The 288,358-nt window shown below is 46.5% G+C and overlaps 1 protein-coding gene across 1 annotated transcript; it reads right to left on the minus strand.

Moving 5' to 3' along the window:
* Positions 1-950: 950 nt before the first annotated feature.
* CHP2 (calcineurin like EF-hand protein 2) lies at positions 951-194,337 on the minus strand. Its single transcript, XM_086938705.1, has 7 exons — positions 194,041-194,337; positions 103,817-103,889; positions 101,259-101,339; positions 94,803-94,924; positions 48,401-48,462; positions 39,720-39,842; positions 951-2,144 (listed from the first exon to the last, which is right to left on the minus strand). The coding sequence occupies exons 1-7, from the start codon at positions 194,108-194,110 to the stop codon at positions 2,091-2,093; spliced, it is 585 nt and encodes a 194-aa protein (XP_086794831.1). The 5' UTR covers positions 194,111-194,337; the 3' UTR covers positions 951-2,090.
* Between the last annotated feature and the right edge of the window lie 94,021 nt (positions 194,338-288,358).

The following is a 288,358-nucleotide window of genomic DNA, read 5'->3' on the forward strand; positions in this document are numbered from 1 at the left end:
GATCTGCCTCCCAGCGTTGATGTGTGAAATCTAGGCACATTTACTGGTAACGCTTGTTTCAATCTCAGATTGTGTTTTGGAGAGTAAAAAGCAAATGCCTTGATAGAGGGCTATGTTTCCCTCCGTAAAGGGCTTTATAAACTAGGCAAAATGCTTTGAAATTGATCCATCGCTGAGCTGGCAGCAAATGGTGTTGAGCTCTTGCTTCTGAGATGGAATTGGATTTGCTGACATTTAATATTAGTGCGGCTGCTGCATTTTGAACCTTTTGTAACTTTTTAAAATATATGGTTGGAACTACTAAATGCGCTGCGTTGCAACAGTCCAATCTAGTAGAAATAAATACATTGACAATTTGAAGCCTTTGCTTAACTGAAAAGATATGAATGATTCTCTTCAAATGCCTCAGTTGGAAAATGCATATGTATGGAGCATTTTATTTCTATCTACGTTTGGCTATATCATTGATACAGCAGCTGTGCGAGTCCATGCAACACAGAAGCACCGTACGTAAAAAGACTCCACCTCTGGACGATACCACCTCCTCCCTCTCCATGGAGCTGCTTTTTGGGGTACAGGCAGTGTGGGCAAAGACACCACTATGTTTCATGGATGGTTGCGGTATCAGTGAATCACAAAACGCACCCCATGGGCTGTTTTGCATTAGAAAGCGTGTCAATTCCTCGTGAGGTCTCTCGCTACTGGGAGCAGTACCCGGCAAAACACCTATACAGAGGCAGCATCAGACACTGCAACGGGCTCCTACGCTCATGGTGGTCATCGGCTGTGTGTTGACTTCTGTTGATAAGGCTCTCTGAACCAGTCAGCTCAGGTCCAATATACAAGCCTGTCCAGGACACAGATAGTTAAAAAACACACACTGCTTATAATCAATTGCTTCATCTCAAAAGAATCAAATCCATTATTCACATTTAGACAGAGGCAATGCATTTATTTCAAAGATATTTAAATCTTTATTGTTGTCATTGAAAGGTTCTTCTAGGAGCCCTTCTTGTGGTATGGGTGAAAAACATGATCATATCTTTCCTATTTTCATTTCAGTACAATGGCTGCCTTGTGGAGGCATGAACAATCTTTACAATTGGCTGCATTGTTTTCAGTCACTTTGTAAATTGTAACAATAAGGCAATCTGTCAACAAATTGTTTCTGTATGAAGGAGCAAGTTACATGCAATACGTTGGTAATTCACAAGAACAAAAAAACACAAAAACACCAGATCAGAGCTCCTCAGCCTACACGGAAAGAATGTAGGATACAGTTGTAAGGACATTATGTTTGGTATATTTGTAGCTTCCGTTGTGCAAAGAGCTTGGAACGCTTCAGTTTAATCTTTGTCTTAGAAACCAAAGTCAGTTTTTCAGGCCTTTCTCGCTCCTCGTCACAGACCCTCTTGATCATTTTACTGTATATTTTTTTTAAATATGTTTAACGCAGAATTGTTAAGTGTTTTATAATCTGACATTTCATACAGTTTGTTTATACTATGAAATTGATTGACTTTGGCACAGCCTTACAAAATATTCAAGTAAGGTATGCGCATTACGCCAGTGGCAGATAATGGAATATAGCGCCAACTTCCCACCTTGAACTCTGCCAACATTATAAATGGAATGCTTCTGCCTTTGTGCTTCAAGAGCTAAACTGTTCAGTTACTAGGAGTTTTAAATTGGAGTTCTGCATTTTATAAAGATCAAAAATAAAATGAAAAAGAAGAGGCACTTTCCTGAAATTTGGCAATTACCATGCTGAGTTTATGATCAAATTCAGAAGAGTGGCTCGCTATCTAGTTAGAAAACCTTAGTATGGCACATTAAGACTGGCAAGTAAGATGGGAGAATGGGCATTTGTCTCACAGTATTGTCAATTAAGGTAAGTTCTGCTCAACACCCATCCTCGGTCAAGTAACAAATAGCTTAAAAGGACACTACGGAGCCAGCACAATGCTTTCCCCACCGCAATCCGTAGGATCATTACACAGGCCAATAAAAGAGCCTTCCTATTAAGAATTGTTAGTTCATGGCTTCCGAGCAGAAGGCACTTCTATGATCTTCATCCATCCCTGTAGTGGTTATTTCAGGAAGCGGATGCTCATCTTCTGCTCAATACTCATCTTCTCAAGAGACTGATGGGAAATAAATACAATGTGAGAGTTATTCCTTTTTTTGTGACAATATTTACAAAAAATTATACTAACAGTAACACAGGCTTAAAGACACAAAACAAATCTATCCAGTGAGCCCGATTTATAAACTGCACTTTATGGTAGGTTTTGTAGAACTAACTAGTACCACAACACTTACTTCAAAGTGCTAGTCACAAACTGCATTTTTGTAGTAACTTACACATTTATATACATATACATGTGTGACTTGCACTTTTGTAGTAACTTACACTTTTGTAGTAACTCACATGTGCAACTTACCTTTTCTAGGGAACTACTATTTGTACTTTATGGAGGTAGGGACTTCTTAGGAAATAATGGTAACTTAAATTAGATTATTTAAAATAGTTAAAATGTAAATAAATATAAATTAATGTTAAAATATTTTAAACTAGTACATATTTATTATTTGATTCGAAAATATGTAATAACCTATATTTAATTCAAAACATATGCAGCATTAAATTGTATTTAAAATAACATTAATTTTAATGTATTCTATACATCACTTTTAATAATTAACAATGCACAATAAACATTTATTTTCTTTACTCAGGTGGCAATGAATTTTGTATTTAAACTTAAAAAATAATTGTAATTTAATTTAGTATATGTATATTAATTAAAGTTTTAAGGCAAAAATAATTTGATAGTGTTGTAGCATTTTTCTCTTCTGTTCTACATTTAAAGTAAATATATAAAATGGATTTACATTAATATGTAACATAAAAATATTGTAACTTTTTTTAAAGGTTTTCTTTTTATATTCTCTATACTTTGCCATGCAGAGATTTCTGCCCCAGCTACATAGTCTTCCTTTGGTAAAATATATGGAAAAATAAAAAAAATGCATTTTACTACAAAAAAAAGTAAAACATTTTTAATGCATTAGATTACTACAAAAGTGTAAGTTAACCCCTTCGATGCTGATGACGAGCTGAGCTTGTCATCAGCCACGGTGGTCGTGTGCTGATGACGAGCTGAGCTCGTCATGTAACGCGTTATTTTAAAAAATGCGGCACAGCGGAAAAATAACCGCCGCAGCGATGCGGTTAAGTGTGTAAGTTAATACAAAAGTGTAAGTTATTACAAAAGGGCAGTTTGTGAATACCGCAAATTGGTAAACGTATTCAAAATTGTTAGCTAACTCAAAGTGTAAGTTACTTTTGTGAATCAGGACCAAAATCTTTAAACAGTCCAACAAATATCAAGTGGCACTTGATTCTGAACTTATTAAATTGTTTCAGGTGAATCTCATAAAATATATTTTGGCAGTGAGCTAAATAAGTGAGAGAAGTACAAGTATAATACAGGTGCAGCACAAGGGCATAGTTACTATGGCGCAGCAGGTGCAGTGGCACAGAAGCATCACTAAATCCTTTATAATAATATTTTAAAAGCTGTCCTGCAGTAAGAGGGCTCATTTGTATTGATTGCACCCAGGCTCGGCATCCTTGCTATGTCACTGGGTGTGAAGGGGCCTGGTCTCCAATTTCCTTTGGTACTACCTAATTTTTGAGAATATCCAAAATGGTTAACACAAGGCCGATGACTGCAGATTGATATATTGCCGCTTTAGAGAACTGAAAAAGTAATATAAACCATTTTCATGAATTCCAAGCTGATTTTGAGAAAAAAACTTTCATTTGGAAAAAACCCAGCTCATCTCACAGAGCCTATCAATGTCAGATAAGTATCAAAAAATGCAAATTAAAGGAAAAATAAAAAATTAGTCACTTTTTAAAAACACGGTTGATGAATTCCTTTTTCATTTCTACAAGAAAAGGACAAGTAAACAATACAAATGTATCTGGTGGAGGGGTAGGAGGGAGCTTTACTCTGCCGAGAATTTCCCACACAAAAAAATTTAAAAGTCCTGAAGAAAAGGACCAGGGCCAGGATGAACAAATCAATGTTGGGAGGGGCATGGGATTAACGATGACATGAATCGGAAAATGAGGGGTGCTGGTGAGTAGAAGGCTGAAGCACAGGCAGGGCCGGACTGGGAATCCAAAGCGGCCCTGGCAACTTTGTCAGACCAGCCCCCGGGGAGGGGGCAAGTGCTGCTTTTGTTACTGGGGCCCGAAATTGCACCACCGCTGCAAAACCACCCCCCAGTAGCAAAACTAGCCCCCACCCTTCCCCGTTACGGCCAGTCCAGCCCTGAGCATAGAGATGGCGGTGCACTGGAGAAAGTGTGGTTCAGAAACGGGAACACACACACAAAAACTAAAATAATGGCAAAGCCAATTGATCTGGTGTTGGCCTCCAACCTTTTGGCTTTGTCAACGGTTGGTTTGTTTTGGCATGTTGTGCAACACTTTATCGAGGAAGCTGCTGAGCTGCCTTCAATGTAAAAAAAAACATTGGCTAAAAACTAAAAAAAATAATGGGAAGTCTCAAAAGGCACACTTTGCCATAGTAGTGCCTGGATGTGATCCTTGTGAAAGGGCAGAATGATGTCACTCAAAGTCAAATTACCCAGTGGCTGGAGTGGGTCGACCCACTGCCATATGCTGTAGAAGGTGGAATTAAAATGTGACCGACACAACAGCAGACCAGTGGATGAAGAGTTTTTTTTAATTGTTTTTAAAAAGCTACAAATGACTGTATTGAAAATTGAATAAACCAGTCTGTGCAAAAATACTTTCCATCATGAAAGACGCTCATCATATATGCTCAAAGCCAGTCCTTTGGAAGCGCTCAGTAGAGAGAGTTGTTATAAGCTGTTTTACCAGGTTTGGTTTTCTATGATTTCACATACAGTCTTTTTCTAATTGAAAACAGATCTCCAAATTCTATTGAGACGAGAGCAATACAGTCAAAATTGCAAATGAGTACAAACGTTGGTAACAACAATCACCAAAGGCCCTCAATGAATAAGCGGGCAAATTAGTAATTCAGACTAATGGGAGCCTAAAGGCCACCCTATCACCTGTGTGTGCGGCCACGCAAGACAGGGAGTCAGTTTAAGATTTGGAGGAAATGATCCTACTCCATGCCATACCTGGGTGTTCCGGAGCGGACACAATTGATACTCTGTGTGTTATTAATACATAAACGTTGCAGTATATGGATTAATAGACTATACTGTTGCTCCATCTATCACAATAGCATTGGCCATAACAGCACAAGCCATATATGGCGGGCACAAGACTAGTGACTTTCCGCTTGGGCCACTAATGACTCGTCCTCGGGGCAGAGAGGGTTGGTTCTCGAACGTTTCGAAGTTTTAGAAACTGGGGGTGTATTTACAAGCCCCTAGCGCCACTTTTTTTTTACGCTCCAGCGCTCTATGCTAGCCCATATTTACAAGGCAGCGCTAAGCCACGTTGTGTGGCTTAACACAGCCTTGTAAATATGGCCCTATGCAATGCAATTTCCTACAGCAAAGGCGCATGCAATCGGTGTTATTGTGGGCGTTCCCAGCAACACCCATGACTTTTTGACACTGCTACAGATTTACAAGGATCTGTAAATCTGAAGTAGCGCTAAAAACTAACACCTTTCAAAAGGCGGAGTTAATGTGGCACTCAAGGAGAAATACTTTTATTTCTCCTCGTTTTATGCTTTTTAGGTTTTGCCTGGCGAAAAGCTGCGCAAGCAGCGGTTCGCACAGGCGAAATCTTATGTTTTGCAGTATGACTGTTCGTCCCGTCTCTGTTTCCCATTGGCTAGCTCCATAAATGGAGGCTAGCTATTGGAAAACAGAGGCGTCAGTCATTTTGCGAGGCGACTCGTGGGCGTTTCTGAGAATTTTTCTCATCCGGCCCCTTTTGTTACGTCAGTGCGGCGGTGGGCGGGGTTTATTCTTTTGTTCATCGAGGTTTCTTTTCGTCATTCCGTGGCCGACCGCCGCCGAAGGAAGTCCAGGTGAGTGCCTTTCTTGCCGTTCCCTCCCCCCTCCCGCTGTCCGTGTGCCTGCCCGCCCCCCTCCCGCTGTCCGTGCGCTTGCCCGCCAACCTCCCGCTGTCTGTGTGCCTGCCCGCCCCCCTCCCGCTGTCCCTGTGCCTGCCCGTCACCCTCCCGCTGTCTGTGTGCCTGCCCGTATATTTCCTCCAATCGCCTTTTTTCCCTTAACTTTCACAGCACCAGCTTTCCCATCATTTCCTTTGCTCCAGCTACTCTGCTCTTATTCCATCGTTATGTTCCATCGCAGCAGCCCCATTCCTCTCATCCCCTTGTAATAAATCACAGTGGCCTTTGAACCCATTACCTAATTGTATAATACAGTGGCGACACTTTTACGCACATTACTTCATTATAATTCACAGCACCATCATGTTTACCCTATTTCAACATGATAAAGTATGGTTCTGACCCCTTTACCAGAAGTCTCTTTATGTATCCGCATTGCATCCTTGCCGTTCCCCCGCTGTCCGTGTGCCTGCCCGCCACCCTCCCGCTGTCCGTGTGCCTGCCCGCCACCCTCCCGCTGTCCGTGTGCCTGCCCGCCCCCTCCCGCTGTCCCTGTGCCTGCCCGCCACCCTCCCGCTGTCCGTGTGCCTGCCTGCCACCCTCCCGCTGTCCGTGTGCCTGCCCGTATATTTCCTCCAATCGCCTTTTTTCCCTTAAATTTCACAGCACCAGCTTTCCCATTATTTCCTTTGCTCCAGCTACTCTGCTCTTATTCCCTCGTTATGTTCCATCGCAGCAGCCCCTTTCCCCTCATCCCCTTGTAATAAATCAGAGTGCCAACCTTTTACATTCATTCTTTCTTTATATTTCACTCAGTTATCCTGATTTCCTCATACGATATCACGGTACTAGTGTTTTCACACTGCTCCCTCATCGCGTATCACGATGCCTCCAATTGTCTATTATTATATACCATGGCACCAGTCGCGTGCCACTATCCCCCCATTTTATTTTGTGGGGTCGGATATTTCGTGCTCATTTCCTCGTTTTGTTTCACGGTACCAAGGTGTACCCTCATTACATTCATTGGACTGGCCTTTGAACCCATTACCTAATTGTATAATACGGTGGCAACACTTTTACGCACATTACTTCATTATAATTCACAGCACCATCATGTTTACCCTATTTCAACATGGTAAAGTATGGTTCTGACCCCTTTACCATAAGTCTCTTTATGTATCCGCATTGCATCATTAAAACAGCCCTTCTCTACGAATTCCCTCATCATATATCATAACAATCGATCTCTTCCCGGTTAACCAATGATACCGTACTTCGATACAAAAGTTGGTAAAGCGCCTACACCGCTGGAAGAAGTGATGTGTGCTATATCCAGCAGTAACTATCTTACTATTGTTTCTATTAATATTGCGACAGTTAATCCGATTCTTATTGTTGTTATTCCAGGTTTTTCGGACCAGTAGTACTCGTGTTATTGTGGGTGTTAAAATGTTTCTGTGGCAATCGCTGATATCCACCTGCTTTTCTCTCCCACTTTTTAAAAAAATTTATAACAATCTATTTTTTATTTGGGTGTGGGATTACATCTGCTTGAAATGTAGAGGTCTCATCCAAAGGAATTTGGGGACTTCCCTAGCTTTCTGTTTAAATTATCTTTTCACACGTTTGCTGACAATTAGTATTTTCAAATATAGTTCTTCAAATTAACAATGCAATACCCTATCGTTATTAAACATTAATGGGCACTGCACGTGTATGCTGGTGATTTAATACGGAACACCAGGTATTCAGAAGTGTGGTGCTGAAACTATAAGTCTTCTTTTAAATCTGCACAGAACTGGCTGAAAAATTTGTCGCTATTTCTCCCTTTTTACTCTATAAATGTGCCTGAATTTACGTCATCTTCAGCCACTTGCTCAAGGTATTTCGCACCTGTCCGGATTATTTCGCTGGGTGGCTCGCGACTCTGACGTCTGACCCAAACTTCTTAAGAGAGAGAATATTTGAAAATCACACAAATGGCCAGCATGCCATAGAATTCTCTATGGCCACTCATTTGACCTTTTTTGTTATAAGACGATGGTTTAATTATGTCAATCTAAACACAACAATTACACACATAGTAGCTGTGTTGCTGACAATTTGAACAAACACTCCCTGCTGAACAGACGGAAAAAGGCGTGGAGTTTGAAATCTGCCAGGTCCCTGGGCACTTTGAGACCCGTCTCACCTGGAGGAAGATATGGCCATTCTAGTGATGCGCTATCTATCGTGATGTGAGAGCCTTGCGCAGAAAGCTCTGAACGCTACTCCTGTCTGGTGGAATGTGGCACAGATTGGGACCGCGACCTGTGGATATGTGCACCTGGGTTACAAAGTGACATGTCTAAGCCGAAGTCAGTACAGAAACACGTTTATTAGCCAAAGTGCCCAGAACACTGGTACCCTGTGCCCACTCCTCGATCAAAAAGACGTTACCGTCAAATACAATCATGCGTCCAAGCAAACTCCGTTTTCATCCAAAATGCACCATTTCCACTAAGTGTAACCACTGCATTCTGCACACCAGTGAGCACCGCCACTGCGCTCCTAAGTTACCATAAAGCACATGTTGGCGCTATCTTGTATATACATCCCGTGGGTGATATCCATGCAGACTAACACACCGTCTACACCCCATCACAAACTAACGCTGCGGAGAGCCCTCCACACCAAACACCCGTGCAGCTACTGTGTGATAACCGCGTTATCTGTAGAGTACTGTGCATTAGTGATAACGCGATAGTGATACCACGGCGCAATCGCGCACTTACTAGCCCCACTTTTGTGACTGCGACAGTTGTGAACCATTCACCCATCGCTAGCCAGGTGATTTAAAGTTCGAGAACGCCAGATGTTTAAATAGCTTGAAATCAGACGCAAATGCACGCGCTTCCTATCTCAGGCTGCAAGTTTCCACGCAGAATGTACCTCAGGCGTATCCCACTCCGGTGCATCTGTGTGTGTGTGTGGCTAGCTCTGTGTGTGTGTGGCTGGCTCTGTGTGTGTGGGTGTGTGTGTGGCTGGCTCTGTGTGTGCAGCTGGCTCTGTGTTGGTTCCTTTGTGTGTGTGTGTGTGTGTGTGTTTGTGTGTGGCTCTGTGTGTATGTGTGGGTGCAAATGCAATAGGTCTCAAATTTGCGAGAGATTTAGCTAATGGCAATGTAAATGACAATGCCATTTATTTATCTGTTTTCAAAACTAACACATAAATACAAATTTTGTCATTTACAATGCCAATATCCCTAACTTTTCCAAAGGCGAAACCATTGCATTGTAAATGCTTGTTCTAATGTGTGAGCATTCTGTAGCACACATAGAAGGAGCAGAACGCCATTAATTATTGTTTTGTGCAGGAAGGCGTCCCTTCCTGCACAAGCACAGAATCATGCCTGCAACGCAGGCACCTTTGCACCATTGTGCAAGGGTGGCTGCATTGGCGCTATCCAGCTTTTTTAGCGCAGGGGTGAGCCGAGGGATGCGCTGTACTTTTGTTAATACAGCGCATCCCTGAGTTTTGGAAAATATGCAGAGTGGCACAGCAAAATTGTTTGCGGCACCACGGTACAACATTTTCATGTCAATATGCCTCTATCTCTTCAAATAAATGTCACTTAACTGCAGTGATGTACTCTAATGCTAATACCCTAAAGTGAACCGCTTTCAAATCTTAAAATAACAATTTTAAAACAAAATCTGAATCCTTACCATATTTTTACATTACATTTGTTGCGCGATTTACATGCCAACTATTTAAGGTGACCAGATTTTGAAAACCAAACACTGGGATATGTCACAAACCCAGAAGAAGTGCTATTTTATTTAATTGACAGCACTCACCAGTATAGAAAACAGGACGAGGCCCTAATGGGAAATTATATTTTAATTGTTATACCCATTATTAACCGTGTTCACTAAATTGCTTTCTGATAACGGCTGCTAACTAATACTACACCAGTACATATGAAGACTTGCCCCCCTGAGTTTAGGCAACCCTCTTTGAAAACGGGAACATGTGCTAAATTTACTGAAATAGGCTGGGATAGGTGTTTAAAACAAGCATTGGAAATGCAATAGGTCTCGCATTAGAAAAGTTGGAGCTATTGGTCTTGTAAATGACAAATATTTTATTTATTTGTTGGTTTTTAAAATAGCTAAATTGATAGCTTTGTCATTTACAACGCCAATAGTTATAACTTTCGTGAATGTGACACCCATAGCATTTGGAATGCAACATGTTTTGTATTTACGTGACTTAGATGGCAGCTCTGGTCGTTAGGCCTCATCTCTAGAGAGCAGGAGAGTACAGCAGGGGAGAGAAGCACAGAAATGCAATAGGTCTCGCATTAGGAAAGTTTGGTATTGTAAAGGACACATTTTTTATTTATGTGCTTGTTTTGAAAATAGCGAAATTAATAGCTTTGCTATTTACAATGCCAATAGTTTTATCTTTCGCAAATGTGACACCTATTGTAACACAATATGTGTTGTAGAACTGAGTGGTATGAGGGTGAGGGGTGTGAGGGTGAGGGCGTGTGAGGGTGAGGGTGAGTGGGTGTGTGAGGGTGAGGGTGAGTGAGGGGGTGTGAGGGTGAGGGTGTGTGAGGGTGAGTGAGGGTGTGGGTTAGGGGGTGTGAGGGTGAGGGTGTGAGGGTGACTGAGGGTGTGTGAGGGTGAGGGGATGAGGGTAAGGGTGTGTGAGGGTGAGGGGGGTGATGGTGAGAGGGTGCGAGGGTGAGGGGGGTGAGGGGGTGTGAGGGTGAGGGTGTGTGAGGGTGAGGGTGTGAGGCTGAGTGAGGGTGAGAGGGTTGTGAGGGGGGGTGAGGGTGTGAGGGTGAGTGAGGGTGTGTGAGGATGAGGGGGTGAGGATGAGTGAGGGTGAGGTTGGACGAGGGTGTGTGAGGGTGAGGGTGTGAGGCTGAGTGAGGGTGAGAGGGTTGTGAGGGTTTCCTTTCATTTGCCTCTTTTGTGAAGGCCTATAATTTCCCACTGCAGCAATGCGGGGGGAACTGCCCTCTCTCCCGGGTCTCTTAGGGGGGGGGGTCCCACAGGGATCTCGCAAGGCCAAAAAAGCGATTTGTTTTGTTTAATTTGTGGGACTTCACCTGTGAAACTTCAGAGTGAGCGTAGTAAAGAATGGTATCAAAAAACATCACTGTACACTTTAAATTATTGCCTATGATCCCCAGGACTGACTTGTAGTCTTGAAGGTACATTGCAGTGTATGGAGAAGAGTGGGTAGCTTTAGCTGGATGTCAGGCTCTTCCTAATTCAGCGGAGAAAGCTTGAATCATGTTCCTCCAATAACCACTATGACCAAGGGTGATTCCAGATCCTGGTCCGCGGTAGATCAAGTGCTGTGACTCCCATACAATTTAAAGTGACATGAGATATTTGAGAAGCTATAAGACCCAGGAAGAAGGGACTTCAGTCTCTTTTCCGCAAACAGCTCTCCAATCCATGTAGTTATCGAAACAAGACTATTGAAATCCATTCTCTTTAACTTAGTAACAAAGGTTTTTGTTGTTGGGGGTAAGCTGTTCTCTCACGTTTGTTGTAGGGTAGATGAGACGAACTTCAGGATATTGACACCTTAGGGCAGTCTACACAAAAGAGCGTAACAAATTTTTTTTTTCGGAAAACTGGTTTAACAGTCTTGCTTAGTGGGAAACACTTTGATTTTCTTCATGACTAGGGCAATGCAGACCTCTAAAGATGTCTTCGTTTTGGATTTTTACAAACATATGTGCATGGAATTTTTGTGACGGTTTATATTTGCAATAAATATGACCTACATTTTTCCCCTGAATTGAGGCATGAGTGTTTTTATTTCATACAGGCGGAAGGTGGGGTGCAATTCAGGATCGAGGCAGTAAACAAAGAAACATTACCACTACTGCAAGGGAAAGCGTATTTTTGCATTGCCAATTACAAAAGTACCGTCCCTCCCCACCTCAGCCCTCCGCGTGTTCTTTTGTAACAACAGAGCACAGGACACTGACTAATTTGTGGGCTAGCTTTTCAAGGGGTGAGGATAAGTGGGGCAAGGTCGGGCGGGGCAAGAAATGCAGAAGGAAAAGAGAGAAGGCATCACTTGCGCTTACGGGAGGAGAAAACAGAGAAAGGGCGGAGAGATGTGAAGAGCTGGCCGGGAACAATCTGATAGCTGTAGGGGAGGGGGCATGGCGGCGGGGGGGGGGGTGCAGCCAGGAAACACAGTTTCACAAGTGACCATCTTAAACATTAAAGTTCGACGGTAATTGAAAAGCTTCGTTATACAAACAGGCAAACCTTCACTGACAACCCCCACATTTCTCTGTGACATCGCCTGACAAACCTCTTGTATGATGAAATACCAGGCAACCCTTTCTTTGCCACAAGCGTCTTGCTATGCACTGTAATTCCATGTATGCATTGCTTCATACCCATGACCAGGCATCGACGCAAATGTGCGGTCGGGGAGTCCTCTACTCCATTGGAGGGGTATGAACTAAGAAGCTGAGCGACATATACAAACACCAGAGAACAGAGACAGACTGAGTGGGATGATTAATCATATTAGATGCTGGCAGATGTTTCATATTAAAACAATGTCGCTACTATTAAGTTCCCGCAGCCGCCCATTATTAAAAGTCTGGGCTGTGCTGAGCTCACTGTTTAGAGGGAAGGGAAAACAAGACGGAGGGCATTGCTGTGGGAAGGGGGGAGGAGAAATGCGACACGGCCGCAGCAGGGGGCGGAGCAGGGAGAGCGGCGATGGGGGAGAGACACGGCCTTACGGCCGTGAATAGTGTTAAGCAGCAGGGGCCTTTGAAGTGAAGCTAAGCTTCACTCCAAAGGTGTGGGAGGAGTGCTGCTAAGGCAGAGCGCACGCTGGGGGAAGCTTGTGGGGCGGAGCGGGAAGAGCTGTTGGGGAACAGATGGCTGGCGATTTGATGATGTGCATGCGCATTTTAGGTCAATGCGCTTGCGCATTGACCTAAAAGCGCATGGGCACAGCATCAAATCGCCAGTCTAGGTAAGAGCGCACGCTGGGGGAAGCTTGTGGGGCGGAGCGGGAAGAGCTGCTGGGGAACTGATGGCTGGCGATTTGATGATGTGCACGCGCATTTTAGGTCAATGCGCTTGCGCATTGACCTAAAATCGCACGGGCACAGCATCAAATTGCCAGTCTAGGTAAGAGCGCACGCTGGGGGAAGCTTGTGGGGCGGAGCGGGAAGAGCTGCTGGGGAACAGATGGCTGGCGATTTGATGATGTGCACGCGCATTTTAGGTCAATGCGCTTGCGCATTGACCTAAAAGCGCACGGGGCACAGCATCAAATCGCCAGTCTAGGTAAGAGCGCACGCTGGGGGAAGCTTGTGGGGCGGAGCGGGAAGAGCTGCTGGGGAACAGATGGCTGGCGATTTGATGATGTGCACGCGCATTTTAGGTCAATGCGCTTGCGCATTGACCTAAAAGCGCACGGGCACAGCATTAAATCGCCAGTCTAGGTAAGTCTTGTTTAAGCCCCTATAGTCTCGCTCCGCTCAATACGCATGCGCATTGAGAGGCGAGACCTAAAAACGAGATTACCCCAGCAAGTTCAGGATATCTGGGCACCTTAGTCCAGTGGTTCTTTTTTTTTTTTATAAATCTTTTTATTGAAACAGACATCAGTTCAAATAGGCAATACAGAGGAATCAGCCAATTTATATGTAATTATAGCGTACATAGGAATGAAAAAGGATTATTTCAGGACATAGGAGGGGATGTTACGGGGTGAGAGGGACATTTTGTTCAATACAACAAGGTGGCGTACAGATTTCTCCACTGTAACTATTCCAAGGGCTCCAGATTCGGGACAACATTTTGGGCATCCCCTGGCTACATATACCGTCTTCTGCCTAAACATAGACCAATCAAGGTCCCTTTCCCAAGCCTTTAACGTAGGTGGTTTAGCAGCGCCCCATAGTTGTGCAATATTTCTCTTGGCGATCATGAACCCCAGGGTGGCCCATTTTGTCAGGTGAGTGTTCAGGTGTGTGGGTTCCCATATGTTTAGAAGACATCATCTCGCCTCCGAATGGAGATGGATTCGTAGCACTGCATGTATTGTCTCATGTACCTCGTGCCAGAAGGAGCTGATGTGTTCACATTCCCATATGATGTGCAAGAACGTCCCAGGTGGCCACATCCTCGTTTGCACTCCCCACTATCAGATTCCCCCATATGTATCAGACGGGTCCCGGTAATGTACACTCGATGAAGAATGTTTAGCTGTACCAGTCTAAGGCGCGCCGGAATGGCGACCACTCTAGGGGAAGACACTGCCTCCCGCCAGTCCTCACCATCTATCTCAATCCCATCACCCATCTATCTCTCTCGCAATGCCTGGAGGGGATCTGCCATGTTATTTATCAGTTTTTTGTAGATTAAGGAAATCGTCTTGTCTGGTAGGTGGCCATCCAAGATCCTGTCCTCGAAGGGTGAGGCCTCGGGAGGAGCCATCCCTTTAGGTAGTAGTGATTGAAGTGAGTATAGGATTTGTGCGTATCGAAAATATTCAGTATTGGCTAGGTCATATTCCGTCTGTAGCATGGTGAAGGACTTGACTTACCCCCTCTCCCCAAATGTCTTTGACTTGAGAGATGCCAATGAGGTCCCACCTGTCGAATCCTTTCGACCTCCATAGGCTGCCCAGTTTTTCAGTATCCCAAAGTGGGGTTGCTAATGTCAATTTATGTCCCCATCCAAGTGTTAATTGCGTTGTGCCAAATTCGAACTGAATGGTTCGTTGGGCCTGTCAGAGAGTATTTTTTGGGTCGCGAATAGAATGCCCTCTTGTAATTGCCTCCAGGAAGGAGCCATTTTTCCATGGTATAGCCAGGCTCATCACCTCGGCCATAAGTGCAATGATTGACAGCAGCCAGATATGCTGCCCAGTAATACTTTTTAATGTCTGGGTGGCTTATGCCACCATCGTACCAGTTCAAGGTCAGCTTATTTAGGGCGATATGCGGTCTACTTTCCCATAGCAGGTCTCTCTGAAGGCCCTCCACTTTCCTAAAGTAATGGGCAGGTACAGGGTCCAGGGCGTTTTAAAGTGTGTAAAGGAATCTGGGCAAGGACATCATTTTAAACAGCAAAACACACAAGATGATGGACGGAATGTTGCACAATGGCAAAACATTCACCCCCAGTCACAGATCTGGGTTTAATCCATTGTTATTTTGCTCACCAAGCCACCCCATTTCAGACATAGCCATATGCAAATCAGTCTTGACCCTGTGCCTCATGGGAACAGTCCAGCCCGAACTGCCAAGCCATGTCTTCCCTGGACCGGAATCAAGCATCCTAGGACTGGTTTCTGGCTATCAGCCGTCTTCAGCCCGGATAGCTTGACTCCAGTGGCTTAGTGAGCACGGGACCCACGTCTGGGCATACCCTTCCCACATAGGGTGAACAGCAAAACACACAAGATGATGGACGGAATGTTGCACAATGGCAAAACATTCACCCCCAGTCACAGATCTGGGTTGAATCCATCGTTATTTTGCTCACCAAGCCACCCCAGTCCAGACATGGCCATATGCAAATCAGTCTTGACCCAGTGCCTCATGGGAACAGTCCAGCCCGAACTGCCAATCCATGTCTTCCCTGGACCGGAATCAAGCATCCTAGGACCGGTTTCTGGCTATCAGCTGTCTTCAGCCAGGTTAGCTTGACTCCAGTGGCTTAGTGAGCACGGGACCCACGTCTGGGCATATCCTTCCCACATAGGGTGAACAGCAAAACACACAAGATGATGGACGGAATGTTGCCCAATGGCAAAACATTCACCCCTAGTCACAGATCTGGGTTTAATCCATCCAGTTCAGACATGGCCAGATACAAATCAGTCTTGACCCTGTGCCTCATTTTAAAGAGGGCCGCTCTGCCCAGTAGGGAGAGGGGAAGCGATTTCCAGCTAGCAATGTCTTTTTTGAGTTTACGCAGGGGCGGAAGAAGATTTTGAGCATAGCGGACTGAGGGATCGAGAAAAATAAAAATGCTTAGATATTTAAAAGCGACAGCGTTGATCTGAATTAGGCAATCTCATGGGGGGATGGAAGGATCTCCCCTAATAGCGAATAATAAGGATTTACCCCAGTTGGCTGTGAATCCAGAAAATCTGCAGAACACTGCCAAAACATCTAATACCAATATTAGGGATTTTGTCGGGGAGGCCAGATATAGTAAGGTGTCGTCAGCGTAGAGTAATATACAGTCCTCCCAGTCAGGGGACCACCTCAACTCTCGTATCATGGAATCCTGACGGATCCAAGCAGCCAGTGGTTCTAGGGCTATGGCAAAAAGAAGAGGTCAGAGTGGGCATCCCTGATGGGTTCCGCGACTAAGGGGGAATGTGGTCGACCGTTTATTATTGACCACTACCTGGGCCAGGGGTTCCTGGTATAAGAGGTGCACCCACTGTATGTGTTTTGGGCCAAATCCCAGCTTTGCCAGAACTGCCCAGAGGTAGGGCCATTCAACAGTATCGAATGCCACGGTTGTATCCAACGACACTATCACAGCTGACTCCTGAATGGTTAATGCTCTTCCTAGCACCCCATGAATCCTACGCAGGTTTAGGGCCGTATTTCTGTGGGGCATAAAGACAGATTTATCTGGGTGTACTAAGTTACTTATTATTTTAATCAGGCGATTAGCTTGGAGCTTGGCCAGAATTTTTGGTTCAGCGTTTAGGAGGGAGATCAGCCTATAAGAGGCACAGTCAGTCTTCCCTTCTTTGTCTATGGTGGCTATTCTCTGTTCCCTTGGCAGTGTTCCACGCTCTATAGACTCCTCAAACAACAAGTTTAGGTATGATGCAAGTTTATCGGGCCGCAGTTTGTATAGCTCGATGGGGATACCATTTGGGTCGAGAGCCTTGCCCGTTTTCAATTCACGAATTGCTTGCGCAATCTCATCTGTGGTTAAGTCACTGTCCATGAAGTCATGGTCTACGGAGGTGGGACAAGGGAGCCTGATGTCTCGAAGTAGTTCTTGAGAGCCCTCTTCGGACTGTGAGGTTACAGAAGTGTACACATTTTGGAAATGGGTGGCGAACCTGTCTATTATGTCTTGAGGTTCAGTGACAGAGGTGTCCCCTTCGACTTTGAGTTACGGGACTAATCTGCTCGCCCAGTCTTTTTTGTCCACCCATGCTATGAGCTTCCCTGCTTTATCACCCAGGTCATACATCCTACCTTGACGCTCCCTGCCCAGGGTTTTGGCCTTGTCCGTGACCAAGGCTTTATAATCGTGTTGTTGTAGGCTTAGTAAATGGAGCTTTTCTGGTGTCACACCAGATTCCAGGTAACTCTCTAACAGATAAATGTCGGCATCTATAGCAAGGACTTCTTTCTGTTTTTCTTTCTTCGTCCCTGCGATTAAGGACAGGGCCTGCCCTCGAATTACGGCCTTGAATGCTTCCCATAAGGACTGGGATGAGGACACGGACCCCACATTTTGGAGAAGTAATCGTCCATAGCTTTGAGGAGATTTTTACGGAGTTTGGATCACAAAGGTACCAGGGATTGATCAGAGCCAGTCTACACACTGTAACATGATTAAGAACTATGTGTATCCATATCGGGGAGTGGTCTTAGATGCCCCTGGCAAGGTGTCTGATTTCATGTATGTGAGGGACTTGTGCTGCAAGGACCAAGCAATAATCTAGACGGGAAAGACTATGGTGCGCACCGGAATGAAAGGTGTGTTGTATCTGGTCTGGGTGGTACACTCTCCATCTGTCTACCAAACCCATAGCATTCAGAAAGTTGGGCAGCCAGCGTGCAGAGGGTCCTATCACCCTTAGGGGATAACGGTCCAGTGTGCCCGAGACTACTACATTGAAATCGCCCCCGAGGACCAGGAGGCCATCTGGAATAGTGAGTAGAACTGAGCCCAGGTCAGCAAAGGTGGAACCTTGCAGTCCCGGGAGTACATAAATGGACATGAATGTGACTGTGCGGCCCTCCCATGTCCCCGAAATCCCAGTATATCTGCCCCTCTCATCTGTCCAAATGGAGCCCACTGCCAGGGGGAGTGGGTTTTTAACCATGATACCTACACCTCTGGAGCCGGAAGTGAATCCTGCATGGGCAACCATTTTGTACCCCCCTCTGTGCATTTCTTTACAAAGATTCCCAATCAGGTGGGTCTCTTGTAGGAGGACAATATCTGGGGCCTGCCTTTCAATATATTGGAGAACTACGCTACGTTTAATCTTGTCCCCATGGCCGTTTACATTCCAACTCAATATTTTAACATTTTAGTCCCCCATGACACTCATAGTTTAGGTTACAAGTTGCAGTTTCCTCTGTGGTAATAATGAAATAGAATTCCAATGTACAAACCAGGACGACAAATAAACACGAACCCCCAACCCAAAAAGCCCCCTCCCTGCTGCCCTGCACTCTGGGTGCGAAACTGCCTATTGTACAACTAGCAGAGTGCCTGTCGCCCAAACAAGGAACTAAAACAAGTACTAGGGGGGAGCACCACACTCCGTCGTTCCATCTCCCCCTATCCCATCAGTATGTCATAGGTCCCAAGGCAAAATAGACTCCAGGTGGTCTAAAGCTGGTAACTGGGAGTAGTCCCACATCAGACCTAGACAGTTATGAGCACCGTTCACCTGGAACCCAGCCGACCTCTGTGTCGGATTCAATGATTCCTCTGGATCATCCTTTGCCCTGCGTGTCCGATACGCCCCCAAGGTCCTCAGGGTGGATGTCCTGTTCCATTTGGCTCTCCAGCCAGTCGGCAGCAGCCTCTGGTTGCTCAAAGAACCAAGCCCGTCCCCCCGCCTCCACCCGGAGGCGTGCTGGGAACAACATGGCGTACTTAAACCCTCTGTCCTCGAGATTTTTCTTGGCCATCATGAAAGATCTCCTAGGTCTCTGTACTGTTTGTGTGAAGTCCGGGAATAGTGTTATTGCAGCGTTGTCATGGCGGAGTGAAGGGCCGCCTTCGCGCTCTGGATGATTACATATCTGTCTCTGAAATTCAGTACTCTCGCCAGCATGGGGCGTGGAGGGGCACCCTGTTTGGGACGGCCTCCCGGGACTCTGTGCGCTCTCTCTATAGCAAAAAATTTACTGAGGCCTTTGGGTTGTAGGTGGTTTGTGATTAGGTCCTCTACGAAGATGTCCAGTGACTGCCCCTCTGCTTTTTGCGGGACTACCAGTATGCGTAGTTTATACCTCCGGAGACGCCCTTTGTTTTCATCCAGCTTCTGCTCTGTGAACTTGCGGAAGGCTTGTAGGTCACGGACATCATTTTGGACCTGAGAGACATCTTCCATCAGGCTTGCTGTGGTGAGATCCACCTGCTTCACCTTCTCTTTTAGCTTTGTCAGATCCGCCCGGATAAGATTAATCTCGATTGACATGATGTCCATTTTGAGCTCCAGCGAGGCTTTGACCCCGGCAATTGCCTCCATCACATCCTTTAATGTTAGGTCTTGGCCCTCCCCCTCCAGTTCACCTGCGGATTTGGCCTTGGGATTTGTATCTTGCAGCGTCTCTTTGGAGAAGGTGTAGCGATCTAATTTGTTTGTCTGGACCATTTCGGGCCCCTCGTGCCCATCATTTTCGACCTCTCCATGGTTGCCAGCGGGGCGAGGGTGAGGTCCCCAGTTCCCTTATTGCTCCAGTATTCGGAGCTGCAGAGTCACAGGGCTGAGGTGGGGCTGGGCTCAAGTCACCTCTCTCCTGAGTCAGCTGGTGGCCCCTTCTTCCCGATGATCAGGTCAATCACTGTGGTGATTTCACCCAGACTCCAGGGCAGTTGCAGAGTTTTGTGTGCTTTTGGGTGGGGGGGGGTGCGGGGTATAGAGCATACGCTTTAGTCCTGTGCCGCCGAGTGCTGAGACAGCGGGGAGGGGGGGGGGGGCCCATGCGTTGTCGCCCCGTTATTCGTTGGAGTGAAGGGGGGGGGGGCACCCCACAATCCCAGAGCACGCCCAAGTCTCTGCTTACTGTGTTTCAAGGAGAGCTCCGGCGCACTGTCATGGCCGCCGCTTGAGTTCCTTTCTGCCTCCCGGTCAAGCCAGCAGCGCGCTTCTTAACATGCGGTGGTTCCACTGTCTGCAGCTGCGGATCGCAGTAGGACCCTTTGGATGTCCTGGGACACTGGTCACCTCTTCAGGACTCGCCATCTGTTCTAAAAGTGACGCAGTGAAATCATGTAGATTTCCCTGCGTCCCTTTTACGAGGTTTTCCTGCATGGGAACGCCCCCTCCATACATTATACCTGATGCAGGTATAATTTGATGCAGGGCTTTACAACGTGACGCATCTCCCTAGATTTGTCACGTTGTAAATAGGACGCACTGTTTGCGCCGCCATTGCGTAAAACAAAGTGACACAATGGCAGCACAAAGAGGCGCAGGGGGCTTGTAAATCTGGCCCTCGGTGTTGGAACACACGCAGCAATTCTGTGCTTGGTCTGCCTTCACACATTCCATTGCCTTCTTTAGTTAAAAGTGTACATTTGTCTCGCCTCCTGGCTGTTTTGATAACGCCCTGGCGACTGGGACTGTAACATTGATCCTTTCAGTAGTGGCCATTAGTTTTGTTTCTGTCCACTACTTTTTGTTATCTCCTTGCAGTTCGTTAATATACTTTTTTTTTTTTAGGGCACAGGTAGCCTATGCAGAGGCTCGAACCCTTATTTCCAGTAGTAAAGTTGGCTGCTCTAACGCTTATGCATGTCCTGATGGAATAAGGATTGTCCTTTGTTTGCCCTTTTATCTACATTTCCCGAAGGACCCTCCCCGCACACCCACCCTTAACCGTCTCCTCCAGTTTGTTACTTATTCAGACAATGCACACTGCCAAGGTTCTGTGCTATTTTCATTACAGCCCTGCACTATTTTGAAAGTGAGCTTTTCGATTAACAATGGAACTAACAGCTTTCATTTTCTTGGGGCAACAGCCTATTTGTGTTTATTCATTAAAGCTCGCATGCGAATACTGAAAGATTAAAAGACGCACCAGAAAGAAGAGAAGAGACAAGCATTTGCAATGCAACAGGTCTCACATTAGAATTAGGAAAGTTTGAGCTATTGGTATTGTAAATTACAATTTTTTTTATTTATGTGTTGGTTTTGAAAATAGCGACATGAATAGCTTTGTGATTTACAATGCCAATAATTTCAACTTTTGCAAATGTGACACCTATAGCATTTGTAATGCAACATGTTTTGTATTTACGTGACTTAGATGTATTGATATTACAAATAACAATGGCTTTTAATTTTTTAAATAATACTTAAATTAAAGTTATTGTAATTTATAATGGCAATAGCTTAAAATTTTGTAAATAACTTTTGTGAAGATTATGTTCAGTGTACTTTATTGTGACGAAAATCCAAGAACAGAAGTGAAATATTAACATCTTTTTGTGACATTTGTAATAAAGCTTAAAACATTGAGAGAACATATTTGAACCAGTCGGGGTTAAATGATTGCACAGATTGATGCTGTGGTGGCGCTGAGTGATGCTGTGGTAGCGCATAGTGATGTTGTGGTGCCCCTGAGAGATGCTGTGGTAGCGCATAGTGATGTTGTGGTGCCCCTGAGTGATGCTGTGGTAGCGCATAGTGATGTTGTGGTGCCCCTGAGTGATATTGTGGTGCCCCTGAGTGATGCTAGAGTTAGGTCGATTGATAGAGTGAGGGCGATATAGATAGATAGATAGATAGATAGATAGATAGATAGATAGATAGATAGATAGATAGATAGATAGATGGATAGATAGAGTGAGGGCGATAGATAGAGTGTGGGCGATAGATAGATAGAGTGAGGCCGATAGATAGATAGATAGATAGATAAGATAGATAGATAAATAGAGTGTGTGCGATAGATAGATAGAGTGAGGGCGACAGATAGATAGATAGAGTGAGGGCGACAGATAGATAGATAGAGGGCGATAGATAGATAGAGTGAGGGCGACAGATAGATAGATAGAGGGCGATAGATAGATAGAGTGAGGGCGATAGATAGATGTGTGTGGTTGTGTGTGTGTGGTTGAGTGTGTGTGGTTGTATGTGTGTGTGGTTGTATGTGTGTGTGGTTGTATGTGTGTGTGTGGTTGGGTGTGTGGTTGGGTGTGGTTGGGTGTTGTATGTGTGGTTGTGGGTGTGTGTGGTTGGGTGTGTGGTTGTGTGTTTGTGGTTGTGTGTGGGGTTGTGGTTGTGTGTGTGGTTGTGTGTGTGGTTGTGTGTGTGGGTGTGGTTGTATGTGTGGTTGTGTGTGTGGTTGCTTGTGAGATTGTGTGTGTGGTGTGGTTGTGTGTGTTTGCGTGGTTGTGTGTGTGTGGTGGTATGTGTGTGTGTGCGTGGTTGTATGTGTGTGAGCGGTTGGGTGTGTGGTTGGGTGTGGTTGTGTGTCGTATGTGTGGCTGTGTGTGTGTGGTTGTGTGTGTGTGGTTGTGTGTGTGTGGTTGGGTGTGTGGTTGTGTGTTTGTGGTTTTGTGTGGGGTTGTGTGTGGGGTTGTGGTTGTGTGTGGGTGTGTGTGGTTGTGTGTGTTGTGTGTGTGGTTGTGTGTGTGGGTGTGTGTGGTTGTATGTGTGGTTGTGTGTGTGATTGGGTGTTGTTGTGTATGTGTGGTTGTGTGTGTGTTTGTGTGTATGGTTGTGTGTGAGATTGTGTGGTTGTATGTGTGTGTGCGGTTGGTTGTGTGTGTGGTTGTATGTGTGTGTGCGGTTAGAGAAGGATGTATGTGGAAGAGAGCAGCAGATCAGCCCAGCAGAAGAGAACAGGGAGTTAGAGAAAGCGGTGGGTGGAAGAGAACAACAGATCAGCACGGGAGAAGAAAACAGGGAGTTAGAGAAGGAGGCAGTGGCAGGGAACAGCAGATCAGCATGGGAGAAGAGAACAGGGAGTTGGAGGAGGGGGCGGGTTGGAAGAGAGCATTAGATCAGCATGGTAGAACAGGGAGTTAAAGAAGCAGGCGGGTGGAAGAAAGCAGCAGATCAGCACAGAAGAAGAGAAGAGAACAGGGAGTTAAAGAAGTAGGTGGGGTGACAGAGAGCAGCAGATCAGCACAGGAGAAGAGAACAGGGAGTTAAAGAAGGAGGTGGGGTGGAAGAGAGCAGTATATCAGCACAGGAGAAGAGAACGGAGTAAAAGAAGTAGGTGGGGTGGAAGAGAGCAGCAGATCAGCACAGGAGAAGAGAACAGGGAGTTAAAGAAGGAGGCGGGTGGAAGAGAACAGCAGATCGGCACAGAAGAAGAGAACAGGGAGTTAGAGAAGGAGGTGGGTGGAAGAGAGGAGCAGATAAGCTCAGCAGAAGAGAACAGAGAGTTAAAGAAGGAGGTGGGGTGGAAGAGAGCAGCTGATTAGCAGAAGAGAACAGGGAGTTAAAGAAGGAGGCGGGTGGAAGAGAGTAGCAGAGCAGCAGAGTGAGAAAAGAAGAGAACAGGGAGTTAGAGAAGGAGGTGGGTGGAAGAGAGCAGCAGATCAGCACAGCAGAAGAGAACAGGGAGTTAAAGAAGGAGGTGGGGTGGAAGAGAGCAGCAGATTAGCACAGGAGAAGAGAGCAGGGAGTTAAAGAAGGAGGGGAGGTGGAAGAGAGCAGCAGAACAGCACGGGAGAAGAGAACAGGGAGGTAGAGAAGGAGGCAGGTGGAAGAGAGCAGCAGATCAGCTCTGGAGAAGAGAATAGAACAGGGTGTTAGAGAAGGAGGTGGGTGGAAGAGAGCAGCATAACAGCACAGCAGAAGAGAACATGGAGTTAAAGAAGGAGTCGGGTGGAAGAGAGCAGCAGATCAGCACAGGAGAAGAGAACAGGGCAGGGAGTTAAAGAAGGAGGTGGGGTGGAAGAGAGCAGCAGATCAGCACAGGAGAAGAGAACAGGGAGTTAAAAAGGAGACGGGTGGAAGAGAACAGCAGATCAGCACAGGAGAAGAGAACAGGGAGCTAGAGAAAGAGGAGGGTGGAAGAGAACAGCAGATTAGCACAGGAGAAAAAAACGGAGTTAAATAAGGAGGCGGGGTGCAAGACAGCAGCAGATAAGCACAGAAGAAGAGAAGAGAACAGGGAGTTAGAGAAGGAGGTGGGTGGAATAGAGGAGCAGATCAGCACAGCAGAAGAGAATAGAACAGGGAGTTAAATAAGGAGGTGGGGTGGAATAGAGCAGCAGATCAGCACAGGAAAAGAGAATAGAACAGGGAGTTAGAGAATGAGGCAGGGTGGAAGAGAGCAGTAGATCAGCACGGGAGAACAGAACAGGGAGTTAAAGAAGAAGGCGGATGGAAGAGAACAGCAGATCAGCTGGGGAGAAAAGAACAGTGAGGGCGATAGAGTGAGGGCGATAGATAGAGTGAGGGCGACAGATAGAGAGAGTGAGTGTGACAGATAGATAGAGTGAGAGCGACAGATAGATAGAGTGAGGGCGATAGATAGATAGAGTGAGGGCGACAGATAGATAGAGTGAGGGCGATAGATAGATAGAGTGAGGGTGATAGATAGATAGAGTGAGGGTGACAGATAGAGTGAAGGCGACAGAGTGAGGGCGATAGATAGATAGAGTGAGGGCGATAGATAGATAGAGTGAGGGCGATAGATAGAAAGAGTGAGGGCGATAGATAGATACAGTGAGGGCGATAGATAGAGTGAGGGCGATAGATAGATAGAGTGAGGGCGACAGATAGATAGAGTGAGGGCAACACATAGATAGAGTGAGGGCGACACATAGATAGAGTGAGGGCGACACATAGATAGAGTGAGGGCGACACCTAGATAGAGTGAGGGCGACACATAGATAGAGTGAGGGTGACACAGATAGATAGAGTGAGGGCGACACATAGATAGAGTGAGGGCGATAGAGTGAGGGCAATAGATAGAGTGAGGGCGATAGATAGATAGAGTGAGGGCGATAGATAGATAGAGTGAGGGCGACAGATAGATAGAGTGAGGGCGACAGATAGATAGAGTGAGGGCGACAGATAGATAGAGTGAGGGCGATAGATAGATAGAGTGAGGGCGATAGATAGATTGATAGAGTGAGGGCGATAGACAGAGGGCGATAGATAGATAATAGATATAGTGAGGGCGATAGATAGAGTGAGGGCTATAGATAGATTGATAGAGTGAGGGTGATAGATAGATTGATAGAGTGAGAGCGAGAGATAGATAATAGATATAGTGAGGGCGATAGATAGATAGAGTGAGGGTGATAGATATAGTGATAGATAGATAGAGTGAGGGCGATAGATGGAGTGAGGGCGATAGAGTGAGGGCGATAGATAGAGTGAGGGCGATAGATAGAGCGAGGGCGATAGATATGTGTTAGGCCAGTTTTTATTTTAAGCCAAGCCCTTAATTACATTGATCACTTTGAGAGACCGCCACCTGTTCATCCCACTTAAAGCCTTGCTGAAAGGAGCACCCCAACCTGCAGCCTTTATCGTATAAGCTCTGCAATAAATGTGGAAATGTGTGCACGTGAGCTCAAGCAAAGCCTGCGGGTTTACAACCACCTTTAGAGTTTCAGAAAGACCACAAGACCAGCTCTTTCTGTGAGAATGTAGTGCTGCGATGTTAAATGGGAGAGGCTTTGCTGATTTACTGCTGATGAGGAGGTTGCCCGGATATTGTTTGTATATTTAGCTCTGCCATGACACCACATCTTCGCCATGCATAATCATCAGTCTCTTCCAAAGAAGCTGTCAAACAAGTGGGACATCAAAGTGCTATTCTGTTTGTGAGTGCGGGTGTTTGTCAGTGCGGGTGTTTGTGAGTGCGGGTGTTTGTGAGTGCGTATCTTTGTGAGTTTGTGTCTTTCCGAGTGCGTGTCTTTGCGAGTGAGCATGTTTGCGAATGCGTGTGTTTGTGAGTGCATGTGTAGCTGGAGCCCATGATTGATTGAAATGGAGGGGGGAGGGAGAGCGGTGGGTGAAACCAGAACCAGCGCGCCGCTTTGAAGTCCCCATAAAGTCTTTCAACATGGATGCCAGCAGCGTCGAAGGATCGTTTGTTGCCTTAGTAGCTCATGAGCTTAGAATCCTCCAGGAATATGATGGATAAATAAAAATACATCCGAAGAAACATATTGAAAGTGTCTTTCGGTTACCAGTGTATATTAGTGTTTAATAACAAGCGTGGGAAGTGGGAAATGTACCTCTCATATCGTCCTGTGGTTTGGCCAGACTCTTTAATTAATGGCCAGTTGTGTCAACATTGCAACAGACGTGGCTTCCATCTGGTGCCAAGGGTCGCAAGCGTCGATTCTTGGGAGGGGAATGAGGCCTTGTCAATTGCTCCCCTCCACGGCCATCCTTGTTGGACAAAGGGAGGGGCAGAAGGCTGCAGCCAGAGGCCACCATCCTCGCTAACACACAGTTGTGCAAGAAAGAACTGCTATCCCCACTAAAAGCCAAATAAATGTTGTGTAATCGTGCCATAGACGTGCAGTCAAATGCGCTCGCCACTCTCTTTGAAAGAGTTTATAGAAGAACACTCTATTAAGTAATGAGCTTTGAAAACTTAAAAAATATGTATTTAACGAATGCGTTCTTTCAGTATGTATTGATTTTATGCCTATTTTGAAAGGGTTGTGTTCATAAAAAAGTACATTGTGTCGACGTTGGAAGCATGACCTGCAGAGTCAGCCATGCTTCGATGTAAAGTTCACCTGCAGGTTAGAAGTACGTATCAGGATGGGGTGCGCAGCCCAATGAGCTATCTTGGCAGCCACTTTAAAACGGAGCACTTTAAAAGCAGAGAGATGTGAGTGGATCAGCCGTCTTACAGCCCCATTAAGTATTGTCTGGACATCACCAACGACACCAAGGCTGAGGGGGGGCACGATGGAAAGCCTGGCAGGGAAGAGTCCGTTTTTTTTTCTCAGTCTGATGTAACATTGTTTATCAAACGCCGAGGCTGAGGGGGGGACGCGATGGAAAGCCCGGCAGGGAAGAGCCCGTTTTTATCAGTCTGATGTGACATTGTTTATCAAGGCTCCATGAGAGCATTTTACTGAAATAAAACTAATTACGGTCATGGAAGCGGGGAAAAAGACACGGAGATGAAGACGGAAGAGAGAGCTGGCAAAAGAGAAATTAATAAATATAGGTAGAGCGAAAGAAATCGAGAGAGAAAAGCAAATGAAGACGGAAGAGAGAGATGGATGGAGAGAGAGAGCGGGAGAGAGATGATGGCAGGAGAAGAAGGCGGGAGAGAGCGCGGTAGACAGAAGGAGGTGAATACGGAAAGAAGGAAGACAGAAGAGTCGAGGTGAGAAACAGAGCAGCAACAAGCTCTCAGCATTGCTGTGGCGGGGGGACGGGGGAGCGGAAGCCTTTGAAGTCTGATGCTGAGGCACAGACAAATGGTGGTGCGCGATGTGAACGCGGGGCGGGGGAGCGGCAACCTTTGAAGTCTGATGCCGAGGCACAGACAAATGGTGGCGTGTTATGTGGCTGGCGATGGTGTGCACGCGCATAGATCACATGAACTGTATGCGATCCGCAGCCGTTTTGGTAGACTTTTCTTTTCCGCTTACTATAATCTCGCCGGAGCAATGCACAAGCACATTGGCTCAGGCGAGACCTAAAAAGCAGTCGTAATGAGATGGGCTTTAGGATAAAAAGGGTGCCAGCGCCACCTAGACGCCACCTAGCGTTGGATACAGCACAAGGCACAGCTGCACATTTAGCAAAGCCATTGTAAACCTGAACAAATTGATCTTTGATGACGCCAGCTTCAGACTGGCCTCTGAAAAGGCTGACGCTACTGTTTAATTTTTTTCTCCAGCAGTAGCGAGGGTGGGAATTTTTTATCCGCCCAGGGCACTATTGGAGCAAGGTGATGTGCCAGTAACCATGGCTCTCTGGCCATGGCACATAATTAGGTAGAGACATGCGCTCAAAAATCAGCATTTACTGAGTTTGGATGACTGCACCACCTATATTTGTAAAGCGCACATCAACAAGCATAAGGGCACTTGAAAAAACGTCTTAATAGTTTGCACAATATCTCAACCAGAGTTATTATTTAATTTAGTCGATTAGTTCTGTTTGTGGTGTTAGGCAAACAAAATACTTTTTTTAGAAGGGTGTGGGATAACTATCTTTTATTAAAAGGCTTGTATTTCGCTGCACATCAGCTAAGTCACTTCAAAGTATTGGAACAGAAACAAAACAAGCATTTGCAATGCAATAGGTCTCGCATTTGCGAGAGTTTGAGCTATTGGCATTGTAAATAACAATGCCTTTATTTATGTGTTGGTTTTTAAAACAGATCTTTTATTTATGTGTTGATTTTTAAAACCGATAAATAAAAGGCATTGACATTTACAATGCCAATAGCTCAAACTCTCGTAAATGCGAGACTTATCGCATTGCAAATGCTTGTTCTTATATATGAGCTCAACTAGAAAGTAGACAGTACCACCATGTGGAGGACTGTCTTTAGAAATAAGTGTCGGTGCCAAGCACTGGCAATAATTATGCACTTTTTGCCACTCTCATATACTCAATGGCTTCCTTCCTCTTCTTTTGTTGGTCCCTCCCTAGCAGCATATTCTCATTACCATACTTTTGACTGGCTGACCCTTCCACTGCTCACTATTAGGAACTACCTTTTTCTTATTGATTAATGAGAGTGCATGTATTTTCCAGCTCCTCGTTTGTGTGCTTGTATCTCCACAAAATACCTGCCCCCATTCTGAATTGCTCTCTCCTTCATGTGCTGCTCCCCCACTAAACTCCCCGTCCTGCGCCCCATTATGTTTACTTCCTTGATTCCTTCTCCCCTGACTCAATGTTGCTCTCGTACCTGGCTTTAATTTGATTTTATCCTCATTGCTGCACTTCCCATCTGCTGCGCCCACCCGCTCCTTCATTCTCCCATGGTCTCTTTTTAAAACATTTTTATTTATTTTAGAGCGTGGCAATAGATTACTGCTGACTACTCTGCCTTATAAAAAAAAGTGATTTCACGCTACAAGAAATTCATGTTTTTGATTCATCAATCCATCTTGGATCGGTAAATAAAATAAAAAAATTGCCACACACCTTTTTATAGGTGCATGCATGTATTGTGCAACATGCACACACTTATAAAATTATGCAGCCACTTAATTGCACATTATTTTTTCTTTTGGCTGATGTTATACAAAATTGACAATCAGCAAAAAAATGCTTTTTGCAGATGCTGTTACCAAAAGCATTTGTAAAGCGAATAAATCCCAAAAGTGAGACCTATTGACTTTACTAAGGGTTGTTGAGGTTTGACATATAATGAGGATTGCACCATTCAGGGCTAACATATTGTATTCTATACATACTTTAAGGGCTTTGGTTGGCCTCCTTTAGCCATTGGCATTGTTTGTTCAGAACCTTCAGCCATTGCCGTGGGACATTTTCAGATACATCTTTGCTTAGCCCTCAGGGGTATTTCCGTCTCCTGTGTTTTTCTACTGGCTGTTTGGGTGTCACCTTCCACCTCCTTGAGATGCACGATGGACTATTATGCAGACCGCGAGCAGCCTGATAGCACTGGGGAGCAAGTACTGACAAAATCATCTGAAAACTCGATGCAACAGAAAAAACACTGTATTTTTCTGTAGCATCCATGCTCTGACGCTTTTATCTGTGCTTGCTTCTCAATACACTAAAAAGGACCAGCAAAGTCAATTACAATGTCAAACCTGTTGGCTTAGCCAATGATTCTTTATATAAATCTTTCCCTTCACTCAACTTATTTTACCCTCTTGTGCATTGTACAAAAGCTTGCCATCTTGACGCTCTCTCTTACACTGACAAGTGAGACTCGCATCCTTTTTTTAATCTCCACTATCTTCTTACTTAACGTTTTTAGGTTTTGCCTGGCGAAAGCTGCGCTTTCTGCGCAGCTTTTTCGCGCAGGCGAAAACCTGATGAGAATTGTAGTGTGCTTTGGCTCGGCCCTCGTCATTCATTGGCTGGCTCCGTAAATGGAGCCTTGCCATTGGACGAGGGGCCTGTCCGTCAATGCCGGACCAGACACGGGGGCGTTCCCGACATTCTTTGGCTTTTGCCGACGTCACGCGACGCCGGGAACGCCCCCGAGTCTGGTCCGGCATTGCCGGCACTTCTGCGTCTCTCCTGCCCCGTGACTGGCCGGCCGGCCAATCCTAGCGCGGCCGGCCGGAAGTGCCCGCCCCCCGCAGCCCGGGGGAAGAAGGAGAGGAAGACGGCAAGCAGTATGGCGGCGCCCGCGGGGCTCCCGTGGCCTGGAGGGAACCCCGGGAGATGCGGAGGACGTTGCCGGTCTCCCATGCCGAAGAGGGAGACCGGAGAAGTGCCAGAGAGATTGTCGACGTTGCCGGTCTCCCATGCCGAAGAGGGAGACCGGAGAAGTGCCGCCGTCGCAAGGTGCAGGTGAGTCGATTTGTTTGGTTTTTTTTCCCTCCTCTCTTCCCCTGCCTTCCTGCCCCAACCTCTCTCCCCCTGTCTCCTACCTTCACTCGTCATGTCCTCACGCAGACCTGACCCCGGCGGCACCGGGATCGGAATCCGCAGGGTTACAGTACAGTGCATAAATAATACATCAACATTTTGGATTAATTTTCGAATCGTTCGTCATCATGGTCCGATCTCTCCACCAATAACCCACATCCAACCCTAGTTCAAGGCATGTAACAGTGTGCCATGCGTGGCCCCCCAATCGTCTAGAACAGTTCCCACCCCTGCTGCCAAAACCATGAGGTAGTTAAAGTGCGTGAGTAGTGTACTGTTCTGGTGTATAGTCCGTGTAGATAAGGAGATTTACCGATGTCTGTACATTAACGTGTTGATGTATGTACGTGCATGTTTTAGATCGATATAGGGGTACGCCAGTGAAAGTGTACGTGGATGGATGCATTTTTGGTTACTTCTAAGAAACAGTAATCTGTTTGTTTTTTGGAGAAAACAAATTCACGGGCATCCTCTTGGAGTGTCTGAACAGGACTCTTCTGCTTAGCAGGGTGGTAGGTAACGGACTCTACAAGCAGTGCATGTTCTTGATTCCTGTCCATTACTGTAATATTTCTTGGGAATTACATTAGCCCTCTTCACTGTCCCTGCTGTGGTATTCTACCAGAATATTGTGTATTAAATACTATCCTGGCCATAATATTGACTAACACCGAATTGTTACAGTAAGGATGTATAGTTAAGTTGTGGTTTACTATTCTTAACTCCACAGCTATGTATGTTGCTGATATTTATACCCACATCTTCCACTGGTGTGGCCGCTTAGAATTTTTGGGCTCTCATGGCTGCACACATTCGGAGGTGAGCCCATATCGGGGCTCTGTGGAGTATGCATAAGCACATATCTGGGCTTTCTGTTTGCATTGCTGCACATATCTGGGCTGTCTTTGCATTACTGCGCATATCTGGTGTCTGAGTGTGCATTGACTCACTCTAGGAGTCTTGCAAACCAGTCACAAGGAGGAGACGTAGTTCGGTTGGTGCATGTGGGGTACAAAATTTAGGATGTGCTGTACTTGCTTTTGCATGTCCAGATGGTCGTATACAACCTGCGCATTTGAATGGGGTGCACACCAGAGTGTATAAATGTGGTGTTAAGTGACACGTTGTAAGATCAACTACTTTCATGTTGTGGTGTCTGTTTATAGGCAGCAGGGTTCAGGAGAGGAAACAGTCCGGATGGTGTGCTTGTACTGTTGCCATTAGAGTGGTTCTGTGATGTGCTAGTTAAAGACAAAATCAGAGTGTAAGCAGAAGAAGTCAGGGTTCAAGTTTTAGTAGGTGTAGAAGGGTAGATCGGCTAGTACATGGAAATGGACAATGAATAAAGTGTGATCCTTCAATAAAGTGGGCCACCAGAAGGGCCATTGTGAATCACTAGGAACCCTAAGAGGACTGTTGTGCTTTGTTAGTAATGCAAATCATGGTTACCACTGAGCTTGCACGGGCAGGTGATGTTGTGACGTATTTATGGGCAAGTGAGAATGGGTGGGCAAGTGAGAATGGGTGGGCAGAGAGCAGGGCAGTGGTGCTGAAGGTTGCATGGGCTCATGCTGCTCTGCCCGCCTGGTGGAAGACACTTGTTGCTGTGTATAACTGACGCCTCCTGCAGCTTGCGCGAGCCCCCGCGCCCCCCCCCCCCTCCTGCTTTAATGATGCATCTCTGACCGGCGTGCATCAACAGATCCCCCCCACCTGCTGCACTGGAGGCCAGGGAGGTGGGCTGACACTGCATCTTCGGCACGCGCTGCTCTTGTGTGCACCTATCTGTGCCCAAGAACATGAGTGCACTGCAACAGCAGGTGTTAGTTCGCATTGGAAGAGGGTCTCACATGCCATCTATGAGGCGTGTGTCTGTTTTAGGTTTATGCAAATCATGGTTACCACTGAGCTTGCACGGGCAGGTGATGTTGTGACGTATTTATGGGCAAGTGAGAATGGGTGGGCAAGTGAGAATGGGTGGGCAGAGAGCAGGGCAGTGGTGCTGAAGGTTGCATGGGCTCATGCTGCTCTGCCCGCCTGGTGGAAGACACTTGTTGCTGTGTATAACTGACGCCTCCTGCAGCTTGCGCGAGCCCCCGCGCCCCCCCCTCCTGCTTTAATGATGCATCTCTGACCGGCGTGCATCAACAGATCCCCCCCACCTGCTGCACTGGAGGCCAGGGAGGTGGGCTGACACTGCATCTTCGGCACGCGCTGCTCTTGTGTGCACCTATCTGTGCCCAAGAACATGAGTGCACTGCAACAGCAGGTGTTAGTTCGCATTGGAAGAGGGTCTCACATGCCATCCATGAGGCGTGTGTCTGTTTTAGGTTGTGTGCCTGTGCATCTGTGTGCAGCTGCATCTGTGCTTCTTTGATGGCTGCTGACTGTCCTGCATACTTGGTGGGGATCCGGCCGAGGGTCTTTATTGGCACTGATGCCGGCTGCAGCGTGGTACCGAGACGTGTGCGCATAGGGGTGCAGTGGCGTCACGAGGGTGCTAGGCAGGACACTGACAGCCCGTGTGTTTATTATCCTCTGCATTAGCAGACGCTGTGTGTGATGTGCACTGTGGTTGGAGGCCTGGCACGGGTGCTGTGGTGGGCGGTAGACATGACACCTTTAATGTGCGCCTGTGTTCACCATTCTTGGCACTGAACTGAGGGCATAAGACACCGTGCAGTGTGCTGTAGAGTCAGGTGACACACCACTGTGCTGCTGGCCGGAGTGAGGCCTGCAGGAGGGAGTGGGCGGTCGCCAACCTGACATCTTTCATTTGTGATTGTGGGAGCGCTCATGTGTGGCATCCCATGGGCTCCTGTCCAGACAATGCATGATATGGAGTAGGGTCAGGCATTGCGCGTTGAGGACATTAGTGGGACGCCTGTGTGTGTGTGCTCAGGGGCGGCCTTAGGCATGTGCAAGCGGGGGGTTACACCCTCCCTAATATATGTATCTCCTAATAGAATGGTAGGGGTGCTTTCAGTCGGGTAGGTTGAGAATGAGATGCCAGTTGGATTTCAGCAGGAATTTCTACATACCCACAGACAAAAACGCATAGGCACTCCACTTTTGAAAGTCTTCAAAAATGTTTTTTTTATTTTCAAAATATTGTGTTCTCTTTCCTAGTACTCCTACCAAATCGCATTCCTCTCCCTTACCCCTTGGACGCCTCTCACTTTTTGTCATATAATTTATTTAAAAGTTTTATAACGGCAAGAGTGTCAGAAAATTTGAATCCCCCACTCAATGGAACGGGGAGGGGGACATGCGTGCGGGCTTGGACTCTTCCCACAGGCAGGCAGCGGAAGGATGGAGGGATGGACACGTGAGCTGATGAATGGATGGATGAACGGCGCATGATTTGATAGATGAGTGGCGGGAAGGATGGGTGAGTGGGTGGGAGGATGAGCGGATGAATAAGCGGGTGGGAGGATAAGCGGATGAATAAGTGGGTGGAAGGATGAACGGATGGATGAGTGGGTGGAAGGATGAGTAGGTGGAAGGATGAACGGATGGATGAGTGGGTGAAAGGATGAGTGGGTGGAAGGATGAGTGGGTGGAAGGATGAGTGGGTGGAAGGATGAGTGGGTGGAAGGATGAGTGGGTGGAAGGATGAGTGGGTGGAAGGATGAGTGGGCGGATGGATGAGTGGGCGGATGGATGAGTGGGCGGATGGATGAGTGGGCGGATGGATGAGATGGATGAGTGGGCGGATGGATGAGTGGGCGGATGGATGGATGAGTAGGTGGAAGGATGAGTGGGTGGATGAGTAGGTGGAAGGATGAGTGGGTGGATGAGTAGGTAAAAGGATGAGCAGGCGGATGAGTGAGAGGATGGATGAGCGGGTGGAAGGATGAGCAGATTGATGAGTGGGCGGATGGATGTGTGAGCGGATGGATGAATAGGTGGAAGGATGAGTGGATGGATGAGTAGGTGGGCAGCTCGAGGGAGGGACGAGGGAGCGGATGTATGATGAGGTCGGCGGGCGCCTGCTTTGATAGATGAGTGGGTACCAGAATGGACAAGTGGGCAGCTGGGTGGGTGAATGAAGAGATTGGCAAGTGCATGCGTAGATAGATGAGCGGGTGGATCAGTGGCTGGGTGTTTAGATGAGTGGTTGAATTTGCTATTGTAAATGACAATGCCATTTATTTATGTTAAAAAAAAACAAATAAAAATAATGTCAAGAGCAATGCCAATAGCTCTAACTTTAACAAAGGCAAAACCATTGCATTGTAAATGCTTGTTTCAGTAGAGAAAAAGCCTCTTCCTGGTTTGCTTTTTGATTGCCTTGTGGCCTTGCTATGACCCTTGTTCTGTCCTCCCTTTCAACCCTTGAGTGAGTGGTTTGGAGGGTGATCCCATTGAAATCAATGGAAAATAAAAATATCTTGGTGAGGGAGGATATTTTCAGGAGTGATGATCCCATTGAAGTCAATGGAAGGCATTTTGCTAGTTAGCGAGTTGAAGATGAGTCCAAGGAGGGTGACACCCTACAAATGAGGGTGAGCGGAGGTATACTTTTAATTCTGGTATACAATGCACACTGGTTCCCTCCAATCTTATTCTGGGCACATTCCCAACTTTGTCTTGCTGCAAGATTTTTCGCTCCTAACCGTGATTTTCTTTTAGCATAAAAAATGTGTGTGTGTGTGGCTTCTGGCATCAGCCACCTGCATATCTTTCTGTGCCCCCTAGGATCTTTGGGCCAGATGTATGAACACATGTTTCCATAGACAAAGAATGAGTAAAACTGTTTGACACATCTGACCTTTTGTTTCTTTCTCTCATGTGCTTAACTGGCTGACAGCGGTGTGTGGTTGTCCATCTTATCTCACTGGCTTCGGTTGAGAATCTGATCTCATTTTACCAGAAACAGTGCAAAGGATTGAGCCCACCAATTATTTGGCCTTCTGGAGTGCTCCCCATACAGTGAAACAAAGGGCATTTTGGCTCGTTTGAAGTAATTTTTAGCTGTCACTAAGTGATGCGATAAAGCTACAGCCATACCTCACACTTTAGAAGTGCTGATCCTGCATCTGACATGTGGCCTTGGGGATCTCACTCTGTTTTAAGCTAAATGTGGACTAAGTGCTTCCATAGTCACCTGCTGGGCCTACAAAGCATTACAAAAGGGGGTGGTGATGGACGGAGCATCTGAACCAAACAAACACTCACACCCAGTCAACAGATCAGGGTTTAATCCATCACCGTTCTTTAGCCCACTCTGCCACCCCAGTTCAGACATGGCCATATGCAAATCAGTCTGACCCTGTGCCTCATAGGAACAGTCCAGCCCGAACTGCCAAGCCATGCCTTCACTGGACCGGATTCAAGCTTCCTAGGACCGGTTTCTGGAATTACAGCCGTCTTCAGCCAGGCTTGCTTGAATCCAGTGGCAAAGTGAGCAAGGGACTCACGTCTGAGGATACCCTGCCAACTTATGGCGAACAAAGCGGTACAAAAGGGGGTGGTGATGGACGGAGCATCTGAACCAATCAAACACTCACACCCAATCAACAGATCTGGGTTTAATCCATCACCGTTCTTTAGCCCACTCTGCCACCCCAGTTCAGACATGGCCATATAAAAATCAGTCTGACCCTGTGCCTCATGGGAACAGTCCAGCCCGAACTGCCAAGCCATGCCTTCCCTGGACCAGATTCAAGCTTCCTACGACCGGTTTCTGGCATTACAGCCGTCTTCAGCCAGGCTTGCTTGAATCCAGTGGCAAAGTGAGCAAGGGACTCATGTCTAAGCATACCCTGCCAACTTATGGCGAACAAAGCGGTACAAAAGAGGGTGGTGATGGACGGAGCATCTGAACCAATCAAACACTCACACCCAGTCAACAGATCTGGGTTTAACCCATCACCGTTCTTTAGCCCACTCTGCCATCCCAGTTCAGACATGGCCATATGCAAATCAGTCTGACCCTGTAGCTCATGGGAACAGTCCAGCCTGAACTGCCAAGCCATGCCTTCCCTGGCCCGGATTCAAGCTTCCTAGGACCGGTTTCTGGCATTACAGCAGTCTTCAGCCAGGCTTGCTGGAATCCAGTGGCAAAGTGAGCAAGAGACTCACGTCTGAGCATACCCTGCCAACTTATGGCGAACAAAGCAGTACAAAAGGGGTTGGTGATGGACGGAGCATCTGAACCAATGAAACACTCACACCCAGTCAACAGATCTGGGTTTAATCCATCAACGTTCTTTAGCCCACTCTTGCCTCATTGGAACAGTCCAGCCCGAACTGCCAAGCCAAGCCTTCCCTGGACCGGATTCAAGCTTCCTAGGACCGGTTTCTGGCATTACAGCAGTCTTCAGCCAGGCTTGCTTGAATCCAGTGGCAAAGCAAGCAAGGGACTCACGTCTGAGCATACCCTGCCAACTTATGGCGAACAAAGCGGTACAAAAAGGGGTGGTGATGGACGGAGCATCTGAACCATTCAAACACTCACACCTTGGCAGTTCGGGCTGGACTGTTCTCATGAGGCACAGGGTCAAGACTGATTTGCATATGACCATGTCTGAACTGGGGTGGCTTGGTGAGCAAAATAACAATGGATTAAACCCAGGTCTGTGACTGGGGTGAATGTTTTGCCATTGTGCAGCATTCCGTCCATCATCGTGTGTGTTTTGCTGTTCACCCACCCTATGTGGGAAGGGTATGCCCAGACGTGGGTCCCTTGCTCACTAAGCCACTGGAGTCAAGCTATCCTGGCTGAAGACGGCTGATAGCCAGAAACCGCTCCTAGGATGCTTGATTCCGGTCCAGGAAAGACATGCTTGGCAGTTCGGGCTGGACTGTTTCCACGAGGCACAGGGTCAAGACTGATTTGCATATGGCCATGTCTGAACTGGGGTGGCTTGGTGAGCAAAATAACAATGGATTAAACCCAGGTCTGTGACTGGGGTGAATGTTTTGCTATTGGGCAGCATTCTGTCCATCATCTTGTGTGTTTTGCTGTTCAACTTATGTGGGAAGGGTATGCCCAGACGTGGGTCCCTTGCTCACTAAGCCACTAGAGTCAAGCTATCCTGGCTGAAGACGGCTGGAATGCCAGAAACTGGTCCTAGGATGCTTGATTCCGGTCCAGGAAAGACATGGCTTGGCAGTTCGGGCTGGACTGTTCCCATGAGGCACAGGGTCAAGACTGATTTGCATATGGCCATGTCTGAACTGGGGTGACTTGGTGAGTAAAATAACGATGGATTAAACCCAGATCTGTGACTGGGAGTGAATGTTTTGCCATTGTGCAGCATTCCGTCCATCATCTTGTGTGTTTTGCTGTCTAGAAAGCATGACATGCTGTTCTACTCAATTTCTCACCTCTCACAGGCTCAAGTTTTCCTCTTTTCACTGATGGAATTCTTCCCTATTCTGAAAAAATGCACATGAAGCCCTCTCTCACACCTTCTTTAATGTATCAAGGAGGGAACTTCTCACATTGTCCCTTCATTTTGTAGTCACCCAGGCACATTCTGTTTGTGCTCAAAATCGCTTTGGCACCCCTGGCATATCCGTTTGTGGTCTCTTCTCTGATTTTTCTCCTCCAGGAGGTTGTCTGTGCTATGAATGTCAAGCTTTCATTTAAGGAAGCCACTTTGTCTGTCACTGGTCATGCGCTACACCACCCATATGTTTTTTAAATACTCATGAGAGCTGGCCTAGCACTGCCTAGATCTCCAAATTATGCAAGAAAGTTGTAATAGCAAAAATGTCATAACTTTGCATTTTCCTACAACATAGATGGCAAACACCAATGTCTTCAAGTTGTCATACTCATGGAGGTAGAAGCCCACTGTATCAAATTTGTCACATCGCATGACAATATTATTGCATCCAATACATTGACTTATCCACTTTATCCATTCATCTCAGGGCTATTCACTGGTTCCCCATTCACAAGTCTGCACTCTTGAAGCTACTTTGCCACACTTATAGAGCCCTGCACAACACTGACCCACACTTCAAAATAAAAGTGTCTCCTTCCTCGGGCCCTCTCAGATCTTACACTCATCCATGCTCCACTTTGCCAACACCCCACCCATTTTCAACTCGAGATCCGGTGGGTGCTCTTTCTTTTATTTGGCCGCCAAAAACTGGAACCAACTCCCCTTCTCAAGATCTTTGACCACTTTCCAGAAATTCGAAAAGAAACTCAAAGTCTGGCTTTTTTAAACTCCTGGTACACATCAGCTTCACCTGTCATCTAACACCCGGATAGCCTTTTCAGGGTGATATGTGCAATTTAAAATTCTCCATAACGTAACTTACCATAATGCAAGCTAAGACTAAGTGAATAGATGTGCAGGTAAGAATAATAATTCTGTACTTACCTTGACAGTGTAGTGGACGCAATATTATTGTAGGTTGATATTATCTATCTAGATCCGGGGTATCCAGCCCTTTCTGTATTAAGAGCTACTTATGTTCAATGGAAATCATCCCGAGCTACTAATATTAGTGATGTAATAGTGACCGAGTTTGTAAGCAGTGATCACATCAGTGGATGAGGCAGGGTTTCCAGCACTAATGTAAAAAAATCCTTTGAGAATTTTAAATGACTGTACATGGGTAATACATAAAAGCCATAGCTGCAATCCCTCTGGCACTAAGGTAATAATATAAGTAATAAACCTCCCCAACTGAGTAATAGCTTTAACACCATTTTGAAAACGCACCTAATTTTGTCCAAACATCAGCTTATGAGTTCTGTAAATACACACATGTGAATATTGAAGACATGCTTTTAAATTTAGTATATATATATAATAATTTCACCAAGCAAAAACCTCTATATTAGTAGGCTGGGATGAACACAGGCGAGCTACTTACAGGTAGCTGGAGAGCTAACAGTAGCTCAAGAGCTACTCCTTGGAGACACTTGATCTAGATACAGTGTCATAAAACTCACAAAATGTGGTATTGTTTCTGCCTGGACCATCATGTACTCGCGGAAAGTGGTGGTATTACCAAACAGGTGCATACTCGCTCTAGGACTTGGTAATACTGCCTGAGCCTTCACATACTTAAAGAGGAGCTGGCATTTCTATCACATACTCCAGATAATTTGTGGTGTTCTCATCCACATCAGCATATTTTGGTCATTTATACTGCTCTTGTGCTGACCTGCACGAATTCCTGGAACGAGATGGCGTTGTCCCCGTCCAGATCTGCTTCCTGGATAGTTCGGTCCGTGATGCTCTCCAGTTGCTCATTTGTTACCTGCACACCCACCATCATCCGTAGCACCTGGAGAGTGGTGACAAGAAGATCCCATTACTCATCTCTCTCTGTTTCCACCCTTTCGCCTTCCCATCGTGCCTCCATTCACACTGAAGAGCCGTGTGATATCAGCAAACATTCTTTAATTATAAAAAAACATTTTTTAATTCTTTTTATTGGTATTTTCAGTGTATAACATAATCAAGAGACAACCATACAGATCATCATGTTACTGCATCCCACATCCCGGCATAGTATTCATTTGTTCATATAATGCAGATAAGACATCAGTATATCGCCATTTGTACATTATCTATGGAAATAACCAGTACATTCATATATATTCATACATTTGTATTATTTTGCATATATGCCACCAAAAATGACCAATAGTCTCTAGGGCGTGATCTTGTTGGTAGCTCTTCTTTATAGGTAAGTAGTGTTTCGTGACAATACGTCATGTCGCCATTGGTTTGTTTGCGGAACGTTTTAACTATCCCAGGCTAGCGTAACTCGTCTTTTAGCCAGTAATAGCACAATTAAACAAAATTTCCGCCTTGCAGCTCTGACATTGTGCAATAGGCCTAACAAACATGTACGAACTGTACAGTCTATGGATACCCCAACCATATCACTCAGCATTTGCACAATCTTCAACCAATATTGAAGTACAGGTGGGCAGTTCCACGCTAAATGTATGAAATCCGCAGAGTCCCATCCACATCTCTTGATTCTTGCATCCGGTCTTAAACCGTACTTATGAAGTCGTGCTGGTGTATGGTAAGTGTGGTGCAAATATTTATAGTGTAATATTCTCAAGTTGCCGTTAGGAGTTAAAAGTGCAGTCACTGAGCAGGCAGTGCTCCATTCTTCCTCCGTAAGCGGGGTTTCCAACACCTCGTTCCACCTTGCACATGCTCTATGTGTTGTGTCTGCTATCTCATCCTGTTCTACAGCACATAGTCGTGATATTAGCTTTTTATCATTAGGTGATGTAATGATTAATTGTAGCGCATTCAATTGCGGTGGTTCCACTGGATATGTCGGGTAGAGTTGTTTGACAGCCCCTTGGAGTCTATGAAAAGTGAAGCGAAAGAGGAGTGTTTGGTTTTTTACGTTGTCAAAGTCCTGTAATTGTTTAAATGTCCCTTCGCTATAGAGCTCTCCCATCGTGTCAATTTCCACCTGGCGTAACAGCCCCATACCAACCTCCTCTTGTGTAACAGATAAGTTGGGATGATGGTGTAATGGGAGGGCAGGTGCATATAAAGGTTTCTTATGTGCCAGTTTCCCTATGTGAGCCCATGCAGCGTTCGTTGTGTCTATAGTAATAATGTCTTTATCGTGTAATGCAGGTCTTTTATGCGTTATTATCGCTGTTAGTGGGACAGGGTGTGTATCGCTTTCCTCTATGGCTGTGTGCGTTAGAAAGGGGGTCCGGTGATACAAATGATAGGCGTACTGGGCCTGCACACTCAAGAAATAGAGGCGGAAATCTGGCACTTTAAAACCTCCTTTTGAGTATGGTAGTGTTAGAGCTCGCAGCTCGATCTTAGCCTGTTTGCCTGCCCATATTAATTTTATGAGTAGCAACTGTATTTGTCTAAAGACTTCGGGTGGTGGTGTGATGGGGATATTATTGAATAAATATAGGAATTTTGGGAGCACTACCATTTTGACTATTGCCATTCTGTCAGCTAACGAAAGAGGCAGTTGGATCCAGCGATCTATTTTGGTCGCCATAGTGCTAACAGCTTTGCCATAATTTTCCCGTATGACAAGTTCAGGGTCTCTGTGAAACCACACGCCCAAGTACCGCACTGGGTCCCGTTGCACTCTAGAAGGAATTCTGTCGTGTGTGGATCCGTGCTATCTGTGAGGGGAAGTATGATCGATTTATCCCAGTTTATTTGGAGCACAGAGTGTCGGCCGAATTTAATGTATTCTCTCATCAGTGGTGCTAGATTGTTTTCTGGGTTTCGTACGTAGAGTAGCATATCGTCTGCGTACATAGAAATGTGAAGTGGGCGCTCTGAGAATTGCAATGCTGAGTAGTGATAACCCCGACGAATTTTGCAGGCCAGTGGTTCCAATGCCAGCGCAAATAGCAGCGGTGACAGTGGACAGCCTTGTCATGTTCCGCGCTCTATGGGGACTATGTCAGATATATAATTGTTAACACAAACTCGGGCCAGAGTTTTGGTGTAAAGTAACTGGAACCACTGCTGATAGATAGGAGGGAATGCCATTCTCCTAAGCACCGTCAGGAGGTAAGGCCATTCTATTGAGTCAAACGCTTTGGCTGCATCTAACATTACCGCCGCTGCTTTAGTGGATGGCGTTAAGTAATGTGCCCATGCAAATAGCGTTCTCATATTATGCGCTGTGGATCTCGTTGGTATATATCCAGACTGGTCTGGTAGGACCAGCGCTGTCATTAGCGGTTGTAACCGTACTGCTAATAATTTGGCCAATATTTTGGAGTCAACATTTATTAATGAGAGCGGCCTGTAGGACTCGCAGTATATAGGGTTTTTCGCCAGTTTCAGCAGTGCCACTAGGATCGCTTCGCGCAGGGTAGGTGGGAGTATCGATTTTTCAAATGCGTCCCTGTACAGCGCTACAATATGTGGTGCAAGTAATCCACAAATGCTTTATAAAATTCACATGTAAACCCATCAGGGCCTGGTGCCTTCCCATTGGGTAACGATTTAATAATTTCCGTGACCTCTTCTACTGTTATTGGGAGGGAGAGGTACTGCATCTGGGTATCTGAAAGCCACGCAATGGTCACATCTTCCATGTACGTCACGATTTCTTCCGGGTTTGCAGTTTGTCGTGATTTATATAAGGCGCTGTACGTGTTTACAAATTCCCTCAGTATTCCCCCAGTTGTAGTTTGCATCTCCCCATCCTCACTCCTGACCTGCATCACCGTCTGCGCAGAGCGCCCCTCGCATATTTTCGATGCTAACACCCTGCCCGGTCTCCCTCCCTTGCCAAATGTTCTGGCCTTAGCACGTTTCGTCTTATATTTGAGTTCATCTTCAGTTAAGGATTGGTTCTCAGTCATCACCACTCTCTTATAACTCCTAGTAGTTGCGGATTTCGGGAGTGTTCGTATGCGCGCTCTAACTCTCTCAGCTTATCCTCACTCTTGGCTAATTGTCCGCGAATGTCCTTCAATATACCTGCGGTGGTGCTCAAGCAGACCCCGCGAAGGGTGGCCTTAAAAGCTTCCCACAACAGACCTGGGTCGTCTGTGGTAGGTTCGTTAATAGTGAAATACTCAGATATGGCAGTTTCTATCGTATCCATGTATACTGTGTCAGTCAGTATTCCCGCATTAAAGCGCCAGCTATATGGTGGGGGTAGGTAATGTGGGAGTGTTATGGACAGTGATACAGGGTTATGGTCAGATAACGTCCTTGGGAGATGTTTAACAACGTTGGTCCAGTGTGACACATGTTTCGAGCCCACCCAGTAATCTATGCGGGACCAGCTGTTGTGCATGGCAGATGTATGCGTTGCTTCTTGACCCATCGGATTTTTAATACGCCATAAATCATATAATTCGAGTTCTGTCATGATGTCATTCATTTTGCGCATAGCTTTCCGGTGTGGTTCTATAGCCGGCCCGGATCTGTCTAAGTGCTCCTGTAGCACCAGATTGAAATCTCCTCCCCATATTATCTCCCTGTCCTCCACATCATGTAGTTTCTGCCAAATATTATGAAAGAACTCAGCTGCATCAGTGTTTGGGCCATATGTATTTATAAGGACCACCTTCTGTCCCCGTAGTCTCCCTATGAGAATGACATATGTTCTCATTGTATCCACCATAGTTGTTTCGATGGATAAATTTGTGCCTTTTTTGATTAATATAGTCACCCCTCTATATGATGAATACATCGAATGATAGAACGATTCCGCCCATTTACTCCCCAGTTTGCAAGACGAGCTTGGGGCCAGATGGGTTTCCTGGAGCATAGCTATATCGACATGTAACCTATCCAAATATGCAAACATGTGCCTTATCTTCTTCGGATTGTTTAGCCCATGCACATTCCACGTTAAAAGATTCAAGGCTGCCGGCCTTAACTTGTCCTCAGCCATGCCCTTTGTTTATAGGTATTACTCCTTACAGTAATAGAGGCGGACCATGCATCGGTCTTGACACAAATATTAGAAGTACTGGTATCTTTCCAACATTTAGGTACATAACAGACTTGGACTGTGGCGTTGAATCTTAAACATTCTGATCTGTAGAACATACCCTCATCCCCCTCCCTCCTCCGACTTTAGCACCCCAATTATGCCAAAGACAAACCCCTGTATTTCCCACAACACAAACATAACCAAGTTGGGGAACACCCTTTGGAGGGTCAGCCATGGGTACACAACAGCATCCACAGTGGTGGATGTGGTCAAGTCAACATTATCAATGCAGCGTAATACCTGGCAGTCATTGATTAAAAGACAATACGCTTCTGGCAAACATTAGTCAATAATAGAGGGACCCAATATTCTCGGCCTTGTGTCCTTGTTATTACAATCATGTTTTCAACAACAAATCACATGCAACAAGCTCTCAGTCAATGCGGTCACCTTGGCTTGCTACCTGCTCCATATCTGCAGCATAAAGGAGTTAGTGTATGGAACATGCCTGCAATGTCATGAGCAACCTCGGTTTGTTCATTCTTACCAGTGCACTGCTTCATTCCAAGCTTCATATACCACATTTACTATCCTCCACTACACCAGTCGTGGCTCAGTAGTGTCATGCCACCAGCAATCGAGCGCACAAACCTTTCAACTACTTGCGTGTAGTATAATCTGCTTACGTCTCATTCCCATTACAATTGTCAGTTCTTATGTCGTCAGAGCTATGTAAAACATCTCAGTCCGAGTCGTGGTTCTGTTCCGCTCGTCGACGTTCTTTTCGTTTGGAGGTAATTTTCTTGAGGAATTCCTGTGAAGCTTTCGGAGTGTGCAGCACTGTCGCTTTCCCCTCCCATGTCACCTTCAGACGTGCAGGGTATAGCATGGCATATTCCACCTTTAATTCACGCAGCTTGGTCTTGACTTGCGAGAATTCCGTACGTGCCTGCTGCACTGCCATGGTAAAATCAGGGTAACACGCCAACTTATTCCCTTGATACGATATTTTCTGCTTTTCTCTCGCCAGTCGGAGTGCTGTGTCCCTATCTCTATAGTTTAAGATCCTCGCAATAATGGGGCGCGGTGCTGTTCCTGGAGGTGGTCGCGGTGCCAAGGATCTATGCGCGCGTTCCACAATTAGAACATTTGTAAAACTACTCTCCTCAAACACTGACCGCAGCATGTCTTCTACATACTTTTCCAGCCTACCAGTGTCCGTGATTTCCGGCACACCCGCTATGCGTATATTCTTGCGGCGCGACCTTGCCTCCAAATCTTCCGCCTTATTCTTAAGTACTTCTAGCACCTTTTCCATTCCTGTGCATTTGCTCGCAGTTGTGGTTGCCTCATCTTCTACCGCTGCATTGCGGACCTCCGCGTTGTCTAGTCTCTCTCCTTGCTTGTCTAATTTTGCATCATGCAATCAACTCGCTGAGTTAAATGGTCAGGTTTCCCGTTAATATCTTGTAGGCTCACCTGTATTGCTTTGAGAACATTTTCCATGGCGCTTCCTGATGCAGTTTCCTGGTCCATCTCTGTGTCTGAGTGCGATGCCGCGCCTTTGGGTGGCTTTCTCGATTCCAAATTAAGTTTAGGTTGTTGCTGGTCTGGCTACCCCATGGTTTCAGGTGTTTTTACTTATTTACGGTTGGTATTTTACACTTTTGTGTTGTGCCGCTAGTCCCTAGGCTCCTAAAATCACTAGGCCCTCCCTGCACTTCACCTTTACATATGCTCCGTATCTAGCTTGAAGGGTCAGGTGTATGGATAGCTATCCGGGTGGTGCGGGAGTCCAGCGCTGCGATATGAGATCTGGTCGTCACCAGCCAGCACAGGGGTACATGGGTGTCTTATGTCGTAGTGTCATAGTGATTGGCCAGGATCCTGGCATCGGATCGGGGTTGGGTTCCTATCTTGCGAGGACACCACGTTTCATATTCGCGCTCCTGCAGCACTACTATGTTGTGACTTGCGTCAGCCCAGACTGTCTTTACATGTGTTAGCGACGTTTATAGCCCATTTCACAGCAATTCATTTTTAAATGCACATAGCTAGTAGGGTCTTCCTAGGTATCATGCCCAGCAGTACGCGCCCTTTTGCAGACCCATTTATTTATCCGCCGCCATTTTGATGTTAGTGCTTGCCATCCTGTCCGTGTGGTATGAAACAGTACTGTCTTCTCCCTCAACTCATTCGTGTTCAAGTGCAGTGTGCAGTATCTTACTCATAAATAGAGAGAACAGCAGTGATTGCATCCAGGGGTTGTTAGGCGATTAATATTTGACTGTATTAGCTATCGTTTGTTTCATTGTTCAATTCTTTGCCCTCATTTTATGCCCAGTGTTCATAAAGGAGTAGGATAGCCATTGTTGAAGGGCTTATCACTCGATCTCATATCCCCTCCACGAGAGCTATTGTCTGTGACTATTTGTTAAATCAGCAGCGGGTATTGTTGTGGTCGCGGTCTTCCCGCCCGCCTCCACTTACCGGTTCTTTGCCGCGATGGTGTCTGGCTCATTCAATACTGCTTGCAGCTTACTGTGCTCTCCCGGATCGTCACCAGCAGTATCTACCTTCCGTTTTCGGCCCGCAACGATCTCCGGCGACTGCTTTTCCCGGTCTGACCACCTTCACAGCAGTATCCACAGCTTCCCAGTCACGGCAGTCTCCCGGACCGTTCCGTTTACATCAGCGCTAGGCGGCCACCATATTGCCCGGGGTTCCCGGAGTGCCGCTCGATCATCGCCTGGTCAATTTTCTCATTTTTATTGCATTTTGGTTTTAATTTGAACCTGTCACGTCGGTCCTCATACCTTCCAACGTATATTTCTGCCAGTTGTTGTCAGCAATGATGCCGCTTCTCACTAGTTATAGGCCATCATTTGGACTTGACCGGCGGAGCTGTCTCAGTAGGCAGCCATTCCGCAGTGCGCCCTCTAGCGCCCCCAAAAACATTCTTTAATTTGAACACTAATGGGCATATTTACTTTTATTTCATGCAATACAGTGCAGCAAGGGAAGTTGCTGTGCTGCAGTGCATGAAAGGAAGAGAGCAGAAATGCTCTATCATTTCTGCTCTCCTTGTGCTGGCGTACTGTGTGCTGCCTAGTGCCAATACATGTACCCTTGCGCCATAGTGAAAGAGTGCTTGCGTTAGAGGCAGGATTGTTTTTGTGCCGGAAGGTATACCTTCGTTCATAAAAACAATTCAAAGAGGCATTTTTCTCTTTCGATGTGTGATGCACAATGCAGCATACACAGAAAGTTGCAATCAGGAGAAAATAAGATTATTCTCCACGTTTCTTCACCCTCCGGGAGGCATACCACATTGAAGCCATCTCAGGTTTTCTAACCTTTGTAAATCTAGAATTGAGTCAAATATACGGGTGGATGCACGGGAACACCCATGCTTCACCCATAGAACACATACCAGCTCGAAATGTCATCTAATGCATCACAAGTATGCAAGGTGGTGCAAATAGTCCCTTGTCTGGCTTTGTAAATCTTACTGAAGCATTGTGTTGTCCTGCGTCGCCTTGTTCAATGTAAGGACAGTGCAAAGGCTTAGTCAATCTGGGCCTCAGTCTCACTGTCCTCGTCTCCTTCACTTACTCTACCCCATTCCTCTTGCTGACTCTCGCTTTCTCATCCTCAGTATTGTCAGGTACTGAGGTACTGTCTCTGATGGTCCTTTCTGCAGTCTCTCAGGTACATAAGGCCATGGCCACTGGAATTATGTGGCAGATGAGGACCAAATCATGCAGCAGGGTAAACTAAATTATGTGGCAACAAGAGGCAAATTATTGTGGCGTAATATGGCACATTTTGTAATATAATTACTTCATTATTTACACATATGAACACTGTCTGGCCAAAGATTTCATCTCTTTTGTATCAGTTTAACAACCAAAAAAAGCAATAATCATCAGAAAGGTGACCGGTCAACCTTTGCTAAGGGCCTTCCAATGTGTGGAAAAACATCGCTGTGTTTTAGTGACCTTTGATCTGTTTGAGATAGAAACATTTTTTGTTAAAATCTGTAGATTATGCAGCAGATGAAGGATTATGGGGCAAATTAATCAATAAGCGGAAAACGCAGTGGCAGCAAAATTGCATAATTCCAGTGGCCCTGCGAGAGGCTCTGCCCCATGGTCGTTGCTGATGTCTCCTATGTACCCAGGGGACTTTTTATTTTAGCACTCACCGCCATTTTCAAGGTACGCAGCAGCCACTACTTACTAGTGGTTGCACCTCTTTCAGAGGCATACAGTGGTCCAGCCTTACAGGCCTCCCCTTCACTTTCCCAGGATCAAAGGACCTAATCCTTTCTTGCCTCTAGCTTACCCTTCCCCATTGTACACATTACACACTCTTCCACTCATGCCTTTCCAGAAATATGCACTCCTGTAGCTTTCGTCCATTACCTGCATCAGTTCCGCCCTGGAGATCTTCCCATCTCTATCCTGGTCGTACAGCTGGAAGGCAACTGGAAAGTCAGTTAAGAAAAAATGTCAACAAGAGCAGTGACTGTGCAAAGCAATGGCATAAGCATATCACTGCATGTACATTTATCCCACTCTCATCCAGTTCTTGGTCTCTCAGATGAATCACATACCACTGGGCTAGGGGTTGGCTCTGTCTGTGTGTGTGTGTGGCTCTGTCTGTGTGTGTGTCTGTGTGGCTCTGTCTGTGTGTGTGTGGCTCTGTCTGTGTGTGTGTGTGGCTCTGTCTGTGTGTGTGTGTGTGTGTGGCTCTGTGTGTGTGGGTGCATGTTGCTCTGTGTGTGTGTGTGTGGGTGCAAATGCAATAGGTCTCGCATTTGCGAGAGATTAAGCTAATAGCATTGTAAATGACAATGCCATTTATTTATATGTTTTAAAAACAAAAATAAGTATAAAGTGCTGTGAATCAGAAACTGATAGCATCCCTTAGGGCACACTGTATAGCGATTCTTGCCTTCAAAGTTCAAAGAAACATGATTAATCAGTTCTTCTTGAACAAAAAGTTTTTAATCCATTGTGTTCAATTCAGTATGTTAATTCACATATTTATTGTAACGATAAGTTCAACTTTTTTGCCTTCCTGCTCCAATGCATTTCGGACAGTTGTCCTTCGTCGGGGAGCATCAAGTTAATCAAGTTGAATCGGTTCGCGCCGGTTCGAAAACTCCGCAGTGGTCCTCACAGTGTGCCCTAAGGGATGCTATCAGTTTCTCATTGACAGCACTTTATACTTTGAATACTACTCGTCCACAGGGCAGAGGACGACACCTGGGAGCACCTACCCTATCAGTTCAGTTTATAAACTTTATTCGATTGTTTAAAAAACATCATAAAAGTATACAATTAAAACATTGCACATTCAAGAATACATTCAAGAAAATACAGCGCCGGGGGGGGAGTACATATCATATTGTTGGGCAAGAAAATTTTAGGTTAAAAATGTAAGAATTACTGTACATAAATTTAAGGAAAAACCATACTTAGTCTTGCTGAGATAGATTTCAAAATAAAAGTGGCAGTAAAGAAACATAAATCTGGGCTCGCAAGTGAGAATAATAACCTCATTGCATTTCCTGTGGTATACGTAGAATATTTCAAAAACATAGGTTTAAGATAGCAAATACGCTGGGCTTTGTACAAAGGACAGAGTAAGAGAAAGTGCGGTGTGCTTTGTTTAGTTAAACCATCACACGAACAAGGGGTAACCGAGTGACATTTCATTGTGGGGAAGGCAACCAGGTTATGTGCTATGCCTAGTCTCAGTCTTGAAAGTACAAATTGATGAGACTGTCTATGTATAACATTAAGGTACATGGGTATACCAGGTCTGTCTTCTTTCAAAGGATAGTAGAAAACATGGGTAGAATACTCTTTAGTTGCAATTTTCCGCAGATCAGATTTGACCCGCAAATATTCATTTTTGACTTCCTGTTTGGTCAGAGAATTCATACAAATAGGGTCATTACACACATCCATATCAAACAGATCCTTAACAGTTGAAATCACGTATTTTAACCAAGGAATATTGGAAACTTTTTCCAGAAGTAAACAGTCCTTAATGATGTCTTTGGTAAAGGCAGTTTCCATCTTGGTGAAAATGGATTTCCAGACCAACAGTGGCCTTAGTCCGGTTAGATCAGATAAGTAGTCCAGATCTAGTTCCAAGTGTGTTAAAACAGTGGAAGCCGAAGATGGAAGGCAGAGCAACCGTTTGAGGAACATGTTTTCCATAATTTGCAGGGCCCTTACGTTACAATGTCCCCAAACCCCAGAACCGTACAATGCTACCGATGTACATCTATGCTTGTAAATATTCAACATATCTACAATACGGCGGCTTCCCACTTTAGAGGCAAAGCGGAAGACGCCTAGGGATGCTTTCCCCATTCTAGCTTTAACATTTGTCTGCTCTGGAGCCCAAGAACCTCTGTTATTAAAAGTAACGCCCAGATAACAGAAATTAGCCACAGTCTCAATACGGTTTTCCTTAAAACAAAAGGGTTTAAGATGTTTTGACTTTTTGCCACACACCATAACAAAGGTTTTTGAATTATTGATTTTAAGTTTCTTCCTCTGAATAAAATCATAAAACCCATTCATCAGTTTTTGGAGACCAATAGGGGTCCTGGAAAGTAAAACAGTGTCATCGGCATAAAGTAATACCGGTATGGGAAGACCTACTACTTGGGGGGCATCGGCTTGGATTTGCTTTAAATCTTGCTCAACTGAATTAATAAAGGGCGAGAAAAGCAACAGGGCCAAAACACATCCCTGTCTGATGCCAGATCTTACCTTGATCTTTCGTGTACACTCCCCCGCTGGACCATAACGAATTTGGCCCGATAGGTTGGAATAAAGTCTGGCTAACAAGTGAATAATGTCAGGGGGGGCCCCCATGCCCAATAAAGTTGACCATAACAAAGCATGGTCAACCAAATCGAAGGCGCTAGAAAGATCCGCAAAACACAGGTATAGTGAACCCGGTTTGGCCTTGGTGTATTTACCAATTAGAAGGTTCAGGTTAATACATTGTTCAATAGTACCAAGGCCCTTTCTAAAGCCATATTGGGATGGGGCGAGGATTAGGCATGGGCGGAAAATCCGTTCCGCTCGCGGATTTTGCGGATTTTCGGGAAATTCGCAATCCGCGAGATTCGCGAATCTCCCGCAAAATCCGCAAATCCGCGAGCAGCGGATTTTGCTCGCACTGCTCGCACTGTTCGCGTGAGTTCGCGCCCCGCGAATAAGTGCAAAATTGCAGAAATACGATCTTAGCAAAACTGAAAGTAACTACTTACCAGGTTCAAAAGTTCAGGCTCATCATTAGTAGCCATTTCCTGTAGTGCTTCCTGAGGGGCCCCTCCAGAGTTCAGTTGCCAGTTGAAACTATTATGTGACCCTGCTCTGAACCTCAGAATAGTTACACATATGCCACAAAGGTCCTGAATTACAGCTAAGGGAGACAAGCAGGAGCCAGGCTGGAAGTTAAAATCCATTAATCAGCCCCTAATTCATTATTGTCAGTTGGGGCAGGGCAGGTGTTGTAACTAATTTTGCAACAATGAAAGCACTTAGCAAGTGCAAAAGATCACTAATCAGGGCGCACTAAGGAAGCAGGTGCCAGCTAAAAAAATATTCTGTGACACATTAATCAGCCCCAAATTAATTCAGGTCACTTGAGGCAGGGAAGGTGTGCTTTGCTTTGCCGAAAATAATGTACACTGGACAACCAGAGGGTGTGGTGATGAAACAGAGGGTGGCATGGGTGGGCCAGAGGGTGGCATGAGTAGTCAGAGAGTGGCAGTGGTGACAGAGAGTGGCAGTGATGAAGAAGAGTGTCCCAAACAGGCTGGACACGTAGAGACAACAAGTTCGCGAAACTTGCGACCCGACAGGTAAGTTCGCAATTTGCGACATTGTACAAAACCCTCGCGAACTGGCAGAAACCCGCGCAAACACACAAAAAAAAAATCCGCAAATTCGCGAGAATTCGCGGATTTTGCGGATTGCGAATCCGCAAATCCGCAAAATTCGCGAACGCGAGATCCGCAAAATTCGCTCATGCTTAGCGAGGATATGGTTATCTGTGGCCCAGTCTTCCAATCGTGTTAACAAGACCCTACTCAAGATTTTTAATGAGGAATCCAGAAGGGAGATAGGGCAGTAGTTCTTGGCCTCTCCTCTATCCCCCTTCTTGTAGATTGGAATTATAATGGATTCACCCCAGCTTGGGGGAGTCTTGTTATCCACGGCGGCATTAAATGCTATGGTTAATAATGGACCCCAAAGGGCCAGATCATGTTTATAAAGATCAATTGGCACCCCATCAGGGCCAGGTGCCTTTCCCCCTTTACTATTCTTTATTGCCATATCCACCTCATGGATCGTGATTCTCAGGGTTTCAACTGGGGTGATAAGGTTGTTACAGAAGTTATGATTAGACTCTCTGGTTGGGTCAAAAATCCCTGTGAAGTGTAAAACCCAGCTATCTTCGCTTACTTGGGCGGTAAGGACTGGAAATTCTTCCTTTTGTAGGAATGGACTGTTGATGGTGCTCCAGAACAGCTTGCTGTCCCGGAGGGCTGCAGCTTTATTCATATCTTCCCAGGCTAGTTCTCTTAGCTCTTGTTTCCTGAGTTTCAATTCGGTATTATAATTGGCCCTCAAGAGTTTAACTGCTTCCCTATCTCTAGGATTAATGGAAAGGGCAAGCTTAAGGGCTTTTAACGCCTTAGTGCACGCCTGATTAAACCAACCCAGTGTATCCCGTTTAATTGGGGCCTTCTTGGTAGTAAGGGTTTGCTTGATTATAGTACCCAATTTCTCGAAATTATTTACGGTATAATCAGGTGGGGCATCGGTTTCAAGACAGCAAAGTATCACTTTTAAACCGGCTTTCACAACACTACGATGTAAATTCTCGGATTTTTCCCCACACCACTTAATTCGTATCCCATTTGGCCTACAAGGGTTAATGTCATCAACAACCCTGCCGGAAAATACCTTCCTAGTAATCTCACAGAAGATGGACATAGTTAGTGCATTGTGGTCACTCAGACCAAGGTCCAGGATATGCGGGACCGTACAATGCGGAACTATCCGGGTGGAGATGAGCAAAAAATCGATAATAGAAACAGTATTCCTCCCCGTAAAAGTAGGGGCCAAATTACCCTCGTTGTCAGGGGCATGTTGGTGGATGGACACATCATACTTTAGCATCAGGTTGTTAAGGGAAGTACCGTAGGGGGAGTGTAGAAAATGTAATGAATACTCCCCATTATCCCCATCATATCCACATGCAGTTGTATAAGAGAGGGGGCAAGTTCTGATGTTAAAGTCTCCCCCCCAAATAATATCATAGGATATGGCCGATTTACAGAGAATTGAGTCTATAACAGTTTCAAGTTCATCCACAATAGTGGTACTGGAAGGGTCAAAGATGTTATTATAGTGGTTGATCAATAGAATATTTCTACCCCTGCTAACTGTTATTTCCAGTATCTGCGAATGGGACCCCACTAAATGACTTTTTCTTACATGTATAGGGAGGTGTACAGATAGTAAAATCAGTAATCCGCCTTTAGCCCTCCCCATAGCAGACTCTACAGCATTACAATTGTAAGAGACAAAACCATCATAGTGAATATCTTCCGCTGACCATGTTTCTTGCAGACACAAACTGTCAAAGTACATGATGTGCTCCCTCCAGCCCAGAGCTGTAACTTTTTGGCGCCACCCTGCAATATTCCAACTCGCCATTGAATATCCTTTTAGCCTAGGGGTCTGTACCATATCAGTGGGGATAGCTGTGGTGGAAGAGGTTGCATGGCCCACATCGGTGGGAGCCTGTACTAAATCAGTGGGGATGGCTGTGATGGAGGGAGTTGCATGGCCCACATCGGTGGGAGCCTGTGCTAAATCAGTGGGGATGGCTGTGATGGAGGAAGTTGCATGGCCCACATCGGTGGGAGCCTGTACCATATCAGTGGGGGTAGCTGTGGTGGAAAGAGTTACATAACCCGCATCAGTAGGACCCATGACATGGGGTACTGGAAGAGCTGCCTTCAGGACGACCGGTGGGATAGATGGCGAGTTGGAAGCGGTTTCCATGCATTGGGTCGGTGGTTTGACAGTAGATGGAACTTCACTGTTAACTGTGGCAAGAGTCGGCTCCGGGGAAGAGGAAACAGGGGGTAGTCAGTCAACTCCCTCCAGGCCTTCTAAGCAACCAAAGCGATTATAATCCGTAAAGGGGTGGAATTGGGGCGCGTATAGGGGTTGTCTAAGTGGTCTAGTATCATAAGGTCGCTGCCTGCCCCTACGTTCCACAATAGTCCAGTCCCCTCTTCTCGATTGATGGTAATTATTGGTTGGTGGGAAGAAGTAGGAAACTGGAAGGGTCTGGATGGTGGAATCGAAAGATCTGTTGAAGCCTGCACATATATGGAATACCGTACGGGGATCTCTAAAGCTAATGGTTATGCAGTCTCCGTTGATGTTTTTAGGAGTCTTACCAACCCAGGGAACCCTCCTAACCATGATGATTTCGTTATGTAAATGGGTCGGGAGGGGTCTATTCCAATTAAGCCATTTAATTATCTTGCTTTTCAGGGAACTGAAAGTTTCTGTCTCCCCTTTTTCTAATGGTGGTACTCCAGCTAGGATAACTGTGAATCGGTTAGCTTCTGGTGGGAGATCAGGCCGTCTAGGTCTAGGAGTATTGTGTTCCTTAACCGGGGATCCCTGATTTACCTCGTCCATATGAACTGGGGGATTAGATTGGCTAACTTGATGACTCGCCACATGCTCAGCGGTTGTATTGCTGGGCATGGAAGGGGTCGGTAGACTGTTAGTTAATGGTGGAATAGTAAGTTGATTCGGATTTGGAGGTAGAGGGACCAGAGGAATTGGGACAATGGACGGGGTGTTTTGACATTGGGGCTTACTAAGAGATGTTAGGATCGAGGCAGTGGTTTTCTCTATGTTGGATATTCTAGAGTTTAACCTATCCAATTTTGCCTCTAGTGGTGATATAATTGATTTAAGTAAGGCCACAGCCCACTCCATGGACACCTCTCTACCCGGGGGAGTAACTTCATGGGGGTTGGTAATCTGGGGTGGCTCGCCCCGCACTTTGGCTGATTTAACAGACCTCCCCGTTTTGGTTTCTTTTTTGTTATACACTCTTTTCCGCTTCCTAATTGCACCTTCTCTCTCCCCTTGGCTCTTAGATTGAATAATACTCTCTTCAAGGTGAGACGAAAGAGAGACATTATTGCTTTCGGGGACATAATTAATATCCGCGACAGTGTCAATTGTGGTAGCCAAGGTGCCAGGGTCGTCTCTTGGCGGGGGTGTTACCTCCACGATAACAGATTGTTCACTATTTCTGTTAGGTGTTTTGGCATTAGCAAGAGGTCCTATGGATGAGCGTTTAAGGGAGATAAGTTCAGTTGATAGGCGTTTTTCCAGGATGACAATCTCTTTGTCTATGATATTATTGGCCCTTATGAGAAATTTTTCCATACCTCCAGCCGTTGAGAGACTTCCGGTTAGCGATGATTTAATCCTGGTATCTCTTCCAGCCATGGCCCCCGATAGCAAGAGGGGGCTTACACAGGTTAGAGGGGTAGCCCGGTCCGGTCTCTCCCGGTCACTAACGGGCACAAACGGGCCCGCTCTTGGCCCGGTCTTCGCCCGCTTCCTCGTCCGCGCGCGTCCCGCGAACGCGTTCAAGGCGGAGTTAAAGTAGAGGAGGAGAGAAGGGGGCGGGAAGAGGAACCAGGTGCGCGCGGTGGACGGCGCAAGCACTTCTGGACCTCGCAGTCCCGCTCCCTATGCAGGTGACGTTACAAACACTCCCCCAGCCGAGGTGACCGAGCCGAAATGCTCCCAGGTCACGAGGAAGATGAGGCAAAGGGCTCCGCTGCAGTTCTTTCCCCAAAGGCGATCACAGGCACAGTTCCAAGATCCTCACGCTGCACGAGCGGCACCCGCGCCAGCGGGGGCCGCGAGGAGTTTAAAAAGCCTTCCAGGGAGGTCGGAGGGAGAAGGGGGCGGGAAGAGGAACCAGGTGCGCGCGGTGGACGGCGCAAGCACTTCTGGACCTCGCAGTCCCGCTCCCTATGCAGGTGACGTTACAAACACTCCCCCAGCCGAGGTGACCGAGCCGAAATGCTCCCAGGTCACGAGGAAGATGAGGCAAAGGGCTCCGCTGCAGTTCTTTCCCCAAAGGCGATCACAGGCACAGTTCCAAGATCCTCACGCTGCACGAGCGGCACCCGCGCCAGCGGGGGCCGCGAGGAGTTTAAAAAGCCTTCCAGGGAGGTCGGAGGGAGAAGGGGGCGGGAAGAGGAACCAGGTGCGCGCAGTGGACGGCGCAAGCACTTCTGGACCTCGCAGTCCCGCTGCCTATGCAGGTGACGTTACAAACACTCCCCCAGCCGAGGTGACCGAGCCGAAATGCTCCCAGGTCACGAGGAAGATGAGGCAAAGGGCTCCGCTGCAGTTCTTTCCCCAAAGGCGATCACAGGCACAGTTCCAAGATCCTCACGCTGCACGAGCAGACTTCAACAATCAGTAGCAAAGGGGACCTGGCAGAAACAGAGAAGGCTATTTAACACTTATGGCCTGATTTTGATGCGGGTTGGAAAGCTTACCAACCGAATCAGTTTGGAAATGGTTTCTGACCCATTCGAATCGGGTGAGTCCGACCGACGGAGAATGATGCATCCGGATGCTTCCTGATACAATTTGGTTGGACTTCCATTGACTTCAATGGGAGCATATGTTCCTAACTGCATCGTAATTGGGCCCTTGGTCGGGAAGACATGTTCCCCATCTGATTTGGAAGGAGCAAATGCCTTTAGGAGGCCTTCCTAACCACATCAGAATCAGGCCCTAGGTGGGAATGCTTTCCTAACCGCATCAGATCAGGCCCTTAACCGACAATAAATCTGTGTGTTGAATAACAAAGGCACTGCTGCTGCTGTAGTAAAAGGAGACTGCGAACAAACAAACACTAAAGTTAGCAACACCAGAAGCCCGTAAATAAGAGGTTTGAGGCTGTCAGGATTGCAGACCAGCACAAAACATGCACCTCCAAACAAACTGTGCTACCACGTAGATCCCTTCCAACCAGAGCCGTGTAGAAATGTACACCAATCTATACTCCCTGTAACCTTGAAAGGCCAGAGAAAGAAGGAATCATCACATTTATAAAGTGCTGCTCCAGCACTGCTATCACACTACTGCAGAGAGACAATCGGAAGAACACACAGGCGAGCACAACAAGGAGCGGGGTGGGAAAAAAACAGATGCAGAGAGATGTACAGGAGAGAGACCGCTCCCAAAATACACACTGGTGCAAAGGCGCTTCTCTTTTAACAAAAAACGTTATGGAGGGAGCTGCAGGCAGCATGAGTGGGAAGAAATAGTACCTAAATCACGGTGGGGACGGGAGCGGCACACTGGCACGGATTAAGTTGGAAGACTGTCACCCAGGCACTCGTCACCAGCCGACTGGACTACGGAAACACCCTCTACACCGGAACCACAGCCAAACTACAGAAAAGACTCCAACGCATCCCCCGTCACAGCCACATCTCCGGACACCTGAGAGACCTGCACTGGCTCCCCGCCAACAAGAGAATCACGTTCCGACTCCTCACTCACACACACAAGGCTCTCCACGACCTGGACCCCAGGTACCTCAACAACCGCCTGACCTTCTACACTTCCACCGCCAGCTACGATCGACCAACCACACCCTCGCCACCGTCCCGCGCATCCGAAGAACCACCAAGGGAGGAAGATCCTTCTCCTACCTATGTCAATGTCAATGTCAATGTCAGAGTTTCTTATATTGCGCAGCTTATCACTGTAAGGTCTCAAGGCGCTTGCAGCACAAGGAACCGGAAAGAAGATGACAAACAGAAGAAAAAAGAGATTAAACAGCACAGGGGGTCCTACTTGTGAAAAGCCAGGTTTTCAGTGCTTTACGGAATTTCTGGTGCTCCACGATGGAAAGTAGGTGAGTAGGCAGTTTGTTCCAGAGTGTGGGGGCAAGGTAGGAGAACGAGCGTTGGCCGTACCTGGAAGAACACACACGGGGTTGTGTCAGCAGAAACTTATTGCCAGACCTTAAAGGTCTTTTCGGAACATACCAAGTAAGTTTTTTTTTAAGGTAGCGAGGCCCTTTACTGTATAGTGCGTTGTGGGCCAAGCTCAAGATCTTAAATTGGCTTCTTTGCTGGACAGGAAGCCAGTGCAATTTTTCCAGACACGGCGAATAAGCCGTCCTAGGTGGCATGTCCAACACTAGTCTGGCGGCAGTATTCTAGTATACCTAGCGGCCAAGACTTGGAACTCCCTCCCCATCCACCTCCGTCTTACCCAAGACCACCTCTCCTTCAGGAAGCAACTGAAGACCTGGCTGTTCGAGCAGTAGCGGACCCCCACCCCCCAAGCACCTTGAGACCCTCCGGGTGAGTAGTGCGCTATACGAATTTCTTGATTCATTGATTAATCTGTGCTTGTTCCCTGCCCCACAGAACGGAAATTATGTTTGGCCAGCACTGGACCATTAAGGTGGCTGCAAAGAAGAGGGATGCTGCAGCCAACAAAAGGTAAGCAATGGAAGGGATCCAAGCTGTCCCCCAGAACAAGTGGCTATGTGGAGGAAACTAGAGTGAGAGAACAGAGGTAAAGTGCATGGACAGTGGCCGGGTTTAGGCAGGGCACAAGTCCTATAAAAAGAAGTGGGAGGACTGACCAAGTAAGACAGTATGCAAATGACATCATGACATCACGACGTAGCGCTATAAAAGAAATAAAATAGTGCTATTTAAATTATTTGTCTAAATACTGGGACAGACCAACACATCTGACAGTCTTACAGTGTCTGCATTTATATACAGGGACAGAACAAAGGCAAAAGCATACCTCTCTTAAGTACTTGTGAACAGCAGGCAAGCTGTGTGCCTTTGTTTCTCTCTGTGGGATTTACATTTAAGTGTGAGGTTTCAGGCGTCCCTCAGTCAGCATATACAAACAAAGGAGGCCGGATGGCCCCTTAACTTAGGCCCAGCTGAAGGTGAAAAAAAAGGGTCCCTCGCTGCCTGCACGTTGCTGCTGGGAATGGAAAGCAGGAAACCTGCTGTTGCTGCTGAATGTGTCCCGATGTCTTACTCTTGGACACGTTCAACATATTAATTTGGAGCCTAGCTTCTTGGCAGAGGGGACGGCATCCACGCTGTGAAAATAGTGGGTGGACGCCATATACCTGCGTTTACTCTTGCCCTGGGTTGAGGGATAGTAGAAGATCTTAATAAGGACGGTGGTCGAGTGTAGGGACGGTGGTAGGTATGCGAACAGTAGTACACTTCCTTCGCAGTGGTAGTTTGTAGGGACAGGGTATGGTATAATGCAGCAACCAACAAAATGTAGGACAGTGAGAGTGCGGGTGAGTGAGGAAGGGTAGAGGGTAGTGAAAGTGGTGCAGTACAAGGACAGTAAAGTATGTATCAATGTAACAGGCACTGAGTACAGATAGAACACTGTCAAACGACCAGACAAGGTGGTAGCCCAGCTGTACCTAGAAGCGTGCCTATGCCAGTGTTCTCCCAGCATGCAGGGACCACAGTGAGTGAGGGCATGCCCCAGTGCAGTCAGTGAGTAAACAGTGGAGTTAGGAACTTCAGGCATCACCATAACAGCCCACCACTTCACAGCAATATGTTATATTTACAGCAAAGCAATTACAGTCCATGCAGAGTACTAGCAGAATCTGTGCAACTTTAAGTCCCGGTGGTAGCAAAACTCTGTTGGCCAAAAGAACGTTCATTTTTTGCTAAAACTGCTTCCAATGCAAACACCGACTGCAGCACATTCTTTACTTACCACACGCTCCTCAGACATTGTCACATAAGCCCGAACAAAGCCACATTTGAATCCCTTGCATGCTTCGGACGTCCCCGGCCGTCATACGTCACGGTGGGCGTGTGACCCGCACACTATTTAAATTGGCCGCACATCGCGAAAATCCGCAGAGCATGCATGAGATTAAAACAAGACGAAGAGAGCAAGGGTGAGCTGCCCTTCCTTGTTTTTAGCTCTCGCCTGAGCCAATGCGCTTGCGCATTGCTCCGGCGAGATTATAGTAAGCGAAAAAGAAAAGTCTACCAAAACTGCTGCGGATCGCATACAGTTCATATGATCTGTGCGCGTGCACAGAGCCAGCCACATAACACACCACCATTTGTGCCCCCCGGATCAGACTTGAAAGGAAGCCGCTCACACACCACCATTTGTCTGAGCCTCTGCATCAGACTTCAAAGGAAGGCGCTCACCCGCCCCCCCCATCAGACTTCAAAGGAATTCGCTCCCGAGCCACGCCATGCAGAGACCTTTTTTTTTTATTTTTAGCTTCAGTCTCTGTGCTGCTGTACCACACTCCGCCCCCCGCCCCCACACTTTTTCTCTCCTACATCCTGACTAGCATATTACTTTGTTGCATTCCGCACAAAGGTTTCTGATTTTCAAACATGCCAACACCACAGTAATCTTGGGGGCACGTACAATATCCTTACATCGCTTTCCGATGCGTTCTTTTCGTGTGCATTCTTTATCAATTAGTCTCTTTTTCATGCACTGTACTTTCCCTGGGAGCCATGCCGACTGCGGAAGCCTCGCCGCATCAAGCCGTTTCCTACATTCCTGATGTTCCATCACACCTAGGATAACTAGCTGATAGCGATACTTTCCGAGGGATGAACGCCACCTTGACTCTCTTCCCACGTTCTGTTCGGTGCACGCTCTTCACTTGTTTAAGCTTTTCGTCATCACTCGTGTTGTTTACTGATGAATGTGCACTTTGCTCCAGCAAATATCATGCATTTATCGTGTGTGGGTGAGGTCCTCCCTGTTTTGTGACATTTCACGCTGGACTAGTTGCTTCCACAGTTGCCTTGACAATTGCACACCTGTTGTTGCCCGTATGCACTTAGCTTGTGGTACATACATAGCCGCCTGACTAGAATACACGTAACCTGGCGCACTGCACATCACTCAGGGACACCACCACATCACTCAGGAACACCACCACATCACTCAGGAAGACCAACACATCACTCAGGGACACCACCACATCAGTCAGGGGCACCACTCAGGGGCACCACCACATCAAATAGGGACACCACCACATCACTCAGGGGCACCACCACATCACTCAGGGGCACCACCACATCACTCAGGGACACCACCACATCACTTAGGGACACCACCACATCACTCAGGGACACCACCACATCACTCAGGGGCAGGAGAAAATATTAATATTATATCCTCGCCGCTATACAATTTTCACAAAATACAGGACTGTATATATCTAGAAAAAAGACAGAACTTACACCTCTTATTGAAATTGACACATATAGACAGGACAAAATGAGCAGAAATAAGGCCCATCTTGAACTTACATCCTTGATGAGGAGCAGGTTGGCGATGACGCATGTCAGGCTAAATCAGGAACAATAGAGTTAGTTATTTTCCACTACCTAGGCAATCCCTCTTGCTAACTTCCTTGTAAGGGGTGTAGTTGTATGTTTTGTGAGTACATTGTCTCTCCTCTGCAGGAGAAAATTATTCCTACTTACACATGTAACCGCCAAAGAATAAGGCTTTATAAAAATGAGTGATGGAACGTGATGGAGAGTTCATATTAGATGTGTTTTTAATTCCAATTATATTGTGCATTCAGCAGATTTTGCATTATGCAATTTCACGTTAATTTTGGCAGGCGAGAGACTGAGTCTTGCCAAGTGACATTTTCCACTTGAACAGTATTCTGCTGCTAAGCTACGTTACCTTTTTTACCTGAGGTATATCCTCTAATGTAAAAATTCAGGCAAGATGACCGCAAACAAAATTTCACTCTAAAAGTGTACCTTTCATGAATTTCACAGGAGAAACATTATGCAGTTTTGCATACCCCTAAATACCCATCTCTGTTTCTTCAGCGCGGACTCAACATACCAATCTTCCGTGCAATAGCTAAGGCGCAGCTGGCACAGGTGCCAGCGGTGTGGCGGTGGGGTATGAAGTAGACAGATGACGGGATATCGAAAGTAAAGTAAAAAAATAAATAAAACCACTCACCTTGTGCTCGCCGCATCGTTGAAATAAGGAGATAGTCAAATTAAAGTAAAAAAAACAAACACCTTGCGCTCGGCGCAGCGCCAAGTCAGCGAGTGCAAGGTAAGTGGTTATATGAATTTTTTACATTACTTTCACTATCCTGTTGTCTGCTCCTCCCTCCCTCACCCACCTCACCCTCGCCCCGGCCCACGGCGGTTACCTAGGCCAGACGCACCTGCCTACAGAAGCATCACAAAGCTACATGGCAGAAAGCTTTTTGACAGCTCCCAATCCTGTGCTGCAGTTTATAAATATGAGCATATAATCTTTAGAATTTTTATAGCTGTTTGGTTGTGGGGACAGAGCTTCCCACATTGTTTCTGCTTCTGCCCATTTTGGTTTCATTCCTTCATCACTCGCCCTAATATGGCATGGCTTCAAGCCCATTGCTCATGGTGACTCACCTCTTGTTTCTGTACCTCTTGAGTGACCAAGGTAAGCTCATGTGCTAACATCATCCTAAATTCTTTCTTAGTAGCTCATAGGCAGTTGTTCTCCCAGCCTGTGGTGGGAGCGCGTGTTCTCCATTTGTAAAACAAAGTTAGTGCAGGAGCCTCAAGTATTTTTACCAACCTGCCGCTGGAGCCGCTGAATACCAGTGCTACCAAATCTTTAATCCACTCCATGCACATGTCATCCACGGCCTGTAGAAGTATGATCACATCACACCCATCCTCATGGAACTCCAACAGGACCCTTTACTGACTTGCACCATCTTCAAAACCAGCTATATCATTTACAGAGCCATCACAACCTGCACCCCCACTTATCTTGCAGACAAGCAGACAAAAAACAAGACAGCATGCCTTTTCCAGCTATGCACTCATGATTCGGAACAACATCCTTGTATCATTCAGGACTGGCTTATCGCTAGTCGAATTTAGGAAAGGGTTGAAGACTCACCTCTTTAAAGAATACTTAGCGCCTGATTAGGAGTTAGGCAGTGCAGTGCTGGGTTCACCACACCGCAGCACCACCAAACTCATGGTTGGGCCGCCTGCCGAATGAGCAGTTTCTTCCTGTCTGGCGGGCTTTTTGGGGCATTCCCAATGCGGAGTCTCTAAATATGGGCACCGCAATGGGAATGACAAAAACAGTCCATGCTGTGCAGGAACTGTGCAGGAACTGGGGAGCATGCACACAGGGGGCACATGTTGTTTACTCTCCATCAGGGTTTTAATGGACGAGGAACACCGCCAAGGACAATGGCAATCTGACCACTCTAACCCTTAATAGGGGGCACTGCTGCCATGCCCCACGAGCATGGCGGTCATTAGACCGCAAGACTCATAATCAGGCCCTTAATCCCAGTGCATTAACCGTCCACAACCCAGTTTCCTCTCTACTTATTGACTTTATGCTTGTCTTTGACTATGTGCAGTGCTCTTTTCTTTTCATATCGAGCGGCATGCCTGCCGCGAGAGAGCCCCACCGCTGCAAAGAGCGGGTCTGCATCGTCACAAATCAAAGACGCTGCAAGAGCGGTAAGCCGGTCAAAGAGGTTGCACATACACGGCTTGCTCGAAATCAGCTGACTATCAGCAGACCCACTGGGGTGATATTCAATTTTATTTGAGATGGAGAGCGGAGCCCACTGGGGCGGACATATATTAAGGGAAAACCACAAGTACCAGCGAACATTGCAGCGCATACGCCCACTGGGGCGGGATTATTTAATGCGTGTGATTTTCCTCATCTGTTCTTCGTCTCTGCCAGTGATCAAGGGCGTCTAACGCTCGAAACGCGTATGGCCAAGATATTCATGCTGGGCGTTGGCTGATGGTGCTGCTGTGTTGCCTCTCTGAATAAAAGGACAACAACTTACTGAGTGTGGCGATCTCATTTGGAGGCAACTCTTTTCTTTTCATATCGAGCGGCATGCCTGCCGCGAGAGAGCCCCACCGCTGCAAAGAGCGGGTCTGCATCGTCACAAATCAAAGACGCTGCAAGAGCGGTAAGCCGGTCAAAGAGGTTGCACATACACGGCTTGCTCGAAATCAGCTGACTATCAGCAGACCCACTGGGGTGATATTCAATTTTATTTGAGATGGAGAGCGGAGCCCACTGGGGCGGACATATATTAAGGGAAAACCACAAGTACCAGCGAACATTGCAGCGCATACGCCCACTGGGGCGGGATTATTTAATGCGTGTGATTTTCCTCATCTGTTCTTCGTCTCTGCCAGTGATCAAGGGCGTCTAACGCTCGAAACGCGTATGGCCAAGATATTCATGCTGGGCGTTGGCTGATGGTGCTGCTGTGTTGCCTCTCTGAATAAAAGGACAACAACTTACTGAGTGTGGCGATCTCATTTGGAGGCAACTCTTTTCTTTTCATATCGAGCGGCATGCCTGCCGCGAGAGAGCCCCACCGCTGCAAAGAGCGGGTCTGCATCGTCACAAATCAAAGACGCTGCAAGAGCGGTAAGCCGGTCAAAGAGGTTGCACATACACGGCTTGCTCGAAATCAGCTGACTATCAGCAGACCCACTGGGGTGATATTCAATTTTATTTGAGATGGAGAGCGGAGCCCACTGGGGCGGACATATATTAAGGGAAAACCACAAGTACCAGCGAACATTGCAGCGCATACGCCCACTGGGGCGGGATTATTTAATGCGTGTGATTTTCCTCATCTGTTCTTCGTCTCTGCCAGTGATCAAGGGCGTCTAACGCTCGAAACGCGTATGGCCAAGATATTCATGCTGGGCGTTGGCTGATGGTGCTGCTGTGTTGCCTCTCTGAATAAAAGGACAACAACTTACTGAGTGTGGCGATCTCATTTGGAGGCAACTCTTTTCTTTTCATATCGAGCGGCATGCCTGCCGCGAGAGAGCCCCACCGCTGCAAAGAGCGGGTCTGCATCGTCACAAATCAAAGACGCTGCAAGAGCGGTAAGCCGGTCAAAGAGGTTGCACATACACGGCTTGCTCGAAATCAGCTGACTATCAGCAGACCCACTGGGGTGATATTCAATTTTATTTGAGATGGAGAGCGGAGCCCACTGGGGCGGACATATATTAAGGGAAAACCACAAGTACCAGCGAACATTGCAGCGCATACGCCCACTGGGGCGGGATTATTTAATGCGTGTGATTTTCCTCATCTGTTCTTCGTCTCTGCCAGTGATCAAGGGCGTCTAACGCTCGAAACGCGTATGGCCAAGATATTCATGCTGGGCGTTGGCTGATGGTGCTGCTGTGTTGCCTCTCTGAATAAAAGGACAACAACTTACTGAGTGTGGCGATCTCATTTGGAGGCAACTCTTTTCTTTTCATATCGAGCGGCATGCCTGCCGCGAGAGAGCCCCACCGCTGCAAAGAGCGGGTCTGCATCGTCACAAATCAAAGACGCTGCAAGAGCGGTAAGCCGGTCAAAGAGGTTGCACATACACGGCTTGCTCGAAATCAGCTGACTATCAGCAGACCCACTGGGGTGATATTCAATTTTATTTGAGATGGAGAGCGGAGCCCACTGGGGCGGACATATATTAAGGGAAAACCACAAGTACCAGCGAACATTGCAGCGCATACGCTCACTGGGGCGGGATTATTTAATGCGTGTGATTTTCCTCATCTGTTCTTCGTCTCTGCCAGTGATCAAGGGCGTCTAACGCTCGAAACGCGTATGGCCAAGATATTCATGCTGGGCGTTGGCTGATGGTGCTGCTGTGTTGCCTCTCTGAATAAAAGGACAACAACTTACTGAGTGTGGCGATCTCATTTGGAGGCAACTCTTTTCTTTTCATATCGAGCGGCATGCCTGCCGCGAGAGAGCCCCACCGCTGCAAAGAGCGGGTCTGCATCGTCACAAATCAAAGACGCTGCAAGAGCGGTAAGCCGGTCAAAGAGGTTGCACATACACGGCTTGCTCGAAATCAGCTGACTATCAGCAGACCCACTGGGGTGATATTCAATTTTATTTGAGATGGAGAGCGGAGCCCACTGGGGCGGACATATATTAAGGGAAAACCACAAGTACCAGCGAACATTGCAGCGCATACGCCCACTGGGGCGGGATTATTTAATGCGTGTGATTTTCCTCATCTGTTCTTCGTCTCTGCCAGTGATCAAGGGCGTCTAACGCTCGAAACGCGTATGGCCAAGATATTCATGCTGGGCGTTGGCTGATGGTGCTGCTGTGTTGCCTCTCTGAATAAAAGGACAACAACTTACTGAGTGTGGCGATCTCATTTGGAGGCAACTCTTTTCTTTTCATATCGAGCGGCATGCCTGCCGCGAGAGAGCCCCACCGCTGCAAAGAGCGGGTCTGCATCGTCACAAATCAAAGACGCTGCAAGAGCGGTAAGCCGGTCAAAGAGGTTGCACATACACGGCTTGCTCGAAATCAGCTGACTATCAGCAGACCCACTGGGGTGATATTCAATTTTATTTGAGATGGAGAGCGGAGCCCACTGGGGCGGACATATATTAAGGGAAAACCACAAGTACCAGCGAACATTGCAGCGCATACGCCCACTGGGGCGGGATTATTTAATGCGTGTGATTTTCCTCATCTGTTCTTCGTCTCTGCCAGTGATCAAGGGCGTCTAACGCTCGAAACGCGTATGGCCAAGATATTCATGCTGGGCGTTGGCTGATGGTGCTGCTGTGTTGCCTCTCTGAATAAAAGGACAACAACTTACTGAGTGTGGCGATCTCATTTGGAGGCAACTCTTTTCTTTTCATATCGAGCGGCATGCCTGCCGCGAGAGAGCCCCACCGCTGCAAAGAGCGGGTCTGCATCGTCACAAATCAAAGACGCTGCAAGAGCGGTAAGCCGGTCAAAGAGGTTGCACATACACGGCTTGCTCGAAATCAGCTGACTATCAGCAGACCCACTGGGGTGATATTCAATTTTATTTGAGATGGAGAGCGGAGCCCACTGGGGCGGACATATATTAAGGGAAAACCACAAGTACCAGCGAACATTGCAGCGCATACGCCCACTGGGGCGGGATTATTTAATGCGTGTGATTTTCCTCATCTGTTCTTCGTCTCTGCCAGTGATCAAGGGCGTCTAACGCTCGAAACGCGTATGGCCAAGATATTCATGCTGGGCGTTGGCTGATGGTGCTGCTGTGTTGCCTCTCTGAATAAAAGGACAACAACTTACTGAGTGTGGCGATCTCATTTGGAGGCAACTCTTTTCTTTTCATATCGAGCGGCATGCCTGCCGCGAGAGAGCCCCACCGCTGCAAAGAGCGGGTCTGCATCGTCACAAATCAAAGACGCTGCAAGAGCGGTAAGCCGGTCAAAGAGGTTGCACATACACGGCTTGCTCGAAATCAGCTGACTATCAGCAGACCCACTGGGGTGATATTCAATTTTATTTGAGATGGAGAGCGGAGCCCACTGGGGCGGACATATATTAAGGGAAAACCACAAGTACCAGCGAACATTGCAGCGCATACGCCCACTGGGGCGGGATTATTTAATGCGTGTGATTTTCCTCATCTGTTCTTCGTCTCTGCCAGTGATCAAGGGCGTCTAACGCTCGAAACGCGTATGGCCAAGATATTCATGCTGGGCGTTGGCTGATGGTGCTGCTGTGTTGCCTCTCTGAATAAAAGGACAACAACTTACTGAGTGTGGCGATCTCATTTGGAGGCAACTCTTTTCTTTTCATATCGAGCGGCATGCCTGCCGCGAGAGAGCCCCACCGCTGCAAAGAGCGGGTCTGCATCGTCACAAATCAAAGACGCTGCAAGAGCGGTAAGCCGGTCAAAGAGGTTGCACATACACGGCTTGCTCGAAATCAGCTGACTATCAGCAGACCCACTGGGGTGATATTCAATTTTATTTGAGATGGAGAGCGGAGCCCACTGGGGCGGACATATATTAAGGGAAAACCACAAGTACCAGCGAACATTGCAGCGCATACGCCCACTGGGGCGGGATTATTTAATGCGTGTGATTTTCCTCATCTGTTCTTCGTCTCTGCCAGTGATCAAGGGCGTCTAACGCTCGAAACGCGTATGGCCAAGATATTCATGCTGGGCGTTGGCTGATGGTGCTGCTGTGTTGCCTCTCTGAATAAAAGGACAACAACTTACTGAGTGTGGCGATCTCATTTGGAGGCAACTCTTTTCTTTTCATATCGAGCGGCATGCCTGCCGCGAGAGAGCCCCACCGCTGCAAAGAGCGGGTCTGCATCGTCACAAATCAAAGACGCTGCAAGAGCGGTAAGCCGGTCAAAGAGGTTGCACATACACGGCTTGCTCGAAATCAGCTGACTATCAGCAGACCCACTGGGGTGATATTCAATTTTATTTGAGATGGAGAGCGGAGCCCACTGGGGCGGACATATATTAAGGGAAAACCACAAGTACCAGCGAACATTGCAGCGCATACGCCCACTGGGGCGGGATTATTTAATGCGTGTGATTTTCCTCATCTGTTCTTCGTCTCTGCCAGTGATCAAGGGCGTCTAACGCTCGAAACGCGTATGGCCAAGATATTCATGCTGGGCGTTGGCTGATGGTGCTGCTGTGTTGCCTCTCTGAATAAAAGGACAACAACTTACTGAGTGTGGCGATCTCATTTGGAGGCAACTCTTTTCTTTTCATATATATATACATGCATACTTCTTTTTTCCCAGTACCCTGTACTTCCTATCTATTTATCTCACTCTTGCAGGTTCTTTTTCTACCCTGGTTTTTCTGTCACAGTTTTCCATGTTTTCTTCTTTCATCCTTCTCTGCCTTTCTTTCTCTTGGTTTGGATCAAAGTCTGATGATGACAAAATACTTCCCACTGACCAACAATGGCAACCTCATGCACAAATTAAGCACTGCTGCACACCTGTCCAGTCACGGCAATTATATGGAGTCACCCATAGTCTGGAGTCACTTGCTTTCTGGGTGAAAAACGCACACACCTTTAAAACGAGTCTCTCACCCACATATACAATGATGCACAATCGCAGGGCCGTGTGCTGCAAAAATGTGTTTCGACTTGATGGAGCGAGGTGAAGAAACAACATTTTGTATACCCCTAGTGAAGTAATTTCCTCATAACTGTAACCTTTATTAATTGTGTAGTTTGGTAAAAATAAATCAACGTAGTATAGAATGCACACACATAAACACGTGGGAATACTAATCTACTTGCATGGAAAACTATAACTGACTAATTTAGTAATGTTGTCATGTTGTTTATTAATGCAAAGCGTTAATGTAATCAAAAGCGGCATAAATGTGCTTTTTGTTAATGTATTTTGTGGCAAAAACATGGAGTTAGGTAAGTATATCATGTATATGTGTTGCTTATCTGCTAGCTAACAACTAACAGGGAAACCCTTAGTATGGGGGGGGAGGTCAACAGAAGGGCTATATTTCAATAATGAATAATTATTTGTGTTTGTTTCTATGATAGTTCCCATTCTGGCTCGTGAGACCTACCTAAAAATGGAGGCTTTCGATTACTGTGAACAGTGAAAGATACTGCGACCGTGCGGCTAAAGCCGAGATTGAATGTGAGCTGCCTGTGCCTGAGCGAGAGCGGTTCAAGGACGGCTTACCCTGGAAGTCCGGATGACTGCCAACAGAATGAACATTTGAGTTACTGATCGTGGGAAAGGAACCTGTAGTAAGTAGTTGAGGATGTCACTAGGCCAAAGACTTTTTCAAACAAAGGACTCTTTAAAATTCAGCTGATGCTACAGAATTTAAATTTTAGGATGATGAGGTGATGCTCATCCACCCTCAAATTGTCCAATTAGAACTTGAGTTTGTACTGACAGTTACTTTTGTAGATAGATAAAGTTAGTGAAAAAAGGTATAAAAAGTTGTGACTTTTCTTAAGAAAAAACTCTCTTCCGATTTCCTCCTGAGATGCTGTTTGTATGCTGATTTTTCCTGAGATGTAAGACTTTGAATACATTTTCTATTTTCCTTGAATGAGAATTGAGTTTTAGATGAGGATGTTAGTTAGGGAGCTAGGAGAAATAATAATGTCTATTTCTGAATTTTAGAAATAAAATGAATATAACTGTTTGAGATAAAACTGTTTTCTTAAAAGTTAACTTTGAAATAAAGAAAATAAATAAAATGAATAAAATGTTAGTCATGCTAAACTTTGCTTTGAATAAAAATTAGATACATGGAGAATTAAGCTGGTCTTGTATTTTCCTAAGCCTAATTTTTACTAGCAGATTCATCGACTATAATGGTGGTGTGTCTGAATAAAATGTCTTGTTAATAAAACCCATGGTAAAACTCATTTAAACTGCAGGTGTAAATAGTATAAATATTTAGTTTTGATTTAGACACTCCGCTATGATCCAGCAGCTCTCCTTTGAATCACACCGATCCATGAAGTAGGATGAAAGTGTTTTGTGAGTAACTCACAGTGTCGTGGGCCCCACTGATGAGTAATGTATGATTTGGTACTTCAGGGAAAGGTGATATGGTTCTAGAAAACATTTCCGGAGTAGCGCTGCATCAGTTATTATCTTGGTAGCAGAGCATTGGTTGCTATAGAATTAGCTAGGATTATGTATAAAATTATATATTTTGATGATCAGAATTATAACTAACATCTGTTGAGTTCGTATTATGTTATATGTAGTCTTGAAAAGGCTTCCGAGGATTGCGTGAAGCTGGTGCCTCTGTCTGCAGGCAGAGGAAGTGTGGCAAGTGAAGTCGCACATCGCATAGTCTGTTTCAAAAAGTAGTATCGTCGTATACTACAGTGGTATCGTCGTATATCACAAGTGGTGTCGTCGGACATCACAAGTTTAGGGATCTTTACGTGTGAAAGGATAAATGACTAGCGAGGACAGTCTATAAAATCTTAGCCTTCAATTACAGGGATCATTGCGTATCCTGATTTAAAACGTACTGCTGGGAGAGTAATAGAGCTTAACCCGAGCTTGTGAGAAGGGTAAAGGTAGAGGTAAGCGCTGCTTTATCGGCGAATGAAAAATTCTGTGGTAGAGAAGAGGTAAGCGCTGTCTACTGGAAATACAGAATACTTGTGTGATTGAGAAAATTCTATCACTTTATTTAGCAAAACAGACGAATGGAGTTGTTTTGTGTAAGTTACTAACCGATTTAGTTGTATATCTTGCAAATACGGCTTCTCGATAAAACTTGTAAAGGAGGGGTCAGTCGAAGCTGCAGAAGCCGGAGCAGGAGCTGACGTCAAAAGTGTCACGCAGGGATTGGTCCTCTTGACCAAGACAGAGTAAGGGCTGATTGGTACATCACGAAAAACAGCTAAATTATTGGTTAAGCACTAAGGAGACTTATCTTGTTCTAATTGGTACGCTAGTGTAAACGGCGCTGTGATAGGTTGGTGTTACGGAACAGCAACAGAGAAGTACACGATCTTTTGAAAGACAGAGAATTTACAGGAAAATGGATTACTATTATGGAGAAGAAAAGGAGAAACCTTCATGGTTTAAGAAATTGAAAAATGTGTTTGTATAAAGGATAAGGCGATGGTAACAAGAGAGGGAGAATTACATCCTCCGCCGAAAACGCCTGCTTCCTATATGTTGTCGAAATATGGTTACCATACATGCGTTTGGCTAGAGAATTGGGCAAGGTATACCAGGAATGATGGTGCGTTAGCTTCACCAGAAGTTGGCTCTTTTAATTTGGCAGTTTTGCGAAACTTGAGAGAGAGGATGATGAAGCTTGAGCCAAGACCTAGACCGACTCAATTTGAAGCCCTAGTTGAATGGGAGGATGAGATGCACGAAATGAGAGAGAGAGGTCAGAAAGACATCTCAGACCAAGAAGTAGATTGCGTGGATTATGGGGAGAGACACATGAGAGTAGAATGCGCGGATGGAGAAATGCTGACATGTGTGATGGAATGTATCCAGTCAGATTAGTGGATGAATATGAAGGGCGGAAATGTACAGAGAAGAGGAAAAATGTGGAAACAGGGAAAGAAGGTTATGGTGATAGTGAGTCAGAGTATACCGTGCTGGAAGAAATATTAAATAGGAGACCGCCACCATATCAACCGGGTTCTTTATGGACCACCCCTAATGCTCCACCAGATAGAATTAATGAAACCCCCAAGACAATTTTCTAATTTTAGAGATATACCAAAAAGAGTAGAAATGAGATATAACCCAAACGCCTCAATGACAGAAACAAGACTTACCGGAACTACCAAGCAAAATAATGAAAGAGGAAGTGTAAATAGAGTAGAAAAACGAGTTGAAGAACAAACAAGTACTGCTGAATATATACGATCTACAAATGAATTGACAGAAAAGAGCTTACAAAAAACATAGAAGCAGTAACAGTCCCAGTAATGATAGGACCTGTAATCCCAGTGTTTGAAAACCAAAGAATAAAGGAGCCAAGTTTGACAATCCCTTTACAGCAAAGTTTGCAAAAGGTAAAAGAAAATATTTATCCAGATTTGTCAGAAATTAGACGAGCAAGTAATGTAAATCCGCCTGACTTAACTTTTAATCAGAGTTTACCCTATAAGTATGCAACTGGAGCAGAATCTGATCCTGCTACACCTGAAAAGAGTATAGAGAAAATAGATTTAACACAAACTCATATAGGACCATCGGAACAAGAATTAAGTGATTGTCTTAAAACTTTGAATTTAAAAGAACATGAACCTAAACTATTAGATGTGGCAAGATTAAAAATCAATATGGAAGAATTAATTATTGGAACAATTGGAACGGACAGATTAAAAACGTACCAAGATGATGAACTTATGTTCATGTGCAAAAGTATAACATTGAAAGCGAAGTCTGTACATGATCAATTAGAAGGATTAGAAATGAATTTAAAGTAGAATTCACAAAGAATAAAACATTGCAGAAATCCTACAGAGTAGACTTTTCAGAAAAAGACAATGAAAATATGAATACTGCAGGAAGGTTCACCCAGATAAAAGAATTTATTGTACTACTCAGAAGATGGGGAGATGTAAATAAGTGGAGAATAAAATGGGCAAAGAAGAAAGAAGAAGCCAGTGATAAATCTACATTAGCGTTCCCTGTGAGAAAAAAGAAACAGTTGCAAATGAATTCCCTATGAGAGAAATGCCTAGAGGAGGTTATGTACATGTTCCTTGGAGTAGAGTGGATATATTATCCTTTACAAATGATTTCCCCAGATTGAGAGAAAAGCCAGTAGAATGGTATCGACAGGTAGATCGATTTGTGAAAGTTTAAAAAATACTATGGGTTGATCTGGATGGATTGTTTGACATAGTTGTACCAGCAGATCAGTGGACTGAGTGCAAGATAACTGTAAATTGGCCGAAGGAGGAATATCCTCATTACAAAGTAACAGGTGCTCCATCACCTGAAGTAATGCGCAAATACGAACAAGTAATAGTGTTCTTGAAAAATAAAATTCCACCAACAGAAACAGATTGGGTTAAAATAGACAGAACTATACAGGAATCGAAAGAATCTGTACATGCATTTTATGAAAGGCTGTTGCTGGTGTTTAAACAATACAGTGGATATGAGGAACTGAGTGAAAAAGACATGAGTCATTTTGTAGATCGATTTGTATATTGTTTAAGACCAGAAATTGGAGACATGATTAGACATAGTTTAATAGGATGGCAGTCGAGTACAGTGGATGAGGTATTGAGACAGGCAAAATATTATAGTGATGAAATTGAAGCTAAACAAAAGAAATTAAAGGAAAAAGCTATGTGGGCATAAGTGAAGGTAGCAGAACACCAAGTAGCACAATTGGAGAATAAAAATACAGATAGTCAAGGAAAATTTAAAGGAAATTTTAATAAAACAAAATTGGTAGGAAATATAGAAGACCTCAAGAAAAAGTTTCCTTGTCATAAATGCGGCAGATTAAGGCATTGGAAGAAAGAGTGTAAGTATCCACCAAGAGTTAATCCTGAAAATACATCATTGAATCCTAGGTGCAGCATGAGGTAATTCAACAGCCACCGTAACAGCAGCAAATAGTTACTCAGCAAAGTCAGGTGCCACAACCGCCACTTCCACACAGTGTAAATCTACAGAGATACAGTGCAGAGACAGGATTCAGCGGAGGCAGGCAGGTAAACCGATCGCCCAGAGTGAAAGTGAGTCCCCAGTATTGGTTACAAGAGGAAGGCGGGAGTGAATCGGATGAAAGCTTCTGACAGTGCCTGAGAGAGGGAGAAGAGTGTGTTTGGAGCCACTCTCAAGGTAGATCAGTCTGGTCCATTTGTGAACGGAAAGGTGAATGATGTAGAAATAACTTTCCTAGTGGATAACTGGTGCTACCCGTTCTACTGTCAGATCAGTGGAAGTCCAAAATCTTCCTCTCTCGGGAGACCACATCCAGCGTGTAGGTGTAGCTAATAGACAGATTAAAACCTCTTTAACACAACCAGTTGAAGTAGGAATTGGAAATTTCAAAGACATGCACCGATTTGTGGTGTGTGATAGTAGCCCCGTAAATCTGTTAGGACGAGACATTTTGTGTAAAATGAACTGTGCCATATACTGTTCACCAGATGGCATAGAACTACAAACCCCAGATGAAGATAGCCTGTATAAAATGACTATGCTAATGATTGAGGCAGAGAAAAATAAGTTGTTTCCTGTGTTTGATCGAGAAAAGATACCTAATGAATTGAAAGAGATAGTGAAAGAGAAGGTGTGGGATTTCACAGGAGAAGATATTGGATTAATGAAAGACGTAGATCCAGTAAAAGTCTCTATAAAAGAAGGTGTGAGTTACCCAAACATTCCCCAATACAAAATGACAGCAGAAATAATTGAAGGAATAACTCCAGTAATAAACAAAATGATTGATCAAGGCATTCTGAGAGAGATAGAAAGTAGTCCTTGTAATTCACAGATAATGGGATTGAAAAAGTTAAACGGAACATTTAGGATTGTACAAGACCTTAGAAAGGTTAATAAAATAGTTGTCTCATGTTGTCCAATTGTACCAAATCCACCAGTGATTTTATATCAAATTCCCCATGATGCAGAATGGTACACTGTGATCGATCTGTGTAATGTGTTCTTTACTGTTCAATTGCACCCAGAAAGCCAGCCAATATTTGTGTTCCGGTTCGGAGATTGTATTTTGGCATGGTGCCAAATTCCTCAAGGGTATACTGAGAGTCCATCTATCTTTAATCAGTTGCTAAAGAAATCACTAGAAAGTTTGAGCATGCCTGGAGAGTCTGTATTGGTTCAGTACATTGACGATCTCCTAGTGGCATCAAGGACAAAAGATGCATGCGTAACATATACCGTTGCATTGTTGAATCATTTGGCAGAGGAGGGACATAAAGTGTCTCCATAAAAATTACAATTTTGTCAGAAAGAAGTGCAATACTTAGGTCATAAGATTGCCAAAGGAATCAGACAAGTCCCTGCAGAAAGAATCAAAATGATACAGGAAATGCAGCCACCAAAAACCCAAAGGCAAGTAAGAATGTTCCTGGGAATGGTAGGTTACTGTAGACAATGGATTAGTGGATTTTGACTGATAGCAAAACCATTACAGAGATTAACCAGAGCAGATATCAGAGACCCTATAGTATTGACCAAGGCTGAGATGGAAGCATTTGAACAGTTAAAAACGAGCTTATGTGAAGCACCAGCTTTAGGGATGCCTGACTATGTAAAAGAGTTTGAACTGTATTGCAGTGAATGGGAACGATGCGCATTGTCAGTGCTAATTCAAAAACATGGAAAACTGAGAAAGCCAATTGCATTTTCTCCGCTGTTTTGGACCCAGTTGCAAAGGCATTACCAGGTTGTCTGAAAGCAGTAGCAGCTACAAGCGTAAGTTTAGAACAAAGTGAAGGAATAGTGATGGGATTTCCTGTGAGGGTGTATGTACCTCATTCTGTGGAGATTCTCCTCACTAGGACAAAGACCCAGTATCTCACCAATAATAGAATGACCAAATACAAGAAAGTAATTCTGGGAGCAGAAAATGTGACAATCTCTAGATGTGTAAATATCAATCCTTCTACGCTATTGCCTGATACTATGGAAACTGAAGTAAGAAATGAGGTTGATCACAAATGCCTAGATGTTCTTGAATACTGTACCAAACCCAGAACAGCCATCAGAGATGAGCCATTGCCTGAATCCGATTATGTAATGTTTGTTGATGGTTCGTGTCTGAGAACAAATGAAGGTGTTTTGAGTGCTGCGTGTGCAGTTTGCACAGTAGCAGATGTACTGGAAGCATCTTGTCTGAAAGGAATTCGTTCTGCTCAAATAGCAGAATTGATTGCTTTGATTTGAGCATGTGAACTGGGACTCGCCACTGTTCCGCGCATCCACAAAGCTACTATGGGGGAAGATCCTTCTCCTACTTAGCGGCCATAACCTGGAATTCCCTTCCCATCCACCTCCGCCTTACCCAAAACCACCTAGCCTTCAGAAAACAGCTTAAAACCTGGATATTCGATAAGTAAATCCCCCCTCCCTCCTCAAGCGCCTTGAGACCCTCTGGGTATGTAGTGCGCTATATAAATTTTGACTTGACTTGACTTGATCTTCTTTACATACTCCTTTCTCTGCTTAAAAAGAAATAACTGGCTATCCAGTAGGAGAGCAAGCATCAGTATGTAGGGTTCAGAGAGGGGACAAAGGCGCTAAAGTGGGCCAAAACTGGAAGGCTGATGGTTAACTCATTGTTAACTCTTAATTACTCTTGTCCCCAGAACGAAAAACTGCTTCACACACAAAAAAAACATCAGTGGTGGCTGCTCCGAGGCAGTAGTGGTGGGCTGGGAATGGGTTAAAAAAAAGAACAAAAAAATATTACCTGCCAGACGGCCAGCCGCCTCTCTTCCGTCCACTTCTCTTCCTGGCAGCAAGGAAGCACACGGGCTTCCAGACTCTCTAGCCAATCATGACGCTGCTATCACCAGTATGACAGCAGTGTCGTAATTGATCTGAGTGCCTGGTTCGGTGCTCAGACAGGGAGTGAGAGCTTGTGAGTGTTCTCCATCCAGGCTGTGCAATACAGCGAGGTGGAGAACATGCTAAATGTGCAAGACTGTTTGGTAGGTCCAACCCACACACAACACAGAGGACTAGAGATTAAGCCTTCTCTTGCTCTAAAAAAGGCTACCCTTAAAAACTCACCAAACGAGAAGGATGTGAAACAAATTTAGAGCATTGAGCATCCCATTTGGACGTTCAGAATTAAAATGCTGGTCTTATGACTACTCACTTACGGAGGAAAAAACCCAAAAGGTTGTAAATACTGCCCTCACCCACTAGATAGTGGCATGCTTCATCATTGGGCCACTGACACACCATGGAGCAGACCAACGCTCAGGATGGAGTGCATATGTTTTTGTTTTAGAGAGAACATCCTTATCCTTGAAATGAGATCCCAAATGCAGAGAAAGAAAAAGTATTTTAAACTGTCTAAGTGGAGTGCCCTACCTAAATTTATTCTGTGCCACCATTGACAGGGTTAAAAGTAAAAGAGGGTATATTGGAGAGATTATGTCTCCATTTCCCTGACTGCCAGTTTTTTTTTGTTTTTTTTTGTGGAAGACCTTTATTTAGAAAAGGGTGCACACAGCTATTCAGCCAAACATCCCGGAGGCATGGCAGCAAAATTAGAGCATCAAACTGTTTCGGCACACCCAGGAGAGCTGCTCAGGATAAGAGAGGTCAATTTTTTAAATTAAAACAGGATATACATGGTAAATACGTAATACAATTCCATATGTTAACGAAAAGAAGAGAGAGAAAAGAAAACAGGAGGGGGCCGGCTACGGGTTCTAAAGTAGATACAATCATTGGGTGGGCAGGAAAGCACGTCCAACTGCAGAGACACCCACATTTTGAAGCGAACAATATAAGCAAGCATACATTTCTGAAAACTCCCGACTAATGCCCCACCCGGTGAATCCAATGACAGGAGAGGCTGAACAGCCACAGTCCCAGCACCGCCCAAAAAGTCCAAACAGTAACCCGACACACTGACCCCCCACCCAGGGAGCGAGGAAAAAGGAAAGTCCAGTCAAACTAAAAAAGAGAAAAAGGCCATAGAAACAGAGAACGGAAAAACAAAAATACCCCACCCCCTACCCCCCACCCTGCACCCCTGCAGATGGCTACGGCCTACCCCCCTAGCAGCGTGCCTATCGCCCAGCGACCAAAAACCCGAAATATAGTAGAAAAGAGATTTATAAAGGGAGGAAACACAGAAAAAGAAAGAAAAGAAAAGTTAAGGGAGGAGGAGAATCACACAATCCCAGTCACACTGCCCCCCTCCTGCGACGTACAGTCCTGGTCATTAAACAATAAGCAACAAAGCAAAGTAGATTCGGTAGAACCCAGGAAAGATGTCCTACACCGCCCCGCCCCCAATACAAGAAAATGGCGAATCCCGGGTCCCTCACAAACCCCTAGCATCCGAATCGAACACCAGTCTCACCCTTGACCTCTACGAGTGTTCACCATGAGTTCCACACACCGCATCTGCCTATTCACAGGATAAATCAAAAGTCCAGCCAGTCCACGAATCTGTGCGGGGAGTCCAACGGATATCCACAGTCCACCACAATCCTCAGCCGTCATGACACTCGCCACGGTACGACCAGATCCCGACCGTCCCATACTCCACCACACTGCACAGCTCACACGATCGATAGTTGTTCGCTGTTTCCGTCGGGTCACAGTTTCAATAAAGTCATTGGGGGACGAGCTCGTGAACACGACCACAGGCGGAATCTTCATCGTGGGTGGGCGATACACCGTGGCGGCGGATTCAGCCGCACACTGCGGTACAGACATTGCTATCCATGCTTCGACACTAGATGGGCCTCGAGTCGTAGATTCCGGAATCAAAGTCAGGGAAACGGCTCGCTTAGGGGGACCAGACAGATCAGAGTCATTATGCGATCGGGCAGTTTCGGTGGCATCCGCGATCGACTTATGCGAAAGAGCAACCATGTAGGAGCACAGACCCTGAATGGCGGCCATCACGGTTCGCAATGATGGCTCTTCTTCACCCCGCACCGCCGCGAACTGATCGACTCCAGACATCAGTGCGCCCTTCGGGTCACCCGATTCTCCCAGGGACCGAGGTGCGATGAGGGCAGGCGGGGGCAGGAGGCACACAGTCCAGCAGCGATAGGGCCACTCGGACGGGGGCCCCATCCCGGCGGGAAGGGAACGCCGAGAAGGGGACCCCCGGCCACTCAGCCACTCACAGGATCATTACACCTCCTCAATGCGGGTAGAACCGCAGGCTCGCCACCACTCCAGGGGCAGGTTGCTCTCCACTTCTATCGATCGGACCGTGTCTGGGTCCCCCGGCCGCCGTTGTTGCACTGCAACCCGGCAGGGTCAGTACTCGAGGTCCCGGCACTCGGTCAGCGTTAGGCCAAGAACCTCCACTCGATGTAACTCCGGTAATCCAGGTCGTAAGTTTCCCAGGACCACACCGCCAGTATCAGCAACGGGTCACCCACACGGGGGCGAGGCGAAAAAGCAGGATTTGTAGCAGGATATTCAAGCAGCAGGAGGAGGTCGACGGAGTCGAGAGCTTATGCGGCCATCTTCGTTCGTCGCTAGGCTCCTCCCCCCTGACTGCCAGTTTTAACATGTTTCAGCCTCTACCCACTGCCTCAACGGGTCATAGGACTTATTCAGGATACAGAACCCTCTGTTTTCTTACATACTATCCCTCTAAATAGGAAATACCTTGTTGCAGGGCTAAACGGTGCTGGCAATACTTGCCTACTTTTTAATACACTCGGGGCATGCTCCAGAATTTCACTGTTGCCGATCTTAACACGGGTCAGAGTGGGAACGTTCTCTTGTAGTCATACTTTCGTCATGGAGTAACGTCACCCTCCATGCCAGTGTCGACCCTCCGACGATGATAGCCAAGACCAGCCCCACTCCAAAACCGGCTTCAGCACAGAAAAATAAAATAATAATAACATTGTGTTGTTATCATTTTATTTGTCCTTTTTGCCCTGCTGAAAAGCAGTGGGGCAACGCTCCTCCGCATGAGCGGAGAAGCTTCTGCTGAAAAACATGACGACCAGGTCCCCATTAAAAAGGAGACCCCGGAATAACAGTGTGGTCCAAATACATTGACATTTCCTTGCCAAGATCCAAGTGATTTGATTCATCTCTAGAATGTTTTCAGACAATAAAGAGATGCTTTATTTCTAGACTCTGGATTAACACATTACTGAAATGGGGTTACCAATAATGTGATGCAGTCTGACCGATAATCCTCATCATATGTACTTACAATCTCAGGCTTGGTTACTACACCTTTCATTTAGCCATGTGATAGAGGAAGTAATGGAAGAATCATTGTAATTAGATGATGTGAACACATTCTGTCAGCTCGATCATGCATGGTAGCTGTCTCCTATTCTTCCAGCTTTCTTCTTTTAGTCAGTGATTATAAATGAATCAGTATGATCTGCACTTTATAATGTATTTGTGCTTCATCACTGGCCCGGGTTGGATTGGGATAAAAAAATTGGGCCGAGCCCTCTAACAAAAAAAAGTGGCCCACATTTGCGGATTGTATTTTTTCTCAAAACAGAGATTCAGTGTTTAAAAAATGTTATATAAAGAACTAAGGGGTTTCTATAAAAGAGGCACCTTTTCTTAACTTCACTGAGATTAAAAAAAATGCAAATGTTGCCAGGACTCTGTGCACGTATTAGTTCACAATGGTGACCCACATCTGAATGGAAGTGAGGCCACTTCTGCTCAGGCCCCTGGCCCCTGCTCAATCTGCATACATTAATGCGACGGCCCAGCGAGAGACTGGGAATGACACCTCCCAGGTAAAAGGGAGGAGGCAGAGGCCCATCTGCCACCAGAAAGGCTGCTCAGGCCCGCACTGGACCCCTGACGGCATCTGAACTGCACAGACACAGCCCATATCGGCCACCACGCTGGCCAATAAAGCGTCCCGCAGCTCGAATGCCGGCCCATTGCCAGAGTGCCCGTTTTACCAATCCGACCCTGTCCCGGGCATTGGTAAAGAATCTTATTAAAGTTAATGCGATTTATTCACATTCAGTTCCCTAATTCCTAGTATATGACTGTCCCAAACAGTTTGCAAAGGTCAGTGTGTGTGGCAATTGTTGTGGTTTGTATTTTGCATTGGTGGTCAAGCCACTACACGCCTTATCGGGACCCAACCCGTGTAGCTGTACATTGATTAGCTCCTTCTTGGCAGAGTCTCGTCCCTTCACGCTCCGGATTCCAGAAGAATCCCGTGTCCCTCCATGCTCTTAATTCCAGGAGATCCCTGTGTCCCTGCACGCTCCTGATTTCAGGAGATCCTTGTGTCCCTGAATGCTCCTGATTCCAGGAGACCCTCGTTTCCCTGCACGCTCCTGATTCTAGGAGATTCCTGTGTTCCTGCACACTCCTGATTCCAGGAGACCCCTGTGTCCCTGCACGCTCCTGATTCTAGGAGATTCCTGTGTTCCTGCACACTCCTGATTCCAGGAGACCCCTGTGCCCCTGCACGCTCCTGATTCTAGGAGATTCCTGTGTTTCTGCACACTCCTGATTCCAGGAGACCCCTGTGTCCCTGTACACTCCTGATTCCAGGAGATTCCCGTGTTCCTGCACACTCCTGATTCCAGGAGACCCCCGTTTCCCTGCACGCTCCTGATTCTAGGAGATTCCTGTGTTTCTGCACACTCCTGATTCCAGGAGACCCCTGTGTCCCTGTACACTCCTGATTCCAGGAGATTCCCGTGTTCCTGCACGCTCCTGATTCCAGGAGACCCCGTGTCCCTGCACTCTCCTGATTCTAGGAGATCCCTGTGTCCCTGATTGCTCATGATTCCAGGAGATCCCTGTGTCCCTGCACGCTCCTGATTCCAGGAGACCCCTGTGTCCCTGCACGCTCCTGATTCCAGAAGAATCCCGTTCCCTGCACGCTCCTGATTCCAGAAGATCCCTGTGTCCCAGAACGCTCCTGATTCCAGGAGATCCCTGTGTCCCGGCATGCTCCTGATTCCAGGAGACCCCTGTGTCCCTGTACACTCCTGATGCCAGGAGATCCCCGTGTCCCTGCACGCTCCTGATTCCGAAGATCTCAGTGTCCCTGCATGCTGCTGATTCTAGGAGATTCCTGTTTCCCTGCACGCTCCTGATTCCAGGAGATCCTTGTGTCCTTGCACACTCCTGATTCCAGGATGCCCCTGTGTCCCTGAACGCTCCTGATTCCAGGAGACCTCCGTGTTTCTGCACGCTCCTGATTCTAGGAGACCCCCGGGTCCCTGCACGCTTCTGATTCCAGGAGACCCTGTGTCCCTGAACGCTCCTGATTCCAGGAGATCCTTGTGTCCCTGCACGCTCCTGATTCCAGAAGAATCCCGTGTCCCTGCACGCTCCTGATTCTAGGCGATCCCTGTGTCCCTGCACGCTCCTGATTCCATAAGACTCCGGTGTCCCTGCACGCTCCCGATTCCAGGAGATCCACGTGTCCCTGCACGCTCCTGATTCCAGGAGATCCATGTGTCCCTGCACGCTCCCGATTTCAGGAGATCACTGTGTCCCTGCATGCTCCTGATTCCAGGAGATCCCTGTGTCCCTGCGTGCTCCCGATTCCAGGAGATCCCTGTGTCCCTGCATGCTCCCGATTCCAGGAGATTCTTGTGTTCCTGCACGCTCCTGATTCCAGGAGATTCCTGTGTTCCTGCACACTCCTGATTCCAGGAGACCCCTGTGTCCCTGAACGCTCCTGATTACAGAAGACCCTGTGTCCCTGCCCACTACTGATTCCAGGAGACCCCTGGGTCCCTGCACGCTCCTGATTACAGAAGACCCTGTGTCCCTGCACACTACTGATTCCAGGAGACCCCTGTGTCTCTGCACGCTCCTGATTACAGAAGACCCTGTGTCCCTGCACACTACTGATTCCAGGAGACCCCTGTGTCCCTGCACGCTCCTGATTACAGAAGACCCTGTGTCCCTGCACACTACTAATTCCAGGAGACCCCTGTGTCCCTGCACGCTCCTGATTTCCAGAACCCCCATGTGTCCCTGCACGCTCCTGATTCCATGAGATCCCTGTGTTAATGCACTTCAGCATAAATGCTCTGTCCTGCCATGACCAGGAACCATGACAACAGATCCGTTGTAAGTGCAGTCACAAAGGGGACTGAGAGGGAGGGAGGGCATCTGCGTAAGACCTTTGGTGGGGGGGGGGGGGGGAGTGGCAATACTAATAGGTGATCATACAAAGTGGAACAATGTACAACTTTGAAATCAAAAGCCCATGTACGCATGTTTTAGCACTATGACTTAAAAAGACCTGCTCACAAATATGCAGAGTCTCAGTTTTGCCAAGGCACTTAACCCCAGTTCTGAGCTAGTGTAGCTGCCCAGGCAAAATTAAAAACAGATTGAGCATCAACACACACAAAAAATGATGAAAAACATTTGCGCATGTTGGTCCCTAATTTCTGCATTGAGGTAACTAATTTTCCGATCAGCAAACTGCTTCTTTCCTGGTGTGCTGAAAATGTACTACAGTGGCACAATGAGATAAACTTAAGAACTAAACACAGTTCTAAAAGGGTCTAGTGTTCTTAATCTCTATTTTTAATTATTTTTTAAATTCACAAAAGTCTTCCACTCACATTAATAGTTTTCTACACACTTTAGCATATATATAACATTAACTCACGTTTACCCTGATCAGTGTATAGTGTCTAGAATCTGGTTCCGCAACAAAGCCGCGATGCAAAGAAGCAGCCACCGTGTAAAACGTCGATATAAACTTACACATTAACCAGTGCCAGCAAACAAAGTCCATTGGGTATCATTGTGTTCCAGTTTCAGTATCGTTCAAATTGATTATGCGATTAATATTTAAGATTGGCAGTTAAAAAAAAAATGAAATGAAGTTGAGTTTTGATAAGGTTTATTAAATGGTAATTTTTCCTCAGCCAGTTTCGAAATGTGTTCAATCAATCAATCAAACAGGGGAATTGTAAGCGCGCTACTCACCTGTGAGGGTCTCAAGGCGCTGTGGGGGTGGGGGAGGTTATGTTATGGTCATTCTTGCTTAAAAAACATCAGCAAATGTTGACTGCACTTGGGATCACTCTGAGGACAGGTACTTCTTTTGGATAAACATCATTAAAATATGCCAAATAACCTTGCAAAACAGAACAGTGACTCACGATCCTATTGCTTGACCCTCATTAGAAAAGTCAAAGTCACCCAGAGGGACACAAGTGAACTCTCCCCTGTCAAAATAATCTTCTACCTGCTGACACTGTAGCTCAGCCAGGAGAAGGGCATTTAACTTACAAGTAAACACCGACGCCATTTTGACTAGGCAAGAAGTCACCTGGGAGATTCCTAGGTACCATCACCCAACTCTCTTGAGTCTGAGGTAAAAACGGGTGGAGAGTAGCTACAGGGCTTGACATATGCACCACTAGGATAGGTTTTGCTATTTGGTGCTAAAGTGTGTTAAGTCTTGGAAATATGTCGCCTTCATGTAACGAAGAGGTGACATGATTGTTTGCAGACCTGTAGGCGGTGCAACAGTAATTACACTTTTTTGCCTACTCCTCTCACACAGACACTACAAAGTATCCAACTTTACCTTAAATTGTTTTTTACTGTTGCTCTCTGACCCTGCCTCTTATTTGCTGAAAGGTTGTTCAATGAACTGATTATCCCATCTGGGATGTATCGATTTTACTCCAGAGCTTCTCGTATTGAGTTTCCTGTTAGCAGCCTTTAGTTCCAAAGTTCATATACGTTGTTTGCAACTTTAATGCCTCTATGATATCCCTGCTCTCCTACTTTCCCAGAGTGCATTCATGTTTGAATTTGTGAGCCTCTGCTCAAAGTTCTTGTAGTTTAAACCAATGCAATTTTGGTAGCTCACTACTGAACTCTCTTCAGCCGGGTTTTGTCCTTCTGTGGACATGTGGGCATATTAACAAGTAAATGTCGGAGCACGGAGCTTTGCCAAATATGGCAGAACCCCACTCTGACATTTTCAAAACACAGGGATGTGCCGCATTCACAAGACTATGGCTCACACCTGTAATTTCCCTAGTGCTGGAACTAAATTTAGCTGCTTAGCGCCAATGCAGGCACCCTTGGACCATAGTGCAAGGGGGCCTGCATTGCAGTAAATGGTTATTTATGTGTTATTTATGTGGGAAGGTGTACCTTCCTGCACATAAACAATCACTAATGGGGATTTGTTACTTCTATGTGTGCTGCAGAATGCAGAACACAGAAGTAGCAAATTGTTATTTTTTAATGATTGTTTATGTGCAGGAAGGGACCCCTTCTTGCACATAAACAATCATTAATCACACTTTGCTCTTTCTATGTGTGCTGTAGAATGCAGCTCACATACAAAAAGCAAACAAGCATTTACAATGCAATAGGTCTCGCAGCATTACAGTTTGAGTTATTGGCATTGTGTATGACAATGCCAATAGCTATAACATTTGCAAATGTGACACCTATAGCATTTGTAATGCAATATGAGTTGTATTTACATGACTTAGATGTATTGATATTAGAAATAACAATGGCTTTTCATTTTTTTAATACTTAAATAAAAGTTATTGTAATTGAGTTGGCGGAAGGGTGAAGTGGGTCGTGTCCCCGAGTGATGTGGTGGTGTCCCGAGTGATGTGGTGGTGTCCCCGAGTGATGCCCCTGAGTGATGTGGTGGTGTCCCCGAGTGACGAGTGGTGCCCCTGAGTGATGTGGTGGTGACCCAGAGTGAAGTGGTGGCGTCCCCGAGCGAAGTGGTGGTGTCCCCGAGTGATGTGGTGGTGTCCCCGAGTGATGTGGTGGTGTCCCCGAGTGATGTGGTGGTGTCCCCGAGTGATGTGGTGGTGTCCCCGAGTGATGTGGTGGTGTCCACGAGTGAAGTGGTGGTGTCCCCAAGTGATGTGGTGGTGTCCCCGAGTGATGTGGCGGTGTTCCTGAGTGATGTGGTGGTGTCCCCAGAGTGATGTGGTGGTGTCCCTGAGTGATGTGGTGGTGTCCCTGAGTGATGTGGTGGTGTCCCCAAGTGATGTGGTCGTGTCCCCAGAGTGATGTGGTGGTGTCCCTGAGTGATGTGGCGGTGCATCCCTGCATGCTCCCGATTCCTGGAGATCCCTGTGTCCCTGCATGCTCCAGATTCCAGGAGATTCCTGTGTACCTGCACTCTCCTAATTCCAGGAGATTCCTGTGTTCCTGCACACACCTGATTCCAGAAGACCTCTGTGTCCCTGCACACTCCCGATTCCAGGAGATTCATGTGTCCATGCATGCTTCCGATTCCAGGAGATCCCTGGTTACCTGCAGGTTCCTGATTCCAGCAGACCCCTATGTCCCTGCACGCCCCTGATTCTAAAAGATCCCTGTGTCCCTGAACGCTCCTGATTCCAGGAGACCCCTGTGTCCCTGCATGCTCCTGATACCAGGTGACCCCTGTGTCCCTGTATGCTCCCGATTCCAGGAGACCCCAGTGTCCCTGCACGCACCCGATACCAGGAGATCCCTGTGTCCCTGAACGCCTCTGATTCCAGAAGATCCATGTGTCCCGACAAGCTCCTGATTCCAGAAGATCCCCGTGCCCCTGCCCGCTCCTGATTCCGGGAGGCCCTTGTGTCAATGAACGCAGCTGATCCAAAGAAACCCTGTGTCCCTGCACGCTCCTGATTCCAGGAGACCCCCGTATCCCTGCATGCCCCTGATTCCAGGAGACCCCCGGGTCCCTGCTTGCCCCTGATCCGCGCAGACCCCGTGTCCCTCAACGCTCTTGATTCTGGGAGTCCCTGCACGCTCCTGATTTTAGGAGATCCCTGTGTCCCTGCATGCTCCTGCTTCTAGGGGATCCCTGTGTCCCTGCATGCTCCTGATTCCAGCAGATCCAGTGTCCCTGCGCGCTCCTGATTCCAGAAGACTTCTGTGTCCCTGCATGCTCCTGATTCCAGGAGATCCCTGTATCCCTGCATGCTCCTGATTCCAGGAGATCCTTGTGTCCCTGCATGCTCCTGATTCCAGAGATCCTTGCGTCCCTGCATGCTCCTGATTCCAGAAGACTCCTGTGTCCCTGCACGTTCCCGATTCCAGGAGATCCCTGTATCCCTGCATGCCCCTGATTCCAGGAGATCCCTGTATCCCTGCATGCTCCTGATTCCTGGAGATCCATGTGTCCCTGTATGCTCCAGATTCCAGGAGATTCCTGTCTCCCTGCACGCTCCTGATTTCAGGAGATTCCTGTGTCCCAGCACACTCCTGATTCCAGTAGACCCCTGTGTCCCTGCATGCTCCTGATTACAGAAGACCCCCTTGTCCCTGCACTTCAGCATAAATGCTCTGGTCTGCCATGACCATGAACCAGGACCACAGATCCGGTGTAAGTGCAGTCACAATGGGACTGAGACGGAGGGAGGGCATCTGAGTAAGACTTTGTGTGGAGGGGGAAGGGGAGTGACAATACTAATAGGTGAAGATACAAAGTGGAACTTTGCAGTGTGTGATTTTTTGTTGGACCTGCGCCAGAGGCATCTCTTCAATCTGAATGTACAGCTTTAAAATCAAAGGCCCATGATAGCCTGTTTTAGCACTATGACTTAAAATGAACTGATCACAAATATGCAGAGTCTCAGTTTTTCCCAGGCACTTACCACCAGTTCTGAGCTAGTTGAGCATTAACACACACAAAAATTAGGAAAAACTTTTGCCCTTGTTGTTCGCTGTTTTCTGCATTAAGGTAGCTCCTTTTCCTATCAGCAATCTGCTACTTTCTTGATGTGCCGAAAATGTACAGCAGTGACACAATGAGATAAACTTAAGAACTAAACACAGTTCTAAAAGGGTCTAGTGTTCCTAATCTCTATTTTTTATTATTTTTTAAATTCACAAAAGTCTTCCAGTCACATTAATAGTTTCCTACACACTTTAGCATATAAGTAACATTAGCTCACGTTTACCCGGACCCGTGTATAGTGTCTAGAAAATGGTTCCGCAACAAAGCCGCGATGCAAAGAAGCAGCTACCATGTACAACGTCGATATAAACTTACACATTAACCAGTGCCAGCAAACAAAGTTCATTGGGTTCCATTGTATTCCATTTTCAGTATCATTCGTATTGATTATGCTTTTAATAATTAACATTGGCAGTTTTTAAAATTCTTTTCTGAAGTTGACTTTTTAAAAGGTGTATTAAATAGTCATTTTTCTTCAGCCAGTTTCGAAATGAGTTTCTGCTCCTGGGATCACTCTGAGGATAGGTACTTCTTTTGGATGAAAATCATTAAAATATGCACATATGAACAGTGACTCAAGAGGCTATTGCTGGACCCTCATTAGAAAAGTCAAAGTCACCTAGAGGGGCACAGGTGAACTCTCCCCTGTCTAAAGAGCCTCTACCAGCTGAGACTGTAGTTCAGCGGGAGAGGGCATTCAACTTACAAGCGAAGACAGACGCCATTTTGACTTGGCAGGAAGTCACCTGGGAGATTCCTTGGTACCATCACCCATCTCTCTTGAGTCTGAGGTAAAAAGGGGAAATGGACAGTTGCTGCAGGGCTTTATATATGCACCACTAGGATAGGTTTTGCTATAAGGTGCTAAAGTGTGTTAGGTCTTGGAGATATGTTGCCTTCATGTAACGAAGAGATGAAATAATTGTTTGCAGACCCGAAGGCGGATGTAGCAGTTATTAAGCATGTTTGCCTACTCCTCTCACACGGACATTACAAAGTATCCAGCTATACCCTAAATTGTATAATACTGCACGGGTGCCTGTATTGCAGTAATGGTTGTTTATGAGCGGGAAGGTGTCCCTTCCTGCACATAAACAATCACTAATGGGGATTTGTTACTTCTATATGTGCTGCAGAATGCAGAACACACAGAAGTAACAAACTGTTATTATTTAATGATTGATTATGCACAGGAAGGGACATCTTCCTGCACATAAATAATCATTAATCACATTTTGCTCTTTCTATGTGTGCTGCAGAATGAGGAAAAATAAAAGTATTTCTCCTCGTTTCGCCATTCTAATGCCTGCTATTCAGTGGCGTTAGTTTTTGCTCTACGTCAGATTTATTTACACCTCTCTGTAAATCTGGGGCAGTGTCAAAAACAATGGGTGTTGTGGTGGAACGCCCACAGCAACACCCATTGCACGCCCCTTTCACGCTAAGTGATGCGTTTAAAGGGGCCTTATTTACAAGCCAGTGTTAAGCCACAAAAAGTGGCTTAACAGTATTTGGTAAATATGGAGAGCTCATATCGCCACCAGAACGTTGCTAAAAGTGCCATTCTGGTGGCGATATCCCCTTTAAATATAATCCTCAAAAACTCCATTCAGCACTGAGAACGTGGAGAATGTGTATTGCTTCCAAGAGGAGATGGTGATATTCTATTTGATATGTGAATATGGTGGGTCATTGGAATCATGAGATTTTGCGGCTTCTGCGTTTCCATGTAATTATGGATTTGGATGTGCACCGCCTAATCCATTATATTCTGCTAAAAATGTGCTTTAGCTCAAACAGCTCAAATGAAACAATTCCTCTGCATTCAGGTACTAAAGAGGTGAGAACTCCAGCCAGATGGTGTTAATATCCCTAACAGATGTATGAGGAAACTGTTTTTGTCTACAGCAGGAAATAGATATCCTACATATTTCAATACATTTTAAATAAGTGGAAAGAATGTTCACAAATTGACAAAGACATTCTTAATTTAGAGGAGCCCCAAACAGTTTGTATCTCTTTAAGACCTGATGTCTTGAACCTTACAGTGCCTTGTAATGAGATGCTTACACAATAAATGTGTACTGCACAGAACTGTTCTGCAATAGTGTTTCTTGAAGGGAAGGGGAGATTACTGAAACTTTATGGTACAAATTGGTAATAATTCAACACTGAGCTCCAAAAGGCAAGTTTTAAAATATAATTAGCCGAATAAACGAGGCACACCTTTTATTACAAGACTTGTATCGATGTATGTTTAGGGTTCACACACATTAGTTAAACTGTGGGAGGTAAAGAGAATAGTATTTTTTAAATGATGTACCTGTGTATCAATGCAAGACAAAATCATTAATTAATTGGTTTAATTGTGTGGCAATATCTATGCGTGTTGCTGACCTTGATTAAAAGATAGATATTAATGTCACTGAGCTGCTAGGGAGCCGCTTGCAGCCCGACTCCGACAACATCACTCCCAGCGTGGCCTGTGTTTCACAACCGTGTGGACCTTGTGTCTGTATGCGGACAACGTCAGAGTATACATGAAGAATCCACGCAACATTTTGGATCCTTTGATCAGGGAATCACTAGATTTGGGGGGTATCTGGGAGTACTATAAATTGGGCAAAGTCGGTGATCTTTCCGCTCACGGCAGAGACGGAGGAGCTCGCCTCGGAGTTCTGGCTTCAGTGGGCAGACTAGCCAGTGAAATATCTGAGGGTATAACTGAGTTGAGATCCTGATGAACTTTGGAGCACCAATTACGGTCATCTGATGACTTGGTTGGAGGGGCGGGTGGAAACCCGGATGAAGGTCCCGTTATCAATGACCTGCAGATTGGCCATAGCAAAGATGATTGGCTTACCCAAATTCCTCTACCTGTTACTTAGCGTCCCACTACAGCTCTGTTTCTGGGGGCAACTCCGGTCGCGTTTGGTGGAGCTTGTGTGTGCAGGAAAACACCCCATGAATGCATGGGAGATACTTATGCTCCCCTTCGAGCAGGGTGGACTGAGAGCACCCAGATACGGGCCTATATTACTATCTATCTGCACTCCTTAACCCGGTTTACCATTCCCCCTCTACATTTCTTTCCCCACAAGATGTATGTCTTGGCTATGCTACATGTTAATAACTCATATTATTGCGTAATCTTATGTTTTTTGTCCTATGTCTATACCTGGCTCCTGTAATTTGATGTAATTATGTAACCTGTAACTGCCTGATCCTCATGTACAGCGCTCTGATACCTCCGGTTCTAGCCAGTGCTATATACAACTTTGCAAATAAATAAATAGTGCACAGCCGCAGTTTGCACATTGCTGGCTATACCCTAGAACATTTCAAGCTCATACTGTGCTTGAACATGACCATGCAGCCTCGTGCCTCCTCCAGATGGCACGTTACAAGACCCCTAGACACCCAAAAATGGCAATTGACACAGTCTGCTGCACAGTGTCGGCTTGATAGTCTCTTTGCCCCTTCGATCCCGCTCCTTGGACATCCCTCTTTTCTCATCACGCTTGACACTGGTACTAATCGAAAATTGCAGAACTAAAGGAGATGATGGACGGAGTGTTGAACAATGCAAGCACTCACCCCCAGTCAACTGATCTGGGTTTAATCCATCATCATTATTTAGCTCCCACCACCCCAGTTTGGGCATGGCCATATGCAAATCAGTCAGACCCTGTGCCTTATGGGAACAGTCCAGCCCAAACTGCCAAGCCGTGTCTTCCCTGGACCGGAAACAAGCACCCTGAGACCGGTTTCTGGCTAATCAGCCGTCATCAGCCAGGCTAGCTTGAATCCAGTGGCAAAGTGAGCAAGGGACCCATGTCTGGGCATACCCTGCCAACTTAGGGCGAACAAAGCATAACCAAAGAGTATGATGGACGGAGTGTTGAACAATGCAAGCACTCACCCCCAGTCAACTGATCTGGGTTTAATCCATCATCATTATTTAGCTCACTCCGCCACCCAGTTCAGACATGGCCATATGCAAATCAGTCTGACCCTGTGCCTCATGGGAACAGTCCAGCCTGAACTGCCAAGCCATGTCTGGAATCAAGCTATACTGGCATATGAGGGCTGAAAGCCCAAAACCCGTCCTAGGATGCTTGTTTCCAGTCCAGGGTGAACCTGGCTTGGCAGTTCAGGCTGGACTGTTCCCATGGGGCACAGGGTCAAGACTGATTTGCATATGGCTGGGTTCAAACTGGAATGGCATGGTGAGCAAAAAAACGATGGATTTAGACCCAGATCTCTGTACTGGGGTGAATGTATGACATTGTTCTGCATTCTGTCCATCAACTGTTGCTTTTGCATTTGTCACCCCGAGTGGGACGGGTATGGTCAGACGTGAGTCCCATGCTCTCCATGCCACTGGAATCAAGCTATCCTGGCTGATGAGGGCTGAAAGCCCGAAACCGGTCCTAGGATGCTTGTTTCGAGTCCAGGGAGAACCTGGCTTGGCAATTCGTGCTGGACTGTTACCATGGGGCACAGGGTCAAGACTGATTTACATATGGCTGGGTTCAAACTGGAATGGCATGGTGAGCAAAACAACGATGGATTTAAGCCCAGATCTCTGTACTGGGGTGAATGTATGACATTGTTCTGCATTTTGTCCATCAACTGTTGTTTTTGCACTCATAGAAAATTGCGCCAGCTGCAACTCACCACCATGGGTGCCATCTATCCAGATGGCACCTTCATTAAACAACAGCAGGCCCTGCAGGTTCCAGATACAACCATGCTAGACACAATCACGTATTATCAGCTGCAAGCGGTGGTCCATGCACTCCATTATTCCTTTCCTACAGTGACCCTTACGTTTCAGGTCCTCGAAGCCATCCTTGCGAATCTTCCCCACGCAAGCTCATCACCAGACTGTAGGCTGGTATGGAAGTGGTGGCTGCGGTTTCAGATCCCTGGCGCTGGGCTGATGCCCTTGCTACTTCCATTTTAGAAGGTCAGTGGTGTTCCTGTTGCACTCAGTTGTTGGCCCTCTCGCCAAATTACCGCATGCCCCTAGTGCATTTCAAGTACTTCCACAGACTTTACCGCCCCCTAGAGCAGCTGCACAAGATGGGCCTTTGGGAGGACGCATACTGCACATGATGCTCAGTGTGATGCGCTGATTTTTTACATTTAGCTTAGGACTGCCTGTGGGTGGGACAATGCTGGCACACCGTCTTGGAAACCATTGCAGAAATCACATGTCTCCAGTTGGAGCACCCGCGTAATGTTGCGCTCCTGGGGTATGTCAGGGAAGTTCCCCCGGAAATACGGAAGTTGACTGCACTCCTGATTTTGCTCACTAAGCGGCGGGTGGCGATGCACTGAGTTCCCCGCCCTGTGCCGCGACTGGCTGATTGGCTCCAGGATGAAGCTTAGTGTCTTGAACAACTAACTGCATTCTGGGAACTGTTGTCTCCAAGCCATGGCAGCTCCTCCGCTAAGGCGGAGGAGCGCCGCACCACTGCGATGCAGCAGTGAAATAAAGAAAACATAAAATTAAAGTAACTAGATGTTATTACCATTTTATGTTCTTATGCTGCAGCAGCCTTGCGGGTAGGGCCGGGCTGCTCACACAGGAGCAGGGGGAGGAGTGGTTTGCCCACTCCAAGTGCGCATGAATGTTTGGCCAACCAGTTCAGGCCGGCCAAACATTCATGAGCACTTTTCATGTTCTCCACTCAGGCTGCATTACAGCCTGAGTGGAGAACATGCTTAGGCTCCCACTGACTGTCTGAGCACCAAACCATGGCACTCAGACCAATCGCAACGCTGCTTTGCAATGTTGTGATTGACTATGGGGAGCCTGGTGCTTCCTCCTTCCTGTTCTGGCCGGAAAAGACAATGAGGGACGCGGAGGAGAGATGCAGAAAGCAGGTACATTTTTCTATATTTTTTTACACCCCCTCACCCTCCACCCCAACCCCCGATCGGTGCCAGCCGCCACTGCCCCTGAGGTCCTGTCCTCAAGGTATTTGGTGTCCCCTGGAGTCATGTTTGAGGGAAAGGGCTGAGGAGTGGGTGGAGGTCACTGCTACTGCTACGTACATGAGAGAAGCAGATTAGATGCCAATTTGCATTGTCGCAGGTGGAGCTCCTGTAGATGAGTCTTGAGTTCACTGCAGGATGCGCCCAAGTCATGCCTTCATGGGGGCCTGAGTGGAGCCCCTACTACAGGATCCCCGTCCGTTCCTGCCTTGCTGGGTGGATTTCTGTCCCTCGTCCTAACCCTTCCCTCTCCCTCCTAGTCACGCCGGAGAGAGATACAAACTTTGCAACTCTACTGTTTAAACATATGATCCAAGTAAGCTTTAAGATCTATTTGCACTGTGTTTTGGCATGGATTGTAATGCTGTACTTTGTATCTCTATCTGAAAAGTCAAAAAAAAGAAATTAGGGAAAAAATGCCACAGAACCTGCTGCATACTTGGCTGCATAATATGTAGCATAAGTTGCTTCTTTTAGTCTAATTCAGTCAACAATGTCGCATAGTGTTGTCTTGGGATACTGCATAATTCTACGTGTGCCTACAGGTGACCCTTTTACTGTGGGATATAACTCTGAAATGCTCACACTCCACTCATAGCCATCTCCCTCTCCCCTCACCCCTCATCTCCCCTACCATCCACCCACCCACGGAGGCGCCAGTCCCTCAGATCTCTGGGGGAATTGTAATCTGAAAATTACCACCAGGCTACCACCATGCCATCCAAGTCACTGTCTCTTAGATCAGAAGGGCTCTCTTGCAGAGGCCTAACTATTATGAGTGCAGCAGATATAGCAGCAGTTGCACCAAGGCGCACCAGGGGTTCATAGAGCACCAGTTATGGTGGTCTTGTACAACCCAACCAATTTCCTTGTATTCCAATAAGGCTAGAAGCAATTTTGTACCACCACACTAAGGCAAGGTGCAATTCTCACATTTTAGCTTGTTACTCCTGCTGTTGATGGGCTCCCGGGTGCAGGGCTCCTTGGAATTTTCTTCCTCGATAGGACGGAAATGTGCAAGAATTCGAACAAATTTCGGAAAGTCGACGGAATCTCTGTAAGAAAACAAAACACACTGATGAAACAGCAAGTTTCAGAAACTGTGGGCTCAAGAATATGAATCTGTTGGCTTCAGATTTAAGGATCTGATGTGCTGAATGTTCTATTACCATCAATTTTATAATGCACTGTCACCATTTGTACGCACCTGAAGAACTTTGAGCGTTTAGGAGCCTGCACTGGTCTCTTCATTTTCAAATACACACAGCAACTGTTTTGCAATATATAGGATAAAGCTGATGGGTAGCGAAGAATGGTCTGGTCAATGTATTGTTCAGTAATGGCTTCCATTGGCTAGTGGGACAAGCATGATGTGTCCAACTCAGTGATGGATCTTTATACAGCATTTTGACCCTAGTTACAAGAGAGGGCTGCAAAATGGCTTGGATATTACCCACCCCCGGAGTTACAAGTTGGATCCTCAGGGTGCCCTTAGGAATGAGGAATTAGCAGGGGAAATCAGTAATTGCAGATTATTGTTATTACTTTAGATTTCTAAAGCGGACAATTGCCTAAAGAGGTGCCCTGGCCAGATACGGTCAGTCACACTCTAACTCACCATTATCTAGTAAAAAGCCAGGTTTTGATGGATTTACTGAACTGGCCAAGATCTGGTGACTTTCGCAGCAACATTGGTAGATTCTCTCACAGACGAGCTACATGCATCAAAAATGCTCCACCTCCAGCGCGAGAAAGTCTATATTTTCCTGAACCAAGAGACCGGCATCTGTGGACCTCAGCTGGAGTACTGGTCAATAATTCCTGAGCTTATTCCTCAAGGAAAGAGGTCCCATCATATGTGTAGTCTTTTAAACAATGTCAAGCTACTTAAAGAGAATCCTCTGGCCTGCTGGTAGCCAATGGATCTGATTAGCCCAGTAATTCCACATTTTATTCTAATTTTCACAAAGAGATTTTGTCTGTCTTTCGCAGCCAAAATTTGCATGTGAAAATAAACACATCTGTGAAAACAGTGAGCATCGCATAATCCCGATGCAGCCAGTAACTTCTGTTATCAGCCACATCCGAATTAAGTGGTCAGTCGTAGTAAGGGTCTATGCATATGGATGTGTGTGCCTTGGGACTTAGGGGGTGATTTATATGTTGGTGGTATGTAAACGATATTGCGACAGCAATGGGGTACACATACCGCCAACATGAAGGTCCGCCCGCGAGATTTAAATGTGGGTGGACCTTTCATTTTGGCCCCGGGGAGACTACTCTGTCTCCGCCTTGGCCAAACTACGCCGACGGCCCTAGGGGGAAAGGGCCCTTGAAGTAATAACTACATGTCCATCTGCTCAATTTAGATGGGCAAAAATTTATTTCTTTTTTATTGTGTCTTATCTCTTGGTAAAACCTGACAGCAAGGAACAGTAAAAACATGATAATGCTCCCCCGCCATGAGTGAAGGCTTCCATGGAGAGGAGAATATTATATTTTTTCTTTACAAAAATAAAATCCCATTTCAGGAGAAATAAAAATGACTCTGTTCTACTGGGCTGTGCCCTGCTTATGCAACCCCCTAGCACAGAGTAATATGCATTATCAGAAACCACAGTGATGGTGGTTCCAGGTAATGGTTTTATAAATCACTGCTAGCTTGGCGGTCATTTAAAAATCAGTAGGGGCGGCTCTCCACTATGGGGATGGAATAATTTACGCCATCCATCTGGCGGAATGGCGGGCCGTCCAAAAAGAAAAAAAGCAACCTCTTAGCCTTTAGTTTTGATCTTCTGGTGTTACTCATGATTGTTTCTACTCAGCCTTAGCTTAGATGTTCTGTGAAGAAGCCTCTTTAGCTTATTATATGCCTTTGATGCAATGCAGTGTGTATGTAGGTTTAGTTCGTTTAAGCTAGGTTGATCAGAACAATACTGACATGACTGCTTGTGAGAAAATGTGGATATCCTGTTGATGTGTCAATACATATCCAAATAGCTGGTTTGGATGACGCGTTTTGCTGTTAATGGTGCCATGGGTGTGTCTATGGCTTTAAGTGGGATGGGTCCTGCCGGTACTGAGCACCGGCAGTTCTAAAAAGCAGGTGCTGAGACGGATCCCTATCAGGCTCTCCATTTTTGCCCTCATCCTCAGGCTGAAAAAATAAATCTTTAATTATAAAGCAGTACGACCCTTCACTGCCTGTGATGTAACTGCGAAAAGACTTGTTACAGTTCTTTCAAAGTCTTGTCATTTTAGAACAGAAGCATTTTCAATATCATATAGAATGAAGTCATAGTTGTAGCTTAGTTATCTTATGCAACTAACAACCATTGACAAAGCCAAAGCTTGTTGTAGGTATAATGTTACTTGTTGTATTTTATATCTGGATGCAAAGACAGAAGCAGCAAAATACCAGTCGGGAGGCGCACTTTGCTAAACTCAGGGTTTTAGCTCAAGTGTTTTTAAGCTATGTCCTTAATACTTAGACCACGCCCCTATGAGAGACCTCCCAGTTTTTTCGTCCCACTTAAAACCCTGGGTGTGTCAACTGTAATCTGTTGGTGTACAGGTCAAGGGTGAACAGAGCTGACAGCAATGATACCTCATTGGCCAATCAGACAGTCGGAGGTCCTGAGCGGGGTACACCAATATAGGTGATAGAGTTACACACTGATGACTCAAGGTATGGCGCTGCGAGATCATAGTGAGAACAGAAACAAATGAAATAATGGCCCCTAGTGACTAACCTGAGTACAACACTGACCAATGTTCTTTGGAAGCAGAGAAACAGTGGTGCAGTGATGATGACTAGTGACTAGTCAGTATGATAACAACTGTTATGTCATATGTTATGTTATATAGATTTATACAGTGCACAGCTACTCCCATACTCCCATAAGTATCCCGGCACTAAAAGACAAAAGGCACCTACAGATAAGACCTATGCAGATTGTCGGAAAAGGCAGGGGGCAGATTTACAAGCCCCGTAAGCCACGTTTGCGCCCCCGTTGCGTCACTTCTGTGACACAACGGTGGCGTAAAGCCAGCACCATGCTGCAGGGTATTTACAACGTGACACATCTAGGGAGATGCGTCACGTTGTAATGCCCTGTGCCATATGAAACCTGCATCGGGGGGGGGGGGGTGTTCCGGCGCAGGAACGCCTCGCAAGAGTGGCTGAGTGAAATCTACAAGATTTGACTCAGTCACTTTCACTACCCCGCTGCGTCAAAACCTTGCGCCTGCTTGAAGCAGGCGTAAGGCTTGTCGCACCATGTTGGACATAGGCAGGGTTGGAACAGTGCTGGAGTTGTGTCGCGCCCACGACACAACTCCGGCACTGCACCAACCTAATGCCGGCAGATGCGACACTCATCTGTGTATCCTTGCGCAATGATGCGCCACATTATAAATGTGGCGCAAGGGTAAACTTGCGTGACACATCTTTCCTGGCGCATCCCTGCTGATTTGCAGGGGTGCGCCAGGAAACGTAAATCTGCCGCCAAGACTTTAATTTTTTCTTAAAGACGGGAAGGTCCCATGTTAAGCACAGCTCTCTAGGAAGCTTGGTCCAGTTAACATGCCCTAAGCAAGAAAATTATCTGCCGCCTGTTTTAAGATAGCAGATATGAGCACGTGTTCAAAAGAGGAACGCAGGGCGCAGACAGGTATGTAGTCATGGATCCTCTCCCTCAGATAGCTGACCCCTGAGCCACGCAGGGCCTTATGCACTAAAACCATAGCCTTGATTGTATCCTCTTTCTTATTGAAAGCCAATGAAGAGCCTCCAAATGGGCAGTCATGTAGGAATTGAGGTCTTGGAGGGAGCAGAAAAGCCTCACTGGACCAGCGAGACAGTGCTGGCCAACAACAAATGTGACTGATTAAAGTTCTGAAAAGAGATCTGTATTTTTACTCAATAAAAAATCCATGGCTGCATGTTTGGATCAAAACCTAGACCAGGGACAACACAAACAGCAGATACTCAAAGATTTCACTCGACAGACTTTGACACGCAACCACCCATGCCGTTTGGAGGGGCACAAGATCCACTGCCCTTGCATGACAACACTGTCATCATTGGCACAGGTTTGGTGGAGGTTCTCAAGACCTACGGCAACCCTCCATGCAACCCAACTACATGATCAACTTTCAGGAAGGCTAAGTTGGAAGGTGTAGGATACCCTCCCCCTTACACAACATGTCCGTGACACTAGACCAACCATTCAAACCACCCACTCAGATCAATGTGGTTGGGTATGAAATGCCCCTATGGAGAACCGCGACTGGATGAATCACAAATGATGTCTGCACAAAGCACCAAGAGGCAAGTGAACTGGTAAGCGCTGCACCATACAAATACCAAGTTCGAAATATAACAATATGTAATTGCAGGGGCGTCTTACTCTGTTGTGGAAATTAGAGCCGGAGATTACATTGGAGACAGAGCAGGGTACGAAATCCTGGGGTAAGATTCCAAAACCTTTGGTCTGATTTGAGCTGGACTGAAGATGCAAGTAAAATTTAAAAGGGTCATACTCTAAATGCCCAATCTCTGTAAGACATACTGGGAACAGGCAGGACACAGAAAAGTAAACTGTGTGGTTGGGAAGGTACCCAGCAGGCCTGAAACCTGCAATGTTTTTCCTGTGATCATGTTCCTGGAAAATGCACAGATGGGGTAGACCTATTGGATTGAGTACCCCTAAATCTGCCACATAAGGACAAGCAGAGTGAAAGTAACCAAGAGGTGGGCCATTTGAGAGCTGGGCAGGACGTAGTGCTTGTGGCATTGCGTGGGGCTGTATGGGTGATGTACCCGGCCTGGGCTAAGACTGGGAAAGGTGGCATCTTGTTTGGACCAGGCTTTGGGCCTGTATATAGTTCTTGGAATATCTCCAGGTTTAAAAGACCTGCTAGAGTGCTACGTGTTTGGGAGGCATGGTTATCCTCAGATACAATTATTTAGAAGATAAAACTATTTCAGTTTCTCTTTGAGTAGGAACCAAGCAGCCCGGCTGTCTTCATTAATGTGAGACAACTGATCTCTGAGACAACCATTCCATAGTCAACTTGCTCTATCTCTAACCCTGCTCTTGTCAGTGTCTAGATGCGCCACCTCCAGCTCCCACCTGTGGGGGGAATCAGGTACCCCAGTTCATGACCTGTAGAAGGAGACAATCAATGAAACCATCACCTTCAGAAGGTGACAACCACCCATCCATTGCCAATAGCAGTAAAAAACTACCCAATCCATTCTCTCTATCCAGAGACATATATCCTTCCCATTGCCTATAGAAAGTGAATGCCACTGAGCTCTAAGTCGTAGAAGGACACAAACAATATGGCTGTCAGGATTGTCACAAGAAGGGGAGCTGCCGGGGCTATTTGCCCCAAGCCCCACTCTTTACAGCGCCTTGTGAAACCACTGCTAAATGTATTTATAAATTATCAACAAGGGTGGCAACCTTACCTGCTGCTAGGTGTTATCATAAAATCAGAGTAGGCCACCATATCACGCATGTGACCTGAGCGCCACCAAAGTTTCTGACAGGCCTGGTGAGCGCTGATGCGCCAAAATGTCAAGGGTAGCAAAAGTGACTTCACGCATGCTTTGACTGGCAATGAAATCAGTAGGTCTCGCCTTGGTCTCACTGCTTGTCCTACAACAGCCTCATATTAGCTGCATACTTTTGGTGTTAAGCTGAGCGCGAGGTGTGAAAACTACTGATAGTAAATAGCTTCTTGCCCTGCTACTGCCTTCATGACCGCTAAAACCAAGGCCACTGGAATTATGTGGCAGGAATTGACCAAATTATGTGGCAGGGTTGAGTAAATTATGCAGCAATAAAAGTCAAATTAAGAGGCATAATCCACCACTTTTTGTATTAGCATTACTTCATTATTTCGCAATTTTAAAACTTGATACCACTGTCTAGGCGTTGGTTGTACTCCATTAGTACCAGTTTAACACCCAAATATAGCAATAAGCAACAGAAAGGCGATCATTCAACCTTTGAGAAGGACCTTCCACCGCGCAGCAACACTTGTTGCTGCATTTTAGTAACTTTTGAACAATTTGAGCTAGAAACTAAATTCAATCGCATAATTCTAGTGGCCCTGTCTAAGACCAGTATAGCTAATTCGGCGCTAAATGCCTTGAAAAGTGCACCAGTTTCTACCTCTGGTTACCTCTAACTGATATCGATAACAACTACCCCACCCATCAGTAGTGGAGGACAGAGAGTACAAATGTAAACCTGTATTAGGAGTAGGAGGCAACTACTCCCATTTTCCCAAGTGCCTCAGGCTCCAAACAGCTTTGGCGGCCCTCGGCTGCAGTTGTGTAGATCTAATCAAATGAACGAGGCTTGATTAACTTACCCATCGCCAAAGAAAGCGCTGATGATTCTGTCCCCCAGCGGGTTCACTGCCAGCTCCCCGATACAGAGGAAGTTCTGTTTACTGCAGAGAAGACGGTGGGACAGGGGGAAGGCGAGGGAGGAAAACATAACGACATAAAAGAAACAAAGAAAGTGAAAGAAGAGTAGAGAGGAAGAGAAGGAAGAAGTGTGGATGGGAAGAAGACAGGAAATGGGAGGAAAGTTCAGAAGAGGAGCCAGAAAAGGAGAACAAATGAAATGTTGAAAAAGTATGAAAATGTGGATGAAAGTGATGGGCAAAGCAAATGGATGGGAGAGTATGGTAATAGAAAAAGGAAGGATAAAGAATGAAAGGGAAAGGGAGGGAAGAAGTATGGGGAGGAATAGAGTGGAAAAAGGGAAGGGAAATTGAAAAGGAGAAGGGGAGGGGTGGGAAAGTAAGGAGTTAAGTGATGTGACATAGCACCCATGGAAAATATATGAAGTTAAAGAATGGGTAAGAAAGGGGAAGGACAATGAAAAGGGTAGTAAGGAAGAGAATCCATGTGAAAGGGTAAAACAAAGGTAAAGAAAAAGAGGAGAATTGAAGGAAGGGTATAGAAGGAAGAGGAGAGGAGAAGAGTAGAGTAGAGTAGAGTAGAGTAGAGTAGAGTAGAGTAGAGTAGAGTAGAGTAGAGTAGAGTAGAGTAAAGTAGAGTAGAATAGAGAAGAGAAGAGAAGAGAAGAGAAGAGAAGAGAAGAGAAGAGAAGAGAAGAGAAGAGAAGAGAAGGCATTACATTCATAGTTAGGGACTGGGTGTCACAAGAGTCAAACATTAAAAAAAGAAAGTGTTAAATCAGTACTACACTACAAATAACATTGTACTATATGAACTTGAGATTGCACCCCAAGCTACCCAATATATGCCTTAACTCTGAGTCTCTATCACCAAAATTGGCGTGTCCACTCCCTTAGGGTCTTCAATGATACATTATAAACCCCAGGCCAAGGAGGTGCCCTGTCAACAACAAACTATTACCTCAAGCCCAAGCTGCATCCTGGCAATGCACACTAATGTCTATGCCTAAAATCAGATATGCGAGACTGGGCGGTCAGTCAATTTCAGTCCAAACAGCACGGGCCTGGAATGCCTTGCCGCTCTCTCTGCGATCAGCAACTTCATTGGCAGGATTTAAGAAAGGGCTAAAAACCCATCTTTTTAATCTTAGTATCTAGTTCTCTGCTTCTTTCTTTATGGACCGGGCCAGTTTAGTGCCTACATATCGCGCCAGGATACTCTGTAGTAGCAGAGCACGTAATAAAATATTTTATAACATAACATAACATAACTAATGACTCAGACTCAACCCTCTCATACAAACTACCCCCTCATACCCAGTTTTCCTAGCACACAGTGTGCTATCCAGCCTCTGCATGAATCTCTTTTTCTCTGTCCATCTACCACAAAAGGACACTACTTAGTATGAATAAAAATTATTTAAATAATTCTAAGCATAATGGATTGCAGAAGGTTATTTTTGATGATACTATCACTGTCTTCCCTTGACTTAATAAAAAGCTCAAAAGCAGCACATCATCACCTCAATGATAGGAAATGCACTGATAAGTAAAAAACAAAGAGTTCTCTGACTTCTCACGGTCTGTGAGACATATGCGAATTGCAGCTCAGCTGGCTGCCGACACACACAGCAGAAAAGTAACATGTGGGCCTTGCCCTCCTCTAGTCTTAAACCAGTTCCGGATTACCAAATAGTCAAAGTAGTCACCGGCCTATGGGCTCACTCCTTTTAGGGGCCCCGTGATAATGGATCAAAATATTATTGATTTGATCTTAAAAGCAAATTACAATCAAGCTTTCTTCAATTATTTCCAAAAGGTAGAAAAAAATTAATCAACTTAAAGAAACAAAAACATTACATTTCAGACTCTATAGAGAAAATACGGTATTAATGTAATGTACCCATTGAATATTTAAAGTTATGTTGGTTTATTTAAAAAAAAAAGTTTTGTTTATTAACATTAATAATTTCGTTTTATGTAAAAAAAATTGGTTTATTAAAATTGTTGGTTGGTAAAATTAAAAACGTATTAAGAGATAATTTGCGAGGGAGGGGGGCGGAAATTTGGACTACCCTTGGTGCCTCCACTGGGTTTAATCCGGCACTGATCAAATCCACCCAGGTGTGAGTAGAAGATTCTTGTGCCCTGTTGCCCACTGGCCTGGCCTTCTTTCCGGGTCTTTCTCATTCACGTGCCCCACTAGCTGCAGCTCTCAGGGGGGCTGCTTTGCATTTTACAGGCCTGGCCTGTACTTTAAGTCAAGCCGATAAATATATTCGGAAAAGCAGAGAAATCGGGTATTTTTTCACTTCTAAAACATAATCCCAGCACTGCAAACATAATGAAATGAGTCAAAAAGTATTTGAGAGCGGTCTAAATTGCTTCAGAATGATTATTAGAGCAAACAGAGGGATACTTGACATGTTATAAAACAATCCTGACTATTACAACACAAATTATCAATATTTTTCTAAGAAAGGCGGTAGCCCTGTCTGTACCTGAGGAAGCCCTTGCCTTCCTTGTCCAGCGCCTGGAAGCGATGGTGCAGGCGGATGATGCTGGATAGAGAAACTAGATAAAAAGATAAAGTTGTCATATTAACACCTGTTTGATGCATTCTGACTTCCTGAGATCCCAAGCAATGTTTTTGTTTTTTTATTTGCTACTATTAAATGTTTCTTATTTCGCTATTCATGTGGCAAGCAAGGTACACTCATGTGCAAGCAGTCAGAGTTATACATACATTACAGCTGTTATGAGCACATATGTTTAACAAGATTACTGCATACGTGTTAACTCATCTAACAATAGGATACAGCCTCTGGTGGGCAGTATTGTTAGTAAAGCTTGAAGTGCTCCTTCTTGCCAGAACTGAATCAATAGCAAACAACGAAACAATGTACAACTTGTAAGGGGTCACAGGCAGACACGATATGTATGACTGATCTCCTGCCTCGTATCAGGCAAAAGTGTCAGCTGCAGAAAGTGTTGCCAAGGATAGGTTTCCCGACTGAAGGCAGCTACAAGGGAGATTCATGGCATTTTCAAATGTTACAGGTGGTAGATCAAGAGGAGATGATCCTGTGTGAAACTTAGCAATGGTTCCTAGGATTTTGGGTCCGCCATTTTGGAGGGCGAGGCGATCAATCAGAGCTGGCCTTCACTTTAACCCCTTGAATGCTGATGACGAGCTGGGCTCGTCATGGCGTAGCCCGCTCGCACGCGGATGACGAGCCCAGCTCGTCATGTAACATGCGTTTTTAAAAAACTCAGCGTGCGAGCGGAATTCCGCCCGCACGCATGCGGTTAAGGTAGGAATGAGCAGGGTACAAATTCCACAGTAGGGTTAGTCCATCACTATGCTTCTACAGGGCAGGGTGTCATCCTTGATTTGAGCATGAAAGGTTTCGATCAGCTCGCCCCACCTCTGCCACAGAGGGTAGGGTATTTCCGAAGGCCCCTGTCCTCCTCTCGCCTAAGGGCTGTGCTTTCAGTATCTGCCCAGGAACTACACTATGCCACACAGCTTCTCAGGTACACACAACAGACTTCCAGAGACATGCCATAGACCTCATTGCCAATATAAGGGCCAAGTCTAGGAAACGAGATAAGACTTTATCGGCCAGATTCATCATGGTCCCGATTTGCGAGTCCTTAATAGCGATTATTAAGGAATCGCTATTAAGGACTCGCAAATCGGGATTCATGTAGGAATCGCAATTGAATTTGCGATTCCTACTGATTCCTTATTTGCGATTAGCTAATTACTAATTGCAAATAAGGAATGACTCCCCATTCATGAATGGGGAGTCATTCCTTATTTGCGATTAGCAATTAGCTAATCGCAAATAAGGAAGCGATTCCAAGGGTGCCAGGGGTGTCTAAAGGACACCCTGTAGCACCCCTATAATGCAACCTACATTGGTGTTGCACACACACATGTCCAAAGGACATGTGTGTGTGTAACATGCAACTTAGAAAAATGCTTTTAAAAGCATTTTTCTAAGTTTTCGCAATTTACCACGAGGTTTGACCTCGCGGTAAATAGCGGCCAAAAATTGCGATTTCGCAATTTTAAAATGGATCATGGATTGCATTTAAGGAATCTCAAATAGAGATTCCTTTAATGCAATTCCTCGCAAATGTGCGAATTCTTAATTAGCAAATTTTGCATTCGGGATGATGAATCCCAAATGCAAAAATTGCACTCGCAAAGGGCCAGATTCTCAGAATCTGGCCCTTTGCGAGCGCAATTTAGCTTGATGAATCTGGCAGTATGCTTTTTAGAACAGTTGAACATTCCCAGGGCAGAACCCACTAAGATTGTTATGCCCCAACAGCATCTGTAATTGATCTCTTACCTTAGTCCAGAGGTGTGTTAGTGCAGGGCATATCCAGTACTTATTTCGCATTTCAGCACCCAATAGTAGTAATAGTAAACAAGGGCAATGGGATTCTGCTCCCAGAAAGAGTTTATCTTTCTGGGGGTCAGACATGATGTGGTTAGAATGTAAAATTGGTGAATTTTGAATCTCTTATTTCTAGATACCGTGAAAGAGAGCGAGAGGATACAATACCATTCAGCGTCATTAGACTCTCTGCCTAGGTCTGTTTCCCATTTAACTCTACGCATGTCCAAGCGGAACAGCTTGTGCGCCACCAACGTTTTAGTCAACTGTCTAGTAAGGTGCTGTCCATTGCCCATTGTATAGATCGCTTGCATTACCTTGTGGGTTGGTTGCTTTCCGACCACTATGCACCAGCTATGGTGCAGTGCACGAGATAATGCGTTGTAAGGATCAGAAAGTGACCCTGAGGAATGTTGCGATGTTCCCTAAGCTCGTAGAATGTAAGCAAGGAGCCCTCACGATAAAGGTCGCCAAGTCTACTAGGGTGAACTGTTGTTTGAGAATTGCAAGCGTTAGTGCGCTTCCAGTGCATGGCAGGGTGGAGTAGCCAGAGCGTATGTAGGTGCCCATTATATGAGGTGCAAGGCTCTACGATAACACACACAGGCAGCCCATAGCAGTCGGGGACAAGGTTATGCAGAGCTACCTTCCGGACAAAGGTGCGTAAGTACTGTGGCCATCGTCCAGAGTGCCTGTGCAGTAATGGTGTCCTCCAGGCAGGCGCCCATTACTCAGCGACAGAGCCACTAGAGTTTCGAGGCTATAATAAAGCTCAAACCTAGGGACGCCAAGGCCACCCACATTAGGTTAATGCTGAAGCTTAGTCAGCACAAATTATACTAGCCTTTGAGACAGATTTCCCCGCCTAAGAGGGTATTTAGAGCGGGAAGAACTTTCAGTAAAATGGAGTGGTAGGTTGGAGAGGTAATAGAGTAAGCGGGGAAGCAGTGAGGAAATAGTCAAAATTTGTGCTAGTTGACGTGTAGGCCTGACACTATGTGGAAATCACGGATAGCTAGCGCAATGTACGGACAGCACGCAGTGACATCTTTTGAGTATAACAGCATGTCATCTCCATACAGGGAGATGGTGTGTGTTCGGCTCCTAAAGGAATGCCTCACTCACTCCCCCTTTGCGCAGTCGGATGGCAATCGGCTCCATTGCCAGGGCGAAGAGATGGGCTAGCCTGGTCTAGTGCCCAGATGTATAGGCATGGACATTGATATGCAGTGCCCAATGTGAACTCGTGCCTTGGGCATGCATAAAGTAATTGAATGAACCTCACTATGCGCATGCCCAGTGGCTTGAGCAGATTGAACAGGTAGTTCCAGGCAATGGAGTCAAAGGCCTTTTCTAGATCTAAAACCAGATGCACCGATCTGGGGAAAGTCCAGGGTGCAAACTCCATGATACAGAGCAATATTCTGATATTTAGGGATGTGCTTCTTCCCAGAAGAAAGTAATTCTGGTCAGGGCGGACCAGCTGAGGCAGCAGAGGCAGCAACCGATCCACCAGTATCCTGCTCAGGATTTTGTAATCCGTGTTGAGGATCGCCAGCTAATGATGGGAAGCAAGCACTGGTATCCCTCCCTGGTTTTGGAATGGAGACCAACTGGGTCTTTCGAATAACCCTGGGCGTAGTTCAAGTAGTAGCGCTATGCGTAGCTACGCGAAGTGCACTTCGCACTACGGATCTATGCGCAGTGCACTGTGCAAAATGCTGTTCGCACTGCTTGCACAGTGCAAACCGCATCTTGCACAGTGCAAGCGGTCTTTTTCTGCAGCTCGAGTGGATTTCTACTCAAGGGCCAGCTTTCTCAACACGGACTTGTAGTTTCTCATCGCGAGCGGTCGGGAGCATACGCGATCACTCGCAATGAGAAACCTGACCTCCCGCGTTGAAAATCTCTCCAGGAGGTTTATTTTCCACGCTCGCGATCGGCACTTGACGTTGCTGATTGTGAACAAGGAAAAAGTCTCGCCGGGATGTCATTTTACTCGCTTGCGGTTGCCAACTTGACGTTGAAGACCGCGAGCAAGCAGAAAATGACCGCTACGCGTGTTTGCACTGTGCTATGTGCAATTTGCGTAGTGCGAAGTAGTGCAAACTTCACAAACTACGTGAGCATAGCGTAGTACTTCACCCAGGGTTACTCTAGAAGGGAAGGAGGGAGAAGCACATCAGAGGACGCAGTTCTAAATGCTGGGATGGGTGGGCCCAGGAACAGGCATGATCGGGAGAGCCCGCAGTGAGGTAGGGATTTAGGGGGTGGAGGGCACTTTTTAAGATTTGGGATCGTTTTTAGGGCTCAGGTAGTTTTAGGGTTGGGATAGTGTTTAAGGTCGGATGTCAAGGTAGTTTTTACGGCTCAGGTGGATTGGGTTTATTTTTAGGGCACGGGGTCAGGGTAGTGTTTACGGCTCGGGGAGGTCGGGTAGTGTTTAGGGCTCATGGGGGGATCAGTGTAGTATTTAGGGTTTAGGGATTAGGGTAGTGTTTAGGGCTCAAGGGGCTCGGGGTACTGTTTAGAGCTCTGGGACAGGGTTGGGTAGTGTTTAGGGCTCTGCGGGTCAGGGTAGTGTTTAGGGCTCAAGGGGGTAAGGGTAGTGTTACGGGCTCAGAGTGTGGGGCTTGGACCAGTCATATCTTTACCACGAAATTGTGTGGTAAAGGCATGCGTGGCAAAGGAATGCGTTGTTTAGATGCATTCGCTGGTGGGGCCGTTAGGTTTAGCCATGCATGCCTCTGTGATACAACCACTGATAGCGACAGCCACATGAGCGTCCGTAGAATGATAAGCTCTGTACGGAACCTCGGAGTCCGCTGGGATAACCAGCTTACCTTCGAAGACCAGGTACAAATGATAGCAGGATCCTGTTTTGCTAAGATCAGAACAATGAAGAGACTCATAACTTATCTGCCCACTGATTGCAGAAAAACAGTGGTTCACGCCCTGATAACCTCCCATCTCGATTATGCTAACGCACTGTATGTAGGCATCACGGCCGGTCTGTGTAACAGACTTCAGACGGTGCAGAATGCGGCAGCTCGACTGGTGGAGGGTATTCCTCCCAGACATCATATCACCCCTTATCTTAGTAAACTGCACTGGCTGCCAGTAAGTAAAAGATGTCAATTTAAAGCAATGACATTGGCCCACAGGGCTACGCAGGGCAAAGGCTCGGCCTATCTCAAAACTTGCTTACGTCCTTATCATAATGCCAGGTCATTGCGTTCTAACTCCCAGTTTCTCTTAGTCACTCCTAGGTTTAAGAGAACCCGAAATGGAGGAAAAACTTTCGAAGTTTCTGCCTCTCAGCAATGGAATAAGCTCCCTCTGTCCCTCCGAGCATGTCCATCAGAATTTTTATTCCGTAGAGCCCTCAAAACTCATCTTTTTGATCTATAATATGTCTTATATCTGCCCACTGCTTCCAGATTCATTAGCGCCGGGACGCCCCGTTGGGGCAGCTGTGCGCTTTACAAAATACACAAATAAATAAATAAATAAATCCATCACGCTCAGTGAACTTCTGGGCTGTTTTCAATGTGGTATTTAAAACAGTCTGATTGTCATCGTTTTTTAACACTCTTGGAAGCTCTTTGCAAAACCAATCCCAATTCACAATCCAGGTTTTTTTTAGGAAGGCATTTCTCCTGAGATAAAAAGGGTATGAGAATGTTGTTTATTCAGTTTTCCGTCCCATATTATATACATCCAAAATGATAATTGAATGACGTCACTGAAATCTTGTGGATGCACGTGACATTTCGAATGATAAAATAGTGTTTTAATAAAGGATAAGCAAGGCTGTCCTGTCAAGCCTTGGTTTCCTGAAAATGAATACATTCCTAGCTACTTCACTGGCAAACTAGGATACTCACAGCCTGTTTGTTACTCAAACGTAGAACTACAGTGATACTCACAGCCTAGCTTCCGGATATCTGTCAATTATGACTTGCCTTGTGCACCCAGGCAAACAGTCTTCTGTACTCACGACCACTGGGATTATACAACAGGCTTGACTATATTAAGCAGCAAGAAGAGGTAAATTATGCGGCGTAATTCTGTATATGTCATTATATTATCACTTCATTATTTTGTCATATTTTGGTCTCACCTAGTGATGCAGCGCATGCGTTGCTCGCCATTGCAAGATCTATTGTCGTCGGTTTTGCTAGCGAAGGGGTACAGGAGATGTGCACGCGGCCAGACAGGCATGCACACACGCACAGGGACAGGCGATGTGCACGCGTACGGCCCCTGCGGTCAGCACAACGCATACATGGCCCGCTTGCGCTTTCACTTTTTTCTTTCAGTTAGTGGTGTCTTGTTGTTTTCCGTGTGCCTCAAATTTCTGGTGTAGTGGTTAGCCCAAAATTCTGTGACTCTGGTTGGCCCCAACTCCCGTGATGCGCATGTTGCATGAAGTGGCAAGAGTCGATTGGCTGCCTTCTGGTCGCTCCAGGTGAAGCGTTGATAGTTAAGGCGGCGGCCAGGTTGGTACACGTGATGGAAGACGGCGGAAGCCGGGCGGCATGAAGGGCTTATGGAGCTCCAAGTGTTGGCAGCAGCTTCGACCTCGAGAGGTTTCTGAGGCAGCCATAGACTGTGAACCAAATCATTAGCGCAGTGAGGAACCATGAGCATAGGGAATCGTGCTACGATCAAGAGCGAAACCGGAAAGCTTTATGCATTTAGAGCCATAGTCTTCTCTTTGCTGACACAGTTAGAAAATGTACTTTGTTATGTTATGTTAAAAATTTCTTGTATAGCGCGTGTACACCAGGTTGGTTTCTTGGCGTTTCTCTGAGGGGATTGGGTCAAGATGTCAAGATGTGGCTAGTATGCCTGTTTGAATAGCCAAGTTTTTAGCAGTTTACGGAAACTCATGAGATTTGGGCAGGATCTGATCTCCAAAGGCAGGGAGTTCCAGAACTTGGGGCCTAGGATGGCAAACCTAACCCCTCCAGCACGTTTAAGCCTGAAAGGAGGAGTATTCAGAAGGTGCATGTGGGCGGAACGTAGATTATGGGTGGGAACGTATCTGTTGATCTTACTGTTGATGAATTATGGGCTCTTGCTGTTTAGGGATTTGCATATCATGCAGCCTACCTTGAAAGCGCATCTCTGGGCCACTGGGACCCAGTGTAGTTTCTTGAGAAGGGGGGTAATATGTTGACGCTTGTTTTCTTGAAAAACCAGCCTGGCCGCCTGGTTTTGAACCATTTGGAGGCGGTGGGTGAGATAGGCCGGGATGCCAAGGTAGAGAGAGTTGGCATAATCAATGTGTGATAACTTTCAATTGCACTGTAACTTTCCTGTCATGATCCGAATTTAGAAACAACTTGTAGAGCAGAGGGTGGGGTTAAGCGTTGTCTCGAACATGCTAAGCTTTTTAGCTTTGTGTAGCCATGCACCTGGGAGTGGTATGCTTGCACAGCCATGGAAGGACTTTCGCAGGACGCTGTCAGCATCCCTTTGAGTTGCAGCGATTATGAGGGTCAATTTTAGGAGCAAGGATACTTAAATACATTATCGTGGCTCGGACTGATCAAACTGTCCCACCAGCTGATTTTAACCTGTCCTAACTTACTCAGTTGTTGGAGAATTAGCTCTGAACAAATAAGGGTTTAGCATAGATAGTGGGCAGTGGCATTACTTCCGCACAGGAAGAGATGTCTCAACAATATAATTTCATAATACCTTTTAACCCTTTCTGATACCACTGATACTGTTAATAAACGGATAACTGTTCACATATATAACAGACTGAATTCAAGCTGGCCTGTCTGATGAGGGGTGTTACCCCGAAATCGGCCCTAGGTTGCTTGTTTCCAGTCTAGGGAGGAACAGGCTGGACTGTTCCCATGAGGAACAGGGTCAAGGCTGATTTGCATGTGGCTGGGTCTGAACTGGGGTGGCGAAGTGAGCAGAAGAACCGGTAATGCTGCAAACTCTGCAACAGGTAGGCTAGAGATGGAGGTGTTAGTAATTTTAGTCTGTTTTAAACTGAAATATTTTTTTTCTAACAATACTTGTAAAACTGTGTTTTTAAAATTAATTATTTCCACATGCTGCTAATTCCCTGACCGCGGTGCCCGCCTGTTAAAGCGGACTCGCTTTGAGGTCAACGTTCTAGACGCCGAACTCCCCCTCCACCTGCATAAAAAACAGAATGCTGCGACCGCGCACCCGGTAACGCTACAAACTCTGCAATAGCGTTGCTAGAGTTGGGGGTGTTAGTAATTTTAGTCTGTTTTAAGCTGAAATAGTGTTTTTAAACGATACTTGTAAAACTATGTTTTTTAAATTAAGATTCTTACCACATGCTGCTAATTCGCTGACTGCGGTGCCCGCCTGTTAGAGCGGACCCGCTTTGAGGTCAGCGCTCTAGACGCCGAACTCTCCCTCTACCTCCATAAAAAAACGGATGCTGCGACCGTGCAGCGGGGGCGCCGGCGCCGCGCTAAAGGCAAGCCCGTCTGCACCCGTCGGCGCCCGGAGCGCGTCCAGCGCCAGGACCCCTGCTCATTTTAAGAGCTACACTTACACTCGAAACGAGCTCTTCGATCTTAAACATGGTGAGTGCTTACAACCAATGTTAATCCCGGATAAGCTGAAACGTAGACCTACGCAATGCAATACATGTGGCCTGTTGCCCTTGTATCTCCCTATCAAATCCAACCACCTTGCTAGGGAAAGGGAGACTATTAAATCCCTCAGTTACCTGGGCAACAGACCAGGAACTCCCAGATGCATATGCTAACGCAAGAAACTCCCAATGGATCTCAAAAGGGACCTTAAAATAATCAATTGCATCTTACTTAATACAAGATCCTTGATGAAACACAAGTATGAGCTTGAGTGTATGATTCAAGTTGAAAACCCAGATCTGTTGTTTCTAACAGAAACATGGGCGAATAGTACCCCAGAGCCAGACTGGGGAGCTGAGGTGCCGGCGGGTTACCTTGTAGCTCATGTAGATAGGGTAGGGGCAAAAGGGGGAGGGTTAGCGCTGATTCACCGGTCCCACTATGCAGTGAAGATTGTACCAGAACCTATGTTGGAAGCTAGGGCAATGTCATTCAGTGTTAAAAGCAATAACTGTGAACTCTTTCCAGGACTACTCATATATAGACCCACAGGCACGAGAGCTGCTTTTATCAGATCACTGCAGACTTTTTTAGAATCCTGCAAAGACACAATACCTTTACATTCCTTGGCGATTTTAATTTTCATCTAGAAGCACACAAGGACACTGACACATCATGCCTGACAGACAACCTGGCAGGATATGGCATGAGTCAGCTAATACTATAGCCTACGCAGCAAGCTGACCACACGTTAGACGGTATCTTTTCCAGTAACCCCCATATTGAAGTAAAGAGTGTACAACAAGTACCCTGGTCAGATCACTCCGCAGTTCACGTCAATGTCCAGACGGCAGAAGCTAGTCGTCGTAGGACTAGTTCCTCCTTGGCGAAATCACACCCTTGGAAATCCATTCAAAAACACAATCTGATTTCAGCTTTAGCAAGAATCTCCCAGATATAACGGACTCTAACCTGGCAGCCAGTAATTATGAAAACTGGATAAATCAGGCAGTAAATAAGTTGGCGCCGGAAGAGAATAAGCACCAAGCTTAGACAATTAAAAATCAAGTGTAGACACCAGGAGCGAATCTGGAGATCCAACTATAGCACCGAAAATAGAACCGGCTACAACACAGCATTAGAGGAATACAGGTCCGCTATAAAACAAGCCAAAACAGATTACTTAACCGCCAAAATTCAGGAGGCTATTAATTCCTCCAAGGAATTGTTTAAAACTATTACCGTCTTGTCTAAATGTCCGCGGGATACCGTGTTTACACCTGACCAACAGTTTGTGGACAAAATGGCTGGCTTTTTTAAAACAAAGTCCAGTCGGTGTGTAAGGAGCTTCTGAAAATAGTACCAAAACCAGAGGTGAACGGTCCTGATGGACTAGAAGAAATTGTCCCTCAGTGTAGCCTTTCACGGTTTTCAATATAAGGTGAGAAACAAGTGGCAGATCTACTGGTGCGAACCAAGTCTCAGTCTCCCTCTGACCCTTGCCCCCTGTACATTTTACACCTAGTCCTGGAGGAGATCAGTGCTTCCCTCACTCCCCTATTAAATAAGATCACAAAATCGGGGGTCTTTCCAATGTGTTGGTAAAAGGTCTGCATCAGACCCATTTTAAAAAACACACACTTGATCCACTAGAAACTAAAAACTATCGACCAATATCTTGCCTCCAGTTTCCCTTTAAGATACTTGAGAAATCTCTGAATAGAGATCTGACGGAATATCTGGATAAGAAAAACATTCTTCATTCCACTCAATACGGTTTCAGAGCTCGGCACTCGACAGAATCAGCCCTGATTATGGCGACTGAAGAGATCAGAAAGATGATGGAACGAGGGGGAAGGGTCACCCTGATACCGCTGGACCTAACCGCCGCATACGACACTGTAAATTATGCGGTGTTGTTGCAAAGGTTGAATGCGGCTGGTGTCATGGATAAGGCTCTAGCCCTCTTAGCCTCATACTTGGCCAGCAGGAAACAAGTAATCCACTGGGAAGGACTTCAGTCTGGAAAGTTTACTCTCCCTTGTGGAGTGCCCCAAGGTTCGGCCCTGTCCCCTACAATGTTCAATGTGTATGTGGCTCTGTTGGCAAGACTGATAAAAAGCCATGGTCTCACGCTCGTGTCATATGCAGATGACACCCAACTAGTGGTGCCAGTTATGCAAAGCGTGGACTTGACGGCGGAAAGGTTCTGGAACTGTCTAATGGCACTAATGGCCTGGATGAATATAAACTTCCTGAAGCTAAACACCGAAAAAACCGAGGTAATCGAGTTCAGTCAGAAACCCGGTGCATGGAGCGAACTGTGGTGGCCACCCAAAGCCGGAACGTGTCCTTCTCCTGTGCCGAAAGCTAGAAATCTAGGTTTCCTGATCGACAAAGACCTAACGCTCTCCTCCCAAATAAACCAAGTGTCGTCAGCCTGCTGCTGTATGCTGAAAGTTCTGCATAAGATTCTTAAGTTTATTCCATCTTCATTGCGTGTGGGCCCGGGGCAGCCCTGAGACCTATACACGGACACAAAGAGAGTGCAAGGGCGGCAGTGCCGACAAGGGGTGTACGCTGGGAGCCCCCTGAGCCACTGATACACTCTGCAGTGAGGTGACCCACAGTTTATTGGCATACAGACACTGGGACCTACCAACAGGCTGCAAGTGTAATAGGAGTGGCCCTCCACAGTATGATAAAGGTGGACAATGACAAATTAGCGAAAAAAGGCTGGAGGTGGACCGCGAACTACAGTGCAGTTTTCCGCGGTCCCGCCGCTAGGAGCCCACCAATAAAACTTTATTCAGGCCTAAACTGGAGACACTTTCGAGTCCTGCACTTTATGCCACCCCAAAGACGTAACGCCTGGTCTGGAGGCTAGTTGCAAAGACCTGGTGTGGTTGCTGGAAGAGTACCGATTGCTGCCAGAACTCTGAGACCTCGTGGCCACAGCTGTGGGGCCCTGGAATATTGAGAACAGCTTTGGCCTATGCAGGACGCACCATTTCGGCCTTTGGGGTGTTAAGCATGGAAGAGGCACTGGTGTTCCGGTGCGCCCACCGTGCCTAGTGTAGACACTCCTCCCTCAGGGGCCCCTGAGCCTGCTGTCTCCCCACACGACCTGCAAGCCTAACGGCACAAATAAGATGCACTACAACTAAGAAGGGATTCCCACGACCGAAAGAAACTGAGGCCTGATCCTTGGCCGGCCGCCCACAGCTGGGAACTTGGTATATGTTGAGCGACCTGCTACGGCCCCTACGGGATGACCCTGATTAGATACTCCTCTGTGTGGGGTGCCTCCTGCGAAATTCGACAGGCCGAGTGAAGGATTTCACTGCAAGCGCAGGGAGTAGCGGCGGCGCTCTGATCAGTGGTGGTGTCCACGCAACAATAAACAATGGCGTCCAGCCGTAATAATCGGACGATGATTCAGACCAAGCTAGAGAAGTTCCCCTGGCAGAAATAGCAAACTGAAGACCGAACGGAGGCGGCAACACCGGGAGAGGTCGCAGAACTGTCAAATAAGGATCTACTTGAAGCAATAACGGCAATAAGGACCTCCCTTGAGGTGCGGATTGACACAGTGGCCACAGAAGTCACACTGATCCGAGAGAAAATAAAAATTGCAGAAAGAGTAGGAACTGTTGAGAACACCGCCAAGAAACTGGTTTCTGACACCGCCCTTCTCAAGAAACAAATTACTGACCTCCGCTCTTCCCACGATGCGATGGCCCTGCAGCTGGACAACTACGGAGGTCGAATGCGACGGAACAATGTTCGCAACATTGGCATACCGGAACGCGTGGAGGGGCAGGCGGCGGACCTCTTTGTGGAGGAACTGGTCCTTAAGCATCTACAACCCAGAGGACTTTCCAAATGCTTTACGATTGAAAGAGCTCACCGAGTACCCAGGGGCCGACCGAGGCCTGGAGCCCCTCCTCGACCACTGCTGGCGAGAGTTTTCAATTTTCGAGACCACAATGTTATTCTGCAGACGGCAAGAGCGGCCCTGCCACTTACATTGGAGAACAGCAAAATCATGTTCTTTCCAGATTTCACGGTGCGAGTACAGAAACAGCGCCGAAGTTTCCTGGAGATAAAGCAGGCCCTACGTGACCAAGAAGTCAAGTATGCAATGATGTTCCCCGCCAAGCTTCGTGTGGAAGCAAATGGAAAATCTTGGTTTTTCACTTGACTTGAAGAGGCCTGGGACTGGCTTGAGGGATGGCGCATGGTCGAAAAGAAAGGAAAAAAGACATTCTCTGCAGTGGATGGCAACGCTGACTGGCGCCAACAGAGACGATCTCCTCCGCATTCTGACTCTGACTCCCAAGGACACACGGGAGGGCGCTGACTCTATGGTTGGTAGGATTGTATGAGATTGGCCATGTCCTCCTGATGCCTTCGCGAACTCTGTGGCGCATGGTCTTGGCGCCATGGCCTCCCGAACATGACTTTATACAAAGCTCGTAATGGGGGGAAGCTAGGGAGGATGTCTGAAACTAATGCCATTTGGGTTGCCTAGTCTCCGGGGATTGCCCTAGTACTTGATTACATTGTTTACGCTGCTGCTAGGTTCCTTCAGCGTGTTGGGCTGTTTGGGAAAAGGATAATTTTTTCTTTTTATAAAAACTTGTTATGGTACTGTTATTGATGATGTGGGCGCCACAGGACATTTTGCAAGGTTCATACTGAGCCTCTGTGTGGTATACTGCTTCTGGGGTCGGGTTGGGCCGGGGAGCGAAGAAATGTCTGTATAACGATTTGCAAATTGGGACTGGACGACAGCCACTCTGCATGTTGGGGGTTGCGGGCGGTTTTAGTCCCGTTAAGCAAGGAGGCAGGGAGGGGGCTGAGTTTGTTGAGCTGAGGGTACTCTGGAGGTTAATTTGTTGGGGGGAGGTACTGGGGGGCACTTTGCAGCAAGACAAAGTAAGTTCTTATACATGAATAGCTTGGTTGGTTTCAATGTACAGATGGCAGCAAGAGATCTCCAGTATTATGAGATTATCACTGAAAGCCCGGGAATTGCTCAATTGACAGCAGGAGAGGGCCTGGAAGGCCACATGTCCTTCATTAACATCGTTCTTCCAATATTTGTTACACTATGGCGAAAGGTCAAGGAATTAAGCTTATAACCTGTAATGTCAATGGGTTAGGAGACAAAATTAAAAGAGGTATTGTACTGCAATATGTCCACCGACATGGGCTTGACCTGGTGTTGCTGCAGGAAACTCACCTAATTGGTAACTCCTGCATGGCCCTTGATAGGAAAGGGTACGAATGGTAGTCCACTCAGGTTTCACCTCAGGATCCAGGGGGGCGGTTGTCCTCCTTCGAAAAGGTTGTCCATATGTAATACAGAATACCTGGACGGATCCACAGGGTAGGTACGCAGCTTGCACAGGTATGTGGGAGGGCAGGGTTCTAAATGTTGTTTCTGTGTGTGCTCCACCGGGTCTACAGCGATTGACACTGATAGCTGTTGGGACACTTTAACTAAATCTACCAGGGGGCACACTGGTGTTGGGGGGTGACTTTAACCTGACAATCAACGATTAACTGGACAGATCACCGCCAAGGTGTGACTCAGCACACCGCTCCCAACCACGGGATTCTATTGAAGCCCTGGGGATGGTAGATATCTGGAGGTGGTCAAACACTCATGACACACATTTTACTTTTCAGTCTGCCGTACTCGGAAGTCAATCACGTATTGACTATCTGTTCACACATGCGCAACACCTACACGACTTCTCTAATTCTGGGTGTTTGGCGCGGGGGTGTCAGATCATTCCCCAATGCTGACAATCCTAGGAGTGCAACGCCCGCTGCAACCTGGTTCAATACAGATCGAGCCTTGGGCACTAAATATCCTGTGTTTTAGAGACAACTTGCGGAAAGACACAGATTATTTTTTTTAGGAAAATGTAGGTTCGGTCCAATTGGCCATTACACTCTGGGGGGTCTATATTGCAGTGATCAAAGGAAGGGCACTATCGGTGATGGCTGGACATAGGGCTGAGCGTCGCCGTAGGATATTGGATCTAGAACCCGAGATCCTACATCTTGAGGTTGATACATATCGGGTCCCGGTCCCAGACACTCAACACCTTCTTAACATGAAAAGGCAAGATTATAAACAATTGCTCCTAGAAGATGCCAATAGGCATGCTCTAGCCTCACAGCATTGTAGATATGAGCAAGGGGAACGCGCTGGCAAACTTCTGGCATGGCTGGAACGTAAAGAGAAATCAGCGAGATGGGTACGCACTATCGGGGTAACGTGCCTCTCGGAACAAGCGAGTGAGGCGCTGGACGCTGATTTATCAGTCAAAGAAATTCATAACGCCATTCAAGATATTAAAGGGGGAAAACAATGGGCCCGAACGGACTCCCGATTGAGGTGCTCAAGCCTATGGCTATCAAACTAGCACCTCATTTACTAAGTCTGTATAAAGAAAGTTACGAGAAAGCTCTCCTCCCAAACGATATTAGTGAAGCCACTATTGTGGTCATCCATAAACCTGGTAAACCGATAGATGAGTCCGCCTCGTATAGGCCTATCTCTCTAATAACGGTAGAGGCTAAAATTCTAGCCAAACATTTGGAAACTCGCCTGCTACCCTATCTCACCGACTTGATCCATCCTGATCAGTCGGGCTTCATGCCGGACAGAACACTGCGCACAACCTGCTTCGTCTGCATGGTGCACTGGGCCGTGTAGATACTCTAAAAGAAGAAACGACTCTCCTGGCGCTCAATGCCAAAATGGCGTTCGACCTCATAGCGTGGGAATACCTGTTTGTAGTCCTTGGCCGCACCGGGTTCGGACCTAAATTTATGGGGTGAGTCAAACTGTTATATACACAACACATGGCTCATGTTTCAGTGAACAATCATCGCTCCACTCCTTTCCCTCTGTGTCACGGCACAAGGCAAGGACGCCCGTGGTCGCCGCTCCTTTTCGCCTTTGTTCTGGAACCACTGGCGGTGTGGATAAGGGGAGACCCGGGCATTAGAGGCATTAGATGGACTAGTGAACACGAAGACCGCATATCACTGTATGCGGATGATATCTTGCTTTATCTTGCCTCACTGACGCGATCATTACACCGTGTACTCCATATTTTTCACATTTTCGGGGCGCACTCCGGGTATCAAATAAACTGGTCTAAATCCCAGATATATTCCCTATGGGGAAAGCCACCACGAAGTCCTCGAGGATACTATATTCCGGTAACTTCCCAGGCCTTTCGATACCTAGGGATCTTCGTTACTACTAACAGCACGCTATTTTTTTTAGCGGAACCTGCTAGGGCTGTTGCAGAGGTTTCTCCCAGCCATCACTCACTGGAAGACACTCCCCCTTACCTTTTTAGGACGTGCGTCATTATTTAAAATGCTAGCGCTGCCATGCTTTCTATACGCGTAACAAAACACTCCCATTCCGGTACCCGAATCTTATTTCTTGCAGATCGATGATGCAGTGCGAGACTTATTATGGGACAACAGGCTGCCCTGCATAGCCATGGCCAAACTTACTATGGGATGGTACGATGGGGGTATAGGACTTCCAGATCTATGTCTCTAATATCAGGCCTCACAATTGACGGCCATCAATAAATGGGTGTTCGGGAGACATGATGATCCCAGCTTTTACGCTGATCACTGGCTGCTTGGGAAGGGGGGCTATAATAGAGCACTGTATACAAACCACAGGAAGTTGTGCTTTACAGGCCCTACGCCACGAATGGTGAAGGTGTGGCACGGAGCACATAGACAAATGGGCTGGCAGGGGCGCCTCACGAAGGCTACCCCTCTTTGGGAACCGGACATATTGGGACAGCTCGGTGCCTGTGCAGGATTTGACAAATGGGACATGATAGGGATCTGTACTGTGGGCGATCAATGGGTCAAGGGCAAGTTGGCGTTGTTCCCAGATCTCCAAACTAAGTACCAACTAGCAACGACGGAGAACTTTCGCTACCTCCAAATCAGCCATGCCATTGACTCTGCCCTCCTTAAGGATATTCCTCTCCCGGACTATTTCCCCCTGGAGGACCAGCTATTGCTGGATCCTATGACCCGAAAGGCCGTCTCTCTCACTTATAGGAAATTGATCAATAATCAAGCCGATTTTTTCCTTGATGCTCTGAGCTTAGCAGAATCTTACTTTTTTTCCCCACCCACCTCCTGATTTATCGCCCAACCAAGTTTTACACGTGATCAAGAATCCCGATGGTGATGTATTTCCCATGCTATATACAGCACCAAAGAATTACATTTTCCCTCTATTATGTTCTTTCTTATGCTTCCAAAAGATCCTCTGTATAAAGTCTCATCCTAATGACCACCTAATGATTTCATGTGATATATGTAGTCGTTCACGCGCAATATGAAGGCTGTGTTGTGTAATGCCATATCAGTGGTGTAACATTGGCTTCAGTTTACTGATCTCTGTAAATCTCCTCTTGACCTTTCTTGCCTAACCTGGACTTGGTTACAGAGAAATTCATATCACACACTGTATGATCTATTACCAGCAGTAGATCTTGACAGTTGCACATGCTAATCAACCCAGAGACAGGTTTGGCATTATTATAAAAGATTTTAAACAAAAAAAAAATCAGAGCATTTTAAGGAGAAGCACTTGCTTACAAATGCACAATTGAATACATAACAGTAAATTTGCTTTTATATTATTGCCTCCTCCCTCTTTCATAATTTTTTGATTTGTCTCCTCTCCCAATAATGAAGGTTTAGGACATTTAACCCTCAGTGATGGTTGTTCCATTGTTCTGGATGAATAATGTATTTTTCGATGGATGTTATGTGTTACTCATGTAATGTTTTGTTTATAATTGTTTACAGCCCTGACGAAGTTCCCTCTGGCAAATTGAGAACGAAACGTGTTGGCTGTGTGCCAGTTTTAAAGATTGATTAAATAAAAGAAGTAACTTTGGAACAAACTTGGCTTACTTGATTGACTCTGCAATGAGTACACCTTTCATTTTTCTTGAACATAATGATAATGAACAGTGACCCCATTAATCTTTTAGAACTAGTCAATGAAAGGTTTTCTCTTCTGGCCTACAGTCCAGCATAGTTCCTTATATATTGTTACTACAGCCAGATCATCACTGACTCCATTTCACTCTCGAAACATATAAAACCATGAAAAGCAATAGAAGGAAGATCATGGTAAGAGATGGATGTTGAAAATGCTTCTCTATCCATAAAACAAATCAATTAATTACATTTATCTTTGCCTCTAATCCAATTATGGTCAATCAAAATGACCTAAATTGTGATTTATCCACTCTTAATCAAAATCTAACAAATTACTTTAAAAGGCATTACCTTTTGAGTTCAGCAGATAGAGAAAAAATCTTCTTCACAAGAATAACCCTTGGTTTACACTTGAACTACACATCTGTTAACTTGAAGTCCGGAGAGCAGAAAGTAACCTGCACTCAGATTACACTGATGAGGCAAAGTAACTTTATACCATGGCAATAGTCTCATATAGACAACAAATTATTTTGGATGAACAGAGCTACTAGTCCACCCACATTATACTAGCAACCAACACACCAAAAGAGATCTGCAGGGTTATTGTAAAATAGGTGTCCTCTCTAGCACATGATCACCAATTTGTGGCTTGGCAAGCTTTGTGAAACAATCTGTCATTTTGCCTTTCCACCAGGATTGCTAACATGGGATGCTACACTGAGCAGGAAGCCTTCCTTACTACCACTGTTTCACTTTCCTCTGTCTTGGAGAAAAACTAAAACAAACTCACTCACCGTGCAAAGACTTCTGCCAGACAAATAGTTAAGATTTTCTCGCCTACAGGGACTCTCAAGCACCCGACCTATATCTACCTAGCTTCCATAATGAAACAAATTGTTCCGCTCCTCATTTCAAGTATAGTCACCCTGTTTAATCAATTACTAAATCGAGGTATTGTCCAGTTAGAGTGGAAATAAGCAATGGTCATAAACCATGTATTTCTGAACTAATAAAGCAAATGGATGCACTTCAAGCAGCATCTAAACTAAAGTCTTGGTGAACCGCTTCACTTCCTTCCATCATGCGTGGTGCTGCTACAAAATAAAAAGTATTTTCAATGCAATAGGTCTCGCATTTGGGAGAGTTGAGCTATTGGCATTGTAAATGACAAGACCTTTCATTTATGTGTTTTGAAAGCCTGCCAGCGCGTGTAAATATGCACCTTGTACTTATAGTCCTTGCTTACGAAATGCACGGCTGGCAGTAAAACAGTTACTGACAGCCTTGCTTCTTGTAAGCAACTACTAATATAAGTACAAAGCGTGTGTTTATGCACTGATTACAGGTTTTCAAAACACATAAATAAAAGGCATTGTCATTTTCAATACCAATAGCTCAAACTCTCGCAAATGCGAGACCTATTGCATTGCAATTGCTTGTTACATGTTGCCACTGTCTGAGCACACGCTTCGCATCATTAGTACCAGTTTAACACCCAAATACAGCAATAAGCAACAGAAAGTTGACCAATCAACCTTTGTGAAGGGCCTTCCACTGCGCAGCAACGTTTCACTGCATTTTTAGATCCATTAAGGCTGTAAATTATTTTTTTGTTGGAAGCTGCAGATTATGCAGAAGTTGATGGATTGTGTGGTAAATGTATATTTATGCGGAAAATGCTGAGGAGCAAAATAGCATAATTCCAGTGGCCCTGGCTATACTTTCATTCTTCTACAACACAAGGAGACAACATTTACAATGCGGTGCACCGTGGCACACGGATGGGCAGATGAGTGTCGCATTCCCCCGTCGGAAAGGCGGCGTATTGCTGGAGTTGCGTCGCAAGCATGATGCAGCTCCAGCAAGGCTCGGGGGTGCCCTATCCCTAACATAATTTGCAGATTCCAATAAAAAAAAAATGTATGTAAAAGGAACAAAAGTTACTAAAAAGGGCCACACTTAGTGCCACACAATAGCAGACCCTTTGCAAATGCTAACTGGTCACCTTTCAGTTACTGTTGGTGTTAAACTGGCACTAATGATATGAAATCTTTGCTGAGACAGTACCAATGAGTGTTAAAACTACTAATCACTGAAAGAATACAGCCAAGGAACATGCTGCTTTATGTCACATCATTTGCTTTTTCTTGTCACATAAATTATTTAGCCCTGCATAATTCTAGCGACTTTCCCTAAGGCACTCAAACTCGGATATCTCCTAGCACTTTACCTTGGTACCCACTGCCAGTCTCCTAGCATCCTACCGAACCTATTTTCAGTTCTCTTGTACACCATAACTGTACTCATACCTGGTATCATGGTACATAACCGATACACCACACAATGGGTGTACCCAGCCCCCTGGCCAGTGGTGGCTCCTCCGCTGGGGTGGAGGAGCGTCGCCTCACTACTCCTCAGTAGGGAAGAAAGGAGAAAATAACGTAATGTTATATCATTTTATTTTGTCCTCCTGCTGCGGCGGCTTGTGTGAGGGGACGGGCGGGGCTGCAGAGCAGGGGAAGAGTGGTTTGCCCACTTCTAATTGTGCAATGACTGTTTGGTCGGCACTCTTGGGCCGCCCAAAACAGTCATGCACACTTCCCTGTTCTCCATTTAGGCTGCATTACAGCCTGCATGGAGAACATGTCCACCCCTCTAGCCCCTGACTCAGCTCAGGTGTCATGACGCTCAGGCCAATCAAAATGTAGCGTTGTGTTTGGCTTAGGGGAGGGTACCAGGCTGCCTGTTTCCTGTTTCTGGAGACAATGCAGGAGAGCAGAGAAGCGGGACACAGCTGCAAGGTATAATTTTTAGGTCGAGCCTAGCTCAGTGCGCATGCGCTGCTCTAGGAAAACAACCTCTTGGAATCACTCTGGACTTGTAACACTTTTTTCATAGCATTTTTTCTATTGGGCTTTGCATGCGTCTTTCTTAAAGGACAGCACGCAATTGGGCAAAGGCGGATGCATGTCCCAACTTTCTCAGAAAATGTATCCGCCCACGGCCAACGGCTTGCGGTTACGAGCAGGGGTGCCATCTGTACGGGGGTCATGTCACCATCTGTTTTTAATTAGCACGTTCGCCGCACTGCCGTGCTCACTCGCCCCCGCTTCTCTCTCGCACCATTCTTTTTAACCAACCCTCCCTTCATATGCCACATGCACACGCACAGCCCTACCAATGCTCTGTTTGCAATGAGAAACTTGTGCATTCGCTGTCATGCTAGGCCCATTCCTGTTGACTTGTAGAAGGAGGAAGGCAGCAGAATCGTGTTTTGGCAGTGGCGGCAGAGGTAGCGAGGTCTCTGCTTACACACACTGCTCCTGATTTTCTCTACTGTGCTCGCTTTCTGATTTGGTACTGGTATTATACAATACAATCTTAACTTTAAGGCAAGCACCCTATTAATCTTATGTTTGACCGCACAACCCCAGGTTCAAACCCCAGCGTGTCTGCTCAGCCTTTCATCCTACTTGAGGCCGATGGACTAATTAACATTAATTTGGTTGGCAATAAACATCTGTTACACGGCACCAAGATGCAGCATACTCCAGCCCCGCCTTCACTTGCACACTAGGATAACTCACTTTCACCTCCTTTCAATTTGGCTCCTGATTATCTATACTGTGCTCGCTTTCTGATTTGGTACTGCTTTGGTACTGGCATTATATAATAGGAGCCAGCAGCGGTGGCGCACAGGTTGCCATCTGTTTTGGGTCAGGTTTCATTTCCAGACCTTGCCGCTTTCACTAGAAGGCGCGTCCCCTCCACCCCACATTCACCAGAGTGAGCTTTCATTTTCTCTAAAACACAAATGAACAGAAACAAAATCAATTACTGTGAAATCTTACTTTTCAGCAGAATCGTCGGCTTGTCTAATGAGTGGGCCTTGGCCAACAAGCCTACCCTGGAAGGCAACAAGCAGCTGCTACAGCAGTTAAAGCTCCTTAAAGACCACTCATGTCTTGGGGAGGAAGAGAATGATCCTCTACAATGTGATGCTTAACCATTTGTTAACCGGATGATCATGCTTCTGGTTAAACAAAACAGCATTTTACCCTAACTGTTTTGAGGAAAAGAAAAACATCTACAGCAGGTAGGCACAGCGTAACTCTACAGAGCACATCTTTTCGCTCCCCTACCTCAGAAATCTGCAAGCACTTCTCCTTTCATTCCTTTTTATTTTTTGCATTATGTAGCGCGAATGATTGTATCAAAGCACTTTTACATAAGTACTAGTTCCATTACAGAAATCTGCCTGGTGGGTGATAATGTGGTGCATGGCTAAACACTTATGAGGTCCCAAAGGCGAGACCTATTGGCTATGCCAATGCTTGTTTCTTTTTGCATTGCAACTCGTGCCCTCCCCTCACCCTCCCCTCAATTGTCAAGCTCTGGAACTCACTATCAGCCAGCATTAGAAGCACCCAGGAGCATATACACTTCAGAAGGCAATTGGAAACGTGGCTATTTCCTGGAAACATGCACCAACCCACATCTGGCAACAGAGCCCAAATACCAGTTGCACCCTCTAGTGCATTACTCAGTTTACAACCCACAGATTGGAAACAACCTAACCAAAAAACTGCTTCGATACACAGGTAAGCCAACAAACATTTGCAATGCAATAGGTCTCGCATTAGGAAAGTTTGAGCTATTGGTATTGTAAATGACATATTTTTTATTTATGTGTTTGTTTTGAAAATAGCGAAAATAATAGCTTTGTCATTTACAATGCCAATAGTTATAACTTTCGCAAATGTGACACCTATAGCATTTGTAATGCAATATGTTTTGTATTTACGTGACTTAGATGTATTGATATTACAAATAACAATGGCTTTTAATTGTTTTAATAATTAATACTTAAATAAAAGTTATTTTAATTTATAATGGCAATAGCTTAAACTTTTGTAAATAACTTTTGTGAAGATTATGTTCAGTATATTTTATTGTGATGAAAATCCAAGAACAGAAGTGAAATATTAACCTCTTTTTGTGACATCTGTAATAAAGCTTGAAACATTGAGAGAACATATTTGAACCAGTTGTTGTTGAATGGTTGCATAGATTGATGCTGTGGTGGTGCTGAGTGATGTTGTGGTGGCGACGAGTGATGCTGTTGCGTTCAGTGATGCTGTGGTAGCGCATAGTGATGTTGTGGTGCCCCTTAGTGATACTGTTGTGGTGCTGAGTGATGCTGTGGTGATGCGATAGATAGAGTGAGTGTGATAGATAGATAGAGTAAGGACAATAGATAGATAGAGGGAGGGCGATAGATAGAGGGAGGGTGATAGATAGAGTGAGGGTGATAGAGTGAGGGAGATAGATAGATAGATAGATAGATAGATAGATAGATAGATAGATAGATAGATAGATAGATAGATCGATAGAGTGAGGGTGATAGATAGATAGATAGAGGGAGGGCGATAGATAGAGGGAGGGTGATAGATAGAGTGAGGGCAATTGATAGATAGATAGAGTGAGGGAGATAGATAGATAGATAGATAGATAGATAGATAGATAGATAGATAGATAGATAGATAGATAGATAGATAGATAGATAGATAGATAGATAGATAGATAGATAGATAGAGTGATGGCGATCAGTATATAGATAGATAGATAGATAGATAGATAGATAGATAGATAGATAGATAGATAGATAGATAGATAGATAGATAGATAGATAGATAGATAGATGGATAGATAGATAGATAGATAGAGTGAGGGCGATAGATAGATAGATAGATAGATAGATAGATAGATAGATAGATAGATAGATAGATAGATAGATAGATAGAGTGATGGCGATCAGTATATAGATAGATAGATAGATAGATAGATAGATAGATAGATAGATAGATAGATAGATAGATAGATAGATAGATAGATAGAGTGAGGGCGATAGATAGATAGACAGATAGATAGAGTGATGGCGATCAGTATATAGATAGATTGATAGAGTGAGGGCGATAGATAGATAGATAGATAGATAGATAGATAGATAGATAGATAGATAGATAGATAGATAGATAGAGTGAGGGTGACAGATAGGTAGATAGAGTGAGGGCGATAGATAGATTGCGTGAGGGCAATAGATAGATATATATATAGAGTGCGGGCGATAGAAAGATGGAGGGCGACAGATAGATAGAGTGAGGGCGATAGATAGAGTGAGGGGGATAGATAGATAGATAGATAGATAGATAGATAGATAGAATGAGGGAGATAGATAGATAGACAGATAGATAGATAGATAGATAGATAGATAGATAGATAGATAGATAGATAGATAGATAGATCAATAGATAGATAGATAGATATATAGAGTGAGGGTGACAGATAGGTAGATAGAGTGAGGGCGATGGATAGATAGTGAGGGCGATGGATAGAGTGAGGGTGATAGCAAGATAGAGTGAGGGCGATAGATAGATAGATAGATAGATAGATAGATAGAGGGAGGGCGATAGATAGAGTGAGGCCGATAGATAGATAGATTGATAGATAGAGTGAGGCCAATAGATAGATAGATTGATAGATGGTTGTATGACTATCCATCGCAAGCAATCTCATCGCGGGCGTTTGCATCGCGGGAAAAACATCGCAGAAGACATCACAGCGGCCATTTTTTTATCGCGCGTCGTTGCGACGCAACTGCGGGCACAGCCTTGGATAGCGTGTCCTATCGGCGACATGACATCGCGCGACTTAACAACGCGATGTTTTACATCGCCAATGGGTTGGTGGGGGGGTATATACTGTGTTGCACACAGTGTGTTAATCTATTTGTCCCTGTGCCGGTACCGTGTGGACTGCCTCCTGTAATCGGTAAGTGTTCCCCTCATTCTCCGTGCCTGCCTTCGTCCCTATCTTAAAAACTAAAGTTCCTGGCACGTGCAGCTGGTGCAGAATATTAACTCTTGGCAGGAATGGGGGAAACGCGATGCGTTGCAATGATTTACTTAGTCAGTATCTCCTAGCTCTTCCCTTAGAGAAATACGCTGTAATTTGATGTGTTTGAGCCTTATAAAAAAAAGTGTTCGATGCATGGTTTGTCTTGCTACTTGGCACCTTGGCATTAAGATCTACGGCTATATCTGGCACCTTTCATGTTTCCGTAAAGCCGCAAAATAATTGCCTTTAATTTTACCGACGCCAATTATGTGTAGCGCACACTGCTCACCTTGTTAGCCGTTTCGGAAAACATGCAAAGCTTGTCTTTATCCACGTAAATGCTAATCTAACTAAAATCGGTCGAGGAATAAACGCGCATTTTCACCAGTCAGGCATTTGCCTCTCCCTGAACTTCTCATTGAAATACATTACCCTCCAGTCACAAAATGTGAGTTTTCAGACCTCCCAACGGTTAGTGTCGGCCATTGAAGCAAATTATTGTGCAACCACTTTACATAATGGATAGCGTGGGATGTGTGCACTATTTGCCGCCGTTTTTTCTTGCCTCTGCACAATGTTTTCCTCGTTGTTGTGTGCCCTCCTGCCCTATGTTTCCCTCTTTTATGCGTGCCCTAATGCCCTGTGTTTCCCATGTTTTTCGTGCCCCTTTGCCCTATGTTTCCCTCGTTTTTGAGTGTCCTTCTGCCCTCTGTTTGCCTCGTTTTGTGTGCCCTCCTGCCCTATGTTTCCCTCATTTTTGAGTGCCCTTCTGCCCTCTGTTTGCCTCGTTTTGTGTGCCCTCCTGCCCTATGTTACCCTCGTTTTGAGTGCCCTAATGCCCTGTGTTTCCCTCGTTTTTCGTGCCCCTTTGCCCTATGTTTCCCTCGTTTTTGAGTGCCCTTCTGCCCTATGTTTCCCTCGTTTTGTGTGCCCTCCTGCCCTATGTTTCCCTCTTTTTTGAGTGCCCTTCTGCCCTCTGTTTGCCTCGTTTTGTGTGCCCTCCTGCCCTATGTTACCCTCGTTTTGAGGGCCCTTCTGCCCTATGTTTCCCTCGTTTTTGTGTGCCCTCCTGCCCTATGTTACCCTCGTTTTGAGTGCCCTTCTGCCATGTGTTTCCCTTGTTTTTTTGCTCCTTTGCCCTATGTTTACCTCCAATCTTTCCCTCTTTTGTGTGCCCTCCTGCCCTATGTTTCCCTCTTTTTTGAGTGCCCTTCTGCCCTCTGTTAGCCTCGTTGTGTGTGCCCTCCTGCCCTATGTTACCCTCGTTTTGAGTGCCCTTCTGCCCTATGTTTCCCTCGTTTTTGTGTGCCCTCCTGCCCTATGTTACCCTCGTTTTGAGTGCCCTTCTGCCATGTGTTTCCCTTGTTTTTTTGCTCCTTTGCCCTATGTTTACCTCCAATCTTTCCCTCTTTTGTGTGCCCTCCTGCCCTATGTTTCCCTCTTTTTTGAGTGCCCTTCTGCCCTCTGTTTGCCTCGTTTTGTGTGCCCTCCTGCCCTGTTTCCCTCGTTTTTGAGTGCCCTTCTGCCCTCTGTTTGCATCGTTTTGTGTGCCCTCCTGCCCTATGTTACCCTCGTTTTGAGTGCCCTTCTGCCATGTGTTTCGCTCGTTTTGGTAGATGCCAGTAAAAAAAGTCGAGCTGAATACCCCCAGCGAACAGCATGTCGGTATGTTAGCCAACCTCAAGTCTTGTATCTTAAAAGAAGTAATTGTGTGCAAGATCAAGTTAAACACAATTAGTGTTTAAACAAAAAATAAAGAATGCATCTGTGTTCAATCTTTAAGGAAAGAAGGAACTTTGCGAGGTTCCGCTTGCTATGAGTATTTTCCTTCGGGGAGTTCTGAGGCATCGTTCAGTAAGCTGGCCGGCCTGTGGGGTACCACTATTGGGCTATGTTTTTGAATAAATATCCTTGCTACATTATTGTGGCTCCAGATTTCCTTAGCAACAAAGTTGTGCCGACTGGAGGCTGGGAGGTCTGCAGGACGCAACATAACTGATGGTTACACAAACCCACTTATCGGACAAAGAAAGCAGGCTTGTGGGAGAGGGCAGGTTACCATGTGAGAAACTGTGCCACACCAACGAACAAATGGTAGAAAAAAACATTTATGGGGCAGGAAGGAATGCAGCATTGGAGAGACAGGGTACTGTGTGAAGAACTATACCACATTTCAACCCAGTATTGACTGTTAGGACGAACTGATAGATTACCCTGCCTCCGAGTGCATCCAGTTTTACTGTTGTTGCGTGTTATGAAGAAATAATGCATTTTGTGCTTGTGTCTTGAGCATGCAGCTCTTCAAACATGAAAGGTTCTGCAGCTGTAATTCTACCACCATGTTTTCTGACAGAATCTGGTCCAAGCACCCTTTGATAGGAGGATGTGATGATGCGAATTTGTTTACCTCCAATCTTTCCCTCTTTTGTGTGCACTTATGCCCTATGTTTGCCTCTTTTTCCGTGCACTTCTGGCCAATGTTTGCCTCTTTTTTTTGTGCGCCTTTGCCCTATGTTTCCCTCGTTTTTGAGTGCCCTTCTGCCCTATGTTTTCCTTTGCAAATGTACAAGATGTAAAGTCACTTTGCGTTTGGATTACACGTGTTACATAAAAGATACAAATATTAAAAACTTGCAAATGTACCATATGGCCTTGGGATATGAATGGATATACTGCAAGAGTCACATAGGAAATGGTAGAGTAGAAAGGTCTATTGCATATACTAGTGATGACAGTTATCTCTATATACAGATGCATATACTAGTGATGGAAGTTATCTCTATATACAGATGAGCCGAGTTATATCTAGCGGTGTGGGAGGAGGGGGATACAGTGGGTGGATGGGTGGGAGGATGGATGGTTTGGTGGGTGGGTGGGTTGGTGGAAGAATGGTTTGGTGGATGGGTTGGTGGATTGGCTAAATTGCTGCCGGATTTGCTGGATATACCGCACGTTAGACTAATCTCCATTTTGTCTCCTAAAATAGACCGCCCCCACCGCGAAGCTTTGTGTGGTTATCCAAACACTAGGAAGAACGCCATCCAAAGCGTTCCACAACAATACAGGTAAAAACATTATTTCCAAATCACTCTTATGACACGTGTAAGTACCCAAAAATAGACAGCAAAAAGTGTACTTGAAAGACCTAAGTTATAATACCAGTGTAAACATTGATTTTTGACTTTCTGTTCCAGATTAGTAAAGGTGACGGAGGTGCAAGAATTTGGATTTCGCCGCTAAGTGAAGAAGCGGCAGATTAGCACAAAAGGTAAACAAACACTTGCAATGCAATCGGTCTCGCATTAGGAAAGTTGGCTTTATTTCATCAGGACATGACACATTTGTTATTTATGTGTTTAGTTTTGAATTTGTTCAATTAATAGCTTTGTCATTAACAATGGTCATACTTTTAATATTTGTGTTTGTGCGGCCCTTTCATCCTTCTGGACGTTTGGTGCCGCGTGCGCAGGGGGGTATGCAGTGCTGTATGCATTTTGTGTCCGGCATTAGGAACGTGTCCTTCTTAGGATTTTTCAAAGGAATGTTTGTGTTTGTTTAGTGCCAGAAATGTCTTTCTTACTATTTTTAAAATGCATTTTCCATTGCCTTCCTAAGGCAACTTGAAAGACCCAAGTAATAATACCAGTGCAAACATTTATTTATGACTTTCTGTTACAGATTAGTAAAGGTAACGGAGGTGCAAGATTTTGGCTTTCGCCGCTAAGTGAAGAAGCAGCAGATTACCACAAAAGGTAAACATGCATTTGCAATGCAATAGGTCTTGTATTATGAAAGTTGGCTTTATTGGAGCAGGGCATGAGAATTTTTTTTTTGTTTTTTTTTTTGTTTTTGTAATGTGACACCTATAGCCCTTTCAATGCACCATGTCTTTCTTTTCATCATTTTTAGCAAGCATGCTTATGCTAGTTGTCATTTTGTTTGTGATTTTAAGCACTTTAAAAGAGACTCATGTACTCATATAACTCCAGTTGCATCAACATTATGCAAAATGCTGATTTTCTTTGCTTGTCATTCGTACTATTTTACCTCCAATCCATTAACTAATTAAAACTTTTAGTATTTAGTAAATCCTAATTAATAATGCCACCGCCAACCTTTAATTCTGGCTTTCTGTTACAGATTCGCAAAGGTACCGGAGGTAAAAGTCGCGCTAAGATTTTGTTTTTCGACGCGAAGAGCAGCAGCAGCAGATTAGCACAAAAGGTAAACAGGCATTTGCAATGTAATAGGTATCGCAATAGGAAACTTGTCTTTATTGGAGCGGGGCATGACAGATTTGTAATTTATGTCTTTTGTTTTTCTATGCAACATTTCTTTCTTATCATCATTTTTATAATGTGTTTCTTTTTTTTCAACAGCGAATGTCTGATCCAAAGATGGCACAATATATCACGTCAAGCAGAGGAAACCGGCTACTGAAACACAGCGGCTATATCTATAGCAAGGAGAGAAATCCAGAGCCACGGGCTCATTGGAAGTGTGTACAATATTACTCAAGGCATTGCAGTGGATGCGCGGTTACTCTGGGTGAGTCTGTTTTAAGAAGCACAGAGCATAACCACTCTGACTCTGCAACTGCTATTGAAGTTAGAGAATCGATAAATGAGATGAAACTGATTGCAGGAAACTCCAATGACCCTTGTGGTGCCATTTTAAGGGAGGTATCACAACATATTACGGAACATGTGGCTAGTAGTATGCCTGCCATCCCCAACTTACGTCGAATGATCCAACGTAAGAAAGTGGCGATTCACCCAAAAAGTGTGGCACCACAAACTTTTGGGGATATTAAAATTCCTGCCGACCTCTGTGTTACAGTTTCAAAGGAACAGTTTATTCTGTATGACAATGAGAATTGTCATAAGCGCATTTTAATATTTAGCACCCCCCGTAATCTTAACCGGTTGGAGGACAGTGATGTGTGGATGCTAGATGGGACTTTTAAAAGCACGCCCAGCCCTTTCACCCAAATCTACACCATTCATGAGTATGTTAACAACATTGTAGTTCCTTTAGTGTACAGTTTGCTACCAGACAAACAATCCTCAACGTATACTGAGTTTTTGTCAGTGCTAAAATCTAAAATGCCACACAAAAGTCCGAGAAAAGTAATCATGGACTTTGAATTACCCATGATAAATGTTTTCAAAAATTGTACATGGACACCCAAATACAAGGATGTTATTTTCACTTTTCTCAGGCCATTTGGCGCAAAATTCAGAAAACATCCCTTATTGAGGCTTATGTGTCTGATAGCAAACTACAGTTTGAGGTACAAAAAACTCGTTGGTCTTTGCTTTGTTCCTCCTAATAGTGTAGAGGAATACTACACATCGATTACAGAGTCGGAATACTTTATGTTAAAAGAGGAGAAATTGGCCCCATTATTAAATTATTTCGAAGCAACATGGATTGGGCATCAAAGCAGGCCGGGTAGCCGGAGGAAACCACGTTTTCTTGTGGACTGGTGGAACTGCTACTCCACCTGCTTAGAGGGAGGAGCAAAGACAAACAATGCCCTTGAGGGTTGGCACAACTCTTTAAACAAAAGTATTGGCAAACCGCACCCTAACTTTTACATGTTTCTTGAGATTTTAAAAAAGGAGCAAAGTTTCCAGGAATTGCGCATGTCACAGTGTTTAGCAGGTAATCTACAGCCCCGTGTTTGCCCCCGTTCAAAGGAAATGTCTGTGCGACTTTTGGCTGTATTAAAACTTTTCACCTTGTCTGTGCCTTCTGACTACCTGTCTTCCATTGCACATGTACTTAATTCCTTTGACTAAAAAAAGTTTGCCCTTGGATGTCTTGCGTTCCATCTTCAGTTGTGCGCCATAACCCCACCTGTAAATTGTACACTCTATTGTGATGTAATATTTCCATGTATATGTACTATAATGTTATTGGTTATGCAGTATGGCAATGTTTTAATTTTTTTGGGTGCTAAGACGTACCTAGTAAGTGTGGAATTTTTTTGCATCAATGCAATGTTAAGTACATAAAATGTACATAAGTATGTATTGTGTTTACCAAATATAAATGTAGAAACAAGTCATTAAAAATGTACAACCGTGTGTATTGTGTTCACCAAATATAAATGTACATACAACTATTTAAAAATGAACACAGGTGTTTATTGTGTTTACCAAATAAAAATGTACAGACAACTATTTGAAAATGTACACAGGTGTTTATTGTGTTTACTGTGAGAAGTTGGCCCGATATGCAGTGTTCACTATTCTAGCGACCACTATGCATCGGTCCAAACGACCCTTATGGTGATTGGTTGTAAGTCAACCTTAGACCAGCTATCCTAGTAGCGTGGATACGAGCAGTCTTCGGGCTAAACTCTAGAGGGCGTGTTAAGCCAGCTGTTATACCATCACATACCCCTTGAACACCAGGTGAAAGGACACCACACAAGTGTTATGAAAATAAACAGTATATTTATTAGAATCACAACAACCCTGTACTCTTTATGAGGACAGGGTACTAAGCACAGAACAAAACTCTTAGGAAAATACTTCAAGTGCACAATCAATACAAGTGCCCGAGGGCACGGAAAGTTTAGTGGTCTCGGGCGGACCCGATAAGGAAAGTCGGAAGCGAGGGACTCAGGACCCTAAAGTAAGGAGGCTATGCAGGCACCGAAATGCCGAAGTTACCTAGCCACGAGGGCTGCGGCTGCACAAGTCTTACAGGCGTCGGGGGTCTTCGCTGACGAGCCAGGAGCCGGAAGAAAGGAGTTGCTGGCCGGCGACCAGTGATGAATAGTTCGTAGAGATCCAAGCCTGGATCAGAGATCGATGATACCTGAAAGCAGAGGGGACCAAGTTCGTACTACTAGCCAGTAGTCAGAGGGTACCAGGAAGGCACCGGATGGCCGTCACCTCGACTAGGTGAGTGGGCGACGCTAGGCTCTGCAGTCTCACGGACCAGGAGGCGTTGTCGGCGACCAGGATGGAGGTGCGAGCTGTCCCACGAAGGTTGATGCTGTCGGCGTCGCTGGGCCCAGGATTGGGGCAACAAGCCTTGGCAGATTTCAGGGCCACGTGGTGGGCCTAAAAGGGCGTCTTGAGTGGACCAGGAGGGTCCGGGGTGCTCCTCTCGTAAAAGGGAGCAAGGGCCGGTCTGGAGCGACCAGACCAGCAGCGTTGGTTGTCGGATGTCGTCAAGGAGATCACAGCCAGCGGCTAGTGATCGGACAACGTGCTGAGCGGCGAGCAGAAGGGCCCCACGCAGATCGTAGAGATGCTGGGAGGCTGCACTTCGGTGCTGGATCTGCTCAGGATCGGGGCTTCTCGGACCCCAGGGCACTCACCAGAGGATTCCTTCGGTGGTCGTGCTGGATTAAGAAAGTGTGCAGGTTTTGATGATGGCCAGTCCCTCGAGGTCTCGTCGCACCCACAGATCTCAGCTGAGCTGACGATGTGGGTAGAGGTCAGAGGTGCCAGGGAAGCCGGTTCTCGTCGAGCTGGGTCGTCGGATTCCTGAGGAAGGACTTGCAGCAAACCGCAGAGTTCTTAGATGGTGCCTGCGGATGCAGGGTGACTACTCCTTAGCCACAAGGGAGAAATCTTGAGAAGAGTCTCGAATGTCCTTTCGTAGAAAGTAGTTCTTGATTCAAAGATGATCTAATTTGGAAGGGTCCCCGCTCCGGCCTTTATCCTAAAGAAAGGGGTGGGTACATGACTAGGTCCTGCCCTAAGGGTGGGACCAGGAAGGGGGGTAGTTACACCCCTCTCCCCCTGCTGGACTTTCCCCAGGTCAGGGGCTGCGCGCCCCTGGAACTGGTTCTAGCCGGCAGATGCGTAGTGAGCACCGGGGTGCCACTCCGCAGTCACCTTCTCGCAAAGCCCTACCTACCCAGAATACACAAACCCTGTCTGGGACGGTGCGAACACCGCCCTTGACAGGAAACCCTTTGTCCAAGCTCCCCTCGCTGGAAGGACTCCCAGCAGCAGGAGGTCAGACTCGTGTCTGTGGTGGCAGCGTCCATTTTGTGGAGCTGAGGCTTCGTTTAACTTTAACCGGGGTTCACAGTTACGTACATGTCGTGTCCCTCTAGAAGGGCGGAATGCTAACCTCGTCGCCAGAATTGGTGAGGGGGCAGCATCCCGATTCGTATGACACCTTACTCGACATGTCTTGATAACGCGATACCGAAGTTACCGATATGATATGCGTTATCATGGAACAGCCATTGGGTCTTGGTTCCGCAAGCTGCAACCGGGCTCGGCTCGTGCCAGAGCCCAATTCACACGGTTCCATGCACTCTGCCTTCAGGATTGTCAAGGCCTGCCATAGGAGTGACTGATAGGAACTCGGGTGTCCATTTTAAGGTTAGGTATAGGGATACTATACCTACAGCAACGGGCGAGGACGCCACGTTGCCCCAGCTGTCGTGCAGCCAGTTGTGTCAGATTTAGATGGCCATCCAGGGGTGGCATAATACATGCTTCAGCCCCTGGTAGGCCCTGGGTACACCGATGCCCTGAGTTACAGGGTCTGACAAGGTGGCCCAGTTCCAATTGGGTAATGCACCTAAGGCACACACATCAATTTAGCGAGAGAACAGCTAGGCTGTGGGTCTGATTGGCAGGCCCACAGCCAGAGAAAGTCGTAAACCAGTGAAACAAAAGCAAAAAGTCCGGGTGATCATAGGATTGCAGACCCTACTCTCCTACATGACCCCCCCCCCCCCAAACGTTGGGACAATAAGCTAACCTTGACCAGGTGAGTCTTCTTGTTCTAAGTGGAAATACCTGGAGAGCCCATCTGCATTGCCATGATCAGTGCCAGGTCTATGCTCCACTGTGAAGTCCATCCCCTGTAGGGAAATGGACCACCTAAGCAGTTTGGGGTTTTCACCCTTCATCTGATTTAGCCATAGGAGGGGCTTATGGTCGGTCTGAATCTTGAAATGAGTGCCAAACAAGTATGGCCTCAGTTTCTTCAGGGCCCACACCACAGCGAAGGCCTCCCTCTCTATAGCTGACCAATTTTTCTCTCTGGGGGTCAGCCGTCTGCTTATAAAAGCAATGGGCTGGTCATTACCATCAAAATTCAGTTGAGATAGAACAGCTCCCACACCCAACTCAGAAGCATCTGTTTGGACAATGAATGGTTTGGAGTAGTCTGGACACTTGAGGATAGGTGCCGTGCACATGGCCTGTTTTAGGTCATCGAATGCTTTTTGACAGCTCGCTGTCCACTGAATCTTTTTTGGCATTTTCTTACTCGTCAGTTCATTGAGCGGAGTCACAATTGATCCTTTTTTTTTTTGATTTTTTTTTTTTTTTTTTTTTTGATTCCTGACGAACTTCCGGTAGTAACCAGTCAGGCCCAAGAAAGCTCGAACCTGAGTCTGGGTGGTTGGAGGAGCCCAGTCCCTGATTGACTGTATCTTGCTCTCCAGTGGTTGAACTTGGTCTCCACCGACAAGGTGGCCCAAGTATACAACCTGTGTCTGCCCTATCTGGCACTTGGTTGCCTTGATAGTGAGACCTGCTGCTTGCAAGGCCTCTAACACTTTCCGCAGGTGGACCAGGTGATCCTCCCAGGTGGAGCTAAAGACAGCAATATTGTCAAGATACGCCGCACAGAAGTCATCCAGCCCAGTGAGAACGTGATTCACCAACCGTTGGAAGGTGGCAGGTGCATTTTTCAAACCAAAGGGCATCACCACGAACTGATAATGCCCACCAGGGGTAGAAAATGCGGTCTTAGGCTTGGCGTCCTCAGCTAACCTGATTTGCCAATACCCAGCTGTCAGGTCAAACGTACTTAAGTAGTTGGCCGAAGCCAATCTATCGATAAGCTCGTCTGCCCTTGGTATTGGGTGGGCATCAGTCTTAGTGACTGCATTGAGACCCCTGTAGTCTACGCAGAACCTCATCTCTTTCTTACCGCCCGGGGTGTGAGGTTTCGGCACTAGAACTACGGGACTAGCCCAAGGGCTATCCGAGGGTTCAATGACTCCCAGCTCCAACATTTTCTGCACTTCACTCTTGATGCAGTATCTAACGTGATCAGGCTGCCTGTAGATTTTACTCTTGACGGGCAAGCTGTCACCAGTGTCAACCTCATGGGTGCACCAATTGGTCTGACTGGGTGTTAGAGAGAACATATGCCGGAAGGATTGAAGAACTTGTTTACAATCCTCCTGTTGATGTTCGGAGAGGCTGCCACAAAAGACAACACCGTCGACCGATCCATCGTCAGGATTCTGAGTGAGCAGGTCGGGGAGAGGGTCACTCTCCTCCTCCTGTCCCTCATCTATGGCCATGAGCAAACTCATGTCCTTCCTGTCGACATATGCTTTGAGCCTGTTGACATGGAGCACCCTGTGGGGGCTCCGGGGAGTTCCAAGGTCTACCAGGTAGGTGACCTCTCCCTTTTTCTCCAGGATGGTGTAGGGCCCGACCATTTGTCCTTGAGTGCTGCTGGGGCCACTGGCTCCAACACCCACACCTTCTGTCCGGGCTGGTAAACAGTCAAGACAGCCTTTTGGTCATGCCAAGCTTTTTGGAGTTCTTGGCTGGCCTTAAGGTTTTCGGATGCCTTCTCCATGTATTCAGCCATCCGCGAGCGGAGGCCAGGCACATAGTCCACTATGCTGGTTGCAGGCTTTTTGAGAGGTCTCTCCCATCCTTCCTTCACCAAACACAGGGGTCCTCTTACAGGATGCCCGTACAAAAGTTCAAAAGGGCTGTAGCCAACCCCCTTATGTGGGACTTCTCGGTAAGCGAATAAAAGGTAGGGGATCAGGACGTCCCATCTACGCCAAAGCTTTTCAGGTAGTCCGTGAATCATCCCTTTTAGGGTCCTGTTGAATCTTTCAACAAGCCCATTGCATTGTGGGTGATAGGGTGTAGTGAACTTGTAGTTAACACCACATTCCTTCCACATAGCAGTTAAGTAGCTCGACATGAAGTTTGCACCTCTGTCGGAGACGACCTCCTTAGGGAAGCCCACTCTGGAGAATACTCCAACTAGGGCTCTTGCCACCACAGGGGCTGTAGTGGTCCTAAGGGGAATAGCTTCAGGATACCTGGTGGCATGATCCACTACCACCAGTATAAACTTGTGCCCTGATGCTGTTGGTGGTTCCATGGGACCGACGATGTCAATCCCCACCCATTCAAAGGGCACCCCACCACAGGCATTGGTATAAGGGGGGCCTTTGTCGTGCCACCTGACTTACCACTGGCTTGGCAAGTGACACAGGAGCGGCAAAACTCCTTGGTATCTTCGTTCATGTGAGGCCAGTGAAAGTGCGAGACAAGCCTGTCCCACGTCTTCGTCTGGCCTAAGTGTCCTGCTAAGGGAATCTCGTGGGCCAAGGTAAGGAGGAAACCACGCTGAGACAAGGGGATAACCAGCCTCCTGGTCATGCCAGGCTTGGGGTCTCTTGCCTCAGTGTACAGGAGTCCATCTTCCCAGTATACCTTGTGGGTACCTGTGGCGTTCCCAGCAGCCTCAGCAGCAGCCTGCTGTCTGAGGGGTTCAAGGGAAGGGCAGTCTAACTGATCCTTCCCCAGGTCTTCTCGTGTGGGTCCCCCTGAGCCCAGAAACTCAACTTGATCAAGTTTGAGTTCTTTAGGTTCAGTTTCCCGCAATTCCTGGAGGTCAGCCTCCTCTGAGACTTGATCCTCGACCTGGGGCAAGGGGGAAGGCGAGGCCTTAACCCGACTGCTCTTCTTCTTGGGAGGTGTCTGGACCGTTGTTCCAGGATCCAGCACCTGTTCAGTGGGGCATCGTCTGACCTGTGATCTGGTCACAGCAAACACGTGTGCTGGCAAGCCTAACATCTCCATGTGAGTCCGTTGCTCCACTTCTGACCATTGCCATGACTCCAAATCATTGCCCAACAAACAATCCACTGGGAGGTCTGAACTAACAACAACCTTTTTCTGGCCATTTACCCCTCCCTAGGAGAAAGCAACAATCGCCATACTATGACTGGTAGTGACGTTGCTGGCATTGGTCACCAGGAAATCTGTACCTGGCATGATCTGTCCAGGGTCCACAAAGTTAGGCGTCACCATGGTGACGCTGGCACAAGTGTCCCTGTAGGCCTGAGCCATTCTTCCATTTATTAAAGGCGTCTGTCGGTATTTGCCCAAAGTATTGGGACTGACATCAGGGGATATATCCACATCCCCTGTACAGACAAGGACAGCCTGAGTGAGTGTACCAACTAAGTTGTCACACCCCTCAGAACCCAAGGTTAACCCAACTAGTCCCTTGGGAGGCGCACTACTACTGCTGGCTGTACTAGGGGGCACAGGTGCCTTAGGGGCTGCAGTAGCAGGAGTCTGCCCTCCTTTCTTGGTGCACTCACTAAACCAGTGAGTTTTACTTTTACAGTATTGGCACCACCTTTTCGATTGGCCTTCTTGATTCTTCTTTTTCTGGGAAGCCTGACCACCCCCCCTCTTTGGGTTGTTGGGGACCTGTCGAAGACTTCTGGTCATTTTGTTCCCCTTTCGAATCTTTACCCTTCTGGTCTGCTTTCTTCTGACCACCCTGGTTCTGGCCCTGGTTTTGCTTAACCCTTGTTCTGACCCATTTGTCTGCCTTCTTTCCCAATTCTTGGGGAGAGGTCAGATCCGAGTCGACAAGGTGCTGATGCAACAACTGGTTCTGACAATTGTTTAAAATCTGTTCTCGCATGATCAAATTATACAATCCTGTGTAATCAGTAACCTTACTGCCCAGCAACCAGCCCTCCAAAGCCTTAGTGGCACAATCAACGAAATCAGACCAGTCCTGAGACTGAGTTTTCTGAGTATCCCTGAACAGCAACCTGTACTGCTCAGTGGTTAGGCCGAACCCATCAATCAGTGTGTTCTTCAGGACCTGGTAATTGTTAGCGTCCTCTACTCTAGTAGTGAGGAGCTTATCTCTACCTTTACCTTCAAAGGAGAGCCACAAGATAGCTGCCCACTGACTCTGGGGGATGCACTGTACAGTGCAGGCCCGCTCCAAAGCAGTAATCCATTTGTGGATGTCGTCCCCTTGCTTAAAGGGGGGCACTATCTTATTCAGGTGCTTAGTGTCTAAACTCCTGGGTTCCCGTGGGGGAATGCTGCCACCAGTGGGGATTGTCCCACTCAATTCTTGCTCTCGAGCAAAGGCGAGTCTTTCTTTGGCTAGGGCAAGTTCTTCCCTCTCGATCCGCAGATTGACTTCCCGCTCCTTCGCTTCGTACATTCTCCTCTGAGGGGATGTCATCCCTCTTCGAGCAGAGCCTCAAGAGCCATTGGTTCGAACGGATCTATTAGAGCCTCTCGACAGAGACCTAACTCGTCCGTTCCCAATGTTAAGCTGGCCCGAGAGAGGCCCCAGGGGTCTCCTGGTACCATTCTCGTGCCGGCTTAAGTTGTCCTGGGTTAGCTGGCTAACTATGACTGGACCTTTGTCTGCCTCGTCCCCAGATGTCTCTGGCTCCTCGTCCTCCTCTTCCCCTTCTGCGGAGAGATGGATAAGGTCAGGGTCACCTGTGGTTCCCTCGAGGGGGGGCATATCCACTTCTGGATGAGAAGGGTCGGTGTTACCCGCCCTCCTGGCATCATAAGCCTCCAAGAGACCAATCAGAATCGGAATGGTAGGGTTTGCACCCTGTTTTAGCTTCCGAGATGTACAGATCTGTCGCATCTCGTGGAAGCTAGGTGCAGCATATCTGGAGGTGACCTGTGGAAGGTCGACTGACACAAGGGGAGACTCAGAGTTTCCTCCTTTGTCTGACATGCTGCTTCTAGTGTGGTGTAAGTGATGCACCTACCTACACTATATGTTTACCTACTGATCCCTTGCTAAGAGTCGTAGCCAAGGTGTGCTAAGCCTTGCGGAGCTACAACAGCTGGTTCAGTAGAACTCAGAGTATTCTAAGCTAAGTTATATGTACCTGGAGTACTTATGCGATCTTTCACAAGATATTCTTAGGATACGCGTGGTAAAACAACAGCAAGCTCAAATCCCAACCGCTGCTCACCAATGTGAGAAGTTGGCCCGATATGCAGTGTTCACTATTCTAGCGACCACTATGCATCGGTCCAAACGACCCTTATGGTGATTGGTTGTAAGTCAACCTTAGACCAGCTATCCTAGTAGCGTGGATACGAGCAGTCTTCGGGCTAAACTCTAGAGGGCGTGTTAAGCCAGCTGTTATACCATCACATACCCCTTGAACACCAGGTGAAAGGACACCACACAAGTGTTATGAAAATAAACAGTATATTTATTAGAATCACAACAACCCTGTACTCTTTATGAAGACAGGGTACTAAGCACAGAACAAAACTCTTAGGAAAATACTTCAAGTGCACAATCAATACAAGTGCCCGAGGGCACGGAAAGTTTAGTGGTCTCGGGCGGACCCGATAAGGCAAGTCGGAAGCGAGGGACTCAGGACCCTAAAGTCAAGTCAAGTCAAGTCAGAGAATTTATATAGCGCACTACATACCCAGAGGGTCTCAAGGCGCTTAGAAAGGGGGGGAGGATTACTTGTCAAGTAAGGAGGCTATGCAGGCACCGAAATGCCGAAGTTACCTAGCCACGAGGGCTGCGGCTGCACTAGTCTTACAGGCGTCGGGGGTCTTCGCTGACGAGCCAGGAGCCGGAAGAAAGGAGTTGCTGGCCGGCGACCAGTGATGAATAGTTCGTAGAGATCCAAGCCTGGATCAGAGATCGATGATACCTGAAAGCAGAGGGGACCAAGTTCGTACTACTAGCCAGTAGTCAGAGGGTACCAGGAAGGCACCGGATGGCCGTCACCTCGACTAGGTGAGTGGGCGACGCTAGGCTCTGCAGTCTCACGGACCAGGAGGCGTTGTCGGCGACCAGGATGGAGGTGCGAGCTGTCCCACGAAGGTTGATGCTGTCGACGTCGCTGGGCCCAGGATTGGGGCAACAAGCCTTGGCAGATTTCAGGGCCACGTGGTGGGCCTAAAAGGGCGTCTTGAGTGGACCAGGAGGGTCCGGGGTGCTCCTCTCGTAAAAGGGAGCAAGGGCCGGTCTGGAGCGACCAGACCAGCAGCGTTGGTTGTCGGATGTCGTCAAGGAGATCACAGCCAGCGGCTAGTGATCGGACAACGTGCTGAGCGGCGAGCAGAAGGGCCCCACGCAGATCGTGTAGATGCTGGGAGGCTGCACTTCGGTGCTGGAGCTGCTCAGGATCGGGGCTTCTCGGACCCCAGGGCACTCACCAGAGGATTCCTTCGGTGGTCGTGCTGGATTAAGAAAGCGTGCAGGTTTTGATGATGGCCGGTCCCTCGAGGTCTCGTCGCACCCACAGATCTCAGCTGAGCTGACGATGTGGGTAGAGGTCAGAGGTGCCAGGGAAGCCGGTTCTCGTCGAGCTGGGTCGTCGGATTCCTGAGGAAGGACTTGCAGCAAACCGCAGAGTTCTTAGATGGTGCCTGCGGATGCAGGGTGACTACTCCTTAGCCACAAGGGAGAAATCTTGAGAAGAGTCTCGAATGTCCTTTCGTAGAAAGTAGTTCTTGATTCAAAGATGATCTAATTTGGAAGGGTACCCGCTCCGGCCTTTATCCTAAAGAAAGGGGTGGGTACATGACTAGGTCCTGCCCTAAGGGTGGGACCAGGAAGGGGGGTAGTTACACCCCTCTCCCCCTGCTGGACTTTCCCCAGGTCAGGGGCTGCGCGCCCCTGGAACTGGTTCTAGCCGGCAGATGCGTAGTGAGCACCGGGGTGCCACTCCGCAGTCACCTTCTCGCGAAGCCCTACCTACCCAGAATACACAAACCCTGTCTGGGACGGTGCGAACACCGCCCTTGACAGGAAACCCTTTGTCCAAGCTCCCCTCGCTGGAAGGAGTCCCAGCAGCAGGAGGTCAGACTCGTATCTGTGGTGGCAGCGTCCATTTTGTGGAGCTGAGGCTTCGTTTAACTTTAACCGGGGTTCACAGTTACGTACAGGTCGTGTCCCTCTAGAAGGGCGGAATGCTAACCTTGTCGCCAGAATTGGTGAGGGGGCAGCATCCCGATTCGTATGACACCTTACTCGACATGTCTTGATAACGCGATACCGAAGTTACCGATATGATATGCGTTATCATGGAACAGCCATTGGGTCTTGGTTCCGCAAGCTGCAACCGTGCTCGGCTCGTGCCAGAGCCCAATTCACACGGTTCCATGCACTCTGCCTTCAGGATTGTCAAGGCCTGCCATAGGAGTGACTGATAGGAACTCGGGTGTCCATTTTAAGGTTAGGTATAGGGATACTATACCTACAGCAACGGGCGAGGACGCCACGTTGCCCCAACTGTCGTGCAGCCAGTTGTGTCAGATTTAGATGGCCATCCAGGGGTGGCATAATACATGCTTCAGCCCCTGGTAGGCCCTGGGTACACCGATGCCCTGAGTTACAGGGTCTGACAAGGTGGCCCAGTTCCAATTGGGTAATGCACCTAAGGCACACACATCAATTTAGCGAGAGAACAGCTAGGCTGTGGGTCTGATTGGCAGGCCCACAGCCCGAGAAAGTCGTAAACCAGTGAAACAAAAGCAAAAAGTCCGGGTGATCATAGGATTGCAGACCCTACTCTCCTACATTTACCAAATAAAAATGTACAGACAACTATTTACAAATGTACACTGGTGTTTATTGTGTTTACAAAATAAAAATGTACAGACAACTATTTACAAATGTACACTGGTGTTTATTGTGTTTACCAAATAAAATTGTATATATTACCTGTAGATTGAAATCCATTCACCCATCCATCCATCCATCCACCATCACCCATCCATTCACCCATCCATCCACCATCACCCATTCATTCACCCATCAATCCATTCATCCACCATCACCCATCAATCCATTCATCCACCATCACCCATCCAATCACCCACCCATCCATCATCACCCATCCATTCACCCACCCATTCACCCACCATCACCCATCCAATCACCCACCCTTCCATCATCACCCAGCCATTCACCCATCCATCCATTCATCCACCATCACCCATCCATTCACCCATCCATCCACCATCACCCATCCATTCACCCATCCATTCACCCATCAGTCCATTCATCCACCATCACCCATCAACCCATTCATCCACCATCACCCATCCAATCACCCACCCATCCATCATCACCCATCCATTCACCCACCCATTCACCCATCCATCCACCATCACCCATCCATTCACCCATCCATTCACCCATCCATTCACCCATCCATCATCACCCACCCATTCACCCATCCACCCATTCACCCACCGTCATCCATCCAATCACCCACCCATCCATCATCACCCACCCATTCACCCATCCATCCATTCATCCACCATCACCCATCCATTCACCCATCCATCCACCATCACCCATCCATTCACCCATCCATTAACCCATGCATTAACCCATGCATTCAACCATCCATTCAGCCATACATCATCACCCATCCACCATCACCCATCCAATCACCCACCCATCCATCATCACCCATCCATTCACCCACCCATTCACCCATCAATCCATTCATCCACCATCGCCCATCAATCCATTCATCCACCATCACCCATCCAATCACCCACCCATCCATCATCACCCATCCATTCACCCACCCATTCACCCATCCATCCACCATCACCCATCCATTCACCCATCCATTCACCCATCCATTCACCCATCCATCATCACCCACCCATTCACCCATCCACCCATTCACCCACCATCATCCATCCAATCACCCACCCATCCATCATCACCCATCCATTCACCCACCCATTCACCCATCAATCCATTCATCCACCATCACCCATCAATCCATTCATCCACCATCACCCATCCAATCACCCACCCATCCATCATCACCCATCCATTCACCCACCCATTCACCCATCCATCCACCATCACCCATCCATTCACCCATCCATTCACCCATCCATTCACCCATCCATCATCACCCACCCATTCACCCATCCACCCATTCACCCACCATCATCCATCCAATCACCCACCCATCCATCATCACCCACCCATTCACCCATCCATCCATTCATCCACCATCACCCATCCATTCACCCATCCATCCACCATCACCCATCCATTCACCCATCCATTAACTCATGCATTAACCCATGCATTCAGCAAGATGGCGGATTGACACCGCCGGGAGTGGAAGCGCTAATGCAGTCGGGTCCAGGTCCAAAGCAGCAATTGCGTTTTTGAGCGCTACATCCCTATACAGCTACAGCGGTGACCTGTGAGCGACAGCAAAACAGCGTAGAACCTTACCTGAAGACTTCAGCAACAAACGTGAGCAGCGGGGTATGTGGAGACTACGGCAAGTCCGGAGCCGTTTGCAAAAGCTATTCTCCATCACTGTTGCTGGAAAACCTGCCGTAATAAACGAGCTACCACAGCAGCAGCAGCAGCGATTCACAGCAAAATCCTGGCGAGGCTGGTTAAACCTGGTAACACGGATTAGGCTTGGATCGACTTCAGCCTCAGCAGTGATCCGCTGGTCAGGTCTGCGTTCCCCCACAGCACCGGCAGCAGTCCAACCGGAGAGAGCGAGCGTCAGCAGGATGGCGCCGAAACCTCCCACACGGACAACGCGCAACACCACAGCGAGCGGGAGAGGAGGAGCAGCGGCGGTTTCTCTGTCAGTTACAGCTATTAACGAGATACTTGCAAGCAAGAAAAACACCACGGACACGGCGCCGAGATGGGCGCCGAGCACCGGGCAGGAGATACTGGATGAAGCAGGTACTGGCACAGCAGCGGCGGAAGTGACAGAAGTGGCAACAGCAGAAGCGGGTAGTATTGGAGGAAAAGCACAAGGTAATACAGCGGACAAGGGACAGAAGGGAGGCAATGCGGCTGATGGGGTGGTAAGAGAGCAGAACAATTTAAGAGACCCCACGGAGTCTTCTCAAAATACCTCTAGTACAGATACTGTTGATATCTCAGCAGCAGCGCAGGATAATACTGGGATATTGACCGCTGACACTGTGGTAATGGACAATACTGCTGATTTATATCCCAACGTGAGTATTACCGCCACCTCAACAGTAAATACTAGCAGTACTCCTGCCCTTCATAGCGACCCTGGAACACCCCAGTCTTCAAAATGTACTGACTTTCATGCTAAAAATCCCAAAGCCATTACTAATACTACTAGTACTTTACTCGATAAAAGCAGTACTGGGGAGGCTATTGAAACGGAAGGAATTGAGAATGATGTCAACGTTGATATAAGTGAGACAGATGAGGAATACGTGGATGTCAATGAACAGGGGAGTAACACACCCTTAGGTCTGACTAAAGATAAAAATAAAACGGTATCCAAAAAGCCCAAGGGGAAAAACAAGAATAAGCTGGCTAAAATGGCAGGCAAATCGAAGTCAATTGCACTGAAGGCTATAGCTGAAAATAGCCCTATCAGTCAGTGGGTGCAGGCTAAAGGAGGCGTGAAAACCATGGCTCTACGTCTGTCTGGCAATAGTCCCAATGATGTAATCACTGTTTCCTCTGATAAAACAAAAGGGGATGCTCCACCCAGTCCTACCCAGCCTATTCTTACAGAAAAATCAACGGATGCTAGCATTGGAGCAGGAGCCGGTATTGAAGCTAGCATCACGGATCAGTCACAGCTTCAGTCTTCTGTTTCCATCTTGAAGCTTACTGATGATAATATTGCCTCAATTTTTGCTTCTGGGCCAATTGATAACAATGATATCAGCAATAGCGTTAGCCTAAGGGGTGACATTTGCGAAACGCCGAAGGCCACTACTCCTGAGGCTGCTAGGACCCTGCTAGGTGAACCTATTCTAGCGGTGTGTATGGGTGACAATACTTTAACCTCTCCCACCGGGGCTACTGAATGGATACCGCAGGGCGAAGTGACTGCCTCTTTTCAGACAATCCTACACCTCTTAAACGAACAAAAACAAGAGGCTAAAACTCATTACCAGCAAATGAGAGAGGATAATAGCAGAACTCAAATTTCTTTACAGGAGATGGCGTGTAAACTGGGAGCGGTGTCACGGGACATTGAAGAACTGCAGCAGAGAGTGGTCACTACGGAAGAGAGATCACAATACTCTGAAGCAGAGTTGAATAGGCATGATTCACAAATAACCCAGATGCAGGCCAAACTCGAGGACTTGGAAAATAGGAATAGGAGGCAGAATCTCCGTGTCTTTGGCATTGCGGAAGGAGCAGAGGGGGCGGATCCGAGGGCATACATTACCCATTTGTTTCAGAAGGCTTTCCCTGACCTCTCTGATTGGGACTGGGATTCTCAGATCCAACGGGCGCATCGTCTACCCCTATTCCAGAGAGATAAGAGCGGGAAATTTCCAAGACCCATTTTGATTTACATTGGCAATTTTCTACTTCGACAGGCCATTTCTTTGAAAGCTCGGCCTAATACCCCAGTCACTATTGAGTCAGTCACCTTTTTTGTGAGATCAGATTTAAGCAAACTATCATTAGAGAAAAGGTGGAAATTAAAACAGTTTATAGACCCGATTAAAGAACTTGGATTTCAAGCTTATTTGCAAGAGCCTGCTAAGCTTAAAGTGATTAAAAATGGTCACTCATACTTCTTCTTTGATGCAGTCGAGGTTGAAAAAGCAATTACCTCCTGGAAAACTGGGAAATGATGGATTGATTGAACTTAAGAATATTGAGAAGTAAATACTGGTGTAAAAATCTTTCTCTTTCTCTTCCTTCTAGTTTCTCACTATATATACTAATGTTTTGGAAGGCATGAATTAAATGCTTATTTGATATTGAAATAACCAAAAGTGGGATATTGAGAATACATGGTAGACTGTATGGGAATGTATTGCACAGATTAATTATAATACCTGGACCCGATTAGCGTTTTTTTCCACCCACCTACTGCCAAGTGAACGGCAGTCAATAGGGAGGGAGGATCCACAGGTAAACACGGGGTGGGGGTGGGGGGAGGTAATATTAGAGTGTGGGGCGGGGTAAGGGTAATTTTGGTTGGGGGTAAAAACTGCATCAAAGGTCACAAAAATGACAAAGAAAAAACTAAAATGTTTCACAAGACATTGATTGTGAGTATTTTTTTTGGTTACATAGGTTACTTAAGGAAAGCAATATATAATTTAGGATGCATTTAATAAAGTGTTTAACGTGGAATGTTTCAGGATTAAACAACAAAACTAAGCGCCGGCTGGTTTATGAGGAACTTAGGATGTATAGCCCACAAATAGTAGTCCTAACTGAGACACACATTGCCTATAAAGACAAAAACTATCTTAAACAATTTGGGTTTGATCTAATAGTAAGTACAGAATTTAATGCTTCTATTAGGGGAGTAGCGATTTTAAAGCATAAAGGGCTGAAATGTGAAGTAGTTAAGACTTTAACCGATAAAGCGGGGAGATGGGCGATAGCGCAGATAAAGTTAGAAAATCTCAAACTTACAATATGTGGAGTTTATGCCTCTAATCAGGATGAACCTTTAATCATAGACCAAATTAATATGGAGTTACTGGGTTGGAGGGGTGAGATAATTGTGTTAGGTGATTTTAATTGTATAATGAACTATAAATTGGATAGTACAAGAAAAAATGCATTTCATAGGATGAGGAAAACTAGGGCTTCAATCTTGGATTTGGCAGCAATTCATCTTTTAAAAGATGTATGGAGATCTTTATATCCTGATACAGGTGGATACACCTTTTATTCAGCGGCTCATAAGGTGTGCACACGCATTGATATGATTTGGGCATCAGGTCTGATTCTTGAGAAATGTAAATGTTTCATGGACATATATCCAAGGGTGACATCTGATCATAATCCGATCTCCATAACATTTACACTTATAACAGAGGAAAATTCTACTCGCTCCTTCTCCTTCCCACGCTACTTATTCTCTGACACTATGTTCATAAATCAGCTTAGGGAGCATATAAAAGAATTTATTGACATTAATAGACAATCAAGCTTACCATGGATAGTTTGGGATGCATGTAAAGCTAGTGTACGGGGATTCACCCAACAATACATATGGCGGCAAAACAGAGAACTTCGAACTATTAATCAGCAAAGGTTAAATGAAATAAGGGATATCGAACTCCAGATATCTGATGCCATATGTAACAATGCTTCAAACCTAGAAGTTCTAAACCTCAAATTAATTGAACTTAAAGCAGCAATTAAAAACCTTTTGAGGGATAAAAGTATTAATAAACTTAGAAAGTATCATATGGAACAGTATGAAAATGGAGACAAAAGTGGGAAATTGCTGGCTTACAAAGTTGCGGAAGACCGCTCTATTAATATGGTTAAAGAAATTAAAGGGGACAATAATCAACTATTTTGCGATCCAAAATCAATTCTACAACAGTTTGCTTCTTTCTATCAATCTCTCTATACACCGGAAGATGTTATTTTAGATGACTGTATTAAGAAGTATATTGATATTAATAAAGTTAAGAACTTAGATTTAGACCAATCTGCTCAATTAGAGGCTGATATCACGCCTTTAGAAGTGAGGGGTGCAATTAAAACTCTGGCAATGGGTAAAGCGGTCGGGGAAGATCTTATCCCCTTGGAAATGTATAAATATTGCACTGACGAACTATTACCATTATTTGTCGATGTGATCAGTGCTATTGGTAATGGGCAACAAGCACCCAGATCATGGAATCTGACCCAAATTATTTTCTTTTTAAAAAAAGGAAAAGCACCACAAGAGAGGGGATCGTATAGGCCTATCTCCCTTATTAACAGTGATGCCAAAATCTTTGCTAAAATATTGGCTACTAGATTAGCTCCATTTATGTCTCAACTTGTCTCTCCCCAACAACATGGATTCATTCCTAAACGAGACACCACAGCACACATTAACATGGCTATATCAGCCTTTGATGCGGCGCGGATTAAACACACCCCACTCGGCATGATTTTACTAGACGCTGAAAAAGCATTTGACCGGGTGGGGTGGGGTTTTTTGTGGGCCGTACTACAAGCATTCGGTATTAAAGGAAAACACTTACGATGGATACAATCTTTATATGATAATTCTATGGGTAAGGTTTCATATATGGGAAAATGTTCCTCTTTGTTTCCCATTAAAAGAGGGACAAGGCAAGGGTGCCCCTTGTCGCCATTACTTTTTGCTCTTGCAATAGAGCCCTTTTTAATTGCTCTACAACAACAAACTTTAATTTGTCCTTTTTTTAACGGATTAGAGAAATTAGATATTACGGTATATGCTGACGATATAGCTGTCTTCACCCCAGACGTTGCTAAGACTATGAAAGGCATATTAAAAGAAGCTGGCATTTACGGTTCAGTCTCTGGCTACAAACTAAATACCACCAAAACCCAAGTTGTCATGAACTATCAAACCACTCCCTCTGTCCCTGGAATTAGCAATATAGCCACCTATTTAGGTGTCAAAATTTGTGCAGATATTGATTCCATAATAGGATTGAATTATGAACCCTTATTAAAAGAAACTGCTATGCAACTCAAGAAATGGCATAAACTTCCTATCAATATCATTGGTCGAATAAATTTAGTAAAAATGAAAATCCTGCCCAAATTCTTATATCTATTCCGCACTATCCCTCTACGGGTCAATAACTCCTTCTTTTCTAGATTAGAAGGTATAATTGGCAGCTTTGTATGGGGGTACAAAAAGGCCCGGCGTGCTTTGTCATTACTTAAACTTCCCTTTTGTCAAGGAGGATTGTTATTTCCGGATTTTAAATTATACTATTGGTCAGCATTTATGTCTCGGATCCGCAGCTTAGCTGTTTTGGAGAACTGCACATACTTTCACAAGTTTTTATTAGGACTAGATGCCAACATGTTTGTGTATAGGATGAATGACCCCAATTATTTTAAAAGGGTAAAATTCAAGACCATAAAGGATACTATGAGCATTTGGCGATCTATTATGGCTAAATGCAATACCTCTCTATTTCATAGTCAAACACCTGTTTGGGGCAACCCCGGCTTTCCGATTATTTTTCATGATACAGCTTGTCAAGTGTTCTTAAACTCTGGTATTAGACTCCTGGGGGATTTATTTGATAATCGGGGTTTTATGGCTTTTGATAAAATGAAACTATGCTTCAACTTGCCAGAAATAGCGAGGTTTAAGTATTATCAGATCAGAGATTACCTGGTGAATAAAATAGAACTCACTATAATTCTAGAATCTGAGATTTGGGACTGCATTTATAGGGATGATGATAAATCTATCATTAGTGTGGGTTATAAGCTTTTCTCTGATCTCAAGATTAGTGATGTTACCAGTTTAACAGAGAAATGGAATAGGAAACTAACCATTAATATCTCTTCAGATTTGATTGCTAAAACATTTACAAGCCTAAATACAACAGTGATATCTTCCGGCTTAAAACTGCAGATGTTCAAAACAATATGCCAATTATATTACACGCCTGACAGGATACTTAAATGGTCAACGAATAATACTCTCTCAGATAAAACGAAATGCCCTAAATGTGATTTGAGGGGGGCTGACATTGTTCACATGTTTTTTACTTGCCCTTGCCTCAAGGAATATTGGGAAGGAATAACTAAGGTTATCACTGAGAGGCTGGATCAACCTTTCTTATTTTCAAATATAGATGTGTGTGTAGGCATCAATGGGGGGGAAAGGTTTAAAGATCTGCTAAACGTTCTAATTACTTGTGGAAGGTTAATTATTGCTAGAGTTTGGATTGAAAAAAATCCACCAACAGTTCTTGAATGGTGGAGGTTAGTGTATGAAATTTATAGTATGGAATCCGCTATTGCAGATTCAAGAGGAGGGCAGGCCAAGCGAAAAATTGACAGAATATGGGGCCTTTTTATGTCTTAATAGGTGTCTTTCAAATCACAATTTTGCCGAATGTTTTTTCTTATGTTTATTTAATGGTAATTATGTAACATTGCCACCTTCTTATTTTTATTTGTGTTTCTATATTGAAAAATGAATTGTTTATTATTGTACATGTGATTCTTTGATGCAAATAAAAAACAGTTAAAAAAAAAAAAAAAAAAACCCATGCATTCAACCATCCATTCACCCATCCACCATCACCCATCCACCATCACCCATCCATTGACCCATCCATCCACCATCACCCATCCAATCACCCACCCATCCATCATCACCCATCCATTCACCCACCCATTCACCCATCCATCCACCATCACCCATCCATTCACCCACCCATTCACCCACCATCACCCATCCAATCACCCACCCATCCATTATCACCCACCCATTCACCCATCCATCCATTCATCCACCATCACCCATCCATTCACCCATCCATTCACCCATCCATCCACCATCACCCATCCATTCACCCATCCATTCCCCCTGCGCAATTTTTAATTTTTAGTTAACGTTGCATTTTTTTGAATAAACATTTTCTGAAATCGGCACTTCTGCATCATTCATCATTCCCATAAATCAAGTGAGTCCCGCATTTCAAACTTTCATTTCTTTGTGATAATAAACATCGCGCATGGCATCATTCCCATAAATCAAGTGAGTGGCATCATTCCCATAAATCAAGTGAGTGCCATCATTCCCATAAATCAGTGAGTCCCGCATTTCAAAGTTTCATTTATTTGCTTAAATCGCCACTTCTGCATCATTCATCATTCCCATAAATCAAGTGAGTCCCGCATTTCAAATGTGCATTTTTTTGTGATAATATACATCGCGCAAGTGAGTCAAACTAAATTCATGTGGCATGTGCGCATGTGGCATGCGATGTAACGAACGTGGTGTTGTGAAACATCGCATGCGTTATAGTATCATGCGATGTTAATGACACCGCGCTATCCTTGCATGCGATGTAAGAAACAATGCGATGTCAACATCGCGGTGAGATAGCACCGCGATGTTTTGACACCGATGCTGTGGGTGCTTCGATAGATAGATAGATAGATAGATAGATAGATAGATAGATAGATAGATAGATAGATAGATAGATAGATAGATAGATAGATAGAGTGAGGGTGACAGATAGGTAGATAGAGTGAGGGCAATAGATAGATAGCGTGAGGGCAATAGATAGATAGATGGATAGAGTGAGGGCGATAGAGTGAGGGCGATAGATAGATAGAGAGATAGAGTGAGGGCGACAGATAGATAGATAGAGTGAGGGCAATAGATAGAGTGAGGGGGATGGATAGATAGATAGAGTGAGAAAGATAGATAGATAGATAGATAGATAGATAGATAGATAGATAGATAGATAGATAGATAGGATAGATAGGATAGATAGTGAGGGCGATGGATAGAGTGAGGGTGATAGCAAGATAGAGTGAGGGCGATAGATAGATAGATAGAGTGAGGGAGATAGATAGATAGATAGATAGATAGATAGATAGATAGATAGATAGATAGATAGATAGATAGATAGAAAGATAGATAGAGTGCGGGCGATAGATAGATAGAGTGAGGGTGATAGATAGAGTGAGGGCGATAGATAGAGTGAGGGCGATAGATAGAGTGAGGGCGATAGATAGAGTGAGGGCGATAGATAGAGTGAATGCAATAGATAGATAGATAGATAGATAGATAGATAGATAGATAGATAGATAGATAGATAGATAGATAGAGTGAGGGCGATAGATAGATAGAGTGAGGGCGATAGATAGATAGAGAGATAGAGTGAGGGCGACAGATAGGCAGATGTAGTGAGGGCAATAGAGTGAGGGCGATAGATAGATAGAGGGAGATAGATAGATAGATAGATAGATAGATAGATAGATAGATAGAGTGAGGGCGATAGATAGTGAGGGCAATAGATAGAGTGAGGGCGATAGATAGAGTGAGGGAGATGGATAGAGGGTGATAGATAGATAGAGGGCGATAAATAGATAGAGTGAGGGCGATAGATAGATAGATTGATAGATAGATAGATAGATAGATAGATAGATAGATAGATAGATAGATAGATAGATAGATAGATAGATAGATAGATAGATAGTGAGGGCAATAGATAGAGTGAGGGCGATAGATAGAGTGAGGGAGATGGATAGAGGGTGATAGATAGATAGAGGGCGATAAATAGATAGAGTGAGGGCGATAGATAGATAGATTGATAGATTGATAGATAGATAGATAGATAGATAGATAGATAGATAGATAGATAGATAGATAGATAGATAGATAGATAGATAGATAGATAGATAGATAGATAGATAGATAGAGTGAGGGCGATAGATAGATAGATAGATAGATAGATAGATAGATAGATAGATAGATAGATAGATAGATAGATAGATAGATAGATAGATAGATAGATAGATAGATAGATAGATAGATAGAGTGAGGGCGATAGATAGAGTGAGGGCGATAGAGTGAGGGCGATAGATAGAGTGAGGGCGATAGATAGAGTGAAGGCGATAAGTCAAAGTCAAAAGTCAAAAAGTTTTTATTTGTTTCGGTACTCAACTGAGGACCACAAATATTATATAAAAACAATTTACAAAAAGAAAATTCATTACAAATTAATATAATGTTAAAAAGGATTTAAAAAATTTATAGAAGTTATAACATACAAGTTCATTTGGTGGCTGTTTACACACCAATAATAATTCCTTTACTGTTGAAATTCTACATTTACAGTATATGGGATCTAGATATCTTGACCGTGCTGTTACTACGTTAGAGCTAGGGCATGCAAATAAGAGGTGCTCGATGTTCTGGTCACCCCCTTGACAAAGAGTACATAATGGGGATCCACCGGGTGACCATCTTGATGTAAAGGTTAACACTGGTAGGATACCTAATCGCAGCATTGTAATTGCCCTCCTTGCACCATGTGTGAGGGAAAACCCTATGTATGGCTGTACATGCTTGTACTCCAATGATTCAACGAAGAGTTTATAAGTAGATACTTTGTTACAATGTGCAAAGTCAAGTTCAAAACTCAGTTTAGGAGTAAAACATTTTAAGAAAAGTTTCAGTTGCTAGGCTGACCAGGTGAGCAAAATATCCGTACTGATTTTGGCAATTTGGAATACCACGGTCATATTCCTGAAGAATGTTTGCTTTGAAGCATCTAATTCAAAAGTCTCGATTTTAAGCAGGGAACGTAGTGTTTCTTCTTTTGCGTGAAGGAGATTATAGGCCCACCTGATAACATTAGCAACAGCTGTAGCATAGGAACTTGTAAGTGAGAGTTCTAGTCTTAGAGCTTGGACCGGTGTGGATTCTGAGACCTTCAAGATTTTTTTCAGGATTTTCCCTGCTTTTTGGTCTATATAAGCCCACTGTTTTATAGGGATGTGCTCCGTAGCGTAAGATAAAACAGGGGGGATCTTTACTCTGTATATTTTTAGCAGTGAAGAGAAATGCCTGTTCCCTGTAGCAGAGTAGAGTCTGGAGAGGGCCCCGGCATGTAGTTCTGATTTCCTTTTTAAATTGTTTATCTGCTTTGTATTTTTTAGATTCTTTGAGAAGATCCTACCGAGATAGGTGTATTCATCAACCTCTTCTACTTTTTCTCCGCCGAGCCTCCAACAATACTTAGCACTTTGTTTCCTGCCAGAGAAGGAAACAACTTTTGTTTTCGTTAAGTTTGGAATTAGGAAATTATCCTTTGAATATTTATGTAAAATATCTAGGAGCTTTTGTAAACCAAAGGGCGTAAGGTGAAGGCGATAAGATAGATAGATAGATAGATAGATAGATAGATAGATAGATAGATAGATAGATAGATAGATAGATAGATAGATAGATAGATAGATAGATAGATAGATAGATAGATAGATAGATAGAAAGATAGTTAGAGTGAGGGCGATAGACAGATAGAGTGAGGGCGATAGATAGATAGATAGACAGATAGAGTGAGGTCGATAGATAGATAGATAGACAGATAGAGTGAGGGTGATAGAGCGATAGACAGATAGAGTGAGGGAGATAGATAGATAGATAGATAGATAGATAGATAGATAGATAGATAGATAGATAGATAGATAGATAGATAGATCGATAGAGTGAGGGTGATAGATAGATAGATAGATAGAGGGAGGGCGATAGATAGAGGGAGGGTGATAGATAGAGTGAGGGCAATTGATAGATAGATAGAGTGAGGGAGATAGATAGATAGATAGATAGATAGATAGATAGATAGATAGATAGATAGATAGATAGATAGATAGATAGATAGATAGATAGATAGATAGATAGATAGATAGATAGAGTGATGGCGATCAGTATATAGATAGATAGATAGATAGATAGATAGATAGATAGATAGATAGATAGATAGATAGATAGATAGATAGATAGATAGATAGATAGATAGATAGATAGATAGATAGAGTGAGGGCGATAGATAGATAGATAGATAGATAGATAGATAGATAGATAGATAGATAGATAGATAGATAGATAGATAGATAGATAGATAGATAGAGTGATGGCGATCAGTATATAGATAGATAGATAGATAGATAGATAGATAGATAGATAGATAGATAGATAGATAGAGTGAGGGTGATAGATAGATAGACAGATAGATAGAGTGATGGCTGTGTGTGTGTGGTTGTGTGTGTGTAATGCTTTGTTTTGCTATGCTATGTTTTGTTATGCTGTGCTATGCTATGTATTGCTAGGCTATGATATGTTTTGTTTTTTTATGCTAAGTTTTGTTGTGTTTTGTTAAGCTATGCTGTGTTTTGTTGTGTTTTGCTATGTTTTGTTTTGTTATGCTATGTTTTGTTGTGTTTTGTTAAGCTATGCTGTCTTTGTTGTGTTTTGCTATGTTTTGTTATGCTATGCTATGTTTTGTTATGTTATGCTATGCAATGTTTTGTTTTGCTATCCTATGCTTTGTTTTGTTATGCTATGCTAGGTTTTGTTTTTCTATCCTATGCTTTGTTTTGTTATGCTATGCTATGTTTTGTTGTGTTTTGTTATGCTATGCTTTGTTATGCTATGTTTTGTTGTGTTTTGCTATGCTATGCTTTGTTTTGCTACGCTATAATTTGTTATGCTATGTTTTGTTATTCTATGCTATGTTTTGTTATGCTATGCTATGTTTTGTTATGCTATGCTATGCTTTGTTATGCTATGCTATGTTTTGTTATGCTATGCTATGTTTTGTTGTGTTTTATTATGATATGCTCTGTTTTGCTATGCTATGTTTTGTTATGTATGTTATGTTTTGTTGTGTTTTGCTATGTTTTGTTATACTATGTTTTGTTATGCTATGCTTTGTTTTATGTTATGTTATGCTATGTTTTGTTATGTTATGCTATGTTTTGTTCTGCTATGTGTTGTGTTTTGGTATGCAATGTTTTGCTTGGTTATGCAATGCTATGTTTTGCTATTCCATGATTTGTTTTGTTATGTTATGCTATGCTATGTATATTTTTGCTATCCTATGCCTTGTTTTGTTATGCTATGCTATGTTTTGTTGTGTTTTGTTATGCTATGTTATGTTTTGGTGTGTTTTGCTATGCTTTGTTATGCTATGCTATGTTTTGTTGTGTTTTATTATGATATGCTTTGTTTGGCTATGCTATGTTTTGTTATGCTATGTTTTGTTATGCTATGCTATGCTTTGTTGTGCTATTTTTTGTTTTGCTAAGCTTTGTTTTGTTATGCTATTCTATGTAGTGTTGCTACTGTAAACAAGCACGGTAGGCTTTCACTTTCGTCCAGAAACAAGCTTTCAGCATTGCTGTGGCGGGGGGAAGGGGGGCGGGGAAGCGGGAGCGCATTCCTATGAAGTCTGATGCGGGGCCGGGGGAGCGGCAGCCTTTGAAGTCTGATTGGGGGGAGCGGCAGTCTTTTAAGTCTGATGCAAGGCACAGACAAATGGTGGTGTGACGTGGCTAGAGTGCAAGCGCATAGATCACATGAACTGTGTCTAATCTGCAGTTTTGGCAGACTTTTCGTACTGCTTACTAGAATATCGCCGCAATGCTTACGCATTGCTTCAGCGAGACCTAAAAAGGACTGGCTTATGGTTCATTGTGGCACTACATAGCTATGTACTTAAATATATATACCACTTATCGCCCAAAATAATATTAAGTCCATCAGTAAGCAGCAAATTATAATTTATACCTCTTACATTCACATAAGACATATCTGCTATGAGAGTTATCCGTCACCAGCACCGTACAGCCAAAAAACGCAGGCATCACAAAATGAGCATGCATGGAATATCTGAAGAGATCTATCACACACTGCTGGACAGTTTGGAGGACTTTGATAAGTCTGCTACAGTAGGTACCAAATATTTATACACTCCGACTGCTTCGTTATTTCTCACAATGACACTAAAATATGGGATGATAAATACAATGTGCATCCCAACATATCTCAGATTGGGCAACCCAGTGCAGTAACCAGCTAAGCAGACTATAACATAAGAAATACTGTAAAGGGACCTGCAGACCTGTTTAAAGCTACCAGCATTCTGAAACCCATACAACTTCAAGTCTGTCTCTCACCTTCATCATCCACCACACTGCCATGCGCTGCATCTCATAAAACGATAACCACACCTCAGTGATCATCACGCACGACATGGAAACACTTCCCACACAGGATCAAAACAAAGGCAACATGCTTTCAAGCACACACCATACCCAGTGTAGCGTGCTACACATGTAAGCAAGCACTTCAGTGCCCTACATAGAGGCAGTAAGTGCTATATAAATGCTGCACTACAATACAGTCTCATACCAGTTCTCAGGCAATGCTATGATACTTAATCACTGCTTGTTTCCTGGCGCACCAGCTGGTACTCACAGACTGTCTTCTAACACACCACCAAGGTGCTCATCACAGGTCTCCTTGGTACTTGCTGCCTGTCTACTGGCATGATAACATACTCCTAGCAGGCGTCCACAAGCATAGTCTGATATGATACAACCTGTCTCATGACTTTCCATACTACTCTCTGTGAGTTCCCTGGTGTTATTGTCAGCTCTGGTACACCCTTCGGTACTCACTGCCTGTACATGCAACCTGTCTCCTGGCACAGTATTGTACTGTCAGCTTGTCTCTTGGAACCACACCCTCCATATTTAGTTTCTCAGCATTTCTCTGTCATACTCGCTGCCTGCATAATGTCAAACTATGCTTCTTAATGCCTGCCTCCACCAACACAACCAGAACACTCGAACTCTGTCTCCAGGCATTCCATTATACATGAGGTCTGTCTCTAGAAAAGCAAGAGCACTAGGTCTGTATCTGGGAACACCTCTGGGGCACTCCCTGCCTGTCTATTGACCAGCTAGACTCCTCACGGCCTCACACGATACTCGCTGCCTGTCTTTTGGTATACTGTCACAGCCACCCTCATGGTATTCAATGATACTTGCTGTCTCTTTGCATGCTACAGTATTTCCCTTGGCACACCTCTGAGGTACTTGCTGCCGATCTCTTAGTAAAGTGCTGTAGGAGAGTAGGATCTGCTTCTCATAGTTACCCCCACTTATTGCTGATGCTCCACTGTTTTTCGACTTTAGTCTGGCTAGGACCCTGCTATCAAGGGCCCCAGCCTAGCTGCTTCCTCTCTAAAATGATTGCATGTACATGTACTTTAAGTACAACACAGATTGGATTCTGGGGTACCTTTATAAGTCCACAGTATATGGTATCCTATATACCCAGGGTATAGGTACCCCATAGGCCTCTCAGGGGCTGCAGCATGTATTATGCCAACCCTGGGAGACCATTTAAAATGACACAACAGGTCTGCTACAGCAGCCTGTGTAAGGTGGTGTATGCACCCCTTACTTAGATATAGGTTCCCTATATCTATCCATCACTATACACATATACCTATCAGTCACCCCTATGGCAGGCCTTATCTTATCAATCCTGAAGGCAGGGTGCTGGATTTTATGTAAAAGTGTGCCCATGCATGAGCAGAGCCCCTCTACAGCATTCGGAACCTCTATTCTGGGGTTGTTTGTGATGCAGCCAGACCATGTACTCTTAAATGCATTATATCCTCACGGTAAATGCTAACTTTGGAATGGCTGCATGGAAACAAGTCATGTTTGGTGTCAAACACCTTGCAATCATACCTCCACATGGTGGTGTGGGAGGTATGATTCCACCCTTCTAGAAGGAGAACCATGACAGCACTGGTACACCCGGTACTAGCTTTGCAAACCCTGGCATCACAAAATGGATGCTGCCAACCACAGACATGAGTCTGCCCTCCTGCTGCTGGACGAAACTCCGGCAGAGGAAGCCTAGACAATAGATTTCCTGTTACAGGGAGGTGTGACCACCTCCCAGACAGGGCGTAGTGTATTGGGGCTGGGTGGGTGCACTCCAAGAGTGCTTTGAAGTCTGTACTGGGGGCACATTTGGTGTCCCTGTGCATAGTCCAGCTCAAACCAGTTGCAGGCGACACCAACCCCTGCTCTGGTGCGAAACTGGACAAAGGATATGGGTGTAGCCACCTCTCTGTCCTGACTGAGATCCAAAGCCCTTGTGGGGACCGTGCAACCCGAACCCCTGGATACCACGACCATTTGCAGCAGCATATGCTTCTTGGCGATCCCTGAGGCTGTGCCTTGGGCTACTTGTAGTCCAGACCCAGAGCAGTGATTCCACTGAAGATTGCTGGCCTACACTCCTAGAGTGACCCGTGGGCTGGTATCTAGTGAGTCCTCTCGAAATCCCTTCACGATCCCTGGTCTGTTGACTTGTGGGTCCCTGAGAAGTGTACTTTAACTTTAAATGGGCTTACCTGGTTGCTCCAGATGTGCCTTGACTCTCCATAGCTTGAGGAGTCGCCAGGACCTTGCTGGTTCTCACGAAGCCTTTTTACTCTCACAGTGTGGGTTGCTGTTGCCAAGGCTTGTTGGTCTCCAATCCGGACACCAAGCCCCCAGAACTCGACATCTTTCGTGGGACAGCTTGCCTGTGGACTCTGGTCATCCTCAATGGTCCCCGTGGCAGTGGAGTTAAGTTTCACCTCATCGCACCTGAAACACCCGACATTGGTGGGCCTTGGTCTACCGTGGCCCTGGTCACCCTGAAGTGACCCAGACTCTGACCCCTCTGCTTTCAGTTTCTTCACATCTTTGATCCAGGCTTGGATCACACCGGACACTTCTCCTTTCCACAGCAGCAGCACTTTGCAGCACATCACCATTGAAATCAACAACGATTCCCATCATCATTTGACACCTATGCACCTGGCTTCCCTGGGTGAGGTAACATGAGTACTCCGGTACTCCCATGGGTGTTGGCCCTAGAACCCTCTAAGTCTAAAAGGGTTTGCTCAAAGTCCCCTCCTAAGTGTCCTTATTCTTTAAAATTCCAACTGCGACTTTCCTATTTAATTGTACGGGGCTTGCGGCTGTGTTCTCACACTGTACACGTCCCCGTGGGTCTCCTGTGTCACTGCCTTGGGTGGTTCATTGGGGTCCCGGCGATTCTACATGCTCTAGCCACTGTTTGTAGTCAAGTCATGATTCTTATACCACTTTCTTAATATAGGGTTTGGTCTCCCCCTGGGGCCTATTGTATATTGTGCTATGTACTGCTGTTTAATAACTGTATTATTATGTGCCTGCTCTCTAACTTCATAAAGAGGTTAGTAGAGAGTGTTTAGAAATAAATACATATATTATATATATATACCTTGCATGGTTCTCCTTTCATTTAGCTATTCAAGAGGTTATAATCTGGTAAACCAAGCTGCTTTACACTCCTTCAAGACTTAACCTGAAGGCTGCTCTCAATAGCTACCAATAGGATAGCTTCCAATAAAGGTTGTCTTAAACCTAATCATCAATAAGGGTTACTTTGGACTGGTGCAAGGTGCCCACTCTAACTAGTGAACAGCATATGCCAGGCCAACTTCTCACATTGGTGGCAGCGGTAGGATTCAAGCTTGCTATTGCTTTACCAGATAATCTCATTGAGTGACTAACTGAAAACCACTAGAGGTACATAGATACATATAAATCAAGTCTAGAATACAGTAAGTTCTACTGAACTTAGAGTTGTGTGTCAAAGTCTTAGAACACCCTTTCTACAACTTAAGAGAGTTTAGTAGTTCCCACTAGGTTAGGTAGGTGCAACACCTCACAATACTAGTATGTCTTCAAGAGCAGAAGCAAGTGGATCCTTGCTGACTAAGTATGACCATCTTTCATTTCAGGAATTGAGAAACATGTGTGCATCGAGAAAATTAAAGACATTGAAGAACCCTAGGACTCAATGCCTCATAGAGGCCTTGCTTTTACATGACCTCAGAAAGACCCCAGGGTCTGATGAGGCAGGAAAGTTGGGTGGGGCAGCAGATGAGGACAGGCCTGGAAGTGAAAACATTCAGAACCTAGAATCTGAAGCTGACCAGGAGGATCAAGATGATTCTAACCTGGACAGTCCAATCTTTCCTGAGGGTAGGGGAGAGAACCCAAGGGGTCCCCTCTTTACTCTACCTGGAAGGGTTAGCAGTGTACCTAGAAGGTCTAGATCTCCTTCTCAGGAATCTAATCATTCTGGTGCATCTGAGGGGACTTCTATGTCTCAGAAAAGGGGGTCCTCTTATGAGAGGAAATGCAGATTGCTTGAGTTTGAGAAAGCTAAGCTTAGGATCAAGAGAGAACAGTTGGCATTAGATAGGGCTCCAGAGAGCTTCACAAAGATGGGGGTTAGAGCCCCATGGTGGCAGCAACAGTGTCTCTAGAGGTAGAGATCATACTCATGACCATAGGAACCTGAACAAGATTGTCCCTCCCTACCAGAGTGGGGATGACATCCACAAATGGAAAACTGCACTTGAGAGGGACTGTAAAGTACAGAGGGTCCCTCAGGAACAGTGGGCAGCAATCTTGTGGCTCTCCTTTGCAGACAAAGGTAGAGACAAGCTCCTCACTGTTAGAGAAGAGGATGCTGATAATTACAAAGTCTTGAAGAGTGCTCTGATTAATGGGTTTGGCTAAACCACTGAACAATACAGGATTAAGTTTAGAGACACCCAAAAGGCACAGACTCAAGACTGGGTTGACTTTGTAGATTGTGCTACTGAGGCTTTGGAGGGCTGGTGACTTGGCAGTAAAGGGTGTGATTTTAAAGGATTATACAATGTAATTATGAGGGAGCAGATCCTTAATAATTGTCAAAATCAGCTGTTGCATCAGTACCTGGTGGACTCTGATCTGACCTCTCTCCAAGAATTGGGCCAGAAGGCAGAAAATGGGTCAGAACCAGGGTGAGGCAGAAGGTTCAGAACCAAGGTGGTGACTCCAAGAAGCAAGATAGATTCTAAGAACTCTGATAAGGGTGGGGAAAAGGGTAAAGACCAGAAGTCTTCTAAAGGGCCCCAAAAATCTGCATCTGGTGGGGAGTCCCAATCTAACAAAGGAAAAGGCCAAACGAACCCAAGGTTTAAAATCTGTAAACAGAAAACCCATTGAACTAGTGATTGTACTAAGTCCAAAGACTCAACTCCAGCCACCATTGCCCCTAAGGCAACTGTTCCCCCTAGTTCATCTCCAAGTGGTGGTACTCAGAATAAGGGTGTAGTAGGGTTAACCCTGGGATCTGAGATGGACTCTGGCATAGTCCGGCTGTACTAATCTGTGATGGAGGCATGGATATGGCCTCCTTATTTGTGAGTCCCAGTAACTTGGGCAGATACAGACAGAAGCCTTTGATAAATTGAAAATAGGCTTTGGCATTCAGGGACACAGGAGCAAGTGTCACAATGGTGACAAAAGATCGTGTGGCTCCTGAGCAAATCATACTTGGTGAGATGTACCAAGTGACCAATGCTAGCAATGTCAGGACAGACCATTCCTTAGCAGTTGTTAATTTCACCTGGGGAGGGGTAACTGTCCCTATAAGGTTGTGTAGACCTCCCTGTTGAATACTTGCTTAACAATGATTTAGAAACTTCAGCTTGTGCTGAAGTGGAACTCAGGACTCATGTAGAAATGTTGGGAATCCCTGCATATGTGTTTGCTATGACCAGGTCCCAGGCAAAAATGTCTAACACTGAACAGGTCTTGGATCCTGGAAGAACGGACCAAGCACCTTCCAAGAGGAGGAGCGGTAGGGGTAAGGCAGTATCTTCCCCCCTGGCTCAGAGCACAGATCAGTCTCTTGGGGGAGATGATCCTAGACCTGAGAAAGGAACTGTTCCAGATTAGCTTGAACCTAATCAGGTTGAGTTCTTGGGTACAGGGGGGGCTTACAGGGCAGAGCTGAGTCAGGAGCAACTGAGCTGCCCCTCTCTTGAACCCTTCACACAACAAGCTGTTGCTGAGGCTGCTGGGAATGCTAGTGGAACCCATAGGATCTATTGGCAGAGAGCCTGGAGCTATTAGGAGGTTGGTTATACCTCTGAAGTTTAGGGGCTTCCTATTAACACTAGCCTGTGATATTCCCTTAGCAGGTAATCTAGGTCAAAACACGACTTGGAACAGGATTGCCCCTCATTTTCATTGGCCTCACATGTCTGAAGACACCAAGGAGTTTTGTTGGTCCTGTGTCACCTGTCAAGCCAGTGGCAAGTCAAGTGGTACAACAATGGTCCCCCTGATACCACTACATGTGGTGGGGGTCCCTTTGAGAGGGTTGGGATTGATATAGTTGGTCCTATGGATCCTCAGACAGCATCTGGGCACAGATTTATCCTGGTTGTAGTGGACCATGCCACTAGGTACCCAGAAGCAATTCCCCTTAGGACCACCACAGCACCTGTGGTGGCAAGGGCCCTCTTGGGAATATTTTTCAGAGTGGGTTTCCCTAAGGAGGTAGTATCAGATAGAGATGCAAACTTCATGTCGAGTTACTTAACTGCTATGTGGAAGGAGTGTGGAGTAAATTATAAATTTACCACCCCTTATCACCCGCAATGCAATGGGTTGGTTGAAAGGTTCAACAAAACCCTCAAGGGCATGATCAAAGGTCTCCCAGAAAAGCTTAGGCGCAGATAGGACATACTTTTGCCCTGCCGTCTATTTGCCTACAGGGAAAGTCCACAGAAGGGGGTTGGCTACAGCCCATTTGAGCTTGTTTTGACATCCAGTTAGGGGTCCATTGTGTCTAGTGAAGGAGGGATGGGAGTTACCTCTCAAACCCCCAATACAGGATATTGTGGACTATGTACTTGCCATCCGCTCAAGGAGTACATGAAGAAGGTAACTAAATACCTTGAGGCTAGCCAGGAATTACAGAAGGCGTGGCATGACCAACAGGCTGTGCTGACTGTTTACCAGCCAGGGCAGAAATTATGGGTGTTGGAGCCTGTGGCCCCAGCCCCCCTCCAAGACAAGTGAAGTGGCCCTCATACTATACTTGAGCAGAAGGGAGAGGTCACCTATCTGATGGACCTTGGAACTCCCAGGAGCCCCCACAGGGTGATCCATGTCAACAGGCTCAAACCATATGTTCTACAATTCAAAACAGGACCCAATCCAATGGCGTGCACAAATATCAGTGACTCACAGGGGGGGTCCAAATGTCCTGCTCCCCACTACACTCTTATACACATTATAAGGAGGTAATGCACTGTACTCTGCCCACGTTAAAAGACCTGTTCTCCCGGACAACACCACAGAACACCCACTCAAAAGTGAGCCAACACGAAATTGGTCACACAAGTCCACATCAAACATTGGACACTACTCTTAATAGAGGAAAAAATGTGCGAGAAGCAAATGACCCCTCACGGAAACACCACCATCGGGGTAACTGGTATGCAATTTCCAGACAGGCCCCTGTCTCATCATCGGTGGTCACTTGCTTCTCAAAGAAAAGTGAAAGGAAAGGAAAGACGTGTCCAAAACAAACAACACATAAAGTGACAAATAGTGAAGTGCAGAAAAATCTGCTGGTGACAAACAAACACAAGTATAACTGAGTGCCTAAAAACACACACAGCACACCAATCCCTTAACCAATTTTATTCATAGGGCGGTGATCGTGTGCTGTTGAATATTAAAAAGGCTGGTAGCTAATCATGCATACCATTACCTAATGCCAGTGCCGACATGTTTCACTGCTATGTTTCGTTAAGCATTTTCATCAGGGCTGCACTCAAATGCTGCCACTTCACTTTTTTGGACACTAGTTCTGTAACGCGCTGCCAGGAGAGAACAGGTGAGAAGACATATTTAAAAACATGTAAACCCTAGGGTGGCAAAAAACACATGGGGGGCTTGCTCGTGGTTACTGGTGAGGGACAGGAGGAAGAGAGTGATCCACTACCTGACCTGCTCTCACAGAACCCTGATCATGGTTCAGTAGATGGTGTAGCCTTAGCAGGCAGCCTCACTGACCAGCAGCAGACTGATTGCAGAAAAGTTCTCAATCAGTACAGACATGTGTTTTCACTGAAGTCAGACTACCTGGTGCACTCATAAAGTGGACACTGGGGACAGTCTGCCTGTTAAAAATAAGATTTACAGGCAACCTGATCATGCCAGGGACTGTATCAGGACAGAAGTCCAGAATAAGTTGGAATTGGGAGTTATTGAGCACTCAGATAGCCCTTGGGCTAGTCCAGTAGTCTTAGTCCCCAAACCTCACACCAAAGATGGCAAGAGAGAAATGAGGTTGTTTGTTGACTACAGAGGTTTCAATGCAGTCACTAGGACTGATGCTCATCCAATTCCAATTCCAATTCTAAGCCCCTCTTATGGCTAAAACAGATGTAGGGTGAAACCCCCAAACTTTTGAGGTGGTTCATTTCCCAACAGGGGATGGACTATACAGTGGACCATAGACCTGGGAGTAACCATGCCAATGGAGATGGACTCTCCAGATATTTTCACTTAGAACATGAAGACTCAACTTGTCAAGGTTAGTTTAATGTCCTTACGTTTGGGGGGTTATGTAGGAGAGTAGGATCTGCTTCTTGTAGTTAACCCCACTTTCTGAATGTGAGAGGTTGGCATGGCATATGCTGTCCATTAGTTTTAGTGGGCACCTTGCACCAGTCCAAACAGCCCTTATTGATGATTAGGTTTAAGACAACCTCTATTGAAAGATATCGTAGTGGTAGCTATGGAGAGCAGCCTTCAGGATAAGTCTTGAAGGCGTGTAAAGCAGCTTGGTTTACCACATTATAACCTGTTGAATAACTAAATGAAAGGAGAACCACACAAGGAATATATATAAAATATATGTATTTATTTCTAAACACTCTCTACCAACCTCTTTATGAAGTTAGAGAGCAAGGAACATAATAATACAGTTAATAAACGACAGTATATAGCACAATTTACAATGGGCCCCAGGGGGAGACCAAACCATATATTAAGAAAGTGGTATAAGAACCACGACTTTCCTATTGAATTGTACGGGGCTCTCAGCTGTGTTCTCACACTACACACGTGCACACGTCCCCGTGGGTCTCCTGTGTCACTGCCTTGGGTGGTTCCTTGGGGGTCCCAGCGATTCTACGTGCTCTAGGCACCGTGTCGGGTCAAGTCGTGGTTCTTATACCACTTTCTTAATATATGGTTTGGTCTCCCCCTGCGGCCCATTGTATATTGTGCTATTTATTGTTGTTTAATAACTGTGGGGCATATTTATAAAGGCTTTATCTCTGCTTAAAAAGTCAAAAAAGCAGAGATAAAACTATCACCCTATTTACAAGAGGGTGCTAACGTGCATAATCGCATGTTAGCACCCTTTTTCCCAACGCCTCCCTTTGCATCTCTAATGAGATGCAAAGTAGGCGTCACTGGGCTTACCCCGGATGGACAACCTTGCAAATATCGCTGATGTTCACATTGCGATATTTACAAGGTTGCCCTAGCATTTTAGCACATGCTAGTATCTGCAAAAACAAAAAAATCTGCTAAAGAGCAGACTTGCCTATCCGTAATAATAAAATTATCGCTAAGCAGAGCCAGCGACAACTATCACTGGCCAGCAATAATTATCGCTGGCCGTGCTTAGCGATAATTTTATTATCACAGGCTATCTCTAGAATTTATCGCCCTGGTAGCGTGTTATTAACAACGCGTTTCTCCAGGGCGATAAAAATTCCAGAGATAGCGAGGTTATCGCCGTTTTGCAGGGAACATTGCTGGTTTTCCAGTGATGTTCCCTGCAAAACGACGATAACCTTGCTGATACGACCCACAGCTCCGTATCAGCATAATCCATCCCAATGTTAGGATAGGCAAGTCTGCATTTTAGCAGACGTTTTCTCCAAAAACTAATGTCTGCTAAAATGCTAGGGCAGCCATGTAAATATCGAGATGTGAACATCAACGATATTTGCAAGGTTGTCCATCTGGGGTACGCCCAGTGACGCCACAGCCAGTTCCCTGCCTGCTCAAGCCACAAAAACGGGAGTCACCTGGGGAGTGAAGCTGGTCTCACGGACTAGAGACTACAGCTCCCAGCACCCCTAGCGGACCTGCACACCTGAGGAGCAGCACCGGAAGGTGCACAAAAGGGGGTCAGGCTTCCCGCAGCGCCAGATGCCTTAGCTTACTGCCAGTTGTTATCTGTTCACACTTCAACTGCTTTCATTGCCTGCCTACGCCGCCACCACCAGTTCCCTGCCTGCTCACGTCACAAAAACCGGAGTCACCTGGGTAGTGGAGCTGGTCTCATGGACTAGAGACTACAGCTCCCAGCACCCTTAGCGGACCTGCACACCTGAGAAGCAGCGCTGGGAGGCGCACAAAAGGGGGACGAGCTTCCCGCAGCGCGGGGCGCATGTGGGCGTGCCTGGGCCGCGCTGAGGTAAACCCCGGGCCAGCCCGAAGGAGGCCGAGCAGGGCCACATTATTGATCGGGCAAACTGGAGGATCTATGACTGAGTCAAGATAACGACAAGGTACTGCTATTAAATTGCCCTGTTATACAGGGGTACTTGCATTGGCTTGTGGGACCTTAACATGAGTAGAAAATTTACACCTGGCCAGGGAGTTGTGGGGACTTGGACGCCTTCTTGAAAAGGGCAGAATCAGTTTTAGTACACGAAATTGAACTTACGGAGAGGAGGCTATCTCTAGATCCCCAATGCCCTTTTACGTGAAATACCACACCGCCAATACTGCTACCTTTGAGCCCGGGGGAGAGTGAGAAGACCGTGGAGATTCCCCCTTCCTTGGGTGATTCAGGTGCTATAGATCAAGGTCCATCAGCTCTGATACAGTCAGTTACTAGTGGGAGAACCCCCAGCCCCACTGTTACAACCAGGGGCCAAAAGGCTAAGAGCGCACAGGCCCACGTCTCAGCACCTCCATCTAAGAAAAGGAAAGGGCAGGGCAATCAAAAAACAAATCCACCCATACAGAAGTATATAGGTCGGAAACCCTCCCAGCCTCTCACTGACCACGCGCAAGGCAAAACTACAACCATGAATAAGGGAGCGAGGGATGAGGGGGCGATAGTGGAACCCTCGGCAAACTTACTGACTGAGGATTCTCCTTGTCAAATGGAATTAATGTTCTCATGCCTCCTTACACCCCATAATACAAAAACGTTCTCATATCGAGGTCAGGCTAGCCAACTTGGAAACAATCCTCTCAACCCCTTCACAATCAGTACTGGTCAACCAGGGGAGGATTGAAGGGTTCAACCCAGCTAGGCAACAATCTGGGTGTAGTGGGCACGACAAGGGTCGTCTTGATAAAGGGCCATCAAACCCCACTCTAGACGCCCCTACAAGGCAGAAGATATGACCTAGCAACAAGTAGAGTGGAAGCTTAGTGTACTCAACACCCACCTGTAGAGGTGGTGCTGCACAAAGCCACGCCGCCCCACTACAGGGAGCATCTGGTAATTACCCTTGTGACAACACAAGCAGGGAAAATTCCACACTACTAGGGAGCGGTCCCCCCCAAGCTCTATGAGAAGTAAGTCCCTTGCTCGTGATGCAATCCCAATACCAGCCACAAACTTACATCTACCCCCTGAGGCAACACCTTACACTGTGGTAGTGGCAAATATTCCCACACTGCCAGTCAATAATAGCGAGTATTGGTCTGCCCTGTGCAATAAATCTCTCTACTTTCTTAGAGCCAGGACTGTGATTAATACAAACCTATTGTACTCAGAATATAAGTTTGCACGTAGAATTGGCTGTGTGGGTCAATCTAGGAAGCAGCTTAAAGTGGATTGTATTGTGGTGTCATTTAGATCGCCAGACCTTGTCCATTCAATTCTGGACAGGGCTGGCTATGAGCCAGTTAGACCGGGCGAGCCCGCCATACTACCCTTAGGGTACTTCTACCCTCCTTCCTCGCAGGCTCTATCGGCTAACCCATGGCTTTCTTCTAGGGAGAAGGCACCCATCTACGATAACCTCACTAGATACTCTGTCCCAACCAGTAATCGTTTCGATGTCTTCCGTACGTTGGATGACATCGATTGACAACTACACTTTAGAAAGTATAACAGTCCTATTGGTGGGCATGTTAGGCAGCCGGGATGCGGGGTGAGAACCCATATAAATAGGCATTGTATGACAGCAGAAGTCCAAAGCTTTAAACCCCATGAACAAGGTACAGCAGTTGAATCACATGATAATGTGTCTTCCTTTGGGGCACTGACTGTCCCCCCTGGGTTTTCCACCGATACATACTACTGTGGACGAGGGTATTTCAAATGGCTTATTTTTTTGGGAATATACACTACTGCAAACTTCAACTAACGTATGCCCGAGTATAGGGCACGCAGGAGGCAATGTTGCTGTTAATGTGACCTATTTGGGGTTAGCCAGCTCATCCAATGATAACACGTATCCTGGGTGTAGCCTTGTATCTTGGAACATAGCTGGTTTGCGCTCCAAGATTAGCAATCCCTTATGGTCTGAATATGATCTAAAACAGGACATTATTTGCCTACAAGAAACTTGGACAAAGGAACCAATCCACCTGAATGGTTATAGAACATTTGATACTCAAGCATTAGGGGGGTCTCACGGCAGAGCTAAAGGTGGTATCTGTATATATTTAAGCAACAAGCTGAATTTTGTTAGAATTGTCTCTCAATCGACGTCCCCTATTACCAAATGTTAACCTTGTATTCATACGCTTCTAACTCAATAACTCTGGTTAATTTTTATAATAATATTTTACCCGATAGTACCTTCAAGGTGGTTCCTATACTGTGTAAAGAGCTAAATACTATGTATAATGTAAAGGGCCTTGAAAATATGCTCATTGTATGTGGGGACTTTAACTGTGCCCTGTGTCCCTTTGAGGATGAAAGGATATGTGGTCTAATGAGTTAGAAGGCACACATAATACATACTTCTGCCACCAGGGTACAGGTGATCTTTTTAACGAATTAGTTTTCAACCTAGACTTAGGCTTTGCCAATGATCTTTGTGTAAGACCTGTCCCAATGCCGCAGGCCTACAATGGTGGGGGCCACTGCACCACAATAGACTATATCTTGTTGTCCAACAGGTTTGCCCCTAGATTAGTTACTTTTAAAGTTGATACAATTTCCCTGAGTGATCACTTCCCTCTGTGTATCATGTTGACTCATGTTGTGACTGGCCAGGGAAGAAAGAACCAGGAGATAGATGACGCCCTGGTACATTTAAAACTAGATAAAATAAATGGTTATACACTCTGTTGGAACATGATGAACCCCGAGGTAGTTAATAAAACAATAATCACAAGGTGTAGTAAGGATATTGACATCTGGCTGAACGAATTAGCATCTGCCAAGAGCATACTGTCCTCATTTCAAAACTTGGCAACTGTGGTTCGGGACATAACGTTCAAACGTGGGGGTAAAAACCTGCCATCCAGCGATGGTTTGATTTAAATTGCTCTCGCGCACATTCCCATCTGAAACAAGAGCTGCACAATGTACCAAGGAACATCATTAATATTAGAAATGCGAGGAAGAACTATAGCCTGGCTCTCTAAGAAAGCAAGAATGCTCTTAGAAAAGTGGCATGGGGAAGCTTTCCGAAGCTGCACACCTAAAAAATAGTGCTGCATTCTGGAAATGGTTAAAACACCGTTGTTGAACCCGGTTGGGGGCCCAACCATCAAAGTAGCCATCTCAGAGGGTCAATGGATTGATCATTTTCCAAAATATACAACGGGGCAAGTACTGCTATTGGTCAAGTTAGTGAAAATCCAGGACCGATTAATCAGTTTCCTAATCTGTATTTTAACATTGACGAAGTGAGTAGGGCCTCTCTGCAAGTGCAGGTGGGAAGGCCTCCGGGCCAGATGGGATTCCTGTGGACCTGTACAAGTCCAATTTCACTCTATGGGTTCTAATAATTACTCAAATAATCAACGCCAGTTGTAAGGCCACTTTTCCACCAACTTGAGTGGAATCCACTATTGTCCCCATATTTAACAAGCATTTGCAATGCAATAGAACTCGCATTAGGAAAGTTTGAGCTATTGGTAATGTAAATGACACATTTTTTATGTATGTGTTAGTTTTGAAAATAGCTAAATTAATAGCTTTTTCATTTACAATGCCAATAGTTATACCTTTCGCAAATGTGACACCTATAGCATTTGTAATGCAATATGTGCTGTATTTACGTGACTTAGATGTATTGATATTACAAATAACAGTGGCTTTTAATTTTTTATAATAATTAATACTTAAATAAAAGGTATAATTTATAATGGCAATAGCTTAAACTTTTGTAAATAACTTTTGTGAATATTATGTTCAGTGTATTTTATTGTGACGAAAATCCAAGAACAGAAGTGAAATATTAACATCTTTTTGTGACATCTATACTAATATAATAAAGAGAGAGCCCAAACCTTTGAGGCGGGTAATCTCAGGAACCAAAGCACCAACACAACACCCAATACAGAGTTGGAAAGGGCAGTTGCAGCAGAAGGACATAGGCTATGCAGACGCCCACCATATACATTTAAAAGGTAAAAGAACCGTACCAGCAAAGTAGTCTCTTGTGGCCGTGTCTGCGTTGTGCTGTGGGTGTGTGCTGGGGGCGTGACAAACGCTGGGGGTGTGTGGTATGTTCCCCCCTTCATGCCATGTCTCATATCGTGTGCTGTGGGCGTGTGCTGGGTGTGGGCGTGTGCGGGGCACGGGATTACGGGGAAAAAAAGCGAGCGTTGTGCCCAATATTTCATTGTTTTTTCTTCCCAGGTTCTGGACATTCCAGCTCCGGGTGTCCACCCTGCTCCCTTTAAATACCCCTGCACCCCATAATCATAACCCACCCGTACTCCTTAAAATACCCCAACACCCTTAAACACTAACCCATCTTAACCCTATAAATATATCCTGTACCCCAAAACCAAAAACCTATCCCTAAACCCTAAAAATACCCCTGTACCCGAAAAGCCAAACCTAGCCCTGAACCCTATAAATACCCCTGTACCTCAAAACCCAAACCTACCACTGAACTCTAACAATACCCCTACCCCAAAACCCAAACCTAGCCCTGAACCCTAAAAAATACCCCTGTACCCCAAAACCCAAACCCAAACCTACCCCTGAACCCTAAAACACCCCTGTACCACAAAACCCAAACCTAGCCCTGAACCCTTAAAATACTCCTGTACCCCTAAACCCAAAGCTACCCCTGAACCCTAAAATACTCCTGACCCCAAAACCCAAACCTGGTCCTGAAACCTAAAAATACCACTGTATTCCAAAACCCAAACCTAGCCCTGAACCCTTAAAATACCCCTGTACCCCAAAACCCAAACCTACCCCTGAACCCTAAAAATACCCCTATACCCCAAAACCCAAACCTAGCCCTGAACCCTAAAAATACCCCTGCACCCCAAAACCCATACCTATCCCTAAACCCTAAAACTACCACTGTACCCCATAACCCAAAACTATATCTGAACCCTCAAAATACCCAAACACCCCAAACCATATACCTCAGTACCCCAAAACATATACCCCTATACCCATACTTACTTCATCCAAACATTAAAAAAACATGCTTTTACCATTCATGCATTTACAACGAATTTCGTTGTAAATGTATGCGTGGTAAAAGCATATAAAATGTAATGCCATGCATTATAATGGCATTGCGGAGTCATGGTACTTTCGTAATGAAAGTATGCAGAGTAAAGGTATGCGGAAAGAAAGTTGCGGAATAATGGGTGTTTACCCTCCCCCGGTACGTACATTGGTGGCACGGCAGCCCAAATCTCCAGCAACATACTTATATTTTTTCACCACCCATTTGAAAAATGCACAGGTCTCCATCATTGATGGCCAGCACCGACATACACTTTTAGACACACCTCCCGCCACAAGTTCTAGAATTGCGAACTTTAGAGCTGGGGAGCTACGTTCGAATCTCAGCATCAGCTCAACATCCTGTGATTCCAGGGAAATCGCTTTGTCTCCCCGTGCCTACCACAAATGAATGTGTTCTTCTGTAATGTAAATTGTGCTCATGCCATGTTGTCGAGTTTGCGCTATATAATATTGCAAGGAAAAATAAAGTAGGGAAACTCGAGTTCACACACTACTGAACGCGCACTCTTAAGTGCATCAGCAGTGCACTGTGAATCGGAGCGTTTCACAGGCCTGTCACAGATAAGAAATGCTATCAAAACGAAATCCTACAAAACAATATACTACTGGCCAGCAGCAATTCATACCCGGACAACGTCGGGACGGGCTGCTAGTTTGTAATAAAGCTTGAAACATTGAGAGAACATATTTGAACCAGTTGTTGTTGAATGGTTGCACAGATTGATGCTGTGATAGCGCAGAGTGATGTTGTGGTGGCGACGAGTGATAAAGATTGTTGAAAATATGTAGGTTAATCTTGCCAAGGCAATGGAAAAAAAGGCTGCTGTATTTTTCAGAGTGCTCAGAAACTGAACATCCTGCATGGCATGCTGAATGATTTTGCGTGATCTGGAAGAGTGCTGTGAATGGTATGAGTTGTTCTGCTGTGTGTGTTGCAGCAGAACTTCTCTCCTGCAGGCAGAGGAAGTAACAGCACACAGCCATCCCAAAGGTACTTCTCCTCATCATCACACTTTACCTTAATATAATCACGTAAGGCACCTAACGCTGCACTTAGTATAGAAAAATGAAAGTGCACGCTAAGTATGTAGAAGTTAAAGCGCAAGTTGCATGCAGCTATGAAAGGATCTAATGATCGTAATGGCTGCATCCTGTTACACTGACCTAAAACAAAATATAGTGTAATAAAAAAGGAACAAGCGCTAAAGTGACATGAAAGCAGGCCCCATGTAGATAGAAACTGTGAAACTTCACAATGAGAATTGTGACACGCCGGGCAAAAGAGGATTCTGTTATCTTCCGGTGTTGGAGGAAAATGCATTAATCAGAATAACGTGGAAAAAGACTGATAACAGACACCAGACCAACTTCTCACCGGCCGGGAGTGGGGGGGGGAGTGAGAGAGAGTCATGAAAGAGCCTTATAAAACATGCGCCAAACCCGACAGGCAGCACAGGCTCGAAAACTCTTATTTTTAAGGGGAAAACAGGCAGTGTCCAGAAACCCTCACAAAGCGAGGCACATCACCATGCATGCGTATATTTAAAAAATAATCTTCCAAAACACATGCAATTGCGCAAAAGACTAAGATGAATATTGATGCTCCTCCTTAACTTTACAGAAGTGCTCATGCTCTTAAAATGCATGAAATGACCATTCCCACCACCAAACGGAACCAGCATTGTTAGTAACGTGAAACGGGTGCCCTGGAAAGCAAAACAAGAGCACTCTAATCTGTGAATCCAGACGAAACAAGCGCAGACATATTTGTAACACTTCAAAAGCTCAGCAGTCAATTAGGTGAAGGTTTGCAAACAACGCTTCAGTGTGACCTCATGTTTATTGACTTATGAAAGCGCTTTGGCAGCTCGCGCTGGAGATTTCCACCACTCAGACCAGAGTCGGAGATATTTATTATAGCGCCTCGATTAAATGTACAGCCATTAGAGACCGAACAGCAATTATTTTAAAATAAAATGCACAGGAAAAAATGTAAAAATAAGGACACTGGATACATGAAACAACAGAGAATGTTACCTTAAAAGGGCTTTTGAACAAGTTAGGATTCATGACCTGAGATGCATTCTTCAGCCACGATACAGTGGCTCACTTTCTAACAAGCTCTTGGCATTGCTGTGATTAGGGGGGGAGGAGAAATGGGGCTCTGTAGCAAATGGTAACAAGTGCGTGAATGTGATGAGCGGCCGTGAGAGGTGGGAGGGGAAGTCGGAGAGTGCGAAGTGCAGGCGGGGGTGGGGAGCGGAGCCTTTGAAGTGTGTGAGGCACTGAGAGACAGATGGTGGTTTGTGACGTAGCTGGTTTGTGAACGTGCACGGAGCACATGCAATGTGGCAAATCCGCTGTTGGTTTCAAAGCTTATTTGGCCCTCATTACTCTCGTCCATTTATCACTTAAGTGATAAATAGTTGAGACCTAAAAAGGGGGATCGATAGGATCCACTCTGTAATAGGCCTATTTCTTTATTGGACTCGATGGCTAAGGTCGTGGGACGCAGCATCTTAGAGTGCCTGCAGCTCTGGGCTGAGGAAAACCGAATTTTATCAGAGCTTCAATACGGTTTCCGAGAAGGCCTAGGGAGGGTGGAACAGAGCCTAAATTTTGTGATATTTATAGGAAAGTATACCAGGGCTAAAGGAGGTAATCTATATTTGGCCTTTGTAGATCTCTCAGCAGCTTTTGACAGTGTAAGGTACTCAAAGCTCTGGAAGATCATGTCTCAGCTGGGAGTTGATAGAAATATTATTAATTTTATTTGTCTCCTTTATAATTAGGGCTCCCAGTTTTATGGTATTTATATTTTTGCCATTTCCGTCTGTATTTATCCATATTTATTTTTTGGGCATTTTATCTGCATTTATCGATATTTATTATTACCACGAGTAAAAGTCGACGCTGCATGTATGTATTTTTCAACATTTATTTAAATTGACATTGCACACATGCACTCGGTTATTAGTTAACACTATACATTCATCTGAAAACTTTGCCATCTGCAGAATGTCCCAAATACACTTAAAAGTTATGGATCTAAACAACCCTCAAGAGGTCAGAACCACCTCTGAACATGCGAACATGCTGCAGTGAGGGAAGATCTTTATAAGCACTTATACTTTTAATAGATGTATATTTCATTTTAAATAAATAGATTGTTTGTCTTTCTTTCTTTCGTGAAGCGCACCAATCTTTAGCCCGAAATCCCAGAGGAAGAGGACATGGAGTCCTCAGTTAATGCTGCAAATTTTTACTGCTTATGCTGTTCAACGATCAGTTTACAAGCTTAGAGCTTAAAGACCTATGCCAATGTGCCAATGTGACACTAGAAACTCTTATCGTGTAGCGCTTTTGCAAAGAGTCATACTTGAACAGTATAAGATGTCACCTAGGTGTGACCTTTTATTCCATGATCGGGCCTGGTTTTTAACCAGATCAATCACCTCTGTGGCTATTCCTCCATCAATTCAAGCAGTGGATGCTGGCACCGTGGGCGTATATGGAGTAAGGGACGCCACATCTTACAAAGGATGCTATAGAGGCTATAAAATGCAGTGGCGTAGCTAGTTAGGGCTTTTCACACCGGGGGCAATCCCTCAGTTTGCCACCCAGATTTGGTAAGAGCAAGGGGGAGGGGGGGTGCTGGTGAAAGAACACGACGATCGTGGTAGGTGCGGGCGACATACGACAACGAGCAGGGGACATTTACAGATGCCGACGAGGGAGAATTTAAAAAACAATATAGTGCAACGAATCACCCGGCAGTGGTACCTCGGCGCTAAAGTGCAGACCCAGATGAGAGAGGAAGAGAAGAAATATAGTTAAAAGACAGGCCAAAGCAGAAAAGGCGCGAATATGAAACAGGAGCCTGTTCCAATGAAAGGGACCCAGGTATGAGAAAGATCGACCGCATGCCATTTTAATACCGTTCTAGAGTCGATTCAGAGGACTCCTTGCACACGCAAGCTAAGCTCTCTTGCCAAAAAAAGGTTGCATGTGAGACAAGCAATGGCACAACTTGATGTTTAAATATGTTGCATGGCTGGATTTTCTGTAATCTTAACTGCAAGGTCGAGGTTAGGAAATTAATGTTTCTGTGGGAATGTCAGAGGAGTAGTCATTACACCCACAAAGTTCTAAGTCTGTATTCACAAACATTTGGAATGCCTCTCCCCATGCTCATTGCACTTTTAAACTTACACCTCTCCTTCGCACAGAAGTAAGTGCCACAACTTTATTTTCAATGCCTGTAGATAACATTCTTCGTAATGAGAGAAGCAAAGTCTTGGACCCCCTAATCTGATGATCACTGACAGTCACACAAATACTGAGGGGTACTTAAGAATGCATGAAAAGACAATGTCGACAATCTGTTAATATTAACAATAATGTGAAGAAAAATGTGAAGAATAAAGAACTGTTGCAATGCAAATGCTTGTTTTTGTTGTGAGCCCTGCAGGATGCTCTGCTTTTCATTCATGCAGGGGCAGGGCTCACTTCACACCTCAGGAGTGTTCAAGCATCGGCCTAATCGCTGTCATCATGCAGATGCAGCGATTAGGCTCAGAGAAAGAGGTGTTAGTAAAGGAAAGATGATACTGGCCAGAAACACTTCCCTGACAGTCTGCCGCCTCTGAAAGTGATGAGCGTCAGCCCTACGAGGTGAGGCAACTCTCTGCTGGAGCACGACAGCTAGTATTTTCTCGTTTTTATATATAAATACAAACAAAGGAAAACTTGTTTTCCGTCTGTGTTTATATGTAAGAATCTGTTTAAACGAAAAACCGGGAGCCCTATTTATAATGGAGTCAAATCAAGCGTGCAATTCGGTTTGGGAGAAGAACGTACTGCTGCTTTCCCAATAGGTACGGCGGTTCAGGCAAGGCTGTGTCCTAGCCCCCTTTCTCTCATTAAAGATGCCAATGACTTTCCACAGATAGGCACTCGCCCAGTCCCAGCACTGTTATATGCGGACGATGCTGTGATCTTGTCACGTACTCAAAATGGCCTGCAGAAGACTTTAAATAATTTCCATAATTTTATGAGGGATCTTGACCACAGAACTATTATCTCAAAAACTTTGATATTGAGATGTGGTCATGGTATTAAAAAGCGTAGGGATATCTTCGTGGAGGGAAATCGGATCACTGCTAGGCCTGGGCGGCAAATTCCGTTCCATTTGCGGACTTTGGGTAATTTCGCGTTCCGTGGAGAAAGCGAAATTGCCCAAAATTCTGCGTTTCGCGACTTCGCGAAATTTCTTGCTTGTTTGCGTTTTCAAATGTGTGTTCACGAGATATTTCCCCCGAGCACGCAAACAGCGATTGCGAACAGTAAAAAAGCATCGTGAACAAGCAATTTCGCGTGTTCGCAGAATTTCTGCATGTTCGCAGAGATTTTTTACCGTTTCGCAGAGATTTGAGTAACGCGATTACGCAAATTCCGCCCACCCTTAATCACTGCCACCAAGAGCTTCTCTCATCTAGGTATCCTATTTAGTAATAACGATACGTGGGCTAAGGCTGTTGAAGCAAAGAAGCTGGCTCTAGTTAGAACTACATCTGCTTTAGTCAGTTTCGCCAAAAAACTGGGACGTAAACCACCTCTTGAGCTTTTAAAACTATATAAAGCTAAGTGTGTACCTACTGGCACCTATGAGACGGGTATTTGGGGGGTTGTGAACACCAACCCGATTCAATTAGTCGGAAACAATTTTTTAAAGTATGTTTTATCGGTCCCCTCCAGTACCTCCACTTATGTTTCACACGCTGAACTGGGTCTTCCACACATATCAGACCTCATTAAAGCAGAGCCCATTCTCTTGTGGCACAGGATCTGGTCGTGTGATGAGACCACCCTCAATAGAGAGGTATTACAGGATAGTGTAAGCCTGGGTGGTGTACAAAAGATACCCTGGGTTAAGTTTATCCAAGATTTCACTAAAGATATGGGTAAACAAGAACACTTTACTAACCTTGATTACCAGGAAAAAGCTAAGAAAAAATATATTCCCATACCTGGAGACCCAAAGACTATCAAGGGAAGTAACTAAGCCCAGTGTGATGCAGCATCAGCTGATTCTTACAACTTTTAGCTTGCAGCCATACTTAGCTTTTGTGCCGGGGGTTTATGACAGGTTCCTACTAACAAGATTCTGACTAGGTACAATACATAGGCTTGACTCCTTTCCCACATTGAATGATTGGGCTAACGCGTTACAACCTTGCCCATGTGAGAACCGGTCACCCCAATCATCGATACACATTGTTTTATTTTGCAACTTATATGGGGAAAAAGAAAGGTATGGATCTTACCAATTCTACAGAAATGGGGGCTGAGACAATGTTGTCCTGCTTTTATGAAACTTCAGCTCCTGGACAATGAACACGTTGCTTGGAGGCTAGCCATGTTTTTTAAAATATTTTTTAACCAGAGAAAGAGTATTGTTATCTAGCATTAGAATGTATGCGTCCTTTTATACGTATTATTAATTGACTCTTAATATGTTTTTTAAGAACATGTGATGCACTTTATATTGATTTTACTAATGTTTTTTATCTGTGCTTTTTATGATTGTTCTATTACAATCGAAATAAAGCTTTGTTCTGATTCTGATTCTGAATGGTGCAAGGTGCCCACTATAACTAGTAGACAGCATTTGTCAGGCCAACTTCTCACAAGTGCCATACTCTGAGCCTGTCTCCTGGTATACCCATGTGTGTAGCACATGCCCAGGAAAACACCTGCAAGATACTCACAGCCTCCCTCCTGGTATATTAAAATGCTAGCTGTCTGCCTGTTGGCATGCTAGAGTACTCACATGACATCTCTTGGTACACCTCTGGAGTACTAGCTGTCTGTCTATTTGTATGCTACAGTACTCACAGGCACATCTATGGGGTACTTGCTGTCTCTTGGCATGCTGCAGTATACACAGGCACATCTCTGGGGTACTAGCTGCCTGTCTCTTGACAAGCTACAGTACTTACAGGCACATCTCTGAGGTACTTGCTGACTCTTGGCATGCTACAGTACTCACAGGCACATCTCTGGGGTACTTGCTGTCTGTCTCTTAACATGCTACAGTACTGACAGGCATATCTCTAGGGTATTAGCTGCCTGCCTCTTGACATTCTACAGTACCAACAGGCACATCTCTGAAGAACTTGCTGTCTCTTGGCATGCTACAGTACTCACAGGCACATCTCTGGGGTACTTGCTGTCTGTCTCTTAACATGCTACAGTACTGACAGGCATATCTCTAGGGTACTAGCTGCCTGCCTCTTGACATTCTACAGTACCAACAGGCACATCTCTGAAGAACTTGATGTCTCTTGATTCACTCCTCGCTTCCGCCTTGAGTGATCGCTCCCCTCTCTGTGCTCTGCATCGTGGTATCGTATCATTGCATTGTGCATTGTGACTAAGCTTTGTAATTTCATAGCGCCAATATTTGTAATTTCATAGCGCCAATATTGTACAGCGTTTACATTGCTTTGCTTCATTCAGCGCATTGTTGTGTGTGATAACCCCCGGCGCCCTGCTCTGCCCTCCCCTCCATTTTGATTCTGTTGTTGTTGTGCTCCGTTCCCTTGAGCCCGCCACGCCTCCCAGCTGAGCCGCCCTCCCACTAGCATTCAAGAGCGCCCCCCGACCTCGCAGCGCTGTGATTCACTCCTCTCTTCCGCCTTGAGTGATCGCTCCCCTCTCTGTGCTCTGCATCGTGGTATCGTATCATTGCATTGTGCATTGTGACTAAGCTTTGTAATTTCATAGCGCCAATATTTGAAATTTCATATCGCCAATATTGTACAGCGTTTACATTGCTTTGCTTCATTCAGCGCATTGTTGTGTGTGATAACCCCCGGCGTCCTGCTCTGCCCTCCCCTCCATTTTGATTCTGTTGTTGTTGTGCTCCGTTCCCTTGAGCCCGCCACGCCTCCCAGCTGAGCCGCCCTCCCACTAGCATTCAAGAGCGCCCCCCGACCTCGCAGCGCTGTGATTCACTCCTCGCTTCCGCCTTGAGTGATCGCTCCCCTCTCTGTGCTCTGCATCGTGGTATCGTATCATTGCATTGTGCATTGTGACTAAGCTTTGTAATTTCATAGCGCCAATATTTGTAATTTCATAGCGCCAATATTGTACAGCGTTTACATTGCTTTGCTTGATTCAGCGCATTGTTGTGTGTGATAACCCCCGGCGCCCTGCTCTGCCCTCCCCTCCATTTTGATTCTGTTGTTGTTGTGATCCGTTCCCTTGAGCCCGCCACGCCTCCCAGCTGAGCCGCCCTCCCACTAGCATTCAAGAGCGCCCCCCGACCTCGCAGCGCTGTGATTCACTCCTCGCTTCCGCCTTGAGTGATCGCTCCCCTCTCTGTGCTCTGCATCGTGGTATTGTATCATTGCATTGTGCATTGTGACTAAGCTTTGCAATTTCATAGCGCCAATATTTGTAATTTCATAGCGCCAATATTGTACAGCGTTTACATTGCTTCGCTTGATTCAGCGCATTGTTGTGTGTGATAACCCCCGGTGCCCTGCTCTGCCCTCCCCTCCATTTTGATTCTGTTGTTGTTGTGCTCCGTTCCCTTGAGCCCGCCACGCCTCCCAGCTGAGCCGCCCTCCCACTAGCATTCAAGAGCGCCCCCCGACCTCGCAGCGCTGTGATTCACTCCTCGCTTCCGCCTTGAGTGATCGCTCCCCTCTCTGTGCTCTGCATCGTGGTATCGTATCATTGCATTGTGCATTGTGACTAAGCTTTGTAATTTCATAGCGCCAATATTTGTAATTTCATAGCGCCAATATTGTACAGCGTTTACATTGCTTTGCTTGATTCAGCGCATTGTTGTGTGTGATAACTCCCGGCGCCCTGCTCTGCCCTCCCCTCCATTTTGATTCTGTTGTTGTTGTGCTCCGTTCCCTTGAGCACGCCACGCCTCCCAGCTGAGCCGCCCTCCCACTAGCATTCAAGAGCGCCCCCCGACCTCGCAGCGCTGTGATTCACTCCTCGCTTCCGCCTTGAGTGATCGCTCCCCTCTCTGTGCTCTGCATCGTGGTATCGTATCATTGCATTGTGCATTGTGACTAAGCTTTGTAATTTCATAGCGCCAATATTTGTAATTTCATAGCGCCAATATTGTACAGCGTTTACATTGCTTTGCTTGATTCAGCGCATTGTTGTGTGTGATAACCCCCGGCGCCCTGCTCTGCCCTCCCCTCCATTTTGATTCTGTTGTTGTTGTGATCCGTTCCCTTGAGCCCGCCACGCCTCCCAGCTGAGCCGCCCTCCCACTAGCATTCAAGAGCGCCCCCCGACCTCGCAGCGCTGTGATTCACTCCTCGCTTCCGCCTTGAGTGATCGCTCCCCTCTCTGTGCTCTGCATCGTGGTATTGTATCATTGCATTGTGCATTGTGACTAAGCTTTGCAATTTCATAGCGCCAATATTTGTAATTTCATAGCGCCAATATTGTACAGCGTTTACATTGCTTCGCTTGATTCAGCGCATTGTTGTGTGTGATAACCCCCGGCGCCCTGCTCTGCCCTCCCCTCCATTTTGATTCTGTTGTTGTTGTGCTCCGTTCCCTTGAGCCCGCCACGCCTCCCAGCTGAGCCGCCCTCCCACTAGCATTCAAGAGCGCCCCCCGACCTCGCAGCGCTGTGATTCACTCCTCGCTTCCGCCTTGAGTGATCGCGCCCCTCTCTGTGCTCTGCATCGTGGTATCGTATCATTGCATTGTGCATTGTGACTAAGCTTTGTAATTTCATAGCTCCAATATTTGTAATTTCATAGCGCCAATATTGTACAGCGTTTACATTGCTTTGCTTGATTCAGCGCATTGTTGTGTGTGATAACCCCCGGCGCCCTGCTCTGCCCTCCCCTCCATTTTGATTCTGTTGTTGTTGTGCTCCGTTCCCTTGAGCCCGCTACGCCTCCCAGCTGAGCCGCCCTCGCCCCTCCCTCTCCACTCTCCATATATGACAGTAGTTCCCGCGCGCAGCGTTTACGCGCAGCGACCGCGCCCAATCCGTGCCGAAGGTGCGCCAAAGGTAAGCCTGTCTACGCCCGTCCGCGCCTGGACCGCGCCCAGCGCCAGACCCCCTGCCCCTCGCGCTGCCCAGCCCTCCCGCATTACCTACGATGCCGCCACCCTCCTAGCCCTTAACCCCGGTCGCGCCCCCAACTGCGTCCAAGCCGCTCCTGGACACACCCATGGACCTTTCTCTTGCTACTCCTGCAAATTCATCGGCACCGACAACATCTCCGCTACGACCACTCCACAGATTCCCGACCCCAATCACCTACAATGCATCCTGCTCAACACCCGATCGGTCCACAGGCACGCCATTGACCTATGGAACCTACTAGACACCATCTCTCCAGACGTCGCCTTCCTAACAGAAACATGGATGAACGCTTCCTCCGCCCCAGACATCACCATTGCCATCCCTGAAGATTATAAGATCACACGCAAGGACCGTACCGGCCACACAGGAGGAGGAATCGCTATCGTCCATAAAAAATCAATCCGCATCTCAACCAGCTCTGACGCCAACCTCGCCAACTCCGAACACCTTCACTTCCAGATCCACATCGACCCCAAGACCACACTTAGAGGCACCCTCCTCTACAGACCACCAGGACCCCGCGCAAAATTCAGTGAAGACATCACGGACTTCATCACTCCACACGCGCTCCCCTCCAAAGACTACATCCTTCTGGGAGACCTCAACTTTCACCTTGAAAAGATCAACGACCGCAACACCACCACCCTCTTGGACAACCTCGCCAACCTCGGACTTAAACAACTGGTCACTTCCCCCACCCACATCGCAGGTCACACACTCGACCCCATCTTCACCTCCAGCAATCATGTCTCCTTCAGCCACACTACGGATCTCCTCTGGACTGACCACAGCTGCGTTCACTTCACCTACAACAAGCCAAAACCCATCAACCACCTCCAACCAACTCTGCAAAGAAACTGGAACAAAATCACCATCGACCAGATCTCCTCATCGCTCCTTCTAAACACCCCAGCCCACTCTTCTAACCCAGACCAAGCCGCCGCCAACTTCACCCTATGGTTATCCAACACCGCCGACACCTTAGCACCACTGAAAAAACGTCAAAGCAAACCTGGCAGCAAGAAGGCCTCATGGTTCAACGATGATCTTAAGAAGTCCAAGAAACTCTGCCGCTCCCTTGAAAAGGCCTGGAAAAAAGACCCAACCACTAGCACCAAGGACGCCTTCAAAAACGCCACCCGCACACACCACCAACTAATCCGAAAGGCCAAGAAAACAGCATTCAAGGATCGACTTGACAACAACGCCCTCAACAGCAAGGAACTTTTCAACATTGTCAAGGAATTTACCAATCCCTCGGCCAACTCCAACGACATCACCCCCTCTCAAGCCCTCTGCGACTCCCTAGCCTCATTCTTCCACAACAAAATTGCAGACATCCACAACAGCTTCGACAACCAACCCGGAGACCAACCCACCCAACCATATGCTGAACATTCTCCCCCCTTGAACACCCTCAACGACTGGAACCCAATCTCCACTGAGGACACCATCCGCCTGATGAACTCCATCCACTCAGGATCCCCCACAGACCCATGTCCTCACCACATCTTCAACAAAGCAGACTCCGTCATAGCACCGAACCTCCGAGATGTCATCAACTGCTCCTTCAACTCCGCCACCTTCCCGGAAAGCTGGAAACACGCTGAACTCACCGCCCTTCTGAAAAAACCCACAGCGGACCCCACCGAACTCAAAAACTACCGTCCCATTTCGCTCCTTCCATTCCCGGCCAAAGTAATCGAGAAAACTGTCAACAACCAGCTCGCCGCTTTCCTCGAAACCAACAAATCCCTCGACTCCTCACAATCTGGCTTCCGAGCAAAACACAGCACTGAGACCGCCCTCATCGCAGCAACAGACGACATTCGAACTCTACTGGACAATGGAGACACAGTCGCCCTCATCCTCCTCGACCTCTCTGCAGCCTTCGACACAGTCTGCCACAGCACCCTTTTACAACGCCTCAGAAACATCGGAATACAAGGAAAAGCACTTGAATGGATCACCTCGTTCCTCACCGGAAGAACCCAGAGAGTCCGCCTTCCACCATTCAAGTCCGAGGCCACTGAAGTCATCTGTGGCGTACCACAAGGATCCTCACTCAGTCCCACCCTCTTCAACGTTGTGTTGGCGGGCCATCGCCCGCCAACACAACCTCAACATCATCTCTTACGCGGATGACACTCAACTGATCCTCTCTCTCACCAATGACCCCAGCACCACCATAACTAACCTACACGAAGGAATGAAAGAAGTTGCCGAATGGATGAAACACAGCCGTCTGAAACTGAACTCAGATAAAACAGAAGTCCTCATCTTAGGTACATCCCCCTCTGCATGGGACGACTCTTGGTGGCCGGAAGCCCTTGGAAAAGCACCCATCCCGACAGACCACGCACGGAACCTAGGCGTTATCCTGGATTCTTCACTCTCAATGAACAGACAAGTCAGCGCCGTATCCTCATCCTGCTTCAACATTCTCCGCATGCTCAAAAAAACATTTCGCTGGATCCCCACCGAAACCAGAAAAACAGTCACCCATGCTCTGGTCACGAGCCGACTGGACTACGGAAACACCCTCTACGCAGGTACTACCGCTAAACTCCAGAAGAAACTCCAACGAATCCAAAACGCCTCAGCCAGGATCATATTAGACATCCCGCGCAACGAACACATCTCTGGCCACCTGAAAGACCTCCACTGGCTACCCGTCAATAAGAGGATCACTTTCCGACTGCTAACCCACGCACACAAATCACTCTACGACATCGGACCAGAATGCCTCAACTCACGACTGTCCTTCTACACCCCCTCCCGCCAACTACGTTCTTCCAGCCAAGCCCTCGCCACTGTACCTCGCATCAACAAGACCACCATGGGAGGCAGATCCTTCTCATACCTGGCTGCTAAAACATGGAACTCACTCCCCACTTACCTTCGCCTTACCCAGAACCACCTAGCATTCAGAAAGCAACTTAAAACGTGGATATTTGACAAGTAATCCTCCTCCCCTCCCTAAGCGCCTTGAGACCCTCTGGGTATGTAGTGCGCTATATAAATTCTTTGACTTGACTTGACTCTTGACATGCTACAGTACTCACAGGCACATCTCTGGGGTGCTTGCGGTCTGTCTCTTAACATGCTACAGTACTGACAGGCATATCTCTAGGGTACTAGCTGCCTGCCTCTTGACATTCTACAGCACCAACAGGCACATCTCTGAAGAACTTGCTGTCTCTTGACATGCTACAGTACTCACAGGCACATCTCTGGGGTGCTTGCTGTCTGTCTCTTAACATGCTACAGTACTGACAGGCATATCTCTAGGGTACTAGCTGCCTGCCTCTTGATATCCTACAGTACCAACAGGCACATCTCCGGGGTACTAGCTGCCTGTCTCTTGGCATGCTACAGTACTCACAGGCACACCTCCGGAGTACTAGCTGCCTGTCTCTTGGCATGCTACAGTACTCATAGGCACACCTCTGGAGTACTGGCTGCCAGTTTCTTTGCATGATACAGTACACACAGGCACATCCCTGGGGTGATTGCTGTCTCTTGACATGCTACAGTACACACAGGCATATCTCTGGGGTACTAGCTGTCTGTCTCTTGACAAGCTACAGTACTGACAGGCACATATCTGAGGTGCTTGCTGTCTGTCTCTTGACATGCTACAGTACTCTCAGGAACATCTCTGGGGAACTTGCTGTCTCTTGGCATGCTACAGTACACACAGGCACATCTCTGGGGAACTTGCTGTCTCTTGGCATGCTACAGAACACACAGGCACATCTCTGGGGTACTTGCTATCTTTTGACATGCTACAGTACTCACAGGGTCACCTCTGGAGTACTAGCTGTCTGTCTCTTGACATGCTACAGCACTCACAGGCACATCCCTGGAGTACTTGCTGTCTCTTGACAAGCTACAGTACTCACAGGCACATCTCTGGGGTACTACCTGTCTGTCTCTTGACATGCTACAGTACTCACAGGCATGCCTCTGGCGTACTGGCTGCCTGTTTCTTCGCATGCTACAGTACTCACAGGAACATCTCAGGGGTATTTGCTGTCTCTTGGCATGCTACAGTACACACAGGCACATCTCTGGAGTACTTGCTGTCTCGTGGCACGCTACAGTACACACAGGCTTATCTCTGGGGTACTTGCTATCTCTTAACATGCTACAGTACACATGGGCACATCTCTGGGGAACTAGCTATCTCTTGACATGCTACAGTACACACAGGCACATCTCTGGGGAACTTACCATCTCTTGACATGCTACAGTACACACAGTCACATCTCTGGGGGACTTGCTGTCTCTTGGCATGCTACAGTACACACGGGCACATCTCTGGGGTAATTGCTGTCTCGTGGCATGCTACAGTACTCACAGGCACATCTCTGGGGGACTTGCTGTCTCTTGGCATGCTACAGTACACACAGTCACATCTCTGGGGGACTTGCTGTCTCTTGGCATGCTACAGTACACACGGGCACATCTCTGGGGTAATTGCTGTCTCTTGGCATGCTACAGTACACACGGGCACAACTCTGGGGTATTTGCTGTCTCTTGGCATGCTACAGTACACACGGGCACATCTCTGGGGTAATTGCCGTTTCTTCGCATGCTACAGTACACACAGGCACATCTCTGGGGTATTTGCTGTCTCTTGGCATGCTACAGTACACACGGGCACATCTCTGGGGTACTTGCTGTCTCTTGACATGCTACAGTACTCACATGGACATCTCTTGTGTACTTGCTGTCTCTTGGTATGCTACAGTACACACAGGCACATCTCTAGGGTACGTGCTATCTGCCTGTCTCTTGACATGCTACAGTACTCATAGGGACACCTCTGGAATACTAGCTGCCTGTCTCTTGACATGCTACAGTACACACAGGCACATCTCTGGGGTAATTGCTGTCTCTTGACATGCTACAGTACTCACAGGCACATCTCTGGGGTAATTGCTGTCTCTTGACATGCTATAGTACTCACAGGCACATCTCCGGGGTACTACCTGCCTGTCTCTTGACATGCTACAGTACTCACAGAGACATCTCTGGGGTAATTGCTGTCTCGTGGCATACTACAGTACTCACAGGCACATCTCTGGGGTAATTGCTGTCTCTTGACATGCTACAGTACTCACAGGCACATCTCTGGGGTACTTGCTGTCTTGTGGCATGCTACAGTACTCACAGGCACAGGCACATCTCTGGGGTAATTGCTGTCTCTTAACATGCTACAGTACTCACAGACACATCTCTGGGGTACTTGCTGTCTCGTGGCATGCTACAGTACTCACAGGCACATCTCTGGGGTAATTGCTGTCTCTTCACATACTACAGTACTCACAGGCACATCTCTGGGGTAATTGCGGTCTCTTGACATGCTACAGTACTCACAGGCACATCTCTGGGGTACTTGCTGTCTTGTGGCATGCTACAGTACTCACAGGCACATCTCTGGGGTAATTGCTGTCTCTTGACATGCTACAGTACTCACAGGCACATCTCTGGGGTAATTGCTGTCTCTTGACATGCTACAGTACTCACAGGCACATCTCTGGGGTAATTGCTGTCTCTTGACATGCTACAGGGCTCACAGGGACATCTCTGGGGTACGTGCTGTCTCTTGAGGTGTGGCGCCGTGGCCAGGGCGACTGACGCTGGAATCTGGGGATCACGGTTCGATCCCTGGTACCAGCTGCAGATTAGCCCAGAACCATGTGTCTCTGGGCAATAGCTTGCTTAATCTTTCCGAAGGCCCCCAGTGCCTGGAGCCCCTTACGGGTGATTGTTTGCGCTTTACAAATGTGGATTATTATTATTGGCATGCTCCATCAGCACTCCTCTGGAGTACTGGCTGCCTGTCTCTTGCCATGCTAGAGTACTCACAGGGACATCTCTGGGGTACTTGCTGTCTCTTGGCATTCTATCGTACTCACAGGCGCACCTCTGGAGTGGAGTACTGGCTGCCTGTTTCTTTGCATGCAACAGTACTCACAGGCACATCTCTGGGGTACTATATGTCTGTCTCTTTATTAAGTTGGGTGCTCGCAGCCTGTTCTGAGCAGGCTTTACTACTCATTGCCTGTCTCCTCGCATACTGCCTCTGCCTGTCTCCTGGTATTCTTTAATACTCGCTGCCTGTCTCTATGGAAAGGGCGGTACACAGTGGTACACCAGCAGTATACTCAGTCTCTCTCCTGGAGTACAATGGTATTGCGTGCCGACCGACTCGTCTCTGCAGGGGACCCTCATAAGAGGGCGGACCCCTTAGTGCCGCAAGATGGCAAGCACAGCAGCCCTGTAAGTCGCCAGCTCCTCAGCTGCAGGCGTGTCACTTCCGGCCGGGTGGGGGGTGGGGCCGGAGAACTTAAGGCTTCCCCCTCCCTCTAGGCGGCCTCTTTGTCCTCCTCTCCCTCGATGTTGCCCTCCCTTCTGCTTATCCTCATCTCAGGAGGCGGGGGGGGAGTTATGCTTTTAATATCTGTTATTTGTGTTGCAGGCGGAGTTACAGGACGATCCAGAGACGGAAAGGTACTCAGGATTACCCTATTCAGAAGCACAAAGGGTGCTGAGGCCCAATATCCCCGGGAGATCTGTGCGGGAGATCTGTGCGGTGGACCCTGGGGTGCGACGGCGCCCCGTTATCCTACGGGCGGTATGAAACCTGGACAACCGGGGGTCGCTTGAACGCTCCGCCCCTCGTAGGGGGGGGTGTGAGCTAGAGGGTGGACCAATGGTTCACCGGATATGGGAGGGGCTATCCTCTCACCACAACCGCTAAGCACCGTCTGGCCAAGGCCGCGGGGCTACTTGGCCTATGAGGTGGCAAGCTGCGAGGGGCGGCTTGCCTTTGGATCGTCTGTAAGATAACCCACCATGTTTTGGCATAAGATATGCTAATAAACCTGCAGCTACTTTTTCCCATCAACAAGTTGTCTTGTCTGTTTATTTTTTGGGTATACAATATGTTATGGGGGGCTGGTGTGCGGGCCGATATTGGCACTATTGCTGTTGTCTACCATTCTACAGTACTCCTGGCACACCTCTAGGGGATCGCATACTGCCTTTCGGCATGCTGCAGTCAACCTGTCTCCCGGCACACCAGCTGCCGGTCTCCTGGCACACTTAGATAATCGCACAATGTTTCCTGGCACACTATAGTACCCACAGCCTGTTTCCTGCCACACCTCAGGTGCACTGGGAGCTTGTCTTTTGGCGATCTTCGTTAAACACAGCCAGCCTCCTAACATACTACAGCAGTCACGGTGTGTCTCTTGGCACCTCTGGGGTACGCCCTTCCCTGCTTTTCTTATGACAACATGCTGCTGTACAAAAAGTGGGGTACTTGATGCCTGACTACAGCATCACAGCTGTCTCTCTGAACACCTTAAGAGACCTACATGCCAGTAACGTCTTTGCATAGTCCTCTACCCACACCCTGTATCTTGGCACACTACTCACAGCCCGACTCTTGGCACTCTACCCACAACCTGTCTCTTGGCACTCTACTCACAGCCCGACTCTTGGCACTCTACTTGCAGCCTATCTCTTGCACCCTACGCACAACCCGTCTCTTGGCACTCTACTCACAGCCTGTCTCTATGCACTCTACTTGCAGCCTGTCTCTTGCACTCTACGCACATCCCGTCTCTTGGCACTCTACTCACAGCCAGTCTCTATGCACTCTACCTGCAGCCTGTCTCTTGCACTCTACACACATCCCGTCTCTTGGCACTCTACTCACAGCCTGTCTCTTGGCACTCTACTCACAGGCCGTCTGTTGGCACTCTACTTGCTGCCTGTCCTTGGCACTCCACTCACAGCCTGTCTCTAGGCACTCTACTTGCAGCCTGTCTCTTGCACTCTACGCACATCCCGTTTCTTGGCACTCTACTCACAGCCTGTCTCTTGGCACTCTACTCACATCCCGTCTCTTAGCACTCTACTCACATGCTGTCTCTTGCACTCTACTCACATTCCGTCTCTTAGCACTCTACTCACATGCTGTCTCTTGCACTCTACTCACATGCTGTCTTTTGGTACTCTACTCACAGCCTGTCTCTTGCACTCTACTCACATCCCATCTCTTGCACTCTACTCACATCCCATCTCTTGCACTCTACTCACATGCTGTCTATTGGCACTCTACTCACAGCCCGTCTCGTGCACTCTACTCTCAGCCCTTCTCTTGCACTCTACTCACAGCCCGTCTCTTGCACTCTACTCACAGCCCGTCTCGTGCACTCTACTCACATGCTGTCTATTGGCACTCTACTCACAGCCCGTCTCGTGCACTCTACTCTCAGCCCTTCTCTTGCACTCTACTCACAGCCCGTCTCTTGCACTCTACTCACAGCCCGTCTCGTGCACTCTACTTGCAGCCTGTCCTTGGCACTCCACTCACATTCTGTCTCTTGGCACTCTACTCACAGGCCGTCTCTAGGCACTCTACTTGCAGCCTGTCTCTTGCACTCTACGCACATCCCGTCTCTTGGCACTCTACTCACAGCCTGTCTCTTTGCATTCTATTCACAGCCCGTCTCTTGCACTCTACTCACATCCCGTCTCTTAGCACTCTACTCACATGCTGTCGCTTGCACTCTACTTACATGCTGTCTTTTGGCACTCTACTCACAGCCTGTCTCTTGCACTCTACTCAAATGCTGTCTCTTGCACTCTACTCACAGCCCGTCTCTTGCACTCTACTCACAGCCCGTCTCCCTGCGGATCTCCTCCACGTCCGGGATCTTGCTGAGGTGGTGGGAGCTGTGCCCTCCCATGTCCTGTAGCTCGCAGCGCCGGTGCCCGCTCGGTGTCAGTGCCGCCCTCGCCTCTGTGGTACCAGGGCCGCGCCCACTGCGCGCGACTCCAGGCTCGCCCGGTCACGCCGCTCGTGTTGATGCAGAGAATCTGGACCCTGTCCCGGGATCCAGACAACTGACGGCTCCAGGAGCCAATGCGGAGTTGGGATCGCACAAGGGAGGGTTCACCAAAGGACTTTGCTCGCGGGCCCTTTAAAGCCGCAGCTCCCTCTAAGATATGATGAGTTTGCGTGTTTTGTATAGCGCCCACACGCAGCCCTCCGGCCGCTGGCCAGCATTTCCATGCAAATGTGGGGTTACATAAGTACTGTTAGAAATAGCGGATTCAGAAGATACGGTCGCGATGAAATGCATGTATCCGGCCCGAAGGGCGGCGCACCATTCGTGCATCCTCGTGATCACTGCCTCACTGTGCTTTTGCTGCCCGCTATTACACTGTGCATTATTACCCTCCACACCCGAGTTTATGTTGTTGTTTTTTTTGCAGTTTTATATAGCGCGAACTCGACCCGAAGGTATTGGAGCGCTTTTCATTAGCACCAGTTACGTGACACAACGACACATACATTTTTGGTAGGCACGGGGAGATTAAGTGATTTGCTGAGAATCACAGGATGTTGAGCCGATGCCCAGGCTCGAACCTCCTTCCCCAGCTCCGATGTTAGCTGCTCTGGCCCTTAGGCCACATCCTATGTGCCCATTGGCACTGCCTATTGGCAAGGAGTGACTACTTGGAAGCAAGCGAGAGCTTTTTCAGCAGGACAACTTCAGCCCTCCCACAATCTCCCAATGGATGACCGGATGCTCGCCCATGATTTTTCAAAAGTGGGGTACAAATGCTCGGTGAGATGAGCACTCACTGCTGAGATTTCTTCTTTACCGAATATGACACAAACATGGAATTTTTCAAAGCAGCAGACTGGGCTCCAGGATTTTTCATCTGGATGGTCCAAGGGTGTATTGGGGTGGGCTCCTAACACTTAAGTGCTGGGCCGTGACCCCTCTGCACCAAAATTCAAGCACCCATGGATGTGTTTCAGCAATACCTTGTCCGTGAGGTCAGAGCCAACTCATCCTTGCATACTTCCATGGTTCATAAAACAAGTACCCCTTGAGTTTTGGGTAGTAACACCTGTTTCTTCAATAAAACAAATATCTTGTTCTATTCACACCTCAGTTATGCAGTTTCTAAAAGCTGTAAGAAATAAGTGCTTCTAAAATCAAATGTAATTTACTATTACTTACTCACATTTTCCGTTATTTGTAGCAAAATATTTACATCTCCCAAAATATTTCTAAATAGCTTATGTTTCAATGCATTCTTTTTGACTTAAGTATTTTTCAATGTGGCGCCTGCAGTGAACTATTATTAGTGCATACCCTTCGTGGGGAGGAGCGGGCATGTTACACTTGAAATAACACCTTCTCCCAGCCTGCGTGCATCACTGTCTCACCAGCAGGCTGCAGCTCTGCCAACTGCCTAGGGGCGTATCTTACTCATTTACATTTGAGGGGTGTGAAAGGGAGATTTCCCAACCATTACACTCAGGGGCATATTTACAACGATGTGGAGGAGCCTCCTCGGCTTAACGTTATGCTCTGTCACTTCTGAAACTTAGGGCTGTGCCATGTTTCCCCTGCGCTGATGCTAAATTTAGCAGCCTAGCGCCAACCCAGGCACTCTTGCACCATAGTGTTAGGGTGTATGCCAGGGCCGGACTGGGAACCACAACTGGCCCTGGCAAAGTGCTCGGCCGGCCCTCCCTCCCCACTCAGGGGGGGAGGGGGGGGGGGGGGTTGGAGGTGCTGCCGAGCTCTTTGCTGGTGCCGGTTTTCAGCCAATTTTGGTACAGGGACGATTATGCTGCAAAATCGGCCCTGTAACAAAAATGGCCCCCAGGGGCCCAAAATCGGCCCCCACCAGTGCGGGGGATTGCCCGGTGCCCGCTATGGTCAGTCCGGCCCTGGTGTCTGCGTTGAGTGGAAGTTTGTTTATGTCTAGGAAGGTCTCCCATCCTGCACATAAACAATCTTTAAATGGCGTTTTGTCACTTCTATGAGTGCTGCCTAGTGCAGCACACATAGAAGTTACAAAATGTAATTTTTTAAAGATTGTTTAACAATCTATGGCCTTTTGCTGTTTCTATGTGTGTTGCACAAAGCAGCACACATGGAAACAGCAAAAACGAGGCGAAATAAAGCATTTCTCTTGGTTTCGCCTGTTTAAGACCAGGTTATCCCTGGTCTTAATTTTGGCGCTGCCTCCTATTCACGCCACAGTTGTAAATAGGGGGCAGAGTCAAAATCAATGGGTATTGCGGTGAAACGCCCACCACAACACCCATTGCCCTCCCCTTTCACATTAAAGTACAGCGCGAAAGGAGGCCTTATTTACAAGGCAGCATTAAGGTACGTTAAGTGGCTTAATGTTGCCTTGTAAATAATACAAAGTACATATTGCCACAGGAACGTCACTAAAAGTGACGATCTTATTGTGATAGGGGCTTGTAAATATGCCCCTGAGATCACAGTGAAAAAAATGGTGGGTCGACCGGTGAAGGAGGGCTGGGTGACTGCCATATATACACATTGTAGAGGGTTGGAGGGAGCAAGGGAGGCCAGTGATAGATATGATGATCAGCATTGTGGAAAGTAAACAACATTCTTGAAGTCATTCATAAGCATCCATACGTTGAGGTATATTATACCTTGTTGTTTAAATTCCTAAGAGCGCTCTGACAATGAAGCTGCGTGGTGCTAAACAAAGATGACGCTGCAGTACTGATCATGGATACACCTATTCAGTAAACAACCATGTGATAAAGTTTTCTTACCAAATGGTAGTATGGTAGTAGGCACTCCACTGTGAACAGCTTAAGGTGCACAGTGTTCCATAGCTTAGATGCAGCTCTAGGGAAAGATCTACCCTCTAGTCCTACGTATCTGGGGCATATTTATAGGATTTGTGGTGCAGAGCAATGGCAGAAATGCACCATATTTATCCACTACGGTGCATTCCTGTCCTTCCCCCCTGTGCTGGTGCAGTTTCGGCAGCCTGGTGCCTTTGCTGTAGCCAGGATTGTTTTTGTCCCAGAAGGGGCACCTTCCTGCACAAAAACAACAATAGAGGCGTTTTCCTCTTTCTATGTGTGCTGCAGAATGCAGCCCATATAGAAAAAGGAAAAAACTATGAGAAATAAGGATATTTCTCTTCATTGCGCCTCACCTTGGAAGGCGTATCTTTTTGGCACATTCCCAGGTCTACCAGTTTTGGTAAATCTGGAAATGCGTAAAAACCATGGGGTTTGCGTGGGAACAACCACTGCAATGCGCATGGAATGCCTCCCTAGCCCGAAGTAACTGAACGCAGCTATATGCGCTGCGTTGCAGTACTACATATTTATGAAGCCATTCAAAGCCACGCAAAGTGGCTTTAATTGGCTTCATGAATATGAAGTCGCGCTTTGCGTCGTGCATGTGCCACATTGTGTGGTGCAAGCATAATGCGAGGATCTTGTCAATATGGGCCCTGGTTTGGGAGGAGGGCTAATAGCAGCCTCTAATGTAAGGGTCTCAGGGAGTGTGAAGGAGACTAGCTCTCAAATATAAAAGCTAAGAAATTAGATATGAGATTTGGAAAAAAAAGGCCTTAAGGACAATAGGAAGAGATTTAAAGAGTATATGTTTCCTATTCTGCAGGCAGCTTTGGGTTCTGACGGTGTGTGATACAAGATCACTCTTATGCTGACCACGTCCAAGTCTGGATTTCTCTAATTATAAGCAACCACTGCCTCTCCTGGAACAACAAGAAGTTGATGGATGTAATGCTTGAATTAATCTCAGACACTGGCAATTACTTGGTCCGTATTCCAGTCTATTGATTTTCACCCACCGTGCCACAGTAGACACAGGCTCACCTTATGCAAATAAGTACTGACCCTGCTCCTCATGGGAACAGACATCCTAAACTGCTATTAGAGCCCCGTTCAGAAGGGGCCACAAGCAACCCCAGACTGGTTTTGACCTACTTAGGTCTCATCAGTGTAGTAAATCTTAAGTCATATGGCACAGTGGTTATGGGACCCAGGAGTGGGCATGCTGTCGCACTTAGGGTATCAATTGCAACAACAACAATTGGATGGATGGAATTCATAATTTAATCTCATCCACTAACAATCACTTAGGGCCTCATTCCGGTTACATAATTTTTCCTAATCATGCCACTATAGACAAAGACTCACCTTATGCACATCAGTAGTAGCCATGCTTCTCAGGGGAATAATCCACCCTGATCTACCAGATGAAGCCACCTCCAGAAAGGACGACAAGCCACCTGAGACTGGGTTGCCAGTATTTGACGTATTGTAAGCATGCCTCCCATCACCTTTTGTGGTTTTATGTAACGCCCTAAGTGGCAAGGGTATGCCCAGACGTGGGACCCTTGCTCACTGTGCCACTGGATCCAAGCTTGACCTCACTGACGATCCCCAATCAGTGCAAAACAAGTCTTGAGTTGTTTATGTTTCAGTTCTGGGAGGACCTGAACTGGTAGTTCAGGCTGTACTCTTCCTACTGGAGCAGGGTCAAAACTGATTATGCATATGGCTCGGCCAAACTGAGGTGGCACAGTGACCAGAAGAATGATGTGTTAGAATGCTACCCCAAGCTATTACCAGTGAATATACTAATAGTAAGCATTCCTCCGATCACTTTTTGTAGGGCTTCTATTTTAATAGTCCAAGCGCGGCTAGGTAAGCCAGTCATAAGCTTTTATTCGATATGCAGAGATATCTTATAAGCACATTTATAATACAATCAGTATAATGTACAATAAAAAGAACCATTACCACAAGAAGTCAGTATAGAATATTAAAAAAGATAAAAGGATATAAAAGTCCATTGATAAATTAGCTAAAAAGAGAATTAAACAGCTACTGACAATCTCTTACATCGAATGAGCCAAAACTGCTTTAAAAATTTAGCTACTCCACACACAATGGGGGGGAAGTGTCCGTGCTTAGAATACGCAAGGCCACTAAATGACTGCGTGTGCCCATATTACGGCAGAGTGGTTTCAGCCAAAAGCTCCTAGGCCTTGCATAATCCGGGCATTCAAATAAAACATGCACAACGGTCTCAACCTTATTCGGGCAGCATGCACAGTTGGGAGAAGTACGGTCCGCTATAGACCATTTCGATACTAGAGCACCTAGCGGGAGGGAACCAACTCTGAATTTAAAATAAAGAGCTCGGTCAAGGGGGAGAGTGATCAAGTCCAGGTAGGGTTCAATGGCCACAGTGTCTTTAATTTGTAAAAAGGCGGCAGTGGACCTGCAATGGTTGGAGCTAGTGATTAGACGCTCCGCAGTCCATTTCCAATAGAGCGCCTTGACAACTTCTTTTGGGGGGGCTGAACGGGATGACCAGCAATATCCTAGTCCAATATCCTCCAAAAGCTTTTTGGTATCCTTTAACCATCTTATCTTGGCCCAACCCCCCTGGCTCATTATATCTCCCAGGGCATCAGCATAGGATTTTAATTCTTCGCTCCTCCAGATCCGTGTCCACAACAGGAGCGGGCGAAGCCGGGCCTGATCTTTGATGTTTTTGCATCCCGTGTCCATCCACACTGGTACTGACGGTGTGCTCAGTGGAACAGAGATGAAGGATTTTAAAAGCTTGCTCTCTGCTGTGACTAGGGCATCCAGTCGGCAGTGGCCCCACAGTTCTGCCCCATACAAGGCTGATGTCGCTACTTTGGCCTTGTAGATTTCGAGTACTGGAGTGAGTGATCTCCTAGTTGAGGCCCTGTATTCCCTCATAAGAGCTCCTCCCACTCTCCCGTGGTTAAGGACCATTTTTCCAATGTGCTTTGCCCAAGTCAACCTGTCCGTAATCCGGATACCAAGGTAGTCGAACTCGGCTACTTTCTCTAGGGGAATAGAGTTGAGTGTAGGTGGGCGGCCCAATTTTTTAGGTGGGTTAACAACTAAGTATTTCGTTTTGTCCACATTTATTATTAGCCCTTTTGCATCACAGAACTCCTGGAATCGTGTTAAAAGTTTCTGTAGGCCTTGTGGGGTCTTCGAAATCAGGAGCGTGTCGTCCGCAAAAAGCAGAGTTGGGATGCGGACACCTCCAAGACAGGGGGCGTCGGCTGGTTCATGTTGAAGATGTTTTACCACCCCATTCAGATATAACGAGAATAGGGTGGGTGCCAAGACGCAGCCCTGTCTGACGCCCCTAGACACTGGTATCTTTTCAGTGAGCTCTCCGTTTTTACCCCAACGGACCTGTGCAAAGGTGTGGGCATGGAGGTTTATGAGAAGGGATAGGATGTAAGGCGGTAGTCCCAACTCACGAAGGACCCTCGAAAGCTCTTCCCGGGGAACTAGGTCAAAGGCAGTCTTCAAGTCTATAAAGGCTAAGTAAAGACTACCCTTGCCTAGTTCCACCACCTTCCACCCCAAAAGGGACAACCTAAACACCTGCTCTATAGTCCCCATACCAGCCCGGAAACCTGCCTGAAAGTCTGATAGGATTTTATTCTCCTCCACCCATTGGAGGATCCTACCAAGGATAGCTTTACCAGCTATCTTTTGGGTGGAGTCTATCAGACTTATGGGGCGATAGTTGCCCGGGGTTTCCCTACACCCTTTTTTATAAATAGGGACAACCACCGCCCCTTTCCAGGATTCTGGTACTACTCCTCCCCTCATAATATCATTTAGGAGAGCTGCTATGATCCTTCCCCATTCCGCTGGGTAAGCCCTCATGAGATCACCCGGAATGCCGTCCGGGCCCGGTGCCTTGCGTGCTGCTACCCAACCTATAACCCCCTCAATCTCTAGGGGAGTGAAGAGGTCGTAGGCATGAGGTTCGATTGCTAGTGTGAGATCCCTCCCCACAGACAGTTCCCCATCAGGTGGGAGGTATAACGACCCAAAGTGTGTTACCCAGTTTTGAGGCGGGATGTTACAGGGTCTCATGGATGCGTTGGATTTGCTCTGTTTACTTATAAGATTCCAAAAGGCCCCTGAATCCCTAATTTTGCTAGCCTGGAGTAGGTCTTCCCAGTAATTTTCTTCCCACTCCCTTTTAGCCAAAATTAGGGACTTTTTATAGGCCTTCCTAGCTTCCTGGATCGCACTTTGGGATTTAGATTTAACTGCCTCAACCAACTTTACCTTTTGGCCCCTACATGCTTGGTTGTACCACCCCTCACCTGGTTTTTTATTTCCTATATTGCCCGGCTTTTTAGAGTGCAGGGTAAACACGTTGGTTAAGGCTTCAATTAGGGAAACAAATAACCCACTCACTTTACCCACCCCTTCTAGGGAGGTTCCAAGAGATGTTACCGTATGGTTTAGATGGGATTGGATTTCCCCAACCTTTGCCTCGGATAGGACCAGTTTCGCCCAATTTATTCTTCTACCACATGGGGAGACTTCTGATTCATCTAGTGGTACGGGTGCCACTTTGATGTTGGCCTTCCCTAAGGATTGCCACCATTGTTCTATTTTTAGGGAGAGTGGGTTGTGGTCACTTTCTGTCGAGGGGACCACCTGCATGTCCCTCACATAAGGCCACAAGCACACATCTATTAGGATATAATCCAACCTAGAGGTGTGCCCTGGTCTATTGTAGGTATGTGCAGCCCCCCTATCCGAGAAAGTCCTCCCGTTCGCTGCCCTTAGATTAAATTCAAGACTCAGGGAGTATATCTGGAGCGCCACTTCTGTCCACCTTTTGATTGGAGGGATGTCCAGTACTGGGATCCCCCACCTAGCATCCTCCTCATCTTGGTCGAGGGAAACGTCCGAGCCCAAGGGCTCGAACGTGCAGTTCATATCACCTACAACCAAGGTGCGGGTCTTATGGGGGGTGTTATTTAACAGAGTATCGAGGAGAGCTATTACTGGAGACTTTCTCCCACCCTTTGTGCCCCGTGCATACACATTGAAGATATTTAAAACAATTCTTCCCCTTCGATCTATAAGGGTAATATTTTGTATGTCCGGGGAACCTGTGGGAGAGTCCACTACTCTACAATTTAGAGAAGCCGCGACCCAAATAAGAAGGCCGCCCGAAGGTCTGCCTCTTCCAGATTCCGAGACCCGCGCGGGAGAGGAGAATGAGGAAAATCCGACCCTATGAACCGGTACCAGGCTCCAGGTTTCCTGGAAGAGGCACAAGGAGTGCTCATCAGCCCATGCAGTAAAGTCTGGGAGGGCCAGTTTTCCTGCAATCCCTGCGACATTCCAGCTGAAAACCTTAAAAACTAGGTCCGTCACAGCTGGAAGGTCGTTGGGCTCCTGAAAGCCCCTATCTGTATGGTTCCCCCTTAATGTCCGCACAGTGCAGGGATCTTGTGGAATTGTCCGAGGAGAGGAGGGATCTTGTGGAATTATTATAGAGTCTCCCATCCCACTTGCAAGGTTCATTTGAATGGGTGGTGCTCCTACTTGTTCTACTCTACTCGCTGGTTCCAGTCAACAGGGGCCCATTGCCCACACTTGATTCTCCCTATTGCCCAGGGCTCGACAAATCCGAAAAATGGTACTAGTCCTGCTGGTCTAGTACCATGGAAAATCCCCTCGACCCAACTGCAACCCACTTGACCTCCGTCTCTGAAAACGGAGCAAAAGTGACAAGTTAACAAGATTTAAAGGCATCTTTATTGCTCATTCCCTTAATGAGCAATAAAAATGCCTTTAAATCATGTTATCTTGTCACTTTTGCTCTGTTTTCAGAGACGGAGGTCAAAAGTTAGTTTGACTTCCTACTCGCCAGAAAGGGCGAGTAGGACCTAAAAATAGCTCGTCCTCATCCATTCTCCCTCGCAAATGCGAGCGGGCGAGTGGATTTGTCGAGCCCTGCTATTGCCCCCTACAACCCCGGCCCAGTTTGGGCCAGAATTAGTGGAACTTACACTTTCTCCATTTGATCTAACAAGGTGCCTAGGGTAAAAATATGAGAGGTCTACCAGTTTTACCCCCGGGGCCCCCATGTTTTTGATGGGAGTACAAATGGATGGTACTACTCTGGAATCTTGGAAGTTTATAATTACACAGTCTCCCTCCAGCATTTTTTTCCCTTGCCCTACCCATCCCACTCTGCGGACACTTAGGATAATGCCATCCACCCCCAGGGGGAATGGCTTGTTTTCCTTCAGCCAGTGAATACACTTGTTCTTGAGAGATTGATGGTTTTCGAACTGGCCATCCTTTAGGGGAGGCACATTAGCCATGACAGCAACAAAAGGTTGACAGTCTGGTGGGAGATTAATCGGGGGGGATCCGTCGTGGGGGAATACTGGGGGCCTGTGGGGAGGAGGTTGGGGCGGGACGTTGTGCTACAGGCCTAGGGGCTTTATCTGTCGTGCGCCCGCTGGATTTGCTGCTACCCTCTGATTTTTGATGGGCTACCTTATTACCACTAGTTGTCTGTTGCTGTTTTTGAGGAAGAGGCTTTGGCTTATTTTTCTCAGGCTCTGAATGTGTTGGGAGTCCCTTTTGACTTGGGCCTGCTTTAGGCTGGGGAGGAGTTTTAGAGGTTGGGATTACTGGGCTATTAGGAGGAGCTTTGTTTTGGGATGTTAGGGGCATAGGGCCTCTCTGAGCTGGTAATTCATTCCCTTTCACACCCACATCCTTATTTCCAGTTACTCTGTTTGTTTGTTTGATTATTGTTTTAAGTGAGTGTATCCCGTCCAGGGTTGACTGTTCTAATTTGTCAATCCTCTCCCCTAGGCCCTTTACTTGTATTAGTAACGGTTTCAAGAGGGTATATACCTTCTCCAGAATGTTTTCAACCGCTACTATGTCAGTTGACTTTGAGACCTTGGGGGAAATCCATACATCCCCTTCTATAACGGTTTCGTTCAGCATAGGAGCACCCCTTGTAGTTCTCGTGCTAGATACAGGAGACTTCCTTACTCTTTGATAGAGGGCGGCCTGACTCACTAGCCTACCCTTCTTGCGTTTACGCGACTTTTTACCTGCGGGGGGAAGCTCCTGCCTAATATCAGGAGTCACGGTGATAGGTGAAGCCCCAGCTAACTTCCCATCTGATACAACTGTGGGGGGTACAAGCGATTTAGGGGATTCTGGATCTCTGATGACATCACTTGTCGGAATAGGTGGAATTGAAGTGGACAGGTTACTAGGGCCACCGTCTTCCATTGCAACTGTAGGTAGGAGAGCGACCAGATTTTCCAGCCTATCTATATTTTGCTCTATACCAGTCAAGTGGAGGGGTTCTGAGGGAACACCGCCCATACTAGGAGGGGTACCTGCCTGAACCCGGGCGATGGCTGGTGTGAGCGACTGGGCGGCTGCCCCCAAGGATGAGCGTCTTGAGGGAAGGTATACTTCAGATAGACGGCGCTCGGACATGGCGATCTCCTTTTCAATCACCGCCGCTACCCTGGTGATAAAACGGTCCATTGTTCCTATAACCGGGCTCGCGGCGTTAGCTCCCCTATCCACTTCTCCCCTGAGAGGCTTTCCTGATCGAGTAGACATGGTATGGGCAACAGAACGGGGACAGGCACAGAGCGTATGTCGTGGCGGCAGGAAGACAGAAAGGGACGTGGCCCAGCCCAGCCTCTATCAGCCCCTGACGGCCACAGACGGCCCGCCCTTTGCTCGGGCTTGGCTCGGCGTCCCGCTCGCGTCCCGCTAAGTGTCAGGCAGTTTGTTAAGTAGAGGGCGTTGCAGGTGGGGGCGTGTCAGAAGGTGGGCGCGTCCGCTCTCCGGTCTGGGGAAGCAGGGACTCCTGGTCTTCTGAGTCCCTGCTTAGCGCCGGCGAGATTGAGCTTCCAGGCGCCTCCCAGATGCAGCGCGCAGTTCACCTCTCCCTTCTTCAACCGCGAAGCGGCACCCGCGGAGCGGGTGCGGCGAGGAGCAGCGGTGATTCACAACTCAGCAGCAGGACAGTAGGAGTAGCGTGGGTCCAAACGGCAGCAAGCAACCACTTCCAGGTGGGTCCCAGCGGCTACTGCACACGCCCGCCTTTTGCTCCTGGACAGGCGGGGGCGTGTCAGAAGGTGGGCGCGTCCGCTCTCCGGTCTGGGGAAGCAGGGACTCCTGGTCTTCTGAGTCCCTGCTTAGCGCCGGCGAGATTGAGCTTCCAGGCGCCTCCCAGATGCAGCGCGCAGTTCACCTCTCCCTTCTTCAACCGCGAAGCGGCACCCGCGGAGCGGGTGCGGCGAGGAGCAGCGGTGATTCACAACCCAGCAGCAGGACAGTAGGAGTAGCGTGGGTCCAAACGGCAGCAAGCAACCACTTCCAGGTAAGCACATTCACTATGGTCTTAACTAGATGGGGCTGTTAATAAGGTAAAATTCCACACAGAGTTTTCCTTGCACCGTTGAGCAGGAGAGGGAGCCTGGGAGGATAGCGACTGCTCCCTACGGTCTGTCAGCGGCCATCTTGCCCCCCCACACAGAGTTTTCCGATTGTTTTAACAGTTGCCGACAACTTCTGCAACCTGCTTATCCAGGAAGTCTCTTGTTGATGGCCAGCCCCAGATTATCAATTGCTTCAGTTGAAGTGGGGTGAAGACCCATAGGAAAAAACTGGATAGAGCTTTCTCATGAGGAGGACTTCCTGATTGTCAAAAACCCCTCACATTCAGAGGAGTTAATTGCAAGGATCCTGTCGTCATTCCTCATTGAATAGTAGCCAAACAGGATGTTTACAATGTGGCTTCCAACTCACTGGCAGCACCTGCAAGGCTGCTAGTCAGAGTGGTGTGTCATCTAGATACATGTAACATTTGGCTTCTACCATGTGTAATAGGGAGGCCATAAGTCGCATTTAGATATTAAAATGAGGCTAAAATAGATACCTCAAGGGATATCCCACTTTAACCTCTAAGGGTGTGAACAGCACCTTAGTAATGCTGCTATCTGAGACTGGTCCATAGGGAGTGATTTGCACAATTCTATCATTCACCACAGTGTAGTACACAAGTTGTGTAGGAGAGCTGGTGCAGTGGCATCAAAGGATGCTGATGAATCCATTGGTACCAACACTCCAATACCACCACCACCAACCTCCTACTCAGATAATCTAAGGAAAGATGACCAAGAGTTCACTTGAAATGGCCAAAAAACGAATTAAACTTGGTGAACTTCTGGACTTGCCCTATAAAGACTTTCTCAAAGCCTATACGAGGGTTTTGTAGTAAGGAGATCAGTCTGGACAATACCTGAGATGTAAAGAGAGGTGCATGATTTATGTATATATGTATGGTTTATGAACATTTTTACTAAGTGGCGGCTCCTCCGCTATGGTGGAGGAGCGTCACTCTCCCCTACCAGCAGCAAAAAAAATAAAAATAAAACGATAGGGATCCTGTATTTATTATAGTTTTATTTTTCTCTGTAGCGTTGTCTAGGGACGGGGTCATGAAGATGACACGCAGAGGGGGAGTGGTAGGTGCACTGGTTGTCAGTGCGCATGATGGTTTGGGTTGGCCGTCTCAGGCTGGTCAAACCGTTACAGTAACTGGAGCTCTCTCCAACCTGAGCTGCGTTGCCGGGTTGGAGAGAGCAGGCACAGGCTCCCAGTCTCACTAGGAGCACAAATCATTGGCACTCAGGCCAATCATGATGCTGATTTCATGCAGCATGAAAGCAGCGTCGGGATTGGCCCAAGGAATTCTGAGAACCTATGCTTGCAGTGCACGGTGACAGAGACAGAGAGGAGCGTCGGAGCGTCAAACAGGAAAAGTTATTTTATCTTTATTATTTTTTGGGGTTGTCCATCCCCGGTTCTTCCCCCCTCTCCACCCTCCACTTGCCCAGACACAGACCGCTACAGTGTTTACTATTTTGACTTTCCATTTGAGTGGGATGCCGCCTCCTTTCAGTGAACACTACAATGCTGTCAGAGGATCTTTCAGCAGTGCTAGAGCTAAGAGTTTGAAAACTCCTGATTGGAAAACTTTCCTGGAAGTTCTGTATTGATGGCGAGCTTGTGTAATGTTAGAGAAAAAGGACTCCAAAAGTAACTCTGACCTAGTTTACTGTCAGACTCTAGAGACATGTCCTGTAATATTTTTGGTACTTCATCTATACTACTATTATAAAGAGAGAACACAAACCTTTGAGCCAGGTAAACTACAAAAGTAATGCACCAATCACTACACCCAATACACCATTTGAAAGGGGAGATGTGGCAGAAGGACATAGGCTATAGATATGTACACCATATACATTAAAAAAGCAAAAACGCCAAAAGTGGTAAAGTAGTCCCTTAGGGGCGTGGCCGTGGGCGTCTCAAACAACAAATGTGGGCGTTTACAGGGCCGTGCCAAGTGCAAATAACAAACATAGGCCAAGCGACTTCACAACACACGTACATATGCACACATAGAGCGGAAATGCGCTTTCACTGAATTTAGAACGCACAATATGCAGACATAGAGCGGAAATGCGCTTTCAATGAATTTCTAACAAACATTTGCAAATCCCAACACATACAGCGGAAATGCGCTTTTAATGAATTTAAATTCACACATACAGCGCTGTAACACCAATATACAAAAACAGCAGAGGTGCGCGCTATAAGAAATATACACACATTCGTTTCAGTTACCCAGATAACATTGACGCCTTCGTATTAAAAACCGGGCGGGCCTTCCATCGACGAGGAGTGTCAAATGACACCACACAGGGGGCAGGATTAATCGCATACTACACCAATCACAACGCACTAAAGAAAACACACACACAACTTCGGCTTACCAAAAAAAAAGTTTTAACCATTGGCCATTGACCAACAACGTCACAGGGGGGTAAACAAAAAAAAGCCGACATTTCTTAACGGAGAAACGCAATCGACTGCGCATTCACAAGACTTTCCTCACATCTTGCAGACAAGATAAAACGCTTACAATAAGACATACGAATAACGAAAATAACACAACTGCCCATAATCACTCGAGCACTGCCAGGACTTCACCACACAATTGACAAAACGAAAGGGAAACTTCTTTGAAGGGATACAAAAATGAACACACGGAAAGAGACTTTGAAAGAAAAAAAAACATTAAACAGGTGACACGACACTTTCCTCACATCTTGCGGACAACATAAAACGCGGAAAACAATACATACGAATTAAAAAAATAACACAAGTGGGCCAAATCAGTTGAACAGGGCCAGGACTTGCACAGACAACTCTTCTGCGGGGCGGGCGGGGGCCCTGAAGTAGCCTTTTGCTCCCGGACAACGTCGGGACGGGCTGCCAGTATATGAATAAAATTGATAACTTTCTTTAAATGGAAAACAGGCTTGATGAGTAGCTTGAGAGCATTTTAGGCCTGTAATGTGGTTAAGCACTTCTTTGGCTGTGTAGGACACATAACTGATCTGCTCTGAGTAGTGCAGACCTCATTTGAGCCTTCTATACCATCAATTTTGAAGCACAGTCTTACAACTTGGATTGTAGGCTTGTTGCCTCCACCACTCAGATCTACTCACTTCTAGTTTACTCTGAGACAGCGGATTAGACAACCATCTGTTTTTAGTTTGAATGTGTACTTAATATCCTTAGAGGTACCTGTAAATTGTAAAAAAAACTTTAAGAAAAGTTGTAAAAAAAAGTAGTTTGATTAATTGCAATGTTGTAATCCTATTGGCCCATATCAAAACCTTAATGCATTTTGTCCTGAAAACAAAATTTTAGGTCTCGCCTGGCATTGCAGCGCGCATACGTTGCTTGCTCTGTGACGGCTTCTTGGAATAAATATACTTTAAGAAGTTAACTTTCAGCTCTGCCACTAATTTCCATTGATGTGAGTCATTTTGTGTCATTGCTTATGCTAAACGGTGTCTTATGATTGTAGCCAAGGCTTTTTAGTCACTCCTGGTTACCACCCTGTCCTCTTTTGGCTCTGCCCATCCGGACTGGATCTTTTACTGGCGGCGTGACAAAGTGTGTTTTATAAATTTACTGTGGCAGCACTTTTTTTTACCATTACTGGCATGTGGCTTGTTTTTCAAGCGGCATTCAGGACTCGCTGCTGCACAGGGGCTCCTGTCCTCATAGAGAACAAAGAGGGCAGCTGGAGCTTCAGCAAGATGAAATGCCGTTCCTTTAAAGGAAGGAAAGTAGCAACGTGCTGCCCTGGGCCTTGGCGGTGCACAAAGGGAACGGAGCCCACCGGTTCACCGCAAACTAATAATTTCTAGTCAGGTTCAGGCAGCGCGTGTGTACGTGGTACAGTATTCTGTGATAATCGTGCCAGACACCCTCCCTTTTTTTCTAGGAACAGATAGCTCAACGAATGGATGAAACTCGTTTGCCTACTCGTCATGTTCAATAACACACATTTCAAATGTTCAGACTTGGTTAAGGGGACGCCATTCTTTTTGTAATACATCCTCCTCCCCCAGCACTCGCGGGACAATGGAGACTGGGTTCACTTCTTGATGTCGGACTTCACTGTCAAGGGCAAGAACTTCCACAATGGAGACTGTGCATGGAGTGCGTGCCATAAAATGAATTCTGTATTGGCTGTTACCTTAAAATAGTTTATGGTTATTTCACTAAGATGCGCTTATTTTTATCGACATCGAGTGGGTGAAAGGCTGATAGGGCTCGGCCGTTGCACAGTCTTGCTCCGTATCCAGGTGCCTGGGGCGGAAGCCAGGCACGAGCCAAGCCTGACTGTGGGCAGGGCTTACTGAGGCAGGAGCCCGTGCTGCTGAGCAGCATATAGATCGGCCTCTAGGAGATGTGGGGCGGTGCGGCCTGGGTTTCTCCGCCAAGCATGTCGCACACCGTGCAGACCGAGGAGGTAAGTGTACAGTCCCCTCCCCTTCCCGTTACTTCTGCATTGAGCACACAGTATTCAAATGTGCATGAACACTTTTGCATAGTCATAAAAGCTTTTAAAGAGAGCTTTGTGATGCTTGTTTTTCCTCTGTAATTCCTTCTCTTTCTGTTTAGCGTATTTTCGTCACACTCACGGACTCTTCTACCTCTTCCCTAACCTCCCTGAGTAGAGTACCTGTGTGCACTGCCCCTGTCCTCTCCTACCCTCGCTGCATGACTAACCACTTATAATGACCCAAAGGCAAGACCTATTGGCTTACCAATGCTTGTTTATGTTGGAGATTAAGTAAATGTGACTCTATAAACAAGAAAGATGTTTCAGCAATACAGAAAGCATGATTGAGATCTGCTTGTTTGAAAATTAAATGTGGAGTAACTTGTGATGCATCAAGCTATGCATCCAAGTGACTATTGGTCATTGACAGGTTGCAGGTTTTGAATTAATTTTGACACCCTGGGTGTCCCTTCTGAGCATGCGAGCGGAAATAAAATTAGCCAATTCAGGATAAACGATAGGAGGGCAGCTTAGGAGCAAAAAAAGTTCTTGTGGAGGCAAAACTAGGAAACATTTTCTATTGAGTTCTGAAATATCGTCCTTATCCATTTCAGTAAAACATTCTTACACCTTGACTGAAAATGCACTTTCACCGCCAACAGCAGCCTGGCAAATAACTCCCTTGTGATCAGCTACTGTTTTACCACAGTCTTACTAATGAGCAACTAGAGTGGGTTGTATGTCGTTACAACGCATATTTTTACAACACATACCTTTACAACGCATTTTTTACACCGCAAAATCCATTACAACGCATTCCATTACAACGCATGCCATTACAACGAAATCTTTGAAACTACCTTTACAACGCATTCCACTACAACACATACTACATTTACAACGCATACCATTACAACGCATACCATTACATTGCATGTATGGTAAGTATTGGATAGTGTAGGGGTAAAAATTACTATTCTAACTCCAGGGGATGCAACAGTAGGGTAAGTGTTGGATAGTGTATGGGTAAAAATTACTATTCTAACTCCAGGGGGTGCAACAGTAGGGTAAGTGTTGGATAGTGTTGGGGTTAAAATTACTATTCTAACTCCAGGGGGTGCAACAGTAGGGAAAGTATTGGATAGTGTAGGGGTACAAATTACTATTATAACTCCAGGGGGTGCAACAGTAGGGTAAGTGTTGGATAGTGTAGGTATGCATTGTAATGGTATGCGTTGTAATGACTGCGATGTAAAGGTATGCGCTGTAGTGGTATGCGTTGTAGTGACATGCGTTGTAATGGTTGCGTTGTAATGGCATGCAATGTAATGGATGTTGCGTTGTAAAAGTTTCGTTGTAAAGGCAGTGCGTTGTAAAAGTTGCATTGTAAATGTTGTTTCCCACTAGAGTGCTAACATTGCGACAAATAATGTGCATGATCTAGGTGTATGAGTATGTGAACTAAGAATGCATGTTTATACGTAGATCTGCCACCTAAAGGAAGCCAGGAGTGTAGGATGGGTGTGATACAGTCGAGAGAAAACATGGTTTTAAGGGAAACATAGGCAGGCAACAACATCAGGACTTGGGCGAAGGCCGAGGCCTACTTCTTTTGAGACTGCCGTAAAAGCATCCCTGACATGTTTAAAGTTTTGTTAGTCCGACCGCTTTTAAAAGCATTGTATTTCAAGTTTTGTTTTGTTATTATTGAGTAAAAGTGGCAAATTCTCACATAGGCAAAATGCTATTTTATTTCATTTAGTCCAATGTACGGTAGTATATCAAAACAGAATCAAACGTAGAGGCATATCAGCAACAGCCGCCGATAATTATCGCTATGCGCGCTTAGCGCGAGGATAATTATCGCCGGCTATCGCTGGATTATAGCGCCGAGATAGCGTGCTATCAGCAATGCTTATCTCCAATGCGATATATAATCCAGCGATAGTTGCAAAAAGTGCGATAGGCAAAACCTTGTTGATAGGGCTGGGTGGTCTCAGCCTTATAATCCACCACCCCATAGGCTATTATGGTTTAGTCAGTTGAAAAGCAGGCGTAATGAAACCTGCGATAGGAGCGGTTAGCGCTACTTTTTTAATCGCTCTGCAGGTCAGCGTACAGCTTGCAGAAAGGAGAAATGTCTCTTACCGACATTTCTCACGTTATTTTGGTGAGGAACACCCACTTTGCATATCATTAGAGATGCAAAGCTGGGCGTTAAGGGAAAGGGCGCAGAGGCATAGAAACACGCGCTACTGTGTTCTTGCTGATAGTGCGATAAAATTATTGCCGCTTTTTGCCTGAAAACGGACGCTAAAGCTGCGAAAATGTTATCTCTTCCCCTTGGTGATATGCCCCGTATTCAGTTTAAGAATAGCAATCAGTGACATGAGAATTGATTTAAGGCAAGAAAAACAAAAAAATGTTAGGACAGAGGGGCATACGTACATGGGGATTGTGCCACTGGAACGTCTCTTTTACTGACGTTCCAGTGGCACAATGCCCTGCTCCATATTTACACAGTGGCATTAAGACACTTTTTGTGACAACACCGCTTTGTAAATAAGGTGCACTTTCACGCAACTATCTGTGTGAAGGGGCGTGCAATGGGTGTTGCTGTGGGCGTTACACGGCAACACCCATTGCTTTTTGACACTGCACCAGATTTACAAGGATATGTAAATCTGAGGCAGTACCAAAAACTAACACCATGCCAAAAGCAGGTGTCAGAATGGCACAACAAAGAGAAATACTTTTATTTCTCATCGTTTATGCCTCTTGTTATGTGTGCTGCATTATGCCGCAGAATTAGAAAGAGCAAAACGCCATTAATGATTGTTTTTGTGCTTGAAAACAATCATTAAATAATGGAGATTTGCTGCTTCTATGTGGGCTGCATAGTGCAAAATCGCCATTATTTATTGGTTTCGTGCAGGAAGGGACAACTTCCTGCACATAAATAATCATCCCTACAACACACTATGGCTCAAGGTGCCTGTAACCGGGGCGGGATTCACAGGGACCGAAGAGAAGGGCAACAGTCGGGTTCTGGTTACTACGGGCTTTATTGACTCCAACAGGTGATCAGAACAAGTCTTTCTGTTTAGGGTAGTACGGCGGGGAGATCGACTTCGGGACCTTCTCCTAGAGCGGGGCTCCGCATGCAGAGTCCTCCGATAGCCGGTCTGGCTTCGTCTGGGCTTGGTATCCTCCAGGTCCGTCTTGACTCCTCCTCTCCCCAGGACCGTAAAGAAAACAAAAGAAATGCAGTACGTGAGGCTTTTGTCCTACTCGTACCGATAAGACCGGGAAAGGGTGTGAGGGAATTAGACCAACAGGTGCTCCGGATCTATGTACAAGTGTGGGGATCGGGGGTGCTCAGGGTAGGGAAAAACCGGGAACCAGGAAATCCGCTATTTTACAACGGTACCGCCCTTTCGTCCCACCCATCCCCTGATCTTGTTACGCACCTGGGCAAGACACACACCTCCCACGGGTGAGTGGCTGGGCGGCTCGTGGGAACGGTGGCCTCCAGGCGTCTCCTCCTCCAACGGGACCTCTTCACCAGTATACGACTCCTCTCTCCAACCTGCTTCCTTCCTTCGCCGACCTCTATCCACGTCTCCGCTACGGGTGTACAAGCACACCTCGTCTTCCTGTCCTTCCGCTTTTGACGGCGCTCCGTCGTCCTGGAACCCCGCCCACTCATCCTCCGCTTGATAGTTAAAGGGCCAGTCCCTGTCAGTTTCTCGGCACGATGCAGTCTCGGATCCAGCTCCTCGATAGTCCATCTGTTGAGGGAGACAAGAGGGGGTAAGTGAAGCATGTCCCCCGGTCTTGAGGGTGTGATCAAGTCCAGCGTTGATAACGGGGAGCAAGGTCGGGGACGCCCCGTTACAGTGCCTCTGTTGGCTCTAGGCAGCTATTTTTAGCACCAATGCTAGGGAAACACAAGTGTGCAGCGTATTATTGCAAATATGGCGCATGCCTGCGTTTTGAAAATGGCGCAGCGCTGCAAAATTTACTGCAGCGTCGTTCTGCCCCATTTCCTTGAAAGTACATAGCCCTATTTGTGTCACCTAGGGAAGGGTTCCAAGGCATCGCGATTAAAGTAACATGAGATGGAGTGATCAAGACACTCTATTTTATTGCTAAGATCAATGGTAAATGAAAGGTTAGACCCAGAAAGAAAGAGGTTGTCAACAACTCAGATGCTAAAGCAGCAAGAATGTCAAGAGTCATTTATAATTTAATTTGGCGACTTAATACCTGCTTTGGAGTTCGATCTTAACAGAAAATACTCTTATTTGTGTCGGCGGTGTTACATCTGGGGGATATTCTGCATTCAGATTTTCCTCCACCCTAGAATAATACTGTAGAAGAAATTTCACTGATGGTCAGCCACTGGTCTGTTTAGCTGTCATTCACATGTTGCCCCCCCCACCGCCACCACAGCATACAGCATGGGGCAATGGGTCACCCACTTAGTCAAGTCAAGTCAAGTCATAGAATTTATATAGCGCACTCCATACCCAGAGGGTCTCAAGGCGCATAAGGAGGGGTGGGGAATCACTTGTCAAATATCCACGTTTTAAGTTGCTTTCTGGATGCTAGGTGGTTCTGGGTAAGGCGAAGGTGGGTGGGAAGTGAGTTCCAGGTTTTAGCTGCTAGGTAGGAGAAGGGTCTACCTCCCATGGTGGTCTTGTTGATGCGAGGTACAGTGGCAAGGGCTTGGTTGGAAGATCGAAGCTGGCGGGAGGGGGTGTAGAAGGACAGTCGTGTGTTGAGGCATTCTGGTCCGATTTCGTATAGTGCTTTGTGTGCGTGGGTAAGGAGCCGGAAGGTGATCCTCTTATTGACGGGAAGCCAGTGGAGGTTTTTCAGGTGATCAGAGATATGTTCTTTACGCGGGATGTCTAATATGAGCCTGGCTGAGGCGTTTTGGATTCGCTGGAGTTTTTTCTGGAGTTTGGCGGTAGTCCCGGCGTAGAGGGTGTTTCCATAGTCCAGTCGGCTCGTGACCAGAGCGTGGGTGATTGTTTTCCTAGTTTCGGTGGGGATCCAACGAAATGTTTTTTTGAGCATGCGAAGAATGTTGAAGCAGGATGAGGAGACGGCGTTGACTTGTCTGTTCATTGAAAGTGAGGAGTCCAGGATGACGCCTAGGTTCCGTGCGTGGTCTGTCGGGATGGGTGCTTTTCCGAGGGCTTCTGGCCACCAAGAGTCGTCCCATGCGGAGGGGGAGGTACCTAAGATGAGGACTTCTGTTTTATCTGAGTTCAGTTTCAGACGGCTGTGTTTCATCCATTCGGCTACTTCTTTCATTCCTTCGTGTAGGTTCGTTTTGGCGGTGCTAGGGTCATTGGTGAGTGATAGGATCAGTTGAGTGTCATCCGCGTAGGAGATGATGTTGAGGTTGTGTTGGCGGGCGATGGCCGCGAGGGGGCTCATGTATACGTTGAAAAGGGTGGGACTGAGTGAGGATCCTTGTGGTACGCCGCAGATGACTTCAGTGGCTACTGACTTGAATGGTGGAAGGCGGACTCTCTGAGTTCTTCCGGTGAGGAAGGAGGTGATCCATTCCAGAGTTTTTCCTTGGATTCCAACGTTTCTGAGGCGCTGTAGAAGGGTGCTATGGCAGACTGTGTCGAAGGCTGCGGAGAGGTCGAGGAGGATGAGGGCGACTGTGTCTCCATTGTCTAGTAGAGTTCGAATGTCGTCTGTTGCTGCGATGAGGGCGGTTTCAGTGCTGTGTTTTGCTCGGAAGCCGGACTGAGAGGAGTCGAGGGATTTGTTGGCTTCGAGGAAGGCGGCGAGCTGGTTGTTGACAGCTTTCTCGATGACTTTGGCCGGGAATGGAAGGAGCGAGATGGGGCGGTAATTTTTGAGTTCGGTGGGGTCCGCTGTGGGTTTTTTCAGAAGGGCGCTGAGTTCAGCATGTTTCCAGCTTTCTGGGAAGGTGGCGGATTTGAAGGAGCAGTTGATGACGTCTCGGAGGTGCGGTGCAATGATGGAGTCTGCTTTGTTGAAGATGTGGTGAGGGCATGGGTCTGTGGGGGATCCTGAGTGGATGGAGTTCATCAGGCGGATGGTGTCCTCAGTGGAGATTGGGTTCCAGTCATTAAGTATGTTTGAGGGGGGTGGAGGTTCAGCAGAAGGTTGGGTGGGTTGATCTTCGGGTTGGTTGTCGAAGCTGTTGTGGATGTCTGCAATTTTGTTGTGGAAGAATGAGGCTAGGGAGTCGCAGAGTGCTTGAGAGGGGGTGATGTCGTTAGAGTTGGCTGAGTGATTAGTAAATTCCTTGACGATGTTGAAAAGTTCCTTGCTGTTGTGGGCGTTGTTATCTAGGCGTTCCTTGAAGGCGGTTTTCTTGGCTTTTCGGATCAGTTGGTGGTGTATGCGGGTGGCGTTTTTGAAGGCGTCCTTGGTACTGGTGGTTGGGTCTTTTTTCCAGGCCTTCTCAAGGGAGCGGCATAATTTCTTGGATTTCTTAAGATCATCGTTGAACCATGATGCCTTCTTGCTGCCAAGTTTGTTTTGTCGCTTTTTCAGTGGTGCTAGGAAGTCGGCGCTGTTGGATAGCCATAGGCTGAGGTTGGTGGCAGCTTGGTCGGGGTTTGAGGAGTGGGCTGGGGGGTTTAGAAGAAGCGATGAGGAGATCTGGTTGGTGGTTATTTTGTTCCAGTTTCTTTGCAGAGTAGGTTGAGGATGGTTGTTGGATGTGGGCTTGTTGTAGGAAAAGTGAACGCAGCTGTGGTCAGTCCAGAGGAGAGCCGTAGTGTGGCTGAAGGAGACATGATTGCTGGAGGTGAAGATAGGGTCGAGAGTGTGACCTGCGATGTGGGTGGGGGAAGTGACCAGTTGTTTAAGTCCGAGGTTGGCGAGGTTGTCCAGAAGGGTGGTGGAGTTGCGGTCGTTGTTCTTTTCAAGGTGAAAGTTGAGGTCTCCCAAAAGGATGTAATCCTTGGAGGGGAGTGCGTGTGGAGTGATGAAGTCCGTGATGTCTTCGCTAAACTGTGCGCGGGGTCCTGGTGGCCTGTAAAGGAGGGTGCCTCTGAGTGTGGTTTTGGGGTCGATGTGGATTTGGAAGTGAAGGTGTTCAGAGTTGGCGAGATTGACGTCGGAGCTGGTTGAGATGTGGATGGATTTCTTATGGACGATAGCGATTCCTCCTCCTGTGTGGCCGGTGCGGTCCTTGCGTATGATCTTATAATCTTCTGGGATGGCAATGGTGATGTCTGGGGCGGAGGAGGCGTTCATCCATGTTTCTGTTAGGAAGGCGACGTCCGGAGAGATGGTGTCTAGTAGATTCCATAGGTCAATGGCGTGCCTGTGGACCGATCGGGTGTTGAGCAAGATGCATTGTAGGTGGTTGGGGTCGGGAATCTGAGGTGTGATCGTAGCGGAGATGTTGATGTTGCCGATGAATCTGCAGGAGCGGCATGAGAAAGGTCCATGGGTGTGTCCAGGAGCGGCTTGGACGCAGTTGGGGGAACGGCCGGGGTTAAGGGCTAGGAGGGTGGTGGCATCGTAGGTAATGCGGGGGGGCTGGGCAATGCGAGGAGCAGGGGGTCTGGCGCTGGGCGCGGTCCAGGCGCGGACGGGCGTAGACGGGCTTACCTTTGGCGCACCTTCGGCGCGGATTGGGCGCGAACGCTGCGCGTAAACGCTGCGCGCGGGAGCAACTGTCATATATGGAAAGTGGAGGGGGAGGGGCGAGGGCGGCTCAGCTGGGAGGCGGGGCGGGCTACAGACGACGACAACAACAAACAAAATGGAGGCGGAGGGGGGAGCACAGCAAACGCGCAAACAGAGTGAAATCAGCTGAAATAAGTGATAAAAATGCAAGTAAGCTCAGCGGCGATCAGGCAGACAGCAGGCACAAATAATTATGCAGTTGTGGAAAACTTCAGGCATTGTCTCTGTTGCATCTTGAGTAACAGCAGTTTGCCTGACTTTATGCACATATCCACCTAAAAAAGAAGTGCACTTCATAGATAGGACTGGTGGGCCAGTACTATTTTTCTTTCCATTCATTTTCCTTTTCTTGAATATCTTTTGTAGCGTGTAACTAATGTTGTGCGATTACAGTAGTTTAAATGCAACTAATGCACCATTAGGAATCATATTGTTCTGTGATGTGCAGTAAAACTGAAAACAATTTGCATATATATTTAAGTCTGCCAGCCTTCTAGGAAGCTCTTGTACAGTTCTTTAAAACTAAACAGCTTAATATTTGATATTTTCATTTCCTATTGTATACATTTAAGCAGAAATTCACTGGGTTTAAGTGGCAGTATGTTTCTTTTTTTATTCTCCCTTTTTGTGGCATATGTCTGCTGTAAACATGTTGTCATGGCCAAATGTGTTGGATCTGGAAATGATTGCAGGTAACTTAATCCAACATACATTTCCCAAACAAAAGCTCTCCAATGGTTTTAAAAGATCCCTTTATCAACAGAACTCCAGCTTTTCATTATTAATAATCCACGTTTGGACACAGGCATCAGGTTGCCATTTTCAATTACTCAGATGCTCTAACATAACATAACGTGTATTTGAAAAGCACACGTTCATCACTACAGGTATCTTGGCACTGAATAACAGATGCTTGTTGTTACCCAACTCATTTTATTTACTCATTTTATCAACTTCAGATGGATGAATGGCTGAGCGGACCCGCCGGGATTTGAACCTGTGACCATGACGTAGAACACGGGCCCCTGCAGTAGACGCATTAGCCCACTGAGCCACCAGACCTGGCTCTACTGCCACAGACTGATATAATCTACTTCCAATGTCTCATAATCACTTGCCAAGAATGGGCAGCAGATGAGAGTAACCATATTCCAGGGATGCCCACCTAATGCAGGAAGTTCCCCTTCAGTGTCCACTGGTCAGACACCGTTCAGGAGGCCAAGGGGCAGGCACTGGCTACTGGGTTGCAGCAGTGGGGGGTTGAAGCCATTCACCATTGCTGTCCCCGGCCTGTCCTACTCTGGCTCTGAAAACTGGGCAAAGTACTACCCTTTCCTCATTTGACTGTCAGTGGAAGCGAGGACGAGCACTCACAGGCTTCTCAGAAAGTTTAGTGTGGGAGTACTCAGGCCAGCCACGGCCCTTCCATTGGGGCTGAGGGGCCAGGCTCCCCCACCTTTTGCCCCTCAGAAACAGTGTCTGTCAGGCTGAACCAGGCTGAACAAAGGTCAGCCTGACAGACGCTGTTCATTTTCAGGTCAGGCAGCCAGGAGCCAGACATGTGCTAAATGCGCAGGCTCCTCTGCCTGAGTTGAACTTTGCTGGGCTGAGGAAGTCACATCTCCTGTGGACGTGACCTTCTCAGCTCAGTAAAGGTCCAGGAGGCCCTCCCCCTTAGTGACGAGGAGTAGCGTAACTGATTGCCTCGTTTCTGGGCACTTCAGTTTTAAGCCCTAAAGCTCTCAGGGTCGAGTGTCAATCAGTGACGCTTCATCACAGAGTGGGGTGGGGTCAGCGGTCTCACTGACCCCATCCCACTCTGTGATGACTTTGGGACTGCTGCCTTCCCTCATTGGCTGGAAGGCAGCAGTATCAAGCCTCCTGGGACCTCCGAGGCAGAGTTGCAGGTAAGTGTATATGTTTTCTTTAATTAATGTTTGGTGCATGCATGCCTGTATGTATGAATGTTTGGTAATGGGTGTTGTGAATGGATGTGTTTGTGTGTGTGTGTGTGTATGTGCGCGCGAGTGTGAATGCATGGCTGTGAGTGTATGTGTGCATGTGCGTGTGTGTCCGGTCCACTCTTTCCCTCCTAAAATTACCAGCAGCCACTGACTCAGGCTCAGTAACCAACCACGCCCCCCCCCCCCAACAATGCAATAAGATAAATGCCCAGCCCATTGTTTCTCTTTGTATAAAAGACAAGTACTTTATTATACAGACAACACAGATTTCTGCCACACACACAATAATGCCACCATACTGGATTTCCGGGTGTGAGTTCTTTTGCTTACAGAGGCCTTTTACTGTTAGCTCACCTACCCCTCTATCCTTGTTGGTCCTTCCTGTCAGTGGGTTTTCCCCAGTTCCAGAGCACGAGGCACTACTTGTAGGTGCAGCTTGTGCTCACCCCTCCACCCTCCCAGTTTGATCTTAGCACTCAGTTTCTTGGTCATAGACCCTTTTAGTCTCTTGCCACGCTGTAGGAGTTGTGCCAAGTGACCTTCCGCACCAGTAGCCAGAAGCTTTAAGGCAGCACTCGGCCGTCTTTAAGAGAGCTGCAGCCGACCACACGAGAAACAGCCTTTACAAGGAGGTTTTTACCTCGTTAAGCCTTTACAACACATTTTTAGCGCAGATATTTTTACTGCGAATATGCATTTAAAACGCATGCCAATACAACACATTTAACATACGTTGTGAGGGTGTGGGGGTCTCCGCCCACAAAGACATTGTTTTTAAATATAAAGACAATGCGTGGTATTGGCATGTGTTTTAAATGCATTTTCGCTGTAAAACCATGCACACTAAAAAATGCGTGTAAAAGGCATGCGAAGGAATTGCATGCGCTGTACAACCGGCCACACAGCATATTGTTCGGAGGGTCACCGAAGGAGTTGGGGATTCTGTCGGTGGCCCTCTTCTGGGCGGCTGGTGGTAGATCTCTGCTCTTAGCGTGGCTCACTCCACTGTGAGTCTGCTTGGCACTTGTTGAGTGCGACAACAATAGTTCTTCACAAGGCAACCCCGGGCACCATTCAGGGCAGTAGTTCTTTGGACTGGACCCAACCCAAACGGCACACTTTGGCAGTGCCGCTGTCACACAGTCCACTTGTGGTCCCAACACCACCATATGCCAGGGATGACCTCTACTATACTTGGGATGGCCACAAAATTGCCAAGGAGCTTACAATATGTTAAACACGGATGCTTTGTGCCAGGGTTAGCACAATGCCTAGAATGTAGATGGTATGCCAAGGTGCAGCAGCTAGAATGTCACATTATGTCAAGGAGTGCCAACAGAATGCTCAAAACATGTTAAAGCAGGCCTCCTTTTGTCAGTACACCCTGGAATGCACACAGTATGCACTCGTCACACCATCCTACAGAGGGACGTCTAATACCAGAGCCACCGTAGAGCGTTGAATAGTCGTGATAGACCAATCCTGACCGCTGGCAGTGGCCGCCACTATGCCCATAATGCCCAAATTGGAGGGCCACAATAATCTCTGGAATGGACACAAAAGGCCAAACAGGGTCTAATGTCAATGACTTCATAATGCCTAGAATCCATGCAGAATTCCAAGCAAGGGCACCTCGTGTCATTCCACCTTAATACTCAAACTAGCAACAGCATGCCAAGAAGGGCTATCACATGTCTAGAATTGCCATATTATTCCAATGAGGGCCTCGAATACCCAATGTTTCTCGGACTTCCTTTTATTCCACAAATGTCTGAATTAGACTCTGTGTTTAATTTGTAAAATATTAAGTGTAGTTGCTCACATTTTGTTGGAGGTCACACCCACCTCCCGGCCCCACCTACTTCCTCCACTGGCTCCTCCCACCTCCTTTAATGGCTCCACCCACATCCACAAGCCTCAATACATCAGCGCCACCTCCTCCCTTCTTGAGGTCTTCAAGAAGCTAAAGACCTAGCTCTTCATAAAAGCACCTCTGAGACCTCACACCTACACACCTGCCCAAGCACCTGGATACCCTCCTGGGTGATTAGTGCACTATATGAATCAATATAACATAACATAATGTAACATATGGACAACAAATCAAAAGTGAACTCAAGTTAGAGGATGTGTGTACGTTTCAAAATGCAGCTTTTGGAAAGGTCATTTGAGGACCTGAGGCAAGTTTGCAAACTAAAGAAAATGTGCTTGTACCGTGCTATTTAAAAGAAAGGAAGTGTTGAAGGAAGGAATACATTAAAGAAGCCAGAAACAAAAGAAGGGAGGAAGGGGAGTACTGGAGTGAGGAAATTGTTATGGATTAAAAAAGGAGAAACTAAGAAAAGAATGTGTAAGGAAGAAATGAAGGATAGAGAGAGAAAGGAAGTGAACGATGTGTGATGGATGAATTGGAAGAAGGAAGGAGGAAGAAAATCAGAAGGAAGGGTTGAGGATATGAAATGAAGACATTAAAGAAGGGATTAAGGAAGGAGCAGGAAAAAAAGAAAATAAGGAACGAATGATGGAAGATGGAGATAATGCACCAAGGGAGGAAGAATGGGGAAAGAATAAGGATTTAAGAAAGCAAGAATGGAAAGAAGAATGGAGGCATGGCTGGGGGTGCTGAGGTAGAGAAAAAGGAAAGGAAAAAGATTGTACGAAGGAAAGAAAGGAGGTCAAGGGAATGGATACAGGTATGAAAGGTACTGGGTCAAAGAGGGACAGAGGGAATAATGACGGTTTAATATTGCAAAGACTTTGATAAAGAAAATATTAAAATACATTTCTGTGTCCTTACCACACCATGTATGTTGTTAAGCACATATTCACCAGAGAGGGTCTTGACACCACATTAAAAATGTTGTTATCCACCTCAATGGCACTAATCTTAGTGACCTTAGAAAGATGAAAGACTGGGTGGCCACACCGAGATTTAGATTTAGGACCCTGAGCTCAAAGTAGAGTTACAAAGGCCCATAATGAGCACAAATGGTACTCACTCTAACACCTGTCGTTTAAACATACTGTTCTCCAAGCCCGCTTTATCCTGATGGCTCTTTGACCCCATATCCGACCTGTGCGGGTCTCCCACCCCTTAGAACCCGTCAGTGGTCTTGCCCCTCCGCTGTCTTAGGCCAGGCACTGTCCACTATCTCCCTTTATACCCAGTGCTCTCCCACCCCTCTGGACAATGCAATATTCTCTCCCCTCCCCCACCCTAGACCTGGCAGTATTCTCTATCCCCTTTAGACCCTATGCTTATCTTTGCAGCATGCTAGTGTCTGTCCTCTGAGCTCTCTTGGCACCCTTCAGCTCTCTGCCTCTCTCTCTACTCCTTGCTGCCTTCTTTGCTTCTCTCTGCCCCTGTTTGCCGCTCATTTCCCTCCCTGCTTCTCTCCTGTGCTGCATGTTTGAGCCCGAGCTGCTTCACCTTTCATCTCCTCTGGACCTTGCATAGGTCCGTCCTCCCGACACCCTGAGCTGCTCTCAAGCCGACCCCACTCCCGACCCCAGTCCACACACTTAATGTGGCAGTGAATTACCCTTTGTATAGTGATGAGATATTTACTAGGCTTCACTAATTGATAATTCGGTCATTCAATGGGCAGCATCAGTGGTGCTGCATTATATCAAGAACAAAAGCATCTATTAACCCCTTCGCTGCTGATGACGAGCTCAGCTCGTCATCAGCCACGGTGGTCGTGTGCGGATGACGAGCTGAGCTCGTCATGTAACGCGGCTTTTAGAAAAAAGCCGCACAGCGCAAAAATAACCACCGCACGCATGTGGTTAATAACACTTATGTGCTGCTATCTGTTATAAGCTGGCAATATAGAAAAGCCTATACTATTGGCAACACAATGTGAATTAATATAGTACTTCTGAGGCTAGCCAGTTTCTAGCACTACAACCTTTGTTAGATATTACATCAGAGATATAGTGACACAGCTGACCAGGGCAGGAACATAGAATTTAATAAAGTTGGATCAAGAGCCAGCATTAGTTCCCAGGTTCGTAAATTTCAAAGATGCAAATGGGCTTAAACAAACCAATCATAATACAAATATTCATATGTGAGTCAGACACTGGCACTACTTTTTCTTTTACGTAGCAAGCAGTACCACAGTTGAGTGGCAGTGCAAATGATAGTTTTTTAAATTATTATCCAAATGCCAAAATCACATTTATCGATCCGAGAAGCATGAAAGGCTGTGCTACCACAACAAGATTTAAACGTGCGACCTTTCGGCTGTCCTCTTCAAGCAGTACAATGTAGTACATAAATAAATCTGTAGATGACTAGCTCAAATGGTTAAAGTGTCCTTTGCAGCAACTGGTTTGTATGAATAAGGTCTTTACTCTTCTGGTAAGATAGCTAGGGTGGCTAATGCCCTTGCTGCAGATGAGCAGTGAGTAAGAAAATCCCATGCACTATCATCCAAGTGTCACAGTTTAGCAAGTTCATGTTCCTGTTGCTGTGATTCCTACATAGCTTTCATAACACAAGACATACAGTGTAATCTTGGAGGTGCTACGTCAAGTTTTCATTGATTTCAATGTGAGTACTAGTGAGCTGGAAACCAAATACCACCAAAAGTGGAAACAATAGTGTGGCCTGAACACTACTTCTCCAGATGTAGAAATGTGTTCTACTGACCCGACTAGCAATTAACGTAAACAAAGACAGAAAGGCCATGTTAGAATTAGTAGATTTATATGAGGTTTTTTGTAAGAATCCTGTCCAGGCCCTTGTAGAATTTTAAAACATGAAGAGATGATTAGTACTTTTCTCTGATAAGGTTGGCAATGCAGAGTCAAGAAACATGAAATGAAAAAAATGAGGCCAGCAGGGCGGAGTTGTCGCTACTTTGATTTACCTGTTTTAAAAGCAGGAAGGCAGGACACAGGCTCTTGCAGCACCTCTGAGTGCACTATCAATGGAAAAGCGCCTAAAGGTCAGGCCATATGCTTTACAAGCACAGCACAGCTCGTCAGTTTGGAGTGGAGACTGGTACACAGAGCTGTACATGGAACTAAGTTGTAGCTTCAGTTCATCCACACACTAGGGAGGCCAGGCCACATCCACTCCTGGAAAGAAAAGCCTCCTGCCTCACGAAATAGATACTAAATGGGGCCCCCACATACTGAAAAAGAAAGGGGATGTTGCAAGGGTGAACGCAGCTATTTTTAATTTTGCCTCCAAACTGGGAAAAAAGCCTACTGGAGCTATGCTGCAAGTTTACAAGGCTAAATCCTTGGCTACAGCATCCTATGGTAGCGAAATATGGGGCTATAAAGTTGGAGACTGCCTAGACATTGCGGCAAACGATTTTTTGAAACGTCTACTGTGTGTCCCACGGGGCACATCAAATGTAGTTGTCCATGAGGAACTGGGGATCCAGTTTGTCAGTGATGAATTATCCTTGCTCCCATTGACTTGCTGGTTAAAAACGTGGCTGAACCCTGATATCCCTCTGACGCACTTGATTCTAAAAGACCGTATGTCTTTGGATAATTCGACCGCAGTGCCGTGGCTTAATTATATTATGAAAAATCTTGCAAGTTTAGGGCGGGGGAGCTATATGTCAACCCTGAACATATTAAGAAGGGAGATTTGGAGGCAATTAAAACGGCCTTTCTATTAGAAAGGAAACTGACTAGGGAAGCTAAGGAGCTACAGAAGCCTAGCGTACAGACATATATTATGTTGAAAACAACCCTGAGGGCAGAGCCATATCTTTTGGGTACATTGTCTATGTACGAGAAATTCCTACTAACTAGGTTTCGTATGAACCTTTTTCATTACTTGCTTATAAGACCACAATGTTTTATTAATAATAAAGTGGTAGCTTCCTGCGGCTGCGACGGAAAGTCTCCGCAGGATATGCTGCAATTTATGTTTTTATGTCAATTGTACGAATTCCCTCGCAAACGCTACCTGGTTCCTCTTTTAAAAAAACTTAATTTTTGGCAGGCCCAATCAGCTATTATGTATTTACAACTATTTAGGGAGGATTGCCTATTTTCTATCGTGGAATTTTAAAAAAGAATTGTTAAGTCTAGGAAGTGTATGGACTTGTGATGAACCCTTCAAAATTGGTATTACTTATTTATCAACTGTATGCTGCTATGGACATCATCTTGTTAATGCACTGTCACTTTTGTGGCTCATGAACTGTAACGATTTCTCTTTTAATGCCCTAAATCGATTATTGTTTGGATATTGTTGCTGATACTTCCTTTTTAAAATAATGTCTTTTACTTTTTGATGTATTAGTATGTGTAACTTTTATGGCTTGCAACTTAAACAGAATAAAGTTCTTTGAATGAATGAATGAGATACTTTAAGTTCCTGAAAAAAAAGGATCCAGCCTGGCAGCAGCGGATGCAAATTGTATCATTTTGCCATGCACACTACAGACTGAGAGGTGCTAGGTGACCTGACCCCCACCCTAAGTATGGGCGAATTTTGAGAATCTCGCGTTCGCGAATTTTGCGGATTTGCGAACTCGCAATTCGCAAAATCCGCGAATTCTCGCGAATTTGCGGATTTTTTTGGTGTGTGTTCGCAAGGATTTCTGCCAGTTCGCGAGGGTTTCGTACCAGTTCGCAATTGCGAACTTACATTTCGGCTCGCAACGGTCGCGATTATGTTGTTTCTACGTCTGGTTCATCATCACAGGTTCCCAGCACCCTCTGTTTCACCACTGCCACCCTCTGTTACATCAATGCCACCCTCTGGTTCATCATCACTGTGGATTATGGGGGGGAAAAGCAAGCACACCAGCCCTGCTTCAACTGACATGAATTAATTTGGGGTTAGTTTATTAATGTGTCACTGTTTTAAAATTCCAGTCTGGCACCTGCTTCCTTATCTGTAATTTGCTTTCTGTTGCAGTGCATTTTTTTTTCCAGGACCTTTGTGGCCTACTTGTAGCTATTCTATGAGCCTGCTGTGAGGGTCAGAGCAGAGTCATACAATTGTTGCAACTAGCAACTGAATTCTGGAGGGGCCCCAGTCAGGAAGCACTACAGGGAATTGTTACTAATGATGAGTTTGAACTCTTGCACCTGCCGAGTGCTTTCAGTTTTGCAAAACTCGTTTTACTGCAAATTCGCGGGATTTGCGGGGCGCGAACACTTGCGAGATCAGATTCGGAAGCCGCGAATTCGTGGGAATATGCAATTTGTTTTTTTGCGGCGTGTTAGTTCGCAAGGTTTTGTGCGTTTTTGCGAGCCGCTCGTAGCGCAAGGCGCGAAGTTACCCTCGCGGTCATTCAAGGGCGCGGCCATCTTGTTTGCCTGACGTATTTCCGTTTCCGGGCGCGAAGTGTAATCTCGCAAAGTGTGCGGCTTGCCAGTACAGTTTCGCGAGTGTTCGCAAGGAAAATCTCGCGCGAACTTACCCGCGCGGTCGTGAACGGGCGCGGCCATCTTGTTTCTCATTCATTGCTATGGTTCTGGGCATGGTCTTTGTATCCTCTCTAAATCTCTGCCATCCTTTGCTTGTTTGAAGTTTTTTTTAATCTATTTTACTTATTATCTATCCCTCTATTTTTCTAGCCCTATATTTTTGTGTTTACTGCTACTTTTGGTTAATTTTAAACTACTTTTTTAAACTCTTTTCTTTTCTTCTCTTCCCTATTCTATTTTCTTTATTGCTTTCCGCCCAGACCATGGTGAAGGGAGCCGGGAAGCATCCCGAGAAGGGGAAGGGTCCCGCACCCCGTGTCCGGCTCCCGTGCGGGCGTTTGAGGGGGGAGGAGGTCGTACCCAGGGAGATCTTTACCCCAGAGGAGGTGGGCCAACTCATTTTTTATGTTCAGCGCCGCCTCCCCAGGACCATCATGGGAGGCGGCAAGATCAGTGCCGGGTACGGGGTCCGGGAGCGCCGGAAGCGGTGGGAGAAGGTGCGCCAGGCCATTTACCACCACTCTCGGGTCTGGCGCACCTACAACCAGGCCACCCACCGCTGGACGGATGTCCTGACCCGTGAGCGAGATCTGCTCGACCTCCTTGGCCTTGAGATCCCCGGGCTTGGTGAGTAGTAGTAGCTATTTCTTTACTACTATGTTTTCTCCTGCTGTGTTATTATATTGCAAATTTTTGTTTTTTACCAAGAGCAATAATGCTGCTCATTACATTGTAGGTCAATTATATTTCAAAATCTTCTGTGCATTTCCGGTACACTGCTCTCCTTCTTCTCAGTAGTGTTGCTACTATGCTTATTTGTTATAGATTTTGTGTTCATTTCATTGGCCTGTGAAATTATGTATGAGTGTAGTTTAAAGAACTGCGTAATGCTACACACTAAGGTTCAGATTTTTAATTACGGCGCATCCCTGCAAAGTAGCAGGGATGCGCCAGTAATTGTGCGTCACGCCACCATCACCCATGGTGCGCCGTATTTACAATGCGGCGCACCATGGGCCCAAAACGTCACCAAAGCGTTCCGCATCTGTGCCGTAAAGGTGGCGCATTCCTGGAGTTGCGTCGCAACGATGGTGCAGCTCCATCAATGCTCTGGGGTGCCCTATCTCCCCAATGCTGCGTCAAGCCATACGTCTGCTTCAAGCAGGCGCAGGGTTTGAGCCACGCATCATTGTCCTCAAAGTGACTGATTGAAATCTTGTAGATTTCCCTCAGCCACTTTTAGGATGCGTTCCTGCGCAGGAACGCCCTCCCTTGCGCTGGAACGCCCCCTATTGGCGCAGGGCTTTACGGCGTGATGCATCTCCCATATGCGTCACGTTGTTAATGTACGCCGCACCATTGCGCCTCTTTTGTGCTGCCGCTGCGTCACAAAAGTCACGCAACAATGGAGCAAAAGAGCCGCAAGGGGCTTCTAAATCAGCCCCTACAGACTCAAGTCCAGTCCTTCCTTTGTACACATGGCGATAAGAAGAAATAGTGGTGGTGGATTGATAGTTTGAGTATTTTAATGACTGGTTAATGTAGTAGGAAACTTTAGTGTTGTCGCTGATCTTCAATGACAATGGACTTTGGCTGTCACTTCGCGTGCTGCGGACTGCTGCCTGCCAATCCTAGGCAAACCTTTTCAGTACTTTGTTTAGTGAGTTACATAAGGTAATTTCCAATTTGACGGTCCGCAAATCAAGCAATACTAAAGTAATAACGTAGTCGACCACATGAGATTGGTCAATAATATATCCCGTGGAGTAGTTGTCTATTTGCTATTTCGCAAAAATATTTTGTTAGTTCTTTTGAAATGTTTGATTTGGTTGACAAATATCATCCATGTTTTCTGTTTTTCTTTCTTTCATGTTGTACATCAGCTTCCCCCAGGGGCAAGAGGAGGACACAGGAGGAGGAGGAGGGTGCTGTTGACGATGCAGGCCAGGACCGGGCAGGCGAGGGCTCCTTTGCTGGCCCCAGTAAGTTTTAATTTTAATATAGAGTACTTATTTTTTCCTAGCGTTCCTCATTCGATTTTTTCTAAATCGTCTTTGATCTTCTTGTAGACAGGATCTAAATTCTTATCCTGCCTCGACTATGACTCCATGTGGTGTTACTAGATTATTCTTATTAGTCTGTCTGTGTAGGCAACTAAGATTGCACATTTGGCATTTTCATTGGACTCCCATTCTAGTCAGCAATAGCTCTATGCACTGAGTGCAGTCCTCTGGGATTGTCCATAATGTCTTTTCAAGTATTCTAAATGTTTATGCTTTGACAATTGCCAACAATAAAAAGGTGAATGACCACCAAGAAAGAATAAGATACTACTTTACTTTTGGTTTGGATAGGAGGACAATCCATTCTACTACTGTTGCAGGGACAAATCTGCACAAACAGAACTATGGACACTAAATAATGCATTGCTTAGCTTATCAATTATAATAGGTGCTGTTAGACTTTCCACATACCTCAGTGATAACAGACTTTGTAGTTGAACCCCCAATCTCCTTACTGACTAGATAGTGTGGCAGAGTCATTTAGCTCCCAAAGTCACCGATGGCAGAGGCACGGACTTATGCTTGCAAAAATTCCAAAACCTTTAGCTCATCCACTCTAGTCTGGTGGACCAAAAACCACAGAGTCTATTTGAGTTTAAAAGCTTTATTAAAAGTAAACACATTTATTGAAATCAAGTTTGTCATAAAAGTAAACGTTTAACTGGAAATGGAAAAGTGCTTAGTGCTGACGATTAATTGGACACATTTCTTGTGGTCGAGCCGAGCTCTCACCTGGTTTGAACTTTATCCTGCTCGTGTTCTTAGAAGTCAAGCTTCTGTCTGTTAGGAGAAAAAGTGGTGCGTGTTAAAAATAAAAAGCAAGCATTCATCAGTTGTGCCAAAAAGTGCAGCAAGACAACAGCCTTCCCTGGAAAAAGGGACATTTTTTTCTTTACAGTAGACAGTCACAAATTATTAAATTGTATACTGTTTTCTTCACATTTCTTTCTTCCTCCTAGACCAAATATTATATAGTAGTGAGTGGTGTATTCTAACATTATTAAATGTACTTTGTAGGTGGAACATCTGGAGGCGGGGCCAGCGTCGAGGTGGTGGTGACATTGGACGATGACAACTCTGGGGAGGAGGCGGTGGAAGTGCCGGACAAATCTGTGGGGGATGACACGGTGGTGACGGGCAGAGGTAAGCTATACATTCCTTACTCATTTGAGATTGAAGACTGCAGAGTGTGCTTTCTGCACGGGTGTATTATCCAGGTAGTAGCCTCCTCTAAATGTACTTCGACTTAGCTGTGAAGTTTTTGGCGAGAAGAATCCCAATCAGATCTGAGGTGAACTTGATGGAAGGGATGAACGAAAAGCGAAAGAAGGGTGTAAGTAAATGTGTGGAAGGACGAGAAATGTAATGATGACTGGCAAAGAAGAATGATATGTGTTTGCTTGGTCCCCGAGGTGGCTGGGAAGGAAAGAATATGGTATGGTGCATGGCTGGGTGAATGATGAAGCAAGGATGGGTGTAAGGAGAACAGCCTGGGTGGGTGAAACAGAAACTGTATGTGTGCATATACTCTGAATGGATGGATGCCTGGATCATTCATGGTACTATCTGACTCTTAGATAGCATATGTGTATCTAGAGAGAGTAGACGGTCACTGGATGAACTAAGTGTTACTTTGAAGAGCATGTAACACCGCTCCCGCACGTCCGTTCCAGTGTAGGAAAGGCAAGGAAAAGAAGTTGTAATTTTGTCCAAATACTACCATGAATAGTAGCAGTAGTTTGTATTGCAACTGCAAGCACAGCATATATCCGGTTATTACGGTGGACACTCCCTACCTCTCTTAATAACTTTAGTTTAGTAGTAGTACGTCATTCATGTGTGGGGGTATCACTGTTCACTCAATAATAAGCAAAGCACCTAAAGTCATCCCATATGTCATCAAATACATCCCATGTGAAGTGATATATAATCAGATTATTTAGCTTCTTTATTTTCCTTTTCTAATACTCATTTGCACTGTAGGGTGAAAGCTAAATTAATTAAGTAGTAGCCCTTTTAACAGAGTATTCTCAGTGCCACCCGTAATAGAAAAGTAAGAGCTTCACCACCTGCATGTACTGGACCGGTACAGTAACGCAAGTCTGTCTCACTCACCATGGTGTGCGTCTGTTTTTCTCGGGTGCAAGTTCACTGCGCTGGCATTATGCCGGCTTGCATAAGATAACGTACCAATTTTCCTAAACAAGAGAGAAGAAGAAGAAGAAGACTGGTGTACTGTCATAGTCGACTGTAATGGAAGTCCATAGTGCTTGTAGAATTTGTTCCTTAAACTCCCACTAATGTTAGAGCAAGGATGAAGAAGTCGGAGGTTACATAGATACTGTCCTCAATAGTTATGTACTGTGCTTTCAATTTGCTACTTGTACTGTGACAACTTTCTGCTCAATCATTTTGTGTTAATCTTAAGCAGCATTGGTTACAGACTATGTCTTTCTTTCTTCATGTAGTTGCTCCTTCCAAATCCAAGACACCATCAAGGAGGAAGGAGCTGGCTCGAATGGCCCGGCAACGGAGGCTGGATGCCACTGTCGCTGAATATCGGCGGCTGGTGGCCCTGAAGGAGGAGTAGACGCAGTCTGGTACAACAACAACGTCCACGGGGACAGCTGCATCCTCCTCCGTGCGGGCTGCCAGCCAGCGCAGTGCTCCAGCAGTACGGAGCTGGGCTACCAAAGCCAAATGCCACCACCGAGCAGCAAAGACAGCAGCTGCCCCCCACAGGATTTGCAAGGCACACCGGCGCCGCTTATCCCTCAGACTGTCCTACCTGGAGCAGGAGGTCCTGAACTATAAGAACTTGGTGGAGGGCCTCCGCTTCGAACTTGCCACCCTCCGCAAGGAGCCTGATGCCCTGGCTGCTAAAGCCAACAGCACCCTGCCATAGTGTCTCTTGCCCCTTTTTTAGAGACTTTTGGGGGGTGGGAATTGGGAGTTGGGTTTTTTGGGGACTTTTGAAGGACAATCGTTGGGGTTAGGGAGGGTCTTGCGGGAGATTATTTTGTTAGGGCTATAAAAATATACTTTTTGAAACTTTATCTGACCATACCTGTTTTTTACTGCTTTTGAGTCTGGTGGGTGGGGGTTTAACAGTAAGTTTGTTTTCCTGAATAGTCCTAGGACTTTAGTAGTACTACCGTCAATCTCTCGTCTCTCCTAATACTCCATTATACTACCTCCAACCAAACGCCTATCTTACCTGTAATTTCTGTTTGCAAGTAGGGCTAGGCCCAGGGCTGGCTCCACGGGAAACAGCGAATAAGGTTGGCAATCCTGGTCGGATATAATTTCCTCATAGCGGTGGTACTAGTGGTGTGACACAGTGGCAGTTGCATGCCTATGAAAAAAAAGAAAATGAAATCTGGTTTGTCCTCCTGAGCAATACAACGGTACAATAGAGAATATAGCAGGTGACAGTACACTAGAACAGTGCCACATTGTAGCCTAACAAATGGTAAAGTATAACTACTAATTCGGTTGAAGTTCTTTGACATTAGTCATGGGTCTTTGTCAAGCAGAGTAAGAATATATCCTCGGATTTCTTCACCAGCCTGTTGGTATCACCTTATCCTCCCCAGCAAGTGTGTGGATTTATTGCTGTAATTTAGTCACACATCAATCAAAACCACACAGCCCGGGGGAAGAGGGTTAGGGTTTGAAAAATGGATGGGTACGGGGGTTTTTGGGAAAGGTTTTGTGAGACAAGAAAAAATAGCACAGCATGGACAAACAATTGTGAACATAAACAAATCTTTGGGTACAAACCTATCCATCAATCTTTGAAAGTGCATGCACTACTGCATGCATGTCAGTGAAAAGTAAATAGTACTTTCGACAACTGTGGAAGAAAGAATGCGACAGTACAGGGCGTGTGTGGAAATATTGATAACTATATTCAAGATAAGGTCTCTGTTGCCAGATACCTGAGAGCCTTGCTGGTCACTATAAATCCATTCACAACACTCAATGGGGTTGGTCTGGAAGGTATAGTAGATAGAAAAGGAGAAATTGCTCTTTTTCTAGGTGTCCCCTCACTCACCAGGGTTGCCCCTTGGTGACATGCTTCATCATTGGGGCCATCCCAGTCCTCTATGGGCTGGGGCGTGCTGCAACTTGCGAATTACGTAGGAGCACTTACAAATGACTATGTGTGGTGCAGATGTGATAGTGGAGTGGACTAAGTGATGTGTTAAAGGATCAATTTAGAAGCAGAGAGAGATCCAAGAAATGCAGTCACAGTCCTAGAAAAACACAATGGATACTGTATCTGTATGTTGTTGTAGTTGTCCTGTTGAATTTGGTAAGTAAGTTGCATGCAGAAAAAAATTCCTCTTATTAGCGGCACTCCTCCATTGCAGCTGACGCTTCGTCCATCAATGTTGGTGACCAGAAGGCACCCTGTCCACTGCCTGCCTGGCGGATGCTGAATTGCGGCTCGCTAATGTGAAGCCTGACTTCATCCTTTTTTCCCCATTGCACAGACTGAAACCCGGCCTGTAATTATTCAACGAAAAACAGGAAGTGATATAATATTACAACACCACTGATAAATAAATATAAGGTATGTAGGCTGTGGAGTGCAAAAAGTCACACTTTGATTTTCCTAGTATACAGTACAATATTTTTGACAGTGCGTACTCTGTCTGAGTCACCTTTTGAAGGATAAATAAGTATGGGCAAATTAATGTAGCGGATCTTTCCCCTCAAGCTAGGTGTACTGTAAACTGTGTTTTAGAACAAAATTAGATCTTCCCAGCAGTGCTCCCACCCAGACCCTTACTAAAGCCAGTCGCACAAATGTAGAAGACCCCCAATCAAATCGCAAAAAACGAGGCCTAGCAGAAAACTGGTGACAAAACGTACTTTGAAAGTAAAAGTAGGCCCAAATACCCCCTTACCCACCGTGGATTGCATTCAAACCACTTGCAAGCAACCAAGCAAAAGTATCCATAGCCAGCATCGCTCCAAGACTCGAAAACCCCCCCACCCAAACACATGCAATAGAAATACTGCTAACCCTAAGTTAAGAATAGTGGCAAAGGCTTTCTTTAACTATGCCAAATCCCCCCTTTCCCACCATGGATTTTCTTCAAATGACTTGCAACCAAAATTACACATTCTCACGAGTGCTCTAAGACCCCCGAACTCAGTTGCAAAAATCTAGAACACCCCGAAACACAATCCTGCTGCTAGGGCTAACCCTAACGAACCCTAAGTTACAAAAAGTGCCAAAAGGCTTTTCGGCGTGGATTTTGTCCCAACCACTTCTACCCGGTATTAGACCTTCCCAGGAATGGCCCAAGACCCGCCAACCCACCCGCCAAAAAGCATAACACCCCCAAACAGGCCAAAAGCAACATCTCCTACTTACAATATTTCTCGGCCTTCGGTCCAAACGCGCTGCGTAGCTAGGCCATAGGTCCGGTTTGCCACCACGGATTTCCTGAAAAGCAAATGCAATCAAGATTAGAGTGTCCCAGCAGTGCTCACAGACCCTGAAGCTCACCCACAAACAGACGGACCCCCCCTAAGAGCACCTCAAAGGCAAGCAAGTCAGCAAAAACACGAAAAAAATTCCGCCTCGGATTTGGTCCAAACCACTTTTATCCAGTATTAGAGCTTCCTAGCAATGGCCCCAGAGCCGTCAACTCACCCGCAAAGAGGTAGAACAACACCCCCACAAGTGCTGAGTCTTTCTTCATTGGGCGTAAACCAGCCCTCTGCTTTGATGGAAATAGGAGTCTGGAGGAGAAGGATAGAGGAGCATGTTCTTCTGAACTTGTGAACCTGAGGAATGCAGACTGCGGCACCTTAAAATCAATTAGCAAACAAGTGAAGACAGTTCTGCTGATGGGCTTGTTTTTGTGATTATCTGATTAAAGTTTGAATTATATTAACTGTGCACAACAAAGAAAGACAGACACACAGGAATAAAAGTGAATAAGGACGAAAAAGAAAGTTATTGATTCGTCGTCTCATTTTCAGGGCTCGGTATCACGGTCCATGAATAAGAATAAGGCTTCGTCATCATACTCTGCGAATTCTGGCAGGGTGAGCTCAGTGTCACCTGACAGAGAAGAAATTCCCTCATCTATGTTGCTTTCCACCTCGTCTTCATCCGGCGCGCTTTCTCGTACTCTGAAATCTGGTGGTATGAGGTGCTGATTCATCTTGATCATTGTTAACCTCTCCACATTTTTGGGCGAGAGGCGGCTCCGTTTGGAAGTTACAATGCCACCAGCAACACTGAAAACACGTTCAGAAGACACGCTTGCGAGTGGGCAAGACAAGTAGTTTAAAGCCAGGTTGGTGAGCTGTGGCCACAATTCTTTTTTCCCATGCCAATACGCCAATGGGTCAGCATTAACATAGACCTCTGTTGAGTCATTCAGATAGTCCTTCACCATCGACTCAAGGTTCTCCTCCAAGGTTCCTCCACTTTGCTTAGCTGTTGCTGTGACCTTTTGAGAACCAAACCCAAGCCGAGCTAGCCAATCCTCTTTAGCCTCCAATGTTACTGTTGTGTCTGGTGGTGCAGATGATCCGGTTGCCGGTCTCTTTAACGGCTGAGAGGTCACTTGTGCCGCAGCCACAGGTGCAGAAGTGGATTGTTGTGACTGGGGATGGCCTGCTGATGCTGATGTACTGCCTTTTCCTTCAATTTGCTGCCGTTCTCTTTCAAACCTCTTGGCTGAGGAGACTATCCACTGTTTGTACTTTGTAACATCTTCATCAGCAAAAGGAAAGAATGCTTGGCCTGCCAGCGCCTTTTTGTAGCGTGGATCCAGAATAGTAGCACAAATGTAATGCTGGTTTGAGTGGATCATTTTAAGACGTTCATCACCTTGTAGGTGCTCTAATAATTTCTCAGCCAGAACAAAAGGGTCTTGGTTTTCTTCATCTTTTTCAAACACAGAACACACCTCCTTCTTTTTTTTTTTTTTTTTTTCAAATACTTTGGGGGGGCAAGATGGCGGCCGCTTGAACGGCTGGTGCAGTATTGCAGTGAGGATACAGACGGAAAATCTGCTCGGGACAAAGTTACATGCACGGGGAATCCACACTCTGAGGCTCTGAAGGTGCTCTGCATCGGAAATGAAGAACCGCGGTTGAATTTTACTCGCGGAAGAAAGCATTTGCCGGGGAATCCACACTCTGAGGCTCTGAAGGTGCTCTGCATCGGAAATGAAGAACCGCGGTTGAATATTACTCGCGGAAGAAAGCATTTGCCGGCTTACGGAGGGCTGTGTGGGATGCTGACTCTCACCTGTGCCGTGGTGGCGAAATTGATTCTACGGGCGGTTCGGCTGACGCTGAAGTCTCTACCTGCTACCTTCGCCTTCCGCATTGCTGAGAGGCGGAGTCAGCTGCGGAGTCAGCTGAGGAGTCAAGCACGGAGTCAGCCGCTGAGGAGAGACCCGACACGGAACAGCGGAGGTGGCTGGGGAAGCGCCGCTCTACACCAGCAGTCAGAGCAGAATCAAGCGCGACCGAGTTGCTGCTGCAGCAGTAGGATCAAAGGGAGAAAGGAAAGCAAAGCAGCGCATGGTGATTGCAGCCAAGCCAGTCAAGCAGCGAGGTGCCATAGGCAGAATACTCTGTCTGTAATGGCGCCCAAAGTTAACCAGGGGTCCAAATCAACGCAGAGAAAGAAAATGCCAAAAGAAGAAGCTGGTAATGCAGGCAATGCAGCCCCCAATAACTCTTGCAACGATGAGACCACCACCTTACCTGATGCGCAACAAAAGAAACGTCAGCAGGGGGCTCCCAAGACCCGGTCGGCGGCTACATCAGTCTTAGACCTCCTGGTAAAAGCGGGTAAGGAGAAGGGGGGCAAAGATATTGGTGAGAATAAAACACTTGAGACTATAGATGACCTAAACCAGCCGGGTTCCCCCAAGACCCAAATACCAACTTCATTATCAACAACAGGAACAGTAGTGGAGATTAATACTATTGAGATAAATGAAGTTGAGAATAAAGCTGAGAATGTAACGGAGGCAGCGGGCTTAAATCCAGCCCCTATATTAAATAAAAACGGTGATGCTATAACTGAGGCACAGGAGCTGGACACAGGCACTCAACTCACTAGGGGAGACACCAGCAATACAGATGGAGCATTACCTGAACCCCTAAATCCCCTTACTACTAAAGATGATACGATACTAAATGGAGCTATAGGTGGGGGAGGCGGCGATAAAGAAAATGATCCCAGCGAGGCATTCTATTCAGTTTCCGACGGAGGAGAATGGTCTGATGAGGATGAGGAACATAGCTCCTGTGTGGAGACGGACACTGATTTGGAGGATAATATCCCGAACACAGCCCTGAGGAAAAGAAAAGCTGACTGGAGTCAAGAGATGGAATACCAGGAGCACCAGGAGCATCAGGAGCTCACCTGGGATCATTCCTCCACACAACCGCTACTAGGAAGCCCTCATATGGAACAAACTCAAATGTCACTACTTGAGACAATCCACCAGGAGATATTGGCGCACCGCGAGGAGACACGCCAAGATAGTAGAAAATCACAGGCTGCCATGAGAAAAATGCAGGGGGTAGTGAGAAAGCTCTCCAAGGCGTGCGCCACCACTGGGGATAGAGTGTCAAATCTAGAGGAGAGGGTGGTCGCTACAGAGACTGAGATGGCAGCTGCTACGGTTAAAGTCGAGGCTCAATGCTCCCAAGTTATAGACATGCAATGGAAGCTGGAGGAGATGGAGAATCGTCTCCGAAGGAATAACCTTAGAGTACTAGGAATTCCGGAGGGAAGAGAAGGGTCAGACATCCGAGCATATATCGTGAAACTTTTCCAACAGGCTTTTCCCGAATTGCCCGGATGGGATTGGACCAAAGAGATACAGAGAGTCCACCGTATTCCCTTCAAAATAAGGAAAAATACTAAAGAAGGAGATAAACCCTGGGCAGTGCTTATTTTTCTGGGTAACTTTGTACTCCGGCAGGCAATCTCGGACAGGGCAAGACCAGATGCAAAGAAGAACTGCGATGGTGTTTTTTTCTTTGTCCGCCCTGATTTTTGCCACGTGACAGTGGAAAGACGCTGGCGGTTAAGAGGGCTAATAAAGCCTTTTCAAGAGAAGAAACTTCAAGCCTTCCTAATAAACCCAGCCCAGCTTAAGGTTATTAATGAAGGGAAGACTTTATATTTCTCATCTGAGATTAAGGCAAAAGAATATTTGGATAGCCTAGACAAAAAATAGTAAACGGTCAGAAGGGGGGAAAAAAAAAAAGGGAATGTAATGTGTGGATTCCTCATGTGTGGTCAGCTTGGTTAGGCTTGGTTAGGAGATGTTTAAGCTGGTTTTGTCACAATTTGTGACACAATTATGTCACAATTATGGTAGCTGTTTTTATTTTCTTTTTCCCGGGTGTAACGTTATTGTAACTAATTATGGTATTTTGGTATCCTCATTTGCAACTGCATGAACATCACACGCACAAACAAGTGTTGTGCGCCTCACAGAGTGGGTGGGAGTGCTGGGCGAACAGGGTGGGGGGTGGTGGGAGGAAGAGGGGGTTGGGTGTGGTGGGTGGGCTACGGGGGGGTAAAAAAGGGGAAAAAGTCATAAAATGGAGTTCAGTATGCATCACTATGTCCAAGATCATAGTAGGACACAGGAACCACTTGATTCAGTCGATAGTTAATACCAAATCAAAGAGGGAGAAGATGACAAAAGGTCAAACTAGAAATAAAGATGTCTGACATTAAAATATGTACATTGAATATCGGAGGGCTAAATGATTGGAGGAAAAGACAAAGGATGAACCATTTTATCAAATTTAATAAAATTGATGTGTTATGCCTCCAAGAAACGCACCTCCCATGGGCAAAACGAAATCTCATGTCAATAAATGGGTTTGATCTGGTTGCATGCTCACTACAAACCTCAATGGTCAGAGGGGTGGCTATCCTGATAAAGAAAACCTTGGGGGGGGTTAAGAAGGTAAAAGCAGATAGCTACGGCAGATGGGTGATTGCCGAGTTGGGGTTAGGATTTACCATTTGTGTAATTTATGGTTCGAATGGCGATGACCCAGAAATATTTGATTTTTTAGAGATTGAACTCGCAGGCTGGGCTGCACCTGTAATAATATGTGGTGACCTAAATATCTCTGCTAGCTGGGAGAATAACGTAAAATATATTGGTCGAAAACCACGAGTTTACAGGGCAATTAAATCCCTGAAAGAATCATTAGATCTAGTGGACATCTGGGGAATAAAGGAGCCCAATAACTCTGGTTTCACATATTTTTCTAATCCTGCGCAGAAGCACTCTAAACTGGATTATTTTTTTATCTCTACATCAGAGATAAATAAGGTGACCATTACTAAACTACCAAGAATACTATATGACCATAACCCCCTAGTAATAACCTATCAAAGGAGCTACCGTAGAACAAATAGACCACCATGGTCTTTTGAGAGGAGATTACTGGAGGATGCCAGATTTACTGCCCATATTAAGAGCTGGGCAGATGACTTTTTTTCGGCCAATAGATATAGCTCTACCAGGAACATAGTGTGGGATTGTTTTAAAGCGGCTTTGAGGGGAGAAACTATTAGCTATTCGACCAAAATAAGAAACTATGATAGAAAAGAAGAAGAAAAATTACTTGATAGACTCATGAATATCGAGGAAGAGCATGTGAAAGTCATTGCATCAGGGGGAGACGGTAGCAACACCCATAAAGTACTTATGGCAATCAAGGCAGATCTCCAGAAAATCTCCACTCAGAAGGCGATGGGTGAATATCAGGCTACAAGATCCAGCCGATATGAAACTGGAGAACACGCCGGCAGAGCCTTAGCCCTGCGACTTAGGCAGGAACGGTCTAAAAACACTATTAAAAAAATAGAAGAAAGAGGTAGAGAGTACACAGAAACAACAGACATCCTCCGTGTTTTTAGAGACTTTTATAAAAAATTATATGATGAAGAAACAATGATCGGGGGGCATTATACGAACTTAGAAGACTCTGGTCCCCGTCTTGATCCCTCCCTTCAAGAGGAACTGGACAGAGATATTACCGAACTCGAAGTTAAAACTGCCCTTCAGGAGTTGGCTCCAAGGAAGGCTGCCGGCCCGGATGGCCTCCCCTTGGAGGTATACAAGCATATTGAATCCGTAATCATAACTTTATTAGCTGACCTCTTTAATGGGATAGTATACAAGGGAGAAACCCCGGAATCTTGGAAAGAGACAAACATCATTATTTTCCACAAAAAAGGGAAACCCAGCGAGAATCCGGGGTCATATAGGCCGATATCCTTGATTAACTCCGATACCAAGCTTTATTCCAAAATATGGGCCTCTAGAATGGGCAGGGTCATTGGCGGTCTGGTCTCTCCGTGGCAGCATGGGTTCGTTCCTGGACGAGGTACTACCGATCATACAAGCAGAGCAATAGCTATATTCGACGCCCATGCTGTCACGGGGGGTAAAGTTGCCATGATCCTGCTAGATGCGGAAAAGGCTTTCGACCGTGTGGTGTGGAGCTATATGTGGGAAATCTTGATAGGGAGAGTTTTTGGGCAAAAAATGATCGGAGCTCTAAAAGCTATGTATCTTAATCCTGTGGCAAGAGTCACGGTCATGGGTGAGAAATCTGATACTTTTAACATTAAAAGAGGAACCCGGCAAGGATGCCCATGTTCCCCGATCCTTTTCTCCCTATATATTGACCCACTTATTCAGGCAATTCTGGGATGCCCTAGGTTAAAACCAGTGGTAATAAATGGCTTTGAAAATAAAATATTAGCCTATGCTGATGATCTGGCCGTTTTTACTGAGGATCCCCAACAAGCAATGTCAACGTTGGTCGATCTGACAAAACAGTTTGGCTCCAAGTCAGGTTACCTATTAAACGAAGCAAAAACTCAGATAATATGTACAGGAAATGTGGTAAAGGCAGACTCTAGATACGTGGATGCAGCAATATATTTGGGGGTCACAATTTATGCCTCTGTAGAGAAAATAGTGGAAGGCAATTATTTACCATTGATAAAATCAATAGAGACGGACCTAAAAAGATGGGATGGACTACACCTCTCCTTGATCGGCAGGATAAATGCAGTCAAGATGACGATGTTCCCAAAGCTTCTATATCTCTTTAGAGCCATACCACTATTTATTGAGGAAAAAATAATGTCAAAACTGGAGTCGGTCTTCATCAAATTTATTTGGCAATATGGTAAAATAAGAAGGTCAACAAGTCTTTTATCTCTCCAGCGGGAAAGGGGGGGCTTGGATCTCCCTAACTTAAGGCTATACCACTGGACCTGTCTCTTAATACAAATGAAAATACTATTTCAATTAGATGTTAATTCGGACAACGTTAGACCCGAAGCTTATCAACCCCCCTCCATTTATGAATTATTATTGGGAAGAAAGGCTACTGGTATCATGTTATGTGAAGTAGATCGAAGATTTTATAAAAAAGTAAGATATAAGATAATTGATAGTGCTTGGAGTGTGTGGAAGGCCAGTAGAAAACTGTGTAATATTCCCAAAATTAGTGCCTATATCCACACCCATAGATTCAGCCTCTTTTCAAGGCTGGGGATTGGAAGGGTTTTAAAAATTTGGAGTGAATTGGGCATCAATACGCTACGAGACATAATGGATGCAGAAGGATTTATGAGTTTTGAAGTATTACAAAGGAGGTACGGGATTCCAGATAATCACTGGTTCGCCTATACCCAGGTTGACCGCTCCCTGAAGTCCATTAAACCAAAACCACCTCCCCCTGAAAAAAGTCCCCTCTTGGAAGCATTGTCCAAAGGATGCAGTAAAATCAAGCCTCTATACAACATCCTTCGGGCTGAGATCAAGGATGATGTTGAGAAAACAGAGGTTGCATGGTCTAACAAATTAGGGAACCCGAATGTAGATGTTGACCTGGCTATAGAATTGAATAAAAGAATATTCAGAGCTACAAACCTAAGAGCCCAACACTATAAAACGATATTTACCTTATACTATACCCCGGCGAAATTACACATATGGGGGGCTAGAGCGGACGATAATTGCCCAAGATGTGGGGGTGGCCAAGCAGATCTACTGCATATGTTCTTCTCTTGCACTCTCTTGACACCAGTGAAAAAAGAGATTGAAAAACTATGGGAGGGGCTGCTAGGTCATAAGATCGATCTATCCCCTACCCTGATGATTTTGGGCACTGATTCGAATTTAAATTTGGGCAAGGAAGAAGAAGCACTGGTATTTATTTCTGTCGCTGTTCTTAGGATCTTGATCTCTGCGGGGTGGAAGGATACAGTTGCACCATCTTTTCAAATGTGGCTATCTAGACTCCTTGGTATACACAATATTGAGATCTGCCTATATGAGTATAAGAGGGGGAAAGTACGGGACTTCGGAAGAAGGTTCTGGGCCCCGGTAACCAATTGGCGGGAGACTCATGTAAAAAATGTATGAAATGTTAAATTAGCATATTTGGATGTTTATTGATATTGGAAATACAATTATACACCTTGTCTCCCCCTCCTATTTATATTCTGATGATTTTACATGAGCTTTTCCATTTTAGAAGTCTTAACTATTTATCTAATGTATGTTTGGAATGATTATTTGTCTTTTGTATTTAAAGATTATGAGAATTAATTATTAAGCCTGTGTCCTGAATGATCAAAATATGTACTTTTAAAAATCTTCCTTTTTCTGTGATGTATTGCTGACTCCAAATAAATAAAGGAAAAAAAAAAAAAAAACAGAACACACCTCCTTCAGTTGGTGCTCCAGCATGTACAACAATGGGATAGCTTTTCCCAAATTACAGTCCTCCTTGCTGACTGCACGCGTGAAGAACTCAAAAGGACGAAGCATGCGTGTCAGGCTTTTAACTATGTTCCATTGCGCCGCACCCATCCTCAGGTCCTCCTTCTGAGCTGTACCCTGTGTTAAGAAATAGTAATCGAGTACCGTATACTGCTCATACAGACGCTCAAGCATGTAGAAGGTTGAGTTCCAACGTGTTACCACCTCCTGGATGAGTGCTTTCACTGGCATTTGACGTTCATATAGCAGGCTCCTCAGCTGCTTCCGGGCCTTAAAAGAATGGCTGAAATGGTTGCACATTTTTCGGCAGGTGTCCACTACTCTGTACGCTGCACTGTCTTTATCACACAAGAATTTTTTGACAACCAGGTTTATACAGTGCGCCAAACACGGCACTCTGAAATAGTCACCCAGCTGCATGGCCTTAACTATATTGGCGCCATTGTCCCTGGAAACATAACCAACCTGGCGTTTTTTTGGGGACAGCCAGTTAAGGACCTTTGTGTTAAAGACATCCAAAATGTTTTGTGCTGTGTGACGTTTCTCCAAACCAAACATGGCTAGTGTTGCATGTTTCCGAGCAGCTTTAAAAACAATGTCCGGGTCAACACCTGTGTTTAGCTTTGCTTTAGCCCCTGAAAAAGAGACCCAGTGTGCAGTGATGCACATGTAATCAGCGCCTGCGCCACTGGTCCACATGTCTGTTGTCAGATGTATAGTGTGAACAGCACTCTTCTACAAAGCTGCCCCAATCACCTCCAGAACATCTTCATGTAGTGCTGGAACCACAACTCGGGCAAAATAGAACCGGCTCGGAACCTTCCATTTAGGGCAGAGCGCTGCCACTAATTCTAGAAAACCAACCCCTTCTACAAAAGAAAAAGGGAGAAGGTCCAGAGCTAGCATTTTAGCCAGCTTAGTGTTATACAGACGCGTCAGTGGGTGGTTGCGTTCATATTGCGCTTCTGTAAACAACATCTTTTTAATGTTGCCCTAGACCAAGGATTTACGGGATGATGATGATGATATCTTCGACCCAGTTACGCTCGCTGATGAACTTTTTCGCATTGGTGTCTCACTCTCTCCCACACTCTTAGTGTGGCTCACATGGGGTGTGCTGCTGACAGGGGTACTGGGTGTAAGTTAAGTGTTTGAATCGTCTTCTTCCTCCTCGTCATCATCAGATGAAAAATCAACGTTTTCATTACGTGCAATTCGGGCTTCCTTGATCGCCTCTAGGTGCGCAAACCATTGGACAGTGTGCGTTCTCCTAAGATGACCTCTCTGGCCTCCGGTACCACAGTTGGTACCAAACTTACCACAACTAACTCGAAGCTTACAAATGCTACAAATGGCTACGTTTTCCTTTTTTGGGCAAACACTAAAGAAGTCCCAAACTGGAGACTTGAAATGTCTTTGGGGCCAGAGGAGGCGGCGATACTGGTGGTGGTGGTCCTGCTGCTAATGCCAGATGAAGTGGAGGATGTGGATTGCCGAACTTCAGTACGTTTTGCACTTTCACCACCACTAATTGAGGTCGAGGTGGATGGAGGTCCCTTCTTGCGAGGAAGAAATATGGAAGCGGTAGGTGTTGGTGTACTAGTTAACTCCAAATCCAATGATTGTTGTGTTTCCATTGACTCCTCGTCGACATCATCATCACGCTCAGCAGCTTCTCGGGATAGGGTCAAAATGTCTCTTTGCTGCATGCCCGCTGGGGCTGCAGTGACCATTATGATGACTGGCTCGTCGTCGTGAGGGGCTTCATCATCAGCAGTATGCGTCACTTCTTGTTGAGCCTCATCACACTCCATAGCTATGAGTTTTTTGACGACCTTCCTTTTACGCTTAGGTATCTTTGTCAGATCATGGTGTGCCTCACTCTCAGACTGCAGTGATGATGGTTCCCAATCTTCATCCAGAATGGGATCATCAGAAGGAGGTGGGCTTGAAGAAGATGTAGACACCCCCCTTGATCTTTTCCTTGCTAGGGATGTGGAAGACAATGAATGATCATCAGGAGGAGTGGCTTCCTCAAATGATACCTCGGTTTGATTGTCAATTTCCTGATGTGCCCCTACTTCGGGAGGAACAACTATTGTGGGCACTTGTGACCCTCCATGCACCTCTGCTTGCGCATCTCCTTGCGCTGCCTCTCCTTCCACATGTACTTGGGCTTGTACTTACACATGTTGTTGTTGTTGCGGCTGTGGTTGTTCAACAGTTGTCAGATGAGTTACAACAACCTGTGTTGATTCAGGGACATTGCTGCTACTTTCTTGCGATGAGCCAACATCACTGGTCGATGGTGATTGAAGAAGTACACTGACTGCCTCTGAAGCACTCAAGGGCTTTGACTTAGGTTGGCGTGGTGGTGGAGGCACTGAGCCCAATGGAGCGGGGGTGCTGCTCCCAGCTTGGTCCCCAGCAGATCCCGCTGCTGCTGCAGGCGTACTTTTTTTTTTACTCCCAAAAAACGCGGCGGCCGGCACACCAGCCTCCTTGGTAACTTGCTTCTTCTGCTCCTTACTAGCAACTTTCTTTCTAGAGGAGCTACGGAGACCTTTTTTTGGGGCCATCTTCTTCAGAGCAGGTCAGAACAGCAGGCCGCAGTTGCACGAGTTGCAGAGTTGTCTGAGGCCAGACGTGACGTCGCGTGACGTTATGCTGCACACACACCGCTGCAGGACTTCTTCCTGGCACTGGTGGTTCTCTTGAGTCTTGTGCACCTAAAAGCAATGGAAGACAGAGGAACATCAGTTCAGTTATACACCCCCCAAAAAATCGAAAAAAACCAGAAAAATCAGCACAATCCCATGCCCTCCATGATGCTTACATTCAAGACACCCCACAGAAAGACTAGGCCCATGCAAGACTCAATACCCCTGGTGAAAAGGCCACAAGTACAGCCCCAAAAAAACGAAAATCACTGAAAAATCAGCACAATCCCATTCCATCCATGCCCTCCATGATGTTTAAATTCAAGACACCCCACAGAAAGACTAGGCCCATGCAAGACTCACTACCCCTGGGCATAAAGGTTGAAAAGTAGGCAAAATGGTTGCAGGCCTAACAACACTGCCTGCATTCAAAATGGCCACTTGCCTCCCAGCACATGGCCAGGGCCTGTAGCAGCACTCAAAATGGCCCCCACCCACATGGCCTGTCCCCATGAACACCCCCAAAAATCGAAAAACACAGAAAAATCAGCACAATCCCATTCCATCCATGCCCTCCATGATGTTTAAGTTCAAGACACCCCACAGAAAGACTAGGCCCATGCAAGACTCAATACCCCTGGTGAAAAGGCCACAAGTACAGCCCCAAAAAACGAAAATCACTGGAAAATCAGCACAATCCCATTCCATCCATGCCCTCCATGATGTTTAAGTTCAAGACACCCCACAGAAAGACTAGGCCCATGCAAGACTCAATACCCCTGGTGAAAAGGCCACAAGTACAGCCCCAAAAAACGAAAATCACTGAAAAATCAGCACAATCCCATTCCATCCATGCCCTCCATGATGTTTAAATTCAAGACACCCCACAGAAAGACTAGGCCCATGCAAGACTCACTACCCCTGGGCATAAAGGTTGAAAAGTAGGCAAAATGGTTGCAGGCCTAACAACACTGCCTGCATTAAAAATGGCCACTTGCCTCCCAGCACATGGCCAGGGCCTGTAGCAGCACTCAAAATGGCCCCCACCCACATGGCCTGTCCCCATGAACACCCCCAAAAATCGAAAAACACAGAAAAATCAGCACAATCCCATTCCATCGATGCCCTCCATGATGTTTAAGTTCAAGACACCCCACAGAAAGACTAGGCCCATGCAAGACTCAATACCCCTGGTGAAAAGGCCACAAGTACAGCCCCAAAAAACGAAAATCAATGAAAAATCAGCACAATCCCATTCCATCCATGCCCTCCATGATGTTTAAGTTCAAGACACCCCACAGAAAGATTAGGCCCATGCAAGACTCAATACCCCTGGTGAAAAGGCCACAAGTACAGCCCCAAAAAACGAAAATCACTGAAAAATCAGCACAATCCCATTCCATCGATGCCCTCCATGATGTTTAAGTTCAAGACACCCCACAGAAAGACTAGGCCCATGCAAGACTCAATACCCCTGGTGAAAAGGCCACAAGTACAGCCCCAAAAAACGAAAATCAATGAAAAATCAGCACAATCCCATTCCATCCATGCCCTCCATGATGTTTAAGTTCAAGACACCCCACAGAAAGATTAGGCCCATGCAAGACTCAATACCCCTGGTGAAAAGGCCACAAGTACAGCCCCAAAAAACGAAAATCACTGAAAAATCAGCACAATCCCATTCCATCCATGCCCTCCATGATGTTTAAGTTCAAGACACCCCACAGAAAGACTAGGCCCATGCAAGACTCATACCCCTGGTGAAAAGGCCACAAGTACAGCCCCAAAAAACGAAAATCACTGAAAAATCAGCACAATCCCATTCCATCCATGCCCTCCATGATGTTTAAGTTCAAGACACCCCACAGAAAGACTAGGCCCATGCAAGACTCAATACCCCTGGTGAAAAGGCCACAAGTACAGCCCCAAAAAACGAAAATCACTGAAAAATCAGCACAATCCCATTCCATCCATGCCCTCCATGGTGTTTAAATTCAAGACACCCCACAGAAAGACTAGGCCCATGCAAGACTCACTACCCCTGGGCATAAAGGTTGAAAAGTAGGCAAAATGGTTGCAGGCCTAACAACACTGCCTGCATTCAAAATGGCCACTTGCCTCCCAGCACATGGCCAGGGCCTGTAGCAGCACTCAAAATGGCCCCCACCCACATGGCCTGTCCCCATGAACACCCCGAAAATCGAAAAACACAGAAAAATCAGCACAATCCCATTCCATCCATGCCCTCCATGATGTTTAAGTTCAAGACACCCCACAGAAAGACTAGGCCCATGCAAGACTCAATACCCCTGATGAAAAGGCCACAAGTACAGCCCCAAAAAACGAAAATCACTGAAAAATCAGCACAATCCCATTCCATCCATGCCCTCCATGATGTTTAAGTGCAAGACACCCCACAGAAAGACTAGGCCCATGCAAGACTCAATACCCCTGATGAAAAGGCCACAAGTACAGCCCCAAAAAACGAAAATCACTGAAAAATCAGCACAATCCCATTCCATCCATGCCCTCAATGATGTTTAAATTCAAGACACCCCACAGAAAGACTAGGCCCATGCAAGACTCACTACCCCTGGGCATAAAGGTTGAAAAGTAGGCAAAATGGTTGCAGGCCTAACAACACTGCCTGCATTCAAAATGGCCACTTGCCTCCCAGCACATGGCCAGGGCCTGTAGCAGCACTCAAAATGGCCCCCACCCACATGGCCTGTCCCCATGAACACCCCCAAAAATCGAAAAACACAGAAAAATCAGCACAATCCCATTCCATCCATGCCCTCCATGATGTTTAAGTTCAAGACACCCCACAGAAAGACTAGGCCCATGCAAGACTCAATACCCCTGGTGAAAAGGCCACAAGTACAGCCCCAAAAAACGAAAATCACTGGAAAATCAGCACAATCCCATTCCATCCATGCCCTCCATGATGTTTAAGTTCAAGACACCCCACAGAAAGACTAGGCCCATGCAAGACTCAATACCCCTGGTGAAAAGGCCACAAGTACAGCCCCAAAAAACGAAAATCACTGAAAAATCAGCACAATCCCATTCCATCCATGCCCTCCATGATGTTTAAATTCAAGACACCCCACAGAAAGACTAGGCCCATGCAAGACTCACTACCCCTGGGCATAAAGGTTGAAAAGTAGGCAAAATGGTTGCAGGCCTAACAACACTGCCTGCATTAAAAATGGCCACTTGCCTCCCAGCACATGGCCAGGGCCTGTAGCAGCACTCAAAATGGCCCCCACCCACATGGCCTGTCCCCATGAACACCCCCAAAAATCGAAAAACACAGAAAAATCAGCACAATCCCATTCCATCCATGCCCTCCATGATGTTTAAGTTCAAGACACCCCACAGAAAGACTAGGCCCATGCAAGACTCAATACCCCTGGTGAAAAGGCCACAAGTACAGCCCCAAAAAACGAAAATCAATGAAAAATCAGCACAATCCCATTCCATCCATGCCCTCCATGATGTTTAAGTTCAAGACACCCCACAGAAAGATTAGGCCCATGCAAGACTCAATACCCCTGGTGAAAAGGCCACAAGTACAGCCCCAAAAAACGAAAATCACTGAAAAATCAGCACAATCCCATTCCATCCATGCCCTCCATGATGTTTAAGTTCAAGACACCCCACAGAAAGACTAGGCCCATGCAAGACTCATACCCCTGGTGAAAAGGCCACAAGTACAGCCCCAAAAAACGAAAATCACTGAAAAATCAGCACAATCCCATTCCATCCATGCCCTCCATGATGTTTAAGTTCAAGACACCCCACAGAAAGACTAGGCCCATGCAAGACTCAATACCCCTGGTGAAAAGGCCACAAGTACAGCCCCAAAATACGAAAATCACTGAAAAATCAGCACAATCCCATTCCATCCATGCCCTCCATGGTGTTTAAATTCAAGACACCCCACAGAAAGACTAGGCCCATGCAAGACTCACTACCCCTGGGCATAAAGGTTGAAAAGTAGGCAAAATGGTTGCAGGCCTAACAACACTGCCTGCATTCAAAATGGCCACTTGCCTCCCAGCACATGGCCAGGGCCTGTAGCAGCACTCAAAATGGCCCCCACCCACATGGCCTGTCCCCATGAACACCCCCAAAAATCGAAAAACACAGAAAAATCAGCACAATCCCATTCCATCCATGCCCTCCATGATGTTTAAGTTCAAGACACCCCACAGAAAGACTAGGCCCATGCATGACTCAATACCCCTGGTGAAAAGGCCACAAGTACAGCCCCAAAAAACGAAAATCACTGAAAAATCAGCACAATCCCATTCCATCCATGTCCTCCATGATGTTTAAATTCAAGACACCCCACAGAAAGACTAGGCCCATGCAAGACTCACTACCCCTGGGCATAAAGGTTGAAAAGTAGGCAAAATGGTTGCAGGCCTAACAACACTGCCTGCATTCAAAATGGCCACTTGCCTCCCAGCACATGGCCAGGGCCTGTAGCAGCACTCAAAATGGCCCCCACCCACATGGCCTGTCCCCATGAACACCCCCAAAAATCGAAAAACACAGAAAAATCAGCACAATCCCATTCCATCCATGCCCTCCATGATGTTTAAGTTCAAGACACCCCACAGAAAGACTAGGCCCATGCAAGACTCAATACCCCTGGTGAAAAGGCCACAAGTACAGCCCCAAAAAACGAAAATCACTGAAAAATCAGCACAATCCCATTCCATCCATGCCCTCCATGATGTTTAAGTTCAAGACACCCCACAGAAAGACTAGGCCCATGCAAGACTCAATACCCCTGACGAAAAGGCCACAAGTACAGCCCCAAAAAACGAAAATCACTGAAAAATCAGCACAATCCTATTCCATCCATGCCCTCCATGATGTTTAAGTTCAAGACACCCCACAGAAAGACTGGGCTCATGCAAGACTCAATACCCCTGGTGAAAAGGCCACAAGTACAGCCCCAAAAAACGAAAATCACTGAAAAATCAGCACAATCCCATTCCATCCATGCCCTCCATGATGTTTAAATTCAAGACACCCCACAGAAAGACTAGGCCCATGCAAGACTCACTACCCCTGGGCATAAAGGTTGAAAAGTAGGCAAAATGGTTGCAGGCCTAACAACACTGCCTGCATTCAAAATGGCCACTTGCCTACCAGCACATGGCCAGGGCCTGTAGCAGCACTCAAAATGGCCCCCACCCACATGGCCTGTCCCCATGAACACCCCCAAAAATCGAAAAACACAGAAAAATCAGCACAATCCCATTCCATCCATGCCCTCCATGATGTTTAAGTTCAAGACACCCCACAGAAAGACTAGGCCCATGCAAGACTCAATACCCCTGGTGAAAAGGCCACAAGTACAGCCCAAAAAACGAAAATCACTGAAAAATCAGCAAAATCCCATTCCATCCATGCCCTCCATGATGTTTAAGTTCAAGACACCCCACAGAAAGACTAGGCCCATGCAAGACTCAATACCCCTGGTGAAAAGGCCACAAGTACAGCCCCAAAAAACGAAAATCACTGAAAAATCAGCACAATCCCATTCCATCCATGCCCTCCATGATGTTTAAATTCAAGACACCCCACAGAAAGACTCTGTCCACCCACCACTGAGTACCCCTGGGCAAAAGGCCCCAAAACAGCCCAAAAATCGAAAATTCCAAAATTGTAGTTGCAGCAACTGTAATGCCCCAAACAAACTTACTTGTGAAATTTCTCATCCAAAAGTGATCCAAAGAAAGTCAAAAAGGCCTCAAATCCAAATATCCAGCAGCATCCACAAAAAGTAATCCTTCCAGCTCCAGATCCAAATGAAAAGTGACCAGGAGATGAACAAAGCACTGGGAGGAGGCTGCTGGACAGGAACAGGAAGTTGAAGACTGTGGGGCACTTCCTTCCTCCCACCCCCCCCCCCCTCCCCAAAATGGACTCCTCGCAAAAAAAGTGCAGGCAAATGTCAACCTGAGGAGTTATTCAGATAAAAATCATCATTTCCAGAAGGTTTATGCTGCTTACTGGTGGATTTCTTGTGCCGAATTGCAAATTTTATATTTTCGCGAGTGCGAGATTGTTGCTGCTCGCCGCATCTCCAAGCTCGCAATTGCGAAATCCCGTGATACGTGATCATGCCGTACTCGCGTTGACAAACTCTTGCTGTGCAAGTTGGCAAGCCGCGATTACGTAATCGCGCTCGCCAAATTCTCGCGGGATCCCGCAGCAAGATCCAAAATGGCGCAGCACTCGCAAAATATCGAGAAAAACAACTCGGCAAACGCTGAATGATGGTAAGTGAACGCCGCGCGCCGCAAAAATTGTATCACTCAGAAAAAAAATCCGCTGCGTGCAAATTTAGCGGATTTTGCGGGAAATCCGCGAATCTCGCGGATTGCGAATATCCCGAAAATCCGCAAATACGTGAGCGGAGCAGATTTTACGCCCATACCCCTCCCCCGCACTGTGGGGGCCTTAATTTGCAATGCTCTCTTCTCTCTCTTGTCAGTGAGCTCGGCCCAAATATGCACAGTGCTGTGACCCGGGCAGCAGAACTTCTCTGTCTCTCTCAATCTAACTGAAAGTAACCACCCATGTTCCGCTTCCCCTCCGAGGCAGAGACAATACTGAGGAACGCAGCCATCAAGCATTGGCAGTCACAACATGTCCTTATATTCAGTAGACAGGAGAGACAGGGAGAAATGCGTACAACAACAGAGGCAACAAACACTGCAGACGGAGGAGAGAAAGAACTAAAGGGAGTTAAGAAAAGAAAGAAAAAGATAATGATAAACAGAGGGGACTAAAAGAGAAAAAACAAAGGATGTAAAGGAGGGGAAGAAAAACGAGTGAAAAGTGAAGTTAATGAATGCAGAGTTCCGGAGGGGCATAAGAGGGAGTGGAGCCCCCTCTAGTCATCTATATCGTTTTCTTTCTTTTCTTAGCTCCCTTTAGTTCTTTCTCTCCTCCGTCTGCAGTGTTTGTTGCCTCTGTTGTCCGCATTTCTCCCTGTCTCTCCACTTAAATTGTTGTCCCTCACTCTCCCAGCCCATCTCTCTCCTACTTAACCATTCCAGTTTTCCTCTCTTTCGCTGCTCCCCAACTTCCACTCTGTTCTGCTTCTCTCGCTCCCTCTATCTGTATCGCGCACTCACTCACCTTTTCTACCTTCTTCTGTTATTCTATGCAACTAGGTCTGCGTTTGACGTTTAGAAACAGCAGAAATTCGCTATTAAGCACTATGTAAAAATACAGTATTTCCTTTTTAAAACCTCCACATGAATTATAAGCCAATAGTACATTTTTATTTGGACCATTAAGAGTCATGTTTTCTTGTGATGTTCAATAAACCAAACAGGGGGGCATATTTACAAGCCCCTATCGTATCTGGAAGGTCACTTTTTACGACGTTCCTGTGGCGATAGGGGCTTTGTCTTATTTACAAGGCAGCGTTAAGCCACTTAACTTGGCTTAACGCTGCCTTGTAAATAAGGCACCCTTTTATGCTATGCTTAGTGTGAAAGGGGAGGGCAATGGGTGTTGTGGCGGGCGTTCCATGTGTGCTGTGTTGTGCAGCACACATGGAAACAGCAAAAGGCCAATGATTGTTTATGTACAGTAAGGTCCCCCATCCTGCACATAAACAACCATTTGTAAAAGAAATGCTGTTTTGGAACCTCCATGTGTGCTACATTAAGCAGCACAATAGAAGTTACAAAACGGCATTTAAAGATTGTTTATGTGCAGGAAGGTCGCCCTCCGCCTGCACGCAGACACCCTTACACTATGGTGCAAGGGTGCCTGTGTTGATGCTAGACTACGAAGTGTAGCGCCAGCGCAGGGGAAAACGCAGGGCTGCACCTTATTCTTGTAAATATGGTGCAGCCCTGCGTTTCTGAAATGGCGGAGTGAGGCGTTAAGCCAGGATGGCTAATTCCTTACTCCGTCACTTCCCTTGTGAATATGCCCCAGGGTGTCCATACCAGCTCCACGTCCACATGACCGCTAGGAAGCACACATACTTTTATAATAAAATTATATGCAACTTTTTTTTGGTTGCAAAAATATAACTACCATGTTAAGACATTCTCCTTTTTATTTTTGTAGCATATACTTGCAATACATTAACAACAACAAAAAGAATTAATCCCTGCACCAGCTTACCACAGCCAGACCTATTGGCTTTGCCGATGCTTGTCTTTTCCTCTATTCATGCAATTTCTTAACTGCTTCCCTTACAAAGCTTTCTTTGCTCTTTAATATCCGGCCAATGATTGATACAGTTCCTGGTTCACGTGGAAGCAGCTCCTGTTAATTATTCCACAGGCCCTTTGTTTCTGCTGCAGCAGGATTTTGCACGTGACTGTGACTTCCTTGTTCTTCCGACCCGTTGTCTGCCTGCGCGGGAGCGCCCCCGAGACCACTTTCAAGTCGAAAAGGAACTATGGGCCAGATTTTCCAAAAATACACTCAACGCAGCGCAGGACTCAAAGAGGCTGCGCTGCATTGCGTGACAGTTAGGGAGCAGGGGTCTTATTTATGAAGGCCTTGCGCCACCGGTGCGTCACTTTTTCCCATTTTAAAAGTGACGCACCGGCGGCGCAAGGCCTTCATAAATAAGGCCCCAGGAGAGCACCATATCTACAAAGATATGGCTCCCTTCTCCCCTCTCCATATTGCCGGTGCTGATTTCAGCTGCCAAGCTCCACACACACAACTTAGCGCCATAGTGTTGGGGTGTGTGCGTTATTTAGCATAGGTTTTTGTACAGGAAGGGTCCCGTTATGTACAAAGTACCATGCCTAGACAGGTTTAAAAGCGTTTCCCACTTTGCATGTGTGTTGCACAGTGCAGCACACATGCAAAGTCGGAAAAGACAGGAGAAATAAAAACATTTCTCCTGTTAACACCTCCTTTGAAGTGGAGTTAACTTTTGGCACTAAACTCTGTCTCCAATTGTTGTAGATAGGGTTTGGCATTAAAACACATGGGAACACCTGTGTACCACCAATGTAACGCCCCAGGGCCGGACTGGGAACCAGAACCGGCCCTGGCAAAGTGCTCGGCCAGCCCTCCTACTCCGGCCCCCAGGGAGGGAGGGGGGGGGGGATGGGGGGGGGGCGTGCCCGCGCTCTGTGCCAGGGCCGGTTTTCGGCCGTTTTTGTTACAGGGCCGTTTCTGCAGCAAAAACGGCCCTGTAACAAAAACGGCCCCAGGAGCCAAAAACCGGCCCCCAACCATGCGGCCCACCGGGGGATTGCCCGGTGCCCGCAACGGCCAGTCCGGGCCTGTAATGCCCCCTTGGTGCTACGTAACGCGTAGCAGTGCTTTGTGCTGCTTTGCGTTATTTTTAGAATTTCTTTCCAGAGCAAAACAAGTTTTTCGCTGGAAAGTAAATTCCCCCAAAACATTTTGTGCTGATCACATCACTTTTGTGACGCTAACCCAGGGCAAAATGTTTGAAAATGTACCCCTTTGTTGTTTATTGTAGAGCCCCTAAGTGGCGAGCCCAAGACTTCTGTGAGCCATGCTAATGCATGACACATTGACATTGAATTGCAGTTAAATTCATATACCGCCTCCTACGCCATTAGCTCAAGTTCTTTTGCAGCTAGTAGCAAGTTAGTTACTCCGTACGAGAAAATTGGAGGGAAGCGTGTGTTTCTGTAATGCAGTTTTTGCCTTTTGATGTGTGAAAACCATCTTTTATAGTGAATTTATCTATTTCTGAAGTGCCCAAAAGATCATGAATGAGTTAAAAATACATTTTAAAGACAGAAGCTTGTAATGACCCTTTTGTACACAGTAATGGGAGAGGTTGGAACGCTCAAAGAAGAAGACCGTAATCTAAGTAAAGATTGTATTGATGTTACAACTTTTAAAGTTGTAACATCATTACAATTACCTTTCCGCTGTCTCTGTTGCTCTTAGTCATATGGGGGCATATTAACAAGATGTGCGTTAAAAAACGCACATCGCACATTTCACCATCGCCGGCTTTCGCCGGATTTTTTCGCCGTGTTAGCGCGTTATTATCAACGCGCAACACGTAGGCGATAGTAAATCCTGCGATAGCCGGCGATAGTGAACATTAGCGAGTCAAAACAAGCGTTGTTTTCACGCGCTAATGTGTGCCTTGATAATATGGGGGGGTGGATTCAGTTTTAAGATCCACACCCCCATGTTATCAATGCCTAACACCTGGTCGGAGCAGGCATTGGGAGACCTGCGATAAACGAGTTTATCGCAGGTCTTTTCCTCCAAACGCCTGCCTTGGTAATAGGGTGTTCCCACCTCCAACCACATTTTACATGTGCTTGGATGTGGGAACGCCCACTTTGCATGTCATTAGCGATGTTTCTCGCTGACATGCAAAGTGGGCTTGAGGCAGGCGTTGCAATGCCCTTGTTAATAGGGCGCTGGAAGTATCGCCGCTTTCTCGGCGTATTGTGCCGAGAAAGCGGCGATACTTCAGCTTGTTAATATGCCCCATGGTTCCTGTTATGTTATGATATGTTGTTACGTTATGTTGATTTGTATAGTGCACTAATTACCCAAGAGATCTGTATAGGGCACTCATTACCCAAGAGGGTATTCAGGCGCTTGTGCAGGTGTGTAGGTGTGTGGTCTCCAAGGTGTTTATACGAAGAGCCAGGTCTTCAGATTCTTGCGGAACTCAAGAAGTGAGAAGCAGACTCTAATGTGTGGAGGGAGGTTGTTCCATGTTTTGGGTGCAATGTAGCAGATGCGGGAAGTGTGTGTGCAGAGCGTAGGTATCTGGTGGGTTGATTTAAGTGCATGAGGCTGTTCAGGTATTCTGGTACTGTGTTATGTAGGGCTTTGTATGTGTGCATGAGAAGTTTGATTTGGCTGCGCTTGCGAATGGGGGAGCCAGTGAAGCTTCCTGAGGTGCAGTGTGATATGGGTGTGGCATGGAAGGTTGATTATGAGTCCAACAGTGGTGTTCTGGATGGTCTGGAGTCTATCTAGGAGTTGTTTGGAGATTCTGGCATACAGTGTTTACTTAGTCCAGCCTGCAAGTGATGATTGCTTCTGTGATGGTCCATCTAGTGTTGAGATAACTATTTGAAGATCTACTATATGGCTGGCCTGCTGCAATACGCCGCCCAGTGGTGTATGGGGGAGCGCACGGTTGAGACAGACTTACTGGGGAGCTGGAGCGAGGGGATGCAACTGCAGCAATTCCTAATTATGGGCTCTAGGGTCCTACAAACGTGCCCGCATATAATCCGCCGGGTTACGGAGGTCTGGGGCAAGCAGTGACCTTGGTGGTCAGAAATGCCACATATGCCAGCGCACTACCGCTGCAATGGTTGCAGGGGTTCCAGAATATACAAGGTGTCATGGATCTCTCGAAGTGGTATGAGGAAGGTTGTGAGACGGTGCCAGATTTATACCAGAACGGCACGTTCATGACCTTTCAGACGCGCACGCCTGGTGGCAGGAGTCTCAGGGCACTTTCTACAGTACGCCAAGATATTGCGCACTGTCCGGGAGATGTGGACAACATTTCCTGATGAACCCGAAGAGGCCAGTACACTGATAACACTGCTGGACTCAGGTTCCAGTCCAGGGCTTATCTCTCACAATTATAAGACGTTAAAGGCGGTTCAGGGGTCAAATCCAGACAGGGTTAGTGTGAGCTGGGACAATGATCTCCCATCCCCTTTGACAGATGGTGAGTGGAGGAAAGCACTGGCACAAGTAGCCAAAGCCACAAGTAATGCACGGTTCAAGTTAATCCAATTTTATTATCTTCACCGCACATACTTGACTCCCCAGCAACGAGCACGGTTCACCCCAGGGTTGTCCTCCACATTTCCTTAGATGTGGCACAGACCCGCCACGTTTCTGCACATGGTCTGGAACTGTCCGCGTCTGCAGCGGTACTGGCACCAAGTGGTGCTGTCTCTTAGCACAGCGACCGCAGTACGAATGGACATCTCCATAAAGCACTGTGTTCTGGGAGTACTCCCGACACCCAAATAAGGTACTAAGATGCGCTATAAGTTTGCACTACTAGGACTGGTCCTGGCAAAACGACGGATAGCGATCCACTGGGTACACTCACGACTATCTGCGCGGAAAAAATGGAGGGATGACTTACGGGAGTGGGGGGTAGCTGAGGAATGTTGCCTTGTAGTAATGTGGACAGATGACAACACAGAGAGCGATCTCCTGGAATGGGGGCAAATGTTGACTGAACTGTCCACAGCAACAAATTAGAGTGAGACTGAGAACACACATGGCTCGCAGAGCACCAGGCCCACTCTAACACATCCTGAAGCACCGCTGTCACACGCGCCCTTTCACGCCATGAACGCATGACTCACAAACAAGCTGTGAGTGCACCACTAGTTCTCTACTTTGGTTAAGAATGTTGTGCCTCCTGTCTGTCGCTGTCACAAGGGTTTGGGGCGGGGGGTAGGGGTTACATTCGGGGCATGAACCCAGATTCACTGTTGTGATTATTGTTGTTCATTTGCCAATTAGGATATTGGTCCTATAGTTTAAAAACAAAAACAGAAAGTTGCATTGTTATAATGGATGAGCAATGCTGCTCATGAATAGTTTGCTTGAACGTAATCATGGTACGACATGTTAACATTGCTGACTGTATACTGCCAATAAGATCCTGAAAATGTACATGTATGTCCTTTGTCCTCGATACAGTGGAAGCAGTTTTAATCAAAATAAGTTAAAAAAACCTATTTGAAGATCTTTCGTAGCATGTGTAGGATGTGGTAGCAGGAGGTGCACACTGCGTTGACTTGAGCTGTCATATTGGGCTTATGTCTAGGATGATCCCTGGATTTCTTGTGTAGTCTGTGGGTGTTGGTCTTAGCTCCGACAGCCACCAGGAGTAGTCCCATGGGGAGGTCATGTTGCCAAAGACCAGTACTTCCGTATTGCCAGAGTTTGCATCCGTTCTGCTACCATGGTCATGCAGTTGGTGAAGTTGGTTCTGGTGGTGGTTGTCTTGACCGTCAGGGAGAGGATGAGTTGTTTCTTGTCGGCTTAGGAGGTGATGCTGATGTCTTGTGATCGGATGAGATTGACGAGTTGTGTCATGTATATGTTGAAAATGCTGGGGCTGAGGGACCATCGAGTGATGATTCCAATGTTGTCGATGGTCGTGATGAGTGCTGTTTCATTGCTGGGGTTCATTCCCAGTCCTGACTGAGTGTTGTCTAGAAGATGGTGAAGTACGAGGTGGGTTGTGAGTTGCTTGTTGATGATCTTCTCAATCATTTTGGCTGGATAGGGGAGCAGGGAAATAGGTCAGAAGTTGCTTAGTTGAATCGGGTCGGCTATGGGTTTCTTGAAGAGAGTTTTTTACTTCTGCAAGTTTCCATTCATCCGGGAAAGTGGCGGGCATGATGGAGGGGTTGCTGTGGCTAAGGGTGGTGCTGGTGATGGGTGATGTTCCCAAGTTGTAAATGTGGTGGGGGCATCGGTCTGTTGGGGCCCCTGAGAGGATGGTCGGTATGAATGCTGCTGTGTCATTTCTGGTGAGCGTTGTTCATTCAGTCAGGTAGCAGTCTTGGCTGGTGGTGGGTAGGTTAGCAATGAGTTGTCTGGGGTTAGGTTAGTGTGCAAAGTTGGTGTAGATGTTTGGGAATTTTCTGTGGAAGGAGTTAGATAGGTTGTCACAAAGTTGTTGGGAGGCTGCACTTGGTATGCTTGTCTCCACTGAGTCTTTGGAGTACCTACCTTGGGTCAGCTGGGGGGGTAATAGCAGAATTTGGTCTGAGACCAGTGGTAGGTGTGCACACAGATGAGATCTCGACAATGCATAAGAACACACTTTGGCACTAGAGAGCAAAGTCTCAGCCAGTCTTGTGAGACCGCGGTTCTCTTGCTTGGGGGTACTATTTTGCTATAGAGGGAGCTGGAAATGACCCTTGTCATTCCAGTCTTCCACCAAGCTTGCCTTCTGTAATGCCCTCCCTTGATCTTACAATTCCTCTGTGTTCCTGGTTGCGTTTTTTCAGGCGACTCTGTGCGCATCTTCGCTCTGCAGCATACCTCAATCCTGATGCCTGGAAAAAGAAACAAGAGACAATCTCTTTTAAACATTGAAGTCGGTAACCACACCCATGTGCTTGCGATATTTATCTGTGCTGGTGGGAAGTTCTTACTCCCGAAACCCTGAAAAACGTTTGTGTTTCTTCTTGCGAGCACCACTCCCAAGAAGAAGATATTTACGCTATGCAGCAGAGACATAGAAATTTGACAATTGAATTGTGCCCATAAAACAAAGATATGCTGGCACCGTTTATGATATAACTACTGCATATAAAATATTCTAATGCATTCCTGGTAAGACTTTTATTGCCATGAATAAAATGGCTATATGATTGGAGTGATGTGGCTCACTGGTTAGAGGCGGCAGACCCGGGAGCAGAAGTTGGTCCGGGACCAGGGTTCAATTCCTGACGCGGCAGGGTCGTGGACCAGGGTCAGCGGACTCGATAATTCTCACCTTGGTGCCTACTCTAACCAGGGGTCCCACTCGGCAACTCTGGGCATTAGCTTACCTAATCTCCACAATGGCCCCATCAACGCCGGGGATGCCTGGCTCTACCTTGGGGATTGCCAGTAGGGACCATCCCACAGGGAAAGCCAGGACGGGTTCCCCAGCGGTATACAGCGCCAGGACACCGGCTGGCAACATTACATTACATTGTTTATAATTTGACATACTATGTGACTGGTAAGTAAAATTAACTAGTTACTGGTTGCCTTGTTCCAAAACTTGAAGGTTTGCAGCATGCATGCACATTATAGAACTTGAGAGTATATGTCTAGGTTTTATTTATTTTCTACCCGTCCCTTCCCTTCTACTAGACGTTTCTTGAGAAACATTCAGATAGGCAGGAAAGGGAATGAACCAGGTATAACTATTAAACATGGGGGAAATTGAGATGTCAGTACCTTTTACATCACTAATCATAATCTCGTGCACCAGGAAGTGACGCCCAGCGTATTTCCAGGCAGCGGTTTTCCAAGGAGGGTCCCAGGATCTAGATCTGTGTCTTTTTTCTCCCAATACCCTTGGGGTGAGTGCATAATTGCTTGACGATCAAGATCTCCTTGCAGCTGTTGGAGCTTCCTTCAATGTGGTTCACTAGTGCTTTCTTCTTGGTGTTTCTTATTTGCTGGGGATAGCGTCTGAGTGCAGCCTTGTAGGTACTTCTGCCCATGGTGTCATCGCTGGCTCTCCATTTCCTTTCTAGCTTGACAGTGTGGTTTGGTGTCTCGAAGGTCTTCTGTGTACCAACTGGGCTACTTGTTTGAACTGGTACTATGCTTGTTGGGTTTGATGGGTGCGAGGGAGTCCACGCAGTTCTTGATCCAGTTATTGAAGTTGATCCTTGCTGAGGGCCTTGAGCCAGTCTGTTTCTGTGTTTTTTACCCAGCTGCTACTTGGAATGCTAAACCTGGTAGGGGTGTTGACTTGAGATGTGTTGATTTGGAAGAGGATGATGGAGGGGTAGGTCCTTGTGAGTGGTGCAGTGGAGCTGTATTTGATGCTGTTTCTTGTGGTGAAAATGGAGTCCAGTGTGTGTCCTGCAGTGTCTGTTGGTTCTGAAACGAGCTGGGTGAGTCAGATGTTGCTCAAGCTTGCGAGGAGTACTGTGGAGAAGGATCTTTTCCATCTTCCATGTGAAAGTTGAGGACACTGAGGAGAATGGAGGCTCTGGAGACAATAGTAAGTGGAGTGACAAAGTCAGTGATGGGTTGGCAAAGGTGGCTATTTGTCCAGGTGGTCAGTAGGCCAGGATTCTATTCAGGATGACGTTTTTGAAGATTTGTAGCTTGAAGTGCAGGTGTTCCATGAATGGGGTGGCGCTCTCTGTGGATGTTGTGCATTTGATGGGTTCCTTGTAGATGAATGCCAGTCCTCCTCCTGGCTTGTGAAGGAGATCCTGTCAAGCGATCTTGTACCCACTGGGATTGCCATGGCAATGTCAGGAGCCAGGACTCTCTGATGATGTCCAGTGTGTTGCTGCTCAGCAGGTCCCATATTTTGATTGTTTGTTTGTTGAGTGATAGCGTGTTGAGAAGCATGCATGCACGTGGGTGTTGATGTGCGGGTCTGCTGTGGCTTGTGGTGTAGGGTGAGTGTGTAGGCCTTGTTGATGTTTGTGTGGTGTGTGTGTTGGGGGGTGTTGAGGGCATTGTTAGTATTTACGTGAGGGCTACTGAAGATGCCGCAGTGGGTGAAGATGAAAGCTCTAACTGTGGTGTGAGTCGTGCAGCAGCAGAAGTTGGGATCTAGCGACTTAAGGAGTGATGCAGAGTATCACTGGGCAGTGATCGGGCCAGGTTTCCTGACTATGGGTGCAGTCCAGGCAAGTACGGGGGTAGGCGAGCTTTGCTATGGTGTGACTTTGGCGACCAGAAGCACACCTGCTGTGCATCCGTGTTGCAGCTGCCATCAAGTAGGTCCTGGGAGTGGGGAGGAGTGTAGGGTGCATGGTGTCATTTCCTGTGGTGATCGGTGATGGGAAGACATTTGTTTCCTGCAATCGAATGGTGGAGGCAGAAGGCAAAGTTGCTCACTTGTAACCAATTCCTTTTCATGGTTTCTTCAAAAACATCAGCAAATAAATAGGAAAACGACGCCTATACAAAGGCAAGATTTGCCCTCTATATTTCATCTTTCACTACAAATATATTCTTAATTTAACTAAAGTTCTCTGAGAAAGTTGTCAGATTGACTTCATATTCCTCCTCCTAGTGGGAGCTTTTTCCTCCCTCTCCATTCAGTAAAGAATGGATACTGGCCACTGTCTCAGAAAATACAATGTTGATCCATCCAGATATTTTATCGTAATATGATGTAAGTTACACAAGGTTAACAGCACCTGATAACCCTAGATTTGAGCTATTCACTCATAGTTGGGTTCTCTCACTAACAAGGGGTCAATATAACTCTTCATTGCAGAAACACCATCACAGGTTGAAAGCTGAGGGTTCCAAACATTTTCTTGATTTTTTTCAATTATTGTCATCAAAGTGTACATAATGTAGCATCGGTCGAAGAAGCATCCAGACTCTGTGGTCTTTCTCTTGGCTATGTTTCCTCCAAAATGCTCCTTCCACCTGAGTATATGTGCATTGATGGTGCATTTGGCATTATTTGTTTGTCTTTTGCTTTCATTCCTTATGGCTCTCCCATTTTTAATAAGGGATAACTTGTTATTCTGTGATTAATGTAAACTCCCTTAAGAGAAAGAAGGAAATGTTACTTATGTGTAACCCCAGTTCTACATCATGGATATGTTCAATACATTCATAAACACCACTCTTCCTCCTCTGCTGGAGCCACAGAACTGGAAGCAGATGTGTGGGAGCGCAATCCTGCGTCCTTCAGCAGATCATTAAAATTAACTGATGTGTTAAGTGCATGCTGGGATCTGGAGTCCTTAAGCAGCCTCCAAGCCAACATTGCAGTTTTCAATGTATGTGAGGCTGCATGCATATAGGTATGTTTTCCTCACAGTTCTCTTTTTTAAAAAGGTGAACATGACAAAAGGCTGAGTAGAAATATGATTAGTGTTATTAACTTTTTTAAATTTTCTATTTTTATATTGTATTGGAAGGTACAAAGTGGAAAGGTAATACTACCACCACATGGCCACTATTCCATGTCCTACCAGAGCAGTTTATCTTCAGTTTTTACATATGCCTGGAGATCATGCACATCAGTGGAGATTTTCAGGGCCTGATTGACAAAGGGCCTCCGCACTCGTGGTAGAAGCCCCAAAATCGTGGGGGAGTCTCCGTGCTCAGGTAGGAATTTCCACAATGAGAGTTCCCATCACTAAGATATCTTGGACAGACCGCCTCTGACGTCAGGATCAAGCATCCAGTGCAGTGATCTTCACAAGACCTCGTTGCATCAAATAAATATGTTGGGTTCTCATAAATGATTTAAAAAAAAAATCACAGTCGTGTAATATGATAAATATTGTGAGCAATTTGTAACAATTCAGCCCTGGCCTATGGGCATGTCCTACAGAAAATGCAGAAAGACGGGCAGTCAGCACCACACTGGAAATATGCCGTGTAAAATATCACACACGAAGACAACAGTTGTAGTGTGAAGAGAAGAGGCCCTATGAGAGAAAAGCACATAAAATGTTCTGTTATTCTTCCTTCTGCAATAGATCCAGTACATGAACCTCCCTCCAAACACATTGGTTCTATCTATAATTGTCAGAAGACCACTGTTCCACCATTTGTCCAGTAACATATCTACCTTCTTAGGTGTCATATTAGGATTTTTGACTCAGCAGCATCATGAGGCTTTTACTTGCCAATATTCCCAGGTATTTTGGGGGGGAACATGGCGGTTGGAAGCTAACGGCCGCAGGCGGAGCTCCCGGGATGTGTGGCGTTCGTGAATCGCGCTGAGGGTGTCAGCTGATCGCACGGATACTCAGATCGTTGCGTAGCCGGGTAATGTCGGAGTCTCCCGGCGTTGCTCTCTGTCCTGTTTGATTTATGGTTTAGTTCACGGCTTCTTCTGCATTACAGCCTCGCTGCCTCGTCGCTGCTTTTTAGGTTTCGCCTGGCGTCCTCTGCGCAGCAGTGTTCGCGCAGGCGAAATCTTTTGAGCTTCAGTAGGGGGCTATAACCCGCCTCTCTCTTCCATTGGCTAGCTCCATAAATGGAGGCTAGCCATTGGAAGAGATGGTTGTCAATCACTCTTTCCCCCGTCACGATGCGATTCGTGGGCGTTTCTGTCTCATTTTTTAAGTCCCGCCCCCCACACCCTCCCTCTCGCTGAGGAGTTACACCCCTCATTGTCTGCGTTTTCCATCCTCCCGCCCTCCTCCCGTTGTCAGCGATCCATTTGTTCCCGCCTCCTCCCTGTTGTCCATGTTCTCTATCCTCCGCTTCCCGTTGTTGTGCCTGGTTTATCCCCCGCCCTCCCTCCCGTTGTCCGTGCCTTCTCCCTCCCGCCCGCCGACTGTCCGTGCCTTCTCCCTCCCGCCCGCCCACTGTCTGTGCCTCCTACCTCCTGCCCGCCCAATGTCCGTGGCCTTGTTTATCTCCCGCCCTCCCTCCCGTTATCCGTGCCTTCTCCCTCCCGCCCGCCCACTGTCCGTGTCTCCTCCCTCCCACCCGCCCACTGTCCGTGCCTCCTCCCTTCCGCCCGCCCACTGTCCGTGCCATGTTGGGGAGGCTGGGAGGTGGCCGTAGTATCAACAGGAGCGTGTGCTCGAGCTGCGGGGCAGTGCACGAGCCTGGTTGCGCGCCGGCGGTTGAGGTCGAGCACGTGGACACCTGTGGGAGCGGCGCGCAGAGGCCGGCAGTGATGGCCGCGGTGAGAGGGAGGCGGCACCGCCATGAGAGACTGAATCAGGGCCCGTATTGCAACCCCTGCACCGGAGACCCGCTCAGGGTCCATCGCAAACATGACGTCTCCTAGGACTCCGCTGGCCACCGTGAGCGAGAAGGATACCCCTGAGCAGGTGAGCTGGGAGTGAGATTGACTTCCAGGCAGGAAAGGGTGCACCTTCCAACCTGCCCCCACCCCCTTGTGCTCTCTGCCTCTTTCTGTACCTCAGTCCTGACAAACCTTATGGTTGTTAGTCCCCCTTAAAATCCCGGGCTTTGACCAGTCGTGTACCTACCTGCCTCTTCAGACCTCCTCCCTTGACAGTGGTGTCACTATTTGTGGATTTTAGGATGGTACGAACTGAATCACAGATAAACAGTGTGTGTGTGTGGGGGGGCTCTGTGTGTGGGGGGGGCTCTGTGTGTGGGGGGGCTCTGTGTGTGTGGGGGCTCTCTGTGTGTGGGGGGCTCTGTGTGTGTGTGGGCGGGGGCTGTGTGTGTGTGGGGGGGCTGTGTGCAGGTGTGGGGGGGCTCTGTGTGTGTGTGGGGGGGGCTCTGTGTGTGTGGGGGGATCTGTGTGTGCGGGGGCTCTGTGTGTATTAGTATTTGTATTTTTTTGTATTTCTAAAGCGCAACAATCGCTCCAAAAGGAGCATCCTGGCGCTAAATAGACAGTGTGCAAAAGTTAAGATTAGGAGACTAGATGAAAGTCATTACATGATCATCTGGGAGAGAATAAATCCATGTTTTAAGTTGCTTTCTGAAATGGTTTTCTTGAGTTAGGGATCTGAGATTGTTGGGAATTGAATTCCAGGCTTTGGAAGAAAAAAAGGATAAAGACTTGCCTCCTTTAGTTTTGTAGTTGAATTTCGGCAACTTAATCAAGTTTTGACCAGAGGATCTTAAGGTCCTTGCAGGATTATAGTGGGGAAATCTTCTGATAAGGTAGGTCGGGCCAGTGCCATTGAATGCACGGAAGGCTATGATTAGGATTTTTAACAATATTCTTTTGGGGAGTGGCAGCCAATGGAGGGTTTTCAGGGCGGCCGAAGCTGATGATCTCCTGAGTAACTTGAGAACGAGTCTGGCCGCTGCGTGCTGTACGCCTTGAAGCTTTTTAAGAGTGGTTTTCTTTTTGACACCTGCCATCAAGCCATTGCAGTAATCAAGACGTGCAAGGATTAAGGCCACTGTTACTGCCTGTCTTGAATCTATGGGTAGAAAGTCAAAAAACTTTTTCAGTGATTTAATAATATTGAAGCAGCTTCCTGCAACATTCCTAACGTGCTGGTCAAAAGATAATTCGGCGTCAAATAGAACGCCCAGATTCCTAGCTGATACCACAGCTTGAGGGGGTGCAGGGGAGTCCTCAGGCCACCACCATTCTGGGACAGAATTGGGTTTTTTTTCCCATAGGGAGAATTTCTGTCTTATTGGTGTTACATTTAAGATGGTTCCGATCCATCCAGCAGAAGACATCTCTCAGACACTTTTTTAGATTCAGCTCGGCATCTGTGGAATTGTTCTCCAAGGGAACAATAAGCTGAGTGTCATAGGCATATGATGTCACTAATATACCATATGACTCAATTAAAGAGATGAGGGGGATCATATAGATGTTGAACAATAACGGGCTTAATATTGAGCCCTGAGGGACTCCAGAATGTACCTTTTTCTCCTTAGAAAGAAAAGGGCCCAGTGAGATGGTTTGGGATCTGTCTGCCAGGAAGGAGATTATCCAATCTAGTGCTACGTCTGTAATTCCTATATCCCTAAGTCTGTCTGTCAGTATGGAGTGGGAGATGGTATCGAACGCCGCCGTGAGATCTAATAAGATCAAGACGGCGTTCTTCCCTACATCCTGTAAAAGTGTTATTGAATCGGTGAGTTCGATCAGGGCAGTTTCCGTGGAATGGTGCAGACGGAAACCCGATTGCTGAGGATGGAGGATATGGTACGTTTCTACGTAATTTTTTTATTCTTTGTGGACCATTTGTTCAGTTATCTTACCCAGGACGTGGAGGAGTGAGATCGGGCGTAAATTTGTATGGTCTGTGGGAGATTTATTTGAGTTTTACATGAGAGGTTTCACAATTGCATGTTTCCATTCGCTAGGCACAACGCCTGAACTCAGGGAAGCATTGACAATCTCATTTATGATGGTATTGACCACCTCGATTAATTGATGAAGTATTCGAGGGGGGCATGAATCCGAATGGGCACCTGATTTACATGTCAGGATTGCTTCCCGGGTCTGGAGGAGCGTAGCCGGAGTAAAGGCTCTCATGCAACCCATTGGGTTCTCTCCATAATCCGGTGGAGTGGGGAGCAGGGCTCGACAAGGTGGTTGGAAGTCCTTTTGTATTAATAAGATTTTTTCCTCGAAGAAGTCCGCAATCCGGTTGCAGAGCTCTAAGGATGGTGGGATTTCTGGTTGTAAGACTCTTGGATGGGTAAATGACTTGACGATGGAGAATACCGTTTTTTGTTTTTGCTTGGCTGTATTGATGGCATTCATATAGAAGTTCTTCTTAGCTATTTTGATAGCATTGAGGTAGGTTTTCCTCTGCTGAATATATAGGCTTCTATCTATGGGGTCGTAAGTTTTACGCCAGCTACGTTCTCTTTTTTTACATAGTTGATGGAGTTTTGCTAGCTCAGGTGTGAACCAAGGGGAATTTATCTTCCCGTTTTTCCCCTTTCCCAGGGGACGGTTCGGTGGTGCCCGATCCTTGATCTTCTGTCGCATCCAAGTGTGAAAACATTTGGAGCCCTGGACAGCATCTCCAGGCATATTAGGGATGAGTGCATCAACAATGGGTTTGAGCTTAAAATTAGCCTCTACTCCTGTCCAGTTGACATGGTTCACTAAATTATGGATAAGTTTTACTGGTGGTTGAGACCGTGGAAACTTAATATGAAAGGGAATCAAGCAATGATCTGACCAGATTTGTGGAACGGGAGTCTGGATCTCCAAGAGGCGAAAGTTAGTGCATATTCCATCAAGGGTGTGACCGGCTTGATGGGTGGGCTGTGTAACTATTTGTTGGAGGTTGAAGATTTCTAGGGTTTGGAGAAAATTCAGTGTGTGTGTGTCAGATGTGGATTCTAATTGTAAATTAAAATCACCCAGAAGTGTAAAATGTGGGTAGCGGAGCAGAAGTTGTCCCAAGGAGTCACTAAGTGAATCAAGAAACACCGTAGCACTGCCTGGGGGGCGGTAAATCAAGCTTCCTGAAAAGGAGGAGGATTCATTTAACTTGATGGAGAAACCCAGTCCTTCTACTCCTTTTAGGGGAGCTAGATTGAAGGTGTGGCATTTTATGTGGTTTTTGAGCATCACCGCTACTCCTCCTCCCTTCCCCTTCAGTCTATCCTGTCGAAAGACAGTATAGCCAGGTGGAAGAGCAACGGTTAAGTCAGGGTTACTGTTCTCTGTCAGCCATGTCTCAGTTATGAAGAGACAGTCTAACTTTGAATCTACAATAAGATCGTTTATATCTTGACTATGGCAGCCCATAGAATGAGCGTTTATCAACCCCCCTTTAAAGTGCGAGGTGATAGCAATAGTATTATTGGGAGGGGTTTGTGTCTTAACTGGAGCCCAGGGCGAATACCAGTGACAAGACCTGCTTGAGAATGGTCCCCTGATTCTATCCATATCGATCTTGCAGGGACAGCCTGTAAGCATATTGAGGCTCTTAAGCTCGCTCACCTGGTATGGTCAGGAAGAATGGAATTGACCAGCCCTTCCTGCGCCTGGCGCGACCTTGGAGCTGAAAGGGCGCAGACGGGCTTTCCTTTGGCGCGCCTTAGGCGCGCCGCCGTCGCGCCCGCTGCGCCCGCCCCCTGAGCGGACGGGGACTGTTGTTCTTCATATACTGGTGGAGGAGGGCGGGAGGCGTCGCAAGACTGGAGCGCTACCCTTCTTCCACCCCAAGATGGCGGCCGTCCCTGTGTCCGATCGCGTCAGCTGCCAATCGCTGTGCGTGGACCAGGGTTCTAGGTGCTGCGAGGGCAGGGGTAAGGGTGGATTAAAAGGAAAGTGATTCTTCCCAAAAATACACAAAGAAATGAAAACAATTTTAACAGTTTTTAAAAAGTAGTCAGCCTAACCCCCGGCTTTCCGCCTCAGGGGAGAAGTGTAATGCACACTGAATTTGTGCGCGCGAAGTAGGAGGCCGATTTTGTACCTGGGAGGGCGGGAGGCGTCGCAAGACTGGAGCGCTACCCTTCTTCCACCCCAAGATGGCAGCCGTCCCTGTGTACTATCGCGTCAGCTGGCAATCGCTGTGCGTAGACCAGGGTTCTAGGTGCTGCGAGGGCAGGGGTAAGTGTGGATTAAAAGGAAAGTGATTCTTCTCAAAAATACACAAAGCAATAAAAACAATTTTAACAGTTTTTAAAAAGTAGTCAGCCTAACCCCCGGCTTTCCGCCTCAGGGGAGAAGTGTAATGCACACTGAATTTGTGCGCGCGAAGTAGGAGGCCGATTTTGTACCTGGGAGGGCGGGAGGCGTCGCAAGACTGGAGCGCTACCCTTCTTCCACCCCAAGATGGTGGCCGTCCCTGTGGCCGATCGCGTCAGCTGCCAATCGCTGTGCGTGGACCAGGGTTCTAGGTGCTGCGAGGGCAGGGGTAAGTGTGGATTAAAAGGAAAGTGATTCTTCCCAAAAAGACACAAAGCAATAAAAAATTTTTAACAGTTTTTAAAAAGTAGTCAGCCTAACCCCCGGCTTTCCGCCTCAGGGGAGAAGTTTAATGCACACTGAATTTGTGCGCGCGAAGTAGGAGGCCGATGTTGTACCTGGGAGGGCGGGAGGCGTCGCAAGACTGGAGCGCTACCCTTCTTCCACCCCAAGATGGCGGCTGTCCCTGTGTCCGATCGCGTCAACTGCCAATCGCTGTGCGTGGACCAGGGTTCTAGGTGCTGCGAGGGCAAGGGTAAATGTGGATTAAAAGGAAAGTGATTCTTCCCAAAAATACACAAAGCAATGAAAACAATTTTAACAGTTTTTAAAAAGTAGTCAGCCTAACCCCCGGTTTTCCGCCTCAGGGGAGAAATGTAATGCACACTGAATTTGTGCGCGCAAAGTAGGAGGCCGATTTTGTACCTGGGAGGGCGGGAGGCATCGCAAGACTGGAGCACTACCCTTCTTCCAACCCAAGATGGCGGCCGTCCCTGTGTCCGATCGCGTCAGCTGCCAATCGCTGTGTGTAGACCAGGGTTCTAGGTGCTGCGAGGGCAGGGGTAAGTGTGGATTAAAAGTAAAGTGATTCTTCTCAAAAATACACAAAGCAATAAACACAATTTTAACAGTTTTTAAAAAGCAGTCAGCCTAACCCCCGGCTTTCCGCCTCAGGGGAGAAGTGTAATGCACACTGAATTTGTGCGCGCGAAGTAGGAGGCCGATTTTGTACCTGGGAGGGCGGGAGGCGTCGCATGACTGGAGCGCTACCCTTCTTCCACCCCAAGATGGCGGCCGTCCCTGTGTCCGATCGCGTCAGCTGCCAATCGCTGTGCGTGGACCAGCGTTCTAGGTGCTGCGAGGGCAGGGGTAAGTGTGGATTAAAAGGAAAGTGATTCCTCCCAAAAATACACAAAGCAGTAAAAACAATTTTAACAGTTTTTAAAAAGTAGTCAGCCTAACCCCCGGCTTTCCGCCTCAGGGGAGAAGTGTAATGCACACTGAATTTGTGCGCGCGAAGTAGGAGGCCGATTTTGTACCTGGGAGGGCGGGAGGCGTCGCAAGACTGGAGCGCTACCCTTCTTCCACCCCAAGATGGTGGCCGTCCCTGTGTCCGATCGCGTCAGCTGCCAATCGCTGTGCGTGGACCAGGGTTCTAGATGCTGCGAGGGCAGGGGTAAGTGTGGATTAAAAGGAAAGTGATTCTTCCCAAAAATACACAAAGCAATAAAAACAATTTTAACAGTTTTTAAAAAGTAGTCAGCCTAACCCCCGGCTTTCCGCCTCAGGGGAGAAGTGTAATGCACACTGAATTTGTGCGCGCAAAGTAGGAGGCCGATTTTGTACCTGGGAGGGCGGGAGGCATCGCAAGACTGGAGCACTACCCTTCTTCCAACCCAAGATGGCGGCCGTCCCTGTGTCCGATCGTGTCAGCTGCCAATCGCTGTGTGTAGACCAGGGTTCTAGGTGCTGCGAGGGCAGGGGTAAGTGTGGATTAAAAGTAAAGTGATTCTTCTCAAAAATACACAAAGCAATAAAAACAATTTTAACAGTTTTTAAAAAGCAGTCAGCCTAACCCCCGGCTTTCCGCCTCAGGGGAGAAGTGTAATGCACACTGAATTTGTGCGCGCGAAGTAGGAGGCCGATTTTGTACCTGGGAGGGCGGGAGGCGTCGCATGACTGGAGCGCTACCCTTCTTCCACCCCAAGATGGCGGCCGTCCCTGTGTCCGATCGCGTCAGCTGCCAATCGCTGTGCGTGGACCAGCGTTCTAGGTGCTGCGAGGGCAGGGGTAAGTGTGGATTAAAAGGAAAGTGATTCCTCCCAAAAATACACACAGCAGTAAAAACAATTTTAACAGTTTTTAAAAAGTAGTCAGCCTAACCCCCGGCTTTCCGCCTCAGGGGAGAAGTGTAATGCACACTGAATTTGTGCGCGCAAAGTAGGAGGCCGATTTTGTACCTGGGAGGGCGGGAGGCATCGCAAGACTGGAGCACTACCCTTCTTCCAACCCAAGATGGCGGCCGTCCCTGTGTCCGATCGCGTCAGCTGCCAATCGCTGTGTGTAGACCAGGGTTCTAGGTGCTGCGAGGGCAGGGGTAAGTGTGGATTAAAAGTAAAGTGATTCTTCTCAAAAATACACAAAGCAATAAAAACAATTTTAACAGTTTTTAAAAAGCAGTCAGCCTAACCCCCGGCTTTCCGCCTCAGGGGAGAAGTGTAATGCACACTGAATTTGTGCGCTTGAAGTAGGAGGCCGATTTTGTACCTGGGAGGGCGGGAGGCGTCGCATGACTGGAGCGCTACCCTTCTTCCACCCCAAGATGGCGGCCGTCCCTATGTCCGATCGCGTCAGCTGCCAATCGCTGTGCGTGGACCAGCGTTCTAGGTGCTGCGAGGGCAGGGGTAAGTGTGGATTAAAAGGAAAGTGATTCCTCCCAAAAATACACAAAGCAGTAAAAACAATTTTAACAGTTTTTAAAAAGTAGTCAGCCTAACCCCCGGCTTTCCGCCTCAGGGGAGAAGTGTAATGCACACTGAATTTGTGCGCGTGAAGTAGGAGGCCGATTTTGTACCTGGGAGGGCGGGAGGCGTTGCAAGACTGGAGCGCTACCCTTCTACCACCCCAAGATGGCGGCCATCCCTGTGTCCGATCGCGTCAGCTGCCAATCGCTGTGCGTGGACCAGGGTTCTAGGTGCTGCGAGGGCAGGGGTAAGTGTGGATTAAAAGGAAAGTGATTCTGCCCAAAAATACACAAAGCAATAAAAACTATTTTAACAGTTTTTAAAAAGTTGTCAGCCTAACCCCCGGCTTTCCGCCTCAGGGGAGAAGTGTAATGCACACTGAATTTGTGCGCGCGAAGTAGGAGGCCGATTTTGTACCTGGGAGGGCGGGAGGAGTCGCAAGACTGGAGCGCTACCCTTCTTCCACCCCAAGATGGCAGCCGTCCCTGTGTCCGATCGCGTCAGCTGGCAATCGCTGTGCGTAGACCAGGGTTCTAGGTGCTGCGAGGGCAGGGGTAAGTGTGGATTAAAAGGAAAGTGATTCTTCCCAAAAATACACAAAGCAATAAAAACAATTTTAACAGTTTTTAAAAAGTAGTCAGCCTAACCCCCGGCTTTCCACCTCAGGGGAGAAGTGTAATGCACACTGAATTTGTGCGCGCGAAGTAGGAGGCCGATTTTGTACCTGGGAGGGCGGGAGGCGTCGCAAGACTGGAGCGCTACCCTTCTTCCACCCCAAGATGGTGGCCGTCCCTGTGTCCGATTGCGTCAGCTGCCAATCGCTGTGCGTGGACCAGGGTTCTAGGTGCTGCGAGGGCAGGGGTAAGTGTGGATTAAAAGGAAAGTGATTCTTCCCAAAAATACACAAAGCAATAAAAACAATTTTAACAGTTTTTAAAAAGTAGTCAGCCTAACCCCCGGCTTTCCGCCTCAGGGGAGAAGTTTAATGCACACTGAATTTGTGCGCGCGAAGTAGGAGGCCGATGTTGTACCTGGGAGGGCGGGAGGCGTCGCAAGACTGGAGCGCTACCCTTCTTCCACCCCAAGATGGCGGCTGTCCCTGTGTCCGATCGCGTCAACTGCCAATCGCTGTGCGTGGACCAGGGTTCTAGGTGCTGCGAGCGCAAGGGTAAATGTGGATTAAAAGGAAAGTGATTCTTACCAAAAATACACAAAGCAATGAAAACAATTTTAACAGTTTTTAAAAAGTAGTCAGCCTAACCCCCGGCTTTCCGCCTCAGGGGAGAAATGTAATGCACTGAATTTGTGCGCGCGAAGTAGGAGGCCGATTTTGTACCTGGGAGGGCGGGAGGAGTCGCAAGACTGGAGCGCTACCCTTCTTCCACCCCAAGATGGCAGCCGTCCCTGTGTCCGATCGCGTCAGCTGGCAATCGCTGTGCGTAGACCAGGGTTCTAGGTGCTGCGAGGGCAGGGGTAAGTGTGGATTAAAAGTAAAGTGATTCTTCTCAAAAATACACAAAGCAATAAAAACAATTTTAACAGTTTTTAAAAAGTAGTCAGCCTAACCCCCGGCTTTCCGCCTCAGGGGAGAAGTGTAATGCACACTGAATTTGTGCGCGCGAAGTAGGAGGCCGAATTTGTACCTGGGAGGGCGGGAGGCGTCGCATGACTGGAGCGCTACCCTTCTTCCACCCCAAGATGGCGGCCGTCCCTGTGTCCGATCGCGTCAGCTGCCAATCACTGTGCGTGGACCAGCGTTCTGGGTGCTGCGAGGGCAGGGGTAAGTGTGGATTAAAAGGAAAGTGATTCTTCCCAAAAATACACAAAGCAGTAAAAACAATTTTAACAGTTTTTAAAAAGTAGTCAGCCTAACCCCCGGCTTTCCGCCTCAGGGGAGAAGTGTAATGCACACTGAATTTGTGCGCGTGAAGTAGGAGTCCGATTTTGTACCTGGGAGGGCGGGAGGCGTTGCAAGACTGGAGCGCTACCCTTCTACCACCCCAAGATGGCGGCCGTCCCTGTGTCCGATCGCGTCAGCTGCCAATCGCTGTGCGTGGACCAGGGTTCTAGGTGCTGCGAGGGCAGGGGTAAGTGTGGATTAAAAGGAAAGTGATTCTGCCCAAAAATACACAAAGCAATAAAAACTATTTTAACAGTTTTTAAAAAGTTGTCAGCCTAACCCCCGGCTTTCCGCCTCAGGGGAGAAGTGTAATGCACACTGAATTTGTGCGCGCGAAGTAGGAGGCCGATTTTGTACCTGGGAGGGCGGGAGGAGTCGCAAGACTGGAGCGCTACCCTTCTTCCACCCCAAGATGGCAGCCGTCCCTGTGTCCGATCGCGTCAGCTGGCAATCGCTGTGCGTAGACCAGGGTTCTAGGTGCTGCGAGGGCAGGGGTAAGTGTGGATTAAAAGGAAAGTGATTCTTCCCAAAAATACACAAAGCAATAAAAACAATTTTAACAGTTTTTAAAAAGTAGTCAGCCTAACCCCCGGCTTTCCGCCTCAGGGGAGAAGTGTAATGCACACTGAATTTGTGCGCGCGAAGTAGGAGGCCGATTTTGTACCTGGGAGGGCGGGAGGCGTCGCAAGACTGGAGCGCTACCCTTCTTCCACCCCAAGATGGTGGCCGTCCCTGTGTCCGATCGCGTCAGCTGCCAATCGCTGTGCGTGGACCAGGGTTCTAGGTGCTGCGAGGGCAGGGGTAAGTGTGGATTAAAAGGAAAGTGATTCTTCCCAAAAATACACAAAGCAATAAAAACAATTTTAACAATTTTTAAAAAGTAGTCAGCCTAACCCCCGGCTTTCCGCCTCAGGGGAGAAGTTTAATGCACACTGAATTTGTGCGCGCGAAGTAGGAGGCCGATGTTGTACCTGGGAGGGCGGGGGGCGTCGCAAGACTGGAGCGCTACCCTTCTTCCACCCCAAGATGGCGGCTGTCCCTGTGTCCGATCGCGTCAACTGCCAATCGCTGTGCGTGGACCAGGGTTCTAGGTGCTGCGAGGGCAAGGGTAAATGTGGATTAAAAGGAAAGTGATTCTTACCAAAAATACACAAAGCAATGAAAACAATTTTAACAGTTTTTAAAAAGTAGTCAGCCTAACCCCCGGCTTTCCGCCTCAGGGGAGAAGTGTAATGCACACTGAATTTGTGCACGCAAAGTAGGAGGCCGATTTTGTACCTGGGAGGGCGGGAGGCGTCGCAAGACTGGAGCACTACCCTTCTTCCAACCCAAGATGGCGGCCGTCCCTATGTCTGATCGCGTCAGCTGCCAATCGCTGTGTGTAGACCAGGGTTCTAGGTGCTGCGAGGGCAGGGGTAAGTGTGGATTAAAAGTAAAGTGATTCTTCTCAAAAATACACAAAGCAATAAAAACAATTTTAACAGTTTTTAAAAAGTAGTCAGCCTAACCCCCGGCTTTCCGCCTCAGGGGAGAAGTGTAATGCACACTGAATTTGTGTGCGCGAAGTAGGAGGCCGATTTTGTACCTGGGAGGGCGGGAGGCGTCGCAAGACTGGAGCGCTACCCTTCTTCCACCCCAAGATGGTGGCCGTCCCTGTGTCCGATCGCGTCAGCTGCCAATCGCTGTGCGTGGACCAGGGTTCTAGGTGCTGCGAGGGCAGGGGTAAGTGTGGATTAAAAGGAAAGTGATTCTTCCCAAAAATACACAAAGCAATAAAAACAATTTTAACAGTTTTTAAAAAGTAGTCAGCCTAACCCCCGGCTTTCCGCCTCAGGGGAGAAGTTTAATGCACACTGAATTTGTGCGCGCGAAGTAGGAGGCCGATGTTGTACCTGGGAGGGCGGGAGGCGTCGCAAGACTGGAGCGCTACCCTTCTTCCACCCCAAGATGGCGGCTGTCCCTGTGTCCGGTCGCGTCAACTGCCAATCGCTGTGCGTGGACCAGGGTTCTAGGTGCTGCGAGGGCAAGGGTAAGTGTGGATTAAAAGGAAAGTGATTCTTCCCAAAAATACACAAAGCAATGAAAACAATTTTAACAGTTTTTATAAAAGTAGTCAGCCTAACCCCCGGCTTTCCGCCTCAGGGGAGAAGTGTAATGCACACTGAATTTGTGCGCGCAAAGTAGGAGGCCGATTTTGTACCTGGGAGGGCGGGAGGCGTCGCAAGACTGGAGCACTACCCTTCTTCCAACCCAAGATGGCGGCCGTCCCTGTGTCCGATCGCGTCAGCTGCCAATCGCTGTGTGTAGACCAGGGTTCTAGGTGCTGCGAGGGCAGGGGTAAGTGTGGATTAAAAGTAAAGTGATTCTTCTCAAAAATACACAAAGCAATAAAAACTATTTTAACAGTTTTTAAAAAGTAGTCAGCCTAACCCCCGGCTTTCCGCCTCAGGGGAGAAGTGTAATGGACACTGAATTTGTGCGCGCGAAGTAGGAGGCCGATTTTGTACCTGGGAGGGCGGGAGGCGTCGCATGACTGGAGCGCTACCCTTCTTCCACCCCAAGATGGCGGCCGTCCCTGTGTCCGATCGCGTCAGCTGCCAATCGCTGTGCGTGGACCAGCGTTCTAGGTGCTGCGAGGGCAGGGGTAAGTGTGGATTAAAAGGAAAGTGATTCTTCCCAAAAATACACAAAGCAGTAAAAACAATTTTAACAGTTTTTAAAAAGTAGTCAGCCTAACCCCCGGCTTTCCGCCTCAGGGGAGAAGTGTAATGCACACTGAATTTGTGCGCGTGAAGTAGGAGGCCGATTTTGTACCTGGGAGGGCGGGAGGCGTTGCAAGACTGGAGCGCTACCCTTCTACCACCCCAAGATGGCGGCCGTCCCTGTGTCCGATCGCGTCAGCTGCCAATCGCTGTGCGTGGACCAGGGTTCTAGGTGCTGCGAGGGCAGGGGTAAGTGTGGATTAAAAGGAAAGTGATTCTGCCCAAAAATACACAAAGCAATAAAAACTATTTTAACAGTTTTTAAAAAGTTGTCAGCCTAACCCCCGGCTTTCCGCCTGAGGGGAGAAGTGTAATGCACACTGAATTTGTGCGCGCAAAGTAGGAGGCTGATTTTGTACCTGGGAGGACGGGAGGCGTCGCAAGACTGGAGCGCTACCCTTCTTCCACCCCAAGATGGCGGCCGTCCCTGTGTCCGATCGCGTCAGCTGCCAATCGCTGTGCGTGGACCAGGGTTCTAGGTGCTGCGAGGGCAGGGGTAAGTGTGGATTAAAAGGAAAGTGATTCTTCCCAAAAATACACAAAGCAATAAAAACTATTTTAACAGTTTTTAAAACGTAGTCAGCCTAACTCCCGGCTTTCCGCCTCAGGGGAGAAGTGTAATGCACACTGAATTTGTGCGCGCGAAGTAGGAGGCTGATTTTGTACCTGGGAGGACGGGAGGCGTCGCAAGACTGGAGCGCTACCCTTCTTCCACCCCAAGATGGCGGCCGTCCCTGTGTCCGATCGCGTCAGCTGCCAATCGCTGTGCGTGGACCAGGGTTCTAGGTGCTGCGAGGGCAGGGGTAAGTGTGGATTAAAAGGAAAGTGATTCTTCCCAAAAATACACAAAGCAATAAAAACAATTTTAACAGTTTTTAAAAAGTAGTCAGCCTAACACCCGGCTTTCCGCATCAGGGGAGAAGTGTAATGCACACTGAATTTGTGCGCGCGAAGTAGGAGGCCGATTTTGTACCTGGGAGGGCGGGAGGCGTCGCAAGACTGGAGCGCTACCCTTCTTCCACCCCAAGATGGTGGCCGTCCCTGTGTCCGATCGCGTCAGCTGCCAATCGCTGTGCGTGGACCAGGGTTCTAGGTGCTGCGAGGGCAGGGGTAAGTGTGGATTAAAAGGAAAGTGATTCTTCCCAAAAATACACAAAGCAATAAAAACAATTTTAACAATTTTTAAAAAGTAGTCAGCCTAACCCCCGGCTTTCCGCCTCAGGGGAGAAGTTTAATGCACACTGAATTTGTGCGCGCGAAGTAGGAGGCCGATGTTGTACCTGGGAGGGCGGGAGGCGTCGCAAGACTGGAGCGCTACCCTTCTTCCACCCCAAGATGGCGGCTGTCCCTGTGTCCGATCGCGTCAACTGCCAATCGCTGTGCGTGGACCAGGGTTCTAGGTGCTGCGAGGGCAAGGGTAAATGTGGATTAAAAGGAAAGTGATTCTTACCAAAAATACACAAAGCAATGAAAACAATTTTAACAGTTTTTAAAAAGTAGTCAGCCTAACCCCCGGCTTTCCGCCTCAGGGGAGAAGTGTAATGCACACTGAATTTGTGCACGCAAAGTAGGAGGCCGATTTTGTACCTGGGAGGGCGGGAGGCGTCGCAAGACTGGAGCACTACCCTTCTTCCAACCCAAGATGGCGGCCGTCCCTGTGTCTGATCGCGTCAGCTGCCAATCGCTGTGTGTAGACCAGGGTTCTAGGTGCTGCGAGGGCAGGGGTAAGTGTGGATTAAAAGTAAAGTGATTCTTCTCAAAAATACACAAAGCAATAAAAACAATTTTAACAGTTTTTAAAAAGTAGTCAGCCTAACCCCCGGCTTTCCGCCTCAGGGGAGAAGTGTAATGCACACTGAATTTGTGTGTGCGAAGTAGGAGGCCGATTTTGTACCTGGGAGGGCGGGAGGCGTCGCAAGACTGGAGCGCTACCCTTCTTCCACCCCAAGATGGTGGCCGTCCCTGTGTCCGATCGCGTCAGCTGCCAATCGCTTGCGTGGACCAGGGTTCTAGGTGCTGCGAGGGCAGGGGTAAGTGTGGATTAAAAGGAAAGTGATTCTTCCCAAAAATACACAAAGCAATAAAAACAATTTTAACAGTTTTTAAAAAGTAGTCAGCCTAACCCCCGGCTTTCCGCCTCAGGGGAGAAGTTTAATGCACACTGAATTTGTGCGCGCGAAGTAGGAGGCCGATGTTGTACCTGGGAGGGCGGGAGGCGTCGCAAGACTGGAGCGCTACCCTTCTTCCACCCCAAGATGGCGGCTGTCCCTGTGTCCGGTCGCGTCAACTGCCAATCGCTGTGCGTGGACCAGGGTTCTAGGTGCTGCGAGGGCAAGGGTAAGTGTGGATTAAAAGGAAAGTGATTCTTCCCAAAAATACACAAAGCAATGAAAACAATTTTAACAGTTTTTATAAAAGTAGTCAGCCTAACCCCCGGCTTTCCGCCTCAGGGGAGAAGTGTAATGCACACTGAATTTGTGCGCGCAAAGTAGGAGGCCGATTTTGTACCTGGGAGGGCGGGAGGCGTCGCAAGGCTGGAGCACTACCCTTCTTCCAACCCAAGATGGCGGCCGTCCCTGTGTCCGATCGCGTCAGCTGCCAATCGCTGTGTGTAGACCAGGGTTCTAGGTGCTGCGAGGGCAGGGGTAAGTGTGGATTAAAAGTAAAGTGATTCTTCTCAAAAATACACAAAGCAATAAAAACTATTTTAACAGTTTTTAAAAAGTAGTCAGCCTAACCCCCGGCTTTCCGCCTCAGGGGAGAAGTGTAATGGACACTGAATTTGTGCGCGCGAAGTAGGAGGCCGATTTTGTACCTGGGAGGGCGGGAGGCGTCGCATGACTGGAGCGCTACCCTTCTTCCACCCCAAGATGGCGGCCGTCCCTGTGTCCGATCGCGTCAGCTGCCAATCGCTGTGCGTGGACCAGCGTTCTAGGTGCTGCGAGGGCAGGGGTAAGTGTGGATTAAAAGGAAAGTGATTCTTCCCAAAAATACACAAAGCAGTAAAAACAATTTTAACAGTTTTTAAAAAGTAGTCAGCCTAACCCCCGGCTTTCCGCCTCAGGGGAGAAGTGTAATGCACACTGAATTTGTGCGCGTGAAGTAGGAGGCCGATTTTGTACCTGGGAGGGCGGGAGGCGTTGCAAGACTGGAGCGCTACCCTTCTACCACCCCAAGATGGCGGCCGTCCCTGTGTCCGATCGCGTCAGCTGCCAATCGCTGTGCGTGGACCAGGGTTCTAGGTGCTGCGAGGGCAGGGGTAAGTGTGGATTAAAAGGAAAGTGATTCTGCCCAAAAATACACAAAGCAATAAAAACTATTTTAACAGTTTTTAAAAAGTTGTCAGCCTAACCCCCGGCTTTCCGCCTGAGGGGAGAAGTGTAATGCACACTGAATTTGTGCGCGCAAAGTAGGAGGCTGATTTTGTACCTGGGAGGACGGGAGGCGTCGCAAGACTGGAGCGCTACCCTTCTTCCACCCCAAGATGGCGGCCGTCCCTGTGTCCGATCGCGTCAGCTGCCAATCGCTGTGCGTGGACCAGGGTTCTAGGTGCTGCGAGGGCAGGGGTAAGTGTGGATTAAAAGGAAAGTGATTCTTCCCAAAAATACACAAAGCAATAAAAACTATTTTAACAGTTTTTAAAACGTAGTCAGCCTAACTCCCGGCTTTCCGCCTCAGGGGAGAAGTGTAATGCACACTGAATTTGTGCGCGCGAAGTAGGAGGCTGATTTTGTACCTGGGAGGACGGGAGGCGTCGCAAGACTGGAGCGCTACCCTTCTTCCACCCCAAGATGGCGGCCGTCCCTGTGTCCGATCGCGTCAGCTGCCAATCGCTGTGCGTGGACCAGGGTTCTAGGTGCTGCGAGGGCAGGGGTAAGTGTGGATTAAAAGGAAAGTGATTCTTCCCAAAAATACACAAAGCAATAAAAACAATTTTAACAGTTTTTAAAAAGTAGTCAGCCTAACACCCGGCTTTCCGCATCAGGGGAGAAGTGTAATGCACACTGAATTTGTGCGCGCGAAGTAGGAGGCCCATTTTGTACCTGGGAGGGCGGGAGGCGTCGCAAGACTGGAGCGCTACCCTTCTTCCACCCCAAGATGGCGGCCGTCCCTGTGTCCGATCGCATCAGCTGCCAATCGCTGTGCGTGGACCAGGGTTCTAGGTGCTGCGAGGGCAGGGGTAAGTGTGGATTAAAAGGAAAGTGATTCTTCCCAAAAATACACAAAGCAATAAAAACAATTTTAACAGTTTTTAAAAAGTAGTCAGCCTAACCCCCGGCTCTCCCCCTCAGGGGAGAAGTGTAATGCACACTGAATTGTGTGGGGGCTCTGTGTGTATGGGGGGGCTCTGTGTGTGTGGGTGGGCTCTGTGTGTGTGTGGGTGGGCTCTGTGTGTGTGTGAAGGGGCTCTGTGTGTGGGGGGGGGCTCTGTGTGTTTGTGGGGGGGCTCTGTGTGGGGGGGTCTGTGTGTGTGTGGGGGGGCTCTGTGTGTGTGGGGTGGGCTCTGTGTGTGTGTGGGGGGCTATGTGTGTGGGGGGCTCTGTGTGTGCGGGGGGGCTCTGTTGGGGGGGCTCTGTGTGTGTGGCTCTCTGTGTGTGTGTGGGTGCAAATGCAATAGGTCTCGCATTTGCGAGAGATTAAGCTATTGACATTGTAATTGACAATGCTATTTATTTATCTGTTTTCAAAACCAACACATAAATAAAAATGTTGTCATTTACAATGCCAATAGCTCAAACTTTGGCAAAGGCAAGACCGTTGCATTGTAAATGCTTGTTTTTTTCTCCCTCTCAGCTGTTCCGCTTGGGAAGTGCAGAGCGGAGAACATCGATGGTGAGCGAGAGGGAAACCAAGACCGGGAACACGCTTGAGGAGCTGCCGGGCTGCCGCATATTAGACGCTGCGAGGAAGTGGAAGCGGGGAGCTCCTAGTGCCCTCGGGGGAGTCTCTCGAGATAGCACTATACCGGCACTGGCAGCGGCGGCTCCCTTATCTGGCGGCAGTAAGGTAAGAGAGGGAAAGGTGCCTGGGGGGAGCGAGAGCGACAAGAGTTCACAATCACCCTGTAACTGTTTATTCAGCTCCTCTAATTGCGACCATCTTTGCGGGCATTGGACCCCAGGGGGCAGAGCGTCGGACTGGGGGATTACTTTGGGGGCCTTTAAAGCGACAAAACACAACCTGTGATTATAAAAGGCACATTAATAGTCTGCAGTGTATGGAGATTAGGGGAGAGCCTGAGCTGGACTGCAGTCTTTCAAAAACCAAAGCTGCTATCTCCCCTAAAACAGCGGTTGGGCGATACACATTACGTAATAGAGCCCTGGCTAACCTCCCAGTTCAGCCCAAATCAAGAGAGGGTCTGCCACCAATTGTGGAAGTGAAAGCTGGGAACAGGCAGACAAGAGAAACCAACAACTCACAAGAGATACAGCAGGATACCCCAGGCAAGGGAAGGCAAAAAAGCAAAAAACAAAAGAAAGCTTGTTTTTCTGCAAAATTAAAAATAACCCCATCATTGAAATCTTATTATAAGATTTGTAGCACCTCTTCTACCTCTACCTCCACTCCGGGCCCTAAACAAAGCATGGCCGCCAAGGGAGCCTCGGTTTCGGCCACTCTTGCCCCTCCTGCTCCTATCCTAAACTCCAGCGGCTCGGTTAGCGAGGCAAGTGATTTGTCCCCCTCTAGCTTTCCTCCAGAAATGTAAGTCCTTGTGGGGCGGGGGGGGGGGGGGGGAGTGGCAGCACTAAAGAGCCAAATGAAAGTGCAAGCGCAAGCTACCGGGTTATCGGCTACCTCTTTAACTACTCATTCCGATACTCCTGACATCCCAGATACCCAGGAAAATCTTCCTAGTGTATCTCTGCCGCCCCATACATCGACCCCTGGGACGCTAGCAGATATCCTGCTGAGTCTACGTGATGACATAGGCAGGAGATTTGACGACATTGGCAGGAGAGTCACAACTTCGGAGGCTAATCAAGAGGATATTCAGACCTCATGTGATCTCTTATCATCAAAGGTCGAGGAAGTTTCACTGAGGACTGACGCACTAGAAGCTGAGATACCAAAAATAAAGGAATCCATAAATGCCTCCTCCCTCACGATGAATAAGTTGATCCAGCAGAATCAGGAGCTACATGATGATATTGAACGGCTTGAGAACCATTCCAGAAAAAATTATTTGAAATTATTGAATGTTCCGGAGGACATTGAGGGGAGTGATATTAAGAACTTCGTAGTCTCTCTCTTAAAGACACATATACTCAAATGCTCAGACGAAGATCTGGATTTGTCAGTTGACATTCAAAGGGTCCATCGTGATCCGTACAGAAGATCCCCTGGAAAAGACCGCCCTAGGAAAATACTTGATAATTTCCTAACTTATTCTCTCAAAGAGAGGATCCTATCCCTCGCCCTAAAAGCATGTCAACTGAAATGTAACTTACCCCCACCCCATTCTCTTTCTCTATTCGGTCAGATGTGTCCCATCGAACAGCCACGAGACAGTGGGAACTGGGCAAAAGGATGGCCATATTGAATCAACTAGGTGCCAAGACCCAATTTAAATTTCCTGCATCTCTACGTATTATGTGGGATAACCATATGTACAACATGCACCACTTGAAGGAGGTGGATTCCCTGATAGACAAGATCAGAAAGAGAGGAGGTGGTGAGGAGGATACAAATTATGGCAGTGGGGGAGGAGCTGTTAGCAAAGTATAGCAAAGTATAAACCAAAAATTAACGTGATGCAGTATATAGATCCCTGTTAGAGTAAATTAACTTCCTACTTGAAGGAGTGAAGAGGTGTAGAGCAGAGGCTTGCACCACTTAGCGTTTTGTATATCATATTTTCTTTCATTTCTTTCCTTTTTCTTTTTTTCTTTCTTCTTCATTGTAAATAGCCACACACCGGGGGGGGGGGAGCTCCGACCGAGGGTGTATGCCCAAGAGGAAGGGAGGGTTCCCCAGGGGCGTAGCGGGTCAGGGGGGTCACAGCGGGTTAGAGGGGTGGGAAAGGTGGGGGGTGCACAGGTCGGGTTGCAGTGGGAAAAAATAAAAAAAATGTCCTCATATCCTGTTTCATCAATATTGAATATGTCAGCCCAGGTCATCAGATTTAGGAGGGAGAAGGGGTCGGCAGAGAAAAATGACTAGTATAAAGATAAAGTTTCTTTCTTGGAATGTCAATGGGTTGCGGTGCAGTAGAAGACAGCGGCTGCTTATGAAATACCTTGAACAGTCGGCAGCACAGGTATTTCTTATACAGGAAATACACCTAAGCTACTCAGAGACTAAAGATGTCTTTGGTAAATATAAATGGATAGAGCACTTTCTTTGCTCTCAACATACGACGCATAATAAGGGGGGTCGCTGTCCTGATAAGAAAGGGAGTTAATAGTACCATCAAATCTGTCTTAGCTGACTGTTCTGGTAGGTGGATCCAGGTGCGGGCAGTTTTGGGGGGGACTGAAGTCACTCTAGTATCCTACTATGGCCTCAATCTAGACGATCCCACTTGTCTACTTAAGGTTTAGGCCAACTTGACAGAGGTTACAACTTCTGTAATAGTCGGGGGTGATTTTTATGTACTTCTCAACCCTGCTCGAGACAGATCAAATCACAGCATACATTTACATACATACATACATACAGCAAATATGTGGCAGCTCCGCATACACGGCGAGCAATGATCAATATGATCCACGATCTCGGCTTGGGGGACATTTGGGAAGCCAAAGGGGAACAGGATCTAGGTTCACCTATTTCAGCAAAAAGCATGGCCATTTTTCAAGAATAGACTATATCCTCACTGACAGAGTGGGCTTGGAAAACGTGGTGGATATCTCTATCCTTCCATATATCCTTTCAAATCATGCCCCTATAACATTTCTATATATGGGAAGTATAGCTAAACCCCCTTCTCGGTGGACGTTAAATAGAATCATGTTGCTAAACCAGGAGCTAATCAGTAACATTAAGGAATCTACTGCCAGGTTTTTTCTAGACAACGTAGGGTCAACATCCCCGGACTACGTATGGGATGCCTTTAAGCCCTATATACGCGGGGTATTTCATAGACTGATATCCTCTAAAAACAGGAAAGATAGGTTGGAATTCCAAACAAGCATTGGAAATGCAATAGGTCTCGCATTAGGAAAGTTTGAGCTATTGGTATTGTAAATGACACTTTTTTAATTTATGTGTTGGTTTTGAAAGTAGCAAAATTAATAGCTTTGTCAGTTACAATATCAATAGTTTTAACTTTTGCAAATGTGACACCTATAGCATTTGTAATGCAATGTGTGTTGTATTTACGTGACTTAGATGTATTGATATTACAAATAACAATGGCTTTTAATTTTGTAAATAATTAATACTTAAATAAAAGTTATTGTAATTTATAATGGCAATAGCTTAAACGTTTGTAAATAACTTTTGTGAAGATTATGTTCAGTGTATGTTATTGTGACGAAAATCCGAGAACATTGCATTTGCACCTACAAACACACAGAGCCACACACATATAGATGTGGTGGTGGTGGATCTGGGGGATATTGTGGTGGTGGAGATGGTGGATGTGGTGGTGATGGTGGTGGATGTGGGGGTGGATGTGGTGGTGGATGTGTTGGTGGTGTTGGAGGTGGTGGATGTGGTGGTGATGTGGTGGATGTGGTGGTGATGTGGTGGATGTGGTGGTGGTGGATGTGGTGGTGATGTGGTGGATGTGGTGGTGGTGGTGGATGTGGCGGTTGTGGATGTGGTGAAAGTGGTGGTGGATGTGGTGGTGGAAGTGATGGTGGTGGAAGTGATGGTGGTGGGTGTGGTGGATGTGGTGGTGGATGTGGTGGTGGATGTGGTGGTGGATGTGGTGGTGGTGGTGGATGTGGTGGTGGTGGTGGATGTGGTGGTGGTGGATGTAGTGGTGGTGGTGGATGTGGCGGTGGTGGATGTGGTGGTGGTGGATGTGGTGGTGGATGTGGCAGTGGTTTTCATGGTGGATGTGGAGGTGATGGTGGATGTGGTGGTGGTGGATGTGGTGGTGGTGGTGGATGTGATGGTGGATGTGATGGTGGATGTGGTGGTGGATGTGGTGGTGGATGCGGTGGATGCGGTGGTGGTGGTAGTGGTGGATGGGGTGGTGGTTGTAGTGGATGTGGTGGTGGATGTAGTGGTGGTGGATGTGGTGGTGGTGGTGCATGCGGTGGTGGTGGATGCGGTGGTGGTGGATGTGGTGGTGGTGGATGTGGTGGTGGTGGATGTGGTGGTGGATGTGGCGGTGGATGTCATGGTGGATGTGGAGGTGATGGTGGATGTGGTGGTGGTGGATGTGATGGTGGATGTGGTGGTGATGGTGGATGTGGTGGTGATGTGGTAGTGATGTGGTGGTGATGTGGTGGTGGTGGTGGATGTGGTGGTTGTGGATGTGGTGAAAGTGGTGGTGGATGTGGTGGTGGAAGTGATGGTGGTGGGTGTGGTGGATGAGGTGGTGGATGAGGTGGTGGATGTGGTGGTGGATGTGGTGGTGGATGCGGTGGTGGATGTGGTGGTGGTGGTGGTGGTGGATGCGGTGGATGTGGTGGTGGATGTGGTGGTGGATGTCATGGTGGATGTGGATGTGATGGTGGATGTGGATGTGGTGGTGGATGCTGTGGTGGATGTGATGGTGGATGTGGTGGTGATGGTGGATGTGGTGGTGGATGTGGTGGTGGATGCGGTGGTGGATGCGGTGGATGTGGTGGTGGTGGATGTGGTGGATGCGGTGGTGGTGGTGGATACGGTGGTGGTGGTGGATGGGGTGGTGGTTGTAGTGGATGTGGTGGTGGATGTAGTGGTGGTGGATGTGGCGGTGGATGTCATGGTGGATGTGGAGGTGATGGTGCGTATCGAATAGCGAGACCTAAAAACACTCAGTAACCGATAGATGAACAAGCACTGGCGTTGCCAATAGGTCTCGCAGTAGGAAAGTTGGAGCTATTGGTTTTGTGAGTGGCATTGCGTGTGTGAGTGGCGTTGCGTGTGTGAGTGGCGTTGCGTGTGTGAGTGGCGTTGCGTGTGTGAGTGGCGTTGCGTGTGTGAGTGGCGTTGCGTGTGTGAGTGGCGTTGCGTGTGTGAGTGGCGTTGCGTGTGTGAGTGGCATTGCGTGTGTGAGTGGCATTGCGTGTGTGAGTGGCGTAGTGTGTGTGAGTGGCATTGTGTGTGTGAGTGGCGTAGTGTGTGTGAGTGGCGTTGCGTGTGTGAGTGGCGTTGCGTGTGTGAGTGGCGTTGCGTGTGTGAGTGGCGTTGCGTGTGTGAGTGGCGTTGCGTGGGTGAGTTGTGTTGCGTGTGTGAGTGGTGTTGCTTGGGTGAGTGGCGTTGCGTGGATGAGTGGCATTGCGTGGATGAGTGGGGTTGCGTGGATGAGTATGAGTGGGGTTGCGTGGATGAGTGGCGTTGCGTGTGTGAGTGGTGTTGCTTGGGTGAGTGGCGTTGCGTGGTTGAGTGTGGTGTTGCGTGGATGATAGTGGGCTTGCGTGGGTGTGAGTGGCGTTGTGTGTCTGTAAGTGTTGCTGTGTGGGTGAAAGTGGCACAGAGCCTTTGATGTGACATTTCAGGTGCAGAGCATGAGATTGATGCAAGGAGCAGGCATGGGAAACAAAACCTTCCTGATGTGAGAGACGATAACGGGTGCATATGTATAGGAGGAGAATACAGGTATATGGCATGTGAAGATATCAGGTGGAAAGATTGGGTAGGGAAGATAATAGGTTCAGGGCTTGCAAGGCATGAGTAGAGTAAAGCATGACAAAATGGTGCAAGGCATGAAAAGAAACTAATGCCAGGTGTGGAAATTGAGGAGTAAAAATAACGATACGGCATGAGATGCCCAGCAAGAGAATATAAAATGTGTGCCAAATTCAGGTGGCATGGGTAGGTAATGTAGTTCAAGCAACTGTGATATAAGTGACATCACAGGCTTTGGTGTGCAAGGCTAGCGAAGGGCCGTCACTGATGTAAGGCTTAGGAAGAGAACATAAAACGTCGAAAACAAGGACAGCGAAGAAGATAGCTGTCTGACCATAGCTGATCCGAAAGTAGCCTTGTTTGCTATGATTACAAGTGCAAAGAATGTCCCGAGAAGGTAGGGAGTGCAAGGCATGATACAGGAAATTATGTGTGCCTTAAACCATGGTAATGTAAGCAAACTGATACAAGTTGATCGGCCGGGAAGTGGCCAGGAAACACAAGTACGGCCGGCCACATAATTAGGGGAGGAAAAGCCGCACAGCACACGCTGGGAGAAGCCCTTTGATGTGCTGTGCGGCCGCGATGCGCGCTCTGTGCTGGGGGAGGGCCATTAGGAACAGGAACAGATGGCCATGAAAGTGTATGGGCCAAATGCGCGTGCCTGTACGTGCACTCGAAGAAAACGCCACGGAAAAAAGCGGTGGTTTGACTATCCGATGGAGCACATGAATTCTCCCCCATTTCCCATTGCTTCATTGTTTTGTTTCAAATATTTACGCACAAACAAGAA

The sequence above is a fragment of the Lissotriton vulgaris genome, chromosome 9, assembly GCF_964263255.1.
Source record: "Lissotriton vulgaris chromosome 9, aLisVul1.2, whole genome shotgun sequence".
Taxonomy (NCBI): Eukaryota; Metazoa; Chordata; class Amphibia; order Caudata; family Salamandridae; genus Lissotriton; species Lissotriton vulgaris.

What these genes read in the sequence shown, in the direction of transcription:
- CHP2 (XM_086938705.1), bottom strand. Translation starts at nt 194,110, where the DNA reads ATGGGAGGGCACAGCTCCCACCACCTCAGCAAGATCCCGGACGTGGAG. An exon ending in GAAGGCAAGGGCTTCCTCAG is followed by an intron (nt 101,340 to 103,816) that starts GTACAGACAGGG and finishes TCTTCTCTGCAG; the next exon opens with TAAACAGAACTTCCTCTGTA. An exon ending in CGTTCCAGGAATTCGTGCAG is followed by an intron (nt 2,145 to 39,719) that starts GTCAGCACAAGA and finishes ATTTCCCATCAG; the next exon opens with TCTCTTGAGAAGATGAGTAT.